This window comes from Rhinoderma darwinii, chromosome 7, assembly GCF_050947455.1.
Source record: "Rhinoderma darwinii isolate aRhiDar2 chromosome 7, aRhiDar2.hap1, whole genome shotgun sequence".
In the NCBI taxonomy this organism is placed as follows: domain Eukaryota; kingdom Metazoa; phylum Chordata; class Amphibia; order Anura; family Rhinodermatidae; genus Rhinoderma; species Rhinoderma darwinii.
In genome coordinates this window covers 112,443,552-112,712,439 of record NC_134693.1, presented here as the reverse complement: position 1 = coordinate 112,712,439, position 268,888 = coordinate 112,443,552, and the positions used below count along the sequence as shown (strand labels likewise).

Sequence of the window (268,888 nt, the reverse complement as noted above, 5' to 3'; positions counted from 1 at the left end):
AGATCCGCTCTCTTCTGAGCAGGTCTGCTGGAGCTGAACGACGCGTCGTTGAAAGGTACTGATTGGCGGGGCAAGTCATTTTGCCACGCCAATCAGCGTCATTGTAAGGCGCTGAATGGTCAGGCACGGAACGCATTCAGCGCTAATGCATTTATTTGTACCTGTGTGCTATAGACGCAGGTACAATTACTGCAAGAGGGGGTGGCTGTCGCTATCACCGAAGCCCCCTCCTGTGCTAGCGACGCCACCGGGCATGAGAGGGCCTGTGCCGCCCGGCCCATAAATGTTAGAGGCTCGGTGACGCAGGCCCCGTAGTAGCGTCGCTACCGATGTAGCAGCCATAACGGCTGCTAGCGGTGCCAACGAGCATACGTGGAAGGGGGCATGTTGGTGGGTGGCATGGGCCCCCTCATGCTGCGGGCCCTGTAGCAGCCGCTATGACTGCTACAGTGGTAGTTACGCAACAGATTCTACTTCTAGATACAATGTGAACAGATACTAAATAGTCTTCTTTTAATACTTTGCTGTACAGTTAAAATAGTTTGCATCTGCCATTTACATCTGATTTTATGGCCTCAAAGCAATGTGTTACCACACACATCACATCTCTCTCGTCACTAGGTGAAACATCTAAAACAAATATAACCTTTATGGGGGAGTTATTATTTTACAAGAAACCAAAGAGGAATATTATAATTAATGCTCTCTTCATACTGAAAATAATAACTGTAAAATGATTCATGCATCCTCGGTGAGACACATAATCAACAAATCTGTGTAAAAAAAACGCCCATAAAAACATTTTTTTGCTTTGTTTTTGTTCATGTGCCATATATAGAAAAACATCCCTGATTAAGAAGAGTTTATTCTGTTTAAACATGGAAAAAAATGTAGGTGGTTGTATCATTTTCACATATAGGACTTTATAACTCGGCGCTTCAGACACTTCAGTGTAACGAGCGGGTTCCCGCTCGAGCGGTATCCTGCCCATTTAACTCAATAGATGCCTCGGCCAATAGCGACTGTGGCATTTAAGCATTTAGAAACAGGGGTGTCGCCCCGTCTGATGTTCCACCCCCCGCAACTAGTATGCAAGTGATCCAACGATTGCTGGTTCAAGTCCCCTATAGTGACTAAAAAATTTTTTAGATAGTTAAATAAAGCTTGTTTAATATATAAAAAAAAAAATATATTAAAAGTTAAAAAAAAACTTTCCCATTTTCCCCCAAATGCAATGTAAAAAAAAAAAGTCTGAACTATTACAATATAAAATTATTTCATATTCAAGGAGAGATAGGACAGGGCTGGCACTGTCAAAATTCTGATACGGTACTGCACCTGCACAGAGTTTCTTTTGGCAATATATTCATATATGGAATCAGAGGATAAACCTGCCCACAAGGTGCTCATCGAATAGAACAGCACAACATCTTAAAACTTCAAAGGTAGAAAAAAAAAAAAAAATCGAGGCACTAACCAACTGTGGGGCCTTGAAAAAGTATGAGTCTACACGAAACGGCCAATGGCTTGCTCCATATCTAACAGACCATGATCTTTGAATTAAAGAAGTTTATTGCTACAGTCGGTAAGTATCTCGATTTTTTTTCTACTTTTTAAATTTTATAACATTATTTAACCTGCACGGTAAACGCTGCAAAAATAAAAGAAAATTAAAGCATCAGAATTGCTGTTTTTTGCTCACCTCATCTCTAACAAAAAATGTAGTAAAAAGTGATAAAAAGTCTCATGTACCTCAAAATGGTACCAATAGAAACTACAGCTTGCCCCGCAAAAAAATTAGCCCTCATACCACTGAATCGACGCAAAAATAAAAAAGTTATGGCTCTCAAAATATGGCAACACAAAACAAATTTTATTTTTAATTAGTTTTTCCTTGTAAAAGTAGTAAAACATAAAAAAGAAAAACAATATAAATTTGTAGTAATAACTTGGGAATGCTTTTACCTATCCAAGTGATTCTGAGATTGTTTTCTCGTGACATATTGTACTTTATGTTAGCAAAAAAAAATTTGCTCGATAAATTTAATATTTATGTGTGAAAAACACCAAAATTGTGACAACATTTGCAAAGATTTGCATTTTTCTAACATTAAATGTATCTGCTTTTAATACAGACAGTAATACCACACAAAATAGTTACTGTTTCATATATCTACTTTATATTTGCATAATTTTTTTAACATTCCTTTATTTTTCTAGGACGTTACAAGGCTTAGAACTTTAGCAGCAATTTCTCATATTTTCAAGAAAATGTCAAAAGCCCATTTTTTCAGGGACCAGTTCAGTTCTGAAGGGGCTTTGAGAGCCTTAAATATTAGAAAGAACCCATAACTCACCCCATTTTGAAAACTGCACCCCTCAAAGTATTCAAAACAGCATTCAGAAAGTGTTTTAACCCCATAGGCGTTTCTCAGGAAATAAAGCAAAGTAGAGGTGAAATTTACAAATTTCATTTCTTTTTGCCAAAATTCATCTGTAATACAGTTTTTTCTGTAACACAGGTTTTACATGAGAAATGCAACTCAATATATATTACCCAGATTGTGCAGTTTTTAGAAATATCCCACATGTGGCCCTAGTGTACTTATGGACTGAAGCACCGGCCTCAGAAGTCTGATCGCAATGAGGTCACTTTACGCCTTGATCTCCATGCAGGTTCAAATCAGGTGGGGGGGGTGCGAGCTCGGAGAAGCAACAGATACACTGAGACGTTTCTCAAGGTAAAAATCCTTCTAATTTATTGAACTACAAACGTTCCTACTTATAGCATCAGACGAACAAAGAACATTCCATAACATATGAGTCATCTGTATATTCAAGCCTTACATCTTCCTTTCCCATATAGCTCATTGGTGGAGCACCAGGTATTCCCTTGTGTTTCCTTTATGCTTAGGGGGGGTGGTCAAGTGATTGACCACCATCTGTTTGCAATTTCAAGGGACGGCAGAGCATCTGCAAACTATTTCTTCTCTTAACCTTTCTAAAATACCCATTCTATTGTAACACATGTTTCTCCTTTATAACATTTCACTCCTTATGGTCACAAATACATTATATATATGTATATTTATACCATAACAATCCCTCCTTTTGCGATTTTACCAACACCTAAATTCCAATGCTACTTCTATCTCCGGATAGCAAGGCTTCGATCCATTTCTTCACTTGATTCACACAGGTATGTAGGTGGGGTAATCTCACAACATTCTTTCATCATAATGTATAGGCCTCTGATTGAATGCTTCCCTTATTTTACAAAATGCATAACAATTAAAACATGTAAGCAATACAAATAATATCATTAAACAAATCAATGGTTGGAAAAGCACATGTAATATTTTAGTAGCTGTAGGTGAGAATCCTGTAAAAACGTCATACCAGTGATGGGCACTAGCATCTTTAATTGCTGATGACAAATGTATCACTTCCCTAGCTGCTATTGTAGCCAATATTTTCACCCTACTTAGAGTTACATTATGGGCTTGGATTAGTTTTTCAACTTCTCCTGATCGTTGTAACACCTTTTTCAATTCGTCTAAAGATAAACTAAAATTTCCATAGGGCAAAGGTTCAGGTACCCATATAGTGGACATTATTTCTTCTAAAGTAGGCAGGAACACTATAGTTTGGTTCCCCCAAGTCAAATGCGTCACATTGTATAGACATCCTGAAAATGGTCCTGTGAGTTTAATCTGGCTAAGGGTCTGCTTGTTGTTAGTTATTAAACATACATGCTGTGGACATACTTCAATATAAACCTGTAGGTTAGCTTCTGGGATTATAGTGAGTGCGCATACATTATCCTGGTGCTGCATTAGACAGGGTTCATATATCCCTGACTGTTGATTACATACATATCCTTGCTCTGTTAATTGGCACAAATCTATATTCCTTGTCTTATTTTGAGAATCTATGGGTGTTCCTTTCATTTCCGGCATCCAATATTGCCCTAATAATGTCACCGGATCAATCATTACCATTGGCATAACAATAAATTTGCATAATAGAGTAGGATTTTTCACATTAAATGCTATTAGTCTTCCTGCACACCATTTAGGTGTACACTCCCACTGAGTTTAATTTGTTCATAACTGTTTCTAACTGTATACCATTCAATACTCCTAATCCCGTTCCTACCCCTCCTAATAGCGTGTCATACCATTCTCTTTTTTGTCTATGACAGCTGGGGGATTCAGGGAAGGAAATATTGAAGTGTACATTCTTTTTCTGCTGTTGGGTTACAGCGCTCTTACAAGTGTGTGGGATTCTTTCCAGACTTTGTACTGTTATATGTGGCTTAAAACTATCTCTTAAAATTGTTATCAAGAATACAAAATATATTCTATTTCTTATTTCGCTATTATTCATACATAATATGAATATGTTTCCCATCAGTTTCTTTTATTACAATCGTAGAGTTGAGCCTCTCCTTGTTGCATCTTTCATAAGTCTTATTTATCATTTTGTTTCTATTTTTACTGGTTGTATATTTCTGTAGATACTGTAAATCTGGTTCATAACAACAAAGCAACAGCCCCGGCGTCTCTTCTTGTATGCTAATGTTGGCTGTTTTGTCTATGTGAAGGTACACAGTCCCTCCATGTGGTCCTTTTTTCCCAAGTCCCTTCGGTTGTAGTCACATTTGTAGTATAACACGGGGCATTGGCCTTACAGGTGTAGTTACCCTGCTTTCTATCCACTGTGGCATTCGCCCACCCTGTCCTGAACTGTTCCAGTGATTCTGTACTGATTACGTGTACAGGAGTAGCAGTTCTGCCTTTTTGTATAAGAGCACACGCAACAACCGTCGCAACAACTGCAAAGATCTTCATTCTTCTGGCTGAAGAACTTTTTTACAATGACTGGCGTGAATCCAGCTTGCCTTTCCTTCGAGCTTCACTGAGGTGCTTGTTGTGAGTAGGACTTGAAAGGGTCCGTCAAATCTTGGGTCTAGACTTTTCCTCACGTGTCTCTTAACGACCACCCAATCTCCCGGTTCTAACTTATGCGTCCCTTCAACTGAATCAGGATCTGGAATGGAAGCAAAGACTTGTGCATGCACCTTGGTCAATTGTTTGTTCAGCGTTGATACATAATCAGTTAGTCTACCATACTGCATTTGGAGCACCTGTGGAAAATAACATCCTAATCTGGGAGCCGATCCAAATAAGATCTCATAAGGGCTGAGACCTGTTCTTTTTGTTGGAGTGTATCTTACTGAGAACAAGGCTAATGGTAGACACTCGGTCCATGGTTTCCCGGTTTCTACCATTGCTTTTTGGATTTTCAATTTGAGAGTCCCATTTAGTCTCTCAACCTTCCCACTGCTCTGTGGATGGTATGGTGTATGTAGGGCTTGACTTATGCCTAGAGCTGACAACACATGGTTCATGATTTCACCCGTAAAATGAGTTATTTGCTGTCTTTCCTTCTGCATGTTGGCATGCTGCTGCCAGGGCCTTAAGCTCCGCTTCTTGTGCTGAGCGGGACGCTGGTAAGGAGGCTGCTTCTAGGACTACATCTTCGGTGGTTACTGCATATCCTGTAAGAAAAGATCCTTCTACAAAATACCTTGAACCATCCACAAAGAGTATTAGGTCTGGGTTTTGGAGTGGGGTATCTTTTACATGTGCAAACCCCACTGTTTCCTGGGCCATAAGGGCCATACAATCATGTTAATCAGTTTCAGGCAAAAATTGTGACCATACTTTACCTACGTCTTCTCCCCCTTGCTCCAAAGGCAGTAAGGTAGCTGGGTTCAATGTAGTACAGCGGTGTAAAGTAACCTGCTCAGGAAGATGAAGTGCACAGGTTAATCTCAAATGTCTTGCTGTTGACAAGTGCTTCGGCTGTACTTGAGTAATAATAGCAGTAATATCATGTGGTACAAAAACTTGGACTGGAAATGCCAGGACCAAATCTGAGGCCTTGTTTAACATTGAATTTACAGCAATGATAGCTCTCACACATGATGGGGAACCTCGGGCCACAGGGTCTAGTCTAGCTGAATAATATGCTACCGGGCGCTGCTTTGGTCCATGACTTTAGAGCTATAGATTCCCATTTTGGTATGTATGAGCTGCACTATGTCTTCCCATGTTGCTGAATACATTTTCTGAATTTGTTCTATATATCTCCAAAAAGGGACAGGCTCTGTCTCCGGGTCGGGGGCTTTCTGAACTAAAGTCAACGCATCCCTAGGGTTCCATGGCTTATATTTATGTTCCTTATCTTTATTAAAATTATTGTCAGCTTCAGTCGCAAACAGGTCTGTCAACACTTGTAACCTTTTTCCCACATTTTCTAATGCTTGCGTCGTATCTTTTGACTCGGGAAGCTTCCTTGCTGCTTCTGCCTGATCCATATTACGCTGATGTCTTTCCCTTTCCTCTTTCTCTTCTGCCTCCTCTTTTTCCCTTTTCTCTCTATACGCTCTAGTTTCTACTCTTTCATCCGTTGAGCCCTCGGCTCCTCCTGTTACTGGGGTTATTCCTGCCAACACTACAGGGGCCAACCCTATTGTTTGTTTATATGGTTCTGGTACTTGTTGAGGTGAGGGGGCAAAGGGGTTTGTGCTACTCATTTTTGGCACCACTGGATATATCCCTAGGGGATTTTGCCCTCCTGGTCTTGCTGCCCCACATGCAAAACAAGTATCCCTCCATGCTTGATTCTGCTGACCACACACTCTACACGTCCATCCCCCTGGTCCCTGCGTCGTGACTACCCCATACCCCGGTGGGCTACTTGCTTTTTCCTTTCTTTGTTTACCACCTTCATTATAACAAGTGTAGTAAAACTTATCTTTACATTCTGTTTCCCTGAAACCTCCTCGTACTACTTCTTCTGACACTTTTCTCCATACTTCTGCTTCCCCCTGTAACTTTTTATCTTTCAACCATCCACGTTTTGTGTCACAACATTCATTCCATTTTTCCAGATCTAATCTTCCCGCTTTTCCCATTCCACATGCCTTCATTAACTGATTCGTTCCTTTTGTCACATCCTTTCCCTCTCTTTCCGCCACTACCTGTTTGGCTGTCAGTCCTTGTGGGTGCTCATCTCGTAATAGGAACACCAAGTTCCCCATTGTTGCCTAGTTATAAGTGGTCGCCTATGGGCAGACCCTAAGTTATGTAGGGGGTAATTTTCCTGATAGGTGAATTCCTTTCTCACCTATTTGAGACAGTTACTTATCCCCTCGAAACTTCTTTTTAAAGAGGGTAACCAAGTTTCCCATCTTGTGACTGTAAGTGGTGGCCTTAGGCACACCCGTATTTTGTTACAGATTTTAGCTACTGACAGATGAATTCTATTCTCATCTATTTTAGACAGTTTCTAGTTTCCGTACTTACTTTCTACTCTGGCCAGAGAATCTTCCTTTTACAGTCCTTTTATAACTAGCTTACTTTCTTCGTCTGAGACACCACTCGAGTACGTGCCCTCCGCACCATAAGAGTAATATGACAAATATTCCTAATCCAAATAACAAGGCAAACGTAAAATCAAGCTGTTCATTTGACATGCCGGATTATCGGACTGCAGAAAATTCTGGAATTTTGAGCTGAAAATCAGCGCATGATAATCCCCGCAAGTACTCCAATCGTGTACACACGTTCTCGGTATTTTGCCGGATTATCGGATTGCACAAAATTTTCGATTTCCAGGCTAAAATTTAGCCTATCATAATCCCCGTAGTCACCTGAAGCATGTACACATGTTTCTGGTAATTTGCCGGATTATCGGACTGCACAAAATTTTCGATTTCCGGGCTAAAATTTAGCCTATCATAATCCCCGTAGTCACCTGAAGCATGTACACATGTTTCTGGTAATTTGCCGGATTATCAGAATTTTTTTCCAAAAACAATTTCCTTATTCTAAAATGCATTTGTGACACAAAACTGGGTTTCTACAACATTCATACAAATACTGTCATGGAGATCAGGCACTTTATCCTGAGGGTAGGATTTATTTTAGACTTGACCAGATTTTTACACTAAAAATACCCTCATGTGGCCCCTCTATTCCTTAGGAGTACTACCGGGAAGGTGACCTACCAGACAGGAAGGTGCAGAGCAGAGTTTGTAAGAATTAAGTCTTCTTACCTTGCTGCAGCAGTGGTCTGCACGTTCCTTCGTCCGGGAGGTCGCCACTCTAGTCCCGGGAGATCCCCTGGGTGGGGTGCCGTCCTTCTGGTCAAGTCCCTGTTCGGGCGCCAATTTCTGTGATCGCAATGAGGTCACTTTACGCCTTGATCTCCATGCAGGTTCAAATCAGGTGGGGGGGGGTGCGAGCTCGGAGAAGCAACAGATACACTGAGACGTTTCTCAAGGTAAAAATCCTTCTAATTTATTGAACTACAAACGTTCCTACTTATAGCATCAGACGAACAAAGAACATTCCATAACATATGAGTCATCTGTATATTCAAGCCTTACATCTTCCTTTCCCATATAGCTCATTGGTGGAGCACCAGGTATTCCCTTGTGTTTCCTTTATGCTTAGGGGGGGTGGTCAAGTGATTGACCACCATCTGTTTGCAATTTCAAGGGACGGCAGAGCATCTGCAAACTATTTCTTCTCTTAACCTTTCTAAAATACCCAGTCTATTGTAACACATGTTTCTCCTTTATAACATTTCACTCCTTATGGTCCCAAATACATTATATATATGTATATTTATACCATAACAGAAGCAAAGGAGCACCTAGAGGATTTTGGGGCCTCCTTTTTTTTTTTAAATATATTTTAGACACCATGTCAGGTTGGAAGACGTCTTGTAGTGCCAAAACAGTAAAAAAATAAATAAAACTGACCCCATTTTGGAAACTACACCCCTCAATGAATTTATCTAGGGGTATAGTTAGCATTTTGACCCCAGAGTTTTTATGATAAATTTATTTGAATTAGTCTGTGAAGATGAAAATCTACTTTTTTTTCTGAATTTGTAAAGCAATTTCTCCCAATTACGGCAATACCCCATATGTGGTAATAAACACCTGTTTGGACCCACAGCAGGGCTGAGAAGAGAAGGACCATCATTTGGATTTTGGAGCGCTGATTTTGCTGGATTTGTTTTCAGTGCTGTGTCACGTTTGCAATTAACTGGAGGGACCAAAACCGTGGAAACCACCCAAAAGTGACCCCATTTTGAAAACTACAGCCCTCACTGAATTTATCTAGGGGTATAGTTAGCATTTTGACCCCACAGTTTTTATGCTAAATGTATTTGAATTAGTCTGTGAAGATGAGAATCTACTTTTTTTCTGAAAGGAATAAAGGAGAAAAAACACCCCAGCATTTGTAAAGCTATTTCTCCCGATTACGGAAATACCCCATAGGGGTTAATAAACTGCTGTTTTAACCCACAGCGGTGCTTAGAAGTGAAGAAGCGCTATTTGGCTTTTGGAGCTAAGATTTAGCTGGAATAGTTTTTGGGTGTCATGTCGCATTTGCAAAGCCCCTGAGAGACCAAAACAGTGAAAATAGCCCAGAAGTGACCCCATTTGGGAAACAACACCACTTAAGGGATCTATCTAGGGGTATAGTTAGCATGCAGACCCCAGAGGTTTTTTTCAGAATTTATTACAATTAGGCCGTGAAAATGAATATCAACATTATTCCCACTAAAATGTTGAATTTTTGAATTTTCACAAAGAATAAAAGGAGGAAAAAGCACCCCAACATTTGTAAAGCAATTTCTCCCGAGTACGGCTATACCCCACATGTGGTCATAAATGCCTTTTTATTAGAAATTAATTAACCCTTTCTGGTGACCAAAAAACAGCAATTTTGCCATTTTAAATTATTTATTATTTACAGCGTTCTTCGTGTGAGTTAAATAACGGTATATTGTAATAGTTCGGACTTTTACGGACGCAGCGATACCAATTTTGTGTATTTTTTTATTTTTTATATTGCTTTAGTGAAAAAATTGGGAAAAGTGCTTTCTTTTGGACTTAAAGTTATTCACGAAAAAAATGAAATAAATAATTAATTTACTTTTTTTTTTTTTTTTACACAATTTATTAGTCCCCCTAGGGGACTTGAACAAGCGATCATTAGATCACTGGTACAATACACTGCAATACTAATGTATTAAAGTATATTGTAATTTTTACAAGCTCCTACGTAGTGTAATGCGTTCCTACTGTCATTGGCTTCTGTACATGGCAACCCGGAAGCCATTGTGTGGCGTCCGGTCTCCATGGGTACCATCACCAGCCTCTATGATTTCACATGGGGGCTTCTGATCACCGCTAAACTCCTTAAATGTGGAGATAGCAATCGACCGCCACATTGAAGGGGTTAACAGCCGAAATCAGCGGCGATGGGCCGCTGATCGGCAACAGGGAATGCAGGGCAGACACCTTGCACAGTTAACCGCCACTGCTGTGTAGCGCCGAGCGGCGGTTAACTATCAAAGTACAGGCGTAACTGCACGTCGAGGTGCGCGAAGTTACTGCTCATTTGACGTGCAGTTACGTCGAGGTGCGGGGAGGGGTTAAGATGTTGTTTTTATCGCATGGTGAACGCCGTGAAAACAAAATCACCCAAAACATGGAGGAATCTCTCTTTTTTTCCCATTCCACGCCAATTTTTTTTTTTACCAGTTTACCAGAACATAACATGGTACAATAAATGGTGCCATGAAAAACTAAAACTTAACCCGCAGAAACAAACCCTCATTCGAATATATCGACAGAAGTTATGGCTTTTGGAAGGTGACATTGAAAATCCGAAATTAAAAATCTTAAAAAATGGCTGTGTCGGGAAGGAGTTAAAAAATTGCAGATGTGTTTTTTGGATGTTTAGATGTCCATGCCTTTTTATATGCAGTGACAAAAACAAACACGCACAGGATTGCAACAGAAATCTTGTGCTATATGTTAAATATAAAGTTCTTAACACATATTTTGATCAAATTGTGTGAGCCCACATGTCATAACAAGGATACTCACCTCCCTCTCTCTCAATCTCTTTTGGGCCTAGACCTATAAAATGTACTCAGTCTAGAAACCAGCTTTATTCTGCACTAATTTAAAACTGTGTTGAACACATGATTCAAGTGGTACAACCATGATGACAGCATCTAACTAGAACCCTCACTATAGTTGCAATATTCTGGCCACAATAGGAAGAGCAGCTCTAGAGCACAAACTGCTACCCGGGGCCCTTATTTCCTAGTGAGCTCCCAAATAGGAGCAAACTAAAACCACCTATTTTTTTTGTGATATATGGTTGGATTATTTTGGAATTCAATAGTATTATGTGAGAACCATATGACAGTGTTATGTGGTCTGTTTAAGGGAATATGATGTGTATACTGCATATTAATTATATAGGGCTGTATATGGCAGTTTAACCTTGGCACTATATGGCGGTTTTATGTGAGCTATAATTAGTTTTGTAGATAATGCACATTAATATAAAAAGCATACATTCCCTGGACACAGCTAAAATGGATACTAGAGACCAGCAAATGTCACGATAAAAACAAAATAATGAATAATAAGGGACATTCTGTGAGCCAATAAAGCTACCCTAGGTACATATTTATCTACTTGCCTGAAAAACATTTTCAGATATGTCAGAAGTTTTCTGCGTCTATTGAATCCTTACATTATCATATTTTCTAGAACTAAATCACTCACCATTGCAAATGTTCCTCTGCATCTGTACTCTCCACATAAATGATGGAAAAAAATCTATTTTATTTTATTTAACGTCATAAAATTTCTATGATCCATTATTCCTTTAAAATGTAACTTCTGTAAAAATCAGGAAAACAATTTCAGTAAATCATTCAGCTTTACATTGAAGAATAAATAATGACCTTGCTTGGCGAGTACTGGTATATGTCAGCAAAGCAAATATTTGTTATATACAATATATACACGAAAGACAAAATTACTATCACGTTCAACCTTTTCTACTTTCACCCCCAGTTAAAGGCAACAAAAACACTCTTGAATGGCATAGACCAATATGCCATGAAGTGGAAATATGTCCTTCCTACATTACATAACTTTACAGTTTGGACAGAAATTGTATGCTTTTAAATCTTCTTTTAACTGGAAGCATTGACCCCGTGTTCTATAGACCATTTCCAATTTACATTTTTTGACAATCTTTTTTGACAACAATCTGTGGGTATGTGGACCCACTGGGCTGTACCGTCGTAGCGGTATAGAAGCTGGCCAAACAGGGTACAAAGTCAATGTCTATTGTTCGAATAAAGGTACCTGTGGCAATTCAGACAGTAGCGATGGTTTAGGCTCGGATGGAACTCTGGCAGCATGCAGACAACAGGTGCGGAGAAACACAGCGGGTGTAGTAGGCGACACAACATGACTCCAACTCAGTATAGCACAGAAACACAGTAGCACGGGAAACAGGATACAGGTAGCAGGAACGGAAAAACTGGAGGTGGAAAACACTCAAGGAACCATTTGCAAAGACAGACACAGGTAGATGCAAACACGCTCTGGCAAAAAAGGAAGGGGCTGGACCCTTCTTATAGTCCAGGGTGATCTGGGAGCAATCAGCTCAATCTCAGACATGTGTGCGCTCTGGCTCCTTAAGGCTGGACTGAGCTCACGAGCGCACCCTAGTGGTCACTGCGGAACAGGACGGCTGCATGTGCAAACATCTCTGGAGAGAAGGGCGTCGACAGGATGGGACTATGGTCACGGGGATGGACAACTTGGAAGAAAGTCCCTCCTCATCCAGAGTTGTCTCTCCAACCAACCCTAGGTTCTGGGGCTTTTGGGGGCACAGATGCACAAGATGGCCTCCGAGGCCACAATACAGACAGAGTCCCGAGGTGTGTCGGCGTTGTCTCTCCTGGATAGAGAGTTCGAGATAGTCCGTCTTCAAAGACTCCTTAGGTGGAACAGCAGATGAGGACAGCAGGGGTTGCTGAAATGAGAGAGCCGGACTAAGGAGTCCAATCTCCCGACGAGCCTCTCGGAACCGTTCTCGGATCCTTATGTCAATCCGGGCGTAAAAGAACGCAGCGAATCCGTCCTGTTTGCCGCAGGGAATTTGGGGCGAAAAACTGCACCGAACTGTGGGGCAGTTTCTTGTCTGGAATGTCTGCTGCTAAAAACTGTTATACTCCTGGGACGACCTCTCAACACAGGAGACCTTTGCAGCGGTGGTCACATGGGATGAGGTTTCATCCATGTGACCGGCGCTACAGCCTGTTATTGGCTGCAGCGGAGGTCACATGAGATGAAGCGTCATCCCAGGAGGATAAACACAGATTCCTAGGTAAGTATAATATATTGTTTGTTCTCTAAGTGGCATTTTTTGCGGCGGGATCGCCGCAAAAAAACGCAACAACTGATATTTGTTGCGGAATGTACCTCCCCATTGAATACAATGGGGAAAACCCGCAATAAATAAGGCACGTTTACACAAATGCAATTGACATGCTGCAGAATAAAACTCTGCACCGCAGGTGAGTTTTTTCTGCTCAGTATTTATGCAGCATGTGGATGAGATTTGTTTTATCTCATCCACTTTGTTGCTACTGTATTTGCTGCGGATTTTCTGCAACGAATTCCGTTGCGGAAAATCCGCAGTATTTACGCAACGTGTGAACTGGCCCTTACTCCGTTTACTCAAAGGCTATCTTTTGTATAACAGAAAAAAATATTAAAACTGTTGTCCACGTGGTTAATGTTGGTACTTTTTTATTACTTATTTAACTCAGACTGTGAAGGCCGTAAAAAAATTAGTAAATAGCCAAAATCGCAGTTTTTTGTTGTATGTAAAAGTAGTAAAATATATAAAAAAAAACTATAAAAAATGTGGTATCACCATAATCATATTGAGCCGCAGAATAAAGGTAAGTTGTCGTTTCAACCGCACTATGAAAGCTGTGAAATCGAAACCCAAAAAACTATGGAGGAATCACAGTTTTTTCTAATTTCAGCCCACAAAGAATTTTTTTCAGTTTCCCAGTAAATTATATGGTACTTTAAATGGTGCCAATAGAAACTACAACTTATACCGCAAAAAATAACCACCACCCTATTGACGGAAAAATAAAAAAAGTTATGGCTCTAGGAAGGCGGGTAGTGAAAAACGTAAATGAAAAAGCAAAAAAGTCTCAGTTCTGAAATGGTAGAACGCAGCCCATACTTACCTCTCTCCTGCGTTGGGGGCTCCCGTCACCTCTGTGCTCGGTTTGTATAAAGAGCGGCTGCAGTGGTGACATCACATCACTGCTGCAGCCGCTCTGTATACAGTGAACAGGGGTGACGGAACCCCCAGCGCAGGAACGTTTGGGAGGAGAAAGGTAAGTTTAAGTTATTTTTTATTTTAACTTCTCCTACACTGCTTCAACAGGATTTCTTTTTAACCCCTTTAACGTAATGTGCACAGGGTCTAAAAAGGCAATAAATGGTAAATGTGCACTATGAAGCAACTGAACAATTTGCCCATCTGCCATTTATTAACAGTGTCGTTCAGTGCCACCTTGGTGTCCATTTTCCACTTATTTCCCCTTTAGTGTCCTTATGTTCAGTGCCCCCTTGATGCATATTTGCCATTTACTGCCCCTTTAGCACCCTCTGTCACAGAAGAACAATAAATGGGCAATAAATGGCAAATGGGCATCGAAGAGGCACTGACCAGGACACTAAAGGGGCAATAAGTGGCAAATGGGCACCAAGGTGGCACTGAATCCTCTGCCCATTTGCTATTTTTAGACCCCCATCAATGCCCCCATACAACCAAAGCCCACAGTCTGACTGACCTGCTGGGCTTCTTACAGTGCACTGTGCCCGCTAATGCTGCTGGAGCAGAGCCCTGGGGAAATTCCCAGACCAGGAACGCATGGTAAGATAGTCTCCTCCCTGTCTTGCATCCTGAGTGATGTCATCACGCCTGATCATCACTCAGGATGTAAGACAAGGAAGGGGAGCGGGGGAGTGGTAATCAGTGAGTGACACCTGACCCGTTGGCGCCCCGAGCAGTAGCTGCAGAGCTGGACAAATTCATCCGCTGGCGCCCCCCTTACAGCATGGCACCCTGCAAAGGCCGGCCATGGGGGCACCTCACTGGTAAAGCCTTCCTCACAGTTTAAAAAGCACCGTCCTATACTATATTGTTTAAGATATTGTTTAAGCCGGTAGGCTTTCAATGTAGAGGAAAGAACAATAGAGAAAAAAGAAGGACTCAATACAAGACAGGGCAGGGGAAGATAGAAAATAATATAGATGATATAATCAATTTGACAGAATTCCCCTTATCTATAGATCATATTTCTCTACTAAATCGTGGCTTGGGTTTCTCACCTGTTACCCCTGGAAATGAATTTGAAATTTGTAAAGATCTGCACCTCTTTTTAAGAAAAATTATTTTGAGACTCTGGCATGGGGAAAAGAATGAAGGTAACAATAGAAATAATGATATAGAATCATCATCGCAGAGGGAAACAATTGGATTGAATATAGTACCTAATTTAGAATTGCCAGATCTAAACACCTTGGTTGATTTAAATGAGTTATGGAGGGAAGGTAACCCACTTGGGGATATAGATGGATTTAAAGAAGACATGACTGACATTATTCCGGAATATACAGGATTGCGCAAAAAAAGCAGCACTATGCCAAGCGTTTACTCCAATAGATGCACACATGCACTTTTGGAGGCAATGCTTAAGGATATTGGTCTTATTGACTGGCCCTCCTTCCTGTGTGAGGACAACTTAACCAAAATGGAACGAAAGGCTCTGAAAGAATTGCGAAATCTTAAAAATGTTGTGATAAAACCCAGTGATAAGGGTGGAAATGTTGTCCTCCTCAGGGAGGAGGACTAAGTCGGTGAGATAAAAAGACAACAAGACACTGATGCATATACCCCCCTAATGGATAATCCACCTGTGAACATAACTGACATACTAAATAGGAAACTTGTGTTTGCCCTAGATGAAGGCTTAATTAACAAACATGAGTTTCAATATTTGGAGGTAAGGGAGCCACGAATGCCTACTATCTATGTGCTTCCCAAGGTGCATCAAAATAGAAATACTATTGGCAGAGGCCCTACCACGGCCTCCAGGGGCGTAACTAGGAAAGACTGGGCCCCATAGCAAACTTTTGACTGGGGCCCCCCCTCCCCTGGGTGTCACACAACCCCCCCCCCTTGTAGATAGTGCCTTTTTTACAAACCCCCCCTTTTGATAACGCCATACAACCCCCCCTGTAGATAACGCCATACAGCCCCCTTTGTAGATATCTACAGAGGGGGCTGTATGGCGTTATCTATGGGGGGCTGTATGGCGTTATCTACGGGGGGACTGTATGGCGTTCCCTACAGGGGGGCTGTATGGCGTTCCCTACAGCGGGCACTGTATGGCATTCCCTACAGGGGGGCACTGAATGGCATTCCCTACAGGGGGGCACTGTATGGCGTTCCCTACAGGGGCACTGTATGGCGTTCCCTACAGGGGGGACTGTATGGTGCTATCTACAGGGGGGCTGTATGGTGCTATCTACAGGGGGGCTGTATGGCGCTATCTACAGGGGGGCTGTATGGCGTTATCTACAGGGGGACTGTATGGCGCTATCTACAGGGGGGACTTTATGGCGCTATCTACAGAGGGGGCTGTATGGCGTTATCTAGAGGGGGGACTGTATGGCGTTATCTACGGGGGGGGGGGCTGTATGGCGTTCCCTACTGAGGGGGCTGTCTGGCGTTATCTACAGGGGGGGCTGTATGGCGTTACCTACAGGGAGTACCTGTAGGGAACGCCATACAGCCCCCCCTGTAGGGAACGCCATAAAGCCCCCCCTGTAGGGAACGCCATACAGCCCACCCCTGTAGGGAACGCCATACAGCCCCCCCTGTAGGGAACGCCATACAGCGTCATCCCCCTGTAAGGAACGCCATACAGGGTCCCCCCCCTGTAGGGAACGCCATACAGCCCCCCTGTAGGGTACGCCATACAGCCCCCTTGTAGGGAACGCCATACAGCGTCACCCCCCTGTAGGGAATGCCATACAGCGTCCCCCCTCCCAAAAAAATGCGACCTACATTGTGTCCTAATAAAAGACATGTATCCCCTAGGGGATACATGTGTGATCGCTGGCAGCGATAGGGAGAACGGGGGACTGAAAGTCCCCTGAAGTTCTCCATGACTCACCTCTGACTTCCGGCGTCTGCGCAGCTCACTAAAAATGAAAGGAGCGCTGGTCACGCATGCGCACAAGCGGGACCGGCGCTCCATTCATTTCTCCGGAGCTGCCGACACAGACCCCGGATGTCCGAGGTTTGTGATGGAGAACTTCAGGGGACTTTCAGTCCCCCGTTCTCCCTATCGCTGCCAGCGATCACACATGTATCCCCTGTCCTGTGGATAGGGGATACATGTCTTTTGTTTAATGGCAGAGCGGGGAGATACCTCCCTGCTCTGCCTTACTGTTCAGTGGCGTCACGCCGTAGCAGCCATAGCGGCTGCTAGCGGAGCCTGCGGCCATGGTGGGGACCCGTGCCGGCGGGCGACACGGGCCCCCTCATGCCGCGGGCCCCGTAGCAGCCGCTACTGCTGCTACGGCGGTAGTTACGCCACTGACGGCCTCTATTTTTGCCTCTATGACCTCCCCTATACTTTTGTCTCCCACCAGCAGCTCCAAAATATGGGCCCACTCTCTCAGAGTCTGTGGTTTCACTCTCTGATGTAGAAGGCTCAGACTATCTAGGCCCACTACTCTGCTGCTGTTGCTGTTGTTGTTGGTTGACAAAGTCGTAAGCTTTTTTTCTCCCTGAATTCTTGCAGGTCCCTTTGGAATTGGAAGTGCTTGCGTTCCTTTAAATGATTGGTAAACCTCTCAAGAGACTGCTGTAAGGTTTTATCCTTTTTATCAAAACCTGGAGTATCTGCTAGAGTCTTGGCTGTTTCAATTTCTTTTTTCAATTCTACACTAGTGTGCTCAAACTGAATTTTCTCCTCATCCACCAGAATTTGCATTAATTTCAGAGAGCTACCTGTGATCTCCTGCTCCCACCTCTCTTTTATATTATGCGTCTTCAATCTGGAGGCTGGGACAATTGGAATCCTCAGGCCTCTAGGTACTATTTTATTCTTAAGATAATTCTCAAGACTCTGAATTTCCCACCAGCTCCTAGTATAATCCTTATGTAATCTCGTGAGATTCTTAAAAGTGGATTTGAGGGAAGCACCTTGAGTTGTATATGCCAATTCGCACTCAGAAAAAACACTCTTAGCCTCGCTCATCCATCCCTCTGTACTTAAATCAGAGAGCGCGAAAGCAGCCATTCCCAAATATCAATTTATAAAGAGCCGTATTAAATTCATAAAGCATTCACTGTTTTCTGTAATATTAGATTTGTGCTCCCACAAAATATTAGTAGATTGGAATTCACTGAAGTGATTAATGAGTAACATTTTTAAATTTTTATTAAATAACTCTCTAAAAACAGAGGTACAATCACCACTGTGAAAAAACACTCCCCTCCTTTGTCCTGGACACAGGAGATCTTCTGAATAAAATTGAAAATTTGACAATTGAGGGTGATTTTCTGCTCGTCGGATTAGAAGTAGAATCGTTGTATACCTCGATTCCTCATGATACTGGCTTAAGAGCTGCTGCACACTTTCTGGAGAGGAGAGGAGGAAATTGGGCCCATCAAAATGAATTTATCATAGAAATGTTGGAATTTGTCTTAAAGCATAACTGTTTTTCTTTTGATGGCAAGTATTATCGCCAGACACATGGAACAGTGGGGTCCTCTTGTGCACCATCATATGCTTGCCTACATTTGGGGTGGTGGGACGAATTCATTGTATACCCTCTTCCCCTCTTCAGAAAGTGTGCATCCACTTGGCTTAGATATATGGATGATATCCTGTTATGTTGGAAAGGATCGTTTGAATCCTTAGAAAACTTCATTAAAGAACTAAATACCAACAATTTAAATATTTTTCTGACATTTACTTATAGCAAAAATACCATCAGCTTTCTTGACCTTAATATCTATAGGGAAGAGAATAGATTAAAAACCACTATGTATAGCAAAACAACATCGGGTAATACCCTATTAGCAGCAAGTAGCCATCACCTTCCCTCTCAGATTAAGGGGATCCCAATTAGCGAATTCCTTCGAATTCGACGTAACTGCTCTAAATTCGAAGACTTTAAAAGTGAAGTCCAAGATTTATCATCCCGTTTTGAAAATAGGGGGTACTCTAAAAAACTAATAAAGAAGGGATATAATAGGGCATTAAGATACAACAGACAGGAAATCCTTAAAAGAGTAAAAAAGAACAACAGCGATAATAGAGTTAGATTTATTTCAAGGTATGGGTCCCATTGGGACATACTTCGTAATCTAATGATAAAGAATTGGCCACATCTAACATTGGACAAGAGAATAAGCCTAATAGTTGGGGATACACCAAGTATGGTCCCTAAAAAGGCCCCTACCTTGAAGGACATATTAGTCAGCTCTGAGTTAAAAAAAAGAACTCTAGCAAATGAATCATGGCTACGAAAATGTCCGAAAGGAATGTATATGTGTGGATCATGTAGATGTTGTAAGTATGTGCTCAAGTAGGATACTTTCTCTGATAGTGAACACAAAAGGGAATTCAAAGTTTTTAATTTTATTAATTGTCGTTCAACTATGGTTGTGTACTCAATTATCTGCCCATGTGGGAAACAATACATTGGGAAAACTAAACGAGAACTGCATATACGCATAAGTGAACACATCTTGGATATTACCAAGGGAAAAATGAAAAATCCACTAGCAGCACATTTCAAAAAACATCATGAACAATCACCCACTGGTTTGAAATTTATGGGTATTTAACAACTTTTTGGAGATAGAAGAGGGGGTGACTGTAACCGTATACTCTTACAAAAGGAAACCATGTGGATTTACACACTAGGCACTCTGAATCCTAGGGGACTCAATAATGAAATAAAATTCAATATGTTCCTCTAATTTCCTACTGGGAGGGAGTACATGGATTTCCACTGGGATGGCCGTTTACCAGCGTCTCAAGCGGTCTCCATGTGCTCACCCCTAGCCAATCAAACAATTCAAATTGGATTATATGATTAAAATTGGCCTACTTTACTCATCTCATCTAATCCCCTATATCTTACCTCTAGCGCAGAAAATATGGACTTTATCTGAATATCCCTTTTCCTAACTAAAAACAAGATGGAAAATAATAAAGTCAAATTGTTGACCTTGCCCCTGAATAATAAATATGTAATCCATTATGGATACAGGTGGATTCATTTCCTCTCATGTTTTGTTATTGAAAGTTTTATTGTAGGGGGAATTTATTTGCATGACGCCTCCCATGGCTGGTGGGGACCTGGCCCTATTGCCTTTTCAGGCATAGGACCAATTCCCTGCCTCCCCTGGAACGCTTCATGAATTCCCCCTATATACACTTTGCCTTAAAATTCAAATTATATAACAAATTAATAAATATTGATGGAGGAATTATTTTAATTTCTCATGTTTGAATTATTACCCTTTGTCTTTTGGAGACACACCACTGATCACCTATTATTTATTCAGGGATTAAATATAATACCTTGTGAATGTATATTAATAATGAAAATATGGATGTATTGTTTTTTCTCATATATTTTACTGTGTTGGAATAGAAATAATAATCAATATACTTTGGAAAAAACATATATATACGTTCCCAATAGCTTGGATTTTTCGTATTGAATATTGCACTCTAATTATAGAACCAATAAATGAATGGACATATCAACATAAAGTTGGATACTATAAATACAACGCACTTGGTTGTACTTGCTAAACGGCTCTGAGGAAATCCCGATCAGGGATGAAACGTGTCAGCTGATCAAATCAAGCTCGACAGGTAGTGACGTCAAACCATGCCTTGCAAATCCCTGGCTGTGTTGGAGACACCACATGAAAAATAACATCGTAGGATTTGGAAACTTACCTTCCTGGCGGCGTGTGCTCTCGTTCCTTGGATCTTGTGCCTCTTCGTGTTTGCCGTGGAGCATCTGAGAAGTAAGAGTTACTTGAAATGATAGCAAATTTAAAAGGCTTAAAAGAATACATTGCTATCCGAGCCGGAACTCACCTTATGAGAATCCTCTGAGCCTCTTACTGAACCTGCTGTTCCTCCACGTGGCCTCCCGATGCTCTCCGGATGACTAGAGGTAAAAAAAATCCATATATGCAATAGAAGATGGAATGGCCGTATAAAAATAACTGGGAAACGGCCCTTTGAAATAACGTTAGGGATCGGGAGGGATTTATATTGAACTTAATGGTCTATGAACAGACTATCATTTACCCCTGATCCCTAAAAAAACAGGATCCAATATCTGAAAGGGAAGAGCAAAATAAACACGCCGTAAATCCATTTCTTCTATACATCGTGGCTATGTTCTTACGACAGGAATTACTATGTAAAGGAAAATCCTCCCCACAATCTTACTATCAACTCCTTTGAAGAGGAACTTTTGCCAGCTTGAGGATAAGAATATATATATGTGTGGAAAACGCAAGTGTGAACACAACCTAGCGGTTTTTCTTGTGTATGCAACTGACCTTATTGTTAGGGATACATATATACATATACAAATGTTATCTATCTTGCAAGTGATAGAACTAGTGTATAGGAGGTAATTTACTATTGAACATACGTTTGTTTCCTGGCCAGGAGATTTTTTAAATATTTGTGTCCATTTCCCCTTTTCCCTTTTCATATATTTAATATTCTAAAAATTGTTTGGAGTTTAATAAAGTATTTTTCATAATTTTATAATAACCCAAGAGTGCCTTTTTGTGTTTCTGAAACATTTTTTCTTTTCTTTTGTTATATATATTGATTCTTTCAGAAATGGCACCGTGTGATATATATATATTGCATTTTTTGGGAATTTCTATTGGGTATGGTCTTAAAAACCAAATCTCCCTTTATATATTTCAATGTAGCCGGCCTTGTTAGATTCAGAAAAAGTTTATTTAATAAATTGAAAATGACCATAAAACTTCTATACAGAGAAATGTGGATATTATCCTAATACTGACAAACCATATGAAGTATAGAGGCTTCATCTACTGACAGTTCTCAAAATTGTGTCACTGTTAATATTTTGTAAGTGTCATCTTAGTCAATTGATTTTCCACTTAAGCCAGCAAAGTGGAACACTATGTTTTTCTTCTAGCTGCTTCAGCCAAACTGTGCCTAATATAAACCAAGAGGGAGAAAAGCAGCTGTCATAAACTTTAAAGCACAATGTAGAGTTGTAACTCAGGTATGACAAGCAGCAAAGTCTGCATTGTCTCTTGTAACCAGGTCCTTATTTCACTGGTTGTATTCAGATGATGGAACACGTACAACATGTGCTATACATATATATATATATATATATATATATATATATATATATATATATATATATATATATATATATATATATATATATATTTCTTCAGGATATAGGTGTGGGGCCCAGAGGTCGACCCGCATCTAATAGGCATTAATCCTCAGGTGGCAAATGCCCAAACCAGCTCCCGCAGGACTGGTTTTCTCCAGGAATTAGTGATCAGGGAGGCTCATGGCGAAAATGTTGGGGCTTAATAGGCAACTTTCAAAAAAGAGGATATCCAGCACTGCGAGCTTCTTAGTAGAAAAGATTTATTGCATCATGAATAAAATTGCATGCAAAAAAACGATTATGTGTTTTGGGCTTCAAGAGCCCTTATTCCTGTTACTGACATTTTGGGGGCTTTAAAAAAAATTTCTAGTTTTCTATAGAGTAATGGTCTCAAGTAACAATATTTTCAATGGTCATACTAGAACAAATTAACATTGTATCTTGAGGAGGTACTGTATATGTATGTCTATAGTAATAATGTCAATCTAGATGGCACTTAAGGGTAGTCCTGTGACAGTGTTGAGAAGGTCTGTGACTCCAACAGTTCACAGCTAATTACAAAGAAGAACTCTCTAAAAAAAAAGATTTCCGTCTTTGTCTTGCTAGGAGCAGAAGAAATGTGGACCAACTGGAGACTAGGTTGCCTGACCCGAGGGGTCTGGTATAAAGTGGTTGGTACACAGTAGGTGTACATTTTTTTAAATAGCTTTAAAGTGTTTTTCCGATTATCGATTTTTTTATTATTGGGATATTCCTGTTAACAATGCTGCCCAGCTTTTTTTTAAAATTAGTTTTACTCACTGTGCGCTGCGGCCGATCTCCGCTTTGTGTACATCAGGTACTACCGCTACTTGCCTGTTTCTTGCACTCTCATAGCCTACAAATCCCAAAATGCATAGTGCATATGGGAATTCAACAAAGGCTGTGAGGAGGACAAGCCACGTAGGCGCTGTGAGAGCAAGGGATCGAGCATGCGTGGTGAACACTGTTTCACTGTATCAACCACAAATCCTCAGAGACTGAAGAGGCGGGGTATCCGGTCCACCCCTTCCCACAGTGTACAGTGATGTCAGGAATGAAGTGCCCGTACACTGAGCCTGCCGGAAGGAAGTAATAGCTCATGTACGGGGCAGAGCTGGAAGTTTGTGGGTGACGTATCACGTGACCACATGCGTGGTATGGAATTAGGAACAACTATGGAAATGCAAGTATATTACAAACTGCATTGATTTTAGATTATAGTTAACTGGGAATTAGTTAATTGGTCTTGGAAAACCGCCTTTAAGTTCTACTTTTGGGGTGAAATTATCATCAAATACAGTATCCTTTTTCATCAAGATAACTTCACATGTCACAAACTTTAGATTTTTAAGAAACAGTTTAAAAAGGGATAATCTGTCAACAGATTCATATATGACGGGAAAGCCTCATAATAGCTCATGAACAAGAACACTATAACAATACTGTATTTGATAATACTGTATTTGATACAGATCCTTTAAAGTACCCCCCCCCCCTTTTATGAGGGGCCACCGGACCCTTTCTAGGTGTACCTGGTCCATTGGAGAGGATACGGGCCTGAGGAGAGGACTTGGGTACCCGCCCGGGATGTTCACGCTGGGGTATTGCTCAGGAGGTTCCACCTTCATTTCCCCCAATAAACCAGGTCCACCTAGAAAGGGTCCGGTGGCCCCTCATAAAAGGGGGGGTACTGTAAAGGATCTGCCAGACACAGCTTCTGTGTCGACGCCCATGGGTAATCAGTCTGCACCTGCTCCTATGTCTGTGAGACTGACTCCATCTTCCACCACTCAGGATGGCAGGTTTAGGAGTGGGAGAGCCTATCACAGCCTGGCCAGACGGAGCTAGCTCCCGCCCACTGTCTATTTATACCTGCCTTTCCTGTTCCTCCTTTGCCTGTGATTCTGCTCTGCTTGTTTCCTGGTTCTGCTGCTGCTGCTTGAAGTACTGATCCTCTGCTTGTTATTGACCTTGGCTTACTGACCACTCTCCTGCTCAGCGTTTTGTACCTCGTGCACTCCTGGTTTGACTCGGCTCGTTCACTACTCTCGTTGCTCACAGTGTCTCCGTGGGCAGCTGCCCCGTTTCCCTAGCTTCTGTGTACCCTTGTCTGTTTGTCTGTCGTGCACTTACTGAGCGTAGGGACCGTCGCCCAGTTGTACCCCGTCGCCTAGGACGGGTCGTTGCATGTAGGCAGGGACTGAGTGGCGGGTAGATTAGGGCTCACCTGTCTGTCTCCCTACCCCGTCATTACAGCTACAGCATTGCTTTATTGCTGCGGCAGGTTCAAAGTTTTTCCCTGCACAACGGTGCTCCTGGCCACCAGCTATGCAGGGAAATCCAGGGAACTGCAGCACAGCCACAATCATTCTCTGGATGGGTGGGGGTTACGGTCCTAGATCAGAGAGTGATGGCAAATTTCTAGCGATATGCCATTACTTTCTGTGATGGTAATAACCCTTTCCTATGAGTTTCCATTCTGTATTCTAGGTCATGCCATTATTTTGTGAGGTTGGACCCACTATGATCCTTAGAATAAAGGAGCCTTTAGCTTTTTATCTGGAAAGTGCTACTTTCGACCAGGCACTGTGGATTGAACTGTAACTCAGTCACATTCAAGTGCTTGTGGCTGAGTTGCTCTTCCATTCCTCTGTTGTGCCTCCTGAAAATAAATGAATACGTTGACGACTGGGCATTACCATTCCACTTGTCAATAGGGTGTAATTCTATACAGCCTGACACTGTCAACATTAATTGTAAAATTTTAGACTGTGTAGTGGTCAGCAACCGGTGCCACTCCAGCTGTTGTGAAACTAAAACGACCGGCATGCCATCACAGCCAAAGGCTTTATTATTTTAGCCAAAGGCTGGCAGGACATGCTGGGAATTTTAGTTTCACAACAGCTGGAGTGCCGAAGGTTGCGGAACCCTGGGGTAGGGACATGGGCAATTGACAAGGGGAATGTAATATCCAGTGGTCAATTTATTCATACATTTCCCAGAGGAACAACAGAGTAACAGCACAATGCAGAGTACGAAGAAAAGATGCTCCTAAATTGTAATTGCAATTATATACTAAGACAGACATGTCAGGAGAGCTGACAGGTCCTCTTTAAACTAAAAATGTAAAGTATGTACAAGTTTTGCGCCTGTGACTCATCTTTTTGAGCATAAAATCAGCAATCCAATAAATAAAAAGACAAAACTATTTTCTACAACTAAATTAAAAATGAAAGATAATGTTGACATAAACCTTTTGATATTGCTTTTATACCTGGAAGTAAAGGGGATTAAAGGGAAATTGCTGAATTCATTGGTCTGTGGCTATGAAGTGAGCAGGTTAAGTGTAAAGTAAACAAAATTATTTCATTTTCCACCCAGTACAAATGTATCCGATTATTCGGAAATAAAGTGCTAGATAGTTTGCATTCATTAACACAGCACTTACACTCAATTATAAATTATTTATTATGACTTCAGAAATGCAATTTCAAATAGCTTAAAGCACAACTTTGACTGAGAGTGTAATTATCTGTAGACTGTCCAAAACAAAACTGAATTCCATAATATGCGTACATTTATTTCAGCAAAGCTCCAGCCAAAAATGAAAACCAGCGTCGATCAACGAGACAGCTCGCTGATCGGCACTCTTTTGCTTCTTTAACCGGGGATTCCACTCCAGGAGAAGCCCCTGACGTCACTGTCCATAAATGGACAGAGACGTCTTGGGCTTCTCCTGGAAAGGAATCCCTGACGCTGTGACCGGGGATCCACTCCAGGAGAAGCCCCTGACGTCACTGTCCATAAATGGACAGTGACGTCAGGTGCTTTTCCTGGAGTGGAATTCCCGGTCACAGCATCGGCAATGCTGTAGACGGGTATTCCACTTCAGGAGTTGCCCCTGATGTCACTGTCCACATATGGACAGAGACATCAAGCGCTCCATCCAGTAGTGGAATCCCCGACCACATGGGGATTCCACTCCTTCAGGAAGCTACAGTGGCGCTATCTACAGGAAGGTGTGGTGGGGTGCTATCTACAAGTGGTCTGTGTGGCACTACCTACAAGGGGGCTGTGTGGCACTACCTACAAGGGGGCTGTGTGCACTACCTAAGGGGGCTGTGTGGCACTACCTAAAGGGGCTGTGTTGCACTACCTACAAGGGGGTTGTCTGGCACTACCTACAAGGGAACTGTCTGGCACTACCTACAAGGGGGCTGTGTGGCACTACCTAACAGGGGGCTATCTTGCACTACCTGCAAGGGGGCTGTCTGGAGCTACGTGCAAGGGGGTTGTGTGGCACTACCTACAAGGGGGTTGTGTGGCAATACCTACAAGGGGGCTGTGTGACACTACTTACAAGGGGGCTGTGTGGCACTACCTACAGGGGGCTGTGTGGCACTACCTACAAGGGAGCTGTGTGGCACTGCCTACAAGGGGCATTTGTGGCACTATCTACAGGGGGCATCTGAGTGGCGGGCAGATGGTCATTTTAGTGAGAGTGACAGGCTGATGGTAATTTTACTGTGAGTGACAGGCTGATGGTCATTGTACTGTGAGTGGGGGGCTGATGGTCATTTTACTGTGAGTGGCGGGCTAATGGTCATTTTATTGTGAGTGGGGGGCTGATTTTTTTCTTTTCCAGCGGTGCCTCGAGTCCAAAATGGTTGGGAAACTCTGTACTAGGCTGCAGGATCACAACGGCCTACGAAAGGATCCCATCGCCGGCATTATGAAGCAGCTCAGTTCATCGATGGGGCCTAGGTGAGTACAATTTTTTTTTGTTTGGGGGCACTGTCTACAAGGGGGAGGTAGGGGGCTGTATGGCACTGTCTACAAGGAGGATGTGGGGGATTATGGCACTGTCTACAAAGTGTAGGTGTGGGATTATGGCACTGTCTACAGGGCGGCTGTATGGCACAATCTACAGGGGGAATTTTTTTCTTCAATGTGTCCGGAGGGAAAGAGACCACTTCCTGGAGGAGTGTTCTTTTATATCCCCTTTACCACCTGACCAATTAATCTCACCCCAAATTCCTTAACCCATTGAATACCTAAATTGTGGCCTGACTAGCAAGTTTATGACCACTTGTAATCTTGCCCCAGCAGTCAGCTGTTGCCACTCCTATGCGGCGCGGCCCAATTACAGACTGCAGGGAGCACCAAGGCCTTCCCTAAACTTATTATTATACTAACAAGGCCACATGTTCTTAAGCTAATAATAGACTCATAATAAATAAAACCAGGACACGTAGACTCTTTTGTGGGTGGGGTTCGGCCACAGCTTTTATTTATTTCAAATTCTTGTGGTAAACCAAATAACTTACCAGCGGAGTTGTAACGCTCAAACCGGCCTCCCAGCAACCTGAGACGCCCGTCGGTCCATAAACCGCAATATTAATAAAAGAACACCACAAGAAGTGCAGGTTTCCCTGCAGTGTGCTCTGACCCCCACCCTACAGGAACAAGGCTTGCTTTATACTCTCCTTCAAACCTGATAAGAAATGATCAAGACCAATGTCATTGAGGTGATCCCCATCTGGCCTCATTAGCCGAATATTGTCCCCCTCCAGTTCTCTATGGCGAATAACCACTCCACCCCTGTTCCTAACAAAACGAGCCATCATTGCATTAACAACCCTATGACCCCCCTCCACTGCAACCGCATCCCTGGCCCATGCCAAACTACCCTTGGAACCAATTCAGACCATACAACAATCAGCTCCGGAAAGAAACCACTTTCAACAGCTTGTCTTCATCAGAGTCAACAACTCAGCCTTACGGACAAAACATAAATAATTTCCTTCCACATGCAAAGCCAAAACCTCCGGATCCCAAACATCCCTACTAATGGAAACAATTTCCGGTCAAACTCGAGACCATCGCAATCCACGCACACACCTCCAGTGCAAGTCAGCTGATTGGAAACCCAAACTTTGTCCTCCAGGCCGACATTCAGCACGCTGCCGAGAAAACGTATGTGACAAACAATACACACGGTCGGTCGTCCTACAATAAAAGACAAACATACCACATTAGGATAATAGTTCTGGACGAACATAACCTACATAGCATCTCAAACGCCAGTGACCAATCCTCATGACATCCACCTCAGGGAGCCCAGCCCTCGCCGCCTATGTAGCCTCACCGATGCGGAATGAGTGGGTGCCGTATTCATTAGGAGGCAAACCTGCCAATTCCAGACATTTCTTAAACATCTAACTAAATTGAAACCTGGTAAACGGGGAATTATCCTCATGGTACAAGAACATGGCCCCAACCCTGTGCACCATGCATGACAAATGAGGAAAATAAGCTGACCGGGCAAGGCCCAGTGCCATCATATCACAGCATTAACCACGACCCCTTAAGAAACTGATCAGTCTTGGAATGACAAATGTGAAGACTAACGAAATTGGGACCTAACACTACATCCCCTGAACCCAAACCATCCAGTCTGGCCTTGGCCGGGGAAACTAACTCCCCTATTCTCATCACTCCATAGAAAGCCAAGCCAAAGGCCATCCCAAACAGAGCCACTTCGTACATGGAAGAGCACAGAGAAGGCAAATCCTCGAGTAACTGTGTTAACAAGGAAAGAGAAATGGGGTGCCTGCATTTCGACCTAACATTTTTTTCCAACTGTTAATGCCTTGTCTAATAAGGAAATGTTTGCTCACGCCAGCCCACTCACGCAGCTGCAAATTAAATGCTAAACCAGACACGCGACGCTGCGCTACCACCGCCGACACTCCCAAATCCCGCAAACAGGATAAATAATCAATCGTCACCTGTAAACGACAGTCAGGATGTTCATAGATGTCCCTTGAACCTACACAGTCCAACCACTTCTGCCATGCCTTACCATAAGAAGCACAAGTAGCAGGCACAACAGAATTCTGTACCAGCTGCATCACTCCCCCGTGACCAGTTCCCACAACCGATCCGAGCAAGGGGAGGCCTCCATATACGCTCCTGGCAACAGCTCCTGAAATACCTGTGTAATGTCGGGGTAGGGAGACGGACAGGTGAGCCCTAATCTACCCGCCACTCAGTCCCTGACTACTTGCACAGTCCGTCCTAGGCGACGGCGTACAACTGCCCCCTACCCCTTATTTGCTTTCATGAGGCTGATTTCTCTGTCACTTCAATGGGAGAAGGTTGTAATACTGTAAATTGCTACTACTGCTGTGTCAGCAATTCACAGTACAAGTAGTGACCAAAATAAAAGGTTAAGCAGCACTCGTACGAGCGCTGCGGCCACTTCAAAACAGCTGATCGGTGGGGGTCCCGGCTGTTGGACCCCAAGCAATCGGCTATTGATGGCCTATCCTGAGGATAGGCCATTAATTTTTAGGGACTGGAAAACCCCCTTAAAAATGTTAAATAAAAACAAGTTCAAACAAATGCATAAAAAACATGCACAGCACCAGCTAAAGTGCCCCTCAATGACAGACACAATGCTTCCTTATTTTTATCTGCAAAACCCATAGTGACCGCCACAGTGGACCTTCAGCACCAACTACTGTCTACCAGTGACAGCCTCAATGTCTTCCCAGTGTAAGTCAGTATTCTCTTCAAGTGCCAGCCACAATGTCACCACGCCAGTCGCATCCTGCATATTTCCCGCATATTTTCCTCCTTTCCACTGTTTGTTGATAATGTTGAGTGTATTAGAGTACACTTACATGTGACTTCCTCTGCCGATGCAGAGGGGACGGATTAAGGATTGAAACCTAGGTGGGGCAGGAAAAACAGCATCATGCGTCATGGCAAGTTTAACTTTATCTCTGTTACGCCCCATGTTACTCACTTAAATATGTAAACCACACTATCAGTCCACCAATAAATACCCCATTATACAGTGACCATCTAGTTGTCAGATGCCATTTCTACACTGGCAGTCTGCAGAGTTTTATCATGCTGCAGATAATACAGTACCGACAAGCATAATATCAAACAATTAAACAGTACCCTTCCGCTCTCCTGAAATGTCTGTTTTTGAAAATACTTTACCGATTAAATAAAAATTATGGAGCACCTTTTCTTACTACTATGCTTTTTACCGTTCCTCTGTTATTCCTTCTGGAAATGCATTATAAATTGACAACTGGGAGTTACCAATCCTCTTGTCAAAGGGCTGTGCCCATACACACTCTGACACTGTGCAATCATTGCTTACAACATCAAAATGTGTTAAGATACATCCTATTGACAAGGGAACTTGCAACATTCAGTTGTCAATTAGGCCTGGGATACACAGAGACTATTTGTAGCACTGATGATTGATTTTAACTATTGAGTGACAGCTGCAGTCCACAAGATTGCATGCAACTTAATGTATGGCTTTGTACTGCTGCTCCATAGTTAAAATTAACAATTTTTGTTAAAACACTACAGGTAGGTCAGGCCTTATTCCTACAGGAGGAATAACTAAGGGACATCATAAAGAGTTCTAAGCAAAGATACTCCATAAATGAGTAATGGGAAATACAAGGGTTTACTATAACAGACATGTCAGGAGAGGTGCCAGATCCTCTATAACTGCAGTGACTCACAGGTGACATCTTTTCTGATGAGAGTAGGTTCTCTTTCCTTATCTTCTCTATTCAGCCCAGACAGTCATCGCAAGTTGTCTTGATGACTGCAGAGTTACATGCCCAGACATCTTTAGCCCCTTTGCTACTGCAGCCATCCCCCAGCCTCTGTAGCAACACAAATCAATTCAGACACCAGATCCATTAATTCATGCAGATCCCAGACCAGATCCCCCAAATTAATTCAGACCTCAGAGCACTAAAATTAAATAAGACCCCTATATAATTTCAGACCCCGGAACAGACTGGAACCCAGACCAGACCCACAAACCAGACAGGAACCCAGACCCATAGACCAGACTCTAGAGATTATCCTAGAGACAACCCCAGACCAGTCCTCAAAACAAATCCCAGAGACGACCCGTGACCAGACCTCAGACCTGGGGTCATGTTGTGTGCGCAATCGGCATAATGCTTTAGGGGTCGCAATTTCCCCCAATCGCCCCCTCCTAAATCCGTCTCTGCCCCAGGTAAGAGTTCACTTCTGTCAAGTGAAAGATGAGCAGGGCTTATTGGGTATATAATTATTACATTGTGATGTCAGAACACGTGATATATACGAATATTATTTCCAGACATATCAGTGGAAAATTTCCATTGATGTGTATTACATAATTAGGATTTATCGTTAATTGAAACCAGGGCGGCCTTAGGTTGGAAGGCGTCCCGTGCGGGACTCTCTAATTCTGTCCGCCACAAACCAAAAATTGACCACATATATAGACACGCACATGCTGGGACATATATACTACACATACATAAAGCTACATATTTAGACAAACAGGCAAATATATTTACACGCATTCTGGAATATATACATACATAAAGGTAAATTATATAGACATACAGGCGCATATACATATATACACATATATATATACATATATACAAACACACATAAATACACAGACAGTAACATATTAATACATAAAAGGCACATATAAAGATTTACAGGCACATATATACACAAAGGCACATATGTACAAGCACAAAGACACATTCACATACAGACCCATATATACCCACACAGGCACATATATACACAGTACCGTACATATAATGTAGTAGATGTTACCTGCAGTCCTATATAACACAGTGATAATGAGTGACACCACAGATAAAACACAGTAATAACTTTGAGTACAAATAATGTAGTGGATGTTATCTGCAGTCCTATGTATGTTTGTACACATATATCTGTTGAATCAGCATCAGTTTTTTTTTGTCTCTCAAGTGATTACAACTGATGTAAAAAGGTATCAGTTGCCATCAGGTTTTTTCACAATTTTTACTACAAAACCATCAGTTGTCATCGGTTGTCATTAGTTGTCATCAGTTTTTACCATCTGTTTTCAACATCAGTTTTTACCACAATGTTCCACGAAAAAGGTAGTCTAGGGTCTGAAAATGTGCGAATTTTATCAGAGTGGTGTAATGACAGGGATAGGGAAACAGACAAGTGAGCCCTAATCTACCCGCCACTCAGTCCCTGCCTACTTGCAATGACCCGCCCTAGGCGACGGGGTACAACTGGGCGACGGTCCCTACACTCAGTAAGTGCACGTCAGACAACCAGACAAGGAAACACAGAACAAAGGGAAACGGGGCAGTTGCCCACGGCAACACCGTGAGCAACAAGAGTAGTAAACGAGCCGAGTCAAACCAGGAGTGTATGAGGTACCAAACGCAGAGCAGAACAGTAGTCAGTAAGCCAGGGTTAATACGAAGCAGGGACAAGTAGTTCAAGAAGCTGCAGCAGGGCCAGGAAACCAACAGAGAAGAATCACAAGCAAGGAGGAACAGGAAAGGCAGGTATAAATAGACAGAGGGTGGGAGCTAGCTCCGTCTGGCCAGGCTGTGATAGGCTCTCCCACTCCTAAGCCTGCCATCCTGAGTGGTGGAAGATGGAGATAGTCTAACAGACATAGAAGCAGGTGCAGACTCATTACCTATGGGCGTGGATACAGAAGCTGTGCCTGGCAGATCCTTAACAGTACCCCCCTTTTATGAGGGGCCACCGGACCCTTTCTAGATGGACCTGGTTTATTGGGGAAACTAAGGTGGAACCTCCTGACCAATACCCCAGCGTGAACATCCCGGGCGGGTACCCAAGTCCTCTCCAAAGGCCCTTATCCTCTCCAATGGACCAGGTACTGGAGGGAGCCTTGGACCATCTTGCTGTCCACAATCTTGGCCACCTCGAATTCTACCCCCTCAGGGGTGAGAACGGGGACAGGAGGTTTCCTCGAAGGAGCCAAGGACGGGGAGCAGCGTTTAAGGAGGGAGGCATGAAACACGTCATGTACTCGAAAAGATGGGGGCAACTCCAGTCGGAAGGAGACAGGATTGAGGACTTCAATGACCTTGTACGGCCCTATAAACCGGGGAGCAAACTTCTTGGACGGGACTTTAAGGCGCAAGTTCTTTGACGATAGCCACACCAGATCCCCGACCATAAACAAGGGGTTAGCAGAACGTCTTCTATCTGCAAGAGTTTTTTGTATGCTCTGGGACGCCTCTAGGTTCTTCTGAACCTGGGCCCAGACTGTGCACAGTTCCCGATGAACGACCTCTACCTCGGGATTGTTGGAACTACCAGGTGAAACGGAGGAGAACCGTGGATTAAACCCAAAATTACAGAAAAAGGGGGAGACCGCTGACGAGTTACTGACCTGGTTATTAAGGGAAAATTCGGCGAGGGGAATGAATGAGACCCAATCATATTGACAGTCAGAGATAAAACACCTTAAATATTGTTCTAGAGACTGATTAGTCCTCTCGGTTTGGCCATTAGTTTCAGGATGGAAGGCAGAGGAGAAGGACAGATCAATCTCCAACTTCTTACAGAAGGCTCTCCAAAACAAAGAAACAAATTGTACCCCTCTGTCAGAAACAATATTGACAGGGACCCCATGGAGACGCAGGATGTGTTTGACAAACAAGGTAGCTAACGTCTTAGCATTGGGTAGTTTTTTGAGGAGCACAAAGTGGCACATCTTACTGAAGCGGTCTACTACAACCCACACCACCGACTTGCCTTGAGATGGAGGCAAATCGGTGATAAAATCCATGGAGATATGGGTCCAAGGTCTCTGGGGAATGGGCAAAGAAGGTAGTAAGCCCGCTGGTCGAGACCTGGGAGTCTTGGACCTAGCACAAACCTCACAAGCGGCGACGTAGGCCTTAACGTCTTTAGGCAACCCAGGCCACCAATAGTTTCTGGCAATGAGGTGCTTGGTACCCAGGATGCCTGGATGACCAGATAGTGCGGAGTCATGATTTTCCCTAAGTACCCTTAGCCGGAATTGCAGGGGAACAAACAGCTTGTTCTCAGGAAGGTTCCCGGGAGCTGAACCTTGATCAGCAGCAATTTCAGAGACTAAATCAGAATCAATAGAGGAAATGATTATACCTGGAGGCAAAATACAAGCAGGATCTTCCTCCGAAGGAGGGCTGGCCATGAAGCTACGCGACAGTGCATCAGCCTTAATATTTTTAGACCCAGCCCTATAGGTAACCCAAAAATTTAATCTGGTAAAAAATAACGCCCATCGAGCTTGTCTCGGGTTTAGCCTCCGGCCGATTCTAGGAAAACCAGATTCTTGTGGTCGGTAAGGACCGTTACCTGGCGCCTAGCCCCCTCCAGGAAGTGGCGCCACTCTTCAAATGCACATTTAATGGCTAAGAGTTCACGGTTGCCAATATCATAGTTACTCTCAGTGGGCGAAAACTTCCTGGAGAAGTAGGCACAGGGGCGGAGATGGGTGAGGGACCTGGTACCCTGGGACAAGACAGCCCCCACTCCCACCTCAGATGCGTCAACTTCCACGATAAATGGCTCCATTTGGTTGGGCTGAACCAGCACCAGGGCCGAGATAAAGCACTTCTTCAGGGCCTCAAAAGCCTGGACAGCCTCAGGAGGCCAGTGGAGGAGATCAGCACCCTTGCGAGTGAGGTCCGTAAGAGGCTTAGCGATGACCAAGAAGTTAGCAATAAATCTCCTGTAATAATTAGCGAACCCCAAGAAGCACTGTAACGCCTTCAGGGAGGCAGGTTGGACCCATTCCGCCACAGACTGGACCTTGGCGGGGTCCATGCGGAATTCATGAGGAGTGAGGATTTGACCCAAAAATGGTATCTCCTGCACCCCAAACACACATTTTTCGGTCTTCTCAAACAGTTTGTTTTCCCGAAGGACCTGGAGCACCTTCCTGACATGCTCAATGTGGGAGGACCAGTCCTTGGAAAACACAAGTATGTCATCAAGGTACACTACAAGAAATACCCCCAGGTAATCTCTTAAAATCTCATTTATGAAATTCTGGAAGACCGCGGGAGCATTACACAACCCAAAGGGCATGACGAGGTATTCGAAATGACCTTCGGGTGTGTTAAACGCAGTCTTCCACTCATCCCCCTCTTTGATGCGGATAAGGTTATACGCCCCCCGTAGATCCAACTTAGAGAACCATTGGGCCCCCTGAACCTGATTAAAAGATCAGGAATCAAAGGAAAGGGATACTGGTTCCTTACAGTGACCTTATTCAAGTTACGGTAGTCAATGCATGGCCTAAGACCACCATCCTTCTTCCATACGAAGAAGAAGCCAGCACCTACCGGAGAAGTAGAGGGGCGAATGTAACCCTTGGCCAGGCATTCCTGGATATACTTTCTCATGGCTTCACGTTCGGGACAAGAGAGATTAAATATCCTACCCTTAGGGAGCTTAGCTCCTGGTACCAAATCGATAGCGCAATCGTATTCTCTATGAGTAGGTAACACTTCGGAGGCCTGCTTAGAGAAAACATCAGCGAAGTCCTGAACAAACTCAGGTAGCGTGTTCACTTCCTCAGGGGGAGAAATAGAATTAACAGAAAAACATGACGTCAAGCATTCATTACCCCATTTGGTAAGATCCCCAGTATTCCAGTCAAACGTGGGATTATGCAACTGCAAACAGGGAAGGCCTAAAACCAAATTGGACGATAATCCCTGCATCAACAGTACAGAGCACTGCTCCAAATGCATGGAGCCAACAAGGAGTTCAAAAACAGGGGTATGCTGTGTAAAATAACCATTAGCAAGAGGAGTGGAGTCGATACCCACTACCGGGACAGGTTTAGGCAAATCAATCAAAGGCATAGCTAGAGACATAGCAAATTCCACAGACATGATATTAGCAGACAACCCTGAATCCACGAAGGCACTGTCGGTAGCAGACCTACCACCAAAAGAGACCTGAAAGGGAAGCAAGATTTTATTACGTTTCATATTTACGGGAAATACCTGTGCGCCCAAGTGACCTCCCCGATGATCACTTAGGCGCGGAGGTTTTCCGGCTGCTTATTCTTACGCCTAGGACAAGTGTTCACTTGATGCTTGTCATCCCCACAATAGAAGCAGAGGCCATTCTTCCTGCGGAACTCTCTACGTTGTTGGGGGGACACGGAGGCCCCGAGTTGCATAGGTACCTCCGAGTCTTCCGTGGAAGAACGAAGCAACGGAACCTCGGGAGGCATCATGGGGGAGTCAGAGGAGAAAACACATAAACGTTCTCGTTGTCATTCCCTGAGACGTCGGTCAAGTCGTACCACTAAAGCCATAACCTGGTCTAGGGAGTCTTAAGAGGGATAGCTAACTAGCAGGTCTTTCAAGGTGTTCGACAGACCCAACCTAAACTGGCACCTTAAGGCAGGGTCATTCCACCGAGAAGCTACGCACCACTTCCTAAAGTCAGAGCAATACTCCTCAACAGGTCTCTTACCCTGACGTAAGGTCACCCATTCTTGGGGCCCTTCCTGGAGCCGGGACATAATTATACCCACCTGCTGGCTCTCAGAACCTGAGGAGTGGGGCTTTAAACGAAAATAGAGTCTACAACTCCCCCGAAAGGAGAGAAAAGTCTTCCGGTCCCCTGAGAACCGGTCAGGCAACTTGAGGTGGGGTTCAAGAGGTGAGGTGAGGGGCACTACCATGGTAGCATCAGGCTGGTTGACCCTCTGAGCCAGGGCCTGGACCTGTAGGGAGAGACCCTGCATTTGCTGAACCAGGGTCTCAAGGGGGTCCATAGTGGTGTGAGGGACCAGGTTAGAGTAGGTATATGGGCTTGTGATTATGTAATGACAGGGATAGGGAAACAAACAAGTGAGCCCTAATCTACCCGCCACTCAGTCCCTGTCTACTTGCAACGACCCGCCCTAGGCGACGGGGTACAACTGGGCGACGGTCCCTACACTCAGTAAGTGCACGACAGACAACCAGACAAGGAAACACAGAACAAAGGGAAACGGGGCAGTTGCCCACGGCAACACCGTGAGCAACAAGAGTAGTAAACGAGCCGAGTCAAACCAGGAGAGTACGAGGTGCCAAACGCAGAGCAGGAGAGTAGTGAACAAGCCGAGTCAAACCAGGAGTGTACGAGGTACCAAACGCAGAGCATAAGATTAGTCAGTAAGCCAGGGTCAATACGAAGCAGGGACAAGTAGTTCAAGAAGCTGCAGCAGGGCCAGGAAACCAACAGAGAAGAATCGCAAGCAAGGAGGAACAGGAAAGGCAGGTATAAATAGACAGAGGGCGGGAGCTAGCTCCGTCTGGCCAGGCTGTGATAGGCTCTCCTACTCCTAAGCCAGCCATCCTGAGTGGTGGAAGATGGAGTCAGTCTCACAGACATAGAAGCATGTGCAGACTGATTACCTATGGGCGTGGATACAGAATCTGTGCCTGGCAGATCCTTAACAAGTGGTGCATATATTGTGATAGATTGTATACATGATATATTAATAAAATGTTGTGTACTTGTTATTTCACAATACTTCTGATGTCATCTTGGCATGTCAGGGCTCTCCTTTTTTTTTCCGGCCTTGATGATGCACTGAAGTTTGACACATACATTGTAATGTCACGTGTGTCATATTCAGTGCAGCACCGATGCCAGCACCGAGAGGGGGAGTCCAGAACGCAGCTGCTGTCCACTCACCTCACCTCAGATGAGATCACTGTTCTCTATATATAGTGTCACACACACCCTGTAGATAATGCCACAGTGCCCTCTGTAGATAGTGCCACAGTGCCCTCTGTAGATAAAGCCACCGTGCCCTCTGTAGATAATGCCACAGTGCCCTCTGTAGATAATGCCACACGGCCCCATGTAGACTGTGCCACCCACGACACCTGTAGATAATGCCACCTATGCCCCCTGTAGATAGTGCCACCCATGCCCCCTGTAGATAGTGCCTCCCATGCCCTCTCTGTAGATAGTGCCACCCACGGCACCTGTGGATAGTGCCACCCATGCCCACCTGTAGATAGTGCCATCCATCTCCCCTGTAGATAATGCAACCCATGCCCCATCCTGTAGATGCCCCCAACTTCAATGTCCATATATGGACAGGTATGTCAGGGGCTCCCTCTAGGAGCGGAATCCCCGACCACAGCATTGGCAACATTCTTGCCGGGATACCCTCGCAGAGGAGCCCCTGACATCACAGTGTATGTTTGATCAGGGACATCAGGTGCTCCCTCTAGTACTGGAATCCCCGGCCAGAGCATTGCCGAGGCTCTGGTCGGGGATTCCGCTCTTAGAGGGAGTTTCTGACGTCACTATCTATAGTTGACAGTGATATCAAGGGCTCCTCCTGGAGCGGAACAGTGTCAGAAACGCTCTGGCCTGGGATTCCACTCTTAGACGGAGAGCATTGGCGCTATCTGTAGGGGGAAGTAGCGCTACATACAGGGCGTGGCGTTATCTATGCTGTGGCCGGGGATTCCCACGCTGGGTTTGCCGGAAGGTGGATGCGGCAGCACCCTGCGCTGAACTTGTGAACAATATATTAAATAGGATACGACACCGGAGTTCCCAGGGAGCCAGTCAAAAACGCTATAGGTAACGTTTTTGATCCGGCTCCTGCAAAGGTCTGACATGGTACGGTCATTCCAAGCCATGAATAAGGACGGAGATACCGTCCGAAATGCGTAGGCTACCTACTTCTCTAATCCAATCTAACATTGCAGGATAATATTATATATATGCCATGGAAAATCTTATTTTAACAAAGAACCATTAAAACTTGGAAAAAGTTTCCTTTTAACTACCTTCAGCGCTGGATCCAACCATCTTTCCTACAAAACAGCAAGTCTTTCCGTGTGCCACCACGAGGATCCGAGCGCTAGGACTACCATCCACAATACACACATTCTTTATAAGGTGAGCTGGAGAAATCCTCCCTATTTTTGCTTGTTTCTACGGTGTTACAACTTATGTCCCATGCGCCAGAACAGATCCCATAGAAAGCTATGGGATTCATTCTAGCATCAGTTTCCCTTTGGCTTTTCTGTAACACACAGGAGGGAAACTGACAAGGACAACAGACATATGTGGACGGCCCCTAACACCACAGATAATAAAATTTGATAACTATACCCACACAGGCACATATAGACACACACACACACACACACACTCACACATATATATGCACAGATAGACCCACACACACACACACACACACACACACACACACAAAACACACACACACAGAAAAATATACACATACACAGAGACATATATAGAAACACAGGCACACATATACACATACATGCTGGAACATATACACATACAAAGATAGACACATATATACACATAGGCATTTACCATCTCTCCTTGCTGACAGGCTCACATGTTTCTTGCAAGGTGGGCTGTGGGTGGAGCTTAGTCCTCTTCTCTTCATTCCTATGCTCGTGTTTCCTCTGTGTGTGTAACCAAGAGCAAAGAACAGAGCAGAGGCATAGCCAAGTGGCGCCCCCTACATGCTGGGAGAGTGCAGCACCCTGTGAACTCACACAGGTCACACACCCCTAAGGCCGGCCCTGACTGAAACTACTGTTATTTTTGTATTAATAATAATAAACATTTGGCAGATATGATATTGTTTTACACTGCACCTTTGAAGTTTGTCCCTTGTCCCAAAAAATGTTTTTCAGATATGAGTCTTTCTAAACTTCACTCTGTACAGCTGACTCATAATTTACCGACCCTAATTGAATAATTAATCAATTTGAACATGAAATTACTAATTAAAGCCAAAATGAGATAGCTGACAGGGCATTTGGAGATTAATATATAATGATGAAATGTTGAGCAGGAAAGAGTGAGCACAGATGTGTCTTTTCTTACCTTTTCTCTTATCTCAACAAATCCTGAGACATGTGGCGCGAGATGAAAAAACTCATGGTTGTGTGATTCTCTGTCACGACATGTCTATGCCATATGTTTCTATCAGTGGCCCCCGATGGTTGTTGTTTAAATTGCAGCCTGTCAAGGGTTTTGCTAGCATATTGTCATATTGTATTGAGATGGTTTCATGTGGAATCCTTAACCAAAGTTAAGTTTTAACCCCTTCGCGCACCCAGATGTGCCATTACGTCAGGGTGCTGGGGGTGATGTTTGGAGCGCGCTCACGCACTCCATATGCTGCGGGTGTCGGCTGTATCGTACAGCAGCCAACCGCGCTAACAGCCAGGAGCAGCGATCGCGCTGGTCCTGGCTGTTTATCCCCTCTATCGCGACCCCAGCATCTGAGGCGTTGAAAAGAGGGCCCCCCGCAGTGGCAGGGCTTAAAGGAACAGTGTCATCACAAATTATTTTTTTATATGTTAAAGATGTTAGTGCTTTATTAAAAACGTTTATATTCATTTGTGTGTTTGTGTTTTACTTTTTCTTATTTTTACACTTTTTCTTCCCTATGGGGGCTGCCATTTTTTTTCCATTTCTGTCTGTGTCGATTAACGACACATACAGACATGGAATACGGCAGCCACAGTCCCATAGGGACTGCGAACGGCTCCCGTCCCATTGACTTCCGTGTACGGCGTCTGTGTGGGAACTGCGCATGCGCCGTTCCCACACAGTCCAATTCGAAATTGGCGCCGTCCGGCGCCATTTTCCTGTGGACCGGAAGTCGCGGCCGGACAGTAATATTACTACTTCCGGTCGCGGCTTCCGGATTTGTGCACTTGGACCAGCGGCAGCAAACGGAGCGGACGGGCCGGAGGGAGCCGCGGCGGCAGGAGCAGGTAAGAGATTTCAATGTATGTTCGTGTTTGTGTGTGTTTACTACTGTATGTAAACCTACTACACTGTGTGTTAGCTCAAAAAATGGCGACACACAGTTTAGGAGGTTACACCGTTCAAACCCCTCGTTTATCCCGGCACTAGCCAGGATAAAGGAGGGGGGATGCTGAGAGCTCACTAGAGCGAGGGCTTTTAACCCTATGTTGCACTGCTGCAATTTTGGGAATAGCTCCATCTAGTGACCAAAAATGGGTAGTATTATAAATTTAGAATTAATTTATAATATTTCCTGACTCGTGAAAAAAATAAAAAAAATTTGAACAATGTTTAATCACCCACACACTAAATGTTTAATTTTTTTTAAAAAAACATGTTTTTCTGGCAACACATTCCCTTTAACAGATGCCTGTAAAATATTACAATATACTGCAATAAGTTAGATCGCTGGTTCAAGTCCCCTAGGGGGGATAATAAAGTGTGTAAAGAAAAATATTAAAAGTTAAAAAAATAATGTAAAAAATAAAAAAAATAAACAAAATTGGTTTTGCTTCGTCCGTAAAAGTCTGAAATATTACAATATAACATTATTTAATGCGCATGGTGAACAATGTAAAAATTTAAACCGCCAAAATCGCTGTTTTTTGGTCAACGTCACTCTCAAAACAATGTAATAAAAAGCGATCAAAAAGTTTTGCATACCAAAAAATGGTACCGATAAAAACTACAGCTAGTCCCACACAATAATAAGCCCTCACACCGCTCAATCGTTGAAAAAATAAAAAGTTATGGCTCTCAGAATGTGGCGACACAAAACATTTTTTTTTATTAACAAAACGTTTATTATCAATAAAAGTAGTAAAATTTTAAAAAATCTATATACATTTGGTATCACCGTAATCGTATTGAGCCACAGAATAAAGATAAGTTGTAGTTTTTACCACACGGTGAAAACCGTAAAAATCAAACCCCAAAAACCATTGAGGAATCGCAGTTTTTTTCAACTTCAGCCCGCAAAGAATTTTTTCAGCTTTCCAATAGATTATATGGAACTATAAATGATACCAATAAAAACTACAACTCCTCCTGCAAAAAATAAGCCCTCACACCACTCTATTGACAAAAAATTTAAAAAGTTATGTCTCTTAGAATTCGGGCAGTGAAAAACTAAAATGAAAAATCAAAAAATGGCTTCGTCCCGAAGGGGTTAAGGGTGGACACATCTGTATAATAATAAAAAAAAATAATGCCTAAGGAGCTGTTCCCTCACAAGCCAGTAGGGGCAGCACCCAAAAAATGATATGTACATTTTGCTGCTAGTATGGGGGAAATGCTTTATCCAGAACTGTTCAAATTCACACAAGCAGCCTGGACTTTTTATTAAGAGACAGGGCCCTGGTACTTCATCATTATTCCTATAGACATGCAGACATGGGAAAATGAAAGTACACCCTACTTCAGGTCTATGTTTTTTTTATTTTTTATCAGGGCCTAAACACCAATTAACTCCTTGACGCACCAGGACATAGCAGTACGTCATGAATTGCAATACTTTAATGCACCGGGACGTACTGATGCGTCCTGGCTAACAACTGTGACCCTGTCAAAGGAAAAGGTGACAGAACTGTGCCATCAACTATCGGTACAGTAAGACGGCAGGGGACCCATCACAGCGGTCCCCTGCCGGCGATCGCTGTGATTAGTCAGCCACAGCAGACTGACCAATCACAGCTCCTTGACAACAATACTGAGCTGTACACACTGTTACACCATCTGATCTCCTGAAAGTGAGGAGATCGGACACGTAACAGTGTGCCCACTTACCCTTTTCCGCAAAATCACGTACAGTTACGTGATGGGCGCTAGTGTCTTAGCGCCTTCTCACGTAACTGTACCTGATGGTGATGGAGCTGGCTCAGAAGCTGAGCCAGCGCCATCACCGCCGTGTGTCGGCTGTATATTACAGCTGACATCTCGCTGTAACGGCCAGGACCGGAGCTAGGCTCCGATCCGGACAATTAACCCCTTAGATAAAGCGATCAAAAGCGATCGCTGCATCTAAGTGGTTGGATCGCACCCGATGGTTGCTAATGGTAACGATGGGCACTCGCGAGGGTGCCGATGGTTGCTATGACAACCGGAGGCCTAACAATGGCCGCCTAGTACGGAAGCCTATTAGGCCCCGTCGGGAGGCAAAGCCTAACAGGCTTGCTGTCAGTGAACAGTTGACAGCTCTAATGCACTGCACTATGTAGGTTTCAAGTCCCATAGTGGGACAAAAAAAAGTTTATAAAAATATTGTCAAAAAGTAAAAAAATAAAAGTTTCAAGTTAAAAAAACAATAACTGCCTTTTTTCCCATAATAAGTCTTTTATTATAGGAAAAAAACATTTTTAAAAAGTACACATATTTGGTATCATTGCGTCCGTAAAAACAAAACTATAAAAATATCACCCTATTTTACCCACACAGTGAAGACCGTTAAAAAAAATAAAGTAAAAAACATTTCCAGAATTGCTGTTTTTTGGTCACCACCCCTCCCATACCATTAAAAACTACAACCCGTCCCGCAAAAAACAAGACCTCCCACAGCTTTTTTGCCGGAAAAATAAAAAAAAGTTATGGCTCTCAGAATATGACAACACAAAAAATAAATTATTTGAAACAAAAGTGATTTTATTGTGCAGACGCTGCAAAACATAAAAAAAAAACTATATAAATGTGGTATCGCCGTAATCGTATCGACCCGCAGAATAAAGTAAATATGTCATTCATAGTGCACGGTACGCTGTAAAAAAAAAGAATAAAAAACAGAATTGATGGTTTTTGGTCAGTTTGCTTGCCAAAACCATGAAATAAAAAGTGATAAAAAAATCACATGTACCACAAAATGGTACCAATGAAAACGACAGATTGTCCCGCAACAAATAAGACCTCCCACAGCTCCAGTGGAGAAAAAATAAAAAAGTTCTGGCTCTCAGAATATAGCGATGCAAAATCGAGCACCATTTATCAGTGCGACACCGGCCACACATCTGCAGATTATAATTTATTTACCGCATTATTATACCCTCTTATTATGCCCTGATGTACTCCGCACAGATTACATATGCCCCCACATTATAAACTGAAATACCAGTAAAACCCCAAACAGAACAACTGCCAATCAAAATCTGCGCTCCAAAAGCCAAATGGCGCTCCCTCTCTTCTGAACCCTGCATCGTGCCCAAACAGCAGTTTACGTCCACATATATAGCATTACCATACCCGGGAGAACCTGCGTAACAGTTTGAGGTATTTGTCTTCAGTGGCACGAACTGGGAACAACATATTGTGCACTAAAATGGCATACCTGTAGAAAATTGTAACTGAGCGTTCATGTCTAATAAAAAAAACAAAACCTGGTGGAGTAAAAATGCTCACTACACACTTTAAAAAATGTCCTGAGAGGTGCAGTTTCCAAAATGTAGGTCATTACTTGGGGGTTTGTTTTACTATTTGAACCCCAGAGCCCTGACATTTTGGGCCAATGCTGTGAAAATCACCAAAATAGGCCTCACATGCGCGTTTGCTCTTTCACTCCTAAGCCCTGTCAAATGATAAATGCCTTGATGGGTGTAGTTTAAAAATTTGGTCGCTTCTCATGGTTTTCCATTCTATTCTGGTACCTAAGTGAGCTCTGAAAATGCAAGATGGCACCCATACACCAGTCCAGCAAAATCTGCGCTCTAAAAGCCAAATGGCGCTCCTTCCATTTTGAGCTCTGCCATGTGGCCAAACAGCAGTTTAGGGCCACAGGTGGGGTATTGCCGTACTCTGGAGAATTTGGGAAACATATTTTGTGGTGTTTTTTCTCCTATTACCCCTTGTAAAAATAAAACTAAAAACTACATATTTTGGGAAAAATTGAAATTTTTCATTTTCACTGCCTAATTCTAATACAATCTATGAAACACCTGTGGGATCAAAATGCTCACTACACCCCTAGATGAATGTCCTGAGGGGTATAGTTTCCAAAATGGAGTCAATTCTCATGGGTTTCTACTGTACTGGTACCTCATGAGCTCTGCAAATGCGACATGGTGCCCAAAAACCAATCAAGCAAAATCTGCATGCCAAGTAGCCCTCCTGCCATTCTGAGCCCTGCGGTGTGTCCAAACAGAAGTTTATGACCACTTATGGGGTATTGCCGTACTCGGGAGGAATTGCTTTACAAGTGTTGGGGTGCTTTTTCTCCTTTATTCCTTGTGAAAAATGCAACATTTTAGTGGCACGGTTTTGGCCCCTCAGGGGATTTGCAAATGTGACATGGCGCCGCAAACCATTCCAACAAAACTTGAGCTCCAAAAGTAAAATGGTACTCCTTCCCTTCTAAGCCCTGCCGTTTATCCAAACAGCAGTTTATTACCACATATGGGGTATTGCTGGGCTCAAAAGAGTTTGCTTTACAAATGTTGGGGTGCTTTTTCTTCTTTATTTATTGTAAAAATGAAAAAATCTCAGCTAAAACTACATTTTATTACAGAAAAAAATAGATTTTCAATTTCACGGCCTAATTCCAATAAATTCTGCAAAAAAACTCTGTGGCTAAAATGCAAACTATACCCCTATAAAAATTGATTGAGGGGTGTAGTACCCAAAATGGGGTCAGTTTTGGGGGGATTTGCACTGTTTTGGTCCCTCCAGGGCGTTGCAAACGCGACATGGCACTGAAAACCATTCCAGCATAATCTGCGCTCCAAAATCCAAATGGCGCTCCTTCTCTTCTGAGCCCTGTTGTGGGTCCATTCAGCAGTTTATTATCACATATGGGGTATTGCCATAATCAGGAGAAATTTCTTTACAAATGGGTTGCTTTTTCGTCCTTTATTCCTTGTAAAAATTAAAAATGTCTATGTTTTTCCATTAAAAAAAAGCCGATTTGCATTTTTACAGACTAATTCTAATAAGTTTAGCAAAAAATCTGTGGGTTAAAAATGCTAGGGGTGTAGTTTCCAAAATGGGATCACTTTTGGGGGGCTTCCACTATTTTGGAACCACAAGACCTCTTCAAACCTGACATGGTGCTTAAAATATATTCTAAAAAAAACAAAAGAGGTCCCAAAATCCACTAGGTGGTCTTTTGCTTCTAAGGCCTGTGTTTTAGTCCATTGGGACACTAGGGCCACATGTGGGATATTTCCAAAAAACTGCAGAATCTGGGCAATAAATATTGAGTTGCGTTTCTCTGGTAAAACCTTACGTGTTACAGAAAATAATGTATTACAAATGAATTGTGGCGAAAAAAATTAAAATTGCAAATTTCACCACTATTTTGCTTTAATTTCTGTGAAACGCCTAAGGGGTTAAGAAACGTTCTGAATGCTGTTTTGAATACTTTGAGGGGTGCAGTTTTTAAAATGGGGTGACTTTTGGGGACTTTCTCATATATAAGGCCCTCAAAGCCACTTCAGAACTGAACTGGTCTCTGAAAAATTAGCCTTTTGAAATTTTCTTGAAAATGTAAGAAAAAGCTGCTAAAGTTATAAGCCTTGTAATGTCCTAGAAAAAAAAAAGACTTTTAAAAAACAATGCCAACATAAAATAGACATATGTTAAATGTCAACTAGTAACTATCTTGTGTGATATTACTATCTGTCTTACAAGCAAATACATTTAAATTTAGAAATTGCACATTTTCTTTGAATTTTCGTGTCTTTCACAAATAAACACTGAATATATCGACCACATTTTACCACTAACATAAAGTAAAATGTGTCACGAGAAAATGATCTCAGAATTGCATAGATACATAAAAGTATTCCAAAGTTATTACCACATAAAGTGACACATGTCAAATTTGAAAAAACAGGCTGTGCCCTTAAGGGGTTAGGTTATCAACTTTTGTATACAAACAAATAACCTATGGTGCCAACAAAAAACAGGACAGATTTCAACGTGTAGTAATTTTTTCCAAAAATATAAACCAACATTCTAAAACTAGGTGGAAAAAATAAGTACACCCTATAATTTAGAAAGATTGAAGTAAATGATTTCTGTAGACCTTTATCAGTCTTCAGTACATGGTTTTGGAAATATTTTGGCCCACTCTTCTTTACAACATTGCTTCAGTTATGAACTTAGATGTGATCGATATTAGGTGGATCCTGTGTGGCAGAGACATGCAGGACCTGCTCTTAGATGAGACGTCAGCAGTTCAGCTGAATTGACGGATTCAGCTGAGAGGAATGATACAACTTTTATGTATACCAAATACATAAAAGCTGTATCGTAAAAAATTAAATTAATTTTTCATAAAAATCAATTCAAAAGTTGCTTAAAAACACAACACATTGATTTAATATTTTTTTTAACTATAATATACTATAAAAATAATTCGTAAAAAGACTGCTTTTAAGTGCAAAGTGTGAAATGGGCCATATAGCTTTTTTATTTCAATATTTTATTTCGTAGAATGGAGAAGACCCAAGAACTGTCCCATTTTATAGTGTTTTAAAAGTAGGAATAGGGTTTTCTCAGAACTTGCTCCTATTATTGCCTCTCACAAAAGATTCTGCGCATATGACAAGTCTTCCGCCCTTTGTTCCAGTTGTTCTGTGTTGTCTTAGGGACTCTTAATGGGTCCACATCAATATGCGCAGCAATGTCCAGGCTCTATGTGCTGATATGCAAGGCATTCAGGATGCAGACATTGTCGTGTATGGAGTTTTCAAAAATGTTGTCGATATGACAAAAGATAATTCTCCCTTAAAGAGGCTCTGTCACCAGATTTTGCAACCCCTATCTCCTATTGCAGCAGATCGGCGCTGCAATGGAGATAAGAGTAACGTTTTTGTTTTTTTTTTAAAACTAGCATTTTTGGCCAAGCTATGGCCATTTTTATATTTATGTAAATGAGGCTTTCTAAAGTACAACTGAGAGTGTTTACAGTTAAAGTACAACTGGGCGTGTATTATGTGTGTTACATCTGGGTGTGTTTACTACTTTTACTAGCTGGGCATTGTGATGAGAAGTATCATCCACTTGTCTTCGCAACGCCCAGCTTCTGGCAGTGCAGACACACAGCGTGTGACGTCACTCACTTCCTGCCCCAGGTCCTGCATCGTGTCGGACGAGCGAGGACACATCGGCACCAGAGGCTACAGTTGATTCTGCAGCAGCATCGGCGTTTGCAGGTAAGTCGATGTAGCTACTTACCTGCAAACGCTGATGCTGCTGCAGAATCAACTGTAGCCTCTTGTGCCGATGTGGCCGACACGATGCAGGACCTGGGGCAGGAAGTGAGTGACGTCACAGCGTGATCTCTCGAGAACACGGCTGTGTCTGCACTGCCAGAAGCTGGGCGTTGTGAAGAGAAGTGGATGATACTTCTCTTCTCAACGCCCAGCTAGTAAAAGAAGTAAACACGCCCAGATGTACACACACAATACACGCCCAGTTGTACTTTAACTGTAAACACGCCCAGTTGTACTTTAGAAAGCCTCATTTACATAAATATAAAAATGGTCATAACTTGGCCAAAAATGCTCGTTTTAAAAAAAAACAAAAACGTTACTCTTATCTCCATTGCAGCGCCGATCTGCTGCAATAGGAGATAGGGGTTGCAAAATCTGGTGACAGAGCCTCTTTAAAGTGTAATGTAAGTAAAACAAACTTTATTTTTGCCTGTAGTTTAGGTTGTGGCTGTTACTCATTCAAAGAATAATATCGGCATAGAGTCCAGATATTGCTCATTTATCCCTACATTTTCAAAGATGCTTTTATCATAGAAGTGACACTTTAAAGTTAGCAGGTCATTAACATCACAAGGAAATTCTGCCGCCAAAGCTTCTAACAAGATCTAAGGTTCTGTATTTAAAGATCCCAAGATGGCTCACAAAAATATTATTATGTTGCAAAATGCAAGAAGGGTAAAGGAGTACAATTTGCACTACAAATGGCCAGGATTTCAAGTATTTTACTTTACACGATGAATGAAATTGTATAAAGAGTAAAATATAGAAAGAGATTGTATAATAAGATTTTATTGAATTTAGTTGATGAAGAATTGTAAAAATGCCAAGTAACAGAAAGAAGCCCATTTGCATCCACATGTCAACTTGTGCCGGATAGATATGTCAGTTAGAGTTCTCAATATTGTTATCCTTCTGTTGAAATGGGATTTATTTCAAGAATATGAAAAAGAGAACAAAAGCAGAAACACTAAATGAATAAAAAAAACTATTTGTAAATTCTAGGACAGCCCTGGTCAAATACCCCATTTAATACAGTTTTACCTGATTTTACCTGATTGCGCAGAGAAGCAAGTACAGTTCGCCTAAAAGATGGTTTTCCGACTTTTTTTTTTCTGGGGGCAGGATGCCAGCAGTGCAGTACATGACTACTGAGGTGCTGGATCGGAGGGGAATAGAAGAGGGATTACTTTTTTGTTTTTTTACCGCATTTGCTTCTGCTTTTGTAATTTTTTTTTTAAACCGGATAACTCTTTTAAAGGGTACTTTCAATGTTGGTATTCTCGTCTCTCACCAGAAGTTTAAATCTGGCGTCAGGGGATGGCTGATTGGGCAGCACTGTCACCAAGGAAACCGTACGACGGACAATTGGTAAAACTTACTGGGCTAATCCTGTTAATAAAAGGCAATTGTTAACTTTGATTATGATTGACTGAGAATTTTAAATTCTAACTCCCAAGTTACGGACACAGCCAAGCGTGGTGCGCTGTTTCCAGCACTCCCAATGAATGGGTGTTATGGAAAGAGCGCAGCACAATGAGCTAGGCTGCTTCCGTAACTTGGGAGTTACAATTTTCTTTTAGTTCCACTATGTACATGCAATAATTTGATCGCTTGCATAATACAATGCTCTACATATTCAGTGCAGTTTATTATGCCTGCCAGTGTTAGAAGTTTTCCCCAATGTATTCCTCCCACGTAAACCACTAACCATATAGTGGCATTTTTTCGGCTATTGACCATGATGTTAAAACAGTATACCTCGCGTATACAGTGTTAGAATTTTTTGTGTTGGTCCACTGTATAGGAAAATGCAGTAATTTCTATGGGAGGTACGAAAAAGCGTGGCACAGCGAGCTCAGCTGTTTCCAATTTTCTGGCCCCCTCTCCATTGAGTCTCTGCTTGGACGGGTTTGGGGTTCCTCCATTCAGGAGATAGAGGTGGGATCCGCATCTCCTGTGGATATGCCATAAATGTCTAGGATGGAAATAACCCTTTAAGCATTGTTAGAATGTATAATTGGATTTTGGTTTATATAGAGCAGCAGCCATCTTAGTATGCATAAGTTTGCATAGGAGCTGTGTACAAAGAATGGTAGAATATTTTTAATCAAAACCATTTGTGTCAGTTTTGGTTTTAGATACATTAGAGCAATAAACATATTTTTTTTGCAGAAGTGCACAATACCACAGTCACTTAAATGCAATCTAGGAGAAAGCAGATGGAACTGCAATTTTTTATTTATTTTTTATTTTTATTATGTTGATAGGCTCACTTTCTTAAAGGGCCCCTGCATAGGCTACAAAGTTGTTAAATCCATCCCTGTCAAAACACGAATGGATACATTTTTAGATTAGGGGCTTCATCTGAACTTTTATGTGTTGCCAGGTTTGATCTATTATATTGCAATCTATTAAAGTGTAACTAAACTTTTAAAAAACGTTTGACATGTCATAGTGGCACGTCAGAGGTCTTGATCGGTGGGGTCCGAGACCCCTACCGATCTCTAAAATGAAGCGGCAGAAGCACTTGATTGATCGTTGTTCTGCTTAGTTTCTGATCGGCTTTCCTCGGAGGGCCGTGCAAGCAGTATAGAGACTTATAGACTTTCTATTGAGCCTGTACACCACTCGCTTTCCGAGGAAAGCCGAATAGAAACTAATCGGCACAGCATTCATCTGAGCTGCTTCATTTTAAATAATTCTAGCATTGTTTTTATAACACTTCTTTACACACTCTTTTGGTATTTTATACAAAACAAATGCTCCCAAATGTGCAACAGAAATTGTAATGAAATCAGACAGATGATGTCTCCAGAGCTTGTCATCTTTGTTTGACTTCTGCTGTCTACGACAGCCTGTTTGTCCCAGAACTGCTTGTCCCAGAACTGCTTAATTAATGTGATTTCTTCCCCAAATACCATTAAAAGGGTTTTCCACTTTCAAAAAACTATTTACTAATACATACTAAATAGGAATTAAACACACATTCTAATATACTTACCTTTTAAAAGTTCTTTATTTCTTGTAACCGCAATCAGTATCACATGATGCTGTCCCCATCGGAATTCAGCACATCTGATGACATCCTGACCATTCCTCTTTCTTCTGAACTTCCGGACGAAGTCCTCTTCCGCCTTCTCCCTGAACGGTGTGCCATCAGTGACATTCGTTCAGTGGGTTGTCCCATTCGACGAGAAATCAACCTCGCGCATGAGCGGTTCAAATCTTTCTTTGAACTACACATGGTCTGTCAAATGATAATCTACTGCGGTGCATGCTGGGAGCGGCCAGACCGGAAGAGGCTGCGGTCCGAACGGAGGGATGCAAATAAACTACAGGAGGACAACAAAGGAGATTTATCTATAGCGAAAAGTAAAAAAAAATAATAAAAGGTATTCAGGGGGGTTTATTAATGGGAACAAAAATCGCCAGAGGAAAAAAAATATTATATATATATATATATATATATATATATATATATATATATATAAACACATAATGCTTCCATATTAGAAACACACATCCTAAAATTTCACATGGTGGTTTTAGTAGAAAGGGTCATTGTAAAGTAATAATGGACTGAAGCTAAATATTAGTTTATAGGACCACAACTCGAGAAAACACATTCCTATTTCCATTGAGCACAGAAGCATTTACAGTTTGCTTAAAGAGTAACTGTACTTTCCAAAAACTTTTGTTTTTTGAGACATCAAAAGCTATGATGTGTGAGGGTCCTGGTGCTGATATCAGGTGCAGAAGCGATCAGCTGAGCGCCCTGCATCTTTGGCTGTGATCAATGCTCCCTACTAGGCTGAAGATGGCTTATATAGAATGTCTATTTGAGACGTCTTCAGCCTGGCGGGGAGCGGCGATCACAGCGAAGATGGAGGGCACTCAGTTGAGTGATTCTACACCTCTGTTTCAGCAAAATGGTCTCAGCACCCAAACCCTTACCGATCAAAATATGTCTCTATGACATATCAAAACTTTTTGAAAAGTGCAGTTACTCTTTAATGTGAAGGACTAAAATTCTGAGCTGATAGTTATTTGTTTTATACTTATTTACAGTGATCAGAGCTCTGTTTTTCTGATAGAGCTCCAAATTCCCAGCATATCCATAAAGTTAAATTATGAAATTCTGTCTACTTTCAGCTGCCATTAGAGGGCGCTTAGGAGCCTACTGCATACAACTGATTGATTGAATTCAGAAATTATGCAGTCATCTCCGACTAGTGGTGGCTGAAGGCATACAACATTTTATCATATAGGTCTTTACCAATGTTTAATAGTGAACATTTAATATAACCACTTGCCTTCTGCCAGATGACTGGTTGTCCAGCAGCTGGACATGTAACTCTTCAGCGTCATTCATAAATGGTGTTAAAGCGTCTGTAGCTGTATAGTAAGTGTGCAGCTGCAGGAGGGGGGAGGACTGTCAGAGACCGCTAGACTTCCCACAGAGATGGCAGGGATGGTTTGTGGCTGTCTTTGACTTTCCAATCACTTTGGATCTCATTATGGAGGCCGTTGTGGTTTTCTTATACTATGGTAACACTAACTACTATTATGGGTGCACTGTGACTGTAATATGAGGTCATTGTATGGCGGCACTATGACATTATGGAGGCAATGTGGTTCTTATTATGCAAGCACTTTTGCTGTATCCATGGGGGCATTCTGGCTGTAGCTAATGGGGTATCTCAGCGTTGATTATGTTATAGGGTACTGAGGTTAATTTTATGAGGCAAATACCAGTGACATTATGGGGTCACTGTGGCTTCCATTATAGCTGTAATGTGACTTTAAGTGGATATTATTATGGTGGACTGTAGGTGTTATTATGAGAACAAGGTGTCTGTAGCTGTAGGGAAAATGTGCTTTTTGTTTTCGGGCACTGTGACTGTCATAATGGAGACACTGTGGCTCTCATTATGGGGACACTGGTTGTCATTACAGTGGTACTGCCATTGTCAATGTGGGGGACTATGGCTTTCATTAAAGAGGCAATGTAGATGTTGTTGTGGGCCATTACAGTTCTTGTTATTGGGGCCATGCAACTGTCATAAAACTAGTGACATTCACTCCATGTCAGTGAATTGAATCTAGCATACCTTTCTATTGACTTACGTGGTGAGAATAGTAGTTATGGTATTGAAACTGCATAATAATCCCATTGTGCAACTTGCACAGGTCAGAAGTAGTGCCTAAGTCTCTATTTGTGTCTATTGTAAGATGTGAATATGGTTTAGTATGTGTGTACTGTATAATTATAGTAACTTTATTTATTTTTACAGGAAGTGTCTGTTAAATCAAGTGTTGAGGAATGAAATTGCAGGTGAACTCACTGTAAACATCCTCATACACTGTTACAATACGCCAAACACTTTGTCAACCAGAAGGTGACATTATCCAGCTTGAAACTGCAGCGCTTCAATGCTTTTATATTACAGATCTGCCTGACATTGAGGTCATCACCACTTATTTTTGTCTATCTGCTTTATGTTACAAAAATACTGCATTCCACACAACTGTTTTTAGAATAAATCTATTTTTTTACATGTTGTCATCTGGGTTGCTCAGATCATTACATTATATGTATATGCACCAGCCAGTAATGAGGAGTAAAGCTCTTCAGATCACTATTATCTCTGTTTGTTATACATTCATTAAATGATTCAGGGACTGAGCATCATGTGTATTCCGGTCAAGGGTTTAAGTCAATCACATAATACTTGATGCTATGAAGGCGCTGTGGAATTCTAGTGTACGACTATGTGAGAATTGTCATTTGGGGAACAAGAGCAACTACAGATGGACATACTGTATTGGGCAAAGGAACACTACACACTGACATTTGAGAGTCTACAAACAATGATACATTAATACATGGAGGTAGTGAAACAGATGAACAGTGGCATTTGGGGGGTCCAAAGACAATAATGCATTGATATGTCAGGGGCGTAGCTAGGGGGGCAGGCTGGGCATGTGCCCCGTGCGCAACTTAGAGGGGGGCACCACGCCCCCTCCTCCTGCACTATAATTGTACCTGTGTCTATAGGACACAGGTACAATTAGAAGCATGAATGGCCAGGTACGTTCCGTGTCCGTCCATTCAGCTCTTTTGTACGATTCGCGCATCTGTCGCTGAAAGGCGCTGAATGACAGGCAAAGTCATCCTGCCCAGCCAATCAGCGCTTTTCATAGACGTTTCGTTCAACCCCCAGGAGACCTGCACAGCTGAGTGCAGGTCTCCATTGCTGCCGGCCGGCGTGGGAATGGGATTAAGGTGAGTTTGAATAGTTTTTTTTTTTTTATTATAATAAAAAAGTGTGTGGCTGTATCTACAGGGGGGGCTTTATCTACAAGGGGGACTTTATCTACGGGGGGATTTTATCTACGGGGGGGGGATTTATCAACACAGGCTATATACAGGGGTGGGCTTTCTGTGGAGCACTATAGGGGGAGCTATTTGTGGGATACTATATACAGGGTTGGGCTGTATCTACAGGGGGCTATATACAGGGGTGGACTATATGTGGAGAACTATATACAGGGGTGGACTATATGTGGAGCACTATATACAGGGGTGGGCTATATCTACAGGGGGCTATATACAGGGGTGGGCCATCTGTGGAGCACTATATACAGGGGTGGGCTTTATCTAAAGGGGGGCTATAAACGGGTGCGCTATCTGTGTAGCACTATATACAGGGATGGGCTATATCTACAATGGGGCTATATACAGGGGTGGGCTATCTGTTGAGCACTATATACAGGGGTGGGCTATATCTACAGGGGGCTATATACAGGGGTGGGCTATCTGTGGAGCACTATAAACAGGGGTGGGCTATATCTACAGGGGGGCTATATAAAGGGGTTGGCTATCTGTTGAGCACAATATACAGTGGTGGGCTATATCTACAGGGGGGCTATATACAGGGGTGGGCTGTCTGTGGAGCACTATATACAGGGGTGGGCTATATCTAAAGCTGGCTATATACAGGGTTGGGCTATACGTGGATCACTATATACAGGGCTGGGCTATATCTACTGGTTGGCTATATACAGGGATGGGCTATCTGTAGAGCACTATAGGGGGAGCTATTTGTGGGACACTATATACAGGGGTGGGCTATATTGGGGCACTATCTACAGGGGGCTCTATGGGGGCACTATCTACAGGGGGCACAGTGTGTGTGTGGGATACAGTGTATGGTGCTATTATAATTAGAGGTGCAGTGTATGGCGCTATTATATTTAGGGGCATAGTGTGTGGTATAATGATAACTTTATCTTTATTTATAGGTGTAGAAATGTTGGAAAAGTGAGAAGCTGAAGACATCTGAGCGACAAACTGCAGAAATGGGCTGTGACCGGAAGAAGTCATCATAGAGGTCTGGACCGGATGGAGAAAAAGAACTAGAATCTGAGACGTCACCGGTGAGTCACTTAATGTACATGTTTATTCTGCCTCTAATCAGTAATGTAGTCACTGTATGATCTGCAGCGAGATGATGGGCGGTATTGTTATGATATGATTTATTTTTTGTGAAACAGCATCTCCCAGTATATCCTCACCATTGTTCGGGCCATGCTGGGAGCTGTAGTTTTACGCCGTACAAACCTGTACAGCAGGGGTTGCACTAAATTGAGCTGTATATGTTCTGGTGTTGTGTATAGAACTATATTGCTTGTAAAATGTACAAATGTTTTTATGCTCGAGTTACATAAAAAGAAATGTGGAAAAGAAATGACACGTCATTGATTGGTAGAGAAAACAAACACGGCGAGGACGGAGGAGATGTCGGGAAAGAGGTTGGGGGGGGGCGCCAAACTGAAACTTTGCCCCGGGTGCTGGAGAACCTAGCTACGCCTCTGGATATGTGAAGGTAATAGAACAGTGGCATAGTGGTATTTGGGGTGTCCAAAAACAACGACACATTGATATATGGAGGTACTGGAACAGCGGCACAATGGAATTTGAGGCGGTCAGAAAACTAACACCTGAGGCCACATAACAATGGAGCTCTGATATCTTTGGCCAAAGAATAATAACATACTAACATTGGGATTCCCAAAATAATGACACATTAACATTTGGAGTTGAAGAGAAGTGACAAACTGACATGGGTTAAAAACAGTGATATATTGATATGTAGTAGAAAAGTGTCTCAATAGCATTTGGGATAAAAGAACAGTGGCACACTCAACAATGACAATGACAATGACACAACAACAACTTGAGCCACATCGGCTGGGACTCTGACATCTAAGCAATGGTGTGGCTAGGTTTCCTTCACTCGCGTTAAAGATTTATTTTACTGCCCTAGCCCTGTATCTTAATATCCTTGCCAAGGAAGAGTGGCTTGTTGGCAACCCTATAGTACCCAGCACCAGAGAAAATTGCCCCATCCGCATCCCCGTAACTACGCCCCTACATTTAAGGCTAGAGAACGATTAAACAAGGACATTTAGGGAATCAGAACAATGATATTCTGACAATTGGGGTCCAAAATCAATGGTGCACACTAATATGTGAGATCTTAACAGCATGTCAAATGGCAGAACAATGCCACCCTACAAATTATTTTAATAAAGCAGGGAGGATAGGTGGTTGTCCCTGCTTGATTCCGAAGAAAACGAAGGATCAAGCAAAACAAGTCAGCTGGACCCTTAGATTTAAAAGGGTTGTCCAGGCACTGGACCGTTTTTCATACTGATGACCTATCCACAGGGACCTGCCCCCGGGCACCTGATATTATGCACCGTATGCAGTGTTTGATGCCGGAAGCAGTTGGCTCCGCACACTACATAATGGCCGTGCTGCAGAACTGCAACTCTGTTTCTTTTCACTTGAATAGAAGCAGAGCTGCAGTTCGGCAGCACAGCCGCTGTAATGTGACCGGAGCCATCTGCTTCCGGCACGGACATCTGGTGCTTGGAGGCTGCCCAAGCTGCTGATCGGTGCGTGTTTCGGGTGTCAGACCCCCACCAACCATTTACTAATGCTGTGAATAGGTCAACAGTATAAAAAATGGTCCCTTGCCCGGACAACCCCTCTAAGATTATTGTCAGATTCCATTACATAGGCAGGATTCTAAAGTATCTAAAAAAATATGTATATACGTAGTTGTGGAAACATGCTGCAAGGTAAAAATTCTTTCAAAAATAGAATTGTTAATATTTTATTTTTTTTACAATTAAGAAAATGCAAAGTGAATGAACAGAAGAGAAATCTAGATCAAATCAATATTTGGTGTGACCACCCTTTGCCTTCAAAACGGCATGCATTTTTCTAAGTACACTTGAAGAAACTCGGCAGGAAGTGTGTTCCAAACATCATGAAGAACTAACCACAGATCTTCTAAGGATGTAGGCTTCCTCAAATCCTTCTGTCTTTTCATGTAATCCCAGACAGACTCGATGATGTTGAGATCAGGGCTCTGTGAGGGCCATATAATTTTCCACGGCTTTTTCTTCTTCTATATGCTAAAGATAGTTCTAAATGTCATTGACTGTATGTTTGGGGTCGTTGTCCTGCTGAAGAATACATTTTGAGCCAGACACCTCCCTGATGGTATTGCATGATGGATAAGTATCTGCCTGTATTTTTCCAGCATTGAATACACCATTAATCCTGACCAAATCCCCATCTCCATTTGCTGAAATGCAGCCCTAAACTTGCAAGGACCCTCCACCATGCTTATTGCCTCACTGTTGCCTGCAGACACTCATTATTGTACCGCTCTCCAGCCCTTCACCGAACAAACTTCCTTCAGTTAAAGCCAAATATTTCACATTGTGACTCATCAGACCAGAGCATCTCTGCCATTTTTCTGCACCCCAGTTCCCATGTTTTTGTGCATAGTTGAGTCGCCTGGCCTTGTTTCTACGTCGAAAATATGGCTTTTTGAGCGTAATTCTTCTTGAAGATCACTTCTGGCCAGACTTCTCCGAAAAAGATATGGGTGTACCTGGATCCCACTGGTGTCTGCCTGTTATGAGCTGATGCCACTGCTGGACATCTTTCGATTTCGAAGGGAAGTAAAAAACTAATAACACTTCTGTTTTTAAAAGATTCTTACTTTGATGCATTTTTCCACAACTGCCTAAAATTTTGCACAGTACTATATATATTGTAGCGCCGAAGGCCGCGGATCATTGGCATCTCCCCCATACTTACCGCTGGGGCGCGCTTACAATGGCGTGCTCTGCCCCCTGCCTTCGGGACCTGTGTCCATGACCAGTCGGTATCCTGCATCCTGTGTCCTGTATCCATGACCAGTCGATATCCTGCATCCTGTGTCCTGTATCCATGACCAGTTGATATCCTGCATCCTGTGTGGTACCAGTCGGTATCCAGTACCCTGTATCCTATGGCCTGCTTCCAGTAATCTGGCACCAACATGCTTTCAATAATCCGGCACCAGCCTGCTTCCAGTATCCTGCACCAGCTTGTATCTGCTACCTGCACTCTGACTGTATCCAGCTGCCACGAAGGTACCATCTTCCTGTGACTGTTTACGGGGCCGATTCTAGCTTTCTGATGCCTGAGGTGAAAATTTAACTGGCTCCCACCATCCGCAAAAAAATCATAAGAAATCCAAGTAGCCCGCTTCCATTGGATCATTCACACTTAACCATACTGCTAACTTCGTTGGACTACTTCAATGATCTATGTTATTTTTTTTAAAATAAAATGGTAAAAGGGTTGCATGAGGGAGTTTTTATTTCAATAAAAAATATTTTCTTATTCCTCTGTTTTCTTTAATACTTTATTAGCACCTTAATAATGGCCGCTGTCTGACAACGTTAAAGTACTAAGGCTGGGGCTTAGTGTTGGCCAGTAGAAAGGCTAGCACTAACCCCCCATTATTACCCCGCTACCCATCGCCACCAAGGATACCGGGAAGAGCCGGGTACAATCCAGTACCCGACCATCTGTAGTGATTTTTTTTTTTTTAATAATGTAAATCATCGCGGTAGTCCAACGAATCTTCGATGTAGCCCAGCGGAACCTGCAAAACAAAAATTAGCAATGTGAAAAATAAAACAAGTATACTCACCTACAGCAGTCTTCTGTCATCTCCCCTGTGCCGTAATAGAAACTAGAAGCCAATGAACTCTAATTTCTATTGTGGCGCACGGAACATAGAGACGCGCCAGAAATATTAATAGATATTAATAATTGTGGAGCATCTGGGAGGTCCTGTGCGCCAGAAAAAGCTAATGCAGGAACTCCTGATAAAAATTTGTAAAACCTTTCCTTTAAGGTGTAACAGAAGTTTTTTTAAAAGTTTAGAGATGTCATAGTCACATGTCAGAAGTTTTGGTCGGTGGGGGTCTAAGCACTGTGCCGCTTCATTCCTGATCAGCTTTATCGGAGCAGTGTACAGGATTAATTAAATGTCTATGATCCCGTACACCGCTCTGAGGAAAGCCTATCAGAAACTAAGCGGCAGATCGCTCACGCGAGCGCATCTGCCGCTTTGTTTTTAGAGATCACTGGGGGTCTCAGTGCTCGGACCCCCACCGATCAGAACTTCTGACATGTCACTATGACATCTCAGAGGTTTTAGTTCCAGTTGAGGTATTCAGACACCCCCCTTGCAGTATAATAACTACTGAGGGTGCTATAAGGGAAATTATACTACGAGGGGGCCTGAGCGTATGACTGCTGAGTGCTCTATGGGGAAGGATTATACTGCACTCAGACTCCTGCCCCCACTAATTTAAAAGTGATCGGGCGACGCTAGGGGGGAATTATACTGCAAGGGGGTGGTCTGAGCAGCTTGCTGACAGCAGAGGGCTCTGTGGGGGAAAATAATCTACCCCATAGAGCCCTCAGTAGTTACTATACTCCGAGGGGATGTCCGAGCACTAACTGACTGCTGAGGGCTCTATGTGGGAAAAGTTACCCCTTCATAGAGCCCTCTGCTGTAAGCAAGATGCTCAGACCCCCCCCCCCCTTGCAGTAAAAACCCACCCCCCCCTACTGCCAGCTGATCGCTCTTAAATTAGTGGGGGGAGGAGCCTGAGCACAGTAAGAGGTGCTCTGTCAGCCTTACCATACAAATCAGCGGGTGCTCGCTCTGCTCCTCCCACTGACCTGATCCTATCTGGCGGTGCGTGCTGGGTCGGAGAGGAGGAGTGTTCTAGCAGATGTGCACCTATCGTGCTGCACGTCTGCTAAATAAGTGCTGCCTTGCCCTGCCCCCCCCCCGCCCCCATAACCGGCGCCCCACCCCCTCGACCGGACGTTTAGAATTCTGGGAGAGCTGGTTGACAATCCCCAAGGGTATAAGTAAGTAGCTTCTCCTAATTGGGTTTAAGAGCTAAGATGGCAGTCCAGGACATTACTGCATGCAAAAAAATGTAAGACCAAAAAAATTTCAACAGCTAGAAGTTCAAATGTCTAATAATATTTTTTAAATATATTTTATACTTAAGGCATATATCATGATATAATAAGACGTATAATGCAGTTTTATATGTATATTCCATTGCTAATAAATGAGGACTGGGAAATACATTGACATTGCCACCACCTACACATTTTAGAAATGAAAGAAATTGCATGTAATTATAATAACCATAGAAATGGCTACTGCTCCATATAATGTAACCCAGCATGCTAAATTATATTATTCTATAGAATCCACATTGTTATAAGTGATGGTTTAAAAAAAAAAAAAAAATATATATATATATATATATATATATATATATATATATATATAAAGTGGATATGAAAAGTCTACACACCCCTGCAAAAATGCCGAGTTTTTGTCATGTCAAAAAATAAGTCCAAGATGAATCATTTCAAAACTTTTTCCACCTTTAATGTGGCCCATAATCTGTACAATTCTATTGAAAATCAAAATGAAATCATTTAGAGGGGAAATATAAAAATAACAAAACTACAATAATGTGGTTGCATAAGTGTGGACACCCTCTTATAATTGGGAATGTGATTGTGTTCATAATTAGCATTTAAACTCATGTTAAATACTAGTCAGTACACAGCTGCCATTATTTAAAGTGATTCTGAGTAACCCCATATAATGTTAAGAAGATTTTCCTGACATTTTATTTGTTGCATGTGACAGCAAAAGCCATGGTCCGTAAAGGGCTTATAACACATCAAAAGGATCTAATTGTTGAAAGGCATCAGTCAGGAGAAGGGTACCAAAGAATTTCCATGGCAATAGATATATCAGGATTTTCTGGCAGATACTGGTTGAGTAGTGCATGTGACAACAATCTCCCGTATTCTTCATATGTCTGGGCTGTGGAGTAGGGTGGGAAGATGGAAGCCTTTTCTAACAAAGAAAAACATCCAAGCCAAGCTATGTAGCAAATTGGAAATCTGTGAGGTGACCTGAAGAGGGCTGTACACAGGAGATGCCCTCGCAATCTGACAGATTCGGAGCACTTTTGCAAGGAAGAGTGGGCAACAATTGCCAATTCAAGATGTGCCATGCTGATAGACTTCTACCCAAAAAGACTGAATGCTGTCATAAAGTCAAAAGGTAATTCAACAAAGCATTAGTTTAATGGTGTGCATATTTATGCAACCACATTATGTTTGTTCTTTATATTTATTTTTCCACCCTAAAAGATTTCAGTTTGTTTTTCAATACCATTGTACAGTTTATAGGTGACATTAAAAGGTGGAAAAAGTTCTGAAATGATTCATTTTGTACTGAGTTTGTAACATGACAAAAACCTGTCATTTTAACAGGGCTGTGTAGAGTTTTTATATCCACTGTATATATATATATATATATATATATATATATATATATATATATATACACTACCGTTCAAAAGTTTGGGGTCACCCAGACAATTTTGTGTTTTCCATGAAAACTCACACTTATATTTATCAAATGAGTTGCAAAATGACTAGAAAATATAGTCAAGACATTGATAAGGTTAGAAATAATGATTTTTATTTGAAATAATAATTTTCTCCTTCAAACTTTGCTTTTGTCAAAGAATGCTCCATTTGCAGCAATTACAGCATTTCAGACCTTTGGCATTCTAGCTGTTAATTTGCTGAGGTAATCGGGAGAAATTTCACCCCATGCTTCTAGAAGCCCCTCCCACAAGTTGGATTGGCTTGATGGGCACTTCTTGCGTACCATACGGTCAAGCTGCTCCCACAAGAGCTCTATGGGGTTGAGATCTGGTGACTGCGCTGGCCACGCCATTACAGATAGAATACCAGCTGCCTGCATCTTCCCTAAATAGTTCTTGTATAATTTGGAGGTGTGCTTTGGGTCATTGTCCTGTTGTAGGATGAAATTGGCTCCAATCAAGCGCTGTCCACAGGGTATGGCATGGCGTTGCAAAATGGAGTGATAGCCTTCCTTATTCAAAATCCCTTTTACCTTGTACAAATATCCCACTTTACCAGCACCAAAGCAACCCCAGACCATCATATTACCTCCACCATGCTTGACAGATGGCGTCAGGCACTCTTCCAGCATCTTTTCAGTTGTTCTGCGTCTCACAAATGTTCTTCTGTGTGATCCAAACACCTCAAACTTCGATTCGTCTGTCCATAACACTTTTTTCCAATCTTCCTCTGTCCAATGTCTGTGTGCTTTTGCCCATATTAATCTTTTCCTTTTATTAGCCAGTCTCAGATATGGCTTTTTCTTTGCCACTCTGCCCTGAAGGCCAGCATCCCGGAGTCGCCTCTTCACTGTAGACGTTGACACTGGCGTTTTGCGGGTACTATTTAATGAAGCTGCCAGTTGAGGACCTTTGAGGCTTCTATTTCTCAAACTAGAGACTCTAATGTACTTGTCTTGTTGCTCAGTTGTGCAGCGGGGCCTCCCACTTCTCTTTCTACTCTGGTTAGAGCCTGTTTGTGCTGTCCTCTGAAGGGAGTAGTACACACCGTTGTAGGAAATCTTCAGTTTCTTGGCAATTTCTCGCATGGAATAGCCTTCATTTCTAAGAACAAGAATAGACTGTCGAGTTTCACATGAAAGCTCCCTTTTTCTTGCCATTTTGAGAGTTTTATCGAACCCGCAAATGTAATGCTCCAGATTCTCAACTAGCTCAAAGGAAGGTCAGTTTTATAGCTCCTCTAAACAGCAAAACTGTTTACAGCGGTGCTAACATAATTGCACAAGGGTTTTCAAGTGTTTTCTAATCATCCATTAGCCTTCTAACACAGTTAGCAAACACAATGTACCATTAGAACACTGGAGTGATGGTTGCTGAAAATGGGCCTCTATACACATATGTAGATATTGAATTAAAAACCAGACATTTGCAGCTAGAATAGTCATTTAGCACATTAACAATGTATAGAGTGTATTTCTGATTAATTTAATGTTATCTTCATTGAAAAAAAACTGTGCTTTTCTTGCAAAAATAAGGAAATTTCTAAGTGACCCTAAACTTTTGAACGGTAGTGTATATATATATATATATATATATATATATATATTTATATATTATACCCAGTCGAGTCACATTATTCTGACCACCTCCTACTTTCTACGTCGGCAGCACATAGCCCATAAAGGAAGTGATGTGTTGTGGGCTGGCTTGGTGGGTATGCAAGGTATGTGATAGGCTGTCTGAACACATATCACTCGTTGTTGCCATGGGTAAAAGGGGCGATTCTTTCAGAGTTGCAAAAAGGGATGATTATTGGCTTTCGGCCAAGATTGTCAGTATTTCTCAAACAGGACAGTTTGTGAACTGTTCGTGTGCTGCTGTGTTGAAAGTGTACAGTGAGTGGACAAATGGCACCATTGGAATAACCAACGTGGAAACTGCAGAGCACCAGATAACATTGATGTGAGAGGTGAGTGTTGGCTACGAAGGTGCACTAGGTGCACTACGAAGGTGCAGATCACATCCACCCATACATGCTGTTTGTCTTTCCTGGAATCTTCCAGCAAAACAATGCGACATGTCACATGGCTAGAAATGTCCGATGGTGGTTGGAAAAGCACAACCAAGACTTCCAAGTACTTCCCTGGCCCCCTAATTCGCCAGACTTGAGTCCAATTGAGCATCTGTGGGACCTCCTGGATCGTCTTGTTCGCTCTATGGATCCTCCCCCACGTACCCTCCAGCAAATGTGGGATGCAGTGCGGTCAGCATGGCACGAGATACCTGAGACAACCTAGCGGCACCTTATTAAGTCACTCCCAGCCCGTCTAGCTGCTGTCCATGCTGCACATATATAAACTTAAAGGGGTTGTCCCAAGTTGACTCAAATTTTTTTTTTTAAACATTCTAAGCAGGAAATGAATTTTAAAACATTTGCTGTTAAAAAAATTTCAAAATTCATTTCCTAAGTGCCTTTTTTTTACACTTGATAACTCAGCAAGTGCTGGTTATCTTTTCTAAAAAGGGGCGTGAGCGGCTCGATGTCAATCAAGCCACTCTGCTCTGCAGTGTGTGCGCTCCCGATGTTGCTAGATACTGTAGTTCTAGCAACATCGGGAGAATGTTCGTCTCAAGCGGGCATGGTAAGCCCGATTGAGACAAACTTACCGTGAATGTCATCAACCCTACAATACACTACACTACACTACACTACACTACACTACATTACATTACATTCACCCCGTTTCGGCAAGCCACTTTTCCCTCCCCCACCCTGTCACTACATTTTTGTACCCGCCGCACCGGTGCTGCATCAGCACCCGGCGAACAACTAAAAATATATAAAAAAAATAAACTCACCTAAGACGTTCTAACGGCGCTCTGAACGGTCCCGTCACTTGCCATCTTCCTTCTTCTTGGCGCCGCTCGCATTCATAGTAACAATGCGTTGTGGCGCTGATGACGTAATCATATCAGGCACACGTGATTATGTCATATGCGCCCACCGCTATGTTATTGTGAATGGGAGCAGTAAGAAGAAAAGTGACGGGACATTTCAGCTCTTCGTGGGAACGTCTTAGGTGAGTTTATTTTTGTATGTATGTTGTCATGTATGTGTATATTTGCATGTATGTATGTATGTATGTTTTCTTGTATGTATGTTGTCATGTTTGTATGTGTATGTATGTTTGCTTGTATGTATGTATGTTTGCTTGTATGTATGTATGTTTGCTTGTATGTATGTATGTTTGCTTGTATGTATGTTTGCTTGTATGTATGTTGTCATGTTTGTATGTGTATATGTGTGTATATGTGCATGTATGTTTGCATGTATGTATGTTTGTATGTATGTTTGCATGTATGTATGTTTGCATGTATGTTTGTATGTATGTATGTTTTCATGTATGTATGTTGTCATGTTTGTATGTGTATATGTGCATGTATGTTTGCATGTATTTATGTTTTCATGTATGTATGTTTTCATGTATGTATGTTTGCTTGCATGTATGTTTGTATGTATGTTTTCTTGTATGTATGTTGTCATGTTTGTATGTGTATATGTGCATGTGTGTATATGTGCATGTATGTTTGCATGTATGTATGTATGTATGTATGTTTGCTTGTATGTATGTTTGCTTGTATGTATGTATGTTTGCTTGTATGTATGTATGTTTTCTTGTATGTATGTATGTATGTATGTATGTTTTCTTGTATGTATGTATGTATGTTTGCTTGTATGTATGTATGTATGTATGTTTGCTTGTATGTATGTATGTATGTATGTATGTTTGCTTGTATGTATGTATGTTTGCTTGTATGTATGTTGTCATGTTTGTATGTGTATATGTGCATGTATGTGTATATGTGCATGTATGTTTGCATGTATGTATGTTTTCATGTATGTATGTATGTTTGCATGTATGTTTGCATTTATGTATGTTTGCATGTATGTATGTTTGCTTGTATGTATGTTTTCTTGTATGTATGTTGTCATGTTTGTATGTGTATATGTGCATGTATGTTTGCATGTATGTATGTTTGCATGTATCTATGTTTGCATGTATGTATGTTTGCATGTATGTATGTTTGCATGTATGTATGTATGTTTGCTTGTATGTATGTTTGCTTGTATGTATGTTTGCTTGTATGTATGTTTGCTTGTATGTATGTCTGCTTGTATGTATGTCTATGTGCATGTATGTTTGCATGTATGTTTGCATGTATGTTTGCATGTATGTTTGCATGTTTGTTTGTATAAATGTCTGTATGGCCATGTATGATACTGTCTGTTGGCGCCCTGTATCTAAGCCAACTTTGCCGCAGGCTTCTATACATGGTATAACAGTCAGTATCACACATGAAAGTGAAACTAAGCCTACGACATGTTTTATCTCATTTTTTTTTTTAATATTTTTTATTTTTTACAGGTTTGGTGTTTGGACTACGTCGGTTTCGAGGACTACTTAGATGACGCTTTTTTTTTCATCAATAAAATGGTTAATGAGGGTTGTGTTGGGGGTGCTTTATTTCAATAAAATATTTTATCTATATCTTTGTGTTTTATTTTCAAGTTTTATTACTATCACTTTAGTAATGGCCGCTGTCTGAGTGACAAGGTCCATTACTAAGGGGAGGCTTAGTGTTAGCCGGTACAGAGGCTAACACTAAACACCATTATTACCCCGGTACCCACCACCACCAGGGGTGCCGGGAAGAGCCAGGTACGATCCAGTACCCGACCATCTGTTGTGATGGTCGGGCCCTGGGGCGGCCGCAGGCTGGTATTATGAGGCTGGGAAGGGCCAAAAACAGTGGACCTTCCCACCCTTGTAATGCTAGGCTGCTGCTGCTGTGTTGTATCTGGCTGGTTATAAAAATGGGGGGGACCCCACGTCATTTTTTTTAATTATTTATTTATTATTTTTATTAAAAAGACATGGGGTTCCACCCAATTTATCATAACCAGCCACAAACACAGTGTTATTAGCCTGGGAATGTACTAAACCAGTGGCCCCTCCCACCCGTGTAATGCCAGGCTGCTGCGGCCTTGTATATGGCTGGTTATTAAAAATGTGGGTGACCCAACGTCTATTGTTAAATTTAAAAAAAAAACGACGTGGGGGTCCCCCACATTTTTATAACCAGCCCGATACAACACAGCAGCAGCAGCCTAGCATTACAAGGGTGGGAAGGTCCACTGATTTTGGCCCTTCCCAGCCTCATAATACCAGCCTACGGCCGCCCCAGTACCCGACCATCACAACAGATGGTCGGGTACTGGATCGTACCAAGCTCTTCCCGGCACCCCTGGTGGTGGTGGGTACCGGGGTAATAATGGGTGGTTAGTGCTAGCCTCTGCACCGGCTAACACTAAGTACCGCCTTTATAATGTACGCTGTCAATCAGCCAACTGCCATTATCTAGGCACTAATAAAGTTTGAAAAAAAAACACAAAGACAATTTTTTTTTATTGAAATAAGAAATCCCCAACAAAACCCTCGTTAACCATTTTATTAAAATTTTCAAAAAACGTCGATCTACGCAGTAGTCCAACGAATCGAAGATGTAGTCCAATTGGTACATCAAAATCTGCAACAACATAAAAAAAAGTTATCAATGTGAACAATACCGATACTTATACTCACCTACACACACACAAACAACCACACACAAACATATACACAAACACACACCCATATATTACATAAACACATACACACAAACATATACACAAACACACACATATACACACAAACACATGTACACAAACACGCCCATATATACACAAACACACACATATATACACAAACACGTATACAAAAACACACACAAACATACACACAAACCTATACACATATGCACAAACACACCCATATATACACAAACACACACATATACACACAAACATATACACATATACACACAAACATATGTACACAAACACACCCATATATACACAAACACAAACCCACACATATACAAAAACACACACACACACAAACATATACACAAACATGCCCATATACACACAAACACGCCCATATATACATAAACACGCCCATATATACACAAACACACACATATATACACAAACACGTATACAAAAACACACACAAACATACACACAAACCTATACACATATGCACAAACACACCCATATATACACAAACACACAGATATACACACCAACATACACACATATACACACAAACATATGTACACAAACACACCCATATATACACAAACACAAACCCACACATATACAAAAACACACACACACACACACACAAACATATACACAAACACACCCATATATACACACACACCCAAATATACACAAACACGCCCATATATACACAAATACACCCATATATACACAAACACACACGTATACAAAAACACACACAAACATACACACAAACCTATACACATATGCACAAACACACCCATATATACACAAACACACACATATACACACAAACATATACACACAAACATATGTACACAAACACACCCATATATACACAAACCCACACATACAAAAACACACACGCACACACACACACACACACACAAACATATACACACAAACATATACACAAACACACACAAACACACACACATATACACAAAAATATACACAAACATATACACATACACACAAATACACCCATATATACACTCACACATAAACACACACACACACACACACACACACACAAACACATATACACAAACACACCCATATATACACAAACCCACACATACAAAAACACACACGCACACACACACACACACACACACACAAACATATACACACAAACATATACACAAACACACACAAACACACACACATATACACAAAAATATACACAAACATATACACATACACACAAATACACCCATATATACACTCACACATAAACACACACACACACACACACACACACACAAACACATATACACAAACACATATACACAAACACACCCATATATACACAGACACACACACACACACACACACAATTACCTTTAGCGGAGCGCAGACTTCTCCTTGCGACGGGTGCCTTCCACTGCATCTTCTGCGCATGCGCCGTGAAGCGCCGAGATGCGCGTTCACGAGCAAATGATATCCTCTGCTCAGGGCGCAGAGGATGTCATTACGCATGCGCGGCCACCGGGAACCTAGGCAACGAGCAGGATACAAAGAGGGACCGACCGCAACTTCAATCAACGATATCAAGAAAACGACATCGCTGGACGACGGACAGGTAATTAGAATTCTTCTTATTTTTACATGGGGGAGCTAACTAGCTACATTTATCAACTTGGGACAACCCCTTTAAGTAAATGTTCACCTTTAAATACCATTTTAAAGTTTAAAAATAGAATCAAGCCACATAATGTAGATTAGTAGAGTCATTTTTCTAAATACATTGAATTCCTCATCTTGTACAGAACAGACTGTGATCTAGTCCAGTGCTTTATTCACAATTCAGCAGGCATCAGGGCTGAAATCTCCCCAACATTACTTGCTGGTTCAGTGTCTGCACAGAACTTGCTTGATTTGTAATCTAGGAAATAAAGTATTTTCAGTCATTTGAAGTGGAGAAATCTGTCCAACTATATTATAGTTGCTTTTCCCAGTGCTAGCCCTAGGTGTAATAGCGGCAGAAGATTAATTTAGATCTTTTAGGCATCTATGCAAAACTTGTACTAAGCCCCCCCCCCCCCCCCCAACCATCATATACCGTTGCTAATACTGGTGTCCTCCTATGTGGTAGGTTGATCATTGGGCTCTATCAGGCCCCCAAGTGCCGGCTATGTCTGGAAGCCTTTGCACCTTCTATAGTTAGTCCCTGAATGGCACTCTGTGCAAGATTTTGCAGAACTCCCCTGGTGTTCGTAAATGAGTCCAAAAGAGGTTGAAACAAATAGACTTTTATTATAAATAATATATACTATACCACAATTTAAGGCTTTTACAACAATTTTCTTTATACAGTACTTGTAGCTGAATACGTAAGTTACATTCAGAAAGTAGACTGAAAACTTAAATAATTAATAATCAAGTGCCTTGTATAACTATATATTTTTTTCTAGTAACAGCCCGTTTTTTTTTAACCACAGTAATATATTATGTAAGCTGAAAATGCCTTCTTTAATATCCTGTAATTGCCCTTGGCAGGCGGGTGGGGTTCATTTGAGGCAGCCAAGTAATGTTAAAAGTTGAATTTGACTACATAGTTCATTGGTGGGCTTAATTAGGCGTTTGGCTTGGCGTTAGCAAAAGTTGCTGGGTTGGCTGGCATGCTTCAGTGCCCACAACCTCCTTACAACAGGTGTCAGACAGCTCAGAACGCGGTGCCTTCGAATTTTAAATTCCTGCACCACAGTATCTTAAAAATAATCTGTTGGCTATTCTGACATGTCTTTTTAAGTAAAAATTGTTTTCCCCTTAAAAAAACAATGCTGGAGCGCCTTTTCATAGAACTTTACATTTTGCCGTTCCTCTGTTATTCTTCCTGGGAAAGTATGAATAAATGGGCGTTACTATTCCCCTTGTCAACAAGTCCCCTTGACACTGTCAGCTCAACAAAGTGGATTAAACACCCAATTTATTCAACCAAAGACAACATCTGCATGGAGTTTGTATGTTCTCCCCATGTTTGCGTGGTTTTCCTTTGGGGTACTCCAGTTTCCTCCCACACCCCAAAAATATACAAATAGGGAATTTAGATGGGGACAGTGAGTCAGGACAACCTCTTTACAGAGCTGCGGAATATGCTAGCGCTATAAAGTGAAAGAAAGAAATATTCATACATTTTACAACTAGGACCCATTTTAAAATGGTCGATGTAAATAGCTATCTCGATTTTAAAAGTGCACACTATCCCCCGTGGCTTAGAAACATACCGTTCGGCCAATACCGACGAATTAGAAAAAACTGTTCAGATGATGTAACCTTTGACCAAGAATGTAGGATTCTACACCAGAGATTTTTGGAGAAAGGCTTCCCCAAGAGTCTCATTAAAGGTGCAGAGTCCAAAGCCAGGAGTCTTACACAAAAAGAATGCATTCAAGTAAAACACACAAACACCAAGAATGAATCAAGTCAAAAAATGGTTAAAACAAACTTCATTACTGCATTCACAAAAGGGAGCAATACCATCGCTACCATTCTCCAAAAACATTGGCATATATTGACCAATGACCCCTTTTTAAAACCACTAATACCAGCCAAACCCAATATCACATATAGACGGGCGAAAACTATCCAAAATATAATAGCCCCTAGTAAACTACGGAAAATAAACACATCTAACCCGAGCCTAACGAGAGATTTAAAAGGCTCTTACCGATGTGGCCAAAATAGATGTCTTTGCTGCAATAACATTACAAATAAATGCAGAGAATACTTCTCAACAACGACCGGGGAAAAATTCATAATAAAAGACTTTCTAAATTGCGGGAGCACTTATATCGTTTACCTGCTTGAATGCACTTGTAATCTCCAGTATGTAGGTCGGACCACACAAACTCTGAGAAACCGTATAAACAAACACAGGTTCAATGTCACTAAAGGTTTTTTAAAACAAAGCGTGTCCCGCCATTGCATGTACAAGCATAAATGTAATTTTTCAAATATCAACGTCACACCTATTGAACAGATACCATTAGACCTACCAGACAGATTCACCAGACTAAAGCAAAGAGAAAATTTTTGGATCTACAAATTAGAAACCCTACATCCGAAAGGTTTGAATGACCTCACGGAGTCCGCATTAGAATAATTTAAAATAAGATCTAACATATATATATATATATGTATATATATAAAAAATATAAAATATATATATATGTAAAAATTGAAACCAATTTCAAATTGAACAAACAAAAAACCATGTGTCAAAAAACAAATATATACAAAATACTCCAAAATACTCCGGAATAATCAGAAACCAAGTTACCCGTTTTTACGGAATATCGTTGTCCTCTTTGTATATATGAACCACCCTGTCCTTGTATAGGACAAGATTGTTACAAAATAGAATTCATTCACAAATATTAATACCAACCCATTCTATCTAAACATATAATCTACTGTCTGGATATATTCTATTATATTACATTGTTCTATCATACTGGTAAAAATCCAGGGATCTATTATATTATTGTATAGTATTATTCGATCATACCCCAACCTAATCATATTGTGTCCTCCAATCATAAAAGCAAACGTTCTTCTGTTCACGGCATACAATTGCATCATTTTAGCTAACTATTTATTTATACACAAACTAGACTTACAGTTAAACCAGTATTATCATGCTTTTTTATAATATCTATCTTTAACAAGGGCCCTCATTTAGTTTTAAATATCCCTTCATATCATTCCTAGTACGGGTCATTGTCACTCACCAGTCCTGGCACCTCGCTCCCCTTCCGATTCTTTTGTATCGAGGACCGTAGCTTCATGCGTTCAAAATGTGCGTTTCATTACAAGCTTTTGATCCATCCCGGCTTCCGTACCTGTTACGGTCCGTGGTAACCAGGGACGCTTCCGATTCAGCAGGCCCTGTAGTGTTACACCGCTACACTATCAAATGACCAAAACTTCAATTTATTTCTAACCCGATGACTGTTGTTTAACCACAACTAGTTGTACAAATAAAAGTCAGCATTTTGGCCCGAAAAGTCCCTCTTATGTGGAACCCTGCTAATGACGTGTCAGTTTGTGTGCTGGCATAAACAATATATGTTTTTAAAAATCTAAAACTCAAAAATTTCTAAAAATCCTTTTAAAATTTGAAATTCTTTTGACTGATATATACCCAATTGTTGTGCAAAAGTGCTTTTTAAATGTGTCATGTTGATGTTTTCTTTTGTTTTCTTGTTTCTGTTTTTATGACCTTTGACCCTTTTGCATTCTGGCGGTCTTTCTTCCTTGCCTTAGTGTATAAATAAGGCTGAAACCGCACAGTCTGCATTGGCCTGAGGAAGACGCCGGTGCGGCGTCGAAACGCGTAGCCTATTACCAATAAATCCTTTTATTTCTTTACCCACTGGAATGGTTGTGGATTATCTTTAAACCAAGCAGCGCCATTGGTCCCGTTTTTCTCAACCTAATCGCAATATATACATTTCCAGGAGGAATAACAGAAGTACATCACTATGAAAATGTTCTAAGAATAGATGCTTCTGCACGGTTTATTTCGCAGGTGTTTTCTAAAATAGACATATAATGGCTGGCGACAGCTCCTCTTTAATGTTGGATTGTTGCGGTATCTGAAGGGAGAATTTATAATAATAACATTATAATTGATACGTTCTATTTCCCTAATATATTTTGAACCCACTCTTGACTTTTTCTGAACTTACCTTATTTTATTTGGAACATGAAATTATTAATCCGGCTCCTACATGATGGAAGACTATTTTCAAGGAAAGCCCTGTGTTTTCAGCCTAATAAGGGAACACAACAAGAAGATGAGATGGCAAATGATATGTAAAGTAAATAGTAGGACGGAGAGGGTGCCGGCAGTGGGAGGGGGATACTCTACAGTGAGAGGGAAGAGTATTTCACTGGGTGGCAGATATATTCCGAGGACTGTATTGAATGAATTTTCTATCACTGAGGGTTTCAACAGTTGTCAAGAAAAGGCTACAGTTCTGAGAGGGAGGGAGAGCAGACTCAGAGGTAGCTGCATCATTCACACACACACAAAGGGAGAAGAGAAAGATGGACCAGACGTGAGGATACAGGGAAGGAGAACATGTATGAATTCCATTTTCCGTCTCTCGATGCAGATCATATTTTTTTAGAGTTTTTCCATTATTTTATTTTGTAAATCTCCAGACCTCGTGTTCCATAACGATTGACACGTGCTATCTCAAGACCATGTTTTAATGGATGCGAAAAAATCTATTGGACCGCATGAGGAATTTTGACAACTTATAAAACTGGTGAGTGATTAAACTTTATATTTGCTGAGCAAAAAAGAAAATGAATGATAAGGAAAATGCTTTATTCTTCATCTGGGAGGTTTTCTCGGATACTTTTACAGATGTTGCACAATGTTATACTAAAACTTTAATGATAAAAGAAAACTCTCCAGTCATTTGGCACAGTTCATTGTGCTATCAAGATGAGATCCATGTGGTTTCCATAGGACTGCAGGTAAAATCTGCCAAATAACCTTAGCTTGGTGAGAAATTGCAAGGCGCACATACAAGAGCTACACGTATGTACAGATGTAGTAGAGCTGAATTTGTTATTTAAGGTTGTATTATTTATTATGTCATTAATAAAGCTTTACCTGCAATCCTATGTAAAACCACAGATAATGTTAAGTTGTGGCAAATGACAAACTCAGCTCTTTTGCATCCAGCAAACTGAGCTCTGCAACATCTGAATATATCAACAAAGTTCAGTAGAAAGTGCTTATGTCAATCACTGAATTGCAATCGAGCCCCATGTAAAATCCCTAATGCAGATGGGACATATCAGTAGACCTTTATTGCCTAATATTTAGTTATGACATATGACCTTGAAAGTATTTTAAAAATGTGAATAAATCCGTAAAGGAAATACACTATAAAGGTGAATCCGACTGAGAGAAAGACCATCGGTTGTTATGTGACGTGCCGTATCTGTATCCCTTTGTTGGTGTTTTTCCCACAAACTAGACCTCTACCTCAGTGTCAGGCTGAATAGATATCAGTATTGGCCATGTTCATTGACGGAATAATAAAATGAAATTGCACTATATTGCAGATCCATGTTATCTGAAAAGTAATTATGTAAGAAAGAGTTACAAAGTATGATCTTGAGTCCAGAAATTGGTCATCTCAAATAATGTTATTTGGTAAGTAATACCTCTACTATAAATTCATGTTTGACTGCTCATAAGCCCAGTATCCCAGCCCCCATTCTCCGTTTTTATTATAGGGATATGTGCAGTCAAGTCTTAAAGTGCTCATCTGCTGCTTACCTAGACTGGGGAGTTGAATTAACCACCGGGAAAAAAAAAAACTCCTGTGGAACCAATATTACGTTATTAAGGGATCAATATTAACTGGTGACAACCTTTTCCCCTCTAAGTCAGGCCCTAGGCAGCTTAAAGAGGCTCTGTCACCACATTATATGTGACCTGTACATGATGTGATTGGCGTAGATTACAGCAGTTTTTTTTTATTTAGAAAAACGATAATTTTTGACAGTTATGACCTATATTAGCTTTATGCTAATGAGTTTCTTAATGGACAACTGGTGACAGAGCCTCTTTAAGCATTTCTCCAGCTTGACCCCAGAATTTGGCTTCTGAGAATTATGACTTGAGTGGTATAAATATTGGGCTTAGACTTAAACCAGAATTTTGAATGGGGTACGGTTTTATTTATACAAAATATGCTACAACTGCGAATTTTACAGATGTGTCCACCCTTACGTTTGCTTGAATTTGGTTAAGGACTCCATTTCTCATAAAACAAATTCAATACAATATCGCGACCTGCTAGCAAAACCCTTGACAGTCTGCAACCCACATCACAACCACTGGGTGGCCACACATAAACACATAGCAAAGACATCTCGTGACAGAGTATCGCAAAATCATTTGGTTTTCTTTTTAAAGCTGGTTATCTCGCACCACACATCTCAGGATATGTTGAGATAAGAGGAAAAGAAAGGAAGGAGTTGGCTAAGGAGTTGAAAGGGGTTGTCTAAGATCGGAAAAAAAAGTCTGCTTTTTTTGCCGGAACAGTGCAACTTTTGTCACTGGGCTATGACTGGTATTGCAGCTTAGCCCCAGTTACTTGAATGCTGCAATACCATACACAACCTATTGATAAGAATGGTGTGCAGTTCCTGGTGTCAGAAACCTCCAGCATCTGGCTACTAAAATTCTAAACACCAGTATGTGATTTGTGAGAGATTATTATGCAGTCAGGAGCGCATTAATAAAAATTCAAGAAGAACTAAAGAAAGATGTAATGTACAATACACCTTTACATTTGTTATGGTCACTTTTATACTGCACTGTTGTTATCATTGGGGAATAACGTACTTGTTGGTATCACTACATATGTGCTGAATGTTGCCGTGAGGCTCTATTTTTTTAGACTGTAGATCTTTCCTTGAGAAGAGGTTGTACCATACATGCATTTATTGTATACTGATGTCTAGAACACGGATTGTGTGGTAAATCAGCTCCTTTATATGTGCAAAATCCTCCAAAATAGTTGTGAGAACAACACAGGACATAGAGACCCATTCGGGGAGGAATGAGTTAAACCTGCTCGTGTTCTCACGCTGAAAGACATGACACTTTCCATAAACAGTGCCACACAGTACGCTGCACTACGATGAAGGCTTGTCAGTGGCTTAAGTTTAGGTAATGAGCTTAGACTAATCCTAAAAATAGTTGTGCAGAAGTAAAATCTGTGCACTACAAAGCTTCATGTATTAAATATTTAATACATGCCACGCCTATCAGCGACACAGCAGCCGCCTGGGCGCTTCTTCACTCAGTGGCGTCGCTACCACTGTAGCAGCCATAGCGGCTGCTAGCAGCAACACCGGGCATGAGGGCGCCAGTACCGCCAGTCGAGACGTGCCCCCCATGGCCGGCGGTGCGCTAGCAGTGGCTGCTATAGCGGTAGCAATGCCACTATAGCAGAGCAGGGAGGAATCTCCCTGCTCTGCTATCTACTAGCGACCACTGTAGCTCCCTGAAGGAGCGAAATCCCCGTGTGGCCGGGGATTCCGCTCCTGTACAGAGCACTTGATGTCTCTGTCCATATATGCACCAGGGGCGTAACTAGGACAGACTGGACCCCATAGCAAACTCTTGACCGGGCCCCCCCCCCGGGTGCCACAAGCAGCCCCCCTTATAAATAGTGCCCCCTGTAGAATGTGCCATAAAGCCCCCCTGTGGACAGTTCTATATAGCCCCACCTATAGACAGTGTCACACCCCAATTGTAGATAGCGCCCCCACCTCCCCTTATAGAGAGTGCAATACAGCCCCACTGCAGATATCGCCATAAAGCCCCCACTGTATATAGCGCTATACAGCTCCCACTGTATATAGTGCCACACAGCCCCCTCCCTTGTATATAGTCCCACACAGCACCCCCTTAGTAGATATTGCCACACACAGACCCATGTAAATAGTGCCACACACAGACCCCTGTAGATTGCGCCACACTCAGCCCCCTGTAGATAGAGCCACTGCCCTCCCCCATGTAAATAGTGCTATACAGTTCCCCCATGTGTATAGTGCCACACAGCTCCCCCTTGTGTATGGTGCCACACAGCTCCCCCTTGTGTATAGTGCCACACAACTCCCCCTTGTGTATAGTGCCACAAGGCAATGGCGCATCCGAGAAAGTTGTATCAGCCAGGGAGATGTCAACCAAGCATGGAAAGGTGGGTTTGGAGGCAGGACTATGTGACTCTTCAGGATAGCGGCACCACCCCATGACCTTTTAATGAATAATTAGCATATAGTGTGCGCCGTTTTAAAAGTGGATTTTAAAGATTTTGCAGCAATTGAAAAAAAGCATACAAGGGAATGTTTGGAAATATTGTCAGGTCATGTATTACCGCATGGTGGCAGTTCAAGGGGTTAAAACTACCAGACAGGTTCCCATGAAATATACAATGAATTGAGAACAATCTCATCTGCCCTGCAATTTTGTTATTATAAATATATTCTATATAATTACAGATCCAGAACCAAGCTTTGACATATATACAGTACCACAAACAAGCTCAGCACATAAATACAGCACTAGAACCAAGCTAAGTACATATATACAGCACCAGGACCAAGCTCAGTACGTAATACAGTACTAGAACAAAGCTCAGTACATAAATACAGCACTAGAACCAAGCCCATACATATATACAGCACCAGAACAAACCTCAGTACATTAATACAGCACTATAACCAAGCCCATATATATATACAACACCAGAAACAACCTCAGGACATATATACAACACCAGAACAAGCTCATACATATATACACCACCAAAACAAATCTCAGTACATATATACAATACCAGAACAAGTTCATACATATATAGAACACCAGAACCAAGCTCAGTACATATATACAACACCAGAACCAAGCTCAGTACATATATACAGCACCCGAACTAAGATCAGTACATATATACAGCACCAGAACAAACCTCAGTACATAAATACAGCACCAGAACCAACCTCAGTACATAAATACATCCCCAGAACCAAGCTCATTACATATATACAGCATCAAAACCAATCTAATACGTATATACAGCACCAGAACAAAGCACATCATCAGAACCAACATCAGTACATATATACAACAACAGAACCAAGCTCAGTGTATATATATACAATAACAGAACCAAGCTCAGTGCATATATAAAACATCAGAACAAATACAGCTCAATTTAGCGCAACCCCTGTCGTGTAGGTTTGTACGGCGTAAAACTACAGCTCCCAGCATGGCCCGAACAATGGTAAGGATATGCTGGGAGAAGCTATTTCACAAAAAAAATCATACCACCATCATCTCGCTGCAGATCATACAGTGACTACAGTACTGATTAGAGGCAGAATAAACATTTATATTGAGTGACTCACCGGAGACGTCTTAGATTCTAGTTCTTTTCTGCTCCGTCTGGTCCAGACATCTATGATGGATTTCTCCCAGCCATGACCTATTTCTGCAGTTTTCCGCTCAGATGTCTTCAGCTTCTCACTATTAAAACATTTATGCACCTATAAACGAAGTTAAAATTCTCAACACCTCTAAATATAATAAAGTGCCATACACTGCACCTCTAACTATAATAGCGCCACACACTGTGTCCCTGATTATAATAGTACCATACACTGTGCCCCACACACACCCCGTGCCCCCTGTAGATAATGCCCCCATAGCCCCTTGTAGATAGTGACACCCATAAAGCCTCTGTAGATAGTGCCATACATTGAAGCCCCTGTAGATATTTTCCCACATACAGCCCTCTGTAGATAGTTTCCACATATGGACTCCAGAGCTGCAAGGCAATAGTGCTAACCACTGAGCCACCGTGCTGCCCTACATATAGCTTCCCCTATAGATAGTGCTCCACGTATAGCCCACCTTGTAGATAGTGTCTCACATATAGCTCCCTTGTATATAGTGTCCCATATATAGCCCACCCCTGTAGACAGTGCCCTACATATAGCGCTCCTGTAGCTAATGACCCACAGGTAACCCACCCCTGTTTATAGTGTCCCACATATAGCACACCCCTATAGAAAGTGCCTGAAAAATAGCTTCCCTATAGATAGTGCTCTACATATAGCCCACCCCTGTACAGTGTCTCACAAATAGCTCCCCCTGTATATAGTGCCCCACATATAGACCCCTCTGTAGATAGTGCCCCACATCCCCACATATAGACCCCCCTGTATATAGTGGCCCACATCCCCACATATAGACCCCCCATAGATAGTGGCCCACATCCCCACATATAGACACCCTGTATATAGAGGCCCAATAATAGACCCCCCTGTATATAGTGGCCCACATCCCCACATATAGACACCCCCTGTATATAGTGGCCCACATCCCCACATATAGACCCCACTGTATATAGTGGCCCATATCCCCACATATAGACCCCCCTGTATTTAGTGGCCCACATCCCCACATATAGACCCCCTATATATAGTGGCCCACATCCCCACATATAGACCCCCCCTGTATACATGGCCACCATCAGGGCAGTACAGCTGGTACTGCCATCAGGGGCCCGGCCAGAATGATGAAAAGTAGGGGCCCATCGCTTCTCATCAACTTTACACATTTCATTGAGGGCCCCAGCGTTAGTCACTTGGAGAAAGGAACAGACCCTGCAATGTAATAGGGCCCGTCATGGCCGCCATCAGGGCAGTACAGCTGGTACTGCCATCAGGGGCCCGGCCAGAATGATGAAAAATAGGGGCCTGTCGCTTCTCATCAACTTTACACATTTCATTTAGGGCCCCAGCATTAGTCACTTGGAGAAAGGAATGGACCCTGCAATGTAATAGGGCCCATTCCTTACTCTGAAGTAACTAACGCTGGGGCCCTGAGAGTACTTACAGAAGAGGAAGATGCAGTATGTAGAAGCTCCGTGTGAAGAGATCTCAACCCCCCAGCCAGCTCCTTCTCTACACCACCGACTGGACCGGCAGGCTGGTGAGTGTCCCCCTCTCTCCATCGTGCTTCACATTCCTCCTAACCCCACTTGATTATATATAACTTGATTATATAAAGTATGTTAAAATTGTTTCCCTAGCACGTGATTTGTGCCACGATTACGGAAATTGCATAAAAAAAGGGTAAAAAACATGGCAAAACAGTGCTGTTAGGCTATAGTCAAAGTGCGGTAAAATCAAGTTTTTGTTGCGATTTTGCAAAAAAATTTGATTTGACTGCACTGTGTAAATAGAATAAGGCCTTATTAAGACGGCCGTGCTCGGTCCATTTTATATGGACTGTGTATCGGCCATATTTCCCGGACCGACCACAGTTCAGGGAGCCGGGCTCCTATCAACATAGTTATCTATGAAAAACATTAAGAGGAAATAGACCTGGACCGCACAATCCACAATGTATACGTTGATCTGAGACGATAGGCAGAATTTCTAAACATGAACATGAGGTTCTTTGTTAACATTTTGATCAAACTGTATAAGCCCACTTGCCACTTCACGGCGGCCTCTTTTAAAGTGGGTCCCTACTCTAGCGATTGCAACACCGCATGGCGGCCACCGCCACCGCAGAACCGCTCCTGCAGAGGGAGAAACCCAGGGGCCCAAAAGCACCCATGCCATCAGACCGTGCCAAGCCTCTTTGGCTCTGGGCTACGTCCCCCCACAAATACAGCACCACAACAAATGAACAGATGAAATAAGCTCACTTTACCATGCGTCCCCAGTGACCGACTGAGAGTAAAAGCAACGGCAGGAACACTTATGAGGTCATTCCTGGATTAAAATCAGCTGTTTTTTTTTTAAAATGTGTGGAGTGCTGGTGCCAAGTAAAACAAATAAATGGAAGAGGATAGACTATATATTATATGGAAAACATTAAGAGGAAATAGACATGAACCGCACAATCCACAATGTATACGTTGATCTGAGCCGCTAGGCATAATTTCTAAACATGAACATGAGGTTCTTTGTTAACATTTTGATCAAACTGTATAAGCCCACTTGCCACTTCACGGCGACCTCTTTTAAAGTGGGTCCCTACTCTAGCAGTTTCAGCACCACATGGCGGCCACCGCCATCGCAGCACCAGGCCCCTGGGTTGCTCCCTCTGCAGGAGCGGTGCTGCAGTGGCGGTGTTCACTTGTTGTGGTGCTGTGGGGTGGCACCTGTTGCTGTGGTGCTGCATTTGTGGGGGGATGTAGCCCAGAGCCAAGGAGGCTTGGCACGGTCGGATGGCATGGGTGCTTTTGGGCCCCTGTATGGCTCCCTCTGCAGGAGCGGTGCTGCGGTGGCCGCCATGCGGTGCTGCAACCGCTAGAGTAGGGACCCACTTTAAAAGAGTTTGCCGTGAAGTGGCAAGTGGGCTTATACAGTTTGATCAAAATGTTAACAAAGAACCTCATGTTCAGAAATTATGCCTAGCGGCTCAGATCAACGTATACATTGTGGATTGTGCGGTCCATGTCTATTTCCTCTTATTATTTTCCATAGTTATCTATGACGCTAGGTTTCCCTGTCTCTCCGCAGGAAAACTCTCCCGTACTGTAATCATGTTTTCAGTACGGGACCGGGGACAGTATTCCCACGGAGAGACAGGGAATCCTAGCGTCATAGATAACTAGGAGCCCGGCTCCCTGAACTGTGGTCGTTTCGGGAAATACTGCCGACATACGGTCCATATAAAATGGACCGAACACGGACGTTTCAACAAGGCCACTTCAGAAGTGGCGGATTTGTCTCCTATTTCTTGTGCGGATTGCGCACTGAAAATCCACTACAAATGTTCATGAACGTGTGCGCAATTGTCGTTTTTCACTGCCAATTTGCACCTGTGTGGGACCCGTTCTCACGGATCCCTCATAGACTTGAGTCTATTGAGGGATCTGTAAAAACGGACATAAATGGAACATGTACTATGTTTTTAAGGCCCTTTACACGGTCCGTTAAAACAACGGCCATCACACTGAAATTTAACATGTTCGTCTGAATAAGCCCTAACTCATTTTCAAAACCCCATGCACATGCAGCAGAAAAAAATCTGCATGGAATTTAGGACGTGCTGCTGATTATTAAATCCTGATCATGCCTATTATGTTGCAGAATTAGAACATATTTTACCCGTTAGGGTATGTTCCCACAGCAAACAAAAAACGGCCGTAAAATACGGAGCTTTTCAAAGGAAAGCAGCCTCTGATTTTCAGCCTTTTTTTTATGCATCAAGCATTTTTTTATGCGTTCTTTACGGCCGTTTTTAAAGCTGTTTTTCTATTGAGACAACGAAAAACAGCTCCAAAAATGGCTCAAGACACGGGACATGCACTTTTTTTTTACGGGGTGTTTTTTTTTACTCATGGCCGTGCGCAATTACGAACTGAAAAAATGCAGCAATTCCGCAACGTGTCCTAATGCCCTAATAGTGCATTCTTAGTCGCGGTTTTTACATTTTGATGTGGAAATACAGTAGGTGCAGGTTTTATTCTGCGGATTTGTTATTTTTGATTTTTTTTAAACTGGTCAGATACAATTTGCAAGCGGAAACGCAAAATAAATTGACATGCTGCAGATTTTAAAATACGCACCGCAGGTCAATTTACATGCAGAAAAAATCTGCTATGTGTAGATGAGATTTCTTGATCTCTCATTTACTTTGCTGGTACTGTGGTACTGTATTACGCTGCGGATTTGGCGCACAAAAATACATGCGGCAAATCCGCACGTAATATACATCGTGTGCATTTGGCCTAACAGAGTTTTTTTTTAAACTTATCCTAATGTCCCGTTCACACGTGTTGGATTTTATATGGATTTCAATGACAATCTGCCTCCCACAGCAATAAGAAGCATGCGACTTATTTTGCACGGAAAAGCCGAGGATAAGTCCCTTTGAATGACCATGGGATTAGTTTCTCGTGCGGATCTGCTACACGCTTGTGGCACATTTGCTGCAGAAATCCAAGGGAAGCCTCAGATTTTTTAACGTAAAAACTCATTGGACTTTAATGGCAGTGTTAGAAAGTTAGTGCTCCTTATATCCTCACAAGTGCTTCCCCCTCTTACATCGTTTTATTGCCCTACATTTATTGTAGAGAAAATCTCCGAACATACACTATAAACAACGTAAAAAAAAATTCACAGGGCTCCATTATGTCCTTTTAGCCTACGTCGGGCTGGTATATGTCGGTTTACCTTTTTTTGAAGGATGGAATAGCGTAGTAGACTTTGCTATTCCATCCTGAGAGATTCCACAAAAAAACTTATACCGCTAGAGACATTAGTATGTGGACAGTGAAGTCAGGAGCTCCCCAATGCTGGAGTCCCCAGACAGAGCATCACAAGTGCTCTGCCTGTGGACTTTGTCCCTGGGAAAGCTCCTGACATCACTGTCCATATATGTAAAGTGACGTCAGGGGATTCTCCAGGGCCGGAATCCCTAGCCAGAGCGTTGCCGACTCTCTAGCTGTGGACTCAGGCTTTGCAAAGCCAAAGTCCCTGGGCAGAGCGCTAGTAGAAGCTCTGCCCGGGGACTCCAGCCCTGGGAAACCTCCTGACAACACTGTCCATTTATGGAAAGTGACTTCAGTAGTTTCTCCAGGGCCATTCCCCAGGCGACGTATCCCACTTTATGCCATACAGAGGGATACGTTTTAGCTAAATAGAACAAAATCCAGAGCATTACCGGTCACTGCCTGCTCCATGGTTTCATTCACAGTAATTGACATCAGCACCAAAATCAGTTAATGCATATAACGTACAAACATGAGCGCCACACTTTCCATTGCCCAATCCCGGTAATGGAGGGGGGGCCAAGACATCTTGGCTGTATGGGGCTCAGAAATTCCTAATGGCGGTCCTGCCTGTAGATAGTGCTCCATATCCCCACATATAGACCCCCCTGTATATAGTGGCCCACATCCCCACATATATACCCCCCCCTGTATATAGTGCCCACATCCCCACATAGACCCCCCCTGTAGATAGTGCCCCACATATAGATGACCCCCCCTGTAGATAATGCCACTCACAGATTTATTAGAAAAAAACAAAAAACTTTACGTACTCACATGATCCCGTTCCCGCGCCGTCCGATGGCAATGCAGATCTGCTATCTTCTGAGCAGGTCTGCTGGAGCTGACGACTGCTACTATGGCAACAGGAGGCCTAACAATGGCTTCCTATCTGCCATTACGTAAGCCGATTAGGCCCCGTCCAGAGGCGGAGCCGGATCGGCTTGCTGTCAGTGAACAACTGACAGTTCTATTACATTGCACTACATAGGTAGTGCAATGTATTAGAACATCAAACAAACAGTTGGACGTTCAAGTCCCCTAGTGGGACTAAGGAATAGTGTAAAAAAAAAAGTGTAAAAAAAAAGGTCAAAATAAAAGTTGTAAAAAATACAATAAAAGTTTCAAGTAATAACATAAAACACAATCGCCCTTTTTCACTTAGCAAGTCATTTATTATTGAAAAAATAATAAAGCCATACATATTTGGTATCGCTGCGACCGTAACGACCTGAACTATAAAAATATTATGTTATTTATTCTGCACAATGAACACCGTAAAAAAAAACAACTAAAAAATACTCGCATGTACCCAAAAATGGTACCTATAAAAACTATAACTCGTCTCGCTAAAAACAAGCCCTCATACAGCTCCGTCAACGAAAAAATTATAACCGTTATGGCTCTTAGAACTTGTCGACAGAAAAAATCCATTCTCTTTACAAAAGTTATTTTATTCTGCAAAAAGTTGTAAAACATAAAAAAGTGCTATAAATTAGGTATCACCGGAATCGGACTGACCCGCAGAATAAAGGTAACATGTAGTTTATAACGCGTGGTGAACGCTGTATAAAAGGAACTAAAAAAAGATGCCAGAATTGCTGTTTTTTGGTCACCTTGCCTCCCAAAAAAAAAAGGATAACAAGTGATCAAAAAGTCGTATGTACCCCAAAATGGTACCAAAATGGTACCAATAAAAACTACAGCTCATCCCGCAAAAAAAAACAGCCTTCATACCACTACATTTATGAAAAAATAAAATTAGTTAAGGCTCCAATAAGTCAGGAAAGAAAAAATATGCAGTTGTGACGTACCGAGGGGAACATTTCTTCTGTTTCAAGAGGCAAATTATCAAGGCCCCTAAAATTAGGTAACCAGGAAGGGTAGGGCTCAAACATATCTGCTGGAAGTGAGGGTGCCCGTATTATACCGGGACAACACTTCCCAGCAAATTTCCTCAAACTGCAAAGATGCCGAGTGTGGACCAAAAGGGGAATAAGTAAGGACCATTTATTAGTGCGACACCGGCCTGTGCAGAAAGGATTTTTTTTACCCCATTATTATACCACCTGACTATGCCCCTTATATACTCCGCCCGGCTTACATGTACTTCCACATTATAAACGGAAACACCAGTAAGACTCCAAACAAAACTACAATCCAGCAAAATTTGTGCTCCAGAAGCCAAATGGCGCTCCTTCTCTTCTGATCCTTGCCGTGTGCCAAAATAGCAGTTTATGACCACAATGGTGCGGTAAAATTTTTTGACCGCGGCATGGGAACCCAGCCTCATGAATATGCGCTGCTCTTGTCCTCTGTTCTATAACTCTGGGTTCACACGTCACGGTCAAAATGTGTCTTGACTGCGCCAGGAAAACCAAGCCGGGCTCCCGTGTAGCGTAAACTCTGCAGAATTTCTGCAAGAGAATTCTGTACGGAATTTTTGCAGCATTTACAGGAAAAAAAAACGCAGGATAAACGTTAAATTGACCTGCGGTGAGGAATTTAAATCCATTCCATTTATGCTGCCTTTTCGTCGATTTCCTGTTGCGGGTTTTCCCCATTGAATTCAATGGGGATACAAGACCCGCAACAGAAAGCTAAGTGTTGAGACATTCGCAGCGGAATTGCGATTTTGCCGCAGGAATCGCAACTCAGGAAAAAATAAATAAATCATACTTAGCCAGTAAACTCTCCTTCTTCCTACAGTACGGCCTCCTGGGATGATGTTTCAACCCATGTGAACGCTGCAGTCTATAACAGGCTGCAGTGTCACATGGCCGGTAACGTCATCTTGGTAGGCCGGACCACGGGCAGAGAAGAGGGAGGGGGTAAGTATGAAAGTTTTTATTTTTACCTTACCCCAGCGCTGCATTCTGCAGCAAAAACTGTGTTCGAAAAATCGGACCACAATGTGGTGCGGTTTTTCAGACGGAGGGCGCTGCGGGTTCCAGGTCAGATACACTGCGCAGTTTTTACACAGCATATACGACCTGTGAGAGCCCGACATCATGCTGGGTATTCAAGCTGCAGTTTTGTTCCTTTTTTTGCAGCGATTATCTCAATATAGTGGCTAAATGCTACAGTTTTTAGTGATTTTGCAAAAAACGGCTTGTTTTGCCGTAATTACAAAATCGTTGCGGCAAAAAAATGCACAACATCCGCAGTGTGTGAACCCAGCCTAAAGTACAGCACGGGACTGCTGAGGTCAGTGATTTGGCTGTTTGTTCCACCTATTATTCTGTAGTATTCGCCCTGTCTACCAGTGATGCCTCGCTTAATTGTGAGTTAGCCCCCCCTACTGTAAATGCTCTGACTTTGTATTTTTGCATTGGCTCAACCTTCCACCAATGGCCCCGCCTGCCACCAATTTTGACCTACCTACAATATCAAGGCCACTTTAGATTTTTTTCCATGGCCACTTTAAGTTCCCAATGCGCCCCTGGCTACCTGTGGAGTGATCTGAGAGAATTTGCTAAGCAGGGCAGAAACCATATAAATTGCCAAGCACGGCAGAAGAGGCAGACATTTGCCAATCAGAAAAGAAGCCGCAGAGATTTGCCAAGTGGGGTGGAAGCCACAAAGATTGTCAAGTGCGATAGAGGCTGCAGAATATTTCCAAGTGGGCTCTAAAAATGGAAAGTCGTCACAGCCATCTTCTGATTATAGAGTTTGCAATGTTGTAAAAGTGTGTGCCTCGCTATGAGAAAGGTCCTACTGCACAGTACCGTTTTGTTGCACTATCGCAAAATCTGTCCGTTGGGTTCGGCTATAACGGCTCGTTACAATTACACCCAGGGTCGCCATCAGAAATTTCTGGGCCCCATACAGCCAAGGAGTCTGGGGCCCCCCTCACTATTTGGGCGGGCACAAAGTAAAGGGGTGGGAGATAAGGCAGCGGTGAAAAGCAAACTAGTAGGAGATCTCTTTGGAGGGGCAGGGCAGAGCTAGCTGTTGGGTATCAGGGGGCAAGGTGGAGAGACTAAGTGCCAGGGCTCAGCGGGGGAAGGAGGAGGGGATTTCTGGGAGAACAGAAAGTGGCATTGTTGGCGACACCGGCATGAAGGCGCCCGTGCCACCCGTCAGAATGCCCCCCCCCCCCCCCCCATGGCCGGCGGCGTACTATAGCAGAGCAGGGAGGAATCTCCCTGCACTGCAATCTACTAGCGCCACTGCAGCTCCCTGAATCCCTGTGTGGCCAGGGATTCCGCAAGGATCCCATCCTGGAGCAGCTCAGTTTATCGTGGGAACGTTGCCTAGCTGATTACAACTTTTTTTGTTTGTTTGGGGGTACTGTCTACAAGGGGGGCTGTATGGCACTATCTACAAGGGGAGGTGGGGGGCTGTATGGCACTGTCTACATGTGGGAGGCTGTATGGCATGATCTACAAGGGGGAGGTGGGGGCTGTATGGCACTGTCTACATGAGGGAGGTGGTACTGCCTACGAGGGGGAGGTGTGGGGCTTGATGGCACTGACTACAAGGAGGAGGTGGGGGCTGTATGGCACTGTCTACATGAGGGAGGTGGGGGGCTGTATGGCAAGATCTACAAGGGGGAGGTAGGGGAATGTATGGCGCTATCTACAATGGTGAGGTGGGGGCTGTATGGCACTGTCTACAAGGGAGAGGTGGTGGGATATGGCACTATCTAAAGGAAGGCTGTATGGCACAATCTACAGGGGGCACTATCTACAGGGGGAGCTGTGTGTGGCAGGAAGGGGAGGGGGCATTATACTGTGTGGGGGTCACTAAGCGGACATTATACTGTGTAGGGGTACTACTGGGGGGCAATATACTGTGTGTGGCACTTAGGGGGCATAATACTGTGTGGGCATAATTAGAGGACAAAATACTGTGTCCTTGAAGGGGTTATAATATATTATTATTATACTGTATGGGGGAACTAAAGGGGCATTATACTATGGTGGGCATTATACTTTTTTTATGAGGCATTTTTTTATGATGGGGCTGGGGCGCCGAAAGATAATTTCGCACGGGGCGCCATCTATGTTAAGGCCGGCCCTGTCACTACCCACCACAAGTTTGAAGGCTATATAAACATTTGAATGTGCTTTTTGCTGTTTTACCACTCTGTTTGGTGCTACTTTGTAAATACTTTGAAACCTTTATCTGTCAGGTCAGCGGGACTGATGGGGACGGATGAGTTCAGTGTCAGCGGGTCCTGCGTGTCCCTGTTCATAATTTATATTTGATCGATAACAGGTGGATCCTGACACGTCGACACTGTACCCGTCAGTCCACTGGACCTGACGGATACAGATCTCAGTGCATGATACAGCTGCTCTGTATACAGGATACAATGCAGCTATATCTCCAAAAGTAAAAATTATTTTTAATAAAAAGTATTTACAAACTTTCATAACACACAGTAATAAACTTTTTTTTATATAATAAAAAAGAGGTGTAAATAGCCTTTAAGATCTCTCCCCCTCCCCCAGGTATCCTCTCTCCTTCCTCTAACCCTCCCTTCAGATATCCTCTTTTCCTAGTATAATATCTCCTTCAGTGTCATACACCCTCCATTATTATCTCCTACCCACTACACCATAATTTTCCTGTCCCCATTGTCATCTAACCCCCCTCCCCCCCATAGAAAGCATGTGTCTTACCCATGTCTGTATGATCCTCCAGACACTGAAGCATAGCATTGTATCACTAGCAGCAGCTCTACGACGGCTCTTATCTCCTGTGCTCCGTACCGGGACAATAAACCTGTCTTCTCCCTCTGATACACAGCACAAAAGATAAGAGGTAAGAACTGCTACTAGCGATACAAGAATATGAAGCAGACCTGAGAGGGTAACATTGCTCTTTATTGAGGGGATGTGATGTGAGGAGGCTCCGCTCCGGGCAGCAGCAGCCTGACAGACATAACATACTGACACAGACATTACATATTGTACTCACTGTGTCAGGAGTTTTCTGCTGCTGCTGCTTGTCGCCTCCACTGCATTCAAACCTCCCGCTGCCTTCATGACGTCACCCTCCTTGTCTCCTCCACACGTGCTGTCACTCCGCTGTGGAGGAGGAGGAGGGGCGGGCACTATGTGAACAGCGGGCCCTTATGATTTTACTTTGTGTAATGACAGGGGTAGGAAAACGGACAAGTGAGCCCTAATCTACCCGCCACTCTGTCCCTGCCTACTTGCAACGACCCGCCCTAGGCGACGGGGTACAACTGGGCGGCGGTCCCTACGCTCAGTAAGTGCACGAGACAAACAGACAAGGGAACACAAGCAAAGGGAAATGGGGCAGTTGCCCACGGCAACACCGTGAGCAACAAGAGTGGTGAACGAGCCGAGTCAAACCAGGAGTGCACGAGGTACCCAGTAAGCCAGGGTCAGTATGGAGCAGGATCAAATAGTTAGAAGCTGTAGCTGGGCCAGGAAACCACACGAGAAGAATCACAAGTAAAGGAGGAACAGGAAAGGCAGGTATAAATAGACAGAGGGCGGGAGCTAGCTCCGTCTGGCCAGGCTGTGATAGACTCTCCCACTCCTAAGCCTGCCATCCTGAGTGGTGGAAGATGGAGTCAGTCTCAGAGACATGGACTCAGGTGCAGACTGATTGCCTATGGGCGTATACACAGAAGTTGTGCCTGGCAGATCCTTTACACTTTGATGCAAAGAACGGGCCCCGGCTCTGTGATGGCACCTGTTCCTTTCACCAAAGTGAAATCATAAGGGCCCGTGAGCAAATGCATTCCAGCAGTGGAGGACGGGCCCCCATTTTTTCAAATTTTGACCGGGCCCCTGACGGCAGTACCAGCAGTACTGCCCTGATGGCAGCCATGAGTACACCCCCTGTACAGTAGGTGGACGGGAACAACCCTTTGCAGGGAAAAAGCCAAAGGGACCTTGTCCCTCTGTTCTCGGGATCAACAGGAGTCCCAAAGGTCAGAGCCCACCTATCACAATGTTATAGCATGTGCATATCCTAGCAATATGACATAACATTTTAAGATGGAAAACAGAGGGAGGATGTAGCTAAGGCAAGAGCCTGCTGTTCTTGAGAAACACGCGTGATGATGCCCCTCCACCACATAAATAGGAGGAGACCCCTGCTGGTAAACAGTAATACTGTAGTTGGTGCCAAAAAGGGAGTCGGGCAGATGCCCACGGGATGTTCTCACCCCTGCTAGGGATAGGGGTAGAGTCCCCTGATGCAGGGAACACAGCAGAAACAAGGGAGCAGCGGGAAAAGAGACACTAGACAGAACGTGCTATGCAGTGGCTCGAGCGAAGTGCTCTAGAGCCACCAAGGTGGTGGAGGAGATAGCAGTGCCGACTGCACGGGGACTCCCTGGAGAGTTGTAAGGTGTGAAAAGTGCCCCCTTTAGACAGGCCACCATGTCTCGATAAGTATTAAATGTTTTTGCTTCAGGTTATATATTTCAAGTGTGATGCCAAGGATGGCATCAATTAAACCCGGGAAGAGATGTAAAGTGTGCCCAGGACATCAAATGTAAATGTGACTGTACTTTTATTTATTTTATTTCTTAGCAGGTTCAAGACCAATCATGTGTCTGTAAATATTGGTTTTAGCAGCAGTTCTATGGAATTCCTGTGTGTTGCTGTCGCCTAGTGGTCAAACTACAATAGTATTTGACATTGTGCTGTTATGTAGATAGAACCTGTGGTCACATGACCAGGAGGTGCCGGTCCAAGCTGTGGTGGTGCTCTCTTGGTGGCAGGAGGCTGAATGGCTGTGATCCTGAGTCGGAGTTGCGAGAAGTAAACTAGAACTAATGTAAAAGAGTAACAGAGACCCAGGAGGTACTGTGCAGTATGAGCGAAACATCATATCTCTACTTAGGTAATCAGAGCACATTGTGGTGATGAGCCACTGCCAAAGATTGTGAGAGAGCTTTTGAAGGGGAAGTCACCACAGCCAACTATTGTACATAGTTATTTGCAAGAGACTGTAACTAAGATTTGTGCACATGGTGGAAGAAGAAAGGGTATTGTGCCGAAGTGAAAATCCGTCAACAAACTGCCAACCGTGACATGCATTGTATAAGTCTGCAACTTCACGTTTTTGCCATCTGTGGCAGACTGTTACTGTAAGTATTAAACTAGTATACTGTGTATTTGTAACCATTAATCTTGCATTGCCTGAGTACTTAGTAAAAGTTTAAGTTGCCGCATTTGAACTGCGTGTCTGCCTGCCATTCTTCTGCACCATCAATGTTTCTCTCCCCATCTCCACATTACACTGTAATGAGTTCACAAGCAAGAGAGTGCCAGGGCTGAGACAAGCCTGGGGAGAGGAAACGTCTACCTATACCATGGAGGAGTGAGTACACAGTGTCACGATCCGTTGGTATGTGGACCCACTAGGCTGCACCGCCGTAGCGGAGTAGCAGCTGGCCAAACAACAGTACTAGTACAGGAGTACCTTTAATAGTCCAGACAGTAATGCAGGATCGGCACAGATGAACTAGCAGACACCAGACGTGGTGTATATCAGCAGGCGTGACAGGTGGCATAACACGACTCCACCAGTCTAAGGCACAGTAACAAATATAGCACAGGATACAGGTAGCAGGGCACGGGAACAGGATAACACTAAGGGACCATTTGCTAAGACTAACATGGGTAAATACAACAACGCTCAAGCAAGGAGTGAATGGGCATGGCCCTTCTTATAGTCTAGGGTGATCTGGGAGTAATTAGTCAATTCTTAACACATGTGCACGCTAGCCCTTTAAGGCCGGGAATGAGCTCATGTGCGCACCCTAGTGGTCACTGCAGGACAGCCACATGTGCTGGCATCCTCAGAGAGGAAGACGTCGGCAGGATGAAAGAGGTCTGTGGTCTGCGAACGCGGCCGTTACACACGGTCAGAGAAAGATGGGTCCAGCCAGGTAGAGAGGAAAAGCAACGGTAGAGACTGTAAATCCTCCGATAGTATCAGAACGGGTGAGAACCGGTTGAGTCAAGCGAGCGGGACAAGACTTCTGCGAGTGAGAGGAGTCGGGTCGGAGAGGCGGTGGAGAGCCGAGCAGAGCGAAAGCTGCTGCTAGCCGGCCAAGGTAAAAGCTGGCGATAAAAATTGCCTGAGAAATGACTGTGCCCAGGAGGATCGCGGGATGCACCCACTGAGCGGTGCGGGTCTGGAACTGGCCATTTGCAAAGGAAGTGAGTACGCCAGAGACTCACTTTAATAGTGAATTGCTCATATTAAACTGAACGAACGCAAGTGGATGACCAATCCCATCACTTTGTTTACCTATTGACTGCATTATAAGGATTGCTTGCAGAACCGCCACACACTTGTGCCTCCTAGTGAGTGGAACCGCTAAGCTACAGAACTGTTGACTATAACTCTGTGTCTTTTGTGCGTGTATTGTGAAACCTTGAAACTAGTGCTTCTTTATGAGTAGAGATGAGCGAACCGGGACAACCGAACCCGGTTTCGGTCCGAACTTCAGGAAAAGTTCGGTTCGCAGCGAATCCGAACTTTACCGGGTTCGGCCGAACCCGTTTTGACCGAACCCGGCTACATTTTGGCGCCTGCCACATGTTACATCTAAAATGGAGGATTACAGAAGATCACCTGACATCAGGCTACCCCATAATGCCTTGCAAACGGCTCTCCCAGCCTATCGGGAGGCAGCATAGGGGCGGGCTCAAGCCTGCAATAAAAGTCTATGCACGGAGCTCAGCGGCCATTTTACAGACAGGAGCTGTAGGAATAGCATCTCTGTGCAGTAAGGGAAAGCTTTAGGAATCTAAAAGGCAGGAATTCAGAAATCGAAGGGGCTCATCCACTACTCACTACTCAGCCAGTGTGTGAATACGCTTTTATAAGGGGCTCATCCCCGTTGCATCCAACTTGCAATACAGGCAGCCTAGTAGTACTATAAGGCCCAGCATTCCCTGAGTGCACTGCAGCGAGGCTGATTGAAATTCTCATTCATTGCCATTTGCCAAGCCAGTGTCCGTGTGTGAATACGCTTTTAAAAGGGGCTCATCCCTGGAATAACAATCCAACTTGCCATACAGGCAGCCTAGAAGTACTACAACGCCCAGCATTCCCTGAGTGCACTGCAGCGAGGCTGATTGAAATTCTCATTCATTGCCATTTGCCAAGCCAGTGTCCGTGTGTGAATACGCTTTTAGAAGGGGCTCATCCCCATTGCATCCAACTTGCAATACAGGCAGCCTTTGTAGTAGTGGTAGTAGTAGTACTACAAGGCCCAGCATTCCCTGAGTGCACTGCAGCGAGGCTGATTGAAATTCTCATTCATTGCCATTTGCCAAGCCAGTGTCCGTGTGTGAATACGCTTTTAAAAGGGGCTCATCCCTGGCCGTTATTAACAGGATAACAATCCAACTTGCCATACAGGCAGCCTAGAAGTACTACAACGCCCAGCATTCCCTGAGTGCACTGCAGCGAGGCTGATTGAAATTCTCATTCATTGCCATTTGCCAAGCCAGTGTCCGTGTGTGAATACGCTTTTAAAAGGGGCTCATCCCTGGAATAACAATCCAACTTGCCATACAGGCAGCCTAGAAGTACTACAACGCCCAGCATTCCCTGAGTGCACTGCAGCGAGGCTGATTGAAATTCTCATTCATTGCCATTTGCCAAGCCAGTGTCCGTGTGTGAATACGCTTTTAAAAGGGGCTCATCCCTGGAATAACAATCCAACTTGCCATACAGGCAGCCTAGTAGTACTACAAGGCCCAGCATTCCCTGAGTGCACTGCAGCGAGGCTGATTGAAATTCTCATTCATTGCCATTTGCCAAGCCAGTGTCCGTGTGTGAATACGCTTTTAGAAGGGGCTCATCCCCATTGCATCCAACTTGCAATACAGGCAGCCTTTGTAGTAGTGGTAGTAGTAGTACTACAAGGCCCAGCATTCCCTGAGTGCACTGCAGCGAGGCTGATTGAAATTCTCATTCATTGCCATTTGCCAAGCCAGTGTCCGTGTGTGAATACGCTTTTAAAAGGGGCTCATCCCTGGCCGTTATTAACAGGATAACAATCCAACTTGCCATACAGGCAGCCTAGAAGTACTACAACGCCCAGCATTCCCTGAGTGCACTGCAGCGAGGCTGATTGAAATTCTCATTCATTGCCATTTGCCAAGCCAGTGTCCGTGTGTGAATACGCTTTTAGAAGGGGCTCATCCCCATTGCATCCAACTTGCAATACAGGCAGCCTTTGTAGTAGTGGTAGTAGTAGTACTACAAGGCCCAGCATTCCCTGAGTGCACTGCAGCGAGGCTGATTGAAATTCTCATTCATTGCCATTTGCCAAGCCAGTGTCCGTGTGTGAATACGCTTTTAAAAGGGGCTCATCCCTGGAATAACAATCCAACTTGCCATACAGGCAGCCTAGTAGTACTACAAGGCCCAGCATTCCCTGAGTGCACTGCAGCGAGGCTGATTGAAATTCTCATTCATTGCCATTTGCCAAGCCAGTGTCCGTGTGTGAATACGCTTTTAAAAGGGGCTCATCCCTGGAATAACAATCCAACTTGCCATACAGGCAGCCTAGTAGTACTACAAGGCCCAGCATTCCCTGAGTGCACTGCAGCGAGGCTGATTGAAATTCTCATTCATTGCCATTTGCCAAGCCAGTGTCCGTGTGTGAATACGCTTTTAGAAGGGGCTCATCCCCATTGCATCCAACTTGCAATACAGGCAGCCTTTGTAGTAGTGGTAGTAGTACTACAAGGCCCAGCATTCCCTGAGTGCACTGCAGCGAGGCTGATTGAAATTCTCATTCATTGCCATTTGCCAAGCCAGTGTCCGTGTGTGAATACGCTTTTAGAAGGGGCTCATCCCCATTGCATCCAACTTGCAATACAGGCAGCCTTTGTAGTAGTGGTAGTAGTAGTACTACAAGGCCCAGCATTCCCTGAGTGCACTGCAGCGAGGCTGATTGAAATTCTCATTCATTGCCATTTGCCAAGCCAGTGTCCGTGTGTGAATACGCTTTTAAAAGGGGCTCATCCCTGGAATAACAATCCAACTTGCCATACAGGCAGCCTAGTAGTACTACAAGGCCCAGCATTCCCTGAGTGCACTGCAGCGAGGCTGATTGAAATTCTCATTCATTGCCATTTGCCAAGCCAGTGTCCGTGTGTGAATACGCTTTTAGAAGGGGCTCATCCCCATTGCATCCAACTTGCAATACAGGCAGCCTTTGTAGTAGTGGTAGTAGTAGTACTACAAGGCCCAGCATTCCCTGAGTGCACTGCAGCGAGGCTGATTGAAATTCTCATTCATTGCCATTTGCCAAGCCAGTGTCCGTGTGTGAATACGCTTTTAAAAGGGGCTCATCCCTGGAATAACAATCCAACTTGCCATACAGGCAGCCTAGTAGTACTACAAGGCCCAGCATTCCCTGAGTGCACTGCAGCGAGGCTGATTGAAATTCTCATTCATTGCCATTTGCCAAGCCAGTGTCCGTGTGTGAATACGCTTTTAGAAGGGGCTCATCCCCATTGCATCCAACTTGCAATACAGGCAGCCTTTGTAGTAGTGGTAGTAGTACTACAAGGCCCAGCATTCCCTGAGTGCACTGCAGCGAGGCTGATTGAAATTCTCATTCATTGCCATTTGCCAAGCCAGTGTCCGTGTGTGAATACGCTTTTAGAAGGGGCTCATCCCCATTGCATCCAACTTGCAATACAGGCAGCCTTTGTAGTAGTGGTAGTAGTAGTACTACAAGGCCCAGCATTCCCTGAGTGCACTGCAGCGAGGCTGATTGAAATTCTCATTCATTGCCATTTGCCAAGCCAGTGTCCGTGTGTGAATACGCTTTTAAAAGGGGCTCATCCCTGGCCGTTATTAACAGGATAACAATCCAACTTGCCATACAGGCAGCCTAGAAGTACTACAACGCCCAGCATTCCCTGAGTGCACTGCAGCGAGGCTGATTGAAATTCTCATTCATTGCCATTTGCCAAGCCAGTGTCCGTGTGTGAATACGCTTTTAAAAGGGGCTCATCCCTGGAATAACAATCCAACTTGCCATACAGGCAGCCTAGAAGTACTACAACGCCCAGCATTCCCTGAGTGCACTGCAGCGAGGCTGATTGAAATTCTCATTCATTGCCATTTGCCAAGCCAGTGTCCGTGTGTGAATACGCTTTTAAAAGGGGCTCATCCCTGGAATAACAATCCAACTTGCCATACAGGCAGCCTAGTAGTACTACAAGGCCCAGCATTCCCTGAGTGCACTGCAGCGAGGCTGATTGAAATTCTCATTCATTGCCATTTGCCAAGCCAGTGTCCGTGTGTGAATACGCTTTTAGAAGGGGCTCATCCCCATTGCATCCAACTTGCAATACAGGCAGCCTTTGTAGTAGTGGTAGTAGTAGTACTACAAGGCCCAGCATTCCCTGAGTGCACTGCAGCGAGGCTGATTGAAATTCTCATTCATTGCCATTTGCCAAGCCAGTGTCCGTGTGTGAATACGCTTTTAAAAGGGGCTCTGAAATGTCTGGGAAAAAAAAGGTTGTGAAAGGACGGGGTAGAGGAAGAAACACCCATGCCGTCTCCTCTTCCAGTCCAAATGTTGGATCTGTTGGTGCCAGACCCAGTAGCAGCATTTGTGGCACAAGACATGTGCCCAGTTCCACTAGTAGCAGCTGCCATGTGCCTGCTAGTAGTAGTATCAGCAAGCCAGACTTGTCCATCTCCTCCGGTGGGCGGGTTACTTTAGACAATACGGCCATTGTGGACTGGTTGGCTGGCTCGCGGTCATCTCAGCAGGAAGACTCTGACGATCTGGCTTCAAGCCAGGTTTCGTTGGATTCCAGATCCTCTACAGTTCCTTGGCACGGTGACAGTAGTAATATAGGTATTTCTAGCGTTTCCATTCCATCATCTATGTCTTCGCTCCCCCTTCCTAGCGGGAAGCCATCTTTCCTGAGAGTCCTAAGAGACATCTCCTCGGGTGCGAAGGAAGATACTGAACAACATAGTGATGATGATGATTTGTTTTCCGCGAGTCAGCCAACGGAGTGTGTTGCGGCGGTGGTGGAGGTGGAAGCGGTGACCGAGACGCATAGCTGCGGTAGTGGGGGTGTTGGTGGTGGTAGCCGTGGTGGCAGACGCAGTAATGAGGGGGGGCATGGAGCCCGCCATGATGTCACATCACATTCACAACACAGTGACAGAAGTGGCGGGGATGATGAGGAAGGCTATGATGATGATGTTGTTTTAGACAGGACGTGGGAACCAGGTGACGAGGTGATGACGGCGTCAGAGGAGGAGGGTAGTAGTGGCGGCACTGGATGTGATAAACAGCCAAGCCGAGGTAGGGGCAGAAGTCAATCTGCAAAACGTTGCAGCGGTAGGGTCAGCTCAGGAGCCGGTGACGGCGACACAGATGCTGGTGTAGGTTCCCGAAAAAAGCCTGCCAGACAAGGGGCAAGCTCGGGTGGTTGTGGTGGTGGTGGTGGTGGTGGACGTGGTACTACCTCTTTACGGTACTCTGCCGTGTGGCAATTTTTCTGTACCTTCCCAGAGGAGGAAAACATGGCACAGTGCCGTATCTGCAAGCAGAAAGTAAGGCGTGGGCAGGGCAGCAATGTAGGAACTACTGCTCTACGTAAACACATGGAACGGCATCACAAGGCCATGTGGGACAATCAACATGCCCCACCATCATGTACATCTAATGAAGACCCCTCTTCCGCTGCTGCTGCTGCTCCGAGTCCCTGTCATCTAAGTAGTAGCCAGGCCTTATCCACCATGTCGTTGTCATCATCATCATCACTGTCATCTAGTGCTCCTCCTATGTCCCGTCAGTTATCCATTACGGAATCGTTGTCCAATAAGCAACAATATATACCCAGTCATCCACTTGTCGTGCGGCTTAATTCACACCTGGCAAAGTTGTTGGTGGTGCAGTCGCTGCCATACCACCTGGTCGACTCCGCCGGCTTCAAGCAATTGATGGCGTGCGCTCAGCCTAGGTGGCGAATACCTAGCCGACATTACTTCTCCAAAACAGCTGTCCCTGCCTTGCACAAGCATGTGGAGGAAAAGGTGTCCAAGTCCTTGCAATTATCCGTGTGCAGCAGGGTACATGCCACCGTCGACACGTGGAGCAGCAACTATGGGCAGGGACAGTACATGTCTTTCACGGCCCACTGGGTCAATATTTTGCAGTCCGATGCACCACCGCAGCAATGCCAGGCATTACCACCTCCACGCTTGTATGTTTCTAGTTCAACTCCGGACACCAGGCGCCTACCATCCTTCTCCTCCTACTCCTCCTCCTCCTCCTTGCCTTCCTCCTTGGAGGTCTTCCCGTCCCCGACAGGACACAGCGTATCTTCCACTCCTCCTCCCTCCTCTTTTCATAGGTGCAAGGTGAAGCGCCACAACGCTGTCTTACACCTGCTGAGCCTGGGCGAGAAAAGCCACACAGGGCAGGAGCTGCTGCTGTGCATCAAGGAGGAAATCGCACGCTGGCTGTCTCCTCTGAAACTCACACTGGGCAATGTTGTCTCTGATAACGGCAAGAACGTTGTGGCTGCACTGCGTCTAGGTCACCTGACACACGCTCCTTGCATGGCACATGTGATCAATCTGGTCATAACACGCTTCTTAAAGTCATATGTTGGTTTGAAGGGTGTGCTGGCCATGTCCAGGAGGGTTTGCGTTCGCTTTAGACGTTCGTATGCATTTAAGCACGCCCTCCTGGACTTGCAGCGTCAAAACAATCTCCCAGAACACAGCCTGATTTGCGACGTTCCAACACGATGGAATTCCACCCTGCACATGTTGGACCGTCTGTACGAACAGCGGAAAGCCGTGAATGATTTCCTGATGCAGCAGACGGGCAGCGTTTGGAGCCAGTGTAATTTCGAGCTCAGGCACTGGCAGCTGGTTAGAGACGCATGTCGCGTTTTGAGGCCCTTTGAAGAGGCCACACGATTTGTGAGCCGTGACGCTAGCGGAATGAACGATGTTATGCCGCTGATATTCATTATGGAGCAAACGCTCACAGCGATGATTCAGCAAAGGATGGAGGAAGGATCACATCTGGCTATGGATGTTGAGGAGGAGGAGGAGGATGAGGAAACAGGACCTGAAGAGGAGCTGGATTTGGAGATGGAATCACAGGAAGGGATAGGGGACGAGGCAGCCGCACAACATGACAGTGATGGTGGTGATGACGAGTCTGACGACGACCTTGATGATGGACAACCATGGCAGTATGGGGCGGAGATGGAACCAACCGGGCCCTCTGAAACGCTGGCCAGGATGGCGAGCTGTATGCTTCGTTACTTGCGCGCTGACTGTCGTATTGTTAGCATGAAGCAAAGAGATGACTACTGGATAGCCACACTTTTAGACCCTCGGTATAAAGCCAGAATGGGGGAGTTTTTTGCGCCTTCCGAGAGGGAGGCAAAATTGGCTTATTATAGAGAGAAGCTATGCAGCCAGCTTGTCATGGCTTTCAAACGGCAGACACCCGCTGCAAGCATGTCTGACCGGGGGGCCACTCTCCGCTCCCCACTGTCTCATCGTTCCACCGCCTCTGGCAGAGCTACCTCTGCAATAGGCGGCAGCCGTGGCAGCAGCGGCAGCAGCAGCAGCAGCAGCAGCCAATTCAGTTTGGAAAATATGATGACAACATTTTTACATCCAATACCCCGACCTGACACACATCGTAGCACTAGTCACCAAAGGGATGTTCACCATCTCCAGGTGCAGCACCTAAACAACCAGGTTCACTCGTACTTGGACTGTGCCCTTTCTCCGTCAGAAATGCTGATCCCAGACCCCATGGACTTCTGGGTCAGCAGATTGGATCATTGGCAAGAACTGGCCCAGTTTGCCATGGGTGTACTGTCTTGTCCACCCTCCAGTGTAGCGTCAGAGAGGGTATTCAGCGCAGCAGGGGGCTTCGTCACCCCTAAGCGAACAAGATTGTCCGCCAACAGCTTGGAAAATCTCACGTTTCTGAAAATGAATCAAGCGTGGATCGGTGAGGATTTTAAAACCCCTGTGCCTGATGCCACTGATTAGATCTTACATTGCTGCTGCTGCTGCCGCCTGCTACTGCCGCCTGCTACTATGGGATTCTGTCCTGTCCACTCTTTTTTTAATGTGCCGCTGTTGGTGCTGCAGCTGCTACTACTTCTACCACCAATCCACCCCAGTGCCGTCTGCTACAAGCAGGCCTGCCCCACCAGAGGGCTTTGTCCTGTGACTCTCCAGTCTCTTTTTTTAATGTGCTGCTACTACTGCTACTACTGCTTGCACCCTTGCTGTCTGTGTTGGCTAGTACCTCTACTACCACCAATACACCTACACTGCCATCTGCTACAAGCAGGCCTGAGGCCTGCCCCACTACAGGGCTTTGTCCTCCTGTGACTGTCCAGTCTCTTTTTTTAATGTGCTGCTACTACTGCTACTACTGCTTGCACCCTTGCTGTCTGTGTTGGCTACCTCGACTACTACCACCAATACACCTCCACTGCCGCCCGTCTGCTACAAGCAGGCCTGAGGCCTGCCCCACCACAGGGCTTTGTCCTCCTGTGACTGTCCAGTCTCTCTTTTTTTTAATGTGCTGCTACTACTGCTACTACTGCTTGCACCCTTGCTGTCTGTGTTGGCTACCTCTAATACCACCAATACACCTACACTGCCGCCCGTCTGCTACAAGCAGGCCTACCCCACCACAGGGCTATGTCCTGTGACTGTCGTCCAGTCTCTTTTTTTAATGTGCTGCTGCTACTACCAGTCCTACCACCCTTGCTGTCTGTGTTGGCTAGTCTACCTCTACTACCACCAATACACCTCCACTGCCGTCTGCTACAAGCAGGCCTGAGGCCTGCCCCACCACAGGGCTTTGCCCTCCTCTGACTGTCCAGTCTCTTTTTTTAATGTGCTGCTACTACTGCTACTACTGCTTGCACCCTTGCTGTCTGTGTTGGCTACCTCGACTACTACCACCAATACACCTCCACTGCCGCCCGTCTGCTACAAGCAGGCCTGAGGCCTGCCCCACCACAGGGCTTTGTCCTCCTCTGACTGTCCAGTCTCTTTTTTTAATGTGCTGCTACTACTGCTACTACTGCTTGCACCCTTGCTGTCTGTGTTGGCTACCTCGACTACTACCACCAATAAACCTCCACTGCCGCCCGTCTGCTACAAGCAGGCCTGCCCCACCACAGGGCTTTGTCCTGTGACTGTCGTCCAGTGTCTTTTAATGTGCTGCTACTACTCACCCTTGCCAATAAAAAGGGTCAATTTTTGGAGGGCTTGTGAAAAGCCATTGCTTGTTGCTTTTACATCCATGTATGGAAGAACCCCGGCAGGCATCTGCCAATAAAAAGGGTCAATTTTTGGAGGGCTTGTGAAAAGCCATTGCTTGTTGCTTTAATGCTTTTACATCCATGTATGGAAGAACCCCGGCAGGCATCTGCCAATAAAAAGGGTCAATTTTTGGAGGGCTTGTGAAAAGCCATTGCTTGTTGCTTTAATGCTTTTACATCAATGTATGGAAGAACCCCGGCAGGCATCTGCCAATAAAAAGGGTCAATTTTTGGAGGGCTTGTGAAAAGCCATTGCTTGTTGCTTTAATGCTTTTACATCCATGTATGGAAGAACCCCGGCAGGCATCTGCCAATAAAAAGGGTCAATTTTTGGAGGGCTTGTGAAAAGCCATTGCTTGTTGCTTTAATGCTTTTACATCCATGTATGGAAGAACCCCGGCAGGCATCTGCCAATAAAAAGGGTCAATTTTTGGAGGGCTTGTGAAAAGCCATTGCTTGTTGCTTTAATGCTATTACATCCATGTATGGAAGAACCCCGGCAGGCATCTGCCAATAAAAAGGGTCAATTTTTGGAGGGCTTGTGAAAAGCCATTGCTTGTTGCTTTAATGCTTTTACATCCATGTATGGAAGAACCCCGGCAGGCATCTGCCAATAAAAAGGGTCAATTTTTGGAGGGCTTGTCAAAAGCCATTGCTTGTTGCTTTTACATCAATGTATGGAAGAACCCCGGCAGGCATCTGCCAATAAAAAGGGTCAATTTTTGGAGGGCTTGTGAAAAGCCATTGCTTGTTGCTTTTACATCCATGTATGGAAGAACCTCGGCAGGCATCTGCCAATAAAAAGGGTCAATTTTTGGAGGGCTTGTGAAAAGCCATTGCTTGTTGCTTTTACATCCATGTATGGAAGAACCCCGGCAGGCATCTGCCAATAAAAAGGGTCAATTTTTGGAGGGCTTGTGAAAAGCCATTGCTTGTTGCTTTAATGCTTTTACATCCATGTATGGAAGAACCCCGGCAGGCATCTGCCAATAAAAAGGGTCAATTTTTGGAGGGCTTGTGAAAAGCCATTGCTTGTTGCTTTAATGCTATTACATCCATGTATGGAAGAACCCCGGCAGGCATCTGCCAATAAAAAGGGTCAATTTTTGGAGGGCTTGTGAAAAGCCATTGCTTGTTGCTTTAATGCTTTTACATCCATGTATGGAAGAACCCCGGCAGGCATCTGCCAATAAAAAGGGTCAATTTTTGGAGGGCTTGTCAAAAGCCATTGCTTGTTGCTTTTACATCAATGTATGGAAGAACCCCGGCAGGCATCTGCCAATAAAAAGGGTCAATTTTTGGAGGGCTTGTGAAAAGCCATTGCTTGTTGCTTTTACATCCATGTATGGAAGAACCTCGGCAGGCATCTGCCAATAAAAAGGGTCAATTTTTGGAGGGCTTGTGAAAAGCCATTGCTTGTTGCTTTTACATCCATGTATGGATGAACCCCGGCAGGCATCTGCCAATAAAAAGGGTCAATTTTTGGAGGGCTTGTCAAAAGCCATTGCTTCTTCTTTTACCACCTTATATGTATGAACCCTGGCAGGCATCAGCCGCCTAAAATGGTAAATTTTTGTACCTTTTTTAACAATGCATTAAGCATACAACATGCACAAGTGCAGTGGTTTCTGTTAGTTATCTCCGTGTCCCATCCGTTTTCCTAGAGCCATACATGTTGGCGTAACTTTGACACCAACTTTGCATTAAAGACAGCTCAAAAGTACTTGGATACACTCATGGGTGACCTAAGAGTGTTATACAGGGCTTCTAGGGCTTTAAAACAGTGTTATACACGATTTTTAGGGGCTTTCTTGTATTACAGGTTCGGTCAGAACTAGTTCGGTCCGAATCGAACTTTTGCACGAAATTCGGCGAACTTGCCGAACCGAACTTTTCATAAGTTCGCTCATCTCTATTTATGAGTAAAGTTCACAATTTGCACCAGGCCGAGTATCCTTGTATTTGCTACAACATTTCTCGGTAGGGTAACAGTCAATGCCCAATTGCCTACCACTCTGTTCATTCCAACTCTTTAAGAATGTGGCATTTCTTCTTAATGGTTTCTTATGGAGCACCGTTTTATTATACAAGACTTATTAGAAGACCTTCTGTAGACGAGCTAAAATTGATATTACAAGTGAAAAGCCTGAAGAGAGATTCTGAGGACAACACTTGCTGTTCTCAATTCAGTCAGTTGCAGTGTTGTCATTGAGACTTTATGTGAATCCAAGTCACCTAATACTGTAATATTTTCGCCCTACCTAGCTTTAATAGTGCAGATATGTGTTGGCATATACGAGGACATTGATGCATTTGGTGATCAGGATCCACACAAGGTCTTTCTGACCTTGAACAGGAAATGTCATGAGAATGTCTTATTCCAGCTCTTGAAACATCATTTTATAGACATTCCAAAAATGTTTAATCCTTCGTATTGTACACATACGGATTCTAAACCCCTGTAGAAATTATAATATATCTCAGTGTAAACTATATGTGTAAAGGATCTGCCAGGTACTACGTCTGTGTATACTCCCGGGATTAATCAGTCGACACCTGAGGCCAGACCTCTTAGACTGACACCGGCTCCCACCAACCAGGGTGGCAGGCTCAGGAGTGGGAGAGCCTATCGCGGCCTGGTCAGTCGGAGTTAGCTCCGCCCCCTGTCCATTTATACCTGCCGTGTTCTCTTCCTCAGTGCTTGTTATTCTTCTTGGATTCCTGGCCCCACTGCTGCCTTGCTCCAGCCTGCTTCTGCCGTGCTTCTGCCTTGCTTCAGTTCCGCTTATCCTGCTTCGCTTTGCCCCTGGCTTGCTTCCTGCTCCGTGCTCTCGTTGGTATACTCCACTACATCCTGATCCTGACTGACTCATTCACCGCTCCGTTTCCTCGCGGCGTTCCGTGGGCTACTGCCCCTTCCCTTGCGTGTTCCCTGTTTGTACTCCCTTGCACTTAGACAGCGTAGGGACCGCCGCCAAGTTGTACCCCGTCGCCTAGGGCGGGTCGTTGCAAGTAGGCAGGGACAGGGCGGTGGGTAGATTAGGGCTCACTTGTTCCCTTCACCTCCTCCCTGCCATTACAATATGTTAATGTTAGATAATCCAATCTGTATTTGATGTTTTCAGAAATGTTTGAAACTTTGTGTTTTTTGAAGATGACTCTAAAAGAACGGTCCTATAGAATTACATATAGTCGCTATATACAATTGCTCTGAAAGGTCTTCTCCCTGGAGAATACATGATTTAATAAGTCCATGAAAACAGCGAGCTCTGCCAGATCTGTCATAATACAGTAAATGTGTTTGTTTTCCTCCCACACCAGTCGTTGAACTACAGAAATTGTTTGAGCTTTTCCCACTGTCGCTTTAAATGCAGCTTCAGTTTAATAAAATGATTTACTTCAGTAGAATTTGAGACAAGTTCAGTATTATGCTCTGGTCCTCATTATCTGATGGACTTTGACCTCTGAAATGTGTAATTGCATATAATATTAATGTAGACAACAGTTCTGTGGAAGAGGAGCATTATATTCTTCACTATCATATGTTAGTCCGATATGTTGGTACGATATGTTAAAGTTGACTTCTTATACTTACAAATAAACTTAGATGAATTTACCATAATGTTAATGTAATAGTCTATATGGAGCTGGTCTGTCCCCCCCCCCCCCCTCAAATATCAGAACATCATCTGGTGGACTGAGGTTCCAACACAATAATAGGCCCCTACTAGAATAGGGCTACATAGGTCCAGCAGAAGACAACCCCATTTGAAACTGTTGTTCATGGGTTGAATCATAAATAATCTATGTGCACAATGTGTATGTCTTCTATGGCAGTTAATGTTAGGTTTGGACTTAGAAAAAGACCAGGGAAATGGCCTTGATATAGTTGGACTAGGACCACATTGATATATCTGCTTGCTACAGCCCTGCTGGCATTGAGCTTGTTGTCACTTTGCCACATCCTACTTTACCAAGGGACATGGTACAGAGTCCATTTGTATTGTAGCCACATTGCTTCTGTTCGACGATGGATGAGGAGCAATGTTTTGGGTGGAACACTCTGTGTGATGATATGGCTTCCCTTCCAACTGTAGTCCCAGTGACCAACATTAGCCCATCTGAAGTGAATTTTAAAGGCTATGTAAACCTTTGAAAGGCAATTTTTTTAAATAAAAAGGTCAGTCACTGTGATGCCACTTTATAAAATGTTTACTGTTTGAGCTATTCTCTATACAGAGCAGCTGTATCGTTCGCTATGACCTGAACCCGTCAGTCCCACGGACCTGACGGATTGAGGGTCAGCTGTCTCTGACATGTAGGATCCACTTGTAATCTATCACATCTAAGTTATGGACAGAGACACACAGGACCCGCTCTCACTAAAACCCGTCAGTCCAACGGACCTGACTGGAACATGATTTAACGATCGATACAACTGCTCTGTATACAGGATATAGAGCAGAGCAGTTCTTAATAAAAAAAACTATTTATAAAGTTGCACTAATCACACTGATAGAACTTTTTATTTAAAAAAAAAAAGCCTTTTACAGGTTCACATAGCCTTTAACTCCTTAACGCCGAAGGACGGATATATCCGTCCTCAGCAGCTGCTAGTTTGCGCAGGAGGACGGATATATCCGTCCTGTGATGGCGCGGGTACTGCCAGTTTACCCACGCGATCAGCGGCAGGAGCACGGCTGTTATACACAGACTGGCTCCTGCTGCAACTGCCGGAATCGAAGCGCGCTCCGATTCCGGCAGTTTAACCCATTAAATGCCGCTGTCAATAGTGATAGCGGCATCTAATGTGTTTGACAGAGGGAGGGAGCTCCCTCTGTCACCCGATCGGCGCCCCCGCAAACAAATTGCGGGTCGCCGTCGGGTTTCCATGACAGCCGGGGGTCTAACAAAGACCCCCAGGTCTGTCTTCAGCAACTGCCTGTTAGGCGATGCCGGAGGCATGACCTAACAGGTTGCCTGTCAGTTTTACACTGACAGGCAATAATGCTTCGGTATACTAAGTATACCAAAGCATTATATATGCGATCGGCACATCGCATAGTGAAGTCCCCTGGTGGGACTAAAAAAAAAATGTAAAACAGTTAAATAAAGTTTGTGAAAAAAAAAAAAAAAATTACAGTCAAAGTCAAATAAAACTACTTTTTTGGCCCAAAAAGTGGTTTTATTTAGTAAAACGGTCAAAACAAATCACACATACACATATGTGGTATCCCAGCGATCGTAACAACTTGACCAATAAAATTAACATATTAATTAAACCGCCGGATGAACGGCGTCCAAAGAAAACGCAAAAAACAACGTCAAAATTCTCTCTTTTCTCCCATTCCCCCCATAAAAAATAAAATAAAAGTTAATCTATAAGTCCCATGTACCCCAAAATTGTACTACTGAAAACTACACATTGTCCCGCAAAAATGAAGCCTACGTACGGCCACATAGACGGAAAAATAAAAAAATGACGGCTCTTGGAATGCGGCGATGCAAAAACATCGTGCAAACGTAGAAAAAACATATAAAACCTTAACATATTTGGTATCTCCGTAATCGTGCCGACCCATAGAATAAAGTTAACATGTTATTTACGCTGCATAGTAAACGGCGTAAATTTATAACGTGAAAATCAATGCTGGAATAGCTGCTTATTTTCAATTCTCTCCTAAATTAAAGTTAATAAAAGTTAATCAATATGTTATAAGCATCTAAAAATGGTACAATTACAAAATACAACTCGTCCCGCAAAAAACAAGCCCTTATACGGCAATGTCGACGGAATAAAAAAAGAGTTACGACTCTTGGAACGCGACCGTGAAAAAACAAAAAAGAATCCTTGGTCATTAACGTGCAAAATGGCACGGTCATTAAGGGGTTAATGGTAGAACAATACATGCACTCCTTTATAAAAATAAGACTACAATAAAGTTAAAGCATAAGAAAAAGTTATGACACTGTAGAGACTATTAAGAGGTAAAATATTGTGATTGATGAACAATGATTATTTTTTAAATTATTAGCATTAGTATCTCGCTCCAGAGCTGCATAATCCGATACCAGCAGTATAAAATGAAATAACAATGAAAAAGAGTCTATGCAAATACTACAAAGGGAAAGCTCACAATCCGCAAGTTTTGGGATAGGATTTTCTGATCTTATAGAATAGAGTCTGATCCTGTCCTTCACTTTAAACATATGGCTCCTGCACTCATCTATCATTGACCCTAATCCAGCCCAATTTGGTTTTGATGTGTTCTAGTAAAAGCATTGGGATCTTCCAGGCTCTTTGTCTGGCAGTTTTTGCTCCCAAAATGATAAAGCGTATCAGTTTCTGCCTACGGGGACATCTGGGATTGGTGGATTTAAGATTACCTGTTCTGAGAATTTGCCTAAATGGAGCCCTGAGATGGCGAGCTTTCGGACAATAGGTGTAAATCATTGTCCTTTATGCTCCACACTTCCGAAAACATAAGGGGGATGTTGTTATTTTGATAGGCATTATGGGACAAGATGCTACTGAAGTAAAAACTTCTAACCAGTGTCAACCAGCACCATGTTCATAGACATTTTAGCAGTCATGTTGAGAATTAATTTAGGACTGTGACTAAGCCAAGCATCTTGGCGATCTCAACCAGGTGTGTATTCTGCAAATGTCAAATGTGCTTTTACGATACTCATGTATAGCAGCACTTAAGGGGGTTTTCTGGTTGTAACAAGTTATAAACTATTCACTGGATAGGTGATAACTGTTAGATGGGTGGGGGTCTGACTAGTGGGACCCCCACTGATTGTTACAAAGTCCCCTGCTCCCACCAGCAGCGAACCCTCTTGCTGTAAGGAGTTTAATGGAGCAGCAACCGGGCATTCACCCAGCCGCTCCATTCAAAGTCTATCGGCACTGACGTAAATTGCCAGGCGCTGTGCTCAGTAGTTTCTAACTCTGCCAAAGACTTTGAATAAAGAGGTAGACTTCTTATTGTTCTCTATTTTAAAAAAAAAAGTTTTCAGAGTCTCATGTGACTTTATAACCCTTTACCGACTGATAGATCCTCTGTGCTCTGCAGCAGCAGCTCGCCATTGATAACAGTGAGTAGAGAGGTAAAGCAATACGGTACCCCGAAGTTCATGTTGTAAGTTCAAAGCTTTCCATTTGCCACCTCCAACCATTAGGAGGTGCTGGTATATTATATAGGGCCTCAGCTAAGCAGATTTGGTTATATTTGCAAGAGGGACGGTCTTTTGGGTGAAACTTAAGGCTGGGTTCACACGACCTATTTTCAGACGTAAACGAGGCGTATTATGCCTCGTTTTACGTCTGAAAATAGGGCTACAATACGACGTCAAACATCTGCCCATTCATTTGAATGGTTTTGCCGACGTACTCTGCAGACGACCTGTCATTTACGCGTCGTCGTTTGACAGCTGTCAAACGACGACGCGTAAAATGACTGCCTCGTCAAAAGAAGTGCAGGACACTTCTTTGCAACGTAATTTGAGCCGTTCTTCATTGAAGCCAATGAAGAGCAGCTCAAGATTTACGAGCGTCAAAGATGCCTCGCATAATGCGAGGAGGGGCTTTTACGTCTGAAACGACGCAGCTGTTTTCTCCTGAAAACAGTCTGTATTTTCAGACGTAAAAGGTAGCTAGCGTGTGCACATACCCTAAGGGTATGTTCACACGGCTTATTTACGGACGTAATTCGAGCGTTTTACGCCTCGAATTTCGTCCGAAAATGCGCCTCGATAGCGTTGGCAAACATCTGCCCATTGAAAGCAATGGGCTGACGTTTGTCTGTTCACACGAGGCGTATATTTACGCGTCGCTGTCAAAAGGCGGCGCCTAAATAGACGCCCGCGCCAAAGAAGTGTCATGTCACTTCTTCAGACGTAAATGGAGCCGTTTTCCATGGACTCCATGGAAATCCAGCTCCAGTTACGTCCGTAATGGACGCAGCGTTCAAGCGCCTGCACATGCCATTACGGCTGAAATGACGGGGCTGTTTTCTCCTGAAAACAGCTCCGTAATTTCGGCCGTTACGGATGCTGCCGTGTGAACATACCCTAAGTCTGCTAGGCACCAATTTCTTATTCAGAAATCAGAACGTGCTGTGACAACATCTTCCTCAGCCTATGACTTGTATGCCACTGCTTCCATGCATAACGGTCTTTTCCAATGTGGTATAAAATGCTAGAAATAGAATTCCTTGTCTCTATTCACTTATCTCCATGTTACCCATTTGAATATTTTCCGTAGACGTTATGTAACCATAGTTATGCATATATTATAGATAATACGCTTCATCCTTCCTATTATACTTCACTTTCTCTCACACCAGTAATTTCTATTTCCCTTACATTCCTGCCTAGACCGAGATCTTCTGCTTCTATTAACTCATCGTCCACATATAGTCTACTGCACAAAAATGCATTACTTATCCTACTTAAAATATCTGCGTCCACAAATGAATGGACATGGCCGTATTATCTGAAGTGTAAAATGTGGAAGAGGTTTTCTGATTGTTGCACATAACTCCTATTATCTATTGTATAATGAAATGTTATACAATTTTCTAATACACAATTCCTTAAACTTTTCAAGATCTTTGCTTGCTGTCATTATATAGGAATCAGTATTAGGGCAGATACAGACGAACGTTGCGTTTTTGCGCGCGCAAACAACGCTGCGTTTTGCGCGCGCAAAAACCATTTGACAGCTGCGTGTGTCATCCGTGTCTGATGCGCGGCTGCGTGATTTTCGCGCAGCCGCCATCATAGAGATGAGGCTAGTCGACGGCCGTCACTGTCCAAGGTGCTGAAAGAGCTAACTCTTTCAGCACCCTCGACAGTGAATGCCGAACACATCCTATCGAAAAACCTGTTGAAAAAAAAGAAAAAGTTCGTACTTACCAAGAACTTCCCGGCCGTTGCCTTGGTGACGCGTCCTTGGTGACGCGTCCTTGGTGACGCGCCTCTCGACATCGGGCCCCACCTCCCTGGATGACGCGCCAGTCCATGTGACCGCTGCAGCCTGTGCTTGGCCTGTGATTGGCTGGAGCTGTCACTTGGCCTGAATTGTCATCCCGGGAGGTCAGACTGGAGGAAGACGCCGGGAGTTATCGGTAAGTCAGAACTTCGTTTTTTTTTCTACAGTTTCAAGTATATTGGGATCGGAAGTCACTGTCCATGGTGCTGAAACAGTTTAACTCTTTCAGCACCATGGACAGTGACTATCTCCTGACGTCGCGTACCGATAATTTTTTTGCCGGGTTCGGCCAAAACGAGTTCGGCTGGTGAATTTCGGTTCGCTTGTCCGACTTCGCTCTTCGCAAAGACACTCCGTTTGGATGTTCGGAAACAGAAAAGCACGTGGTGCTTTTCTGTTTACATTCATCCTTTTGACAGCTGGTGCGCTGTTTCAGTCGGTTCGCACGGAAGTGCTTCCGTGCAACCTGCGTGGTTTTCACGCACCCATTGACTTCAATGGGTGCGTGATGCGCGAAATACGCAGAGTTATTGAACCTGTCGCGCTTTTTGCGCAGCAGACAAACGCTGCGCAAAAAGCACGGACTGTCTGTACTGCCCCATAGACTTGTATTGGTCCATGCGTGCCGCGTGAAAACCACGCGGCCCGCACGGACCGAATACACGCTCGTGTGAATCCCCCCTAAAAGAGATAAAGAATATCTGCTCTGGTCATGTTATGATCACACAGGTGAACGGCTCGTTACAAGAGACAGCTTCGAACTGTAGCGAGCCATACACCTGTGTATTAACCCCTTAGTGACCAGCGTATTTTAGGCCTTCATGACCAAGCTGTTTTTTAAGTTTTTCCATAGTCTCATTCAAAGAGCTATAACTTTTTTATTTTTGTATTGACACAGCTGTATAAGGTCTTGTTTTTTGCGGGACAAGTTGTACTTTTTAATAGCACCATTTTGGGGTACATAGAATTTATTGATTAACATTTATTAACTTTTATTCGGGGGTAATAAAAAAAAACAGCAATTTTGCCACACTTTTTTGAGTCCTAAATTTACGCCGTTTACCGTGTGGTATAAATGACACAATAACTTTATTCAGAGGGTTGTTTACGATTGCAACGATGTCAAATTTATACAGATTTTGTATGTTTTACTAATTTTACTTTTATACTTTTTTTTCAAAATTATTTGTTTTTTTGTCTCCATATTTCAAGAGCCATAACTTTTTTATTTTTGCGCCGATGCAGCTGTATGAGGGCTTTTTTTTGTGACTTGTTGTTTTTATTGGTACCATTTTGGAGTAGATGAAACTTTTTGATAACTTTTTATTCACAGAGAACAGCAATTTTTGCATGGTTATTTTATTTTTTACGGCGTTCACCGTGCATGTTAAATAATGTTGGGGTCGTTACGGACACGGCGATACCAAATATCTGTAACTTTTTTTTGTTTTTTTTAATTATAAAGCATTTTGTAAGGCCAAAAAGTGGGTTTTCCATTTTTTTTTCACTTATTTTTTTTAATTAACTTTATCAGGCTTTTTTTTCACCTTTTTACTAGTCCCACTAGGGGACTTCAATATGCGATCGTCCGATCGCTTTTATAATACACTGAAATACGTTTGTATTGCAGTGTATTAGTGCCGGTCCGTGTAAAACTGACTGGAATCTGCTAGGCCATGCCTCTAGGGGCTTTTATGAGGCCCCACTGCTGCCATAGAAACCACCGACACCCTGCGATCTTACGCAAGGTGCCGGTGGGGTGAGAGAGGGTGCTCCCTCCCTCTTTCCAAAACCATTCAGATGCGGCGCTCGCTATTGAGGTTAAACGAGCGAGATCGATACTGATATCGATCTCGCCCGTTAGAGCAGGGCTGCTTCCTACTCTCAGCTACCTCTGGTAGATGAGAACATGGAGATTTAATTGCTCCCTCCTCTATTTATTTATTCCGATGCAGCGCCGTAAAAACGCTATTGCATCAGAATAAAGCCCGTTAGTCAGGAAAATGTGCCTATTTGACAGTCCGTCTAGACGTGGCAGATTTCGCAGCGGACTTGACACAGATTTCATGAAATCCGCAGTGAATATCGGCTGCTTCTCCGCAACAGACTGTGCATGCTATGGAATGTAGATTTCGTACCGTGAGCTAGTTTCTGTACCGTTATTTTCTGTGACGTCTGCACTAAGTTACCTAAGAGGCTAAATAAATCAGAAGGAAAAAAAAGTCTGCTGCAGACTTCCAATGTCCGCAGTGGAATTTTGCAGCAAATCTGCCACGTCTGAACGTGACCTAAGAATACCTACACACATAGCGGATTAGTTGCAGATTTATCTGCAACGGAAACCTGTTCCAGGCACGTGGATGAGATATATAACAAATCTCATCCACGTGCTGCTGAACATTTTCTGCATTATTTTGCTGCAGATTCACCACGCTGCAACAAATCTGCTACGTGTGTGAGTACCCGTAGGCCATGTTCACATGACGAATTTCACATGAAGGATTACACAACGGATTCTAGCAATATGCCATAACTTTATAAGATGGGAATAACGTTTATCATGCAATTTCATAGTGTATTTTTTTGTTGTATTCCATTTTCTCATGTCCTAAAAATTCCCCCTGTGTTTTCCACATTGGCATTTTAGTTTAATTAAAAAATAGCTGATACACTTATATTAATTAAAAAGAACATTGCAGAACGATAGAAGAACATGCAAACCTAAATTTTACAAGCAGCAAGGCTCCCTCCCTACCTTAATGTTCCTATATTTTATGTTTCCACCTCCAGGGTATTAAAGTGGTTGTATAATAATGACAAACAGCGTGTGCAAATCTAGTTCTCACACTTGGTAATATATATTGTGTTAAAGTTATACCATTGCGAGTTGCTCTCAGGCACTTTTGCTGAGAGGGAAGCAGACAATTCCTCTGTGTCCTGTTGTGTCTGTGTAAGTGACAGTATTAATAGAATAATGAAAACATTGAAAATAAGGAAAATCTTAACCCTATTAACTATTGGTTTGTGCAAATAAATGCTTTGCATTCAGAATCAGTACATAAGAAACATATATTTTACAGGATACAGGAATACCCTTGTCATTGAACGCATTCATTCCATTACCTTTTGTACAAATATTCATACACTGGGAAGATTTACTAAGCAAAATGCGCAAGAATTCTTGTAAAATTGGTCCAAAAATGGGTAGTTTGTGATGTGTGCTAATTTTATTGTGTTTTAGACACTTTTTATGTTTCCTTCGACAGCAGCGACAAGTGTCAAGAAAAACTACCGTGGCTAGGAGCGTAAAATGCGCCAGATTTCTTAACAGCTTGCACCATTTTTTTTTGGACAAAATATTGGTGTAAAGTATGGCAGCCATGGCGTGACGTAGGGAAGACATAAGGGTCATCTATCGATAAAGTGTGTGCCATTGTGATAAATTTGGGCGGTTTCTACCTGTCTGGTATAGTTTTATGATATCTACCAGTATTAATACACCTTCCCAATTGTTTCAATTTTTATTCAAAAGGTGTGCGGTTCCACTAATTATATCAAATTAAAAAGGTCTATTTAGAAAACCCATTTTCATATACCCTATTAGGGAATTCTGAGTTATTAGAGGGGTGGTCCCCTGTTCAAGACCCTCATCTTCTAGCCAGAGTAGAAAGCGGTTACAAATATTGTCTCTCGTTCTGGAGGACATGTCTTTCCTGCAATACCCAAACAACCCATTCATTTAAATGGGCACTGTGTAATGCTTAATTTTCCCTGTGGTGGCGCTGCAGGAAAATGTAACACTTACCAGCAGCGGGACACTTTGTGATCTATTTATTGTCATCGGACCCTTCTAATTAGTAGAGATTGCCCGAGCGGATAACTCCTTTACGCCTGGAAAACATTTCGCCATTCACTGCCTTATGGTGATCCTATGCTATAGTGTCCACATTTAGGTCCAGTAGAATCGTGGGAGGGTCCGGTCTTGCGTACATAGTACCAACCCTAGAACATTGCTATATCACAGCAATGTGAAACCTACCTTAAAGATGCTCTGTCACCAGATTTTGCAACCCCTATCTCCTATTGCAGCAGATAGGCGCTGCAATGTAGATTACAGTAACGTTTTTATTTTTAAAAAACGAGCATTTTTGGCCAAGTTATGACCATTTTTGTATTTATGCAAATGAGGCTTGCAAAAGTACAACTGGGCGTGTTTAAAGTAAAAGTCCAACTGGGCGTGTATTATGTGTGTTACATCGGGGCGTGTTTACTTCTTTTACTAGCTGGGCGTTCTGACGAGAAGTATCATCCACTTCTCTTCAGAACGCCCAGCTTCTGGCAGTGCAGACACACAGCGTGTTCTCGAGAGATCACGCTGTGACGTCACTCACTTCCTGCCCCAGGTCCTGCATCGTGTCGGACGAGCGAGGACACATCGGCACCAGAGGCTACAGTTGATTCTGCAGCAGCATCGGCGTTTGCAGGTAAGTCGATGTAGCTACTTACCTGCAAACGCTGATGCTGCAGAATCAACTGTAGCCTCTGGTGCCGATGTGGCCGACACGATGCAGGACCTGGGGCAGGAAGTGAGTGACGTCACAGCGTGATCTCTCGAGAACACGCTGTGTGTCTGCACTGCCAGAAGCTGGGCGTTCTGAAGAGAAGTGGATGATATTTCTCGTCAGAACGCCCAGCTAGTAAAAGAAGTAAAAACGCCCCGATGTACGCACATAATACACGCCCAGTTGGACTTTTACTGTAAACACGCCCAGTTGGACTTTTGCAAGCCTCATTTGCATAAATACAAAAATGGTCATAACTTGGCCAAAAATGCTCGTTTTTTAAAAATAAAAACGTTACTGTAATCTACATTGCAGCGCCTATCTGCTGCAATAGCAGATAGGGGTTGCAAAATCTGGTGACAGAGCCTCTTTAACGGGGTTCTCCATGACTTTTATATTGATAGCCTACCCTTAGGATAGGTCATCAATATAAGATCGATGAGGGTCCAACTCCCGGGACCTGACACGATCAATTGACTAAAGGGGTCGCGGCGATGAATGCTGATTACCGGAATTGCAATCCCACGCATAGCCGCTACGGAAGTGTATGGCGCTGTGCCTGTAAATTGTGAAGATGTCCCATCCAACTGCTGATCGGTGCCAGAAACAGACTGATCCTAAGGCTAGGCCATCAATATAAAAGCCCTCGAGAACTCCTTTAAGACTACAAGTGTTCTTGTGCTACAAGACAATAATTTTTGATTCCAGAACTGCCCACACGGCTGCCCAGAGTTTACACTTCATATTTTCCAGCAGGGTAAAAATACTTCTCTTTGCATTTGCGAGGAGTATTTTTAGCCAAAGAGTACGTAATTTGCAGTAATTCAAATGAATAACGTAGAGATACATTCTGTTAAAAACACGCTACTTATGCATTGAAACATTACTATAACGTATAACAATGATTTCATGCACAAAAATGCGCTGTCCAAATAAAATTGATGACGTCTATACACACATGATGTTTTTTCTTTATCTCCATTACAAATTAATGTGTAGCAGTGTCAGGTGGGATTTGCACAAATCCCATGACCTGCCTAGGTAGAGTCGTGTGTTAACCTTAAACCATACTATCCCCCACCCCCATTTAGTAACGACACATGACACCGAGGTTGGATGTGAAATGGCCACAGCAGCCGTTTATTAATTTCACAGTTTTATAAAAACAATTTAAATCCGAAACATTCGGATAACTAGTTAGGAATCCACCAGAGAATTCCTCCTAATAATTCACATGACCCAACATGGGTCAGAATCATAAATAACAATTAAACGTTAACATTAACCCGAGCAGAGGAAGTCCTTGAAGCCCCTTCAGATGTTCCTTTCAAGAACACACCGAATTAGCCATCTGCAAACCACTAATTACCTCCAGCCGTAAACCAGCTCGGAAGCACCGTTCACCTCTGCAGATGGCTCCAACCACTAGAAGTCCACTTCAAGGGGATAACACCCGTTGAAGCCCTCAAGTGATATACCGACCACTAGAAGTCCACTTCAAAGGGATAACACCCGATGAAGCCTTCAAGTGACATACCTTCTACCAGAAGACCACTTCAAAGGGATAACACCCGATGAAGTCTTCAACCATGTACCTTTTTTGGGGGACGCATACCCCCGATGCGACCCCCCCACCATTTTGTACTGACTGGCCTCAAGGACTCCCCCCGCCAGCTGCCATGACAACAGAACCTACTCCGGAAAAAAGAAAAACATGTTAAATAAACACACAAAATAAAACACAACGCTCATATACGGACGTACAGAAGACCTAAGGAGTAACAAAACAAGGGTGGGAGGGTGGGAGCTTTGCTTCTTGTGTATTACTCCTCCCGCTGCTTCCGGCTCAATGCCGAGAAACAGCGGGAAGCGCAGTAACGGCCCCCCCGTCCCCCCTAGCTCCTCCCCGTCCCTCCTTCAGCTCCTTCACCTTTCCCTCACCTCTTAACATTAACCCTTTCCCTACCAGGACGGTCATGTCGGCTTCCCTCAAGCCTGCAGCTGCGTCCAGCCTCTTCTTGACCTGCCTAGGTAGAGTCGTGTGTTAACCTTAAACCATACTATCCCCCACCCCCATTTAGTAACGACACATGACACCGAGGTTGGATGTGAAATGGCCACAGCAGCCGTTTATTAATTTCACAGTTTTATAAAAACAATTTAAATCCGAAACATTCGGATAACTAGTTAGGAATCCACCAGAGAATTCCTCCTAATAATTCACATGACCCAACATGGGTCAGAATCATAAATAACAATTAAACGTTAACATTAACCCGAGCAGAGGAAGTCCTTGAAGCCCCTTCAGATGTTCCTTTCAAGAACACACCGAATTAGCCATCTGCAAACCACTAATTACCTCCAGCCGTAAACCAGCTCGGAAGCACCGTTCACCTCTGCAGATGGCTCCAACCACTAGAAGTCCACTTCAAGGGGATAACACCCGTTGAAGCCCTCAAGTGATATACCGACCACTAGAAGTCCACTTCAAAGGGATAACACCCGATGAAGCCTTCAAGTGACATACCTTCTACCAGAAGACCACTTCAAAGGGATAACACCCGATGAAGTCTTCAACCATGTACCTTTTTTGGGGGACGCATACCCCCGATGCGACCCCCCCACCATTTTGTACTGACTGGCCTCAAGGACTCCCCCCGCCACCGCGAAACAGGCCTTGACCACCTTAAGCCTGTGAGTTCCTCCACACCACCACCGCCCTTTCTATGCCTTCTGCTATAGCCAAGCTCCAAATATCAATGCCAACCTCGGTCAGATGAACCCCGTCACTCCTCCAGAAATTCCCCAATCCTGACTCCAAATCCCTATGCCTCACGCAAATGCCCCCGTTCTTTGCCACAAAACGGGACACCGCCCGGTTAACTTTTATCCGAGCCTTATTGACTCTCTCCACCGATCTAGCTAACCGCCAATGCTTCCTTGGGACTATGTCCGACCACACTACCACCAACTTGGGATAAGATACCCACAAACACAACAAATCATGTTTGATATCCCGCACCAACTCACGAAAAGGGCGGACTCCTAAGTCATTCCCACCCACGTGCAACACTAAAACCTCCGGAACCCTATCAAGCCGCACATATGTCTGGAATTCCGCCAACACCCTGTTCCACGACATACCTCTAAACCCCAGCCAATGCACAACCGCATCCTGTCGCGGAATGCGCAACTGGCGACCATCCGGGCGGACGTCCGCCCTCAAAGCCCCCCAGTGCACGTACGAATGACCCATCAACCACACCAGACAAGGAGGCGAATCTGAAACGGAAAACACAGTTAGGCACCACCATATAACATTTGCAAGCATAAACAACAAAATTACAACATATGGGGGCGGACATAGGACTTAAACCTTTTTGACTCCCAACGACCAATACGCCTCACCCCCTCATCATCCAACCCCCAGCGCCCTGCTTCCGTTGCTGCGCCAATCCGGAAGGAATGAGATGAATATGAGCCTGCCGCAACCCCAACCGCCGTCAAACATTTTTTAAAAACAGCTCCAAACTGAAACCTGGACAAGAACGACCCGTCCACATGACGTAACAAAGGCAAATCTGGAGACCCCCTGTTTTTTGTAAAACCCCGCATGCACTCTACTGGGCACATGACCGACCCCGGGAGAGCGAACAAAACTATCAGTTTTCCCTTCCCTAATTGGTCAGTTTTTGATCTACGCAACCATACCTCCAACCGATCTGCAAAAAGGCTCACCTCCCCAGATCTCAGCCCCCCTGCCTGTTTAGTACTTGGCGACACCAACTCACCTATTCTAAATGCTCCGAAGAACGCCAACGAGAAAGCCAACCGAAACAAATCCATTTCATCTGAAGAACGACATACCGATGCCAATGAACCGCCCAACAAGCCCAGCAAAGCAAACGACACCGGCCTTCTACTATCCGCCTCCACCCTACCTCTCCGCAACCCCTTCAAAGCCTGCGATACCAGAAATTCCTTCGATACATCCCGCAAGCCCCGCAACTTAAGCCCAAACGCCACCGCGGATATAAACCGGTTCACCTTCGCTACTGAAAACCCCCCCTCCCAGGCATCCCCTAACCAATACAAAAGTGCCACCAACCTGTCTCTATCCGTATTAACATCACCCAACTCTCTTACCCACTCCTCCCACTGCCTCCAACAAGCAGCATAAGCCCTCCACGTCGTGCGCGCCAAAGACCTTTGTAACAGCTGCTCTACGGGACCGATACCAGATCCCATAGATGATCCGGACACGCCAAACCGAGACGTTCCGCTCCCGGGGCCAATTGCCGAAACCGGTCCCACTGCGAGCGAGAAAGAGCATCAGCGACACAATTCCGTACACCCGGGACATGCACCGCCACCACCCACGCGTTCAGCGACAAACACACCAACACTAAATGTCGCAACAATTGAACTACCGGAGGAGAGGACGCCGTGATGTTATTAATGGCAAGCACCACCCCCATGTTGTCGCAGTAAAAACGGACCTTCTTATCCCTGAGCCTGTCCCCCCAAATGGTAGCCGCCACCACGATGGGAAACAGCTCGAGCAGGGCCAGATTCCGCGTCAATCCACTGGACACCCAGCTAGCCGGCCATTGACCTGCGCACCACGGACCTCCCCCGTAAGCTCCAAAGCCACCCGCCCCAGCCGCATCCGTGAAAATATTCAGATCACTCGTATCCTGCGCTGGGGCCATCCATAGCGAGCGACCATTGTACTGGCCCAAGAAGTCATCCCAAACCTGAAGATCAGCTCGGTGCTCCTCCTTGAGCCTCACAAAATGATGCGGCGCCCGCACTCCCGCCGTTGCCGCCGCCAACCTTCTACCAAACACCCTCCCCATCGGCATAATCCGGCAGGCGAAATTCAACTTCCCCAGCAGCGACTGAAGCTCCCTCAGCGACATTTTCTTCCTTCTACAAGCCCGTCGCACCTCCAGCCTCAAAGCACCCAACTTATCCGCCGGGAGCCGACACTCCATTGCCACCGAGTCAATTTCGATTCCCAAGAAACAAATCGTCGCTACCGGGCCCTCCGTTTTTTCCGGCGCCAAAGGGATCCCAAAATCCCTCGCCACCTTCTGCAGGGCATGAAGCAAGTTACCGCAAACCGGCGAACCCCCCGGGCCAACGCACAAAAAATCATCTAAGTAATGGATCAACGAATCGACCCCGGATACTCCCCTCGTTACCCACTCCACGAAGCTACTAAACGCCTCGAAGTATGCACAAGAAAGAGAACACCCCATCGGAAGGCACCGATCCACGTAAAAGGCCCCATTCCAAAAACAACCCAACAGCCGTTGGCTTTCTGGATGCACCGGCAACAACCTGAACGCCGCCTCGATGTCGGTTTTTGCTAGCAGCGCCCCCGGACCCGCAGCCCGCACTAACCCCACCGCCTTATCGAATGAGGTATAAACTACGGAACACAACTCGTGATCAATCCCGTCATTTACCGACGAACCTTTGGGATACGATAAATGTTGAATCAAACGAAACTTTCCGGGCTCGCGTTTAGGGACAATACCCAAAGGGGACACAACTAAATCTTTCACCGGCGACTCCACAAATGGCCCCGACATGCGCCCCAACGAAACTTCTTTTAACAACTTTTCCGACACGACTTCCGCATGCAAGTAAGCCGATTTTAAATTTCTCCGCGTAACCGGAACCTCATAAGGAGGCGGAGGAATAACAAAACCAACACTAAACCCTTCATAAAGCAACTTAGCTGCCGCCCTATCCGGATACTCATTTAGATAAGGGGCCATCCTTTCCACCCTCACCGGCGACACCCCCTTGACCAGCCCCGTGCTGGTTCCCGGACCTCTTTTTCCGCAGACATTTTGCCGCCCCGTGTGATGCCCCATTACACTCGGAGCACACGTGCTTGAACTTGCACGTGGCCCCGAACTTGCACTGGCCTTCATTGAATTGCCAGCAAAACCCCGCCTTTCCCCCGCCGCTTGGTCCACTCTGACTAGTCTGGCCTCCCTGGCCACCGCTCCCGGGAAAGGGCTGCCTAACCGGAGCCGTAACCCGTAACCAGAGAGCAATATCCTTCTGGTCCCACCGAATCGCCGGCCGAACCGCCTTCCGCTGACGGAATTGCTCATCATATCGCAGCCACGCCTGACCCCCATACGCCCTATGAGCCTCCCCAATAGCATCAAAATAACAAAATAACGCCGAACAATTTTCCGGCGCCTTTTCCCCTATCACACTAGCCAATATGGCGAACGCCTGCGACCAATTAACGAACGTCTGCGGGATAAGCCTATACCGCCGCCGTTCCTCCTCGTCCTTTTTACTCTCATCCCGCTTGCTCTTATCCAAATTGAATTTAGCCAGCGGCAAGAGAGAAAAAATTTCAACATATTCATCTTTCCAGATCCGATCACGCACCTCCTGCTTTAAATGCGCCCCCAACGGACCCTCAAAACAAACATACACCTCCCCCCGAGCACGATCGTCCATGCGCACTCGATCGCCGTCCTTCTGTGCCTCAGTCTGCACCGACACCGCGACCGCCTCTCTAACCGCCACCACAGGACGCGCCTGCAACGATCCCACTTCCATGGGGCCTTCCCAAACTACCGCAGGGGACACTTCCGTTACTACCGGCGCCGCGGCCCTATCCAGGCGCCCCACCAGCTCCCGTAAGCAACCCACTAAATCTGCCAAACCCGCTCCGTCGCGTCCGCCCGCGCCACTACCGGCCCCCGATGCTATGCTAGCAGCCCCCCCGCCGACACCCGACATAAAAATCGCTGGATAAGACAATAATGGAGTTATACACTCACCGGGCTGCACAGGCGCTGTGTTCCCGTCAGCCGGACCATCCTGACCTCGACGATAGACGTCCAGTTCACCTTCCTCCAGTTCTTCTCTCGCCGACGACTGTCCCTCCCAACGACCTCTTCGGAAAGGGGATGAGGACGCGCTGACCGATGGGCCGGCAACCTGCCGCCCGACCGCCGGGACCCAGACTTCCGACCGGACCTGTTGCCTCGACGTCGCTGCAGATCTAGTCGTCCGTCTAGACAATCCTGACGAAGCCTGCCCCCTGGCCGGAACATCACCATGCGGGGCGGCCGTACCTTGCTCTCGACATCTTCCATCTGATGGGGGAGGGGTGACAGGGAGCCCGGCCTGCGACTCCCTGCTTACCGCCGGACCCCGTCGCGGCCTGGGATTCCTGCCAGGACGCAGGGCCTGGGAAGGGGCGGTCCTCCCAGCTGCCTGGCCTGCAGCGTCCGGGATCGGGCTCCCTCTGCGACGCCGTGTCCGCGGGACTACCTCCGGACTCAGGCGCTCTGGAGGTCGGGACCGCCGAGAGGGACGGGTCGACACAGCCTGCATCGCCGTCACCCCTGCTACCGCTCTCTGCCTGCCCAGCGCAGGAGCGGTTGTTGCCGACTCCCCCCCCGCCGCCATAGCCATGCTCGTAGGGGGGCCGGGGGAGGGGAGCCTGTCCCTTACAACAGACCCCGAACGCCGTGCCCGACGTGGCGAAACGGCGTCCGGGATCCGCGTTAATGCAGCCACGGTCTCCTCCAGCCATCCGGGACCGTGGTGCACAGCAGCGGCACGCAGCCGCTCTAAAATCAGGGCCTCTGCCATACTAAAAAGCCGGGCAACGGGGAGCTTTGCTTCTTGTGTATTACTCCTCCCGCTGCTTCCGGCTCAATGCCGAGAAACAGCGGGAAGCGCAGTAACGGCCCCCCCGTCCCCCCTAGCTCCTCCCCGTCCCTCCTTCAGCTCCTTCACCTTTCCCTCACCTCTTAACATTAACCCTTTCCCTACCAGGACGGTCATGTCGGCTTCCCTCAAGCCTGCAGCTGCGTCCAGCCTCTTCTTTCCAGTGAAGCTGGAACACATATGAAAACTGGAACAGTAGCAAAGCTACCTAATTTTGCGGCAATTTCTTTAAAATTGCATACAAATATTTTGTTTTTGCCCTGGTTCCTGGGGGGGAAAAAAGCATTTTCGCCGCGACCTGTGTACCTATATAAGAACACATGAGCAAATGGGTGAGGTGTAGAAAGAGAAATAGACCCTCTGTAGGGAGGTGATGGGGTAAGCGGAAGACGTGACCCAGGCACTGCCGCAGACTTGTTTCGCCACTCTGCCACCGTGTCAATGGAGGATCATACCTTTGTCCCTAGCGTTCCTTATAGGTCACAGGGGCCGCCAGAGTGGGATGCTGGGTGGCTTCTAATGACGCCATGAAGGCGCACACATAGAGCCTTATTGGCTCAATGTGTCGGCACCTAACTGACATCATTAGGAGCCGCCCGGCAGAGTCATGCTGGTGGCACAGTACTAGAGTTTACATAAGTATATTCTGAGAGGTTCTGAGTACCTCTCCATATGTACTGAACTCAGTCTCATGAATAAAAATACGCTTGAGATTAATTTAAAAGCCTTCAGGAGCCTTCACGGGCGTCAATGCCACCTGTAAAAGCATTATTGCGAACTCTGTGGTTGTCTGTCATTTTTCAATTCTATGCTAGTCATTTTTTCCTGAAGATATGGGCATACCTAGCCAAGTAAAACACTTAGGTACGAGACTAGGGTTTCTGTGTCAGGTCGCCCTTCTCAGGGTGATACACCAGAAGTAGCACAGGCAGTCCTCCCTTGAACCACCAATAGGGAAGGTCCTTTGGTGCACCCGATTGTAAATTGATGCTAAAAGGTGAACCTACATTGCAAAGTTGAAGGAATCCTTATTGAATACAAGAGATGTATATGAAAGATTATTTTACCTACCAATTTTCAGGTAATGTTTCCCCTTTAAGACCATCATATCATTACAGAATCAGTGGTTGTCACAGTAATAAGGTCACAACATTTACTTGTACTAGATCTGCACATTTAAAACACTATATTTATACATAATTGGAGTAAATGAGCATTATATCCTCCCACTCATACCTCTGGGTGATCATTCACAATAGTAGCACAAACATTAATTTTGCAATTGCAGTTGCTAAATGTCAGTGAATTGTTGTCAGGGAAAGAAGAACCTTAGACCTCATGCACATGACCGTAATATTTATCAAATATAAAATACTGACCCATTCATTTCTAATGGCCGCGGACACCTTCCCGTATATTTTAGGGCGTGTATCCGGGCCGTAGAAATGACCCGCAAAAAATAGGACATGTCTTGTTTTTTACATTAAGGACTGTGCTCCTATACTTGCTGTGAGCACGGTCCGCAAATGCGTGTGACATACCACAGCCTGTCCGTGCAGTATTTACTGACCGTAAATACTGCACGGTCGTGTGCATAAGGCCTTACCAAGATATATAGTATTACAAAACAAATAACATACAAGTAACAGATAGTTCAGAAAAAAGAAAAATACACCTTTGATAAATCTACTTTTTATAGAAAAAGTCATCGTTTTATTCTTGTGTGTCCTTTGATAAATTAAATCTTAATACATTTTGCCAATTCGAGGAAGGTTATGTAAGAACTATTTATTTTCCACTCACCCCTCACACAGACATTCTATGATGATACAGCTATCTATCATGATAAATGAAACTGCTCTAGAAGAAATACATCACACACTTTAGGGGTTATCCCACGAATTCCCTTACCAAACAAAATACAGGCAATTACTGTGTATAGCTATCTAATGGTATTCATCGTGAACAATAACTGGAAAATGCAATTTTCATATTTTATCAATTTCCGACCCCACGGCTTTCTGTGCTAGCTTGCGGGGTGGGCAGCAGTGCTGCACCACGTACACGTGACACTCTTCACAATATTTTCCCAGCAATTCCTTGCCATCCAGGACTCCTAACTCTGCCACACTGAAACCGGAGCTTGAAATTAAATCTTGGGGACATTAAAAACATTCATATGAAAATATATGTATATACTGTAGATCCACTGTGGACATCTTGTCTGAGATTTGTTAAGTAAAGTAGTTAAAGGGGACCTGTCAGTAGGACATTCCTTGTCTATCCTAAAACAAAAATTCTAGGAATTAGGTAGCCACCATCGTTTGTGTAACTGGAATTTCAACTAACTTGAGTCATGCCATAGAGACAGGTAAGAAGTTGTCATCAGTAGAGGTCTAAGCACTAGGACCCCAACGTTTTTTGGAGTCAAAGTAGTTGAAGAGATATGGGTCATAACCAGGCAATGGTCAAAATTAATCTCCCTGAGGAGAGCAGATGGGAGTCTAAGGGGCACAGTGCTAAGTAAAGCACTACAGTCCTTTTGTTTTATCAATCCATTAGGGCCTCAACACCAGGACCGTCACCAATTACAACTTTTCAATGTGTCTAAATGAGAATTGAGTTGCCATGACAGTGACCCTTTAAAAAATATTGTTGATGCCTATAAACTATTTGGCCTCATGCACACCACCGTAAGGGTTTTTACTGTCCTTAAATACGGATCCGCAAATAGATGCACATCCGTACCCGTCCGCAATTCCGAAAGCTCCCTTAGCCTTGTATGCGCAAGTTCGTGCCGCAATGGCGGACAAGAATAGGGCATGTTCTATATTTTGCCGATTTCTACGGCCCCGACACACCTCCATAAATATATGGAAAGGTTTCCTTGGCCTACAGAAATGAAAGGGTCCACAATTTCATCCGTAATTACCTGATTCGTAATTATAGATGAGAATTATGGTCGTGTGCATCAGGCGTTTCTGTATAGTTGTTTTATAAATAACAAAGCTGTGTATTTTATGTATTTTTTTTCATGAGATGTATGTGGGTATAGATTTGTATTTCTGTATTTAAAACTAATAATTCTGTCCAACTCTGTAAATCCTTCAAAAGGAAATTATTTTCCAATACATATTCAATCTATGCATGCTTGTTGATGAGTTGTTCTGACGAATTCTGCCAAAGTAGTAAAGGTTCTAGCTCAGAATCTGTCCAGGTTGCTTTTGCTCTTTTGTATATTTGTTCATTTCCAGTTAATTAAATCTTCTCCTGAGATATAGTTAATAAGTATCTGAATAAGTTACGATGGTGTTCTTAATATCAGCCACTTACTCAGCTGTGTTATACCATAGCATGGCCGGCCTTAGCTACATGCGACTGGTGCAGTCGCACAGGGCGCCCGGCGCCATGCTGTAAGGGGGGAGTCAGAGGGTCAGGTACCACTCACTGACCTCGAAGCTGGCTGCCCTGCGCCGCGGCTACCGCTCACCTTCCTCGTCTTGCGTTCTGAGCGATGATCAGGCATGATAACATGATTCAGGACGCAAGACAGGAGGAAGACTATCTTCCCATGCGTTTCTGGGGTGGTTTGAAATGCTATTTCCCCAGGGCTCAGCTCAAGGAGCATCAGTGGGCACAGTGCACTGTTTGTGTGAAGCCCAGCAGGTCAGTCATACTGTGGGCTTTAGTTGTATGGGTGCACTGATGGGGGCAATAATGGCAAATGGGCAGAGGATTCAGTGCCAACTTGGTGCCCATTTGCCATTTATTGCCCTTTAGTGTCCTTCTGTTCAGTGCCCCTTCGCCATTTATTGCCCCTTTATTGTTCTTCTGTGACAAAGGGTGCTAAAGTGGCAGTAAATGGCAAATGGGCATCAAGGTGGCACTGATCGACACTCAGTGGCGGATTATCATATGGGCGATTCGGGCGGCCGCCCGGGGCCCGAGGCTCCCAGGGGGCCCATGGCAGCCCGAACCGCACATTATCGTACAAACCTATTCAGCGCGCTAGCGCTGCTAATTTCCGAAGATGAGGAGGGGAGGAGCAGGGAATTGGCCGGGAAAGGGGTAGGACACGCCTCCCTGACAAGTGCGGGCGCCGCCATGAGTAACAGAACAGCGACGGACGGCTGTTCTGTTGCTCTAAAGCTGCAAGAGAAGACCCGGGCGGGTGTTCACCGGCGCTGAGGTTAGTCGGCTTATCCTCCTGCCCAACTGGTTCCCGACCGCTGGCTGTATTTTTACGGCCAGCGGTCAGGAACGGGTCCTTAAAACCCGAGCCATAGACTTTCTACGGCTCGGGTTTTAACTTGCTGCCCGCGCGATTCGGCAGCTGAATGTCGGGTCTCCGGCTGTCAGTGACTGCCGGGGACCCTGAGGAGAAGACAGAAGCAGCTTTCGCTGCTTCTGTCTTCTCCGATGTCTTCTTACACAGCGTTCAATGAACGCTGTGTATAGGAATAGAGACAGCAGCAGCGGCGCTGTCTCTATTCCTCCCGGTGATCATGTGACTGGTCACATGATCGCCGGGTGCCGTTACTAACATACTGCTGCTGGGTCTTACTAGACCCAGCACAGCCCTATTAGTGACAATCGTCACTATGAGAGGGCTGATTTCCCCTGTAACTGGGGCTGCTGTGCAGCTCCAGTTACAGGGGAAAAGATGGTGTAAAAGAAAGAAAAAATATATATAAAGTTCCCCAAAGGTCTTTTTTGACCTTTGAGGAACAGACCATAATAATAAAAAATAATAAAGTAAAGTGCAAAAAAAAATTAAATAATAAATACACATAAAATACCCACCCCAAAAAAAAACGTTCCCCCTCCCGCCAAACATTGTTTTAACGCTAGCGCTGACCCAATTACTCTAATATAGACATGTAATATATTAAAATTTACGGTAAACAATGACGATTACAAATAAAAGGTCTATTTTAGGGTAAAACTATGTTATTACCAAAAAAAATAGCTGAAACGTAAAAAAGCTTATTTTTTTTACTATTATTTTCAAGCTTTATGAATAAAAATTCTAAAATAGCAAAAAAGTGTGCATAAAAACGATAAAAAAGGAAACCTGCATTGTCTACGGAAAAAAACGTCGCAAAAATCACGTCTTTTTTTTTTCTTTTTATAAAAATGTGTGTTTGGTGCAACTTTGTAATTCCGTTTTATTAAAAAATATTTTCACTTTTTGAGATACAGCTGCTTTGTATCCTGCATCCGTCAGGTCAGCAGGACTGACGGGATCAGTGAAACGGGCCTTGCGCTAAATTATAATCTTAGATGTGATAGATTTGAGGTGGATCCTGCGTGTCACTGATCCTGTCAGTCCTGCTGACCTGACGGATACAGGATACAAAGCAGCTGTATCTCAAAAAGTGAAAATATTTTTTAATAAAATCAATCAATCACACACATACTAATATATATATATATATATATATATATATATATATATATATATATATATATATATATATATAAAATTATGATATAAAGTTTTTAAATGTGTACATAACCTTGTGGCACTATATACAAGGGGGAGCGCTGTGTGCCACTATATACAAGGGGGATATATACAAGGGGAGTGCTGTGTGGCACTATATACAAGGGGGATATATACAAGGGGAGTGCTGTGTGGCACTATATACAAGGGGGATATATACAAGGGGAGTGCTGTGTGGCACTATATACAAGGGGGAGCGCTGTGTGGCACTATATACAAGGGGGAGCGCTGTGTGGCACTATATACAAGGGGGGGCGCTGTGTGGCACTATATACAAGGGGGAGCGCTGTGTAGTGCTATCCACAGTGGTATGTGTGTGGCGCTCTTTATAGGGGGGGCTTTTTGGTGCTATTTACAAGAGGGGGAGGGCTCTATGGCACTATCTATATGGGGCTGTGTGTAACACTCTCTACGGGGGGATGTGTGATATATAGAGGGGGCTGTGTATGGCGATATCTATGGGGGTGTGTAATATCTACAGCGGCTGTGTGTGGCACTATGTACAGGGGGCTGTGTGTATGTGGTGTTTTACAGTGTGTGGTATTATTATATTCAGGCGCGCAGTGTTTTGTGCTATTATATTTAGGGGCACAGTATGTGGCACCATGATAACTTTATTTTCGTTTATAGGTGTGGAAATGTTGGAAAAGTGAGGAGACGTCTGAGTGGCAAATTCTGCAGAAATGAGTCATGGCCGGGAGAAGTCGTCATGAGCGCTGGACCGGATGGAGAAGAAAAGAGGAAAAAAACTACTAGAATCTGAGACGTCGTCACCTGTGAGTCACTAGATTTATAGAGAATCTGTCACCTCTCCTGACATGTTTATTAAAGGAATCCTTGTATTTCACAAAAAGTCTTTCTGCAGTCCAGGACTGATAGACAATTCCCCTTGTCAGGAGGTTGTGTCCCTGCACAGTGTGATACTGTCAGTATGTAGGGACACCGCGCTGTGACAAGAGAAATCGTAACACTGTTAATGCTTGCCCAAAAAGGTAGTGTTAAAAATAGTTACGGCAGGGCGGCGGTGAGGAAGGGGGGCCCAAGTTTGGGTAACAGCCCAGGGCCCATGGTCTACTTAATCCGCCACTGTCGACACTGTTAATTATGTGCCCATTTGCCATTCATTAACAGTGTCTATCAGTGCCACCTTGGTACCCATTTGCCATTCATTCAGTTCCTCCATAGTGCACATTTACCATTTGTTGTCTTTTTAGACCCAGTACACATTATGTTAAGGGGGTTAAAAATAAATTCTGTTGAAGCAGTAGAGGAGAAGTTAAAATAAAAAAAGAACTTATTTATTACTTCTCTCCTCACAGGCGTTCCTTTGCTGGGGGTTATCATCACCTCTGTTCTCTGTTTGTATACAGAGCGGCTGCAGCGGTGATGTACCGTCGGTGTGATGTCACCGCTGCAGCCGATCTGTATACAAATAGAGAACAGAGGTGATGGTAGCCCCTAGCGCTACAAGCTGTAGCTTTTATTGGTACAACATTTTGCTACATACGACTTTTGCATCACTTTTATTGCATTTTTTTTTTAGACCAAATGTGACCAAAAAACAGCAATTTTGGCAATATATATATATATTTTTTTATGCCATTCACCGTGTGAGCTAAATAAGAAGTGATAAAAAGTACCAATATTGCCCACGTGGACAGCAGTTTTAATATTTTTTTCTGTTATACAAAAGATAGCCTTTGAGAAATCGGAGTAAAGGTAATTTCACATTACATTCTGCCCATCCGTTTAACCCCTTAAGGACACGGATAATTTTTTTTATATTTCCCTCTTTGTATCCCGGTGCTGATAACTTTTTGATTTTTTTCACGACATAAGTTTATGAGACTTTGTTTTTTGTGGGAGTAGTTGTACTTTATGTAGGTACCATGTTTTGGTACAAATTCATTATTGTTTTATTTATATAAATTTTTATTTTGCCAAAAATGCTGAAAAAATATCAGTTCCGATGCAGATTTAATTTTTTTTACACCATACACCGATCATCATAAATAATGTAAGACATCTGTTGTACAGGTTGTTATGGTTGTGGCGATACCAAATATTTGTATATTATTTTTATGTTTTGAAAAGTTTATTAATTGTAAAAAATTAGTATTTCTCTGTATTTCTTTCTAATTTTTTTTACTGAACATAACTTTTTTTTAAATGAATTTTACTTTTTTTTTAATCCCATAGAGGGATTTTTCATTTAGATTTAGATTTTTTAACTTTAATGCACTGGCATATATCTATATGCCAGTACATTAGCCTGTGTACTGATTGTACACAGGCAGTTGTTAGAACACACCTAAGTATGCCCTAACAACGGGAAATATGGTCTGACAGCCATTGGGTCCTTCAATGGACCCTGGACTATCTGGCCATACAAGGTATGGGCCTCGATCGCGTCACATGGATTTCCTGTGATGTGATCAAAGGGGAGTCTCCCCTTCTCCTATTGACTTTGAATGCCACGATTAGCTTTGATCGTGGGATTCAAGGGGTAAACAGCAGAGAGAAGAGGTTTCTCTTCTCTCCGCTGTTAGAGCGGGGTGGTAGCTGTATATTACAGCCTTTCCCCCACTCCTGATCGCGCACACAAACTGACTGTCATACAGGATGAGAATGCTTGTGCTAATGCGGGTATTCTCGTTCCGTGTCGGCAACCAGTTAATGTATGCAACAAGAAATCTCCCAGAACGTATGGTAAACAGTCAGATACACCTGATGGGAGGGTGAAAAAGTCTGCGCTATTCTGTGCAGTGGAGTCCAGTAAAAATAAATTCTACTGCTGCTTTTTTGTGTCCATTTATTGTATGCGCCAGGAGCTTTTCCGCCACATATGATAAATTGACAGGCAGGACGTAATGTAAAAACAGCCTTAACAAAAGATATAGTACAAACAATTCACCAAATGCCCACAATACATAACAATGGTAAAAGGCACCAAAGAGCAATTCTGCATAGGGCACCCTATAGCCAAAAGCCGGCCCTGTACCATAGTATATATACATAGTATATATACAAGGCTACTTTGCTCTTCTTAGAGTTATTACAGCATTTTTGAAGTATTACAACAAGGGGACCCATCGTTGTTGCCTTTTTACTGATGGAAATTTTAGTTGTGTTTTTCCACTTTGCTTCCATAGGAGCTCACTAGCTTTTATACCCGGCATTGCTCGGGAGGTTGACTTACGGTATAGATAGAGTAAAAGCTCACTATTTAAATACCCAATTATGTGTTGTAAGGCCCCATGCAAAAGACCGTAGAATTTGTCCGTAATTATGGACCCATTTACTTCTATTGCCCATGGACACCTTCCTGTATATTTACAGGAAGGTGTCCATGCCGTAGAAAGGCCTGTGGCTGTGCGAGTGCTGTGGTATCTATGGCAGTAGTCAAAACTGACCTAGTCCGGTATGCTGGGGGGAAAGGAGCCCCCCTTGGAAGATCCATGGTGGTCGCATCGGTGAAACGGGTAACGGCTAAAAGAGGGGGAATTACTTGTGACCACCAGTTTTGTTTAACAAATGGCGGTAGAACCGCCCTTACTCCCCATATACATCTACCCCCTGGTCACTAGTTAGCTAAGTTCTATTGAACAAGTCTTGGACACTCCCCTAGCCAGAATCGATTTTCTTAACCCCTTAACCATCGCCCTCCGTCTCTGGCCCAGCGGCTGTACGCTTGGGGGCCTTCAAGGACAATAAGGGTGCATGACTACTGCTGTACTGTTTTTCCTGTTATATACATTGCATCATACACACAAGTTTTTACATTTTATTGTGGTTACATCTTCTCACATACTGCACATTCATACAGTTCTGGAACTGTCAATCTTGTAAATCCAAATGCTCAAGACAAGTAATTACGTCACTTACACTCTTAGCATCCAAATGTGATTTATCTGGAAGATGATGGACAATTTGAATATATAAATAGCAATATGCAAATGTAAGTCTTTAGCTTGAATTGTTGCTGCACCTTCCCCCATCACAGCAATCTTGAGTCCCAGTCCTGTTGATAACGTGCTTCACCTAAAAAGGTTTCATCTTCCGTGCCAAATGAGAAGCTGCCAGAGAACAAGTGTGATCAAAGAAAAGTCATCCGCAGAAGTATGTCAGAAAAGATTATCTTCTTAAAGCATATGTCCACATTGGAGCACCACTTTTAAGTTTACATATAGAGTTAATCTACATAAACATTTCAGTAACTTTGCGGATATATTCCATGTTTCATTTTAGGCACCACAGAATAAAAGTGCCCACTTTGTGCCCCCCATACAGCAATAAATTAAAAAATTATACTTACATAACTCCGTTCCCACCACAAGCAGAAGCTGCCTGTACTGTCAGCGTCCAAAAGCAAGCAGCAGGGTGCAGTGACGTCACTGCCGCCTGTGCCGGGCTGCCATCATCTTGAATCCCAGTGCAGGTGGAGCGATGCATTGACAGCATCGCACTAATTTTCCCAGGAACAAGAACCCCGTGGTTTTCTACAGAGTATGTGAGGGCAGGGAGCTAATGCTTACCTGCTCCGCCATAGATTTACACTGTATTTGCATCTTTAGGACATGGATACAGTTGAAAGCGGTGTCGCCACCAGTGGGCCCGGTATGCCCTGTATGCCCTATGGTTTAAGCGGCCCTGTATGCTGCCGATGATAATCCACACCATCAGACACCAGCCATTAGCACTGTAAATACCCATATGTCATACATCTCGTGTTCAGCCAAAAAAAGCAACAAAAGAAAGCAGATAAATGTCCAATTCAAGTCAATCAAGTTCAATCTGCTATTATACAGTTTTACGCCATAGGAAGTAAAAAAAAACAAAAACTCCTATTAGGTACGCCATAGGAAGTAAAAAAAAACAAAAACTCCTATTAGGTAGTTGCCAATTGCCTCATATAAGGGGAAAAAAATCCTTTCAGACTCAAAATATGTCAATCGGAATAAATCAACCATCTCCAGCATGTCACGTTGGATTCGTGGACCCACTGGGCCGTACCATCTTGGCGGTAAGGCAGCTGGCCAACAGGGAACAGGTGAAAGTCTATAGTTCGTATAGGTGCCCGTGGCAGCTCGGACAGTAGCAAGGCAGGCTTGGCAGGAACTTGGCAGCAGGTGGACATCAGGCGTGGAGAAGCAGGACAGGCGTGGTATACAGCACAGCACGGCTACAGCTAAGCACGGCACTATATCAGGATACAAGTATAGGATACAGGAACAGGAACACGGGGAGCAGGAAACACTAGGGGGCCATATGCAAGACAGACTAGGAATACCCAACAAAGCTCAGGAATAGAACTAGGGGGCTGGACCCCTCTTATAGTCCAGAGTACTCACGGGTCAAGGTTCAAGAACGAGGTCCGGTGCGCGCGCTGCCCCTTTAAGAGCGGGCACAAGCATGTGCGCGCACCCTATGGGATCTGGCTGTGGTAAGTAGACGCGAGCGCTGGCTTCTCCTGAGGAGGAGGCTGGGGCCAGCGCTTGCCGACTTGTGGCTGCGGCTGTCAGGGGGAGAACGGAGCTGACAGCCCGCAGCCACAGACATTACCCAGCATCTTGTACATATTACAATTCATTGAAGAAAGACATAAATACCCTTTTTGAACTCATCCAACAAATCAATCATCACAACCATGGCCGCCATCAGGGCAGTACTGCTGATACTCCAGTCAGGGACCCGGCAACAAGGGTGAAGAGAAGGGGCCCGTTCGCTACTTTAAACATTTCATTGTGGGCCCCAGCGTTAGTTACTTGGAGAAAGGAAAGGACCCTGCAATGTAACGGGCCGTTCTTTACTCTGAAGTAACTTACGCTGGGACCCTGAGAGGAAGATGCTGCATGAGCAGGAAACAGAAGCGCCGTGTCATGTGTGGAGGGAGCCGCCCACAAAACAGGGAGGACGGAGGAAGAAGGAAGAGCTGGAGAGGAGCAGTGCCACGCAGCCCCCCTTCCTGCCTGAAACTGGTAACTGCTGAGGAAGATTCCTCCAGGACAGGTAAGAGGGAACTGTAATGTTATGTGTGGGGGATTCTTTACAATTCGTTTTTGTGGTGGAGGGGGAACTTAACTGTAAATGCTATATGTAGGGGAGGGTGGGACTTGGCTGTGAATGCTATATGTGTGGGAGGGTGGGACTTGGCTGTGAATGCTATATGTGGGGAAGGGGATTTTTTGTAAAACGTTTTTTGTGGGGGAGGGGGACCTAACTGTAAATGCTATATGTGGGGGAGGGAATATTCTGTAAAAGTTTTTGTGTTGGAGGGGGACCTAACTGTAAATGCTATATGTGGGGGAGGGTATATTCTGTAAAACATTTTTGTGTTGGAGGGGGACCTAACTGTAAATGCTATATGTGGGGTAGGGGATTTTGTGTCAAATGCTATATGTGGGGGGATGGTGGGACTTGGCTGTGAATGCTATGTGTGGGGGAAGGGATTTATTATAAATTTTTCTTGGGAGGGGGAACTTAACTGTTAGGCTGAGTTCACACGGGGCAGATACGTTGCGTAAAAGCACGCAACCTATCCGCTCTGTGTGCCGCAGGGAATTCCACCCGAAAATCCACACCAAACTGTGGTGCAGTTTTTCTCCCGGAATGTCCACTGTGAAAACTGCAGCATTTAGCCAGCCAGCTAGCAGTCACATGGGATGAAACGACATCCCAGGAGGCCGCGCTGGAGGGATGAAGAAACCCAGAATCCTGTGTAACTATAAGATTTTGATGCGATTTTTCGGACGGAATGTCCTGCGGGTTTCAGGTCGGACACGCTGCATGATTTTCATGCAGCATATCCGACCCGTGGGAACCCGGCCTAACAGTTCGATCCTGTGTGTCAGAGACACGCAGGATCCACTGTCACTCAACCCGTCAGTCCCGCTGACCTGAAGGATACAGGTTTCAGCACACGATATAGCTGCTCTGTATACAGGATATAAAGCAGTTGTATCTCAAAAAGTAAAAATTGTTTTGAATAAAATGTAAATACAAAGTTGCACAAAACTCACTGATACACATTTTTATAAAAAAAATAAGTTTTCAAAGGTGTAGCGGCTGTAGCTTTTAAATAATTTTGTGGGGGAGGGGGTATTTGACTGTAAATGCCATGTGTGAACTTATTTAGCATATACTCACAGGTTACGGCCATATTGTGTTTTTGTTTTTTTTGCAGAGATATTCGCAAAACCATGGCAAATGACATGGTTATAAAGCAATTTTACAAAAACTGTTGCAATAAACGTGATTTGACCTCGACGTGTGAAGAGACCCTTGTAGTTCATTTGTGTAGGGTAGGGTGGCTTTGCTGTAGATGTTATGTGAGGGAAAAGTTTAGTTATAGTTTTTGTGCGGAGGAGGGTATATTTACATGTAGTGTTTGAGGTGCAGTTAAAAAAAATGCATCAAAACCGTGCAGTCAACTGCACTATTGATTCCGTCAAAACAACGGAAACCTTATAGAACGGAGACAAATGAAAACCATTTGCAACTGATGCATTACCATTGAAATCAATGGTAATGCAAATGGAAAGCTATGGTTTCCGTTTGTTTCAGTTTGGTTTCCATTTATGGGTTCCCCTGACGGAAAAATCAGACGAAACCCATAAACTGAGTCCCAACGCAGATGGGAACGAAGCCTAACATATATGGACATAGCTCCAGAGTCCCTGGGCAGAGCGCTAGTAGAAGATCTTCCCGGGGACATCAGCCCTGGGAAAGCTGCACTCCCCAGGTGACGTATCCCACTATATGCCATACAGTGGGATACGTTTTGGCTAAATTGAACAAAATCCAGGGCATTAACGGTCACCAGTGGCAGATTAAGTAGATCATAGGTCCTGGGCTGTTCCACAAACTTGGGCCCCCCTTCCTCACCGCTGCTCTGCTGTGTCTATAGTGAACACCACCTTTTTGTGCGAGCATTGACAAATGGTTGTTACGTTTCCCCTTGTCAAAGGGCTGTGTCCCTACATACTGACAGTCTCCAACCATCCCTGACAGTATCACACTGTTCAGGGACACATCCTCTTGACAATGGGAATGGTAACACACATTTCTCTATTAGTCCTGGGTACACAAAGATATGTAGAATACAAGGATTTCCTAGAACAGACATGTCAGGAGAGTGGACAGAACCCCTATAGAGCCAGTGACTCACAAGTGATGTCTTCTCTGATGGGAGTCGTTTTCTTTTCTTCTCCATCTGATGCAGACCGTTATGGCGACTTCTCCTGATGTGACATCTTTGCTTATCACTTCTGCAGCCATTTACAGCCTCTATAGAAACACACAAACTTAGATACCAAGGCCCAGAACCATACAGTAAAGGGGTTGTCTGGGCACGGACCGATATTTATACTGATAACCTATCCACGTGCCCGGACAACCCCTTTTACTCAGACTAATAAATTTGGACCCCAGACTAGATCATAGAATACATAGAGATCCAGACCTTCTAAACTATTGCAGTCCCCAGACCAGACCAGCCTAAACAAATACAGACCACAGAACAAGCACCCTAAATAAATACAAATCTCAGACCGGACCCCTAAATACAGACCCCAGACCTGACTCCCTACACTAATAATGACCCCAGACCTGACTCCCTTAATACAGACCCCAGACCAGACCCCTAAACTAATACAGATCCCTAAATAAAGACCCCTAAACTAATACAGACCCTAGACCAGGCCCCCTAAATGCAGACTCCATAAACTAATACAGAACCCAGAACCCTTAAATACAGACCCCAGACCTGACCCCCTACACTAATAATGGCCCCAGACCTGACTTCCTTAACCCCTTAAGGACTGAGCCTGTTTTGGCCTTAAGGACACAGCCTATTTTTTCAAATCTGACATGTGTCACTTTATGTGGTAATAACTCCGGAATGCTTTTACCTATTCAAGCAATTCTGAGATAGTTTTCTCGTGACACATTGGACTTTATGTTACTGGCAAAATTTGCTCGATACATTAAGTATTTAATTGTGAAAAACACCAAAATTTTGCCAAAAATTGCAAAAATTAGCATTTTTCTAAATTTATATGTATCTGCTTGTAAGACAGATAGTAATACCACACAAAATTGTTGCTAATTAACATCACACATATGTCTACTTTAGATTGGCATCGTTTTTTGAACATCCTTTTATTTTTCTATGACATCACAAGGCAGAACTTTAGCAGCAATTTCTCACATTTTCAAGAAAATTTCAAAAGGCTATTTTTACAGGGGCCAGTTCAGTTGTGAAGTGGATTTTAGGGCCTTATATATTAGAAACCCTCGATAAGTCACCCCATTTTAAATCTTCACCCCTCAAAGTATTCAAAACAGCATTTAGAAAGTTTCTTAACCCCTTAGATGTTTCACAGGAATTAAGGCAAAGTAGATGTGAAATGTTCAAATTTCTTTTTTTTTTTTGCAGAAATTCATTTTTCATCTATTTTTTTTGTAACACAGAAAGTTTTACCCGAGAAATGCAACTCAATATCTATTGCGCAGATTCTGCAGTTTTTAGAAATACCCCACATGTGGCCCTAGTGCACTTATTGACTGAAGCACAGGCCTCAGAAGCAAAGGAGCACATAGAGGATTTTGGGGCCTCCTTTTTATTAGAAAATATTTTAGGCTCCATGTCGGGTCTGAAAGGCTCTTGCGGCGCCAAAACAGTGGAAATCCCCCAAAAGTGACCCCATTTTGGAAACTATACCCCTTGAGGAAATTATCTAGGGGTATAGTGAGCATTTTGACCCCGCAGGTTTTTTGCAGAAATTATTGGAAGTAGGCCATGAAAATGAAAATCTACATTCTTTCAAAGAAAATGTAGGTTTAGCTAATTTTTTCTAATTTCAACAAGGACTAAAGGAGAAAATGCACCACTACTTTTGTAAAGCAATTTCTCCCGAGTAAAACAATACACCGCATGTGGTCATAAACGGCTGTTTGGACACACGGCGGAACTTAGAAGGGAAAGAGCGCCATTTGGCTTCTGGAGCTCAAATTTAGCAGGAATGGTTTGCAATGCCCCTAAGGGACCAAAACAGTGAAAACACCAAAAAAGTGACTCCATTTAGGAAACTACACCCCTTGAAGAATCCATCTAGGGGTGTAGTGAGCATTTTGAACCCACAGGGGTTTCATAGATTTTATTAGAATTGGGCAGTGAAGATAAAAAAAATCTTTTTTTTTTCAATAAGACGTAGCTTTAGCTCAAAATTTTTCATTTTCTCAACAAATAAAGGAATAAAAGAATCCCAACATTTGTAAAGCAACTTCTCTGGAGTACGGCAATACCCCATTTGTGGTCATAAACTGCTGTTTGGGCATACGGCAAGGATTAGAAGAGAAGGAGTGCCATTTGGCTTTTGGAGCACAGATTTTGCTGGATTGGTTTCTTGACACCATGTCACTTTTGCAAAGCTCCTAAGGTACCGGTACAGTGGAAACTCCCCAAAAGTGATTCGATTCACGAAACTACACCCCTTGAGGAATTCATCTAGGGGTGTAGTGAGCATTTTGACCCCACAGGTGTTTCATAGATTTTATTAGAATTGGGCAGTGAAAATAAAAAAAATCCTTTTTCTTCAATAAGACGTAGTTTTAGCTGAAAATGTTTCATATTCTCAACAAATAAATGAAAAAAAGCACCCCAACACTTGTAAAGCAACTTCTCCTGTGTACGGCAATACCACATATGTGGTCATAAACTGCTGTTTGGGCACAGAGTAGGGCTCAGAAGGGAAGGAGCGCCATTTGGCTTTTGGAGTACAGATTTTGCTGGATTGGTTTCTGGTCGCTATGTCGCATTTGCAAAGTCCCTGTGGGACCAAAACAGTGGAAACCCCCCAGAAGTGACCCCATTTTGGAAACTACACCCCTCAAGGTATTCACCTAGGGGTGTAGTGAGCATATTAACCCCACAGGTGATTGTCAGAAATTGGTGCGCACTCGATGTTGCAGAGTGAAATGGTTTTTCAATAGATATGCCAATATGTGGCGCCCAGCTTTTGCCACTGGAGACACACACCCCAAAAATTGTTAAAAGTGTTCTCCCAGGTATGGCGATGCCATATATATGGAAGTAAACTACTGTTTTGGCACACTGTAGGGTTCAGAAGGGAGGTAGCGCCATTTGGCTTTTGGAGCGTGGATTTTGCTTGTAGTAGTTTTGTTTTGAGTCTTACTGGTGTTTCCCTTTATAATGTGGGGGTACATGTAAGGCAGGCGGAGTATATAAGGGGCATAGTCAGGTGGTATAGTGGGGTAAAAAGCCCAATAAAATAATCCATAGATGTGTGTTATGCTCTGACACAATCCTTTCTGCACAGGCCGGTGTCGCACTAATAAAGGGTCTTTACTTATTCCCCTTTTGGTCCACACTCGGCACCTTTGAAGTTTGGGGAATTTTGCTGGGAAAGTGTTGTCCTGGTATAATACAGGCGCCCTCACTTCCAGCAGATATGTTTGGGCCCTCCCCTTCCTGGTTCCCTAATTTTAGGGGCCTTGATAATTCGCCACTTGAAACAGAAGAAACGTTCCCCTCGGGCCGGCACAACTGCATATTTTTATTTCCTGGCTTATTGGTGCCTTCACTAATTTATTTTTTTCATAGATGTAGTGGTATGAGGGCTGGTTTGTTGTAGGACGAGCTGTAGTTTTTATTGGTACCATTTTGGGGTACATGCGACTTTTTGATCACTTGTTATCCTTTTTTTTTTGGGAGGCAAGGTGACCAAAAAACAGCAATTCTGGCATATTTTTTTAGTTTTTTTTATACAGCGTTCACCACGCATTATAAATTACATGTTAGCTTTATTCTGCGGGTCAGTCCTATTCCGGTAATACCTAATTTATAGCACTTTTTATGTTTTACAACTTTTTGCACAACAAAATAACTTTTGTAAAGAGAATGGATTTTTTCTGTCGCCAAGTTGTGAGAGCCATAACGGTTTTAAATTTTTCGTCGACGGAGCTTTATGAGGGCTTGTTTTTAGCGAGACGAGTTATAGTTTTTATAGGTACCATTTTTAGGTACATGTGACTTTTTGATCACTTTTTATTTAAATTTTTGGAAGACAAAGTGACCAAAAAATAGCAATTATGTCAGTATTTTTTAGTTTTTTTTTTACGGCGTTCACTGTGCGGAATAAATAACATAATATTTTTATAGTTAAGGTCGTTACGGTCGCAGCGATACCAAATATGTATGGCTTTATTACTTTTTTCAATAATAAATGACTTGATAAGGGAAAAAGGGCGATTGTGTTTTGTGTTATTATTTGAAACTTTTATTGTATTTTTTACAACTTTTATTTTTACTTTTTTTTTACACTTTTCTTTAGTCCCACTAGGGGACTTGAAGATCCAACTGTTTGTTTGATGTTCTAATACATTGCACTACCTATGTAGTGCAATGTATTAGAGCTGTCAGTTGTTCACTGACAGCAAGCCAATCAGGCTCCGCCTCCGGGCGGGGCCTAATCGGCTAACGTAATGGCAGATAGGAAGCCATTGTTAGGCATCCTGTTGCCATAGTAGCAGTCGCCAGCCTTGCCATCGCGTCGCAAGGCTGCCGATTGCATACAAACCACTTTGATGCAGCGATTGCATTGAATTGCTGCATTGAAGGGGTTAATGGCAGGAATCGGAGCTAGCTCCAGTTCCTGCCGATAGATCGGGGTGTCCGCTCGTCCGACATGATGAAGTTCCTGTGGGAGAAAGTGACATCACAGCGTGATCTCGCGAGATCATGCTGTGTGTCTGTGCACTGCCAGAAGCTGGGTGGTAACGATGACAAGTGAATGATGCTGATTCGTCAGCATCATACACTTCTATTCACAACGCCCAGCTAGTAAAACAAGTAAACACGCCCAGATGTTACAAACACAATACATACACGCCCAGTTGGAAATAAGAGAAAACACGCCCAGTTGCCCATTAGAAAGGCTCATTTGCATAAATATAAAATTGCTCATAACTTGCCAAAAATGATCGGATTTCCCCCCCCCAAAAAAAGCCTTACTGTTATCTACATTGCAGCGCCGATCACATGCAATAGGAGATAGGGATTTGATCATCTGGTGACAGAGTCTCTTTAAGGTCACAGATAGTTTCATTTATGTAAGCAGCTAGAATATAGGTGGCGCCACAGTCGGTTTGGTTTATAGAGATTTTATTGCCACTCTATCTTGAGAGCTGGTCTATACCAGCTAGCTTATATGGGATGTATCGGCTGGATCGGTTATTTTTTACTACTATTGTATGATGCCCTGTTTGTTTTCACAGAGGTTATTTGTCTTCTCCTTGTGTTTTTTTCTGAGTTTGTTCAATGAAGGAAATCAATAAAAAAAAAATGTAAATCATAAAAAAAAAATACTTTGATCGCCCTTCTCTGCACCTGCTCCAGTTCATCTACAATGTGTTTTTATTCAACTCATTTGCCCCAATTTGTACACAGTGGGCAGGGTCGGCGTTATGGGGGGGGCAGATGCCCAGGGCCCCCATCCTCCTAGGGCCCCCTGCCCACTATAGCAGCCATAGCGGCTGTACGGGGGCCTTGAGGCGCCCGGCACATAACATTTAAGGGCTGGGCGGCAGTAGCCCACTCATGCCCGGTGACATCGCTAGCACCAGGGGGGCCCCTATACTAGTGACTGCCACATTAAATTGGGTTGAATTCAAATTCAATCTTCATGACGCATATACAATTGAATACTGTAGGCTGCAGGCCACGTTAGGCATGCAGCCTATAAGGCGCTGGGAAGAATTCCTGCGCAGACCGGCAGCTGTGAAGCGCTCTGGCTGCTGCAGGAATTGGGCTAGGTACGTACAATGATTTTTTTTTGTGGCTGTGTGGCACTATAAACAAGGGGGGCTGTGTGACACTTTATACAAGGGGAGGGGAGCTGTGTGGCACTATATACAAGGAGAGGGGGGAGCTGTGTGGCACTATATACAAGGAGGGGGCTGTGTGACACTATATACAAACAGGGGGGAGCTGTGTGGCACTATATACAAGGGGAGGGGGAGCTGTGTCATACCTTATACAAGGGGGGACTGTGTGCCACTATATACAAGTGGAGGAGGAAGCTGTGTGGCACTATATACTAGCTGGGTGTGTTGTACTATATACAAGGGGGGCTGTGTGCCACTATATACAAGGGGAGGAGCTCTGGGCCGGATAGGAAAAAAAGGAAAAGTGAACGACTCTAATCAGAGAAAACATAACCTGTGAGTCACTGGATATAAATTTGCTGTAATAACTTATATCGTCTGCAGAGCACCTGTGTATAACTGGCATCTACCACTGTATGGTCACTATATGGTGGTAATATTGGTCTTTGTATAGTGATTTTTTATTCAGTAACAGTATGTGGGTATTATTTAGTCACTATGTGGTTATGGTGTGGAGGTATTATTCAGTAACAGTATGGGGGTATTATTCAGTCACTATGTGGTTATGGTGTGTCAGTATTATTCAGTAACAGTATGGTGGTATTAGTCAGTCACTATGTGCTAATGGTGTGGCGGTATTATTCAGTAACAGTATGGGGGTATTCTTCAGTCACTATGTGGTTATGGTGCGGGGGTATTATTCAGTAATAATATGGGGGCATTATTCAGTAACAGTGTGGTGGTATTAGTCAGTCATTATGTGCTTATGGTGTGGCGGTATTATTCAGTAACAGTATGGGGTTATTATTCAGTCACTGTGGTTGTGGTGTGGTGGTATTATGTGGACCTTATATTGTATTTCGAAACGGTCTAGAAAATGAAGCATGGCTAAGTGTTGTTTTAAAATGCACCAAATTTATTAACCCCTTGGAGACATAGCCAATTTTTTATTTTTGATTTTCATTTTTGCATTGTTGCATACCAAGAGCCATAACTTTTTTATTTTTCCATCCACATAACTATATGAGGGCTTGTTTTTTGCGGGACGATTTGTATTTTTTAATCGTACCATTAAGATACCATATAATGTACTGAGAAATGTTTACAAATTATGTTGTTTGGTGGAATAAACAAAACGCAATTCCACCATAGTTTGAGGTTTTCGTTTTTTTGGTGTTCACTGTGGTAAAATTGACATATTAGCTTTATTCTGTGGGACAATACAAAACCAAATTTATATAGCTTTTTTATTTTATACTGCTTTTATAAAATAAAAAGAAATTGTTAAAAAAAAAAATTGTGTCAACATATTTTGAGACCCATAACTTTTTTATTTTTCCAACGATGGAGCCGTGTAAGGGCTTATTTTTTGCTGGGTGAGCTTTAGTTATTATTGGTACTATTTTGGGGTATGTACAACTATTTGATCCTTTTTTATTTCTTTTTTTTGGGGAGATGCTTGGTAACCTAAAGACAGCAATTCTGGCATTGCGATTTTTTTTCTAACCCAGCGAGTTAAATAGCAAGATATTTTAATAGTTCAGACTTTTAAAAACGCGGCGATATCAATTATGTCTTTTTTTTATTGATTACATTATTTTTTGAGAGAAATAGAAAAAATGTATTTTAGCGCTTTTTTAAAAATTTTTAGTGCCCCTATGGGATTTTACCATGCGATCTAACTTAGATCGCTCATGCAATACACTACAATACATATGTATTGCAGTGTATTGCTTTTATCTATGCTCTACTGTTAAGCACTGCCTCTTGCAAAGCTAAAATGGGTTTGCCCATCAGAGAATTTTTTTGGGCACATCCACAGGATCAGTGGCAAATTAAGTAGACCATAGGCCCTGGGCTGTTCCCCAAGCTTGGGCCCCACTCTCCACCACCGCCCTGCCACGTCTTGTCTATATTAAACACCACATTTTTGTGCGAGCACTGACAAATGAGTGTTACGATTCACTCTCAAAGGGCTGTTTCCCTACATACTGACAGTCTCCAACCATCGCTGACAGTATCACACTGGGTACACAAAGACTTTTTATAGAATACAGGTGTCACGTTCTGTGGGTATGTGGACCCACTGAACCATACCGCAGTAGCGGGATAGCCAAAAGGATACCAAGTCAATGTCTATAGTTCAAATAAGGGTACCAGTGGTAATTCAGACATTAGCGATGGTAGGCTCGGATGGGACCTTGGCAGCAGGCAGACACCAGGCGCGGTGAAACACAGAAGGCGTACTATACGGCACAACACGACTCCAACTCTCTATGTCCATCCGAAACAATAAAAATGGTGGATTGAAGACAAATAAGCACAAAAATACAGATAAAGCATGTACAGTGGTCCCTCAAGTTACAATATTAATTGTTTCCGGGGCAACGATTCTAAGTTAAAAATATTGAAACTTGTGACCATAACTAGGAATTGGTTCCAAAGCCCCCAAAATATCAATCACAGATAAGAAAAAATGACGATTTAGCAGGTAATACAGATAAAGCAAGTTGTCACTTATAAAAGTCAGAAATACTGAGGCTGCTGGAGGCTGTAAATCACTTTCTACGATGAGGACAGGAGCTTCTTCAGGAGCCTGTACAGTACACAGTGTACCAGAAATATAACCTGGAGCCGTCCTCACCTGGTGTCCAAAGGAGCAACACATCATGGCGCAGGTAAAGAGCAGTACAGGGCATTTAGTAGTGTACTGTATAGAGGCGCTAGTAGATAGCCAATCAGGGCGTGCACTGCATTACAGCAGGTGTTTTACCAGTAAAATGCCCATGCTGGCGCCCAAGATCCAGACCTTTTGTGGCATTGTATGTTGAATGTGGCTTCAAGTTACAATGGCTCAGGAAATACCATTCTAAATATTGTAACATGAGGCCATATTTACTTGAGGGACCACTGTATGTATGTACTGTATATAGCCACTTTCTCCATGAAATTTCGAAGACATTCATCTGTTGTAAAAGCTGAGATGACTAAAAATATGAATCACTTCAATAGCCTGGAGTTCTGAGAGTATAGGCATATGTATAACATTTAACCCGTACAGAAGAAAGCTATATGTATATATGTGTGTTTTATACTGTATAAAATCCATCAGATTATGAAATATCGATAGAATATAGGATTCCTCAGTGTCAGATTCTCTTTTAAGAACATGACAACAGCAAAGTATATCACTCACTTGGCACATTGCTTTCCTTTATGAATAATAATGTGGAATAATGCGGGACACAGAGGACTCGCCCGTGATGTATTTTCCATACAGTTCATTTCAAACCCAGCAGGTTCTGTCATTCACTAATATATACAAGAAAAATGGAAGTCTACGCTCCGCTTCTAGTTCATCTCCTTCCATTCCTCCTTCCCTCAGATGTCTTCCATTCCTGACCTGATTCTAATCTAGACAGTCACCTATCATCCTTCCCCTGTGAACAACTCCTGTGTGCCCCAGCACCGCTCATACGTCTGTCAGCTTTGTGTGACAGATCAGATCTTAAACTAAGTACAAACATATAGCTATTTGTATCTATCAATCAATCCTCAGGATCATTTCCCGGTGTAGTGCTGTATATAGTGTTTGCCAAATGCCCAGAACTACAGAGATTGCAAATGTGATGATTTATACTCTGTTCTCGGGGAAAAATCAGCACAATAGAGCAAACCCATTTCATTCTTATCACGTACATGCATCTAAAATGTATACCTATATCTCTGTGTACATATTATAGTAGTTGGAGCTCATCCCAAAAAGCTGTGCATTGACTTCTTATAGCTGTCAAGCAGGGGCGGATACAAACAAGTAAGGGACACTTGCGCATAAACAGCATGGACGCCCCCTTCCTCTAGCACAGTTTACAAATTATTTAAACGAATTATAAAGTTGCCCCAATCAAACTGATAGAACTGATAGAACTTTTTATTTAAAAAAATAATTAAGATCTCAGTCTTAATTTCCCCTTTGACGATAACATTCCTGGTGGTGTATGGTAGTGAAGGAGTTAATAGTAACAATACTTGTCAGTTAGGGCATTTAGTAAATAGGATTATGGTTACATCTCTGGTGTTCTAGAGCAGTGAAGAATATTATGGCAACATCCCTGGTGGGCTAGCAAATTAACAGGGTTATGATAACATCCCTGGTGGGCTAGGGCAGTGATGGGGTTATGATAACATCCCTGGTTGGCTAGGGCAGTGAACAAGTTAAAAATAATATCCATGGTGGGCTACAGCAAGGGTTAATAATAAAATTGTATGTGTAGGATGATGCCGTATATGTGTAATCTATGAGAGACAGTTGGATACTATGAGTAGGGGAAGATACTGAGAAAATGTAATATAGAACAAAAGAATTGCAAATGTGATGATTTATACTCTGTTCTCGAGGAAAAATCAGCACCATAGAGGTTTTCTTCTATTTTTCTAAAATGTAATATACTTGTTTTAAAACCACCTGTGGCCAAGTGGGCCCTCTGCGTCCCCCTGGACCCCTGTGCAGCCTGTTCCGCTATATATGTCTGCCCCTTTGTCACTTCAGATTGGAAAATAAACTCTTCAGCAAAGCTGTCTATCATGGGTGGAAAGCCAGCCTAATCTTTATTAAAGGGAATTTACAGTATGGGTATGTTCACACAGGCTATTTTCAGCCATTAATCGGGCCGTAAAACGTCCCGAAATTACGGCTTAAAAATCGGAAGTAGAATGCCTACACACATCTGCCCATTGATTTCAATGGGAAATATGGCTTTCTGTTCCGACGGGCGTCTTTTAATGCCTCATTTTCAAAAAACAGCGCGTAAAAAAAACGCCCCGTGCATGTCACTCCTTGAGCCATTTTTGGAACCGTTTTTCATTGACTCAATAGAAAAACAGCTCCAAAAACGGCAGGGGGCCTTAGTCCTCCTGACCTGAAACTTTTCCAATTTTACTTACAAGGAGATAATAAGGGCCAAACGAGCTGGATTACACAGTATAATCACTATAAAGCTGTTGGGTGAGGTTGCACTAAGGGGAGACATACTGTACATGGGCAGATCTCTCATGGCTGTCAAGAAATTTGATCATCCAATGACATGCAATGTAATACAACAAAGCAGCTGCTGAGATCAATATGTATTTTTTTCTAAACCGTATGCTGAAAAAAAACACATTGAATGACAGCTTCAATTTCATACAGGCTCTTACGGGGAAGCTTGTCAAGCACTGTGTATAAGTCGGGTAGGCCGCCTACCAGACTTGTTAGCCCTGAGAAGCGAGTTTGCTTGTGAACATTTAGATAATTGAAGGTTTAGAATAAACTACTATAGACAATGCAAGAAGCCGGTGACACAACTGGTCCACTTCACTCATATGGAGATTTATCAGAGAGAGGGAAAAGGATTTTTTTTTATCAGATTCCATCTCTCATTTTTTAGAGGTATTTTAATCCCTTAGTGTCCCGTCTATTTTAGGCCTTAATGACCAAGCTATTTTTTACGTTTTTCCATTGTCTCACTCAATGAGCTATAACTTTTTTATTTTTGCATCGACATAAATTTATGAGGTCTTGGTTTTTTGTGGGACAAGTTGTATTTTTTAATAGCACCATTTTTGGGTACATAGAATTTATTGATTAACTTTTATTAACTTTTTGGGGGGCATAGAAAAGAAACTGCAATTTCGTGACACGTTTTTGCATCCTAAATTTACGCCGTTTATCGTGTGGTATAAATAACACAATAACTTTATTCAGTGAGTTGTTACAATTCCAACGATACCAAATTTCTATAGATTTTGTATGTTTTACTACTTTTACACATTAAAAACCCTTTTTTTTTCAAAATGATTTGTTTTTGTGTCTCCATATTTCAAGAGCCATAACTTTTTTATTTTTCTGCCGATGCAGCGGTATGAGGGCTCTGTTTTGCAGGGCGACTTGTAGTTTTTATTGGTACCATTGTGGAGTAGCTGTAACTTTTTGATCACTTTTTTAATCAAATTCCTTTTTAAGGCAGGATTCACAGAATTTTTGCATTGTTTTTTATTATATATTTTACTGCATTCACTGTGCGGGTTAAATAATGTAATAACTTTAGAGTGGTTATGGATGCGGCAATACCACATATGTGTAACTTTTTCTTTAATAATAAAGCATTTTGTAAGGGGAAAAAGTGGGGGTTTTTTTCACTTATTTTTTTTTTATTAACTTTATTAAACTTTTTATTTACTTTTTTACTAGTCCCACTAGGGGACTTCACTATACGATCGTCTGATCGCTTTTATAATATACTGCAATACTTTTGTATTGCAGTGTATTAGTGCCTGTCCATGTAAAACAGACAGGCATCTGCTAGGCCATACCACTGGCATGGCCTAGCAGGCATAACTAGTGGCAGATCTTGGGGCCTTTATTAGGCTTCCCGGCTGCCATAGAAACCACCGACACCCTGCAATCTTATGCAGGGTGCCTGTGGGGTGAGAGAGAGCTTCCTCCCTTTCTCCAAAACCACTCAGATGCGGCACTCGCTATTGAGCTGCCAGAACCAAGCTCAGTACATAAATACAGTACCAGAACTAAGCTCAGTACAAATATACAGCACCATAACCAAGCTCAGTACATAAATACAGCATGAGAAACAAGCTCAGTACATATATACAACACCAGAACAAAGCTCAGTACATAATACAGCACCAGAACTAAGCTCAGAACATACAGTGAAGGAAATAAGTATTTGATCCCTTGCTGATTTTGTAAGTTTGCCCACTGTCAAAGACATGAACAGTCTAGAATTTTTAGGCTAGGTTAATTTTACTAGTGAGAGATAGATTATATATAAAAAAAAAAGAAAATCACTTAGTCAAAATTATATATATTTATTTGCATTGTGCACAGAGAAATAAGTATTTGATCCCCTACCAACCATTAAGAGTTCAGCCTCCTCCAGACCAGTTACACGCTCCAAATCAACTTGGTGCCTGCATTAAAGACAGCTGTCTTACATGGTCACCTGTATAAAAGACTCTACAACATGGGCAAGACCAAAGAGCTTTCTAAGGATGTCAGGGACAAGATCATAGACCTGCACAAGGCTGGAATGGGCTACAAAACCATAAGTAAGATGCTGGGTGACAAGGAGACAACTGTTGGTGCAATAGTAAGAAAATGGAAGACATACAAAATGACTGTCAATCGACATCGATCTGGGGCTCCATGCAAAATCTCACCTCGTGGGGTATCCTTGATCCTGAGGAAGGTGAGAGCTCAGCCGAAAACTACACGGGGGGAACTTGTTAATGATCTCAAGGCAGCTGGGACCACAGTCACCAAGAAAACCATTGGCAACACATTACGCTGTAATGGATTAAAATCCTGCAGTGCCCGCAAGGTCTCCCTGCTCAAGAAGGCACATGTACAGGCCCGTCTGAAGTTTGCAAATGAACATCTGGATGATTCTGAGAGTGATTGGGAGAAGGTGCTGTGGTCAGATGAGACTAAAATTGAGCTCTTTGGCATTAACTCTACTCGCCGTGTTTGGAGGAAGAGAAATGCTGCCTATGACCCAAAGAACACCGTCCCCACTGTCAAGCATGGAGGTGGAAACATTATGTTTTGGGGGTGTTTCTCTGCTAAGGGCACAGGACTACTTCACCGCATCAATGGGAGAATGGATGGAGCCATGTACCGTCAAATCCTGAGTAACAACCTCCTTCCCTCCACCAGGACATTAAAAATGGCTCGAGGCTGGGTCTTCCAGCACGACAATGACCCGAAACATACAGCCAAGGCAACAAAGGAGTGGTTCACAGAGAAGCACATTAAGGTTATGGAGTGGCCTAGCGAGTCTCCAGACCTTAATCCCATCGAAAACTTATGGAGGGAGCTGAAGATCCGAGTTGCCAAGCGACAGCCTCGAAATCTTAATGATTTACAGATGATCTGCAAAGAGGAGTGGGCCAAAATTCCATCTAACATGTGTGCAAACCTCATCATCAACTACACAAAACGTCTGACTGCTGTGCTTGCCAACAAGGGTTTTGCCACCAAGTATTAAGTCTTGTTTGCCAAAGGGATCAAATACTTATTTCTCTGTGCACAATGCAAATAAATATATATAATTTTGACAATGTGATTTTCAGTTTTTTTTTTAAATATAATCTATCTCTCACTGGTAAAATTAACCTAGCCTAAAAATTCTAGACTGTTCATGTCTTTGACAGTGGGCAAACTTACAAAATCAGCAAGGGATCAAATACTTATTTCCTTCACTGTATATATAATTTTGACAATGTGATTTTCTTTTTTTTTTTTTATATATAATCTATCTCTCACTGGTAAAATTAACCTAGCCTAAAAATTCTAGACTGTTCATATCTTTGACAGTGGGCAAACTTACAAAATCAGCAAGGGATCAAATACTTATTTCCTTCACTGTATATAAAGCACCAGAACAAAGCTCAATACATAAATACAATACCAGAGCCAAGCTCAGTACCAGAACTAAACTCAGTACGTATATGCACAGCACCAAAACCAAGCTCAGTACATGTATACAACACCAGAACAAAGCTCAGTATATAAAAACAGCTACAGAACTAAGTTCAGTGCATACATACAGTACCAGAACCAAGCTCAGTACATACAAACAGCTCCAGAACCAAGTTCAGTACATATATACAACACCACAACAAAGCTCAGTACATATATACAGCACCAGAACAAAGCCAAGTACATAAATAAAGCATCAGAAACAAGATCAGTACATAAATACAGCGCCAGAACCAAGCTCAGTACATATATACAGCACCAGCACAAATACAGCTCAGTACAGAGATCATTTCAGTTTAACCCCTGCCATATAAGTTTCTTTGACATAAAACAACAGCTAATACTCAGATAATACTAGTGCCCCACAGAAGGGTCCCCTGTAGATAGTGCTCCCAGAGGGGTCCCCTGTAGACAGTATAGCCTGAAGAATGGTTAGGATATGCCAGGGGTTGTTGGTTCACAAAAAAGAATGCTACCATCCGTCATCTCGCTGGAGATCATACAGTTACTACAGTACTGATCTGTCAGTAGGAGAATAAACATCTACATTTAGTGGCTCACAGATGACATCTTCTCTTTCTCTCATTATCACTTTTCTTCTACATCCGGTCCAGACCCATATTATGACTTCGCCCAGCCAAGACCCATTTCTGCAGAGTTTGCCGCTCAGATGACTTCGGCTCCCCACTTTTCTAACATTTCCGCACCTATAAACAAAGATAAAATTCTCATGGTGCCACACTATGCCCCTGAATATAATAGTATACACTGCGACCCTGAATATAATAGCACCATACACTGTCCCCATGAATAAAACTGTGTCTAACACTGTAAAGTAAAACACCACACACTCACAATGTCCCCTGTAGATAGTGCCCTTGCAATAGGGTCCCCTGTAGATAGTCCCCCCAGTAGGTCGCCTGTAGATAGTGACCCAGAAGGGTCCCCTCTTTATAGTACACCCCCAGAGGGGTCCCCTGTAGATAGTGCCCCCCAGAATTGTCCCCTGTAGATAGTGCTACCAGAAGGGTCCTCTGTAGATAGTGCCCCCAGAAGAGTCCCCTGTAGATAGTGCCCCCTGTAGATTTTTCCCCCCAATGCTGCCCACTGAAAAAAACAAAAAACATTACATGCTCACCTTTCTCCGTTCCTGCGCTGTCCCTCAGCAAAGTAGGCATGGTCAGAGACAAGGCGTCATCCAACGCAACGGCACAGTCAGCGTGATGACATCATATAAACATGTATAAAAACATTGTTCTTCTACTTACTTGACAGACATAGAGTTGGCGAGTCATGAAGATATTACAACTTTCGACAATCTCTACTTCTAAGATGGGTACTTGACAAGAAACAGATCCCAAAAGTGTTTTTTATTAAAGGGGTATTCCTACTTTAGAGATTTATGGCATTTATCAGTAATTCCATATAAATCAATGGAGAAAGCCACGCACATTCATTCCCCGCCTGGATGCGGCGGCCAGCAGCAGCCTCACCTGGTGACCCCTGATCTTGATAAAGGTGCGAAGAAGACATTTATGGCATATCCCGTAGATATGCCGTAAATGTCTAGGTGGGAATAACCATTTGAGCTGCTTGCTTCAAGCCATACCACAATTTTGTTCCAGGTTTATTATTGCGGCTTAGGCCTTTATAAAAAAGTATAATACTAGTACAAGACAAGCTTAGGTCAGCAAACTGGATGGGATTCTCACAGTTAAGATGTAAATAGTTTATAAATATACAATAATTGGATTTAACCTAATAGCACTTGTTTATTTTGAGTTGTTAACATAATTATATGCTTTTACATACAATTTTACAATTTATAATTTTCCTTCATTTCAATTACCTGAATCCTAATGGACAATTTATCTAATGGCCTGACTTTACTTAATGTAGAGTCCATTAGGGACTTTATTATATATCCAAAAGTGAAAACAATGTCCCCTTACCAGCAGAAATGCATGTTTTAAGGACTGATTCCAGGTCTTCAGGCTTAATGTTACTTTAGTTAGATGAGTAAAATGCACGTACGTAGAGAAAACAAGTGAAACTTCAGAACACCAGAAATGGGAGAGAAAGATACACATGAAGCAGAAGACAAAGTGCTTTTACAAAGAAGTTGAGAAAGTTTTTCTTTTGTTTATGAGTACTTTTATTCTTTTTATGACATCCATTACATTCTTTTTTGCATTTTTCTTATTGTTATTGCACATTACAGTACACTGTTTATAAATCGGGTGCACTTCATATTGAATCTTTAAGATGTCCACAAAGGATTCATAGAGGATAAACCCTAATGACCCCTCAAGACCTCCCACAAACTTCATGCACCGTCGATTCTTCTAGCTTTTACTTTGTCAGAAGTTATATTTAACTTGGAACAGTAGTATGAGAACAACAAACGTGGTATTGTTCTGGAACTAGCATAAATGAGTTGTGGTATTGTATACTATCTCAATCCTGTTATAATGCACCACAGTCTTTCACTTCCATATGGTGATATTCAACCCCTGGTGATTCCTCACTTATTTCAACCTGGGCCCTTTCTTTTTATATTCTCTTTGGGCCTTTGCTTAGGTTCTCTGTCGAAAACAGTGTTTTGGTACTCATTCCAAATGATTCCTCTGTTGGCTCCTTGTAAACAGGCCGACTTACTGTCTTGCATACTTATGTCAGGCTCTGGCTGCTAGCTATGTACTTAGCAGCGCAATACCTCCAACAGAGAGACTCTTAGCTGTATCTCCTTTCTCTTGCTCTCTGCGGCAAGCTCCTGCTCTCCTTACTGCCAAGTTCTCACCGAACCGTACTCCCACTTTTCACCAGAACTAGTGGTGGGCACCACTTCCTCTTTAGGTCTCCTCTGCTATTCCAGCACTCTTGATCAGTGTACCACCACACTCTGCTGACTGTGCGGAATACTGAACCTTTATCATAGACATTATCATCTTCATGAGTTACAGACCCATGAGTCTATAGCTGCGCCTCTGAATACAGTACTAAAGAAATAATAATTGTAAAGGATCTGCAAGGCACAGCTTCGGGGTTAACTCCCATAGGTAATCAGTCTACACCTGAATCTACGTCTCTGAGACTGACTCCATCTTCCACCACTCAGGATGGCAGGCTTAGGAGTGGGAGAGCCTATCGCAGCCTGGCCAGACGGAGCTAGCTCCCGCCCTCTGTCTATTTATACCTGCCTTTCCTGTTCCTCCTTGCTTGTGATCTTTCCGTGTGGTTTCCTGGCCCAGCTACAGCTCCTAACTATTTGATCCTGCTCCATACTGACCCTGGCTTACTGACTACTCTCCTGCTCTGCGTTTGGTACCTCATGCCCTCCTGGTTTGACTTGGCTCGTTCACCACCCTGGTTGCTCACGATGTTGCCGTGGGCAACTGCCCCTTTCCCTTTGCTTTGTATTCCCTTGTATGTTTGTCTCATGCACTTACTGAGCGTAGGGACCGCCGCCCAGTTGTACCCCGTCGCCTAGGGCGGGTCGTTGCAAGTAGGCAGGGACAGAGTGGCGGGTAGATTAGGGCTCACTTGTTCGTTTCCCTACCCCCGTCGTTACATAATCACAAGCCCATACCTAGTCTACCCTGGTCCCTGACACCACTATGGACCCCCTTGAGACCCTGGCTCAGCAAATGCAGGGTCTCTCACTACAGGTCCAGGCCCTGGCTCAGAGGGTCAACCAGCCTGATGCTACCTTGGTAGTTCCCCTCACCTCACCTCCTGAACCCCACCTCAAGTTGCCCGACCAGTTCTCAGGGGACCGGAGGGCTTTTCTCTCCTTTCGGGAGAGTTGTAGGCTTTACTTTCGCTTAAAGCCTCATTCCTCAGGTTCTGAGAACCAGCGGGTGGGTATAATTATGTCCCGGCTCCAGGAAGGGCCCCAAGAGTGGGCCTTCTCCTTGGCTCCTGACGCCCCTGAACTTTCCTCCGTTGATCGTTTCTTTTCTGCTCTCGGACTCATTTATGACGAAACTGACAGGACTGCCTTTGCCGAGAGTCAGCTGGTGACCTTACGTCTGGGTAAGAGGCCTGTTGAGGAGTATTGTTCTGACTTTAGGAAGTGGTGCGTAGCTTCTCGGTGGAATGACCCTGCCATAAGGTGACAGTTTAGGTTGGGTCTGTCGAATGACCTGAAAGACCTGCTAGTTAGCTATCCCTCTTCTGACTCCCTAGACCAGGTTATGGCTTTAGCGGTACGACTTGACCGACGTCTCAGGGAACGACAACGTGAACGGTTATGTGTTTTCTCCTCCGACTCCCCCATGAGACTCCCCCATGATGCCTCCCGAGGTTCCGTTGCTTCGTTCCTCCCCGGAAGACTCAGAGGTACCTATGCAACTCGGGGCCTTCGTGTCCCCCCAACAATGTAGAGATTTCCGCAGGAGGAATGGTCTCTGCTTCTACTGTGGGGATGACAAGCATCAAGTGAACAACTGTCCTAAGCGTAAGAATGCAGCCGGAGAACTTCCGCGCCTAAGTGATCATCGGGGAAGTCACTTGGGCGCATAGGTATTTCCCGTAAATATGAAACGTAATAAGATCTTGCTTCCCTTTCAGGTCTCTTTTGGTGGTAGGTCTGCTACCGGCAGTGCCTTCGTGGATTCAGGGTCATCTGCTAATATCATGTCTGTGGAATTTGCTATGTCTCTTGCTATGCCTTTGATTGATTTGCCTAAACCTGTCCCGGTAGTGGGTATCGACTCCACTCCTCTTGCTAATGGTTATTTTACACAGCATACCCCTGTTTTTGAACTCCTTGTTGGCTCCATGCATTTGGAGCAGTGCTCTGTACTGTTGATGCAGGGATTATCGTCCGATTTGGTTTTAGGCCTTCCCTGGTTGCAGTTGCATAATCCCACGTTTGACTGGAATATTGGGGAGCTTACCAAATGGGGTAATGAATGTTTGACGTCATGTTTTTCTGTTAATTCTATTTCTCCCCCTGAGGAGGTGAACACGCTACCTGAGTTTGTTCAGGACTTCGCTGATGTTTTCTCTAAGGAGGCCTCCGAAGTGTTACCTCCTCATAGAGAATACGATTGCGCTATCGAATTGGTACCAGGAGCTAAGCTTCCTAAGGGTAGGATATTTAATCTTTCTTGTTTCGAACGTGAAGCCATGAGAGAGTATATCCAGGAATGCCTGGAAAAGGGTTACATTCGCCCCTCTACTTCTCCGGTAGGTGCTGGCTTCTTCTTCGTAGGGAAGAAGGATGGTGGTCTTAGGCCATGCATTGACTACCGTAACCTGAATAAGGTCACTGTAAGGAACCAGTATCCCCTTCCTTTGATTCCTGATCTCTTTAATCAGGTTCAGGGGGCCCAATGGTTCTCTAAGTTTGATCTACAGGGGGCGTATAACCTTATCCGCATCAAAGAGGAGGATGAGTGGAAGACTGCATTTAACACGCCCGAAGGTAATTTCGAATACCTCGTCATGCCCTCTTTGGGTTGTGTAATGCTCCGGCGGTCTTCCAGAATTTCATAAATGAGATTTTGAGAGATTACCTGGGGACATTTCTTGTAGTGTACCTTGATGACATACTGGTGTTTTCCAAGGACTGGTCCTCCCACATTGAGCATGTCAGGAAGGTGCTCCAGGTCCTTCGGGAAAACAAACTGTTTGCAAAAATCGAAAAATGTGTGTTTGGGGTACAGGAGATACCATTTTTGGGTCAAATCCTCACTCCTCATGAATTCCGCATGGACCCCGCCAAGGTTCAGTCTGTGGCGGAATGGGTCCAACCTGCCTCCCTGAAGGCGTTACAGTGTTTTTTGGGGTTCGCTAATTATTATAGGAGATTTATTGCTAACTTCTCGGTCATCGCTAAGCCTCTTACGAACCTCACTCGCAAAGGTGCTGATCTCCTCCACTGGCCTCCTGAGGCTGTCCAGGCTTTTGAGGTCCTTAAGAAGTGCTTTATCTCGGCCCCGGGGCTGGTTCAGCCCAACCAAATGGAGCCATTTATCGTGGAAGTTGACGCATCCGAGGTGGGAGTGGGGGCTGTCTTGTCCCAGGGTACCAGGTCCCTCACCCATCTCCGCCCCTGTGCCTACTTCTCCAGGAAGTTTTCGCCCACTGAGGGTAACTAAGATATTGGCAACCGCGAACTCTTAGCCATTAAATGGGCATTTGAAGAGTGGCGCCACTTCCTGGAGGGGGCTAGGCACCAGGTAACGGTCCTTACCGACCACAAGAATCTGGTTTTCCTAGAATCTGCCCGGAGGCTAAACCCGAGACAAGCTCGATGGGCGCTATTTTTTACCAGATTCAACTTTTTGAATACCTATAGGGCTGGGTCTAAAAATATTGAGGCCGATGCACTGTCGCGTAGCTTCATGGCCAGCCCTCCTTCGGAGGAAGATCCTGCTTGTATTTTGCCTCCCGGTATAATCATTTCTTCTATTGATTCTGATTTAGTCTTTGAAATTGCGGCTGATCAAGGTTCAGCTCCCGGGAACCTTCCGAGGACAAGCTGTTTGTTCCCCTGCAATACCGGCTAAGGGTACTTAGGGAGAATCATGACTCCGCACTATCTGGTCATCCAGGCATCCTGGGTACCAAACACCTCATTGCCAGAAACTATTGGTGGCCTGGGTTGCCTAAAGACGTTAAGGCCTACGTCGCCGCTTGTGAGGTTTGTGCTAGGTCCAAGACTCCCAGGTCCCGACCAGCGGGCTTACTATGTTCGTTGCCCATTCCCCAGAGACCTTGGACACATATCTCCATGGATTTTATCACCGATTTGCCTCCATCCCAAGGCAAGTCGGTGGTGTGGGTGGTAGTAGACCGCTTCAGTAAGATGTGCCACTTTGTGCCCCTCAAGAAACTACCCAACACCAAGATGTTAGCTACCTTGTTTGTCAAACACATCCTGCGTCTCCATGGGGTCCCTGTCAATATTGTTTCGGACAGAGGGGTACAATTTGTTTCTTTGTTTTGGAGAGCCTTCTGTAAGAAGTTGGAGATTGATCTGTCCTTCTCCTCTGCCTTCCATCCTGAAACCAATGGCCAAACTGAGAGGACTAATCAATCTCTAGAACAATATTTAAGGTGTTTTATCTCTGACTGTCAATATAATTGGGTCTCATTCATTCCCCTCGCTGAATTTTCCCTTAATAACCGGGTCAGTAACTCGTCAGGGGTCTCGCCCTTTTTCTGTAATTTTGGGTTTAATCCACGGTTCTCCTCCGTTTCACCTGGTAGTTCCAACAATCCCGAGGTAGAGGTCGTTCATCGGGAACTGTGCACAGTCTGGGCCCAGGTTCAGAAGAACCTAGAGGCGTCCCAGAGCGTACAAAAAACTCAGGCTGATAGAAAACGTTCTGCTAACCCCTTGTTTATGGTCGGGGATCTGGTGTGGTTATCGTCTAGGAACTTGCGTCTTAAGGTCCCGTCCAAGAAGTTTGCTCCCTGGTTTATTGGGCCGTATAAGGTCATTGAAGTCCTCAATCCTGTCTCTTTCCGGCTGGAGTTACCCCCATCTTTTCGTATACACTACGTGTTTCATGCCTCCCTCCTTAAACGCTGCTCCCCGTCCTTGGCTCCCTCGAGGAAACCTCCTGTTCCCGTTCTCACCCCTGAGGGGGTGGAATTCGAGGTGGCCAAGATTGTGGACAGCAAGATGGTCCAAGGCTCCCTCCAGTACCTGGTCCATTGGAGAGGATACGGGCCTGAGGAGAGGACTTGGGTGCCTGCCCGGGATGTTCACGCTGGGGTATTGGTCAGGAAGTTCCACCTTCGTTTCCCCAGTAAACCAGGTCCACTTAGAAAGGGTCCGGAGGCCCCTCATAAAAGGGGGGGTACTGTAAAGGATCTGCCAGGCACAGCTTCGGGGATAACTCCCATAGGTAATCAGTCTACACCTGAATCTACGTCTCTGAGACTGACTCCATCTTCCACCACTCAGGATGGCAGGCTTAGGAGTGGGAGAGCCTATCGCAGCCTGGCCAGACGGAGCTAGCTCCCGCCCTCTGTCTATTTATACCTGCCTTTCCTGTTCCTCCTTGCTTGTGATTCTTTCCGTGTGGTTTCCTGGCCCAGCTACAGCTCCTAACTATTTGATCCTGCTCCATACTGACCCTGGCTTACTGACTACTCTCCTGCTCTGCGTTTGGTACCTCGTGCTCTCCTGGTTTGACTTGGCTCGTTCACCACTCTGGTTGCTCACGGTGTTGCCGTGGGCAACTGCCACTTTCCCTTTGCTTTGTATTCCCTTGTATGTTTGTCTCGTGCACTTACTGAGCGTAGGGACCGCCGCCCAGATGTACCCCGTCGCCTAGGGCGGGTCGTTGCAAGTAGGCAGGGACAGAGTGGCGGGTAGATTAGGGCTCACTTGTTCGTTTCCCTACCCCCGTCGTTACAGTAATGTTATGTTTTTCTGTGTGCATCACTGCTAAATCTTCCAAACACTTTATTAAAAGGGGTTGTTTAGGATTAGAAAAATGGTTAGCTTTTCCTAACACTTCCACAACGGCACTGACCGGAGGATATCCTGACCACCCTAAGAATTGTAAACAACATGGAAGCTCAAAATAAAAGTACCCTCTTTGTTACCTTCTCCAGAGATTACATGTCCTTTTGAGATGCGTGGAAGCCGTTCCTGTCGGCGTTGTGTATAAATTCATGATGTCGCCCAGCCTGTCCCCTCCTTGTCAAGGGAACCATACTGCTCCATTGGCAAGAGGGCTGTTGCAGAGAACGAGGACTCCGAATGGCATTGGATAGTTCTCCTCAGTCTAGACAAAAGCTCTGTGTATATAGGCTCTCCTTCAGTCCTTACTGTGGTTGATCGCACCTGGATCTGCCCGCAAGCGCAGCATATTTAATACTAGTGATTCTCTTGGGCCTGGGAATCCCTTATAGTCCACCCGATTGGCTTGACATACTTCATGTTGCAGACAGCGATTCGGTATCGGAGGTTCCGCATCTTCACTATAGTGGTGCCTAATTTTAATTCTATCTTGCATCGAGAGCTAGTACAGAGTGTTTGCTACTGGCAGTCATGTCTGTGCCTTCTGATGGTACTGATTATCACAAGTCTGCGGATTCCTACAGAGCCCACAGCTTGGTATGTCCCTACTTGCCCCCTCTTCCTCTTGAATGCCTTTTCTTGTGTTTGGTGTTGGTAGCCTTGTAATAGTCCTGTACCTGGGAGTTATTAATGAAATGCTTGATGTCTTTTTACAGTAAGGATATACCCACTTCTAAGACTCAGGGGGTAAAACCGCCTGTAAGAAATGTGCTATTTTAAAAAATACTTTATGCATCAAATGTACCAAGAAAAGGGTTACTGAAATGTCCCCTTCTCTTTTGAATAATAAGAGCAAAGAGAAAAGATCTGCAGTTCCAAGAACCATTAAGCGCAAGTATCTCTTGACTGACTCAGAGCTTTGGGTCAAGACCTTATGTATTAATGCCCTGGTAGTGTGGATTCTAAAAAAAAAAAACTCCCATTTTAAGATATGGGCTTGCTCTATAATCCCATGGACAAAAAAGCTGAAGCTCTCTTAAAACATTCCTGGGAGACATCCACTGCCATGTTAAAACCAAGCATAGCTTCATCCTGCACAGCAAGTTCCTTTACTCCATGGTTGGACCAACTGGAGAATCACATGTCGTCTAGAAAATCAAGAGAAGAGATTCTGTCATCCGTTCTTAAAAAAGCGACACATTTTCTTGCGGATGCATCTGCCGATTAATTTAATCTGTCTGCCAAATCTGCTACCGTTTCTAACTCAACAAGGAGATCTGTATGGCTTAGTTTTTAGTCTGGCGATGCAGGATTTAAGAGTCGTTTATGCTCCATCCCTTGTGAAGGCGACAGATTATTCTGCTCTGGCTGAGATGACATCCTGGACAAAGCCTCAGATAGGAAAAAAAGCTTCCCCTTCTCGTTTCTTTCACCGGAGATGCTTCTTTTGTAACAAAAATAGAGATTGTCCAGAAAACAGAAGAAAAAAATGGGGCTGATTGGTTCAAGGCTTCAAAAGGCCACGGTAGAGGTTTTCTCTTCAACCCTAACAGTGCCAATCGTCAAACCAATGATGCCAGCCCTCCTGGGGAAGGCAGACTAAAATTCTTCCATGCAGCTTGATAGAACATGACATCTTTACCATGGAACCTAAATGTCATTCAGTCTAGATACAATCTGGAATTCTAGTCTCCTTCTCCCACAAGATTTACGATAACCATAAACAAGCCTCTCTCCTTACCAAGAAATCAAGAGGCACAAGATACCGAGATTTTGCTTCTACTTCAGAGACAAGTATAGATCCCGGGGCCCAATTCCCAGCAAGGCAGGGGCTTCCATTCTCCATTATTCCTGGTAAGGAAGCAAAAGGGCACCTTCAGTCAACTTTTTCTTTTTTTTTATACATTCTTTTTTATTTGCCTTTTATAATTTTTACATCAAATCAAAACCACATTGAAAAACAAATGAACATTTGCCATAATGTATCAACGTTACTGTAAGAAATATGGAAGTGTGGCAATACAGATAAACCTTTACAGATGCTTCATCTCATACCATACAATCCAAGTCCACCGTGGTTATTCCGAAACATTTGATGAATCAAACCTGGGTCGCAGCCCGAGGTTGCTTGTTTCCACCAACATAAATGACCTTAGAAGCTATAAACCTGTACATGACCCTTTCTTAACTGTGTACACCATCTACCTATTTTCCCTGCCTCCTCTCATACCGGAAAGAACCTTTTTATGTATCCTAGTTATAACTGGCATTTTCCTGGCATCAACTCCTCCCTGAAATATCTAAAGCTCCCAAGGAACTACTAAGGTGTTCTGTCGCATACCATGCTGTATATCTGAACGAGGATATCAACTCCTTGATCTCCTGGCCAATTAATTGAGTAAGAATAAATCGTTTCCATTTATTGAAAAAGTGAGCCTTTCCTTTTCTTTGTTTCTTTCTGTGTCAAGGCATTCTATATTTAGAAGCTTTTTCAGCTGTACAACTACCTCTGTTATTGTTGGAACTTCCCTCGTCAACCAGTTTTGTAATAAACACCTATTTGCTACCAAGAGGATAATGTGTATAATTGAGGGCACCCGTCCAGGATGCGCCGTGTCCTCCTCCTCAGGTGGCCTCACCTGATGGAATAACAGACATTGTGGTGACGTTGGCAAAGATGCTGTCCAAAAGGTTGTTGCAAACCTACACACTTCCACCCAAAATTATTGGGTAGCCGGCAGATCCAGATACCATGGTACAGATCGGATTTGGTCAGTTGGCATTTGGGACAAGCAGTTATCCTATCGGGATTGGAGGCAGAAGCCAGGATATTGAAGCCATAAATAGCATTATGCATCAGTTTAAAATAAGATTCCCTCCATCTTTCATTTATGATTTCCTTACGTATTATCTTCCACCCCTTTAGTATAACTTCAGCTATGTCCGAATCGCCTGTCACTTTCTCCCAAGTTTTATAACAATCCGTCGGATTCTACTTTATGATTCTATTTCTGATGATGTTATACAGTGAAGATATCGTGGCTTTTTCCGTTCTAGGGCCTAGAATTTCATCAAATGTATGTACAAGTGCTTCCTTGTGCAGCAATTGCAACCTCTCCTTGCAAAACGCCACGATCTGCATTATGGGAAAATTATGTTTATTATCCAAGTTATATCTATCTTTGATTTCTAACATCGTAAGAAAACTAGGATGTTCAGGGTTGTGCCTGTTGTGCCAGCAGAATATTTTTTTCCCTCCATTCTCTAAAAAGGACATTGTTTCCCCTGCGGAAATTCTGGATGGCCCCATAGCGGCATCCTTTTTGACAATAAAAATGGTACTTCAAATAATTTTCTCCAAATCTTCCATGTTGTAATGGTATCTCTGAGTAAGATTGAGTGTTTTGCATATGTCGGGAGTTTGGAATATCTGGTATGTAATAATGTCAAGGGGTTCCAAGGGGCCGCCAATTGTTGTTCCAGTTCCCAATTTGAGAAGTGGCTAGTGCCATGTATGCAATCCAACAAGTGACGGAACAGGCACGCTAGATTATACCCCCTTACGCTTGGAAAGTTTACCCCCCCCCCTCTTCCTTACAGTATATTAGCTTAAATAAAGCAATTCTGGGGCGTTTTCCATTCCAAATAAAGCGTGAGAAGGCGGTATGTAGTCTTTTTAGATCTGCATGTTTCAGCAAGATTGGCAGGGTTTGCAAGGGGTAAATGAGTTTCGGGAAACTCATCATTTTCACTAAATGACATCTCCCCAAAAATGTGAGCGGGAGGTGATGCCACTTATGTAGTTCTTGTGAAATTTTGGATATTAGTGGGTTGTAATTCAGCGTATATAAGGTGTCCGGCGTCCACCCAATTTTAATGCCCAGGTATGTGATATGATGAGCAGCTGACTGGATCGGAATCCCTAGTCTGGACCAATAATCATTTGAATGCGGATGATCTAATTCCAACAGTTCACTCTTTGATATATTAATTTTATATCCTGAAAACTCTCCGAACTCATTAATTTTATCTAGAAGACCTTTTATTTGCACTTTGGGGTTTGACATAAAAATCAGTATATCGTCCGCAAACAAGGTAAGTCATATCTCTTGCTCCCCTACTTGTATTCCCTGGAAAACATTACCCATCTCCAAATATCTAGCCAGGGGTTCTAAGGCCAGATCAAAGAGTAGGGGTGACAATGGGCATCCCTGTCTAGTGCCCTTTTCCAATATAAATGCTTCCGATATAAAGCCAGGAGTGTGTATCCTAGCTTTCGGGGAGTCGTAAAGGCCCCGCAATATTTCCCATAATGTTCATTTTGTCCATTACCATCCCCAGCCAACGCCACCTCACGTTATCAAATGCCTTTTCTGCATCAAGCGTCAGTAGAGCCGGAGTCTCACCTGACTGAGGACGGTGACGTACCCTGTCTAAAACCGTTAAGACCTTACGCAGGTTTGCTAATGCCGATCTCCCTTTTATGAATCCTACCTGTGACGATCCAATAAGATCAAGCATCAGGATCGCCAGCCTCTCTGCCATAATTTTTGTAAGTATCTTGAGATCTTGGTCTATAAACGAGATGGGCCGATATAATCCGGGATTCAATAGATCTTTCCCCCGGTTTGGGCAAGACTTTTATGTAAGCCATATTAGCCCCTGCCTGTACTGTGCCAGATTTCAGTACCACATTGTAGTATTCTAATAATGTAGGGATAATTTGTTCTATCATAGCCTTGTAATATTCCCCCGTGAACCCAAAATTCTTTACAACCCTACTAACTTCCCCCAGCGAGATATCTCTATTGAGGTGGTCCATCTGATCCGGAGTAATGGATGGAAGACTAATAGAGTCAAGAAAAGTCACTCCTTTCCCCGAATCTGAATCTCCCTCTCTATAGAGCTCCTTGTAAAAGTTGCATAAAATTGAATTTATCTCTCGCGGTCCCCTCTGGATTTTGCCCTCCCTATCTTTTATGGCTAAAATCTGAGAGGAAGGAAACCTACACTTTGCCAATCTTGCCAGAAGTTTCCCGGACTTATTTCCATAGCGAAACAAGTCAGTTTCAAAGTGTGCTCTATATATTCTTTCCTTCCTGTCCAACCACAGCTCATAATCCTGCCTGGCCACGTTCCATTTCATCCTATACGAATCTAAATGAGAGGACAGGTAGGTAGTGAATGTAGATCTAAGATGTGAGCTAGCTTCCTTATAGTGTTGTGTCACCTTCTTTCTATATGTACTCACATAAGCTATCAATCTACCTCTCATGACCGCTTTAGCCGTGGCCCAATATAACGCGTGTGTTTCCTTATGAGACTCATTGTCATGAGCAAACTCCATCTACCACCCCTTCATAGTTTTCACAAAGGTCTCGTCCTTGAGCAAGAAGGATGTAAATCTCTATAGAAAATCGCTACCTCTTGGGTGAGTATCTATAATGGAAATTGCTATCAGGGCATGGTCTGAAATGAGTATGTCTCCTATCTCCGAATCTACCACCCTTCCCGAAATCTGGGCAGTACAAAATAAATAATCAATGCGTGGTGTACATGTGAGAAATGAGTGTATTCTCTACAGTCCGGATGGGCTTCTCTCCATACATCTCTGAGATTCGCTAATTCTAAAAATAAGGGCAGGACCGTATCTGATGTTCTCTGGGGAACCCTGTCTCTAACCGTTCTTTGTCTATCCCCTCTCACATGTATCACTGAGTTAAAATCTCCCCCTACTACTTTGTTAGCTTGTTGATCTTGCTGGAGTTTCAGACCTAAGTCTTGATAAAGCACATTATTATTAGGGCCATAAACATTATATAAGCTGAGTTTCCCCGCTGACCTCCACATGGATTCGTATCCACCTACCCTCTGTGTCCGTTTCTTGAGAGACGTTTGGGAGTGAAATTTCTATGAAATAAAATTAGAACCCCTGCTTTACCATCTGTCGCCAGAGATCTGCAGACACATCCCACCCACAATTTTTTCATGTGGTCAAAGTCTGGGATAGCCAAGTGGGTCTCCTGTGGAAAAACACATCTGGGTTTTAATCGCTTCAGGTGCCTCAGAATCCTAATCTTTTTATTGGGGGATTTAAGTCCCTTTACATTCCATGAAATAACTTTCATAAAGGGTTAATTGTGAGATCGGTACCAACATAATAAAAATCAGTCCAACGAAGGGAAAGACTAGCAAATATTTTAGTATGATGATGGACGTGTCTGCAAGATCCCCAACCACATTTCCTCTTTACCAATACATCTTTACACATGGCAAGACAATATAAAAGTAGTAACATCTTAATACATGAACGAAAAAAAAAAACCTTGAAAAAACATCGCCCTGTGCGGGCTTACACATTAAGGAATGTAATTAAGAGATCAAATCTTATACACCCCCTCTAGTGTCTGGACTTCTCTTTTTTCCTGCATGGAAAGAAGAGCCCCCCCACCCCCCGGATATAACACCTCTGAAGCGTGACCATACAATTAGACTAAATGATGTACAACCATCTTTCCCCCTCATGTTATCACTGAAAGAAAGACAGGTTATGCTAAAAATCAAGAATATCCCCATAAAATACTCTCTGGGTTTGTCCCTCTTACCCAACCATCATATATATATATTGTCAAAAGTCAGTCCGGGACCCTAGCTACCCGAGAAGAGCGCGGTGATTGTAGGTCTCTAGGTCCTAAGTCCGAATGCAATCCTTCTTTGCGACTCCATGTTTAACCCCTCTCTCCTACATCTTCGTCTACGTCTGGAGATCCCTTTAGATTTCCTTCTCTGGCATGATGTAGAGTCAGAGCCTCTTCTGTTTCCTTTGGGGAGGTGAATGATTTAGTGCGGTCGTCCCTGCAAAAAACCCGCAAAGTAGCCGGGTATTGCAGTTGGAAGCGCTGTTGTCAGTGATATAATGTGGAGCAAATTTTACTAAATGCTCTCCGCAGTTTTGCCACTTCAGCTGAGTAATCTTCAAAAAGTAGAAGTTTAAAACCTTTTATTTTCAGCGGATGCGAGTTTTTTGCGATAAGCTCGCAGTAGTGTCACCTTGTCGTTGAAATCTAGTCGTTTTATAATGACTTGTCTGGGCCTTTGTTGACGATTTGTATTGTCATCCGACTAAACTGGGGATCTGGCCCTATACGATGGGCCCTTTCCACCCGGCAATAGAAATTCAGCCCTAAGGCCTTAGGTAGGTCTTTCTCACAAATCGCTTGCAAATCAGAGGATTTAAATTTTTCAGGCAAGCCCACCATTCTGAGGTTGTTTTCCGACGGGATCTGTTCTCTATATCCTCCACCTTATCTCCTAATCGCTTATTTTCCACTAATAATTTCCGAAGAGTAGAATGTATGGTTGTATTTTTATCTTCCAGCAATGCGATTCTCTGTTCCAATTCACCTAATCGCGTGCCTTGCTGAGTGACTTCATTTAGAAGTCTGTTAAAGGATGCCTGAAACGTGGTCTCCAGAGTCTTTTAAATGTACGGAGCTATGCGCTTAGCCACTTCTATGGCCAGTTTTTTATAGTCAATCAGGGCAGAGCCCTCCTGACACAATCCCCTCTCCTCCAGGTCTATCTCCATACCCCTCCAAGCTGGGTCAGAGGTTTGCGAACATGGTGTAGCTGGTACCTCCTCTGTCATTTCAGCTATCTCAGCTTCATTGTCAATGGGAATCACTTTTGCCCGCTGTGCAGCAGGTACCGGTCCATAAGGGCCTTCCCTCTGTGTCCACACAGTCTATGATAATAAGGCAGTTGATAGCAAATCAGCCTGGTATAGTATAGGGTAAGGCTTCTCAGGAAAAACTCAGCCCTCGTGGTCTGCCTGGTATAATGGTGTCTAACCGGAAGTGAAGCACTCCCTCGCGGTCAATACATCAGTAGCTGCGTAGTTCTAATTATCTGTGTGTTTCCCCTCTGCAGAGCTTGCAGGGTGCATACATTTTACATCCGACCAGCAGCTGGTTTCCTCCGTCTATCTCCGCCACTTAGAGAAAGGCCCAGAGAGATCTCTCCTTGCGAGCTGTCAGCCTGCAGCGCCGTGCTGCTATGTTCGTCGGCTCCCCAGAGTCTCCTACCGGTCTGACAGTCGGTAGATACTTGAATGGCCGTCCGTCGGCCATGAGAAGTTTGGGAGGGGGGGCCAAGAAGAATCTTTGCATCGGGGCCCATGAGCCTTTAGCTACGCCCCTGATACAATATAATCCATTGACCTTCTTCAAACATTACAAACTAGATGTTGTGTTAAATCAGGACTTATCTTTCAGCCACAAAGACTTATCAGCGGCAGACTCTTCCTAAATATTTTTTCTTTGTTAAGCCTCCTGTCAGTGGCGTTGTGGAGGTGTTGGCAAAAGATGATAATTGCATTTACCGGTACTATGATTTTTCGTTAACCTCCACAATAACACAGAGATTTTACCACCCATGCTTTTCTTTCTATTCTATATTAAACTTCATTGTTTACATATATATTGATCTCCTATGTTACTAACTGGAATAGATAAAGAAGAGGGGTCTTTTATTTTGTGCTTCCATGTTGTTTTCGGTCCCTAGAGAGGCGGGGAGATTCTCCTGTCAGTGCCGTTGTGGAGGTTAATAGAAAATCAAATTACAGGTTAGTGTAAATATCTTTTGTTTTCCAGAAACAGTGCCACTCTTGCCCAATGGGCAGTGTATGGTATTGCAGATCGTCCACAATCAGGTAACCTGCAAATCCAGACACAGTCCATTGACAAGACTTCTGAAACTTAAGCATAAAAAGCTTGAATGTGAATTGGTTAATAACTAAATCTGTCTAGGATTTGCCTTCTCACGCCAGCTCACTGTCCTGATTAATGGGTTCTTTGTGCCGACATGATTTCATACTTCTTATATTATTTTCACAGCATCCAAAATATAACCAAGGCTTTTTAATTGCAAGCTAACTACTGGACACCCATGAAGGAGTACAGCTCCATGCAATGAGTTGTGTGATGGAAAGAGAACTTCAAGCCTTTCAACGCACGTTAATTTAAATTTTTTTCAATTTAGTTCAATTCCACATATTATTCCGTAGTGTGACAAATAAGTAAATAGTATGTGCTAAAAATCAAAGTGAAAACGTCCACTTGTCCAATTATTACAAAATCGTTTTTTAGTTGTTGTTCTGATTAACAGTATGACAAATTTCGAATATGAAATGATTTAAGCTTGTTACAGAAATAAATATTTAGACCTGATTTAACCAACATTACAGTATTTTTCCTTATTAGGCTGCTGGCCATTACATTTAAAGATATTTGCAATTATGCAGCCAATTTTTTATGGGAAAATTAATTTCCGAATATACTGTATTTCTCTATATGCTCCGCGAGTCCATACAAACCATAGTATAAGCCCATGAAGTGTACATGGGGCCCATGGAGGGAGGTCGGCATCTGAGCTTGAGCCCATAAACTTTCCTTCTGGATAAAGTAACCATGGGGATATCCCAGAAGTGTAGCTAGAAGGGACTGGTGGGGCATATGTCCCAGGTGCTCGGTGCCAGGGATAGCCTCTACTAGCTATGGGCTATTTTGATATGTGGCCCCCTGCCATATATGTATTCCTGTGTTGTTAAAATTGTGGCGTTTTTAGTGATGACCAAAAAAACATTGAAGCATATTCCATACTAATTCCAACAATGCTATTTAGGGTAAGTTCACACGTTGTGTAAATTAGGTGTCTCCTCAGGTGTAGATTCTCCATCTGCCATTATGTCCATCGCAGGTATTTGACGATGCTTTAATTGTTGCATTTTCTTGCACTTCCGCACTTTTGTTAGACTGGACCTGTGTTTCTCCCAGTGTAACTTGATCCTAGGTACTCGTCTCCTGGTGAATATCCATTGAGATATAATTAATAAATATTGGACTATTGTGGCCCTTTTCACATGAGACTATTTTTAATATGAATGTTTTTTATACTGTTTTGTACTATGTCTGGTTATAATTGTAGGGGGGTAATTTGTACTTGATTATTTACCAATATTATTTTGGAATAGTTGTGTTCTGATTTGCTTAAAACAGACATTTTTGCCGTTTTTGGATTTTGTAAGTTCACACGTGTAAGTACTGCAGATTTTCTACAACGGATTTCATTCATAATACAGTAGCAGCAAAGTGGATGAGCTTTGAACAAATCTCATCCACACGCTGCGTAAAAAGTCAGCCGAAAAACCATTCATAAATTGACCTGCGGTGCGTTTTTTTTTAATCCGCAGCATTTCAATTTATGATTCGGAATCGCTGCTTTTCTCTTGCAGGTTTTCCCATTTAAATTCAATGGGGAGGTAAAACCTGCAACAAAATGGCAAATGTTGGGATTTTTCCGGCAGAAAAGCTGCAATTCTGCCGCAAAAATTACAACTGACAAAAAACAGAAGCTTATGCTTACCCCTTTTTCTGTACTTCTCCGTCTAGGCCGGCCTCCTGGATTGATGTTTCATCCCGTAGGCCTGCTACAGCCAATCACAGGCTGCAGCGGTCACATGAGATGAAACATCATTCCAGAAGGCTGGGCTTCACGGACAACAGAGGGACGTGTCACCCTGACGACTACAGTGACCGGGTTAAGTCTAAACTTTTTTTTTTAACTGCTTTTTTCAGCAACGGACATTCCGCCAGAAAAACTGGACCACAATTTGGTGTGTTTTTTCACCCGGAATTCCCTGTGTACTTTTATGCAACATATCCAACTAGTGTTAACATGGCATTAATTTCATATTGTTAAAGATTATTTTTATATATTATATAATATGTATATATTATATATACTTCCTTTCAATGTAAATAACTCGGACAGAGTGAGAGTCCGCTGGGCCCCGGGCACTATAAGTCATGGGTCCCTCAACAACCATTAAAGCCATAATATACCAGATTTCTTTTTTTTGGCAGGTCCTGCGTTTAAATTTGATGAGTGATGTAACTAGTTATGGGGCCCCCCTGGACATGGGCCCTTAAATGCATTACGTAAAGTAATAAAAAAAATACTAATTGTAGTAACTGGAATAAAAAGAAATGAAACTTTACCTCCTGTGACACTACAAAGCTTCCGAGCAAAATGTACCAATTTATAACAAAATTGAAAGCCTTATGGTATCAAATATTCTTCTGTCAGAGGAATAAAATAGTTTGTGATATGTGCTTTCTAATATCCCCAGGTAACACAAAAGAATAAAAACTATTAAGAAGCCAGTAGAGGTTTTCAATTAATAAAAGAAAAAGATAACAGTGCTTTCTTGCCAAGAAAGCTTCAAGCGCGTGAGAGAGAAGCCTTATCCTAACAAACCATTCCGTAGTTTTTTTTTAAGAAACATACTTGCTCTGTTCAATATTTATGAGCTTTGAGTCTTATTCAAAAATCTTACCATGTCTTAAGAAATAAGAGTAGGATTTTTTTTTTCAGTTTGACCTTATGCTGATATTGAGGGCAAACCAAGTATGCATGGAGTGTATTTCTTGATTCTGGAATTTGCAACCCTAATATGTCACATAATATGTGAGTAATCACTGCTCAAAGGAGAACTGAGTGCTATTGAGCATTCGCTTATTGAGAAATCCCACATCAGATTTACTGAGAAAATTGGTGTCATAAAATGGCAGGTAGAGATTGGGTGCGTGTCTGGGTCAGGTCCTTAAGATCCTTTCAATGATAATAAGGCTGCAAATATTCATGGACATTACAGGTGTAAAGACATATCACAAAATAGTCAATACTTCTAATCTACCTATTCATGCAATGTAGCAATAAAAACACAGTACACGAAGAACTCTACATATGGTGAGCTGTTGCTACATCATAAGGCCTAATGCACATGGCTGTATGGAGACACACTGTGTCCCTTTGGCCCCAAACTAAAGAGTCATAGGCACTCTGTGTGTTACCACATGGTGCTATGTATATTATGGATAAAGCTTTGAAGGAACAATAACTCTGTAAGGTTGGTTCACATATATCAGTTGGGTCCGGCCAGTTATTTTTAGCCTAAGCCTGACACAACTGATTCAGTTTGATGCACTTTGTGCGCCTCTCCGGCACCCATAGCAGGGCTACATGCAACATTCTTCTTTCTGGTAAAGATAGATATCCGGCGTTAAAATGGATGCAACTGATGCCAGAAATGATCCCATAGGAAAGCATGCAATCAGTCATGGCATCAGCTTCCTACTGGCATCGGAGGGAAACTATGCCAGATTGCCTAGGAAGGGTAAGGGGTCTAATATGGCATCCGATGGAGCAATTTCCTTTCTCACAGATTCATATGGAATCTGTACCTATTCCTCTGTATGAAATATAAAACATATGGGAGGTACAGTAGGACCCGATAGAGGTCTATGGATGTTGTATTACGGCTTTGTAGAACATAGAGGTTGTACAGAGCTCTATGGGGTGGTGTGTAAGAGGCAATAATCGAATAAGTATGCTTGCTTGTAGAACATGTATTATGCGGTGCTATCAATGTATCGCATTTTAGGTGCACTAAACCTATACTCCATCTTATCTCCATTTGCATTGCAGGGGGATACAACCTATTATTCTCTGTTATAGGTGATGTCAGGCTTACGCTAGTGTTCTTCAATAGGATTACTGAAAATAAGTTTTAAAAATGTCTGCCCCATAATCTGTACTTTATCTAACATTTCTTCAGTTTTGAGTGCCTTTTAAGCTAAAAGCTAAACTTAACCTTTGCCTTTTAACCTTTTAAGTTACTCAATCAAGCTTACTGACCCTTTAATGTAGTTGGGTTACTGCTATAACTAATGCACCCTTGGCCAGGGCAGAATAGCTTTTTGGCACCCAGCACCCATACTTCTCCAACACCTTCCCCAACTATTTAGCTACACCACTGTCCATAATTTTAGGCTCAAATGTATTGCTCAATTTTGATTGACTTCTTCTTAACACAGATTTTTTTAATTCCTAAATTAGTTTGCAAAAAATTTGGCATAATTCATTCTGAGTATAGATTGGCTGAATGCGACAACCCCTCCAACCCCATCCCGCATAATTGCAGGCTGGCATGTTGAAGAAAGAAAGCAGCAGAAAAAAAGGATTGCTTTCAACATAAGTAGTCTTTGCTCTGGTGAAAGTATAAATCTAACGTTAATTAAGAATTTCTTCAGTCAAAGAAATCAATGCAAATAATTATTTTCTTCTTGTGTTCTTGCAAACTGCTAGCTTTAGTTTTACCCATATCTGAAATGAATCAAGGGAGTAAGGACACTTGAGACTGTGTTTATAACATCTATGAATCACATTTAAAGAGAGTCTGTCAGGTCCTTTACGGTAACTAAACCAATAAAAGTGCCAGGTAGCAGACATAAATATATCTTCAATCATACCTTTGTGGCCTGAGATAGACTTATGACTTCAGAGAAAAGGAACTTTAATTGCATATGCAATTTAGATCGTAAGTGCCCCGAGGGTGGTCCCAAGTGTGGCAACTGCTTCGGCTCTCCTGAGTATTCCCTACCCAACACCTGCCCCTTGGCGTTGATTGATGTCCCCACCATTCGGCTGATGACAGTGATGTTGCCGGAAGCTGGAGCTGTCAATCAAGGATAATGTGGAGACGTTGAGCAGGGTTCACTCACAGGAGCCTGAGGACTTGACGGTCTTTTGACTGTCATTTGGGCACTTGCGTCCTGACTTGCAAGCAAAGTTCTTTTTCTCTGAAATGCTAAGTCTATCTGCGGCCACGAAGGACTGATTGAACATATATTTAACCACTTGAGAAAGCTGAATGTCAGTTTCCGGACAGTCAGAAACTATCAGGGACCCTAGAGAGAAGACAGAAGCGGTTTTCACCGCTATTGTCTTCTCTGTACTCACGTATATATCGCTCAATGAGCGCTTTGTATAGAATAGATGCCAGTGGTCATTTGATTGGCTACATGATCGCAGCCCCAGTAACAGTGGAAAAATATAGTAAAATAGAAATAAAATGAAATAATAAAGTGCCCCAAAAGTCTTTGAGGGACAGGTCACCATAATAAAAAAAAAATAATTAAAAAAATGCAAAAATAAATTAAATAAAAATAACTCATAAAATACCACCCCACCAAAAAACACTTCCCTGACCAATCATTGACATAACACTAACCCTGACCGAATTACCCTAAAATAGACATGGAATATATCAAAATTTACCATAGACAATTACGATCACAAATAAAAAGTCTATTTTAGGGTAACATATTATTACCAGAAAAAATTAGCTAAAAAGAAAAAAATAAAGCAAAGCTTAGGTGTAGAAAAATGAAAAAAAAAGAAACCTGCATTGATCACAAAAAAAATTACAAATTATGAAAATCACATCACTAGCCCAACAAATACAAAAACTATAGCCGTTTAATTAATGTGTGGTAAAAATGGCTATAAGGTGCCTGGTCCTGAACCGGTTAAGTCCACTACCCAGCGCTTTTACCGATTTAGTTGCCATAAAGGACCTGATACAGCTCATACAGTGGCAGACTCATTGAACATCAGTGCCTGCTTGCTAAGGCCCCAGGCACCAGCTGAGGGAAATCTACTATTGCAGCACAAACAGAACCAGGTCATTCTAAGCTTGTTAACAGTTGGGTCTACTGCTTCATCTGGGTTGGGCCCCTTGTTTACCGGTGAAGTGATTCGCATAGCTCTATGAAACGTGAATCCTGAGTGTATTAATGAGTCCACTAATAGGTGTAGCTAGCAAATCTGGAACTCATACACTCAAGTTCCGGGTTCCAGGGGAACTCCAACAAGGATATTTAGATTCCTGGCTTAGGGCAGCAAATTGAATGAATGCCCTAGCAGAAGGAAAGCTTAGCCATATCTGTCTTTGTATAATGTACAACTGAAATCAGCATCTCACCAGGTCAAGACAGACAATATGACACTTGGTAGAAGAGCCGCTGTTTCATGCTGCATTACTAGGCTGTCCTTGGTCTTCAAATAAACAGACATTCCTAAAGCATTTGGGGTCTTATTGGTATGTGTTTATGGTGGTGACCTCAGGATTAGAGTACATATTTTCTATTAGTAAATTGGAGTATTCCTTCTTATATAGATTTATATATTTCTAAAACACAGTCAGTAATCCACCATTGGGCTTCATATCAACAGGAACCTGCTCTCAGTTTCTTATTTATTAAGTTGTCAGACTGAAGGTGGTCTAGGTCGTCCTCGGAGCGGCATTTAAGGTCATGGGCCTCTTACCAATGATACACTTGGGTTGCCGTTCACTTAAACATTGTGATGCTAGGGTGGACTAAGGGGTTGTAGGCCTCTGGGAACTGCCCTAATGACTAATTTGCTGTTAATAATCAACATTATAATCTATGAAGGGTTTAACATGTTTTTTATATTATAAACTGATGACTAGATGTTAGCGAACAGTTTTGTAAAATTAAAACCATGCGTCTTTATAGAAGGCAAAGGCCTTTCCGAGCTTCATGCAAGTGAAGGGAAAAGCAGACACAGCACTTGTTGCCCAAGATGGTAATAAAAGATCATTACTGTATTAAACTTAATACATTTTACACATCTTACTACTCTGGGTTTCAGATTAAGAGGTGCACGCCTCTTAATAAATTAGATTAGACTGTGTGTCACAAACTGAAACAGATGATTTCGGAACTGATTTCCACTACAATTTATGCTAATTTCTGGCATAAATTATAGTAAACTTGTGGGGATATGAGTGGCTCTGTGTAATGTCCGTGGCTGCGGGTTGTCAGCTCCAACATCCCCCTGACAGCCGCAGCCACGAGTCGGCAAGCGCTGGCCCCAGCCTCCTCCTCAGGAGACACCAGCGCTCGCATCTACTCACCTTTGCCGGATCCCGTAGGACGAACTTTGACCCATCAGTACCCTGGACTATAAGAGGGGTCCAGCCCCCTAGTTCTATGCCTGAGCGTTGTTGTGTTCCCTAAGTTTGTTTATGTGATGGCCTCCTAGTTGTTTCCTGTTCCAGTCCCTGTCCCTGTACCTATACTTGTTTCCAATTCCTGTTCCTAGCAATCCATACCTTCCTGGTCTAGCACAGAGCTGTGCCAAAGTCGTGCTGCGCTACTTCCACGTCTGACCTGCTTCACCTCGCCTGACGTCCGCCTGTTACCTAAGTCCCAGCCGAGCCTGCCCTGCTGCTGTCTGAGCTGCCACAGGTACCTATAGAACTATAGACCATCACCTGCTCCATGCTGGCCAGCTGCCTGACCGCCAAGGCGGTACGGCCCAGTGGGTCCACAGACCCTTCGTGAGACTCTGCCACTGCCACTAAGCACCACCTGCTTTTTTTAAAAAGAGAAAATTATTTTATGGAAAAACAGAAATGCACCAAAAATAAGTTACTGTAATAAATCTCCCTCATGGTCTACAGTATATACAATAGTCGTCTTTGCTTTTTGCGCCAATTAAGGTCTTTTAATGTTTGTACAAAGATGTTATAGATGTTCTGTGAATCTGTTGTGTCGCGTACAATACTATTTGCTGTTGTGTGTTGGTACGGTAACCCAAGGGCTATGAATATTAACAGGTTAGTGCCACGGCCCTGACTTACCCCTCGACAGCCATGGCCATGGACATGTGAGTTCCCTGCAGCGTCGTCCCCCTGTGAGGCGCCGGCACTCACTTCCTGGTATCGAGACTGTCTCCCATAGGGCGCGCGCGTGCCCGAGCGTGCACTGTCTTAAAGGGCCAGTGCGCACATAATTGCAGGATGTCTACAATCAAGCCCAGAATGCTACTGGACTATAAAAGGGGCTCTGCCCTCTGTTCTTTGCCTGAGCATTGTTTGTTACCCAAAGTTTGTCTTGCAAATGGTCTCCTAGTGTCGTCCAGTTCCCAAGTGTTCCTGTATCCTGTATCCCGTGCTATCCTAGTCAAGTGCCGTGCTGAGCTGTTGTCGTTTTGTGCTCTATTCCACGCCTGTTCTGCTACTCCACGCCTGACGTCTACCTGCTGCCTGGTCCCAGCCGAGCCTGCCTTACTACTGTCCGAGTTGCCACAGGTACCCATTCTAGACTATAGACTCTGTACTATACCTGTTTGGCCAGCTGCCATCCCGCTACGCGGTACGGCCCAGTGTGTCCACACCCCGCATCGTGACAGTTAATAAGTTCATTCAGAAAGCGAGTAGTGTTGTTGGGTGTGTACTTGACCCTGTTAGCGTTGTGGCGGATCAAAGAATGTTAAAGTTCAACCGGATTGTTGCATGTCCTCATCATCCTCTTTTTAATTATGTAAATTCTCAACACAGTTCATTCAGAAGATGCTTTACTCAGGTAAAGTTTTCTAAGGATGGTATTGCCAACGACCATCTCTTTATTTAATAGGGTTAATAACTGGGCTATTTTCTGTATTTCATTTTAATGTGTATTTTTAACGTATTATTATGTATTTATTAAATTATTTATTAAAAATTGTTATGTCTATGTGTTGTCGATTTTTATAGAGTATACTGTTTGATTATTATTAATTTCCCTTTGGGGATGTAATGTCGGGGTAGGGAAACAGACAAGTGAGCCCTAATCTACCCGCCACTCAGTCCCTGCCTACTTGCAACGACCCGCCCTAGGCGACGGGGTACAACTGGGTGACGGTCCCTACACTCAATAGGTGCACAACAGACAAACAGACAAGGGTACAAAGAAGCCAGGGAAATGGGGAAGTTGCCCACGGGAACACCGTAAGCAACAAGCGAGGTGAACGAGCCGAGTCAAACCAGGAGATGAGCGAGGTACAAAAACGCAGAGCAGAAGAGTGGTCAGAAAAGCCAAGGTCAATCACAAGCAGAGGATCAGTAGTTCAAGAAGCTGCAGCAGGGCCAGGAAACCAACAGAGAAGAATCACAAGCAAAGGAGGAACAGGAAAGGCAGGTATAAATAGACAGAGGGCGGGAGCTAGCTCCGTCTGGCCAGGCTGTGATAGGCTCTCCCACTCCTAAGCCTGCCATCCTGGGTGGTGGAAGATGGAGTCAGTCTCACAGACATAGAAGCAGGTGCAGACTGATTACCTATGGGCATCGACACAGAAGTTGTGTCTGGCAGATCCTTTACAGGGGATCAATAAAGTCTCTTATCTTATAGGCATTCGTGTCTCATAGCCAATTTCAAATCTAACATTTCCCAAATGCGTGCTGTTGAATTCTGTATGGCAGTTTTGCTTATTAGTTTGAAGATTGTCCATACAGTCATAGTCTACCATTGTCCCATTCTGACATTACTGTACACAGACAACTAGCAAAGACCGGCGGGCACTCAAGTGGCGGGAGATACTAGATACAGTAAGTAATGTTTGTTTTGTTCTTTTATTACTATTCACTGCCTTTATCCAATTTTATTGGACTCTTAGAAACCCCTTTATGGCAATATAATGTTTTTTTCCACTCAAAGACTAAAAATTCCGTATTTTGTGCAGTTAAGCACAATCTCTCGCTAACCCCCTAAGTGAGACTCAAATGAGTCAGAGAACTGTGGTGTAACAAAATAATGGTTCAGAAGGGTCAAAAAAATCTATTCGTTTCCACTCAGCCCTATGCAGCCACTGCTGTGAGAAAGAGAAGTTCATCTTTGATCACAGTATTCTCTCCATGTCAGTATGGCAGGCTCAGGGACAGTTAAATATACAGGTCAGGAGGGCACTTGCACTTTTTTCATCTACATATCAACTTATAAAATTCCCTCAATAAACTGTAGAGTGTATTACTAATAATGTATAATAATTGTCATCTCTCTCTATACACACATTATATATCAAATACAAGTAGCAAAATGATGGTTCAATTAATTTAATCATTGACTTTAATGATACAAAAAGTATAATGGCCTTTAGATGCCTAAAAATAGAAACCAGAAATCCGTTATTGATTTTCTGATACATTATTTGTACAAGTTATTGGGACTTTCCTTGTTGGCTGTAATTTTCAAGGTTCATGTGTTTTATTGACTAAGAGCTGCTGTGTAGTTTTCCTTTTGCAAAACATTTTCATGCATCTATAATAAAAACTGAAGCAACTTTGAAGCCATAGTCTTGATTAAAAGTCTCCTTCCGTTTTGTGGATACAGCTCTAATGCAGACCTATATGTTTTTTTATATATACAATAACAAAGTTTTAAAGAATATAAAAAGTACAAATATTTTTTTTAAATCAAATAATGTAAACAATAAAGAAAATACAAAAGTAGTATTGACATAACAAGAAAAGTCTGAACTTATAATATAATAAATAATATAATAAAATGTTATTTATTCTACACTGTGAACGGCATAAAAATAAATAAATACACCAGAGTTACTGTGGTCACCTCTCATTCCATAAAAATGAATAAAAAGTGATCAAAAAGTCATATTTACCCCAAAAAAGTAGCAATAAAAACACAGCTGTATCAATGGAATCGTTACAGGTTTTAGAACACGGCAACACAAAACATTTTTTCTAACAAATCTTTTTGGGGAGAGGGTATGTTCACATGGGCTAATTTCAGATGTTTTTCAAGCCGTAAACATCCCGAAAAATGGCTGAAAAATCGAAAGCAGAACGCCTTCAAACATCTGCCCATTGATTTCAATGGGAAATACGGTGTTCTGTTTCGACAGGGCGTTATTTTACGCCTCATTTTCAAATAACGGCGCGTAAAAAGACGCCCGGTAAAAAGAAGTGCATGTCACTTCTTGAGCTGTTTTTGGAGCCGTTTTTCATTGACTCAGTAGAAAAACAGCTCCATAAACGGCCGTAAAAAACAAGCTGCAAAAAACGCTAGTTTGATTAAAAAACGGCTAAAAATCAGGAGCTTTTTTCCTTTGAAAACAGCTCCGTATTTTCAGAAGTTTTTGGCTAAGCGTGTGAACATAGCCTAAATTGCATTCAAATTGTGGTACTTTACTAAGGCTGGTATCACACACAGCATTTAGCAGCATTTTTAGCAGTTGTTTTATTTGGCCTTTTGTGGGCTAGGGCTGAATCTACACACAGCGCTTTGCTGTATTTTTTGTGGCGCTTTATTGACATTGTCTCAGTGCATTTTTAAAAAAAAAAATACCTCAGCTAGATTTAAGGGCCTGTTCACATCAGCGTTGACTTTCCGTTCCGGGGTTCCGTTGGAGATTTCCGTCGGGTGAACCCCGCAACGGAAAGTCAAACTGAAACCACAGCTTCCGTTCGTCGCCATTACGGCCTGTTTCCGTTTTTCTGACGGAATCAATAGCGCAGTCAATTCCGCTATTGATTCCGTCGTTTAATTATTAAAGACGCTGCAAACGTTGTGAAACTGGTCTGAAAGATAGCATTTCACCAGTCTGTTAACACACAGTAAGTGTAAATGGAATTCCCCTTTAAAGAGGCTCTGTCACCACATTATAAGTGCCCTGTCTCTTACATAATGTGATCGGCGCTGTAATGTAGATAACAACAGTGTTTTTTATTTTGAAAAACTATCATTTTTTAACAAGTTATGAGCAATTTTAGATTTATGCTAATTACTTTCTTAATAGACAACTGGGCGTTTTTTACCTTTTTACCAAGTGGACATTATGTAGGAGATAGGGCATTTATAATCTGGTGACAGAGCCTCTTTAAAGTCATGCAGAACTGGTGGTACATGACATAATTGAGTTGTTTTTGGCACCAAATAAAGCGCTGGAGAAACATTTGAAAAGACCATACGAAATGATTGTGTTGCTTACTAACACCAACATACAAGGTTGAAAAATTGCTGACAATGAGTGCATTTAGACAGTTTTATTGTGCTTTAAAAAGCTTTCAAAAAGGGGTTTTCTGTTTAGAAATTGTGTGCAAATGGTTTAACTGCACAAAGATTAGTCACTAATGTGAAGTCTGTATCTGAAATGCCTCTGTAAAGGCTCATTCAGACGAGCGTGTATCTCGTCCATGTGATGGCTGTTAAAACAACGGCCGTCACACGGACTGATGTATTTCAATGGGGCCGTTCACATGACCGTTATTTCAAAGGAGCGTGTGAAGGGTCCGTGAAAAAATAGGACATGTCATATTTTCCTGCGTGCTACGCATCCCTTCCTAGACTCTAGTCTATGGGGGATCCGTGACAACGCGTCCCGCACGGGTGAACCTTGGACGTGAAAAACTGCAGTTTTTCATGTCCGAGGTTAGCTATGCTCATCTGAATGTAGCCTAAGTCTCACATGTAGTCACATGACTATGCTCCTGGTGTTTATCTCCTTGCATGTCTGACGTTTCATACACTGAACAGGTGTTTAACTCCCCTCTTCATCCTCCCTGTAGTATAGGACCTCACACATCACATGTCTCTTATCTCCAGTGCTCCCTCCTCTCCCTCCATATCTCTGGGGGGATCCTGTTTTGCATGATGGGCAGAAGATAGTGCAAAGTCTAGCAGCAGAACAGCAGAGCTGTGTATCAGTGTCAGACAGTGAGTAATTACAGCATTATCTTACACCTTGTAATAGAGCGACACTCATGCAGCTGTAAATAGAGGCAATGTCTGTGAGAGGGGAGAGGAATCGTCTTTTTATGGTAATCTTGCCCACAGCAAGCCCTAGCTAAATGAAAACAACAGTGCTTCACAGAGTTGAATAACATAATGAAAATTAAAAATAACTACTTCTGAGCAATGATGGCATCAACTGGTGAGATTTCTGTGTTTTTCATAAGCTCAGAAAAACTTTAACATTCCAGATCTACATTAAAAGATAGAAAGTACTGTATTTTTCAGACTATAAGACACACCCAGGTTTTAGACAACAGAAAATAGGAAAAAATTGTTTGATATTTTACTACTTTTACAAAGAAAAAACTTTTTGTTAAAAAAATAATAATTCTGTTTTACCACATTCCGAGAGCCATAACTTTTATATTTTTTCATCAATTGAGCGGTGTGAGGACTTCTTTTTTGCGGGACGAGCTATAGTTTTTATTGGTACCTGTTTCCGTAACTCCCATGTTCACATGCTACGATTTTTCCGTAACTGCCATTCACTACTATGGGAGTTACGGAAACAGCGTATCTCAGAGAGCTACGCTGTTTCTGTAACTACTACTCAGTTCTTTGGGAGTTACAGATACAGCATACCTCAGCGAGTTCCTTAACTCCTGACAATGTAATCAGTAAGTGGCCGGGAGGCGGTGTGAGCACAAAAAGCTAGAACACGGTTTAGGGGACCCCGTTCTAGAGATAGGTGCTCTGGGACCCGCATCTATCTGACATTTATGACATATCCAATGGATATGTCATAAATGTCCATCATGGGAAAACCCTTTTAAAGAGGAGTCTGTCACCAGATATCCATATTGAACTACCAACAGGCTATTATAGATTAGGCTAACCTGATTCTGACGTGTATTATGCCTTTCCAAAGAGTGTCCTCCTTTGAAGAGAAAAAGCTTTTATTACATTTATGCTAATGAGCATTTTGGAGCAATGAGGGCGTCACCATTACTCCAAAATGCTCTCTAGTCATTCCCCAGTTCAACCCCCTCCCTCCCAGCTTCCTTTTATTGACAGGGGCCAGGCAGCGTACTAGGCGAGTTCATGCCAGGCCCAATAGTGTAGTGAACGCGCACACGTCCCTACATCCTGATCGTCGCATGGGCAGTAGTGCCGATAAGAACGATGAGCATAAAGATTACACTGCACATGCGCCGAATAGGATACGGCGCATGTGCAGTACAAACTCTAAGCCACCGCACGCTCTTCAAATGAGGCACTCTGGAAAGACATAATACAGGTCAGAATCAGGTTAGTCTTTAATAACATGTCGGTAGTTCAATACGGACATCTGGTTAAAACGGCCAGGAACAGTGCTATCTCTGTTCCTCGCCGTTAGAGGGGCGTGTCAGCTGACAGCTGACACCTGCAGTGTATTGAGTGGGCTCCGCGCGTGAGCCCGCTCCAAACTAGTTATAGTCTGAAAAATACAGTATGTACTTAATTGTTTTTTTTTCCCCAACAACACTTATTACCTGTACAAGGATAAGTGATAACTTGGGGCCCTACCACTGGTACTCCCACAGATCACGAGAACAGGGTTCCCAGGTCCGCTTTTAAATAGAGCGGCAGTCGGGCATGTAAGCTACTATTCAACTCTATGGTACTGATGAAGATGAGTGTCTGTTGGCAGAATGCTGTTCCACTTCAACTTCTGTTGGCTTTTTCCTTTTCTTCTCTGAGAGGCAGAGCTAGCTGAAGACAGTTATACAGCTCCCTTTGAACTCAATGGGAGCTGTTTAGAATCCCCTTAGTGGCATCTGCCGGCAGCCAGAATTGGGATTTTCCGAGTTTATGAAAAAACAGAATAGTACCTGTATGTGTCTGAATGTTTACCAGATGATACGACCATAGCTTAGAAACAGTTATTTTTTATTTGGATTACGTTGCCCAACTCTGTGCAGCTCTGTTGTTTTTATATTGATGGGGATTGCTTTGAGTGGGATTACCATGTAAAGGTCTAAATTTCCCATGTTTCCTTTCTCCTCTAACAGACAATGCCTCTATTTACAGCTGCCATCATGTCCCTCTATTATAAGGTTTAAGGTAGTGCTGTAATTACTTACTGCCTGTAACTAAGACACACTATCTGCTGCCCAGCATGTGAAACACATCCCTCCAGAGACAGAAAGTAAGGGGATAGACTTCCTGTTCTACAAGGAGGAGGAGAGGGGAGATAACCAAGTGTTCAGTGTACGAAAGGACACACAAGCAGAAAATAAAAACTAGGAGCAGGTTCATGTTACGGAATCTGCATTTTAGCTACAAACAGTACATTGGTAAGTGACTAATCTTACTGCAGTTAAACCATCTGCACACAATTTTAAAAGACCAGAAAATCCCCTTTTAATATGGCTCTGTGGCTGCAGGCCCCCTATTTAACTCCTGATAGCATTATTGCCCTGATGGTTGCCCTGTAGATATTAAAGCTGTTTTAAAACATATATCTTCCCTCAGGGAAACCCCAGAAATCCAAACTTTTATGCCTTCAATCTTTTAAGCTAGTTGGAATTCATTTCAATGGATTTTGTATTTGCTTTATTTATGGCATAAAAATGCAGTAACAGGAGGACTGGTTCTGCAATTTTATATAATGGCATCATATAAAGGTACTTGGATTAGTTTGTAGTTTCAGTACATATTTGATGAAGAAATGAATGAGCTTCATACAGGAGGTAGAATAGCTGCTAAATTACCATAAAATACAATATGTGCAAACCGGCGAGCTGGAATTCTGAAATGCGCTGCAGGGTTGGTGGCATGTGGATGATTTTCACTGAATCCAATAACAGTTAATAAAAAAAAGTGTTAACAATAACTTTATCTAAAGGGTAACTAAACATTCAACAAACTTCTGACATGTCATAGTGACATGTCAGAAGTTTTGATTGGTGTTTGTCTGAGCACTGAGACCCCCACCAATCGCTAAAATGAAGCTGCAGAAGTGCTTGTATAAGCGCTCAGACGCTTCGTTTCTGTTCTGCTTTTTCCGGAAATCAATGTATAGGATCACGGGCTCAAGAGAAAGTCTATGAGCCTGTTCTCCGATACATCTGCTTTACGATAAAAGCCGAACAGAAACGAAGTGGCTGAGCGCTCACACGAGCACTTCTGCCTGTAGCGTCCATGGCCACGGGCCTTCGGGTTTACTCACCTCCCGACGTTTGCAGCCATGGATCAGTGAGCGCTGGCTCGCATCTCCTTCCTAGGAGACGCCAGCACTCACCTCCGGTCCGCTGTGTCCTGTAGGGTGCGCTTACACGCTTGTGCACGGTCTTAAAGGGCCAGCGCACGCACGTGTGAACAATCATCAGCTACACATGATTTCCTGGACTATAAGAAGGGCCCTGCCCTTCTGATCCTTGCCTAAGCGTTGTTAGTGTATCCCAAGTCTGTCATGCAAATGGTCCCTTAGTGTTTTCCCGTTCCAGTTGTTACCCGTGCCCTGTTATCTGTTCCTGTATCCCGTGCAGTGTTCTTGTTCCTGTGCCTACTAGTGTTGGAGTCGTGTCTACTGCACCTGCTGTCGTTTGCCACATCCTGTGTCACCTGCCTCGTCCTGTCATCTGCCATGTCCAGTGCCATCTTCCACGTCCAGTGTGATCCGCCACGTCTGGCGCAACGTGTTGCACCTGCTGTCATCTGCCACATCTGGCATAACCTGCTGCACCCCCTCCATCCATGCCAAAGCCTCGGCCACTGTCTGGACTATTCAGGTATCCTTGTGCGGGACTTTGTATTGCTGAGGTGCTCTGTGGTTTGGCCAGCTGCCTCCCCACTACAGCGGTGCGGCCTAGTTGGTCTACATACCCACAGACCCTGACACTGCCGCTTAGTTTTAGCAATTGGTGGGGGCCTCAGTGCTCAGACCCTAACCAATCAAAACTTCTGACATGTCACTATGATGCTGGGAATAATGAAGGGTGATAAAGCAAGTGAGCCTATCAGTGATTGGCTGTCGGATGGCCGAACATCCGGAAGCAGTGGGTTTTACTGATACACAAAAAGATGCGGAAATGAAGCATTCGCTGCCACTGCCTAACACCAATGAGTCAAATCACATATACTCCTGACGTCTCCCTGACAAACCCAGAATAGGGTGAAACGCGTAGGAGGTGGAGTAGCTCACTGTACTCAGAATCTAATATAGGCAGATTAGGTTACCCAGCTTTGAGATAGTCTATCAGGTCTGAATGAGGACCTGATAATAGATAGGACAGATATAGTGCACTGGAGAACTACAAGACTAAGCATGCTAGATAGCAATACTGTTCACAAATCTGAGTGATACATACCGCTGCCTCATCAATACTTATATGTTTGTATGTCAGTACATGTTTCACTACAGAACATGTGATGTTCCATGTTTTATACAAGCTTAATAAAAGCTAAGATTTATAATTAATACTTCCTCTATATTATACTATAATTGAAAGTGGAAGTAACTAACGGGAACCAGCCCGTCAGTCGAAATATGGGAACGTTATAGAGTTTAATTCTGTTTAGGTTTTATGATGGCTCAGGAATACTGTACTATTTATTTACTTAACCATTTCAGAACAAAGGCCTTCGAATTCCTGCATGTCCATGGCAAAATTTCACCTTTTGTAATGACACATTCTAAGGGTGAATAATTATGAAACCCCCTCATTATTGTTATACACCCAAATACAAAAATAAGATTTTGATTTAGGGACATAGGTAAATAAGATTAAAGGCAAGAATAAGAATTCATGAACATTTACAACATAATTCCACTCCTGTAAATAAAGCCTGGCTAGAGCTAACCTACCACACCAGGAGTCTCTTATTTCAGCAGAACCCATTTACTTACGATATCTCAGTTTTTGGGTAAGAATAGGAAATGGTTGCAGGAGCGTAACTACAGAGCGCAGGGTCCCATGCCACACTTTTGGATGCCCCCCGCACGTACTTGCCCAGCATGGACTACGCAGATCCGCCCCCTAAATCATACCGCAGATCAGACATTAAAAAACTCATTTACTCTTTGCCCCCAGGTTGTCTGCATGAACCACCCGCCAGGATCCCCACATTCTGCCACATCATGCCCCGTCACACCACTTCTGTGCTACGACACATAGAATGTACTGCCGCCGGGCAGCATCAAGACATTGTATGTGACGCAGCACACAGTGCTGTGATCATTACACCACTGGAAAGTTTGAAAGGAAATCTATGGGGACATTCCCAATTTAGCATAAAAATAATAGGACAAGTAGTACATTTGTTTATAGGTAGGGAACAAGGACTAGTGTATGACCTAAACTGTATGACCAAAAGTTTGTGGGAACCCTCCCAATTATTGAGTATAGTTGTTTTATACACACCCATTGCAAACAGTGGCATAAACATTTACTAAAAACTGCAGCAGTTTCTCTGTGTGTGTTTCTTTCACTCTGCAGCTGCTGCTCCTTCCTCAGCCTCACCTCTCCATAGACTCCTATGGGCAGCATGTAACCTGATCGCTCAGTGAGCTAATCAGCCGTCTTTTCTCTTCTCTGACGATTTTAACAGTGAATTGTGAATGAATGATCAGTGCAGAAGGCAGGGGGAGGTGAAGAAGTGCCTGATAACTGGAGAAAAAGGCATTTTTCACTAAGACATCTTTCAAAATGTATTATATTCGCTTATACTATTGACTTATGCAAAGTTTTTTGAAACGTTAGTGACTATTTAGAACATGAACTAAGGGTACAGATCTGTATTGCACATTAGGGGATGACTTGTGTAGCTGATTCTGTTGTGATACAGTAAACAGTCATAACTGGAAATACCAATGCACTGAATAATAACTGAGAAAAATGACCAGAATCCCCCCCCCCCCCCGTACTTTGATTAGATGGCCAATAATGTTTTGTTTTATTACAGAAGTCATTGTAAATTTGGGAGAACAATGACTATACACATTTTTTCTTTGGAATGTCTTTTTACCTTAGCTGTGATATTTGAGCTAAATGAGTCGTATTAGAGCTTTCTAAAGCAAAAGACAGTTACTGTCCCTGAGAATGCATTTTATGTTAGAAAACATGCGATATGACCACATAATGAGACTATTCATATTCCTCAGCTCTTCCCTTGGGGACCATATTTTACAAATCTCACTGCAATGAATTACTCTCTTTAAGCTCATGGCATCAGTCCACTTTATCTGTGTTATTTTTAGTGCTGTCATCTTTTTTTCCAGATATGATAACCATAAAATAAAGATTAGTTAACTGTCTGTTCTGGTGCTTGGTCTCCGTGTAGCCCAATGAAGGTATCAATTGCTGCAGCATATTACCAAATAACATGTAATGTACATTAGTGCACAAATCTCAGCTTCAATAAAACCAAAATTGTACTGAATAGTGAGGGGCAGGATTTTCACACCAAGTATGCTGTCCTTCAATCCCTATACTGTATTTAAACTTAGTTATGTTAATGATTATTCATAAAAGAGGTTGTCCAGGATTAGAAAAACATGGCTGCTTTCTTCTAATTGTAACGACTGCGGCCGCAGACCGCTGGCGCTCCCCATCAGCAAACGTCCGTGACCGCAGCCTCCTGGCCATCTGCCAGCGTCTCTCTCCACGGACATATCAGCTTGTGCAGCCTTCCCGTCCGGGACTGTCTAATAGGGTGCGCATTCTCGTCCCAGATCTTAAAGGGCCAGCACGTCCACTCACTAAAGTTTTCCTAACCTATCCCGGATCACGCTGGACTATAAAAAGGCTCCGCCCTTCCATTCTTTGCCTAAGCGTTGTTGTTGTCTACCCGGGTTCGTATTGCAAATGGTCCATTAGTTGTTTCCTGCTCTATGTGTTCCTGTGGCCTACTACCTGTATCCTGTGCTGTGTTTGTTCCTGAGTCTTTCTAGTGTTGGAGTCACGTTGTGTCATCCGCTATGCCTGCTGTTATACACCACGTGTGGTGTCACCTGTCACTCCTGATATCATCCGCCACGTCTTTCACTACCTGCCATGTCAAGCCTCATCTGTGCCAAAGCCTCTGCAACTGTCTGGACTACCTCAGGTACCCTTGTGCTACGAACTTCTGCACAGAATGTGACTTGGCCAGCTGCCACTCCTCTACGGCAGAGTGGCCTAGTGGGTCCACATACCCCTAGATCGTGACACTAATAACACAACCATACCAGTTCACAGGTTGTATCTGGTACTGCATCTCAGCTCGTTCAAAGTAAAAGGGGCTGAGCTGTAATACCACGCACAACCTGCGGACAGGTGTGGTGCTGTTACAGGAAGAAAAAGCTTTGGTCTTCTAATTTTGGAAATTTTCTAATTCTGCTGTCAGACAAACCTTTATTATATACGCTATATAGTCATGTTTAACTAATATATTTAGGCACTGGAGGTGAAAAACGACACATAAAAAAAACCCAATGGACACCATGATGTCCAATGATTTTAGTAAGTTCCCTTTCATTTTACATTGAATATTAACAGACAATAAAGTGAGAATAGAGGTGAGAGTCCCCAATTATCAACCTCTGGCAGGGTAATACTCGATCTGACAAGGGAAGGTATAATTTGTCTTGTAACCTGCTCATCTTCTGTTCTATCCTGGTTCCCTCTTGTCCTTACTATTCTGAGGTGTCTGGTGCTATGGTCAAGACGGGCAGAACATGATACGACTTGACTATAGCTGCTTAAGCATCAAGGAGAGACGTGCAAAGACAAACTGATCAACAGAAAATCACCCCGTCCATGTCCAAAATGTGTGATCCAGGAGAGGTAAGACATATGCAGTGGAACGCTTTGTACACCAAACACAACTATATTTTCTATTTTTTCGGAAAAGTTTTCTTTAATGGGGTATTACGATGAAAGACATTTATGGCACATACCTAAGATATCCCATAAATGTTTATTCTCAGAGTACTCTTTTAAATGTCCAAAAATTGTTCCTACTCTGAAAACTTACATTAACTGTTCATTTAGTAGGATGCTCTATCTGCTATGGATCTATAAAAATGATAGTATACACATGTAAAACAGTCAAAGTGTACTTAATGTTCTACATTAGTTAATTGTAAATTGTGTGAAAGTATGTTTTTTCCTAGCTTAGACATTTAGGGTGTCACCACAGGATATGTGTTAAATGTCTGGTGGTGGTCCAAACTATCCCTTGACCCTCACTCACGCCAAGTGAGACAACCACATCCAGCCACAGACTGAATGGAGAGGTGACTTTGCATCAAGTCTGGGAGTTAGGAAAATAACTGAACAAGCACTCTTGATATATGTGAAGGTCCCACATGAATATATGGCATAAATGTCTGAGATGGGGAAATCCATTTAAGGTTATACAGATGTAGCCATCTTTATCTTGACTTTTAACGCATTAAATACATAATGGCAAGGTCCTTTATCTTGACTTTTTCAATGGCTTCTGTTGTGTAATATCACGCTGCAGAACGTTATTAGAGTCAAGATAAAGATAGCTACATCCTTTTACCTGTACAAGTACTGTAGTTTTTAAGTGTGGGGGTTTTATGCCATGTCTGCATTTATAACACAGTCTAAATTTCTACATCCATTTTGGGTACTAAAAATTGAGAAATTTTATATACTCTAGTCCGGTGGACCCCAACCAGTGGTTCGGGAGCTACATGTGAGTCCTAACCTCCGGCTGTATGGCTCGCCATATCAGCTCTCAGTTATCTCCATATGCACTGGTTAAAATACGACATCCAGACTGAAAATATTGCAGACATATCCTAACACCTGAACAGTATTGCACACTAAAATATCATGATTTCTTATTTCTCCACATTTAAGATGTCCCGCCTTCATTTTTTTTATTTTTTTTAATAATGTGGCTCTTGACCACCATTCAAAGTTGGGGCTTACAAGGTACAAAAGGTTGGAGACCTCTGCTCTAGTTGATCGACATGGGTAACAATAATTTTGTGCCATTTGAACTATTCTATTGAGCCTGTGTTTCTCAGTTTTATGATCTGTTATGGGCCTTCGTCGCAGATTCGGCCGAGATGACCAAAGATCACCGGAGACAATAGCGCAGTATAATCACAGATACCCTGTTGGAAAGCCAAACTAAACTCATTAAAGTCAAGAGGTTCTGTCGGCCACTGGCGGTGTCCATGGTGCAACCGAACCGTTGCTTCCATTATTCTCTTCTTCTGCCCCTCCGATGAAGCAGAACAACGAAATTACACAAATAAGATGTGAATGTAGCCATAATGGGTTAACGTAGTGTTTAGAATCCTATTATGTTGTGCTTTATGGTATGAAATTCAAAAATTTTATTTCTTCCCATAGCATATGATAATAGTATTATGTTTTGCCAACCTCAGGCTATCCTTTATTGGTTCTATTGTTTCTGTAGATACTTATCCTCAGCTTCTCACCATGGGCTTTTATATAAGCTATCCATTAAAATACAAATGTATTATACTCATTTAATTCCTTGAACACAACTTGAGAGCCCAGAAATGATGTACACCAAGATACCTGAACTGTGTGAAAGCTTCTATTAATTCTGGACACATTTATGATTGTAGGCTACAATGTTGGAAATTAGTGTAACCCCATCAGTCCCATACATGTGTTTTATGAATAAATACTGTATATAGAAAAAAGTTATGCCACATTCAGTCTTGGTGGACTTGTTGCCACATTGTACAGTACAATGCTATGGAATAGCGTTTTACAATAACACATAAATCAAAAAAAATCTGTGTGGACCTTAAGGCATGCTGCAGATTTGTAGCACATGGAGATTTTCCAATGGATAGATCAAATGACTAACAACAAATTTTCCATTTCTAAAATTTCTCTAAAGTGCAACTGTATCACAGCCAATAGTAAACCAACTAACAAAATAGTGGCTCTGTAGGGTCAATAAATGAAGTCCAGTCTTTAGTCGTGCAGAATCATTTCTATTTTTTAGTAAGTTGCTGTTTTTTTTACCGCTACATCACAGTGTATTAGGGGAAAAAAAACATGGGTTTTCCTATATAAGCAGCTGCATTGAACATGAAGATGAAAAGATCTACTGGTTGCATTGAGATGAGCGGCTGGGCTGGTTAGCTCAGGGAATTCTCACGTAACCATAGTTAACCAAGGGGAAAACACACACTTATAGAACCATTATCTTCTATTAGTGGAGTGAAATACATCAGTAATTCTTTTATCTACCTTTAAGAATATGTAAAAAAGTAAATAAGCGTTGAGCACTCTCAGTTGTTAGCTAGGCTTGTTTACAGAGTCTAAAAAAATATTTTTCATAAAGGCCGGTGCTCCCCAGTGACTAGAGCTTAGTTTTAAGTGATTTGCAATTTATATACAGTAAAACATGAGCACTAATGTTTTATGATGTTTAAAACAATCGCACACTGCAATATGTTTGCTGCTTTTCAGAGATCTCTCATAAAAGTGGTTTCTGAATTGCAGTACCAGGAACTGCCACAACCAAATGTGTGGAGCTGTACATGAGTAAACAATGACAGAGACTCCTTAACCCCTTGAATGACTATGGCTGTTGTGGCCTTATGGACCAGGCAAATTTTCTCAAATCTGACAAGTGTCACTTTAAGTGGTAAAAACTTTGGAATGCTTTTATTTTTTCAAGTGAGTCTGAGATTGTTTTCTCATAACACATTGTACTTTAAAGAGGCTCTGTCACCAGATTTTGCAACCCCTATCTGCTATTGCAGCAGATAGGCGCTGCAATGTAGATTACAGTAACGTTTTTATTTTTAAAAAACGAGCATTTTTGGCCAAGTTATGACCATTTTTGTAGTTATGCAAATGAGGCTAGCAAAAGTCCAAGTGGGTGTGTTTAAAAGTAAAAGTAGACTTACCTGCAAACGCTGATGCTGCTGCAGAATCAACTGTAGCCTCTGGTGCCGGTGTCCTCGCTCGTCTGACACGATGCAGGACCTGTGAGTGACGACACAGCGTGATCTCTCGAGAACACGGCTGCGTCTGCACTGCCAGAAGCTGGGCGTTCTGAAGAGAAGTGGATGATACTTCTCATCAGAGCACCCAGCTAGAAAAAGTATTAAAAACGCCCCGATGTACGCACCTAATACACGCCCACTTGGATTTTTACTTTTAAACACACCCACTTGGACTTTTGCTAGCCTCATTTGCATAACTACAAAAATGGTCATAACTTGGCCAAAAATGCTCGTTTTTTAAAAATAAAAACGTTACTGTAATCTACATTGCAGCGCCTATCTGCTGCAATAGCAGATAGGGGTTGCAAAATCTGGTGACAGAGCCTCTTTAAGTTAGTGGTAAAATTTGGTCGATACATTCAGTGTTTATTTGTGGAAAACACCAAAATTTGCAAAAATTTACATTTTTATAAAATTAAATGTATCTTCTTGTAAGACAGATAGTAAGGCTGGATTCACACGACCATGTTACGTCCGTAATGGACGGAATGTATTTCGGCCGGAAGTCCCGGACCGAACACAGTGCAGGGAGTCGGGCTCCTAGCATCATACTTATGTACGATGCTAGGAGTCCCTGCCTCGCTGCAGGACAACTGTCTCGTACTGTAATCATGTTTTCAGTACGGGACAGTTGTCCTGCAGTGAGGCAGGGACTCCTAGCATCGTACATAACTATGATGCTAGGAGCCCGGCTCCCTGCAGTGTGTTCGGTCCGGGACTTGCGGCCGAAATACGTTCCGTCCATTACGGACGTAACATGGTCGTGTGAATCCAGCCTAATACTACACAAAATAGTTTACATTTCCCATATCTCTACTTTAGATTGGCATCGTTTTTTGAACATCCTTTTATTTTTCAAGGACGTTACACGACTTAAAACTTTAACAGTAATTTCTCACATTTTCAAGAACATTTCAAAAGCCTTTTTTTTAGGGACCAGTTTAGATCTAATGTGGTTTTGAGGGTCCTATATATTAGAAACCCCCTATAAATCACCCCATTTTAAAAACTGAACCCCTCAAAGTATTCAAAACAGCATTTATAAAGTGTCTTAACCCTTTAGGCATTTCACAGGAATTAAAGCAGCGTGGTGGTGAAATTTAGAAATTATTTTTTTTTGCAGAAAATCTGTTTTATTCTATTTTTTTCTGTAACACAGACGATTTTACCAGAGAAACGCAACTCAATATTTATTGCCCAGATTATGCAATTTTTAGAAATATGCCACATGTGGCCCTAGTGTGCTAATTTACTGAAGCAGCGGCCTCAGAAGCAAAAAAGCACCTAACGGATTTTGGGGCCTCCTTTTTATTAGAATATATTTTAGGCACCATGTCAGGTTTGAAGTGGTCTTGCGGTGCCAAAACTGTGGAAATACCCCTAAAAAGACACTGTTTGGCAAACTAAAACCCTTAAGGAATTTATCAAGGGGTATACTGAGCATTTTGACCCCATATGTTAATTAGGCCGTGAAGATGAAACCCTACATTTTTTCCAATAAAACATATAAAGTTTACATTTTTGCAAGGCATAAAGGAAAAAAAGCACCCCAACATTTGAAAAACAATGTCTCCCGATTACGGCAATACCCCATATGTGGCAATAAACTACTTTGTATAAATGGCAGGGCTCAAAAGGGAAGGTACGCCATTTGGCTTTTAGAGCACAAATTCAGCTGGAATGGTGTTCGGGTGCCATGTCGCATTTGCAATGCCCCTGAGGGACCAAAGCAGTGGAAACTCCCCAAAACTGACCCCACTTGAGAAACTACACCCCTTAAGAAATTTATCGAGGGGTATAGGTTTGTTGCTGAATTTAGTGGAATTATGCTGTGAAAATTAAAATCTAAGTTTTTTCTAATAATAAAATGTAGTTTTAGCTCAGATTTCCATTTTCACAATAGATTAAGGAGAAAAAAAAACAACAATTGTAAAGCAAACTCTTTTCAGCACGACAATACCCAATATGTGGTTATAAACTGCTGTTTGGACACACGGCAGGGCTTACAAAGGAAGGAGCACTAATTTCCTTTCGGAGCTAACATTTTGCTGGATTGTTTTTCGGGTGTCATGTTGCATTTGCAGAGACCCTGAGGTGCCAAAATAGTAGAAACCCCCAAAAGTGACCCCATTTGGGAAACTACACCCCTCAAGGAATCTATCTAGGTGTATAGTGAGCATTTAGACCCCATAGGTCTTTTGTCGAATTTATTGGAATTAGGCCATGAATATGAAAATCAACATTTTTTTTTCCAATAAATTGTAGAATTTCTTCATTTTGACAAGGAATAAAGGAGAAAAAGCACCCCAACATTTGTAGCAATTTCTCCCGAGTTCGGCAATACCCCACATGTGGTTAAAAAACTGTTGTTTGGACACACGGCAGGGCTCAGAAAGGCACAAGCAATATTTTAGCATGCAGATTTGTTTTCGGGCGCCAAAAATGTTGATTTGCAAAACCCCTGAGGTACCAGAGTACAGTGGAAGCCCCCAAGAAGTGACCTCATTTTGGAAACTACACCCCTTAGGGCATTTTAAGGGGTGTTGTGAGCATTTTGAAGCCCACAGGTGTTTTTACATTAGAAATTAAAGCGCAGTAAATGGTGCAAAGTGAAAATTAAAATTTTCCACTGATATGCTATTTTAGTGCACAATATGTTGTGCCCAGTTTGTGCCACTGAAGGTTCTCCCGGGTATGGTGATGCCATATATGTGGATGTAAACTGTTGTTTGGGCACACTGTAGGGCTCAGAAGGGAGGGTGCGCCATCCAGCGTGGATTTTGTTTGGTAGTAGTTATGTTTGGAGTTTTACAGGTATTTCATTTTATAATGTGGGGACATATGTAATCTCGGTAGAGCACATCAGGGCATAATAAGGGGGTATAATTATGCGGTAAATAAAATAATAATCTGCAGATGTGTGGCCAGTATCGCACTAATAAATGGTACCCGATCTTATCCGCTTTAGGAACACACTCTGCACAATTTGCGTCGCCATATTCTGAGAGCTGGAACTTTTTTAATTTTTTCCTCCAACGGAGCTGTGTGAGGGCTTAATTGTTGTGGGACAATTTATCGTTTTCATTGGTTCAATTTTGTGGTACATGCGATTCTTTGATCACTTTTTATTCCATTTATTGGCAAGCAAAGTGGCTAAAAATAAGCAATTCAGACAATGTATTTTTTTGTTTTCTTTTACAGTGCTCACCATGGGCAATAAATGACAATTTTACTTTATTCTCCAGGTAGATATGATTACGGCGATACCATATGTATATAGTTTTTTTTATGTTTTGCAGCATTTGCACAATAAAATCACCTGTGGGCTTAAAAATGCTCACTACACCCCTTAAAATGCCCTAAGGGGTAAAGTTTCCAAAATGGGGTCACTTCTTGCGGGCTTCCACTGTACTCTGGTACCTCAGGGGTCTTGCAAATGGGACATGGTGCCCAAAAACAAATCTACATGCTAAAATATTGCTTGTCCCTTCCGTGTGTCCAAACAGCAGTTTATGACCACATGTGGAATATTGACACATTTATTTTTTCTGTCACCATATTCTGAGACATAACTGTTTTCTTTTTCAGTCAAAAAGGCTGTGTAAGGGCTTGTTTTTTGCGGGACAGGTGGTAGTTTATATTGGTACTATTTTGGGGTGCATGCACCTTTTTGATCACTTTTTATTCTATGTTTTGGGAGGTGTGGTGACAAAAAAATAGTGATTATAGAATTTAACTATTTTTTTCGGTGTTCACTGTGTGGGCAAACCAACATCATAGTTGGGGTCATTACGAACACGGTGATACCAAATATGTGTACTTCTTTTAACGTTTTAATTTTTTTCCAATAATAAATTACTTATAGGAAAAAAGGCAGTTTATTTTTTTAACTTATAACTTTTATTTTTACACTTTTGTACAAAATTTTTATAACTTTAAAAAAAAAAAAATTTGTCCCACTAGGGGACTTGAAGGCCTGCACCTCTGATCTTTACCTTAATACATTGCACTACCCACGAAGTACAATGCATTAGAGCTGTCAGCTATTCACTGACAGCAAGCCTATCAGGCGCCGCCTCCGGACGGGCCTAATGGGCTTCCATACGTGGCAGACCAGGAGGCCACTCTTGGTCTCTGGTTGCCATAGCAACAATCGACAACCCCGCAATCACATTGCGGCGATGCCGGTCGACTAGAAACCACTAAGACGCCGCAATCTCTTTTGATTGCGGCATCTAAAGGGTTAATGGCATGGATCGGTGCTAGCTCCTTTCCCTGCCGTTACAGCAGATTGTCAGCTGTAACATACAGCTGACACCTGTGGCTGATGGCACAGGCTCAGCTTCTGAGCCCGCCATCATCTACCATTTGCGTCCAGAACCCTTTTAGGCCCCAACTCATAGAGGGGCCTAATATTCCTCTGTACTTGGCATACAGGAGGATATTGTTAGGCCTCCTGTTGCCAACAGCCGATCGGCTAGCAAATTGGCTTCCCGGCTCTTTTTGCCAGGTAACCATGCTGCAATGCTGTGATTTCTCAGTCAGTACTCAGTCACTATGACAGCCGATATCACAATTCTGTCACCATGTCTTTTGACATGGTGACAGAACAAACCATGACATAATTGTACTTCATGGTGCCTTAAGGGGTTAATACAGCTGTTCAACAGGTGTGCCTGGAGTTGGACTATCTATCAAGGACATAATTATTGTCTATATCAATGCTATTCATACTTCTACTTTGCATGTACTAGTATTTGTTGCTAAGTTTTGTTTTAGCTGTTTTTATGTTTGCTTATACTGTGCCTTTACTTAACGGAGGCTCTTGTCATTTTGATTATCCTCTGCCTTCCCCCTTGCACGGGTTTTATCCTTTGCACTGTATCAGATTTATCTTACAGTATATAAAACTAAAGGCGTTGTCCAAGATTATAAGAAAATAAAGTAGCTACAGGAAATGCTATAAAACAACAAACCAAGCAATACTCATCTGTTCAATCCCGTGCCACCACTGTGCCAGTGACCTCTGCTGGTCCCTGTTCACTTTTGCTGCAGTGACGAAGTGCCAATCACTGGCCTTAGTAGTCATATGCCACAGTGGCAGATTAAAGGCCACGTGGACCTGAAAATTATGGAGGGACTTTTGCGCCGTGAGTGTGACTAGTGTTATGGCAGGATGACCGGCACCATGGGGGCATAGCTATACATTGTAGGTTTGCAAACAGGGAAACCTTACTTGGGTTTTCTATCTGTTATTACCCAGTCTTGTTTCACACACTACATACACAGACAAAACACACACTACTGTACATAGACACTGCACACTACATACACAGTACACACACTACATACCCAAAAATCATGCATGCATATACACACACACACACACACACACACACACACACTACGTACACACATGTATATTCAAACTGAGAAACGAGTAGAGTGAATAAGTCACCAAACAACAATGATATAAAAGTACTCAACTAACACTATTATATGGTGCCCATATAATACAGCCGTACAGTGTGCACATAAAACTGCTAGGTACTGCCCACATAACTCCACCATACAATGCATAAATAATACCCCTATACAGTGAATAAAAGATACTTCCATAAAATAATCCAGGTTTGTGTTTGTATATGTATATACAATAACTCACCCTCCATTCTAAACATTGCAGTCAGCATCCCCACCACAAAGCAGGGGATGCAGAAGGTAAGAAGGTGATGCTGGAGGTAGGAGGGAGATTGTCAGTAGAGCTCCAGGCTCTTCTCTTACCTCCTCTGCGGTGCCTCTTTAGTTTCCACCAGTATCTGAAAGCTGCTGTGGGTGGGAGAGCGCAGCAGTCTGAACCAATGATGAGACAGGAGGTGGGTTTCAGACTACCTCAGTCTCCCAGTAGGCACTGCAGCTAAGCTGTAGTCACAGATAACAGCTCTGTCCTAGTGGAGCTGAGTTAAAAAGCAGCAGGCACTGAGGAAAATATATAGCAAGTAAACATCACCTATAATACTGACATATATAATCCTGATTGGACTCTAGCTTTAAAGGCTATGTAAACATTTGAAAGGCAAGTTATTTTAATTTTAATAAAAAGGTCAGTCAGTGTGATTAGTGCAACTTTCTAAATAGTTTTTCTTAAAAATTTATTTTACTTTTTGAGATACAGCTAATCTGTATTCTCTATACAGAGCAGCTATATCTTTCGTCTGCGGGACTGACGGGTTTCAGTGACATCTAAGTTCATAATTTAGATATGATAGATTACATGTGGATCCTGTGTGTCGGAGACACGCAGGTGAACCCGTCAGGTCCGCGGGATTGACAGATTTAGGTCATAGAAAACGATACAGCTGCTCTGTATAGAGAATACAGAGGAGCTATATCTAAAAAAGTAAAAATAATTTTTAATAAAAACTATTTAGAAATTTGCACTTATCACACTGACTGACCATTTTATTTAAAAAAAATTACCTTTCAAAGGTGTACATAGCCTTTAATTAATAAGGTGTGGGGGGTCTGACCTCAGGATAAGACCATAATTCTCTCCATCAAGTAATGGGGTGGAAGATAGACAACCAGATCTAAGCCTTCGTATCCTAGGATATGAGAGGAATGTTGAAACTGGAAGATTTCCCCATTTTTATTTGATTTATGGTAACCAATGTCTTCTCTGTACTCCGTCGCTGAATATTTCCAGTTGGTTCACACTCAATCACTGAGTCCTAATATTCCTGCGTTTGTATCAATTTGCTGAAATTTAGAACAGTGAAATTTCTTCGTAACAATTAGATATATATTAATCAGTAGTAGACAGGTAACATTTACGTCATTACGGAATTGTTCGTATGACTGGTGCTGTACATTATCCTGTATAAGGATTATTTTCTCTAATACATCTTTGAAAAGCTTCTGTTAATATTCTATGAAATAGCTTGTCCATGACTAATGTAATGTGGATCTATAACGTCTCTGTTATGATTGTTCCCATTTTAAACCTAGCTGCTGATTTTAATGCCTGCTCGGAGACATTAGTCATGTTAAAAACGAATCTGCATACACAGAGTGATTTTTCTATTATGTTCGGTATATCAATTCTAAAGCAATTAAATGGTTGAACTCATGTGGGCAAAGTGCTCAGTCAATTATAAAAGTTACCCTTTTTAGCCCGTGTATATATAGCGGCTGTGTTGTAGTAGTGGGCCAAGAACTGCACATGGTTTTAGCACGAATTGCCACGGATTTGTGATATACATTTTTTGGCTGGCTCGGCTTATAAAGGTGGAGCATATTGAAACCATGTCTTGCATCTAAACAAGCCAATTGTGTACGGGCACCCTAAAGAATAAACTGGAAATTGCCAAAATAGCCATCCCTAATTTAAAGGGGGTTTGCCAGCTCTACCATTTCTGCTTTAGTAAATACTTGTATTGCTCATAAAATATCAATACAGGAGGTTCATTGTGCTATTACTCTGTTTTTCCGCCTGGAAATGTATGACTATATGGACAACTTGGTGTTACCATTCCCCTAATCAATGGGGAGTGTCTCTATGCACTCGAACACGGTTAACACCTTCCCGCCGCAGCCATTTTTTAGATTTTCATTTTCATTTTTTCCTCCCCACCTTCGAAGAGCCATAACTTTTTTATTTTTCCCTCAATAGTGTGGTGTGAGGGATTATTTTTTGCGGGAGGAGTTGTAGTTTCTATTGGTTGCATTTAAAGTACAATATAATGTACTGGGAAACTGAAATAAAATTCTTAGCGGGCAATTGGAAAAAAACTGAGATTCCTCAATTGTTTTTTGGGTTTCGTTTTTACGGCTTTCACTGTGCGGCAAAAATGACAACTTAACTTTATTCTGTGGCTCAATATGATTACGGTGATAACAAATTTATATAGTTTTTTTATATTTTACTACTTTTAAAGAAAATAAACTTTTTGTTAAAAAATATTTGATTTGTGTCGCCACATTCTGAGAGCCATAACTGTTTTATTTTTTTCACTAATTGAGCGGTGTGAGGGCTTATTTTAGCAGGACGAGCTATAGTTTTTATTGGTATTATTTTTTGTTACATATAATATTTTGTTCACTTTTTATTACATTTTTTTGGGGGGCTAAGTTGACCAAAAAACAAATATTTCGGGTTTTAAATGTTTTATTTTTTATGGTGTTCACCATGTGCATTAAATAATGCTACATTTTAATAGTTCAGACTTTTACGGACGCAGCGATACCAATTTTGTTAACTTTTTTATTTTTTATATTACTTTAGAGGAAAAATTGGAAAAGGTTTTTTTTTTTTTTTAAAAACTACTAAAAACACACTTTCTTTTTATACACATTTCATTAGTCTCTCTAGGGGACTTGAACTAGCGATCGTTAGATCGCTGGAACAATGCTGGAAATATTGTCATATTTATAGGCATATGTTAAGCCCTGCCACAGGCACGGCTTAGCAGAGGCAGAGTGAAGGCAGTCCTGGGGGCCATCATTAGACCCCTGGACTGCCATGACAAATGTCGTCACCCCCCGATCTCATTGCGGGGGGGATGAGATGTTGGAGGGGGCCGCCCTCCTCTTTTCAACGCCTCAGATGCTGCGGTCATGATTGACCACAGCATTTGAGGGGTTAAACAGCCAGCAACAGTGCGATCGCTGTTCCTGGCAGTTGGTCCCGGGTGTCGGCTGTAAAACACAGCCGACATTCCCAGCGTATGGAGCGCGCTTCATACATTCCCTCCGCAATACGACGTACCAGACACGTCGTTTTGCGGGAAGGGGTTAACACTGGTCAGATATTGTAGGGACACACCCAATCAGGGCCGCAGGCCTAGCATCTGCTAGGGAGTCCAGCAACTATGGGGCACATCTACAATAAGAAGTGTGGTGCTGTTAGTAATAACTGGATGTTTGAAGATGAGAATAGGAAATTGAATGCAAAGTTCTGAAAGATTGAAGAAGGCAGGGGAAAAAATTTGGGGACAGAGTGGAGAACATAATAATTATGCGGGGTAAGAAACGTTTAACTTTATAATTTCCAGAGTGCACAGCTTAGAGAAAACACATATATCTTAACCATTCTGAAAAATATACAATAAGAAAAATTCAGTGATATAAGCTCTGGCCCTTTAAGAAAAGAAGGCGACTTCAAGAGATTTTCAATGCTGTGATAGACCTGGTTCTGGTGCTGTATTTATGTACTGAGCTTGGTTCTTTCTGATGCTGTATTTATGTATGGAGGTTGTTCTGGTGCTGTACTTATGTACTGAACTTTGTTCTGGTGCTGTATTTATGTATTGAGCTTGGTTCTGGTAATGTATGTGTGTCAGAGCTTGGTTCTGGAGCTGTAATTATATAGGATATATCTATAATAACAAAATTTCAGGGCAGATGGAATTGTTTTCAATTCATTGTATATTTAATGGGAACCTGTTAGGTAGTTTTAACCCTTTGAACAGCCACCATGCGGTAATACATGACCTGAAAATATTTCCAACATTCTCCTGTATGTTTTTTCAGATGCAGCAAAATCCATAAAATCAACTTTTAAAACGAGGCACACTATATACCCACACATTAAAGAGGCTCTGTCACCAGATTTTGCAACCCCTATATGCTATTGCAGCAGATAGGCGCTGCAATGTAGATTACAGTGACGTTTTTATTTTTAAAAAACGAGCATTTTTGGCCAAGTTATGACCATTTTTGTAGTTATGCAAATGAGGCTTGCAAAAGTCCAAGTGGGTGTGTTTAAAAGTAAAAGTCCAAGTGGGCGTGTATTATGTGCGTACATCGGGGCGTTTTTAATACTTTTACTAGCTGAGCGCTCTGACGAGAAGTATCATCCACTTCTCTTCAGAACGCCCAGCTTCTGGCAGTGCAGATCTGTGACGTCACTCACAGGTCCTGCATCGTGTCGGACACATCGGCAACAGAGGCTTCAGTTGATTCTGCAGCAGCATCGGCGTTAGCAGGTAAGTCGATGTAGCTACTTACCTGCAAACGCTGATGCTGCTGCAGAATCAACTGTAGCCTCTGGTGCCGATGTGTCCTCGCTCGTCTGACACGATGCAGGACCTGTGAGTGACGTCACAGTGTGAACTCTCGAGAACACGGCTGTGTCTGCACTACCAGAAGCTGGGCGTTCTGAAGAGAAGTGGATAATACTTCTCATCAGAACGCCCAGCTAGTAAAAGTATTAAAAACACCCCGATGTACGCACATAATACACGCCCACTTGGACTTTTACTTTTAAACACACCCACTTGGACTTTTGCAAGCCTCATTTGCATAACTACAAAAATGGTCATAACTTGGCCAAAAATGCTCGTTTTTTAAAAATAAAAACGTTACTGTAATCTACATTGCAGCGCCTATCTGCTGCAATAGCAGATAGGGGTTGCAAAATCTGGTGACAGAGCCTCTTTAAAGGGTCATGGGGCGGTGCCGCTATCCTGAAGAGTCACACAGTCCTGCCTCCAAATCCACCTTTCTATGCTTGACTGACATTTCCCTGGCTGTTATATATAGCTAACAGCCTCCTCCAACTTTCTCGGATGTGCCATTGCATTGTACTACTTGGACACGCACCCTGCAGCGAGGTGTACTCTGCCCGGCTGCACCGTGCATGCCAGGGAAGTACAAGACAACAGCGCAAGAGTTTGAGGAGGCTGCTAGTGATGTAGAACAGCCAGGCTATTCAGAAAACCGGAAGTCAGGTTCTCAATGCATTCTTAGGGGAGCCAGAACGAGGCTCCCATAGGACTGCTAAACCTAAAGCAGAGATCAACCTAAAAAAAACCTCTACAATAATGAGAATAAGCCCATATTTGTAACCAATATGTAGGGGGAGGCATGCATATACCTTATATTAGGCAAAAATAACAAGTAATGTCATTTAGCTCAAATTGAAAATAATTGTAATGGCAGGAAGGAGGTGAAGGGAAAGTGAGCCCTAATCTACCCACCGCCCTGTCCCTGCCTACTTGCAACGACCCGCCCTAGGCGACGAGGTACAACTGGGCGGCGGTCCCTACGCTGGCTAAGTGCACAGGAAAACAAACAGGGAACATGCAAGGGAAGGGGCAGTAGCCACGGAACGCCACGAGGAAACGGAGCGGCGAACGGACAGTCAGGACCAGGACGAAGTGAGTACACCCGAGCGGGCACGGAGACAGGAGCAAGCCAGGGCAAGCAAAGCAGGTCAAGCAGAACTGCAGCAAGGCAGAAGCACGGCAGAAGCAGGCTGGAGCAAGCAGCAGTGGGGCCAGGAATCCAAAAGAATTACAAGCACTGAGGGAGAGCACAGGGCAGGTAATAAAGGGCAGGGGGCGGAGCTAACTCCGAGAGACCAGGCCGCGATAGGCTCTCCCACTCCTGAGCCTGCCACCCTGGTTGGTGGGAGATGGTGTCAGTCGAACAGGTCTGGCCTCAGGTGTGGATTGATTAATCCCAGGAGTATAGCTAGATGAAGTACCTGGCAGATCCCTAACAGTACACCCCCTTTTATGAGGGGCCACCGGACCCTTACTAAGGGGACCCGGTTTAGTGGGGAAGAGGAGGTGGAACCTCCTGATCAATACCCCAGCGTGAACATTACGGGCAGGTACCCAAGTCCTCTCCTCCGGCCCGTATCCTTTCCAATGGACCAGGTACTGGAGGGAGCCCTGGACCATCCTACTGTCCATAATCTTGGCCACCTCGAATTCCACCCCCTCAGGGGTGAGAACGGGAACAGGAGGTATCCTCGAGGGGGACCAGGACGGGGAGCAGCGTTTAAGGAGGGAGGCATGGAAGACGTCATGTATGCGAAAGGATGGGGGGAGCTCCAGACGGAAGGATACAGGGTTGAGGACTTCAATGATCTTATAAGGTCCAATGAATCGGGGAGCAAACTTCCTGGACGGGACCTTAAGGCGCAAGTTCCTGGACGACAACCAGACCAAATCCCCGACGACAAACCGGGGGTTAGCAGAACGTCTACTATCCGCCTGAATCTTTTGTGCGCTCTGGGACGCCTCTAGGTTCTTCTGAACCTGGGCCCAGACAGTGCACAGTTCCCGATGAACCTCCTCTACCTCAGGATTATTGGAACAACCAGGGGAGACGGAGGAGAACCTTGGGTTAAACCCGAAATTACAGAAAAACGGGGAGACCCCTGACGAGTTACTGACCCGGTTATTCAGGGAAAATTCAGCAAGGGGAAGGAATGAGACCCAATCGAATTGACAGTCAGAGATGAAACACCTTAAATATTGTTCCAGGGATTGGTTGGTCCTTTCCGTTTGGCCATTAGTTTCGGGATGGAAGGCGGAGGAGAAGGACAGATCAATCTCCAACTTTTTACAAAAAGCTCTCCAAAATAAGGAAACAAATTGTACCCCTCTGTCAGAAACGATATTGACTGGGGCCCCATGGAGACGCAGGATGTGTTTCACAAACAAAGAAGCTAACGTCTTGGCGTTAGGTAGCTTCTTAAGGGGCACAAAGTGGCACATCTTGCTGAAGCGGTCGACTACCACCCACACCACCGACTTGCCCTGAGATGGAGGCAAATCAGTGATAAAATCCATGGAGATATGGGTCCAAGGTCTCTGGGGAATGGGCAAGGAACGTAGTAGGCCCGCAGGTCGGGACCTAGGGGTTTTGGACCTAGCGCAAACCTCACAAGCGGCGACGTAAGCCCTAACATCTTTAGGCAACCCAGGCCACCAATAGTTTCTGGTAATGAGGTGTTTGGTGCCCAAGATGCCAGGATGACCAGATAGAGCGGAGTCATGGTTTTCCCTGAGTACCCTCAGCCGGTATTGCAGGGGAACAAACAGTTTGTCCCCAGGGACGTTCCCGGGAGCTGCACCCTGATCAGCCGCGATATCAGAAGCTAAATCAGAATCCGTGGCAGAGACGATTATACCAGGGGGTAAAATACAAGCGGGATCCTTCTCGGAAGGAGGATTGGCCATGAAACTACGTGACAGAGCGTCAGCCTTAATATTCTTCGACCCAGCCCTATAGGTAACCAAGAAATTAAATCTGGTAAAGAATAGTGCCCACCGAGCTTGTCTAGGATTAAGCCTCCGGGCCGATTCTAGGAAAACCAGATTCTTGTGATCCGTAAGGACCGTTACCTGGTGTCTGGCCCCCTCCAGGAAGTGCCGCCACTCCTCAAAAGCCCATTTAATGGCTAGAAGTTCGCGGTTGCCAATATCATAGTTACTCTCCGTGGGCGAAAACTTCCTAGAGAAGTAAGCACAGGGGCGGAGATGGGTGAGGGAGCTGGTACCCTGGGACAAGACGGCCCCCACTCCCACCTCGGAAGCGTCAACCTCCACAATAAATGGCTCCTCTTGGTTGGGCTGAATCAGCACGGGGGCCGAGATAAAGCACTTCTTGAGAGTCTCAAAGGCCTGGACGGCCTCAGGGGGCCAATGGAGGACATCGGCACCCTTGCGGGTGAGGTCCGTAAGAGGCTTAGCGACGACCGAGAAGTTGGCAATAAATCTCCTGTAATAGTTGGCGAGCCCTAAAAAACACTGTAACGCCTTAAGGGAGGCAGGTTGGACCCATTCCGCCACAGCTTGAACCTTGGCAGGGTCCATGCGGAATTCATGAGGAGTGAGGATTTGCCCTAAAAATGGTATCTCCTGTACCCCAAAGACACATTTTTCAGTCTTAGCAAACAGATTATTCTCCCGAAGGACCTGGAGCACCTTCCTGACATGCTCCACGTGGGAGGACCAGTCCTTGGAAAACACCAGTATGTCATCAAGGTACACAACAAGAAAATTACCCAGGTACTCTCTCAGGATTTCATTAATAAAATTCTGGAAGACAGCAGGGGCATTACACAACCCAAAGGGCATGACCAGGTATTCGAAATGACCCTCGGGTGTGTTGAACGCAGTTTTCCACTCATCCCCCTCTTTGATGCGGATAAGGTTATATGCCCCCCATAGATCGAACTTAGAAAACCACTGGGCTCCCTGAACCTGATTAAAAAGATCCGGAATCAAAGGAAGTGGGTACTGGTTCCTTACGGTGACCTTATTCAGGTTACGATAATCAATGCACGGCCTAAGACCACCATCCTTCTTCCCCACGAAGAAGAAGCCAGCACCTACAGGAGAAGTCGAGGGGCGAATGAAACCCTTGGCCAGGCATTCTTGGATATATACCCTCATCGCTTCACGTTCAGGACATGAAAGATTAAATATCCTACCCTTAGGAAGCTTGGCACCAGGCACCAAATCGATAGCGCAATCGTAATCTCTATGGGGGGGCAACACCTCGGAGGCCTCCTTAGAAAACACATCGGCGAAGTCCTGAACAAACTCAGGAAGCGTGTTTACCTCCTCCCGGGGAGAAATAGAGTTAACGGAAAAACATGACATAAGACATTCATTACCCCATTTGGTGAGATCCCCAGTATTCCAATCAAATGTGGGATTATGCAACTGCAACCAGGGAAGGCCTAAAACCAGATCAGACGATAATCCCTGCATCACCAGTACAGAGCACTGCTCCAAATGCATGGAGCCAACCAGGAGTTCAAAAACAGGAGTATGCTGAGTAAAATAACCATTAGCAAGGGGGGTTGAGTCGATTCCTACTACAGGGATAGGATAAGGTAAATCAATACAAGGCATCTTTAGAGACATAGCAAATTCCACAGACATGATATTAGCAGATGAGCCAGAATCCACGAAAGCACTGCCCGTGGCAGACCGGCCAGCAAACGAGACCTGAAAGGGAAGCAAAATTTTATTGCGTTTCACATTAACGGGAAATACCTGTGCGCCCAAGTGACCTCCCCGATGATCACTTAGGCGCGGAAGTTTTCCGGCTTCTTATTCTTGCGCCTGGGACAGGTGTTCAGTAGATGCTTGTCGTCCCCACAGTAGAAGCAGAGACCATTCATTCTGCGAAACTCCCTACGTTGTCGAGGGGACATGGAGGCCCCGAGTTGCATAGGTACCTCCGAGTCCTCCGTGGAGGGGCGAGGAGACGGGACCTCGGGGGGAATCGCAGAAAAGTCAGAGGGGAGCACACTGAAGCGTTCTAGCTGACGTTCCCTGAGACGTCGGTCAAGTCGTACTGCTAGGGCCATAACCTGGTCAAGGGAGTCAGGCGAGGGGTAGCTAACCAGCAGATCCTTCAGGGCGTCAGATAATCCTAACCTAAACTGGCACCTTAGGGCCGGATCGTTCCACTGAGAAGCTACGCACCACTTCCTAAAATCAGAACAGTACTCCTCAACCGGTCTCCTACCCTGACGTAAGGTCACCAGCTGACTCTCGGCTAAAGCAGTCCTGTCAGTCTCGTCGTAAATGAGTCCGAGGGCAGAGAAAAAACGATCAACAGAGGAAAGTTCAGGGGCGTCAGGAGCCAAGGAGAAGGCCCACTCTTGGGGCCCTTCCTGGAGTCGGGATATGATGATACCCACCCGCTGGTTCTCGGAACCTGAGGAGTGGGGCTTTAGGCGGAAATACAGTCTGCAACTCTCCCGGAAGGAGAGAAACGTCTTACGGTCCCCTGAAAACCGGTCAGGTAACTTGAGGTCGGGTTCTAGAGGTGAGGTGAGGGGTACTACTAAAGCAGCGTCACCCTGATTGACCCTTTGGGCCAGGGCCTGGACCTGTAGGGAGAGGCCCTGCATCTGCTGGGTCAGGGTCTCAAGGGGGTCCATGATAGCGTCAGCGTAGGAGAAAGGGTAGACTAGGTAAGGGCTTGTAATTATGTAATGGCAGGAAGGAGGTGAAGGGAAAGTGAGCCCTAATCTACCCACCGCCCTGTCCCTGCCTACTTGCAACGACCCGCCCTAGGCGACGAGGTACAACTGGGCGGCGGTCCCTACGCTGGCTAAGTGCACAGGAAAACAAACAGGGAACATGCAAGGGAAGGGGCAGTAGCCACGGAACGCCACGAGGAAACGGAGCGGCGAACGGACAGTCAGGACCAGGACGAAGTGAGTACACCCGAGCGGGCACGGAGACAGGAGCAAGCCAGGGCAAGCAAAGCAGGTCAAGCAGAACTGCAGCAAGGCAGAAGCACGGCAGAAGCAGGCTGGAGCAAGCAGCAGTGGGGCCAGGAATCCAAAAGAATTACAAGCACTGAGGGAGAGCACAGGGCAGGTAATAAAGGGCAGGGGGCGGAGCTAACTCCGAGAGACCAGGCCGCGATAGGCTCTCCCACTCCTGAGCCTGCCACCCTGGTTGGTGGGAGATGGTGTCAGTCGAACAGGTCTGGCCTCAGGTGTGGATTGATTAATCCCAGGAGTATAGCTAGATGAAGTACCTGGCAGATCCCTAACAATAATAACCTATAATGAAACATAGACTATGGCACTCCAATAATTATAAAAGTATACATTTTTATTAAGTCCAAAAATATTAAAAAAACACATATATCTCAATCTAAAATTCAGAGATGACTAGCCACAGTGCGGTAGTACACACCAAATAGCAGTAATTAATAATACACAAAGGTCCAAAAACCTACATGTGTCACAACATGGGTAAAAAAGAAGATGAAGTTTAAATATCATTTAAATAGCATTTAGTCAACTACAACCGTGTATGGATAGGATATGTAGTTACATAATGGTAACTTACCCATAAGAGTAAAGATGGCTACCTGGCGTCAGAGGAATCTGGACCCCTAGACGAAGGCCTGGAGCCGAAACACGCATCGGGGTGTGATGCCAGGAAGCCATCTTTTCCCATAGGACTGCATTGAGAGCCTGAGTTTCGGCATACTGAAAAACACAGTGATTCACGACAGGCCAGAGTGAAGATCACGTGGGCGGGGCTGGACCCGAAAACACAATGCGAGGATCGGTAAGTATTTCTGCACACAGCACCCAACTAAAACACCAATGTACCAATGGAGGGGGCAATAAAAGAAAAAAGTGGAATGCTTCTTTAACCATATTTTATATGAAGTTTAAGCTGGTGGCTAGAGGGGAGGAAATTAGTATTTTGCTGATTCGCTGTCCATTACGAGGCATTGGGACTAGTCTTGAGATTTGCTTTTGACAAATTTATGAGAAAAATAGGAGAAACAATTCTCCCATTATATTCTATGGAGCAGCAACTTAATAAAACAGTAAAGCAGATGATTTGACGTACTCACCTGGAATTCTGACCAGATCTGAGCACAAGGATCCAGTTTGCCATTCAGATGCTATATGTATAGGAATCACCGCCCCTCACAATTGGTATCTCCCAGAGAAGAAGAGAATCTCAGAAAATATGGAGCTCACTGAGAAATACTCGAACGAGAAATACTTGTGTGAATACGGCCTTAAGAACACTACTTTGGGGTTTTCTGACTTGGATCTTCATAACATGGTGCTTCAGAGATAACTAGCAAGTAACATTGATGTCGCTCGCTAATTATCTTTTATTTATGAGCCATGTTATAGAGAGGTGCCACTCGCAGATTACATGTTGTTGCTTTTTTGTGTTAGATGATACTTTTGTGCTCTGGATATTTTGGAAGTTACATCAGGACATATTTTATCAGTGGGGTAAATATATATTTTGTCATTCTATGCACTGTCCTCAGATGAAAAATTAGTGGAGAGTCATGAGAACAGAATGAAACAGAATAACAAGATGCGGAAGGTGAAGCTGAACTTGAGTCTCTACCTTACCTTGACTTTTGTAACTTTCTTTTATTTTATGATTCCTTAAAATATCACGTACAAAGGAAGAAACAAAAAAAAGACAAAAAAAAAACAAAAACAACCTCTTCTAAATATACCTATCTGTCAGGAAGGAAAATAAAACCTGCTCTTAAAGACGCACACACATAGATATTCTATACGGACCAATCTTCATAAAGAACAATGTAAATGATTTGGACTGCTTGTACTACATGAACTGCACCATGAGTTTATTGCTGCTGTGATTCTGCTTTAGTGCAAAACTGCACCCTGGGAGTGATTGCTCATCATTCCTTAATGAAAATCTGCTCGCCCAGGCTAGAGCCCACTGGAAGGATTTTAATATTAACTCTTTGTTACAAAGCATGACGGGCAAGGCTTAAAAGGATAGGTCATAATTGAAATGACATAATATTAATATATATTAAGATAGTCTGACATTAGGGACCCCCAATCAGGTTAAGAACAAAGGAACTGATCAGAACAAGTTTCCAGCCTCTGGATGCAAACAAGAATGTTGCCATTCACTGAGGGCACGTTCAGACGTGGCGGAATTGCTGTGGTATTCTGCTGCGGACAGTACGCAGTGGAATTCTCCAGCGGACGTTTTTTTTCATTTCTTTCTATACATTTTTAGGAACGATACTTCAGACATTGCAGAAAATTACTTTGCGAAAATTAGGCTGCGGTGCAGATTTTTCCCTCCGCAGCATGCTCTTTCCATTGCAGAGAAGAAGCGAAATTTCACTGCGGATTTCAGCCTTTGCAATGCAACGTCTGTGTTTTCTGCAACGTCTGAATTGCCTGTCAAATATGCAAATGTTGGTGCAGATTCAATGCGTAATTGCCACAAATCTGCACCAACATTTGCAGCGGAAAAATTCCGCCATGTCTGAACTAAGAGTAATCAGAGGTGGTGAGGTGGTGAGGAACTGAAATTAGACCATCACATACAGTAACTTTTCATTATAGGGTGATTACGCTGTATTTACATTAAACCGGAATACGAAGATACAATGCAGCGCTAGTTCATGATAATTGCCCTGTGTAAACAGGGCAGCGATCAGCAGATGAACGAGTAAACACTCAATCATCTGCTGATATTATCGTTTAAAAAGTGAAAAATATTATCCTTGTCAGCAGGGAGATGCGCTGCCGACATGATAGAAATGTATGGGGACGAGCGATCGGAGTAATGAGTGCTCATCCCCAGACTAGCTCCTTGTGACAGGAGAAAACGAGCGACGATCAATGTGCTGTCTCGTTGATCTGTGCTAGTTTACAAGGCCCAGGGCCGTGTAACAGGACCTTGAGGCCAGGGCTACACTTAGGCTGGATTCACACGAGGTCATAATGTCCGTAATGGACGGACGTATTTCGGCCGCAAGTCCCGGACCGAACACAGTGCAGGGAGCCGGGCTCCTAGCATCATAGTTATGTACGATGCTAGGAGTCCCTGCCTCGCTGCCGGACAACTGTCCCGTACTGAAAACATGATTACAGAGCGGGGTCATGTTACAGAGCGGGGTCACCAATTACTGAGGCACACAGTGTACAAAAGTCGTCAACGCTCTGCTAACTGCAGAGTTCCAAACCTCCGCTGGTATTAACATCCGCACAAAAACTGTGTGCCGGGAGCTTCATGGCATGGGTTTCCATGGAGCGGCATGCAAGCCTTACATCACCAAGCACAATGCCAAGCGGCGGATCTAGTGGTGTAAAGCATTTAGGACAAAAGTATGCTTCCAACATTGTGGGTACAATTTGGGGAAGATATGACTGTGCCCCAGTGCACAAAGCAAGGTTCATAAAGACATGGTTGGGTGACTATGGTGTGTAAAAACTTTACTGGCCCACACAGAGCTAACATACACTGCAGAGAAGAACTTAAAGGGGTTAACCGGGGACTAAAAATTGCATTGCAATAATATATTTATGTGAAACGAAGTAACTTCCTAATATACTTTGATTTAAAATTCTGTACTAAATGGTGCAGTTCAAACCTCGTGATTTGTTCCCGGAAGTGCTGGAGCTTTTCTAATAATGATGACGCTCTGACACGGCCGCACGTGACTGAGGGCTTGCTTTATGTGCTGTTCGTGAACATGACCGCAAGGAGCAGTCACATTGCTTATTGCTTGAGTCCCGAGCAGAGCATCAGCTAGTGCTTTGCTAGGGACTCCAGCACTGCTTCTGATGTCCATATTTGATCAATTCAGGTGTTTCCTATTGCTGAATTTCCCGAGCAGAGCATCAGCTGATGCTCTGCCTGGGGACCACAGCACTTCTGCCAACGTCACTGTCACTGTCCATATATGGACAGTGACGTCGGCAGCAGTACTGGAGTTCCCAAGAAAAGCATTAGCTGATGCTCTGTCCGGGGACTCCAGCCCTGCTCCCGACGTCACTGTCCATATATGGACAGTGACAGTGACGTTGGCAGAAGTGCTGTGGTCCCCAGGCAGAGCATCAGCTGATGCTCTGCTCGGGAAATTCAGCAATAGGAAACACCTGAATTGATCAAATATGGACATCAGAAGCAGTGCTGGAGTCCCTAGCAAAGCACTAGCTGATGATCTGTCCGGGGACTCCAGCCCTGCTCCCGACGTCACTGTCCATATATGATCAGTGATTTCAGGGGTTTCCTGTCGCTGGAGTTCCCAAGCAGAGCGGACTCCAGTACTGCTGCCGACGTCATTGTCCATACATGGACAAGTGACAGTGACATTGGCAGAAGTGCTGTAGTCCCCAGGCTAATATGGACATCAGGAGCAGTGCTGGAGTCCCGAGCAAAGCGCTAGCTGATGCTCTGCTCGGAACTCAAGCAATAGGCAATGTGACAGCCCCTTGCGGGCATGTTCATGAACAGTACATGAAGAAAGCCCTGAGTCACGTGGGGTTGTGTCGGAGCGTCGTCATTATTAGAAAAGCTCCAGCACTTCCGGGAACAATTCACGAGGTTTCAACTGCACCATTAGTACAGAATTTATAATGAAAGTATATTACTAAATTACTTCGTTTCACATAAATATATTATTGCAATGCAATTTTTGGTGCCCGGATAAGCCCTTTAAACTCCAGCCTTTAGACTCGGTCAGAGACAGGCAAACCCCTTAGGCTAATTTACTCCTAAAACTTCATTAAAAAAAATAAACAAAAAAAACAGAGCAGCTCAACGGGACACTAAAAAATAAAATACACCTTTACCTGAATCCTTCATTGGGAATACATTGTAATCTAACATTGATTGTATTTTTTAAGATGTGCATATGAGCGTAAATATTTCGCTTGTCACAATTGCAAATAGCGAATATATCATTATTAAATCTAGAATCTTCTCACCTTTTTTGCTATTATCACCCATTATACCGAGACTAGCTGATGTTTACAGACCGTATTATTCATTTATTTTTAGTCTCATTATGGTTTTTGTGAATACCCAGGGCAGAGTGCCTCATTAACACCTGCATATCTAAATAGATTAACATATGATTACCTAATATTTGCATATTCATGTATTCTAAGCTGGGCTGTAGGAGGTATTAAGCAGGTTATGAACAAGAACATTTTTGCACTGTGAAACCGTAGCCTGCCTTTTTTGTCACACAAATAACTATTTCAAAGATGGACAGAAGACAGATATCTGTAAAAACTTGATCTATTGTGCTGTTTTTTCCATTCATTGTCAGGTGCAGTAGGTGACAATACCTGGAAAGTCATTTGTACCAATAGGACAAATATGAAAACCATCAATAAAAGCCCAGCCTAGATCACAAATCAAGACCAGGTCGCAGTTCAGGGATTTCTCGTTTTAACTTGGGTTGCCCAGAACAACAGACGTCACAGACCAACCATGAACGACAAGATTTTCAAAGAACGGCCAAATAAAACTAATAGTGTATGGGCAGCTTTAGAACAACTTCACATTTAAAGGGGTTGTACGACGAAAAGAAAAAACAAACTTTTATTTTGCTTTTGTAAAATAAAGAAACTTTGTGGTATATTTTAGTTTTCAAAACTGCACGGATTACAGGTTTGTAGTCTGCGTGGCGCGGACCCGTTAGTTCGCAGCTGCCGTTCTTGCTGTGAGGCGCCGATACAGGCTCCAGGGGGTAGGAGCTCCCGCCTCCTCTCTGTATGTTTATGACGGGGATGAAGGGGCTAGCTGCCTGGCTGAATTCATCAGCTAAACCAGCTCCCTTCTCAGTCTCTGAATCAGCTATGACGGAGGAGGGGCTGAAGTAGCTGATGAATTGAGTCAGGCAGCTAGACCCTTAATCCACGTCATCGACACAGAGAGGGCTTATTCAGACGAACGTAAAATACGCGCGTGCAACGCGCGTGATTTTCACGTGCGTTGCCCGTAGCTATATTAGTCAATGGGGCCGTGCAGACATGGCAGCGTTTTTTGCGCAGCGTTGCTCCGTTGCAAAAAACTCACGACATGTCCATTGATTCAGCGTTTTCAACGCATCACGCACCCATTGAAGTCAATGGGTGCGTGAAAACCACGCATGTCGCACGGAAGCACTTCCGTGCGAACTGCGTGTTTGCGCAACAGCTGTCAAAAGGATGAATGTAAACAGAAAAGCACCACGTGCTTTTCTGTTTCCAAACATCCAAACGGACTCGATTTGGCCGAACCCGGAAAAAAAATTATCGGTACGCGACGTCAGGAGATAGTCACTGTCCATGGTGCAGAAAGAGTTAAACTGTTTCAGCACCATGGACAGTGACTACCGATCCCAATAAACATGAACCTGTAAAAAAAAAAAAGAAGTTCTGACTTACCGATAACTCCCGGCTTCTTCCTCCAGTCTGACCTCCCGGGATGACAATTCAGGCCAAGTGACAGCTCCCGCCAATCACAGGCCAAGCACAGCCTGCAGCGGTCACATGGACTGGCGCGTCATCCAGGGAGGTGGGGCCAGATGTCGAGAGGCGCGTCACCAAGGACGCGTCACCAAGGCAACGGCCGGGAAGTTCTCGGTAAGTACCAACTTTTTCTTTTTTTCACGGCATTCACTGTCGAGGGTGCTGAAAGAGTTAGCTCTTTCAGCACCTTGGACAGTGACGGGCGTCGACTAGACTCATCTCTATGATGGAGGCTGCGCGAAAATCACGCAGCCGCGCATCAGACACGGATGACACACGCAGCTGTCAAATGGTGTTTGCGCGCGCAAAACGCCGCGTTGTTTGCGCGCGCAAAAACGCAACGCTCGTGTGAATCCGGCCAGAAGAGGAGGGAACTTTTTCCCCCAGAGCCTGTGTCATCGCGCAACAGCAAGAACAGTAGCTTCAAACTTCTGGGTCCACGCGAAGGAGACTTAAATCCTGCAAAAGAACAAAAGAACAAAGTATATTAGAACGCTCCTTTATTTTACAAAAGTAAAGTAATAAATAGTTTTTCTGTTCATCGGACAACCCCTTTAATATTAATAGGGTTAATATGGCAAATATGAACCAAAAAATAATACAATTATATTTTTTTTGCCATTTCAACCTAAACAATTTTTAATTGTTTAAAGTGTTCCAAAAATAGTGTACTAAAACTAACGTATAGCTTAGGATATTGGAAAGACATCAGCCATGGAGAGATGCTATTGTATGCCGAGGCTACTGTTCGATGCCCGGAAAGTATTGTGCATGGATACTATTCTAATTAAAGGACCACTATCGTTTTAACGATTTATTTATTTTCATCAACTTTAAAGGGAACCTGTCACCAGCATTTTAGCTATAAAGCCAGCAATACCTGGTGAAAGTGGGTGAAAAATCATTGTCATCTAAGCTATAAATATGTTCTAAGTAAGCTCTGTAGCTTTAGTATTCCGTTTTTCAGCGGTCCCACGCCGTATGCAAATGAGCAGAAAAGAGTCAAATCTTCATCTGAAAAGAGTCAGATTTTCATTCCTCCAGCGTCTCAGAGTGGACTCCACCTCCTTCTTTTTGATTGACAGCTCCTTAGCCAGTCAGGGCCAGACAGGTGTCAACGGTGGGCGGGGTTAAGAAGCTGCATCCCAGAGGGAAAAATAATTACCATAAAAGGCGGGAAGAGTTTAAACGACGATATTTACAGACAGAGGAGGACTTCAGGAAAGAAGAGAACAGGAACGCACTCTGGACAGCTGCGGCCATTGAGGGGTCAGGCGAGTTTAACAGGTAAGATGTTGATGACAGGATCCCTTTAGTAATAGTTTTTTAAATTACTAATATATCTAAATTTTTACATTTGACTCGGTCACTGTTCATTTTGCCTAATTTTACCCCATTGCTAAGATTCCTTTTTTGCGTAAACTAAATATTCTTTGAACGTTTCTATGTGAAGTCCGTATACCAATCTACACATCTGTGTACACGGTTCTCTTCCTCTTCTTAGCAGCGTGCGCACTCACGAGCGCTTTCTGAAGCTCTCACTGCTTTAGCTTTGGTAAATTCCACCTTAATTTGGCTGAAACCTGACGTCATAATTGTAGGCGTAGGCTAAGCGCTGCTCTGTTTTCGCGCCAACAAACCCTGCATTTACAGTGTAGAAGAGTCCTACGAACATCTATTTTTTAGGAAAAGAGACTTATTTTTCATTCTTCTTATCCCAGGTAAAATATTCATGTACAGGGGGTTGCGTGTCACTATCGTTAGAGGAAATGTGTGTCACTATATACAGGGGGATGTGTATCACTATACACAGGGGGGCGTGTGTCACTATATATAGGGGGATGTGTGACCCTATATACAGCGGGACGTGTGGCACTATATACAGGGGGACGTGTGGCACTATATACAGGGGGACATGTGGCACTATATACAGGGGGATGTGTTTCCCTATATACAGCGGGACGTGTGGCACTATATACAGGGGGACATGTGGCACTATATACAGGGGGACATGTGGCATTAGTGCATACATAAATCTTTATATGCATTAATGCATAGATGTATATAGATATAAGTAACATACGTTCTGATATCGGTGAAAATACATGAGACCTAAAAATAAATAATTATAGTCATTCCCATCTAAAAGTAACATTTTGTGACTATAGGTACTTCTATATAAAGAATATATTGAATGTGAAAGATGATTTTGAATACCATTGTCAGGAGTAGGGGATAAGTAGTACTAACAGCCTTGTATTGCGGTCACTGCAATGCGCGCTCATTCTAGCGAAGAATGCTGGGAAGTAAGGGCATCAAAGTCAGTACAGTAGGTACTGGCAAATTACGTTGTAATAGCCCACCCATCATCCAAGGAAAATTTTAGACGTTTGTAGGGGAACCAGTGCGTCGACAGTGAGGAAAGATTAAATATAACTACAAATACAGGTAATCAAACCGCACAGCATGAATTCAATGGGCAATATATCCCAGATGCGATATGGTTTTTTTTTTAATGAAAGTAATATGATAGATACACTTTAATATGTGCATGATACTCTTTGAGTGCCCTACGGTTGCCTACAACAAATGTACCGCCCAGTGTGCACTAGCCTCTATCTGCACCCTTGTCAGATCGGGCAGGAGATCAGACTTTCATGAACACTTTAACTACATTCTCATTTATATTCTTCGGTTTTGAGTAGAATTACACAGTAATTTCCAGGAATTATATTACTAACAACTTTCATTTCAAGGTATCTTGTGATTAATAAATCCTTAGTTAGAAAAATGAATATGTATTAACAACCCTTTGTCCTGATTAAAGGAAGAGTAATCAGAACAAGTACCAGTCATTACTGAAATCGACTTCAATACAATCAACAAACATCTGAAGTGACGTAAAGTTCTCCAGAAAATGGTGACGGTTTAGTGACTGTTTACCCAATATGAAAGGTCAATGCTGCTTCTAATCAGGATAAGGTGCAGTGTATTTCCTTCTTTGTTTTGACTCTTCATAATCTAATAAATATGCAGAACAAATGAGCTGTAATCTAATTAGAAAAAAACATTTGGGGATATTTTGAATTTTAAGTTGTTTATCCAAATGTCGCTTACTGAAATGTGTTAATTAGCTAATTAAAGAGAGGCAAATACATACTGTAAACATGGACCAGTAGGTGCTACCGGTTACTAAATACAAAGGTCGTATTTAACAAAAATGATCTAGGACCATTTGTGACACTATCAAGTACATACATACATACATACATACATACATACATACATACATACATACATACATACAAACAAACATACATACATACATACATACATACATACATACATACATACATTATACTGTAGATATTATTTTGTTTTGATTTTGTTTTGAGTAATCTTATTTTGAGAAGCACTTGTCAAATTTCTGTGTGCTGTCGTATACCGTAGTGCCTCGGTGAGGCACCGCATTCTATAAATGCAATGCCTTTGTAGTACTGCATGCATTGCAACATGGAGTCCTCCACATGCCCCCATATAAGTTCAGAAGTACAGGGTGGCCCCATGGAAATGTTTCAACAACATATTACGTATCCACACAACTTGGATTTTTAATACGACAGTATGCATCAAGCTTTAGGACATGCTGAGCTCATAGAAAGGGTTATTTGGATCAGGTAATTGCCCTATTTGTTAAATTCCAGAGCTAGAGACAGGGTTGCTCTCAGTTGCTATAAAAACCATGGCTACCTATTGAACTTTATATGGAACCCTGAAATTATTATGGCCATTACAATGCTGTCTATAGTGATTGTGACAGTCTCTGTCCAATATAGCATAGTAATAATATTTTCGGACGGCAGGGGGTATAGTGAACCCAGTGTGTCTTACGGGATTTCTGGTGTGACTGGTGAGCAGATTCCGGGGGACCCTCGGCTTTTCACCCTCCAAACCTTGTATAGGGTCTAGGTCTTCAGGGCAAAGAATCCCCTGATCGCTGAACCCCCAAGATAGTCTCCCGATACAACAGCCGATAAATAACCAACGGAATAGAAGTGAAAAATGGTGCAATTACTAATTAGGTGTACAGTCTCGAGTGCGGATCCATAGCGGTAGTTGTAGGCAGTGGTACTGAAGAATAGTAGGGGTCCTGTTCCAGGGTAGGAGGCAACAAGAATAATCGATGATACAGACCAGTAGATCAAAACAGCAGACACAGAACCAGGCTTTAATAGGGAGCAACTTTATTACTCTGGCAAAGTCAAACTGAGAGTCAGAGCTTTATGTAGGAAAGCAACAGGTGCTGAAGATGACCAATTAGTTCAAGCTGCTACTCCAGAGCCAAGGACAGCAGGTGCAGAGAGTTAAGTAACTAGTAGTGTGAGCTGTCCTCAGAGTACCAGGAATAGTAAATGTATCAGAGCTGGCACTGTGTGGCCGGAGGCCAGACCGCAGCCTGGAGTGAATGGAGCGGTACTGTGAAGAGGTGAGTATGAGTGGAGGAGAGAGAGGTGCGGTTTTGGCCACTATAGTGATGTTTCACTCTAAAGCAATATAAAAGTTCCTTCAGCCATGAAAAATGAATCATGGTATGATATCAACATCAAAGTATTCTGAATATCAACAGCCAAAACTTGCATATTTCAATGCTAGTGATACCCTATTCAATCGCTTTAGGCAGAGGACAAGGGACTGGGGATATCCTGTTTTTGCAAAAGGCCTGCATAGGAATTTTCCCCATCAAAATGACTTGTTTTTCCCATGTCCTCAGAGGTCACAGAAGTCAAGTATGCCTCTAACCCTATACAAACTATGACACACGTCTTGCATGTTAAATGGGGAAGTATGTATCTGTATTCTACTATGCATAGTCCCATATGAACTAGTAAACACACAAAACGTCGTGACCGGCTTATGAGAGTACAGAAAAAAAACGGAATAAAAGTATGTTGGACACAAGGGAGTAGAAATTGTTGCTCTACTCTCATCATACTGTGACAGAACTCAAATGTGACAGACACAAACTTCTGCTCTCTAAGTCAGTGGACCTAAGTCACAGGGACAGGGGAAGGAATAGACACCTCTCCCTCCCATTGCTGTTAACTCTGTCTGTCACCAATGTTGTGATGACTGGAGTGTCAGGGTGAGAGTAAAAAACTAGTCAGGAGACAAAGTGGATTGTGAGAACTGAGGTTTCACCAGCCTAATGATGCTGATATCTAAGACAAGGTCCTCACCTTGCCTCATGGAGAGAACGTTATGATAATGCAGATAGTATTTCTGTCATATTCACATTATCACATACATTTATATCTGTGTATTCTGCAAAGTTGGATCTGTCAGTAATTTTTCTAACTTTCTAACTTCAACATTTGATGGTGATGATGGTATATTTTGTCTGTTCCCAGTGCAAATAATGTAAATTAGAACATAAATGTTCATAAATATTAAGCCCTTCAGGGCCTGCCTTAGGTTGGTTGGTGCCCTGGGCAGTTCTTTCTATGGACTCCCCCTTCTTATAGTGTACCATATAGTCCTCAAATAATACAATCATACTGTGCCCATTAAATAAACTAGAGAATTACATTCTGTGCATCTCTCTTTACATGGATTTGGGCACCAAGTTTGGGATCGGTGTGCATGCTCCGGGTACCCAGGCAGGGGCCGCTTGGTAAAAAAACTCTGCTGCCTCCAATTGAAATAAAAAAGGGGCGATTTGGGCCATTTTTTGGCGCTGATTCCGACATGGTTTCAGCGTCAAAATCGGCACCAAAAAACTCAGTGTTAACTGACCCAAAGGCTGGCCCTATACTAAGATGATATGTATGAGGTAATGGTATCGTTGGTTAAGTAGTTATACTACTACATAAAACAGAAAAAGGATCTGGTCAAATGTGCATAGAATTAGTATAAAGAAGTCGTTGTCAGTCAATCAAAATTGCTTTGTTCTTTTGTTCTATGCCTGTAAAGGAAGTGGGTCTCAAAGGTGACTTTCAGACTAAGACCAATGGTGTTCAAAAGAGATGTTACCCAGAATATCAATACTTCTGGTTTATTTATCATAAAAACTGATGTTCACCGATGCATTATGCCCCCCCCCCCCCCCAGCATTTCAACTTAAAAAATTAGTTAGCCCCCGCGGCATGCTCAGCAGAGAAAGCTGCCTTTGGAAATCTTAAAGGGGTTGTCTGAGATTAGAAAAAAGGGTCTTCATTTTTTTTTTCAGAAACAGTGTCACTCTTCTCCATTTTATGTGTCTGGTATTTCATCCATTTAAAGGAAATGTAACCCTCTGGGGTTATTTTTTATTTTATTTTTTTAATCAATTTATTTATTGATTAAAATTACTTTTATACAAAACACTAGAAGTCAATAGGTCAGCACTACTAACAGTCCTCACTTATCCTGGGGGCGGCGGGTATGTCTCTGGGGGTTAATATATATACAAAAGGTCAAAGTGGTGCTCCGCTTGAAAGATGAGAAGTATCCAACAATCCAAGGGCAAAATGGAAACAAAAAGCGGCAACTCACCATAAAAAAAATTACTTTTATCATTTAAAAAAAAAATCTTAGTTTCACTTTTGCAGCTTCTATCTGTCACAGTACATAAAAAATTACCCCAAAGGTTTACATAGCCTTTAAATGGGGCAGACCTGCAATACCAGATGCAGCCCATGAACAAGAGTGCCCCTTTTAACTAATCTCAGACAACCCCTTCAAGATCTTTTCTAATATCATACAACTCCACTAAGATTAAGGTTATTTCTGTATGAAGTACTTAAGTGGTCTTTTAGAAGCTAGTTATTGTTAGAATTGTTAATTTACTACATAATTCAATAGGGTTGAAGGTTATGATACAATGGATAATATATGGGATAAGCAAGGACTCCTAATAATGACTGAGTTATCCTAGTTAGAGTCCATCTGACAGGTTGTCTACATGTTACCTACAGTAGAGGTGGATGATTTCCCATATTGCAATATTTATTACAGTAAAATACTAAGCTCTTATGATCAAGGATACCAACTTCATGTTTCAGTGTTATGTTTGTATAAATTATCCTTCACTTCTTTGAGTGGCATATTAGACCGCTTTAGGGATCATGCACGTGGCAATTTTATATGCATGGAGTCATATGGCGGTGTACGAACTGCGCTATAGGTCTGCAGTATAGACTCATAGTGCACTCTATGTGCCGTCCCTAGAAGTAATGGTTCTAGAGGAGAACAATTCCATAAAACGGAATGCGTTTGAGCATACCAGAAGAAAAATAGAAAAAAGCTTGAATACCTGTGTCTAAAATTGGAAGAACACATGGTTACAGTATGTGCCCATAGAATTCCATGGGCTCTGAATTCAGGATTTATGTAACATGTATCCTGAATACGGCCATGTGTTGTTTAATTTTTATATTGCTTGGCTATAATATTCTGTAGCTTTGCATGGGAAACTGTTACCAGCTTAGGTTCTTTAACATGCTATAATTATGTTAAACTGGTAGATGCAATTTTACACACTACACAGTACCGATAAGGGCTTAATGAAGCACACACATCTACATACTAATATAGGTGTCAGCTTTCCTGTTCAATAATCTCTTTCGGACAGTCAATAGTGCCCAGGGTGATAATATGACACGCTGCATTGCTTTTTCGCATTTACAGAAATAAATAAAAAAAAGTGTATATAGTAGTCAGGATAAATTCTCAATGGGGGCGTTAAAGGGTAACTTTACTCCCCGAAGAATGTCAGAAAGGCCTTATAGTTTCCATGGTAGCCAGTGCATTCCCCGACAACTAGAAGTGAGCAGCGAACACAACATTAATTACCTATTCCATTATTTAAAAAATAATCGTACATTAAGTCAACCCATTTTTCAATCATCGTACAATGGCTGTTATATAGGACTTGGAGATATCAGAGCTAATTGAGTTTTGTTCTGTTTTGTTTGTTTTCATTTCCTTTTCGCACAAGCGTATTCTGACAAAAGCCTTCACTAGTATGTCCACATCCTCTGCCTGAAGAGAATCGTATTGAATCTGATAAAATCCTATTTTATCTCTTCTCTAGCATTCCACTGGTTATACGAGAAAAATATTATAAATAAATCACAACCTGATTATGGGCAAAAAGACAGAATCCGCCATGCATTGAGCTAGAGAACGGTTCCTTAGACGGCTAATATTATCCCTCTAGCCGAGATTTAGCTCACACCGAAAGCTCCCAATTTCTCAAATGAAGTCACATCAATAGGTTTTCTCCCAAATGCACATTGTGTGAATCCAGCACTGACCTATTATTCTCAAAACAGCAAGAAACTTATCTGACGTGAGGTTTGAACAGAGTTGTTTGTCTTTTGAGAAGTTTGAGCAAGTTTTAGAGCAGATGGGTGTTACAGACATTAATAGAGGATCCTGCTTGGCGGTCTACGAAGTGTCCAGTTTTCTTTTGGACTGAAATAATTTTTTTCATCCTTCACTGTATCATGGTTAAAAAGTAAAATCTGTGTTCCATATGAATATCCATATGAAATAGTCTTTATTATCATTGAGATTAATAACTTGTTCAGGGTAGTGTACATATATGTATGTATATATGTAAAGATGTACATCCCATAGAGTCAGGCCGTGTGGTTGTTATGGTGCCCCTGCAGAGATTGGGTTAATATCTACTTTAATGGATCGTGAGAACTTGTGCAGGGTTTGCCTCTTCACAAATCCTACAACATTAGCAAATATGGGTGTGGGGAGTTAATCCAATATTCATGGAAACAGGATGAGTGGGCGCACAAGCACCAAGTACTCCTCTTCCAGGTGGTTAAAGGTATGGTTGTTATATCTAGTACAAGAAGGGAGCCCCATTTTAATCTCTACTGTAACGCCCCCTCAACTCTATTCACACCTCTGCAATAGATCCTCTAGTGAACCTGGCCGGGTCCTGACATAATAATGGGCTCCAATGGTCCAGTAGAAGAAAACAATTGGAGCTGATTTGGATCCAATTACTTGCTATACGGAACATGTATACATCTACTTTTAAATTCATCACCATTTTTGCTGTTATCATCATTGCTTTTGGATCCTAGTAGCTCCATCGTCAGCTTTCAATGGTTTTTTTTCTGCTGGATATTACATAGGTTAAAAAAGACACAGGTCCACAAATTTTACTTTTCTCAAACAATTACACGTATTTCATTGCTAGATTAATTATAGCCCTCAATGCCATTTGTCAGTAAGTAATCACCTAGACTTTTTTTAAATGCAGACACGGTATCTGCCATTACTACCCCCTGGGGCAGGGTATTCCATACTTTGACTACTCTAACTGTAAAGAACCCTTTCCTATATTGATATCTGAAACATATTTCTTCCACCCACAATAAATGTCCCCATGTCCTTTGTAGAGTCCTTGAAAACAACAAATCATGTACAGTGTGGAACCCAAAGCTGAATCCCATATTCAAGATGTGGCCTTATAAGGGATTTATAGAGGGGTAATATTACATTTGAATCACAGGTATTTATCTCTCTTTTTATACACCTTAATATCCTGTTTGACATTGAGTACTGTGCTCAGTTTACTTGTAACCAGAATACCCAGGTACTTCCCATTGTTCTGATATCTCTTGTGATGGTTAGAAATTTTCCGTTTTTACTAGAGCGTTTCTTTAAAGTAAATGAATATCTTATCAAACATATTGATTGTACAAAGAAGTGAAATGAATCTCAAGTGGCATCATTTCATTTATTTTAATTCTACATAAACGGTCTTACTGGAGTATCTGCTTCAGATCAGTTAGCAATGAAGTGCCTATCGTACAGGCTGGACATGCCACTGCTGTAGGGGCCTGGCACTAAACATCTCCATCCTGATGAGCTAAAATCTAAATTTGGGGTATTGGAAAATTCGGTGACAAGCCCCTTCTTCTGCAAAATGTGCAATTCTATATTTTGCAGAAGAAGGGGCTTGGCACCAAATTTTCCAATACCCCAAATGGGTGGTGTAACACTATGGACAAAGAACTACAGATCCCAGTCAAGAAAAGGGAGGTTCGGACAAAGTTTGCGCCTGTCCTGCCAATCACATCTAGATCTGTATTTTTGGCTGAAATTAATCTCTGCTTACACCTGAGAGGTTAAAGTGAGACTGACAGATCTTGGCCAAGTAGAGATCCTGTAGAGAATTAGGAATTTCTTCATTGAGAGTCTCAGAAATATGTGATTTTTGTGTTCTCTTCATTAGTCAGCAAGCTCTGCAGGTGCTTTGGGATATACGGGTTGGAGATGACTTCTTTCTCCAAATGAATTGCTGAGCACTAAATTGTCCAGTCATTTGTCCCGGACACAATTAGATGACTTATACATTGTGTTTTTTACAAAGGATTCATTGACGTGTGATGCGTCAGCTCATTTCACGGCATCATTTTAATGCTCTCATTTCAGCAAACAGCTGTCTACGTGCTGGTCCTCAGATCTGTATTGAAAAGTGACAACTATACATCATACGCATTCAGATATGGTTGACATTCTGTTGAGATGAGTATATTACTGCTTTTGCGCTCATGTTTTATAATTAGAGTTTATGGGAGCAAAGTTTTCAAAATTGACTTTTTTACAGTGTCTTGCTAAAACCTCAGAACATTGTGGCATGTACAGCATAATTCTAAAAAGATAATAACTATTTCTTACATATGCGCTACATGTGTCTATAGACAAGTCAAACAGATATGCATGCACAAGGCACCATTGGGCCTGCACAGGGCTGGTGTCAGCACCAGGCCAACCTGGGAAGTGCCAGGACCAGTAAGCCTGGGCGGTCCATGACGATCTGGGTAAATGGGCTCTGCTCTTGATAAGCTGAAAGGTTGCGTAGACAAGAAGTCCACCGTTTCACCATTTCTCTGGCTGCAACCAAAGGTTTCCCATGCACCTGGAGATGGTGTTATGCTTGTCCAACCTCCTGACTTAACCCCAACCCTACTGTAACCCACATCTTTTGTTGCTCTGTGAATCCCTCTTTTTTGCACTTCACTTATCCTCCATCATTTCCCTACTGCTTCTCTTCTGTTACACACAGAAAGCCAAGCCACCTGGACTAGTAATTCTCCTACTTCCATAATGATCATTAGTTTTGCTGTCATTGTAAACTATTTGTTCTGGGCATTAGATGAACTATTTTTCCTAATCATATTACCTTGTATTAGAATTTGCCTAGAGGGGGTTTTTTTTCAGGAAAATAAATGCACTTGTTTTCTTGTTATGACAAAAACCAATCTCATAGCAAAATGTACTAGATGCCCTTTTTTTGCCTTGTTTACCGTTTTAGCCGCCTTTGCTCTTTCGAACTGATATATATATTTTTAAACTTGAACTTGCAACACAACCAAGCCTTGGTATTGTAGGCAAGGGGTCTAAAGGTCACTGCCCAGCAGGAGAGATGACGCAGGAATTACACACAAGCAAAACACAGTTCTTGCCACTCAACTTAGTTTTACTCTGAAAAGGCACTTTAAATGTGGTGGTTACTCATGAAGGCATAATATGCTTGCTGGTTCCACAGTGGACACAAATTTTAGTAATGGTCTCTTGCAAATAACTGTTTAAATTGGTTGGCTGTGGTGCCTTCCCCATTAAATGCTCTCTCAGAGTCTCTGGTTTTGGCTTGTCAGTGCGATGCACACAGACAGCCTAAGGAGGGATAGCAGGTTCTCTTACACTGCACAGTACCTCCTCTGGTCTCTGACACTCTCTTGCTTGTGGCACTCTATCTGCAGTCAGTCAATCATACCCTACTACTTTTGACTACCGTTTATGGTCGTGGAATTCAGACTCAGAACGTCGGTCTCTCTGGTCACCCGATGCTCCTTACACTACCACGGCCTCAGATGCATAGATCCCGTTGACGTCATAATGTCTCTGGACCACTTTTGACCTGCTTTTCTTTGTTGTGTAACAACCTGCGAAATGTTCACTGACAGGCACCTTCTTCCCTCATCAAAGTTAGTTGCCCGACTACCTTTGGCACCACCGGCACTTATTTTTGTAAACTATGGTTTACACTTAAAGAGACCTGCCACCTTAGTAATGGAGTCTGGGGTCGTACATCCCTGCCGCCAAGGGAGAATCTCCACAACCTGACAACAGCAGCATCTCATGTATAACACAAACATGAGGACCTGCACAAAATGATCAGATGACCACAGGTCCTGCACATATATCACAGTGTAATAAAAATAAAATCACACCCTTACAGTCATCATCATTATTAAAGTATTTTGCTGGGAAAAAAGGATTAAGGCAAACACATAACATTTCCAACTTTAACAGGTTCCCGACTGCTGGCTGTGTTTTTACGGGCAGCGGCCAGGGTCTCTGAAGTCTGTCGTATAGACTAATTACGGTGGCACTTCGGAGAGTGTGCACCGGCGATTGCGTGCACACAGCCCTGTGAACTGGCTGTTGCTAACAGCCCTGGGCAGAGTATCAGGGACCAATCTATTGGCACCTGAACATGTGATCGCTGTGAGCACCAATTACAGTGATCACATGCATATCTAAGCAAAAATATAGTGTGCACGCAATCGCGTGCACACAGCCCTGTGCCCACACTGTTGCCAACAGCTCTGGGCACTGGGATGAGTATCAGGGAAAAATCTGTTGTTCCCTGAACATGTGTTTGATGTGAAAACCTATCACAGCAATCACGTTTGTTTTCATTTTGAAATTTCTGGCAGCAGATCTCTTTTCAAGGGAAAACAGCTCCTGATTTTCAGCCATTTTTTAAGCAAACTCGCGTTTTTCCACTGCGTTTTTTACGGCCGCTTTTGGGGCTGTTTCTCTATAGATTCAATGAAAAATGGCTCCAAAAACGGCTCAAGAAGTGACATGCACTCCTTTTTCACGGGGGTTTTTTTTTTACGCTGACGTTTTTCGAAACGGCTCTATAAAAAAGCCCCGTCGGAACAGAACGCCGCTTTTCCTATGGTCAATGGTCTATATTTTTTCCTATGATGTACAGGGTTTGACCCTGTTGAAGTGAACACAAGGCCCATTGTGTGGTTCTTGGCTAATAAAATGTGTTATAAATATTTTCTTGTGGTGGATTATATGAGTTTGTAATTTTTAAATTTTTACGTGATGAATTTACTGTCACAATAATAGTGCAAGCCTTTCAAGGATGTATTTATAACATGGTCTAAATATGTCAGATAATCTGTTATGTATCAGACTTGTGTCTGTTGTATAAAGTCCCTCAAAGTTCGAGAACTTATAATATTCAACTAGATTTGCTATGGTATAACTGGTATACATGTGCCGTCAGTATACATTGTTACGCTGGTAGTCCCATCTGTACATATTAGATTTATTGTACTGATCATAAAAAATTAACAATCTTTGCTTCATATATATATGCCATCTGGTGTTTAAAGTATATCGAAATGTGCACCTCCACCTAATCAGCTGAGTGCTGGTGTACATGCATGCTCATTCACTCTCCCCACAGCAAGTTCTCTGCATAGTGATCCTCTGTTCATTGCAGAGCAAAAGAAATAGCTTACTGACCTGCTTGTCAGGAAAGGAGCAGAGCCTCAGCAGTAGCATGGCAGTATAGTTGAGGGAGCAGCGTCGGACTGGCCCACCGGAGGACTGGATTATTTCCTCTGGTGGGCCCAAGGTACTCCAGGCCGACACTGCTGAGGAGACTCCTTCTTTTTAGCTTGTTCGGATTGTAAAGCTGGATTGGAATGTAAGAAGGGACTATATTGTCAGCTGCCAGAGGAGGAAGGAGACTGATTCTGTCCAGAGCCCTTCCTCAGTAGAACAGATTACCAGCAGAACCAAAGGGGTCACTTCTAAGCAAAAGCTAATAAAAAAAACAACTTATTTTTTTATGCTAGAAACACTGAAAATTTCATTTACTCAGCTATTAAAGAGGCTCTGTCACCAGATTATCAAATCCCTATCTCCTATTGCATGTGATCGGCGCTGCAATGTAGATAACAGTAACGTTTTTGTTTTTTTAAAAACGATCATTTTTGGCCAAGTTATGAGCAATTTTATATTTATGCAAATGTTCCTTTCTAATGGACAACTGGGCGTGTATTGTGTTTGTAACATCTGGGCGTGTTTAGTTGTTTTACTAGCTGGGCATTGTGAATAGAATTGTTTGTCAGCATCATACACTTCTATTCACAACGCCCAGCTAGTAAAACAAGTAAACACGCCCAGATGTTACAAACACAGTACACGCCCAGTTGGAAATAAGAGAAAACATGCCCAGTTGTCCATTAGAAAGGCTCATTTGCATAAATATAAAATCGCTCATAACTTGGCCAAAAAATTATCGTTTAAAAAAAACAAAACGTTACTGTTATCTACATTGCAGCGCCGATCACATGCAATAGGAGATAGGGATTTGATAATCTGGTGACAGAGCCTCTTTAAGTGCCTTTCAGGACTTTTGGTATGAACATTATACATATGATAAACCCTTTCATTTCTATCGGACTCAAACTGAAGCCAAAGCGGCATCAGTCTTTACCGGTTCTGTCATGATCAGATGTTTTACAGTATCGTTTTCATCAGAGATGGTAGAATCGATTCGCCAAGCTTGAGATTCGTAATAAAACAGAGTGATTTAAATAAAACTTGGTCAATGGGAGATGGATTGGAAACACGGGTGTCAACTTGTCCTTTTAAAGATAAAATAATACAAAAGAGTAAACCCAGTCTTAGAGCGTCATTAGAATTATGTCGATTGATACACTATCGGACAAAAGTTTGAATCACTAAGATATATCCTTCTTTTTGAAAGTTAATTACTATGGTTTTCAACTAAAGTAACATAAAATTTACTAGGAACTAGACATTGTTAATGTTGCAAAGGACTATTAGACCCCATTAGCACCATTAGGATTTTACGCGGATTTACGTACTTAAATCCATGTAAAATCCGTCTCCCAATGACATCAAAGCAGACGTGGCGACATGCGGAAAAGAGCTAATCCACGTGGGGATCTGCCACAAATCTGCAGCAGAAATCCGAGATAAGCTTTGGATTTCTGCCACGGATCCTGCATAGATACGAATCAGATTTGCCTTTCGTAAATCTGACCCGTGTGAACGTAGCCCTAAGGCCTTTTTACACTGGCAAATTATAGGGCAAACGAGCATTCTTAGAACACTCATTCCCGATAATTGCGCTGTGTAAACAGGACAACAATCAGCTGATGAACAAGCAAACTCTCGTTCATTGGCTGATTGCATCGTTTTAAATGCATAAACTTTTTTTCGTTGTCGGCATCTCCCTACACAGGGAGACGTGCTGCCGACACAATAGAAACGTATGGGACTGAGCAATCGGAGAAACGAGTGCTCGTCCCAATACGAGCTCCTTGTGAAAAGAGCAAACGACCGCCGATCAACGAGCTGTCACATTGATCGGCGCTCGATTAAACGGCCCACATCGGGCCGTGTAATTCTACCTTAAGTCTAGGGCTAACCTGAGACATTTTGTAGTGCTAGTGATTGATTTTAACTATCGAGTGACAGCTGCAGTTCACAAAATTGCATGCAACTCTATGTAATCATTTGGACTGCAGCTGTCGCTCAATAGTTAAAGGGGATTTTTTTACATTTATGACATATCCACAGAATATTGTAAAAGATATTCCACAGCACTCACTTGGTAAGATTCGTTCCGCTTCAATTTTGAGAAGGAGATGCAAATTCCATGTTCAGAAAGCCCATCCAGACAAATGACTCGTATACAAAACTTGAGGACAGCATTAGTATGGAAAACATATAGTTGTGTTTATTAACACATCCCAAGTATATAAAAAAACAGCTATGTTTCGACTCCACAGGGGCCTTTGTCAAGCAAGGATATGTCATAAATAAATGCCACATCTGGGACCCACACTTATCTCTATAACGGGGCACCTACCCCTGCGTGTGTTGGCTGAGCTACGCCACATAACTGAAGCCCCACATAACTGAATGGTAGTTACGGAAACAGCATAGCTCGCATGCTACGCTGCTTCCGTAACTGCTATTCACTACTATGGGAGTTACGGAAACAGCCTGTAAAGGATCTGCCAGACACAGCTTCTGTGTCGACGCCCGTGGTTAATCAGTCTGCACCTGCTCCTAAGTCTGATAGAGTGACTCGATCATCTACCACTCGGGCTGGGAGGCTGAGAAGTGGGAGAGCCTATCACAGCCTGGCCAGACGGAGCTAGCTCCCGCCCTCGGTCTATTTATACCTTCATTTCCTGCTCCTCCTTTGCCTGTGATTCTGCCTGTTTCCTGGCTCTGCTGCTGCTGCTTGTACTATTGACCTCTGCTTCATATTGACCCTGGCTTTACTGACTACTCTCCTGCTCTGCGTTTGGTACCTCGTACACTCCTGGTTTGACTCGGCTTGTTCACTACTCTTGTTGCTCACGGTGTTGCCGTGGGCAACTGCCCCATTTCCCTCAGCTTCTGTGTACCCTTGTCTGTTTGTCTGTCATGCACATATTGAGCGTAGGGACCGTCGCCCAGTTGTACACCGTCGCCTAGGACGGGCCGTGCAAGTAGGCTCCCCTGTCTGTCTCCCTACCCTGTCATTACATATTAACAGGCCCATATACCTTTTCTACCCTGGTCCCTGACACTACTATGGACCCCCTTGAGACCCTGGCTCAGCAAATGCAGGGCCTCTCCCTACAGGTCCAAGCCCTGGCTCAGAGGGACAACCAGCATGTTGCTACCCTGATAGTGCCCCCCACCTCACCTCTTGAACCTCACCTCAAGTTGCCTGACCGGTTCTCAGGGGACAGGAAGACTTTTTTCTCCTTTCGGAAGAGTTGTAGGCTCTATTTCCGTCTAAGGCCCCACTCCTCAGGTTCTGAGAGCCAGCGAGTGGGTATAATTATGTCCCGGCTCCAGGACGGGCCCCAAGTATAGGCCTTCTCCTTGGCTCCTGACACCCCTGAACTTTCCTCTGTTGATCTTTTTTTCTCTGCTCTCGGGCTCATATATGACGAGACTGACAAGACTGCCTTTGCCGAGAGTCAGCTGGTGACCTTACGTCAGGGTAAGAGACCCGTTGAGGAGTACTGTTCTGACTTTAGGAAGTGGTGTGTAGCTTCTCGGTGGAATGACCCTGCCTTAAGGTGCCAGTTTAGATTGGGTCTGTCGAACGCCCTGAAAGACCTGTTAGTTAGCTGACTCTCTAGATCAGGTTATGGCTTTAGCGGTACATCTTGACCGACGTCTCAGGGAACGACGACTTGAACGTTTTAGTGCTTTCTCCTCTGGCTCCCCCATGATGGCTCCCGAGGTTCCGTTGCTTCGTTCTTCCACGGAAAACTCGGATGAACCAATGCAACTCGGTGCCTCCGTGTCTCCCCAACAACGTAGAGAGCTCCACAGGAAGAATGGTCTCTGCTTCTACTGTGGGGATGACAAGCATCAAGTGGTTCCAACAATCCCGAGGTAGATGTTGTTCATCGGGAACTGTGCACAGTCTGGGCCCAGGTTCAGAAGAACCTAGAGGCGTCCCAGAGCATACAAAAGACTCAGGCAGATAGAAGACGTTTTGCTAACCACTTGTTTGTGGTCGGGGATCTGGTGTGGCTGTCTTCAAAAAATTTGCGCCTTAAAGTCCCGTCCCAAAAATTTGCTCCCCGGTATATAGGACCGTACAAGGTCATTGAAGTCCTTAACCCTGTCTCCTTCCGACTGGAGTTACCCCCGTCCTTTCGAATACACGACTTGTTTCATGCTTCCCTCCTGAAACGCTGTTCCCCATCCTTGGCTACCTCCAGGAAACCTCCGGTCCCTGTTCTCACCCCTGAAGGGGTAGAATTCGAGGTGGCCAAGATTGTGGACAGGATGGTCCAAGGCTCCCTCCAGTACCTGGTCCATTGGAGAGTATACGGGCCTGAGGAGAGGACTTGGTTACCCGCCCGGGATGTTCACGCTGGGGTATTGCTCAGGAGGTTCCATCTTTGGTTCCCCAATAAGCCAGGTCCACCTAGAAAGGGTCCAGTGGGCCCTAATAAAAGGGGGTACTGTAAAGGATCTGCCAGACACAGCTTCTGTGTTGACGCCCGTGGTTAATCAGTCTGCACCTGCTCCTAAGTCTGATAGAGTGACTCGATCATCTACCACTCGAGCTGGGAGGCTGAGAAGTGGGAGAGCCTATCACAGCCTGGCCAGACGGAGCTAGCTCCCGCCCTCGGTCTATTTATACCTTCATTTCCTGCTCCTCCTTTGCCTGTGATTCTGCCTGTTTCCTGGCTCTGCTGCTTGTACTATTGACCTCTGCTTCATATTGACCCTGGCTTTACTGACTACTCTCCTGCTCTGCGTTTGGTACCTCGTACACTCCTGGTTTGACTCGGCTTGTTCACTACTCTTGTTGCTCACGGTGTTGCCGTGGGCAACTGCCCCATTTCCCTCAGCTTCTGTGTACCCTTGTCTGTTTGTCTGTCGTATACATATTGAGCGTAGGGACCGTCGCCCAGATGTACGCCGTCGCCTAAGACGGGCCGTGCAAGTAGGCAGGGACTGAGTGGCGGGTAGATTAGGGCTCACCTGTCTGTCTCCCTACCCCGTCATTATACAGCCTAGCTCAGCGAGATACTCTGTTTTCGTAACTCCCGACCATAAAGTCAGGAAATGGCCAGGAGTTAGCGATAGCAGACAAAGCTAAAAAGGGGTTTAGGGGGCCCCGTTCTAGAGATTGGTGCGGGTCCCAGATGTGGGACCCGCATCTTGACATTTATGACATATCCTGTGGATATGTCATAAACGTCCCTCGTGGGAAAACCCCTTTAAAATAAATCAGTAGCACTACAAAAAGTCTCAGTGTAGCCCTGACCTTATAGATGGACATGGCTGATTTTTAATGGAATATATATATAGACATACATAGATAGATTCAATTTCAGTAACCATCACTCCTTTCCCCTCATGGCTCATTGTGTTAGCTAATCCTAAATTATGATGTTAAAATGTTAATTCATCATTTGAAAACCCTTCTGCAATTAGGTTGGTACAGCTGAAAATTGTTGTGCTTTTTAAAATAAAATTGGTTTTCTTTGGCTACCTGAGTATCTGGAACATCCCCATTTGTGATTATGGTTTCAAGTGGCCTGAAATATAGAGCTTTCTTCTGAAACTGGTCAATCTATTGTTGATCTGAGAAATTAATGCAACAAACAGTATAAACAGTATAAACAAACGCTAACTGGGATAGAATGAAAAATCTGACGCGTACTTACTAGAAATCGAAGGCTGACACTCCTACTCCGGTTGTGCAATTTGATGTGCCGAAGATCCGCAGAAGTATTAGCTCCATTCAATCAAGCTAATTTGATGGATTTTTCATGCAGATTCCACAATAATGAGCACAGATTGTTTTTTTTGCACTGAATGTGAACGGTGTTACAATAAGAGCAATCACCAATGACAGATTGTTGTAGGAGCAGATTAACCGTATGGTGCAAAAAAATTTGCCCATCAAGACAATTTGTGGGAGGTGCTTCAGGAAGCATGGGTTGAAATTTATGCACATTATCTCAACAAATTGACAGTTAGAATGTTGGAGGTTTGCAAGGCTGGATTTACTGCAAATTGAGGATTCTTTGATGAAAGCAAATTTTAAAGCTGTTTTTTTCTCTATTTACAACTTTTTGGATGAATAAAAGTATGAGTAATGTAACTTTTTTTTATTGTGTTTCCAACCTCTTGAACAGTATCTGGTGAATGATGAATTTTGATTGCTTTCCATAAACGAATATCTGACTGCTACTGCACTTGAAAATAAAGAATAAAGAGCAGTAAGGTTAAGCCTGAGAGGCTTTGTTTTTGTACCAGACATTACTGCTCATAGCACAGGATGGTTTAATCAATACAGTATTTTACCAGAGTAGAATAGTACCCGTGTTTCCCCGAAAGTAAGACAGTGTCTTACTTTCTTTTTATCCCCAAAAGCCCCACTATGTCTTACTTTCGGGGTATGTCTTACATTGGCAAAAAATTTTTTTTTTTATTTTTTATTTTTTTTTCACAAACTTTATTTAACTGTTTTACATTTTTTTTTTAGTCCCACCAGGGGACTTCACTATGCGATGTGCCGATCGCATATATAATGCTTTGGTATACTTAGTATACCGAAGCATTATTGCCTGTCAGTGTAAAACTGACAGGCAACCTATTAGGTCATGCCTCCGGCATCGCCTAACAGGCAGATGCTGAAGGCAGACCTGGGGGTCTTTGTTAGACCCCCGGCTGTCATGGAAACCCGACGGCGACCCGCGATTTGTTTGCGGGGGCGCCGATCGGGTGACAGAGGGAGCTCCCCCCTCTGTCAAACACATTAAATGCCGCTGTCACTATTGACAGCGGCATTTAATGGGTTAAACTGCCGGAATCGGCGCGCGCTTCGATTCCGGCAGTTGCAGCAGGAGCCAGGCTGTGTATAACAGCCGTGCTCCTGCCGCTGATCGCGTGGGTACAGTCTCAGTACCCGCGCTATCACAGGACGGATATATCCGTCCTCCTGCGCGAACTAGCAGCTGCTGAGGACGGATATATCCGTCCTTCGGCGTTAAGTGGGAGTGGAAGTGGGCAGGAGGCGGCAATACCCCCGTGTTTCCCCGAAAGTAAGACATATGTCTTACTTTCGGGGTACGGCTTATATTAGCCGACCCCCCTGAAACCCCCGATACGTCTTACAATCGGGGGTGTCTTACTATCGGGGAAACACGGTAGCATTGTATTGTCCTCTATTGACATTGACCACAGTCATTTAGGGAATATATTTAGTAGTTGTATTGATTAGACATTTCCTTCTTTTTTTTTTTTAAAGACTATACTTGAAAAAAAATAAAATTACAATTCACCCGTTAGGTTGCAATGGGTTACCACACTTGTTTGACATGTAGATTTTTTAGAAATATCTAGGGTTGAGTTTTTCAGCGCTGGTACAAGCAACGTCTAATAAAAGGCACATGCCGGGGCCAAGGATGATGAAAGCTGGACATTATTCATATGAGGGCACTATTTTACACTTTGTACTGTGTCGGACTGGGGTTCTTTGGGCCCACCACAGGAAATTATTCTTATGGCCCAATCTCCATCTATACAGAAATTCCACTTGTAATTGCATTATTATCTTTGTTGTTATTATTACACACACAGGATATCTCATCAATAAGGTCTAGCAGGTTATTTGGCAATCAAGACAGAAAAAGACCCTTGTGTTATATGATTTGGTCCAAAGCGTAGGATTTGCAGATTGCAATCCAGTGCAAAGGCTGCAAAAAGCACATCTGCCACTTATAATCTGTGGTCCCACCTAATAAATAGGAATTGTCCAAAGCATACATTACATTTAAGAGATAATAGACTGCTAAAGGCTGGGTTGACACGTGACGATCATCGGCCACATTTCTCAGCAAAAAAAACAAATTTCGAAGGTAGCGTGTGAACCCAGCCTTAACGTATCAATACAAAAGTTTCTTAGAACTTCTAAAGGAAGCCAATAATACTGTGCAGGCCATTTGAGAATTACTTAGTAGAATAAGCGAGAAGTCAGTTTTGTTGACAGCTTTCTTGTATTGTTCCATTGCAAACCAAACACATGCTTCGATAGATGACAACACAATGCGTTAATTTTAACATATTTCCAGGATGTTTGGTGAATTACTATTTTAGTGAAGACTTATATTTCCCATTAGATGACAATTTTGGAATATTTTTTCTCAGAACTCTGCGTTGTGCCATCCCTCTGATATGACTCCTAGAAATCTGTGAATAAATTGACAACTGGGTGTTACCAGTTCCCTTGTCAAAGTCTAACTGTGTCAGCACTGATTGGACAGTGCCAGACTGTGTAGGGACACAACCCCAACTGGTAACATCCAATTTTTACGGGGAATATCAGAAGAACGGCACATAGTAGATGTCATGATCTAGGGGGTATGTGGATCCACTAGGCCACTCCTCTGTAGCGGGATGGCAGCTGGCCAAGTGACAGTCCATACAAAGTTTGTAGCACAAGGGTACCTGAGATAGTCCAGACAGTACCAGAGACTTTGGCACAGATGGGACTTGACGGGGCAGGTAGCACCAGACATGATGGATGATACCAGGAGTAGCAGGTGACACCAGACGTGGTGTGTGACAGCAGGCGTGGCAGGTAACACCAGACGTGGTGTATAACAGCAGACCTAGCGGATCACACCAGATGTGGTGTATAACAGCAGGCGTAGCAGATGACACAACGCGACTCCAACGCTAGAAAGGCTTAGGAACAAACACAGCACGGGATACAGGTAGCATGGCATGGGAACACTTGGAGCAGGATACAACTAAGGGACCATTTGCAATACGAACATGGGTAGACAACAACATTGCTCAGGCAAGGAGTGGAAGGGCGGAGCCCTTTTTATAGTCCAGGATGATCAGGGATATATTAGAGAACTAAACATGTGCTAGCATTGAGAGCAGGGCCAGATGGCCGCAAGTGTGGAAGGAGACGCTGGCAGGATGCCAACAGTCTGTGGTCGCGGATGTCGCAAAGTAAGGAACGCGGCGGTCCGCGACCACGACCATGACAGTAGAGTTCTAAGAAAAGATGTTCCAGAATTGTTATTTCACGGATAGTAGAAGTATATACTAAAATAGACATGTCAGGAGAGGTGACAGATCCTCTTTAAAATATATAAAGCATAAAGCATACATAAAGCAGCAATTCTGTATGAGTAACAGGTTAAATGACAGAATCCCTAGAGGCAATCTGAGTCACTTGTATTTGTGTCACTTTTTGTATCTGGTTACTCACAGCACCCAGACAGTGTTTAATGACTGAAAACATTGCACACCTCCGATGTTAAAAGCTTGCAGAATTATTGTATGTGACTTCCGTGCTAATCATTCTCTTGCAGACTCCTACTCTCCCCTTCATTTCATTCACCACAGCGTTTAATGAGCTACGTCTCCTGTCACAGAGCTCATAATAACAGTATGGTAACTAAAATCTCAAAGCTCTCTTATTGCAAATCAGGATTATGTCCTATCAGTTCACTATATCTGACATAGCTGTGTGTCATTAAATAAAGTAAATGTTTATTTCTGACATATCTGTAGACAATAAAATTGCCTGGTTTGCCTAATGGAAACTGAGTGAATAATTTTCTTATGATAAATTAGATTTTTCTTTAAATATCAAATACCATAGGATTTGTATGTCTTATACTGTATATACAAAGCTTAAAGAGGAAACTCCAAGATAGCCACCACAATCCCCACTGCCTGCTTTTTCCTATAATTTAAAGGGATGGGTAGCATCCAAGGTCCCAATTTATTATTTGCACAGGTTCCATTTGGGGCTCTGTCCAACTGGCCCCAAACGTTTAACCAAAGTAGAGATGAAGGATAGCACTCACTCATACCTCCCAACTTTCAATAATCGCAAAGAGCCACACTTCTAACCCTGCCCAATCCCTGTCCATACACACGCTGTTCCCTTTGTGCCCCCACACATTATCATGCCCCCAGAGTGCCCCCTCATTGTATCATGCCCCAGTAGTGCCCTCGCACATTATTATACTCCTGTAGTGCTCCAACACAGTATTATTCCCCCATAGTGCTCCCACAATATATTGCTCCATAGTGCCCCCACACAATATCATGCCCCCATAGTACCTGCACATACTATCATGCTCAGGGCCGCCGTCACCACCCGGCGAAGCTGGGCAAGTGCCGGGGCCCATTATCCTTGGGGGGGCCAGTCGGCCACTGGGTGCTGTCACTGCCGTCGTCACGGCATCACTGTCCTTGTAACGCCCATGGCCACGAACCGTCTGGATTACTCACCGGGATTACTTGCGCAATTACATCAGGCTACAGTGTGGTGTCATTAGACCGATTTACTTTCATGGGTAAGCCTGCATACATACCTTCCATTTGGAGCACCTTTTGCATCAATATTACTCCAACTGTTGGGACTCGTTCCCCTGTATACCTATTATGTATTCTGAACTTCTCTGATCTGTTTTTCCTATGACGCATCCTATTCAAACCTCCCTAATCTGGACATTAGGAGCACTAGTTTTATACTAACCTTCTGTCTCCCTTACTTATATATATGATTCTCACTAATTTGGAGGCGATGATGCGGATAGGATATAATATAGATACTTTGACTGCTCATTTTTGGTATACATATCTACTGACAACTTCTGTATGCAAATTATCCGGTATCTTTACTGACCTTAAATAGCACACACTGTTATTCCAGATCCTTTTTTAATTTTTAACTAATGTTATTATGTTTTGTATGTTTCAATAAAATAAAAATTGTTTGTAACTATTTTCAAATAATTGTGGCGTCATGGTTTCCTTTTCTCTAAGTTTTTTCAAAATTCCTCAACCATCTAAATGAGAAACAGTACATACTCCAAAAAGACAAAGAATGAGCCGTCGTTTAAACAAGGCCCCTTTAGCTTCATCATCGTTTGATCCTCCCTGAAATCAGAAGGACTCATTGGGTACCTAATGTTTTCTGTTGCGACAGTACGGTGTCGCATATACATAGTTCTAACACATTAATTCTCTTGAACTTATATGGAATTCGTATGGTTCAGTTAAATAGGTTCTCTACACACAAGTGAAAGTTTACTTCTCTTAGTTACATGTTTAACCAAACTCATTTGTCTACTATAACATAGTTCCTACATGGAACTACTATACGATAATTGTCCAGAAGTTACAGTTAAGGTAGACTACAATATGTTTCCTTATATAAGCCAAACTAGATATCTACTTCACTTTTGCCTCTTAGAAGGATTGGAGTAGAAGACTGCTTCAAGATTAAGAGGGGTTATGTACGCCTTTTCTTTCACATTACTTACACTGATCAGTTATTATATTACAGGAAACATCAGAAAATCCTTTATGTTTAGATTGTTATTTCTCCTTTTACACCAGACCCAGAAACATTCTCATAAATCCTAAACTGGGTCGTAGCAGGAATTTGTTCCACACTTGATTGCGCCTACCACTACGCACTCTTGAGTTTAAAAGAGGTGTATGTACCTCAGTGTTTAGGTTCTCCTCTGAGAATTTGTTATGACCCTATCCTTCGAATATTTGAGGCGGTCCATAAACAATTAACTCAACTAAATTACGTAGATTACATTCGGATTCTAATTCTATAATTCCTTGTTAAACTTTTAAAACTCAAGTAAAATGGAACAATGGCTAAGTGTATTCACAATGTTTCTTTTCTTTCACCTATTGAATTCTCTCTGGTGGTACAACACGTTAATTGATACTTGTTATATGTACAGTGAAGGAAATAAGTATTTGATCCCTTGCTGATTTTGTAAGTTTGCCCACTGTCAAAGACATGAACAGTCTAGAATTTTTAGGCTAGGTTAATTTTACCAGTGAGAGATAGATTATATATATATAAAAATAAAAAATAAACACAAAATCACATTGTCAAGATTATATATATTTATTTGCATTGTGCACAGAGAAATAAGTATTTGATCCCTTTGGCAAAACAGACTTAATACTTGGTGGCAAAACCCTTGTTGGCAAGCACAGCAGTCAGATGTGTTTTGTAGTTGATGATGAGGTTTGCACACATGTTAGATGGAATTTTGGCCCACTCCTCTTTGCAGATCATCTGTAAATCATTAAGATTTCGAGGCTGTCGCTTGGCAACTCGGATCTTCAGCTCCCTCCATAAGTTTTCGATGGGATTAAGGTCTGGAGACTGGCCAGGCCACTCCATGACCTTAATGTGCTTCTTTTTGAGCCACTCCTTTGTTGCCATGGCTGTATGTTTCGGGTCATTGTCGTGTTGGAAGACCTAGCCACGAGCCATTTTTAATGTCCTGGTGGAGGGAAGGAGGTTGTCACTCAGGATTTGACGGTACATGGCGCCATCCATTCTCCCATTGATGCGGTGAAGTAGTCCTGTGCCCTTAGCAGAGAAACACCCCCAAAACATAATGTTTCCACCTCCATGCTTGACAGTGGGGACAGTGTTCTTTGGGTCATAGGCAGCATTTCTCTTCCTCCAAACACAGCGAGTTGAGTTAATGCCAAAGAGCTCAATTTTAGTCTCATCTGACCACAGCACCTTCTCCCAATCACTCTCAGAATCATCCAGATGTTCATTTGCAAACTTCAGATGAGCCTGTACATGTGCCTTCTTGAGCAGGGGGACCTTGCGGGCACTGCAGGATTTTAATCCATTACGGCGTAATGTGTTACCAATGGTTTTCTTGGTGACTGTGGTCCCAGCTGCCTTGAAATCATTAACAAGTTCCCCCTGTGTAGTTTTCGGCTGAGCTCTCACCTTCCTCAGGATCAAGGATACCCCACGAGGTGAGATTTTGCATGGAGCCCCAGATCGATGTCGATTGACAGTCATTTTGTATGTCTTCCATTTTCTTACTATTGCTGTAATGACAGGGATAGGGAAACAGACAAGTGAGCCCTAATCTACCCGCCACTCAGTCCCTGCCTACTTGCAACGACCCGCCCTAGGCGACGGGGTACAACTGGGCGACGGTCCCTACAGTCAGTAAGTGCACGACAGACAACCAGACAAGGGAACACAGAACAAAGGGAAACGGGGCAGTTGCCCACGGCAACACCGTGAGCAACACGAGTAGTGAACGAGCCGAGTCAAACCAGGAGAGTACGAGGTGCCAAACGCAGAGCAGGAGTGTAGTGAACAAGCCGAGTCAAACCAGGAGTGTACGAGATACCAAACGCAGATCAGAAGAGTAGTCAGTAAGCCAGGGTAAATACGAAGCAGGGACAAGTAGTACAAGAAGCTGCAGCTGGGCCAGGAAACCAACAGAGAAGAATCACAAGCAAGGAGGAACAGGAAAGGCAGGTATAAATAGACAGAGGGCGGGAGCTAGCTCCGTCTGGCCAGGCTGTGATAGGCTCTCCCACTCCTAAGCCTGCCATCCTGAGTGGTGGAAGATGGAGTCAGTCTCACAGACATAGAAGCAGGTGCAGACTGATTACCTATGGGCGTGGATACAGAAGCTGTGCCTGGCAGATCCTTACCAGTACCCCCCCCCCCTTTTATGAGGGGCCACCGGACCCTTACTAGATGGACCTGGTTTATTGGGGAAAAGAAGGTGGAACCTCCTGACCAATACCCCAGCGTGAACATCCCGGGGGGGTACCCAAGTCCTCTCCTCAGGCCCGTATCCTCTCCAATGGACCAGGTACTGGAGGGAGCCTTGGACCATCTTGCTGTCCACAATCTTGGCCACCTCGAATTCTACCCCCTCAGGGGTGGGAACGGGGACAGGAGGTTTCCTCGAGGGAGCCAAGGACGGGGAGCAGCATTAAGGAGGGAGGCATGAAACACGTCGTGTACTCGAAAAGATGGGGGCAACTCCAGTCGGAAGGAGACAGGATTGAGGACTTCAATGACCTTGTACGGCCCTATAAACCGGGGAGCAAACTTCTTGGACGGGACTTTAAGGCGCAAGTTCTTTGACGATAGCCACACCAGATCCCCGACCATAAACAAGGGGTTAGCAGAACGTCTTCTATCTGCCTGAGTTTTTTGAATGCTCTGGGACGCCTCTAGGCTCTTCTGAACCTGGGCCCAGACTGTGCACAATTCCCGATGAACGACCTCTACCTCGGTATTGTTGGAACTACCAGGTGAAACGGAGGAGAACCGTGGATTAAACCCAAAATTACAGAAAAAGAGGGAGACCCCTGACGAGTTACTGACCCGGTTATTAAGGGAAAATTCGGCGAGGGGAATGAATGAGACCCAATCATATTGACAGTCAGAGATAAAACACCTTAAATATTGTTCTAGAGACCAATTAGTCCTCTCGGTTTGGCCATTAGTTTCAGGATGGAAGGCAGAGGAGAAGGACAGATCAATCTCCAACTTTTTACAGAAGGCTCTCCAAAACAAAGAAACAAATTGTACCCCTCTGTCAGAAACAATGACAGGGACCCCATGGAGACGCAGGATGTGTTTGACAAACAAGGTAGCTAACGTCTTAGCATTGGGTAGTTTTTTGAGGGGCACAAAGTGGCACATCTTACTGAAGCGGCCTACTACAACCCACACCACCGACTTGCCTTGAGATGGAGGCAAATCGGTGATAAAATCCATGGAGATATGGGTCCAAGGTCTCTGGGGAATGGGCAAAGTACGTAGTAAGCCTGCTGGTCGGGACCTGGGAGTCTTGGACCTAGCACAAACCTCACAAGCGGCGACGTAGGCCTTAATGTCTTTAGGCAACCCAGGCCACCAATAGTTTCTGGCAATGAGGTGCTTGGTACCCAGGATGCCTGGATGACCAGATAGTGCGGAGTCATGATTTTCCCTAAGTACCCTTAGCCGGAATTGCAGGGGAACAAACAGCTTGTTCTCAGGAAGGTTCCCGGGAGCTGAACCTTGATCAGCAGCAATTTCAGAGACTAAATCAGAATCAATAGAGGAAATGATTATACCTGGAGGCAAAATACAAGCAGTATCTTCCTCCGAAGGAGGGCTGGCCATGAAGCTACGCGACAGTGCATCAGCCTTAATATTTTTAGACCCAGCCCTATAGGTAACCAAAAAATAGAATCTGGTAAAAAATAACGCCCATCAAGCTTGTCTCGGGTTTAGCCTCCGGGCAGATTCTAGGAAAACCAGATTCTTGCGGTCGGTAAGGACCGTTACCTGGTGCCTAGCCCCCTCCAGGAAGTGGCACCACTCTTCAATAGCCCATTTAATGGCTAAGAGTTCGCGGTTGCCAATATCATAGTTACTCTCAGTGGGCGAAAACTTCCTGGAGAAGTAGGCACAGGGACGGAGATGGGTGAGGGACCTGGTATCCTGGGACAAGACAGCCCCCACTCCCACCTCGGACGCGTCAACCTCCACGATAAATGGCTCCATTTGGTTGGGCTGAACCAACACCGGGGCCGAGATAAAGCACTTCTTAAGGACCTCAAAAGCATGGACAGCCTCAGGAGGCCAGCGGAGATCAGCACCCTTGTGAGTGAGATCCGTAAGAGGCTTAGCGATGACCGAGAAGTTAGCAATAAATCTCCTGTAATATTTAGTGAACCCCAAGAATCACTGTAACTCCTTCAGGGAGGCAGGTTGGACGCATTCCGCCACAGCCTGGACCTTGGCGGGGCCCATGCGGAATTCATGAGGAGTGAGGATTTGACCCAAAAATGGTATCTCCTGCACCCCAAACACACATTTTTCGGTCTTCGCAAACAGTTTGTTTTCCCGAAGGACCTGGAGCACCTTCCTGACATGCTCAATGTGGGCGGACCGAAGAAGAAGCCAGCACCTACCGGAGAAGTAGAGGGGCGAATGTAACCCTTGGCCAGGCATTCCTGGATATACTCTCCCATGGCTTCACGTTCGGGACAAGAGAGATTAAATATCCTACCCTTAGGGAGCTTAGCTCCTGGTACCAAATCGATAGCGCAATCGTATTCTCTATGAGGAGGTAACACTTCAAAGGCCTCCTTAGAGAAAACATCAGCGAAGTCCTGAACAAACTCAGGTAGCGTGTTCACCTCCTCAGGGGGAGAAATAGAATTAACAGAAAAACATGACATCAAGCATTCATTACCCCATTTGGTAAGATCCTCATTATTCCAGTCAAACGTGGGATTATGCAACTTCAACCAGGGAAGGCCTAAAACCAAATCGGACGATAATCCCTGCATCAACAGTACAGAGCACTGCTCCAAATGCATGGAGCTAACAAGGAGTTCAAAATCAGGGGTATGCTGTGTAAAATAACCATTAGCAAGAGGAGTGGAGTCGATACCCACTACCGGGACAGGTTTAGGCAAATCAATCAAAGGCATAGCTAGAGACATAGCAAATTCCACAGACATGAAATTAGCAGACGACCCTGAATCCACGAAGGCACTGCCGGTAGCAGACCTACCACCAAAAGAGACCTGAAAGGGAAGCAAGATTTTATTACGTTTCATATTCACGGGAAATACCTGTGCGCCCAAGTGACCTCCCCGATGATCACTTAGGCGCGGAAGTTTTCCGGCTGCTTATTCTTACGCCTAGGACAGGTGTTCACTTGATGCTTGTCATCCCCACAATAGAAGCAGAGACCATTTTTCCTGCGGAACTCTCTACGTTGTTGGGGGGACACGGAGGCCCCGAGTTGCATAGGTACCTCCGAGTCTTCCGTGGAAGAACGAAGCAACGGAACCTCGTGAGGCATCATGGGGGAGTCAGAGGAGAAAACACAAAAACTTTCACGTTGTCGTTCCCTGAGACGTCGGTCAAGTCGTACCGCTAAAGCCATAACCTGGTCTAGGGAGTCAGAAGAGGGATAGCTAACTAGCAGGTCTTTCAGGGCGTTCGACAGACCCAACCTAAACTGGCACCTTAAGGCAGGGTCATTCCACCGAGAAGCTACGCACCACTTCCTAAAGTCAGAGCAATACTCCTCAACAGGTCTCTTACCCTGACGTAAGGTCACCAGCTGACTCTCGGCAAAGGCAGTCCTGTCAGTCTCGTCATAAATGAGTCCAAGAGCAGAAAAGAAAAGATCAACAGAGGAAAGTTCAGGGGCGTCAGGAGACAAGGAGAAGGCCCATTCTTGGGGCCCTTCCTGGAGCCGGGAAATAATTATACCCACCCGCTGGCTCTCAGAACCTGAGGAGTGGGGCTTTAAACAAAAATAGAGCCTACAACTCTCCCGAGAGGAGAGAAAAGTGAGCCCTAATCTACCCGCCACTCAGTCCCTGCCTACTTGCAACGACCCGCCCTAGGCGACCGAGTAGAACTGGGCGACGGTTCCTACGCTCAATAAGTGCACGACAGACAAACAGACAAGGGTACACAGAAGCAAGGGAAAAGTGGCAGTTGCCCACGGCAACACCGTGAGCAACAAGAGTGGTGAACGAGCCGAGTCAAACCAGGCGTGTACGAGGTACCAAATGCAGAGCAGGAGAGTAGTGAACAAGCCAAGTCAAACCAGGAATGTACGAGGTACCAAACGCAGAGCAGGAGAGTAGTCAGTAAGCCAGGGTCAATATGAAGCAGGGTCAAATGGTTCAAGAAGCTGCAGCAGGGCCAGGAAACAAAACGAGAAGAATCACAAGCAAGGAGGAACAGGAAAGGCAGGTATAAATAGACAGAGGGCGGGAGCTAGCTCCGTCTGGCCAGGCTGTGATAGGCTCTCCCACTCCTAAGCCTGCCAACCTGAGTGGTGGAAGGTGGAGTCAGTCTCACAGACATAGAAGCAGGTGCAGACTGATTACCTATGGGCGTGGATACAGAAGCTGTGCCTGGCAGATCCTTAACAGATAGCCTTCCTTATTCAAAATCCCTTTTACCTTGTACAAATCTCCCACTTTACCAGCACCAAAGCAACCCCAGACCATCACATGACCTCCACCATGCTTGACAGATGTCGTCAGGCACTCTTCCAGCATCTTTTCAGTTGTTCTGCGTCTCACAAATGTTCTTCTGTTTTATTCAAACACCTCAAACTTCGATTCGTCTGTCCATAACACTTTTTTCCAATCTTCCTCTGTCCAATGTCTATGTGCTTTTGCCCATATTAATCTTTTCCTTTTATTAGCCAGTCTCAGATATGGCTTTTTCTTTGCCACTCTGCCCTGAAGGCCAGCATCCCGGAGTCGCCTCTTCACTGTAGACGTTGACACTGGCGTTTTGCGGGTACTATTTAATTAAGCTGCCAGTTGAGGACATGTGAGGCGTCTATTTCTCAAATTAGAGACTCTAATGTACTTGTCTTGTTGCTCAGTTGTGCAGCGGGGCCTCCCACTTCTCTTTCTACTCTGGTTAGAGCCTGTTTGTGCTGTCCTCTGAAGGGAATAGTACACTCCGTTGTAGGAAATCTTCAGTTTCTTGGCAATTTCGCGCATGGAAAAGCCTTCATTTCCAAGAACAAGAATAGACTGTCGAGTTTCACATAAAAGCTCTCCTTTTATTGCCATTTTGAGAGTTTAATCGAACCCACAAATGTAATGCTCCAGATTCTCAACTAGCTCAACGGAAGTTCAGTTTTATAGCTCCTCTAAACAGCAAAACTGTTTACAGCGGTGCTAACATAATTGCACAAGGGTTTTCAAGTGTTTTCTAATCATCCATTAGCCTTCTAACACAGTTAGCAAACACAATTTACCATTAGAACACTGGAGTGATGGTTGCTGGAAATGGGCCTCTATACACCTATGTAGATATTGCATTAAAAAACCAGACGTTTGCAGCTAGAATAGTCATTTAGCACATTAACAATGTAGAGAATGTATTTCTGATTAATTTAATGTTATCTTCATTGAAAAAAACTGTGCCTTTCTTGCAAAAATATGGAAATTTCTTAGTGACCCTAAACTTTTGAATTGTAGTGTACATTGGGACGTGTGTGACGCTATCTACAGGGGGGCTGAAGCTGTCTACAGGGGGATGTTTGTGGCACTATCCACAGGTGTCTGTGGCACTATTTACAGTGCGTGTATGTGTGGTCTGTGTGGCGCTATCTATAGGGTCAGTGGTGTAATGAAGGATTCTTTAATTGATGCCTATAATTGGTGTTTATAACTGTCTATTTTGCTGCTGGACTTTATACAGTATGGTATTTAAAAAAGTAATTTAAAACTAATTTAAAATACGTTTTCTTATTCTCTTATTTAGTCGCTATATTAGCGTTTACTGGGGGTATTACTTTTGGTCATCAGATCACCCACCATTGATGGAGACTTGCCCTGCTCCCTAACTGCCCCGCTCAGGAGCTGACAAGACTTAGGGTATGTTCACACGGACAAATTTCAGATGTATACGAGGCGTATTTTGCCTCGTTTTACGTCTGGAAATACGTCTCAAATACGTCGGCAAACATCTGCCCATTCATTTGAATGGGTTTGCCGACGTACTGTGCAGACGACCTGTTATTTACGCGTCGTCGTTTGACAGCTGTCAAACGACGACGCGTAAAAATACAGCCTCGTCAAAAGAAGTGCAGGACACTTCTTTGGACGTTTTTGGAGCTGTTTTCTCATAGACTCCAATGAAAACAGCTCCAAAAACGGACGTAAAAAACGCCGCGAAAACGGCGTGAAAACGCTGCGAAAAATGCGAGTTGGTAAAAAAACGTCTGAAAAGCAGGGTCTGTTTTCCCTTGAAAACAGCTCTGGATTTTCAGACGTTTTTGTTGACTACGTGTGAACATACCCTTGGAGGAAACATTGCTTACTACTCCCCTTTCCCTGCCTTCACGGTGGGAGTTGTTTTTTATTTTCACACCCCAGGGCAAATAAACTGCTAGACTGTGACATCACTGTTTGAAAGGTTCTGGGAAAGCTCTAGTGAAGCTTCTTCTTTTAAAGTGTCCTCAAAAATGGATGAATCATGGGTCTTTGAGTAGCTTTAAAAAAGTTTGTTGCAAGATTTTCACCAAATAAATACCCCGTGGCATATATAGTATTTTCTTATTAAAATGTACCTTCAATTTTGTAGAAAAAATATTATAGTGCAGGATTTTCGAAATATAAACTTTTGATTATATAGTATATAACTTGTTTAGTGGATTCTTCTTCTAAATTGCAGGACAGACCGGCTGCAGTCATAACTGTGCAGTAGCAGACATTCATATTACATTCTACAGTGCTGCCTCCTCTACTTTTATATCTTTCAGAACTCTTGTACTTGGAAGGTCTGGCATCACAGGAAAGTTTGAACCATAGTCAGGCACTGAGGCAATAATGGGCCACAAATGTCCAGCAGAAAATAATTCCATTTGGAGTTGACTTTGAGGTCTATCAATTGCCACTAGGATTTACACTATAGAAACAAACAGATTGGGACACCTACACATTACACCTACAGGAGCTTTTATGACATCCCATTTTAAATCCATAGATATTAATATGGAGTTTGCCCCCACTTTGGAATAATACCACTCACAGTTGATCTAGGAGGAAAGAAATGTATTGCAACGGTGGCATCCTCTTACAGTACCACGCTGGAATTCAGTGAGGTCTTTAGAATGACCCATTCTTTCACAAATGTTTGTGAAGGCGACTGCATGGCTAGGTGCTGGATTTTATACACCTGTGGCAATGGGACAAAATTAAACGCCTGAATTGAATGATAAAGAGGTGTCCCAATACTTTTGTCCATATAGTGTATTTCTTACAAGATGTTTCCCAAATAACCTATTAGATCTTATTGATAATATGTCCTGAGTGTGCAATGATAGCAACAATGCAATAAATGGATGTGCACATGTTCTGTACAGATGGAGGGTAGGCTCTACTCTGGTGAGTCCAGGGAACCCCAGTCCATCATCATGTGTCTTATCAGTAGACTGACTAATATATTGGTGGATTTAGCAATGAGGAAAAACTGTATATAAAAAAAAATTAGAAACACATTTTTACAATAAAATTTACTGTCTTTTTTGTATTTGATGATTAGAATGTATTGAGCAAAAAGTGCATCTGTCTCAAATGGCTAAATAATTATACCATAGATACACTCTGACATGACAGGGAAACGGAGCTTGTGCCTTGTTTCGTGATTTACTAACTAAAGTGTAATGTTTATCAAACCTCATAAATCAATCTGCACTGTTTAAGTTGGCGAGAACAAGGATGCTGCAGTTTATGTTTTAAAAATCGAAGTAAACGTTTAGGCTATTTTTATCGGAAAATCTCACCATGGACATATCCGAAACATGACATAAGAGTGCCTGGAGTTTTAGAAGGCCCTTAAAGGGATTTTCCCACCAGGGATATTTATGACATATCCACTGGATATGTCATAAATGTCAGATAAATGGGGGTCCCACCTCTGGGACCCGCACCTATCTATACAACAGGGTCCCTAAACCCCATTCTACCTCTTTGTGTGTCGGCTGATTTCCAACCATGAAGAAGGAAACAGCGTAGCTTGCTAAGCTACACTGTTTTTGTAAGCCCCATAGAGCTAAATGGCAGTTACGGAAACAGCGTAGCTCGCATGCTACGCTGCTTCCGTAACTGCTATTCACTACTATGGGAGTTACGGAAACAGGGTAGCTCAGCGAGCTACGCTGTTTTCGTAACTCCCGACGATAAAGTCAGGAAGTGGCCTGGAGTCAGTGATAGCAGACAAAGCTAGAACAGGCTTTAGGGGACCCGATCTAGAGATAGGTGCGAGTCCCAGAGGTGGGACACTCATCCCGTGGATATGTCATAAATGTACCTCGTGGGAAAACCCCTTTAAGCTGACACTGTACTTACAAACTTTTCCAATGTCGGTATTCTAATTTATCATAGTTCATTCTGCGGAGAGTACTTGCCTGTATGGTTAAATAAATTTACATAAAAGATGAACATTTTATTTTGCTTTTACAAATGTAAATTGCTCCTGACCTTTAGAAATTTGTTTGATTGGTTTTTAAAAATATAAATTTTAGCTTTAAATTTATTACTGTCACTACTGGGTAAAAGCGGTATTGCCAAAATTGACAATTATTACCTATCCACAGGGTGGGTGAGAATTGTCTGATCGCTGGGGACACAACCACTGGGACCCCTACTGATCATGAGAACGGGGGTCCCGAGCTTCCTGTTCCTCCTCACTGCTACACTGCAGTAAGGAGGACATCGAATCGAACGGCGGTCAATCAAGTGTGCTTCTGCACCATTCAAAGTCTAAGGGAATGAGGGAAACAACTGAGTACAGTGCTCTACTTTATAATACCAACGCGGAATCCAACAACACGAATCCCAATTTGTAGCATTAAATGGATATCTATGTTAGAGAACATTGGTGAAAGTTGACCAAGTTACTCATAATTGATATCTATAAGTTGAATTTCTACAGAGTTAATGTGCCCATTCTGATGAAGAAAGAACTCAGAAGAAAATGGCTGGTGGACTTGTTTCACATAAATGAGAGTAAATGACAACAGAAAAAACATGGATCAGACATGCTGGATATTTTTGGTAGTTATTCAGAGGATTTTACCTGTTTATGGTCCTCCCAGTAAGGGTTTGTCAGTATAAGCATGGGCAATTATACGTTTCCGAAGCAATTCACATCTCGGCCAATGGTACTTGTGTACACTTAGGTTTCTAGGGCAACAATGGCCATCTTCAACAAATAATCAGATCTTATAAGTTAAGGTGGGTTGCAGCTGTCCTACAATTACTATGAATAGTCTTTTATTACCCATTTTCAAATACCCTTTTACTCTATCAATAAGCCAGAGCAGACATGAAGGACCTGGCATGAGCTGTGTTTCCTGTGATCAGCTTGTTTTTGGGGGGCCCTTCTAACAAAAAGTATTGTCCAAAGTGGACACCCCAATAGCTTGTATAGACCAAGCCCTAAGTATACATAGTCCACCCCTGTGCCACTCGTGGGACCCTTAGCAGATTTGTAATAGTGCAGAACTAATAGAACTTTTATACTGTCATATAATGATTAAAGGAAGCCCTGAAGAAAAGTTTGCACAGATATTTAGTATGTTTTAAACATTTGTCAATTCTGTTATTTGTGATTGATGTTAGGAGCAATTTTGAACACTAGTAATATTGTTATTTTTTTATTATCTATCTGTCTCTATATATGTATTATATTTCTATGTATTTCATCTATTATCTGTCTTTTTATCTCTCCTTTGTAATATGTATAGTGTGTGTGTGTGTGTGTGTGTGTGTGTGTGTGTGTGTGTGTGTGTGTGTGTGTGTGTGTGTGTGTGTGTGTGTGTGTGTGTGTGTGTGTGTGTGTGTGTGTGTGTGTGTGTGTGTGTGTGTACAATCTTAGTACCGACTCATCTTTAAACTTGGTTAATTTTTCTATGTTTGTTTACAGATAAAGACCAGAATTGAAAAGATGACCCTTCTCAGCACTACATTTATGTAACACACCAGATCAAGGGTCTGTTGTCATTTTCTCCCTAATCCACTGCTCTCGTGGAATGATGTTGAGTAATAACCTGAGCCTAGCAAAGAATGTGACCAATATTCACTCTGCAAGCTTGGGCCTGGTATTAGGGAGCATATCATTTTTTACAGTTATCATGAATATTTTGGTATTGTATGCTGTGAAAACTGAGCGCAAACTTCACACTGTTGGAAACCTGTACATTGTTAGCTTGTCTATTGCTGATCTTATTGTGGGTGTTGCGGTAATGCCACTAAACATTGTGTATCTCCTAAACCATGAATGGATCCTTGGAAGACCAACATGTCTTTTTTGGTTATCTATGGACTATGTTGCAAGCACAGCCTCCATCTTTAGCCTTTTTATTCTGTGTATTGATCGATATCGCTCCATCCAGCAACCTCTGCAGTATTTAAAGTATCGTACAAAGACCAGGGCTTCTGTCATGATCTCTGGAGCCTGGCTTTTTTCATTGACTTGGATAATTCCTATATTGGGTTGGCATGTATTTGCAAATGGTGGAATTAGGTCAGTGCCGGAACACATGTGTGAAACAGAGTTTCACAAAGTGACTTGGTTTAAAGTTCTAACAGCCATATTGAATTTCTATATACCATCCTTGCTAATGTTGTGGTTTTATGCTAAGATATACAAAGCTGTGAGAGAACATTATCAACATCGGGGGCTTATTAATGGATCTTTCCAACTGTTCTATGACCGTAAGTTTGTCCGGAATGTCAAAGTGCTAAAAAAGCCAAGGAATTGTGTAAAGAAACAGTGTAGTAATGGAACTCTTATGGTACCAGAGACAAGCCTTCACAGGCATTATACAACAGTTTCCAATGTATTTCCTAAACAAAAAAGCCCACATGGACAATTCCATATAGAAGACTTTGAGAGTCAGCGGACATTCAGCCCATGTGACAATAAGGTTGTCAAGTTGCACTGTTTTCCTTTAACTATAATACAGGCAAACCCTGAAGAATGCAGAAACTATGTAACCGTAAGCAGAAATAAGATTGAAGAACACTTCCCCGAAAACCAGGATTTGACAGATATATCTGAAGAACATACTTTTGCTGAGGCTGGTTCTTGTATCTTGGATTCGAATCTGTTGGAAGAGAGCCACCCAGAGACCCCCGAGAATGCTGAAAACCGGCAATCTGGTAATTTCGGCTACCTGAAGCACACATGGCAGAGGTTTCGCACACAGTCCAAGCAGAGTATCCAAGGACTTCACATGAATAGGGAAAGGAAAGCTGCCAAGCAGTTGGGATTTATAATGGCAGCATTTATGTTGTGCTGGATCCCATACTTTGTTCTTTTCATGGTCATAGCATTTTGTCAAGACTGCTTTAACCACAACTTTCACATGTTTACCATTTGGCTTGGCTATGTCAACTCAACACTAAACCCTTTGATCTACCCACTGTGTAATGAAAATTTTAAGAAGACATTTAAGAAAATATTTCATTTTAGATTAAACTGTGGGGCATGCAAAAAGGAAAAGTGCACATCTTGCCCTTATAAATGAACCTGGAACGTTCCTCAGAAGTCTTCGGAATAATCAGTATTAATTTTACAATTCTCAAGAGGAACTTTGTTTGAAATATATGACACTTTTCATGGATTGTGTTTGGTGCCTCATTTAATTATTTGTATTTATGAAAATTGTAGAATGCAGCCATGTGTTGGAATTGTATTGGAATTTAATATAAACTTTATCTACTGAGTAAGGGTTAAGAAGTATAAGAAATAAAGGTAAGGGTTTATCCCTTGAGAAATAGGAGCACATAATGAAATGCATTAAATAGATTTGTACAATTCTCTCTAAAGGTATAAACTGGATAAATCTGCTGAAGCGTAAAAGAAATGCCAAACAGAAAAAAATACATTCTGTATGAGCCTCTGTTATGTTCCTCTAAGTGTATTTTCCTTTAATCACTAACCATAGACAACACATAAAAAACATCAACCCGAAATATGTCATATGAAGAATAACTAAGCTTTGCAATTCTATCGATTTGGTATGATCTTTTTATTTTCCATTTTGTACATGGAAAGCCTTTAGTCAAAAACGAAACCAGTTCATAGCCATCTGTGACAACAGTAGCACATGTAGTCGTCGCCCCCCCCCCCCCAAAAATATTTTCCACAGAATATTAAAGGTACATATATATATGCAGGAATTCCTACAGTGTATATGGGATGATATATATTTCAGGAATAAATATTGGTGGCCTATTTTTAGGATGTGTAATCATCCTGACCCCTGGGAACTTCACAGATCAGCAGAAAAAAAGGGCCATAGCTCTTGCATCATGATCCCTTTAATGTGTTTCCAGACTCCACAATGCATCTATACATGATGCTTTGCGTGATACTGCAGCTCAGCCCCATTCAAGGTCACACATAAGGATTGGCCATCAATGGATATTGCTGGAAGACTTCTTTAAAGGGCTTCCCCAGCCATTTTATATTGATTGCCTATCCTTAGGATACGTCATCAATATCAGACCGGTGGGGGTCTAACTCGCAGCACCCTTGCTGATCAGCTGAGTGAAGGGGCCCTGGCGATGAATGCTCTGGCCTCTTCATAGTTTACCAGGCACATCGGCGTACACATAAGTAGCGGCCTGGGATTGCAGATATGGTACTACTTAAGTTAAAAGAACTGAGCGGCAATCCCAGGCACAGCTGCTATGGAGGTGTACGGCTCTGTGCCTGGTAAAGATTGAAGAGACAGCGGAATTAGGGTATGTTCACACGGCCAAATTTCAGACGTATACGAGGCGTATTATGCCTCGTTTTACGTCTGAAAATACGGCTCCAATACGTCGGCAAACATCTGCCCATTCATTTGAATGGGTTTGCCGACGTACTGTGCAGACGACCTGTTATTTACGCATCGTCGTTTGACAGCTGTCAAACGACGACGCGTAAAAATACAGCCTCGTCAAAAGAAGTGCAGGACACTTCTTTGGACGTTTTTGGAGCTGTTTTCTCATAGACTCCAATGAAAACAGCTCCAAAAACGGACGTAAAAACCGCTGCGAAAACGGCGCGAAAAACGCCGCGAAAAATGCGAGTTGGTAAAAAAACGTCTGAAAAGCAGGGTCTGTTTTCCCTTGAAAACAGCTCTGGATTTTCAGACGTTTTTGTTGACTACGTGTGAACATACCCTTAGTCTCCACGGCCTTTTACTCAGCTGATCGACAGGGCTGCTGAGTGTCAGACCCACACCGCTCTTAGGGTATGTGCACACACACTAATTACGTCCGTAATTGACGGACGTATTTCGGCCGCAAGTCCCGGACCGAACACAGTGCAGGGAGCCGGGCTCCTAGCATCATAGTTATGTACGATGCTAGGAGTCCCTGCCTCGCTGCAGGACAACTGTCCCGTACTGAAAACATGATTACAGTACGGGACAGTTGTCCTGCAGCGAGGCAGGGACTCCTAGCATCGTACATAAGTATGATGCTAGGAGCCCGGCTCCCTGCACTGTGTTCGGTCCGGGACTTGCGGCCGAAATACGTCCGTCAATTACGGACGTAATTAGTGTGTGTGCACATACCCTTATATTGTTGACCGATCCTAAGGATAGGCCATCAATATAAAATACCCGGAGAACCTAATCAATGTTTAAACTATATAATGTTTAAATATACCATCCCATATACATTACCAAGGTTACGGTCTGTATGTGTATTGTGTGTGTGTAAACATGCATATCACATTACTGATTACATAGCACAGACCTGTCAGAAGAAAATTAAAAACAGCCCTCTAGGCAACATGCACACGTTGCATATTTTGCTGCGGACGATAACTGCAGGAAAACGTACAAAATTCGCAGGTAAAAACCCACCTAATAAAGTGTTTTTCGATGCAGTTTTTGCATTTTGATGCGTAAATCGGTGTGTTTTCAAACTGCGGGTTTTGGTGTGTTTTTCTTTAGAACTAGGCAGATAAAATACGCAAACAGAAACGCTTGATAAATTGACATGCTGCAGATTTTAAAATACACACAGCAGGTCAATTTATGTGCCGAAAAAAACCACAGCGTGTACATGAGATTTCCTGAAATCTGATTTACTTTGCTGGTACTGTATTATGCTGCGGCTATGCAATGTGAATAGGGCCTATGGTCCCTCTATAGGTTATTTGTGACTCCTCCCATAAGAAATAGACAGTAGTGGCAAGCGATTAGCTCCAAAGTCACCTTCAAATGGGCTTGTCTACTACTGGACCTTTTGGGCCCATTATTGTATAAGTCTGGGCCCACTGGAAGATCCTCGGGTACTCTGGTGGACCAGTCTGACCCTGGCCCCATAGCAGCCGCATGCTCTTCCTCTTCAGTTTTTTTTGGGGCTGTTACCCAATTTTTCCAGAATTATGTGCAGCAACATATTCTCTGGTTGCAACACAGCTTTCCTAAAAACAGATATAGATAAGAAAGGGTTCAATACAGGGGGGCAGATTTACTATTTAAAATGTGGCAGAATTCTGGTGCATATGATGAGCACCACATTTATTAACTGTTTTAGACATTATTTACGCCTAGCCCTAAAAGGGGCGTGGTCTAGATGAGAAGAGACGTAGTCTATCGAAAGCAGACGTGGCTTAAAATGCGCTACCGTGCGCCAAATTTTCACCAAAAATGACGTAAACTAAGCCGAGCACAAGGGGGTATAAGGAAGGGAAAAGTGACAAACATGTTGAGCTAGATGCGCCAAATTTATCATACAGCACGCGCCACTATGATAAATCTCCTGACTGCCTTGTCTAAGTTTACGCTTTCTAAATCTCAGGCAGGATTAGTAAATCTGCCCCATTGTTTTTATTTCATCAGGAAATGATCTTTAATTTATATCCGAATGTATAGTCCATGTGAATGTATAATTGTATAAATGTTTATATGATAACATACTTTATATAGAAAACATATTTATGCTACTATTGTATTTTATTTGTATTTTTTTATCCCAAATGGTAAAACCTGGTGATTTTTGTGCTGCAAACACACAAAGTGCAACTATTAGGTTACATTCACACCTGCGTCGGTGTGTTCCGTTGTCTTGCCCTGTCAGAGGAGCAGAACAAGGGAATAACGGAAGCAACGTTTCCGTTGCACAATAGTCACCACCTGCGTCCAACGGAACCCATTGACTGTAATGTGTTCCATTGGCTTTCCGTCGGGGTGTCCTTGATTTTGCCGGAGACAATAGCGCAGCATGCTGTGCTATTGTCTCTGTTAGGCTGGATTCACACGACCGTGGCGTTTTTACGCACGCAGAAAGGCGGCGTTTTGCGTGCGCAAAAAACAATTAACAGCTCCGTGGGGAAGCAGCAAATGATGCGCGGCTGCGTGCTTTTCGCGCAGCCGCCATCATTATGACACTCCATTTGGATGTTTGTAAACAGAAAAGCACGTGGTGCTTTTCTGTTTTCATTCATCCTTTTGACAGCTAATGCGCGAATCACGCTGTTCGCACGGAAGTTTGACTTCAATGGGTGCGTGATTCACGCAAAACGCCCAAAGAACGGACATGTCGTGACTTTTTTTCAGCGGACTCAAGCTGAGTAAAAATCACGAACATGTCTGCACGGCCCCATAGACTAATATAGGTCCGTGCAACGCGCATGCAAATCACGCGCGTTGCACGGACGTTTTTCCCGTTCGTCTGAATAAAGCCTTATATCCAGAAATCTCAACTGGATCTGGTACAAAGACCCCTAACAGAGCCTCCAACGCAGATGTGAACGAAGCCGTACATTATTACATTTTCCATTAAGAACCAGGACAAAAAAATAAAGTATAGAAGAAGCCTATGGAAAATTTTACATATGCGGAGCCAGCTGCCAAAACTAGCAGGGAACATTGCATGACATACTGCACGTCATAAATACACAATAAAACAGCAAGAAGTATATTTAATGAGTTTGTGACCCAACAATGGACATTATAGTAACTTGGACTGTAGCTGAGATAAATAATATGTTTGAAATACCAGAAATGTTTACATTGAAATAAATCCATCCAGCAAACCATCTGACTCATTTCCTCTTTCGATGCAAGTGTATTTAAAGAGAACCTTTCACCTCCCCATACATGTGCAGCTGAGTGCAGCATATAATAGGCAGGGCTGCACAAACCCTGGGGCACTTTACATTTTTTTTCCTACCCTCCTCCGTTATTTGGATATCAGTGACTTTATATTGGGTGCCCGATATTTAAGTAACTCCCTGAACTGTCAATGGAGCATGTAATGGCAAGGGGGCGTGTTACTATGGCTGTGACACTGTCCAATCTGCTATGGACAGTGCCACAGCAAGAGCTGGAGAGAGGAGAGCGAGTGCGTGTTCGCACGCACGCTCTCACTCACTCTCCACCTCTCGGCAGACAAGGACAAGACTGTGCGATCTCTCGCGAGAGATCGGACAGTCTTGTCCTTGTCTGCCAAGCGCTGAAGAGAGGAGAGCATGTGCGCAAGCTCGCGCTGCTCAGAGCTGTGCGCGCATGCTCTCACTCTTCAGCTCTCGGCAGACAAGTACAAGACTGTGCAATCTCTCACGAGAGATCGCACGGTCTTGTCCTTGTCTGCTGAGATCTGAAGAGTGAGTGAGTGCGTGCACAGTGTCACAGCCATAGTAACATGCCCCCTTGCCATTACACGCCCCATTGACAGTTCAGGCGGGTTATTTAAATATCGGGTGCCAAATATAACGGCACCGATCTCTAAATAACTGAGGAGGGTAGGAAAAAAGTGTAAAGTCCCCCAGGGTTTGTGCAGCCCTCCCCATTACATGCTGCACTCAGCTGCATATGTATGGGGGGGGGGGTGAAAGGTTCTCTTTAAAGTGGATCTTAGGGAATATACAAAAAATGCTGAATTATAGGGAGGTGCTCAATTTATGGACAATGCATAAGAAAAGAAACACTACAGCCATGGTTCCAGATCAGCACTCGGAGACTGAATCTTAAAGAGACACTGCAGGCAAATTGTACAGTATATACTGCCTCCTGCAGAACATGAAGGGATGGTGCATGACACAGGGAGTCTATGACCACAAAATAGAGGTCTGGACATATCCCAAGAGCCAGGTAGCTAATGCAAATAGAAATGTGTTGCTAAAAGCAATTTTTTGGGGTTGCTTTCTAATAGATTCATTAGCAGATATTCTGCTGTACAACACGGAAGCGTGCACGCATGGATGTCTGCCATGCGTGCACGCTTCCGTGTTGTACAGCAGAATATCTGCTAGTGAATTAATATCGCTGGCATCCTAGCCAGGATGACCAAGTTACAGACCCCTGATGATATGTATAGAAACGCGTAGGGTCAGGTTAGTGAGGGGGACAGTGGCACTGTTGTGCACCTTAGCACCAGGTGATTTAGGAGCGGTAACTGCGGGCTCTGGTGTGTTTTAGGGTCTAATCCACTGATACACCAATGTTGAAACGTTGATCCCATATTTGCATCTTTCAAGTATACCCAGTTAGAGAGGGTTCACAAACGAACCAGGACTTGGAGTATGTGTTTAATACGTTTTTAATGCACACGGTGGGGCTTTTCACAGTGGTGACAATACCCCTGTTTTTAGAGAGTTATGAAATAAAATTTATACGTTTTACTCATATATCACTTCAGTGAATTACAATTTCCTATACTTTGTGGGAGCACAAGTCAATATATATCGTAGAAATACAGTGAATTGTTGCTTTCTAATAGGGTATATGGACAGGGTTCGTCCTAGTGAGACAATCCCTTTAATACAACAGTGTTTTCAAAGTTGTGGCTCTCCATCTGCTGCAAAACTACAACTCACAGCATGCCCTGCAGCTGCAGGCTGGAAGTTGTAGTTTTGCAGTCTAGAGATCCACAGCTTGGAGACCTCTCACTTAAGAAGAAAATGGTTTAACATAAGTGCCTTTAGTGCCAGAATAACATACATCCACTGGTATTGTGTCTTTAAGGTTCGGATCACACACACAGTATTGATTCCGTTTTTGGTACAGTTTTTGGCTCAGCTTTTTGAGCCAAAGCCAGAAGTGGATCCAAAAGGAAGGAAAGGTATAAAGAACAGACTGATGCATTGACTAAAAAAAACTGAGTCAAAAACTGCCACTAAAATTCCATCAATACTGTGCATGTGATACTAGCCTAAATGTTAAGACCCTTTTACAAAGGCCACTTATCGGGCAAACGATAATGTAAACAGGGAGACGTGCTGCCGACATGAAAAAAATGCATGGGGACGAGTGTAGTAACGAGCGCTCGTCCCCATACTAGCTCCTTGTGAAACGAGCAAACGAGCGCCGATCAACGAGCTGTCTCGTTGATTGGGGCTCGTTTAAACGGCTTGCATCGGGCCGTGTAATATCACCCTTTAGGACATTGATCAGATCAAAGTGAGGAGTGCAAGATCAAAAATGGAGGCAGTCACTAAACCCACATATATGAATCACATAAACAACACAAAAATGTAAACAGCACATTCCAACAAAATGAAACAAAACGTATATACAGGTGCAAGAACGCTTGTGACTACAAATGTATACAGCACACAAGAAAATGGCGACAGCACTCTGCGAACACTAATGCCACCATATATATATATATATATATATATATATATATATACATACACACGTGTGTGTGTGTGTGTTTGTGTGTGTGTGTGTGTGTGTGTGTGTGTGTGTGTACAACATCCAATATCCCAATATCATCCACCAACTATATATATTACACAATGGTATTACACATTATAATACCAAGGTTTTTTCTTGTTTCCCATTAAAAAGAATTATAATTCAGATATATGACCCTGTGTATGTTACGTCCTTATTTAACTAACACACATACACAAGAAATCATATGCTGACCTGTCAATACTTAAAAGGCGTATTCCCATCAGAGAAAGTGGAGGCATATCACTAGGATATGTCGTAATTTTTTGATTGGTGGGGATCTGACTGCTGTAACCCCCACTAATCTTGAGAATGAAGGGACTGCTGAGAATGAAGGGACTGCTGAGAATAAAGTTCGCTGTACAGCGGGGTAGCAACATCAAACCAATACTGTCAGGCAGTAAGAACCAAAAAAAATCTGAAAGTATTGGCATATCCTAGCAATAATCACTTTCTGTGATGGGAATACTCCTTGAATGTCCCCAAACAGGTACTTTTTCTTCCTGGAATTCGCTTTCCTGTCAGTTTATTTGTGCATTGCTGTAAAACTCATGTTATAGCTGCCGGCAGACACAGCCCGTGATTGACTATAACAGGTTTTGGTAGCGGATCATATAGGGTGGGTGGCAAGCAGCTATATAACACACTGGATACCGTGAAGGAGTATAACTAGGCCTCAAGCTACCTTTTACTTAGAAGACGGTTTATAATTAAACGTTTTATCTGTTTGTGGTCCAAAAACGGAAAGAAGTGCAAAGAAGAAAGAAGCCATTCCATGTTGTGCAATGTGTATACAAATATAAATTTATCAAGCATGTCATTTCACCCAATAATACACTTTATGACCTTCAGTAAGGTGCAGTCACACGTGGCAGATTTTGAAGCAGGAATTTTCTGGGGCTGAAAATGGGTTCCACACATTTTGAATGGAACTTGCAGAAATTCCTACACCTGCTGCAGAAACAACCACATTCAGATGAATGGAACGGATTTTTAGTTGCAGAAATATCTGCAACAAAATCTGCTCTGTGTGGCTCCACCCTTAGGGTATGTTCACACGCACTATTTACGGACGTAATTCCGGCGTTTTACGCCTGGAATTACGGCCGAAAATACTGCTTGAAAGCGTCGGCAAACATCTGCCCATTCATTTGAATGGGTTTTACGGTGTTCTGTGCAGACGGTAAGACGGTAAAAAAGACGCCCGCGTCAAAGAAGTGCATGTCACTTCTTGGGACGTAATTGGAGCCGTTTTCCATTGACTCCATAGAAAAACAGCTCCAATTACGTCCGTAATGGACGCTGCGAAAAACGCCTGCACATGCCATTACGTCTGAAAATCAGGAGCTGTTTTCGCCTGAAAACAGCTCCGTAATTTCAGACGTAACGGACGTGCACGTGTAAACATACCCTTAGGCCAAAAGCACTAGATGCATGTTACGTGCGGATTTGCCACGCATATTTTCCTACAGCAAATCCGCAGCATAATACAGTACCAGCAAAGTAAATGAGATTACAAGTAATCTCATCTACACTTTGCAACATTTTTCTGTACGTAAATTGACCTGCGGTTCATTTCTTCTAAAATCTGCAGCATGTCAATTTATCTTGCGCTGCCACCTGTGAATTATATCTGACAAGTTTATGAAAAAAATGCACCAAAATCTGTAGCATAAAACCGCACGTATTTCCGCATAAAAATTTGAAAACTGCACCTAAAAACCCATAAAAAAAACACACTATTGGGTGCGGATTTTACCTGTGGAATTACCTGCGGTTTTGATGCAGATTTACTGGACCAAATTCCACATTGTGTGAATGTAGCCTAAAGGCTTGTTCACAAATTTTCAGATTTTGCTTGCATTTTTTCAGCCCAAACCAGAATTGTATCCAGGACAGCAAACCTATATGGCCTTTCTTTATATATTTCTTCTGTTTCTGGTTTTGGCTTGAAAAATACATGAAAAATCTGCAGCAAATCTTCACTGTGGGAACAAGGCCTAAGGGCAAATTTAGAAGTGGCGGATTTGTAGCAGAATTCTGCTTCGGACAGGCTGAAGTGGAAATCTGCAGCAGACTGTAATTTCTTTGGATTCTAAAGCTTTTTAATTTACTTGGTGCAGAAAATAGCCTGCGGTGTGGAATTTACATTCTGCAGCATGCTCCATTTCTTGCAGAGAAGCCAATTTTCACTGTGGATTTCATGCACTTCAAAGGCTAAAACCTGCAGCTAATCCGTTGCGAAATTCGTCAACATCTGGATGAACCCTCACATATGCAGATTTTGCAGCAGATTCGTTGTGGAATTGCTGCGAATTTGCGGCAAAATCCACAACAGGAAATTTCCGCCACGTGTGCACATGCCCTAACAATAAGGCCTCATGCACAAGACCGTAGCCGTGTGCACGGCCGTGATTTTCGGGTCGGCCGGCTACGGACTGTCAGTTGCGAGCCACCCGCAAATCACGGGCAATGCACATGGCCGCGGCCAATATTTTCAATGAGCCCGGACCGCAGAACACGGCCGTAATAAGACAGGTCCGTTCTTTCTGCGGTACGGGCTCCCAGGCCATGCACGGACCGTAAAAACTACGGTCGTGTGCATGGCCCCATAGAAATGAATGGGGCTGCAATTCTCCCGTGGATTTTCGGGGGAATTGCGGCCGCAAAAACACGTTCGTGTGAATGGGGCCTAATAGGATAAATCCTTCTTATACTTTGTAATCAGTAAGGACATGACTCAAATAAGTCGAGTCGTGTACCCCTATATGCCCCTTACCTTTTAATAAAGCAGACACCGAAACAGAGTTGGATTTTAATGGCAGCCGTTTATTATCTTAAATAACAATGCATTTTAAATAACAAAATAACATAGCTTTTGAATTCCCACAGAGGAAGTCATCCTAACATTAATAACACCCTGTGACCCTATCAGGGTCATAACAAACCAAAAAGAATGACGGTCAAGTCCTTGAAGCAACCAATATTTTATTTACAGGTCATCTGCCCACCAATACCTTACCCCCAGCCGTAACCCGGCTCGGGGGCACCGATTACCTTTTGCAGATGACCTCCACCATATATCTCACAGCCTTCAAAAGGGGTAACACCCTAAGAAGCCGATTTCCAACTAATTGGGGGTGCATCCCGTGATGCATTCCCCCTCACCACTTTTTTCTACCTACTTCAAGGACTCCCCCCAGCAGCTGCAATGACAACCCATCACAACCACCTGAAACACCATCACACCAGCTTGAATCCAAAAGCCAGTAAAAACAACATCCAGCAACCTTGCCGATCCAAAATAGGGCGGGCGGGGACATGTTCCTGGTTCAAGAGAGAAAGAGAAAGCACGAGGAGAAGGTACATCCCCTTACACATCTCACCCCTTACCCTACTAGCCCTCCTACCGACCCTATCCTAAACTCCCATAGGCCAACCAACTCGTTACCCCTCCCATCTATTTTAGTCATGGAGGCCTCCCCTTATTCTATTTTTTGTCTGCAGTACGGCCTCTTCTGCAGTAAGGGTATGTTCAGATGCTGCAGATGTTTTCCGCTGAGGATATAGCTGCAGATCCAATTTACAGAAAAATCCATGAGCAAAATTCAAATCTGCAACATAATATGCAAAACTGTGGAATAAAAATCTGAAGGGTCCTACAATCTGGATTTTTTTTTTTACATGAGACTGGGGTTTTGAAAACTCAGATTCACATGTATTTCCCAAAAAATATGCCATGTCTGAACATAGTTGGATCTATTAAACAAGGGCCTAAGGGCACACGGCCGTAGCTGTAATCCCGGTCCGTGATTACGGCTACGGATGGCCGCGGACAGTCACCCGCATTTGCGGGCCGTACTCCCATTATCAAATATGGGAGCACGGTCCGTAAAATAAAAAAAGAGGACATGTCTTATTTTCTGCAGAGCCTTTCTACGGCCCGGACACCTTCCCGTAAATATACGGGAAGGTATCCATGGGCAATAGAAATTAGTGGGTCCGTACTTTGAACCGCAGTTACGGTCCATAATTGCGGTTTAAAATTACGGCCGTGTGAATGGGGCCTAAGAATGTAAAAAAAATGCAGTGGTGTAGCGTCCATGGCCGCGGGCCGTCGGGTTTACTCACCTCCCGACGCCCGTAGCCATGGATCCGTGAGCGCTGGTCCCCATCTCCTTCCTAGGAGACGCTAGCACTCACTTCCGCTCCGTTCTGCTGTGGCCCGTAGGGTGAGCGCGCACGCTCGTGCCTGGCTTTAAAGGGCCAGCGCGCGCAAATAGGAAGTCGTCATCATCATCAACTGCCACGATTTCCTGGTCTATAAGAAGGCCCCAGGCCTTCTAATCCTTGCCTGAGCGTTGTTAGTTTTCCCAGTTTGTCTTGCAAATGGTCCCTTAGTGTTTCCCGTTCCAGTTGTTACCCATGCCTTGTTCCCTGTTTCTGTTTCCCGTGCTGTGCCTTTAGTATCTAGTCGTGCCACGTCCTGTGTCATCTGCCACGTCCGGAGGAATCCGCCACGTCCTGTGTCATCTGCCACGTCCGGAGGAATCCGCCATGTCCTGTGTCATCTGCCACATCCGGAGGAATCCGCCACATCCTGTGTCATCTGCCACGTCCGGAGGAATCCGCCACGTCCGGAGGAATCCACCACGTCTGGCGCAACCTGCGGCACCTGTGTCATCCGCCACATTTGGCGTTATCTGCTGCACCCATCTACATCTGTGCCAGAGCTGCGGCCACCGTCTGGACTATCCAGGTACCCTTGTGCGGGACATTGTATTTCTGGGGTTTCCTTTTTTTTGGCCAGCTGCCTCCCCGCTACGGCGGTATGGCCTAGTGGGTCCACTAACCCGCTACATGACAAGTGGCATCATTGAATTTACTTTTTTCATGCTGATTATATAGTACCAAAATATTCTACAATCTGATTTCCCTTTATCTATTATAAACACTATAGTATGTAGAATGTATGGGAGGAAACCCATGCAAACATGGAGTGAAGATACAAACTCTATGCATCTAACCACTGAGCCACCGTGTTGCCCATATGAAAAGCCGTTATTCAGAAGAGCGTGTCCGTTTTGTGTCCACAAAAAAACGGACCATATTTCATGCATTTCAGTTCTGTGTGGTATTAGCAACTAGTGCGTAAAAAACACAGACAGCACACAGATGTCGTCCATGTACTGTCCGTGTTTTTCACGCACCTATTGACTTCAATGGGCAACATTGTCCGCAAAAATGGACTAAAATGGGACATGCAGTGAGTTTTACGCAATGGACATGCTGCAAGAAAAAACACGGATGTGTGAATAGGTCTGTGTGCCGTCTGTTTTTTTAACGGACAGCACATTGACATATAATACGCTCTTCTGAACAAGGCCTAAGAAACAGCCTTGAAAATATTCCTCTTCCCTGCATCGGAGATCCCAAATAGTGCAATTTTTAAGTAATTCCCAATAGAATGAGGGCCTGGATAACAAGATGAGAGCAGGAAAACACTGAATACAATCTGAAAAAAAATAGTAATGTAGCATTGTAGATACAATTTGTGTCCTCATGTATCTCTCCGTGTTCTGCCTTATATGAGCTGACATATTATATTGTTCTATGCCGCTGTTATAATGCCTGACAGTTTTGGTTTGTACTGGAGAAATCTATTAATAGGATCTCAGGTGATCAAGGTCACACAGAAAATAGCAAACAAAGAACATGATTTACAGCGAATCATTCTTATCTCTAGAGATTAAGACTGGTTTATGGAATTTACTGGTTTTAACAGAAAACTATCCAACTGTATACTGGGAAATTGCTGCTGCCCGAATATTGTGAAATGTCAGTAAGGCTCCATGCACGTAATCACGTAAACAATAAAAAACACCAATATTCAGTCATTACATCTATAGGCTGTTTAATGTAGCAAATGTTTCTACAAATTTCAATATTGTGGTATGATTGGAATTAAAAAATTTATTTATTTTTTTCAAATATAGTGTTTGGCCACTAGAGGAAGCTAATGAGCTTACTGCATACTAATGTATTATTTAGTTCAATTATTTTGTTCAATGTATAAACATTATGCAGTGAGCACCTAAGCTCCCCCTAAAGGTGTCTTCAGGCAGACAGCATATTATTAATTAAAGAGGACCTATCACCGCACATAGGGCCCCTGTTTTATTAGAAAAATCATTAGCCCTTTAAGGCCCCATACACACAGCTGTAATTTTGATCCGCAATTACGGACAAAAAGTACGGACCCATTAATTTCTATTGCCCATGGACACCTTCCCGTATATTTACGGGAAGGTGTCCGGGCCATAGAAAGGCTACACAAAAAAAAAAGGACATATCCTCTTTTTTTATTTTACGGACCGTGCTCCCATACTTTATAATGGGAGTACAACCCGCAAATGCGGGTGACTGTCCGTGGCTGTCCGCGCCCAGCCGTAGCCGTAATCACAGACTAGGCTTACGGCTATGGCCGTGTGGAGGGGGCCTAAGAAAGAAATATGTTTTCTAAATTAATCTAATTAAAACAAATGTAAAATATACCTCTGTATAAAATGTGTTTTAATTATGCTAATGAACCAATTCCCCTCAGGAGACGGGTACTGAACTTCATGATTAGATGCTCCCAGCATGCCCTGTAACTTCCTACAAATTCCCCCCAGGGCAGCCTACAGTCTCAGAACGTGTGATCTCACTGGTTATCGCGTTCTGTCTAAATGAGCGCTAACTACTGTATTAATGTTTACCCCATTCAACATGCTTTTAAAATAACATGTTAACTTTATTATATGGGTTGGTATGACTGTATCTCTGTGTAAAATAGGCATATAGACATGGCAGGCCTGGGGGTCTTTGTTAGGCCCGTGGCTGCAATGACAACCGTCTGCACCCTGCGATCGCATGGAGCCAATGGGGAAACAGAGGTAACCCCCTTCCTCTGGTAAACTCCTTATAGTCTGTGGTCGCTATTTACCATGACATTTAAGGGGCTGAATGGCCAGGATCGGAGGATCCCTGCCTTTGCAGCGGGATGTCGGCTGCATGGTATTTCCTGAACCAGCTGCAGATGGCGCAGGCACAGCTTCTCTTCCCCCTACATCACATTGATGTAACTGTACGTTGAGGTGCGGGAACTCAGTCCTTACAAAGAGGAACAGTTATTTTGTGGTGCGCGTAGAAGTTAAGGGATTAATGATTGTTCTAATAAAACAGGTACCCTATGTGAGGAGATAGGTACTCTTTAAGCCTATGTCTGTACAGGGGATTTGGAGCACTGCATTGGAAAAACTGAAGAGATATTAGTAAATTAACCAGCGCAGAACTTTGGACCTATTTAGATTACAAAAACAAAAACATTCACTTTAACCCCTTCCCGACATCCGCCGTATATATACGGCGCTGTCAGGAAGGGGTTCCTGCAAATCGCAGTACCATTATGTCGCAGTGATAGTGCGGACTCAGAAGAGGAGCCAGCACCATCACGGCCGTGTGTCAGCTGTATATTACTGCTGACACCCTCTGGTAACGGCCAGGACCGGAGCTATTCTCTGATCCGGCCAATAAACCCCTCAGATGCTGTGCTCAATAGAGAGCGCAGCATCTGAGGGGTTTTTACCCGACGCAATCGCTGGGTTGCTATGGCCGGAGTGGGTCCTCATCGGCTTGCTTTCAGTGAATAACTGACAGCTCTAATACACTGCACTACATATGTAGTGCAGTGTATTAGAATAGCGATCGGGGCTTCAGGCCTTCAAGTCCCCTAGTGGGACAAATAAAAAAACTAACAAAAAAGTTTACAAAGCTAAAAAAAAAATACACGTTTCAAGTAAAAAAAAAGCCAACCTGCCTTTTTTCCCAAAATAAGTCTTTTATTATTGGAAAAAACGTAAAAAATAAAGAAAACTATACATAATTGGTATCGCCGCGTCCGAACTATAAAACTGTTATGTTATTTATCCCGCACGGGGAGCGTCATAAAAAGAAAACTTAAAACAATGCCAGAATCCCTGTTTTTAGGTCACATCTCTCAAAAAATGTATCAAAAAGTCACATTTACTCCAAAATTGTACCAATAAAAACGACAACCCGTCCCACAAAAGAAAATCCCTGACATAGCTTTGTCCATGCAAAAATAAAAAAGTTATGGGTTTTAGAATATGGCGACACAGAAACCAAATGATTTAAAAAAAAAAAAGGGATTTCATTGTGTAAAAGCTGTAATACATGAAAAAAACGATGTAAATATGGTATTGCCCTGATTGTATCGACAAGCAGAATAAAGTTAATATTAAATTTATGGCGCACAGTGAATCCATGCTCCAAATGGCACTCCTTCTCTTAGGCCTCATTCCCACGACAGGGTTTCCCGGCCGGGTGCCGGCCGTTCATAAATCGGCCGGCACCCGGCTGCATTAGGAATAATAGACCCCTAATGGGGCTATTCACACGAC

General features: G+C 43.3%; 1 protein-coding gene across 3 annotated transcripts; it reads left to right on the top strand.

Moving 5' to 3' along the window:
• Positions 1-69,411: 69,411 nt before the first annotated feature.
• HRH1 (histamine receptor H1) lies at positions 69,412-254,297 on the top strand. 3 transcript variants are annotated; one of them, XM_075832355.1, is made up of 4 exons: positions 69,412-69,503; positions 74,093-74,199; positions 75,011-75,101; positions 251,660-254,297. In XM_075832355.1, exon 4 carries the CDS (start codon positions 251,766-251,768, stop codon positions 253,263-253,265), a length of 1,500 nt encoding a protein of 499 aa, XP_075688470.1. In that variant the 5' UTR covers positions 69,412-69,503; positions 74,093-74,199; positions 75,011-75,101; positions 251,660-251,765; the 3' UTR covers positions 253,266-254,297. The 3 variants fall into 3 exon arrangements, with proteins under 3 accessions (XP_075688470.1, XP_075688467.1, XP_075688469.1); XM_075832352.1 differs by lacking the exon at positions 69,412-69,503 and having other exon boundaries at positions 73,828-74,199; XM_075832354.1 differs by lacking the exons at positions 69,412-69,503; positions 75,011-75,101 and having other exon boundaries at positions 73,828-74,199.
• The last annotated feature ends 14,591 nt before the right edge of the window (positions 254,298-268,888 follow it).

Bases quoted from the DNA above. Each gene is read 5' to 3' on its own strand.
- HRH1 (XM_075832355.1), top strand. From the start codon at position 251,766: ATGATGTTGAGTAATAACCTGAGCCTAGCAAAGAATGTGACCAATATT.